This window comes from Mesoplodon mirus, assembly GCF_964341445.2.
Source record: "Mesoplodon mirus genome assembly, chromosome: 9".
NCBI classification, from domain to species: domain Eukaryota; kingdom Metazoa; phylum Chordata; class Mammalia; order Artiodactyla; family Ziphiidae; genus Mesoplodon; species Mesoplodon mirus.
This window is the reverse complement of record NC_138985.1, coordinates 40,722,057-41,010,414: the sequence shown is the minus strand read 5'-3', so window position 1 is coordinate 41,010,414 and position 288,358 is coordinate 40,722,057. Positions and strand designations below refer to the sequence as shown.

Here is a 288,358-nt window from a genome sequence, read left to right as displayed (position 1 = left end):
CTGGAGCATCTTGTAGTACCACAAGGTAAGGACATGTTTTTTAAAACAAATAACACAGCATGACACAACCGTAGGAGCCAACTGAAAGTACTTCCAATGCCAAAGCTGGAAAAATTTTAGTAACAAAATAAATAAAGTAACATTGGATTATAACCCAAAATATAGAGTACATATCTGTGAGTGCATACTGATATAAATAAATTTTTGAAGAAATAAGTAAATGGTAACACACTACTCCTTAAGTGGGGGCTGCATACTCTTCCTTCCAAAGAGTAAAATATAAAAAAAGGGAAGAAAGAATAACTTTACAGTGGAGAAATGTGACAAACACTATCCCAGACAGGTGATCAAGGTCAACATTAATAGTGAGAAGTCATGTACCATTTATATGGTGTGATATAAATGGCACTTTGCCTCTTCCTCCCCAAAACACATAATCCTAGTCTAATCATCAGACAAATTTTAATAGAGGGACGTTGTACAAAATACCTGACCAATACTCTCAAAACTCTCAAAGTCATCAAAAACAAGGAAAGTTTGAGAAACAATCATAGCCAAGAGGAGCCTAAGGAAGTACGATGACTAATTGTAATATGGTATCCTGGATGGGATCCTGGTCGGAAAAAGTACATTAGGTAAAAACTAAGGAAATCTGAATCAAGTATAGACTTTAATTCATAATACTGTATCAGTACCAGTTCATCAATTGTAACGGATGTGCCACACTAATGTATGATGCTAAATAGAAGAAACTCAGTGCGTTTGGGTATATGGGAACTCTCTAGTTTCTTTGCAATGTTTCTCTAAGTCAAAATTTGAAGAAATAAAATTTATACTAAAAATACATTATAAAGTATTTATGAGATACCAAAAAGGTTAAAAATCAAATTAACCCCACGTATCCACTTCCCAGCTCAAGAAATTATGCTAACCAATAGAGTTGAAGTTCCCTGTGTATCCCTCCTCATTTATACTCCCAACTCCCTTCTTCCAGAGATAACCACTATCTTGAATTTGGTATTTATTATTCCCACGCCTTTATCAATACCTTTAGGGCATACTGTTTGCATGTTTTAAATTTTTGTCTAAATTGCATCATATGACACCTGCTTTTGGAAAGGCTTCGCTCTATATCAAGCTTACACAATTCATGTTAATTTGCGTAGCTCTAATTCATTTACTTTTTCTGCTATACAGCCTTCCATTACATGAATATACCCAAATATATTGATCCCTTTGATGGGCTTTTAGGGTGTTCCATCATTCCTGTTGTTGCAAGTCCTTCCATTCACCTTTCATTTGACATTAGGGATTTCTCATTGGCTGATCCATTCCACACAGCTCTCCACATCTCAATCTAACTCATCTCTCCCCTGCCCACTTGCTTCCTCATCCCCTTCCTCTCAGACTGGCCTTCTGGAGCTCCAGAGTTTTTTCTCCTTATTAAGCACACCTGTTTAGCACTTCTGTCCCTTCTCTCAAACACAAGTCCCAACTTGACTTTGTATAGTTACAAAACCATCCAAGACCTCAGCTGAGCAAAAGGACCCTCTACTTCTTCCCTAGTACCCCGCCATCCCATGGAAAACTATGAAAAAAATCATAGTTAAAAAATTCCTCTCTTCATATGTGTTTTAAAATGATCAGAATGAGAAATATCCATTGTTCTTTTATAAAAAGATATTCAATGACCTTGAATATCTCAACCTATTAGTGAGGGCACTGAAAATATAATCTTAAATACAATCTTAGGTAGTCTACATAAAACAAATTTTCAGTAAGTTTCTATGAAGCACATGGTTCTCCAGAACTTGGCAGAATTTGGAAAGAACGAACTAGATGGATGTCAATAAAACCAGTTTACTTAGGCTTGTCCTAAGTAAAAAGGAACACAAACCAATTTTTAGGTAATTTCTGTATCCTCTGAGTATATCTATGCTCTTCTTCTTTCCACTGAAAACCATCTACATGGATAAAAGAAAAGGTTTATCTTTGAAGGGATGCAGAAAGAATTGTGTGGACAAAAGCATCTTTCAGATGAATGTAATTGGAGTTTGGAGATCCTTGAATTCTAAAGAGAGAAGTGATTTTTTGAACCAATAGGTAGTTCTCTTAGTTGCATTCCAAACTATAGAGAGTAAAACTCTTGGTATTAAGGTACAAAAAAATTGTCAAATTTAAATTTATATTGAGGGATAACAGTTAATAAAATCTATGCTGTTCTCCCAATTGGGAAACTTTTTGGCTGTTAAGAAGGAGATAAGCTTAATGAAAATGGTGTTTTTTGCACTATTAACCTGACAACTACAAGTCACATGCATGAGAAGGTGAAGGTGTGTGTACATGTTTGTGGGGAGCAGTGTTGGTGATGAGAATAGAGCATCGGCGAAAACATTAATTTAGGTATAAAGCTATGAATGTCTAGATCGGGGTTGTGACAGTAAGAGTGGAGAAAAATGGAAAAGACTTTTACAGTGACCTGACAACATCACTTGGTGAGACTGATTAGTTGATGGGGAAAAAGGAGTGAGAAGACTCCAGGTAATTTCATAATTGCAAAAGTAGGGCACTGGGATGAGGGCGGCACCACTGACAGTAACGGGAAAGCATAGAACTGCACAACTCAAAGGGAGTCTGGGTATAGAACACCAGATCTCCAAATGAGAGGCGGGGCTGATTTGATAGTCAGGAGAGTTCCACTCAAAGGAGAATGAAGAGAACAGTATGGAGGTTCCTTAAAAAACTAAAAATAGAAATACCATATGATCCAGCAATCCCACTCCTGGGCATATATCCAGAGAAAACCATGATCCGAAAAGATACATGCATCCCACTGTTCGAGCAGCACTATTTACAATAGCCAAGACATGGAAGCAACCTAAATGTCCATTGACAGAGGTATGGATAAAGAAGATGTGGTGCATATATACACTGGAATATTACTCAGCCGTAGAAAGGAAAGAAATAATGCCACTTGCAGCAACATGGATGGACATAGAGATTATACTAAGTGAAGTCAGACAGAGAAAGACAAATATCATATCATTCATATGTGGAATCTAATTTTTAAAAAATGACACAAGAGAACTTATTTACAAAACAGAGACAGACTTACAGACACTGAAAACAAACTTATGGTGACCAAAGGGGAAATGTAGTTGGGGGGGGATAAATCAGGAGTTTGGGCTTAACATACACACACTACTATATATATGATAAATAACCAACGAGGACCTACTGTATAGCACAAGGAACTCTACTTAATACTCTGTGATAACCTATATGGGAAAAGAATCTGAAAAAGAATGAATATATGTAAATGTATAACTGCTTACTTTGCTGTGCATCTGAAGCTAACACAACATTGTAAATCAACTAAAAAAATTGTTTTAAAAAGGAGACTGAATTTTAAAAAATGGAACCAGTGAAGGGGATGGGACAAAAATTGAGTCCCATAATATGGAAGCTAAAGAAAAAAATCAATGGTCAAATACAGTCAAGATGGGGCTTAGAGGAGGCTCTGGATTCCTGACTCACAAGTTTGATGCCCAGTCCTGAAATGCCTCACTTTCAGCTGCTAAAATCAGTTTTCTTCCTCTCACCTCTGAAGAGGATGGACACTTAGCTCAACTGACTGCATAACACCTCCGTTTCCTTCTTCCATCTCTATATCTATCATTTATTTCATCCATGAGACTACACCTGAAAATTCTCTTCCATATCCCCTTGTATAAATCTTTAACTTCACATTTTCATACTCCCTCAACAAAAGTTTTCTCCTCACTGGAAGATCTATCCTATCCTTTTATAAATTTATGATTTTACTAATTACCTTGAATGAACAGAGTTGAAATTACCATTGAGAATGAAGAAGAAATAAATGACCCCCAAACCACACCCCTCATCCATTTATTCAGAAAGCCAGGTACTGAGCACCTACAATGTATCAATCACCAACATAGGTGCTTGGGATACAGATTCCAAATAAGACATAGTCACTGTTGCCAAGGAATCTTCAGGGAGAGATGGATAAGTGAGTCAACCTTTCTAAATTTGCCCTGAAGAAAGGATTATCAGGAGAAAGAGCTGCCCTATCTCATGACTACTTTTGTTTTATTGCTAGTGCAAAGGGGTGTCCTCTGAAGAAACTAGGTTTAATAAGGGAACCAGGCTTTCTTCTTTTTGGCTGATTGATGGTTTTACAAAAATATAATTCTGTCTGGAGTCCATTATAAATGTCACATCCAACTTAGTTTGTAGGAGTTGGTGTATGTCTTGGTTGAGTATACAAATAGGTTAACTGTGGGATTTAGCAAATGATGAAAGGCAAGAAAGCTTTCACATGCATATTTAGGAAGTTGTTACTGGACTTACTGAATATGGAGACACTATCCTTGGTCCCCGTCTTTGTGTCTTCTACTTAGAATCTATAATTCCTTAGGAACTTAACAAAAGTGAAATAGCGACTGGAGTGTAATTCTTTTCAAATGCTCTGTTTGCATTGAAGTTTCTTTGCCCTTTAGGAAAATTAGGCAGATTGGATCAAGAATCCTTAAATTAAAAAGAAATAGATGCCTTTATCCACTGCTTTGTTCTGCAGTGTGGAATCACACACAGGGCAACATGCTAGTTTCCTTTCTGTGCCGTTGATGGAGCTGCTTGTTGTCTGGCTTTCTCCCTGAGAGGATGACCAGTCTGTGGCCATCACCGCCCTCTTTCCCACACCAAGGTGATCTTACTTTGTAATTCAAATCAGCCTCTCTTGAAAAACAAGTGCAGCAGCCTTAAATCTTCTAAGGCAGTTAAGCAAATTTTGCATTTTATGAGCGAGGATAATCCTTTCACATTTTCTGAAATAAGTTTACAAGCCCGTTCGCCTGGTGAGCAACGGAAGCTGCGTGACAAATGGGGACACAGAGCGTCCTCCAAGCAATCTGGATGACGGGCAGTAAATCCTCCTGCTCTGGCAGGTCCGCAAGTGTTGGGAGAAAACAAGATCAACTCCCGCTTGGCCTCACAAAGGATCCTTCATTGCTGATTGCTGTTCAACCAGAGGAGAAGCTTAATGAAGTAGATGCTGCAAGCTGACAGGAGTATTGGAAATGAATATAGAGAAAATGAAAATATTATGCACCTAATTGGCGGAACAGAAGACTGAGTGACTATTAGCGGACACCAAAATAGAGCGTGGCTGAGCATTTTCTCAGGCCAGCTGGTGACAGCGGAATGTCCACGTGAGGAAGTAGTAAACTGAAAATCCACACATGGGATGGGGGGTGCTTGGATATCCAAGTTCTACCGCAGAAACCGGGGCACAAATTGGAAATTTAGGCCTGCCAGCATTTCAAAAACTAAACACGGCTATGGTAAAAGGGAATGTGAGTATCTGCGTTGGGGAGGAAGGCAAAAGTAGAAAGACAGTGTAATGGAAGATAAACACCAAATAGCATCGGAGGGTGGAAAGCCTTTTATCCCCTCTCTCCGGTTGTTTTTCTCCTCTGGCTACTAATTTGTTGCTTATTTGGTCTATGATTGGTCACCACGTTTGTGCTCTCTATTTTTTTCTTTTGCATTTTCCTCCTGCGAGTTTATACAAATGTACCTGAAAAATAACATTACAATTCAAGTGGAAAATCATTACAAAATGGGGAAGCATAATGTCTTACAGTTTTAACTGGTGTTGTTAGCAAGCATGTCCATAGAAATATCAGAATGACAGAATAGGAAAATAAATGCCTTGTAATCAATAAATAGAAGGAAAGTGGCAAGGGTGTTCCTCTCCTGCCTTCAAGGAAAAAAGGTCTGGCCATTGCAAAGAATGAAAAAATATGTATCATCAAAAAGTATCTCCTCTTAAAGAGAGAGACTCTCTGTGTGTTCTATTTAGCTGGAGCAGCAAGACTGTTGTTCACAGTCCCCTTGTCGCTTTAACATACTGCTGTTACCGCCCTTAACAAATTCCGTGGAGAAGTCCGCAGAGTACTCCCACTGGCCTGAGTTTAGGGTAGGATATAGTAACCAGAGCATGCTACCTCATCGCTGAAGACATCTCCCGGGGGAAACTTTGTTGCTCTGGAATAACTTGACTGAAATGAGTCAACTCTGATGATATTGCTCTGTCAGGAAAATGGCAAAAAATGAAACAAGAAGAGATTACACTACTAGGATCAAATCCCCTGGGCTAGACTTGTTTAAAATAGAGAAGGATATCAGTGGACACAGATTTGGGCATCTTTATCTATCATCCCTGTGACTGACAGAGCAAGGGGTAACATGCATATGATATGCTATGTTAGAGCTATCTAACCAGTAAAGAGATTTAGACATCTTTACCTATTATCACCTTGACTGACATAGCAAGGGATAACAGGACTAGAATGTGCTATGTTAGATCTAGCCATTGGACCACCACCAAATGGACAACTGGCAGTTGGTTTATAGAATGTTGGGTTTTCTTGTCTGCCTCGAACAGCAAACCCTCAAGTGAAAACAAAATCTTTTTATTATCCTACCAACAGAACTTGGAGCTTTGGTTCCAAATGGAATTCCATCTTTTCATGGGAAAGTATCTGTCTGGTTTTGAGACCGCTTTCCCAGAGGTGGATAGGTTTGCATCATGGAGTTTTGCTCTTTAATTTCCCCACAGGTGAGTCTCAGGAGTCTGAGGTTTTGAGTGGAGGAATTTACATTCCCTCATCTTCCCTCTGTTACCAGTTTCAAAGATGATGCCAAAGAACAGGGCAGAGAAGCTAGCAGAAGGGACAAAGGGGGAGGGGGGAAACGAGTGAAACAAAATGGATTATGAATTTGAAAATTGCCAATTATCTTGTATCATACAGCTCAGAGCCCTGGCACAATGATCAGCCACAATCCAGATTTTTCAGCTTAAATGGCGTTACATTCAAGCAAGCAAATTAACCATAAAATAGAGGGGGAAAAAAACCAAAATATCCCAAGAAAGACTAAACTGAAGATAATAAGCACCAATCTGGTGTTGAACGCAGCCCAAGATACCAATTGTTTTAAGTCACGACAAAGACAGCTGAAAGCTCCTCTTGTGGATACAGAGCGAGGATGATTGCCTGCCGTGAGTATCTTCTCTCACAAATAACAGTTTTTTCCCTCTTAATTTTCTGCTAAATTGGAAGCTAACTGCTTCCCACATTGTCATCAGAACACCTGCAGCTGTGCTGGATTTCTGCACACCATTTCTTTGAGGTAAAGCAGCACCCCACTTCCTGCAGCTCCTCATTATATCGAGGGCTCCCTTTCACTGCACCGCAGCACTAATGATTCAGGCAGGCTGGTCAGTCATTAAGTGACAAGCAAATGATACCGTGTGCAACATGTGAGTCATCGGTCTGAACAAATGAAATCACAGACTTGCCTCTCCCATCATTCATTTCACAAACAGTAGCAATGCGCCGCACAGCAGGTAGTTCAGTTAGAACCAGCCTTGGAAAACAAATTTCCTGCAGCCGTTTAAGTGAGCGGTGATGGGCTGGAGGCTTCAACTTGTGGATCATGCCCGGAGGAGTTAACAAAGGTTGGGGAGGAGGGAGACAGGGAAGGAGGTGCTATGAGGAGAGAGCTTCGTACATACATTAGAGTAATTAAGGGTTCCGTGTCTTATTGCTATGTTTTTCCTTTGTATGGATCTCAGAAATGACTGTTGCATGAGCAGACCCAAAACACACAGTATCCACTTCTCTGTGCCTTGTCAGGAGGTAGCTGTTAAGAGACTGAAGCAAAGTTCCCAAATAAATATTCTAAATTCAGAGCTGTGAAGACGCCATAGTAAATCAGATGGCTTGCTAGCAAGCGAGTGATGCAAATCACAGTGATTAAAAAAAAAACTTCATGGCTTTTATTTTCACAGTAGAACCCCTTTTGACTCATCAATTATTTTGTGAACAGTGCAACTGGCTTCTACTAATAGAAACCCAAAGTGCGTGCTAAAGCTTAAAACAGGTTCAAATAGCACCCCCACCACCACCAAAAAAAAACTAAAATTAGAGAAGATGACAAGAAAATCCACATAGTCCCAAACTTTGTACCTTGGGGCCTCTGGCTACTGGACTCCACTCCTTACCAGCTGGGACAGGGAGAGGGGCTACTTTCTTTGTGGGACTGGGGTCTGCACTCAGGTTTCACTCCCAGGGGCAAGCCCACTGGCTCCCTTTGGGCCGAGGCCCTGGCAGGTAAGGAAACAGTAGCGTTTTGGTTTAAAGTGTGTTCTGAGTCTGTCATAACTACAGTGTGGTCTGTGGGACGACCGTCTGGCATTACGAGTGCCCGTCAGCTCTGTTCTTCCCACACCATCAGGGACAAAACTAACAGGGTCTCGTAGCTGGCACCTCTATTTTTCCTCTCTTGTGTAATCTCAATTTTGGCTCCAAACTTCCTCGTCATGTCCTTGTAGGCAGCCTGTGAAAGTTCCCAGAAGAGGGCCTGGGCAAGGTGGCTTGACAGGAACCCACACGGCCTGTGCACACTGACAAGCTAGGCAGGGCAGGGAAGACAGAAGTCTGCGGGTGGGGTGCTCGCACAGCCCCCCAACCCAGGACTGAGCTTGCATCGGCCATAGACATTCAGACAAAATTGTGTCTCCACAGCCTCCCTCTGGCCCTGACACACTGCGGAACACAGAATGTGTTATAAGGAGTGAAAGGAAGAATATTTCTCAGTCAAGAAAACTTGAACTCCGTTAAGTCTCTTTTGGGTGAGGCCACTGTTCACAGTCTGGGACACCTTTGCAAATGGCTCTGACTCACTAACTAAAGTTATTGCAATAAGTCGATATAACAAGGTATTCTTGTAAATGGATGATAAGGCATCCTTGCCAAAGGACATTATCCCTTCAACCCCATCTCCATCTATGTGCAGCCATAGATGAGTTTACCAAAACAAGACTGGTGCCAGACTGTCTTTGATTTGCAAGAAGGGTACACAGATTTTAAAAGTTTTCAGTAGAATATCATTGAATTCATACATGCTTATTGTAGACAAACTGAACAGTTCAGAAGACTGTATTAAACACTCCTCTGTGTTCGCCTTCACTGGGGTATAACCACTGTTATAAGGGATGTTGTGCATGATCCCACACATTTTCTATGCTTATACTAACATTCACACGGATGGAATCACACTCCACACCCTATTCTGCAACCAACGCAGTGGCCACCTTTCCATGTCAGCACATGTAGATTCATCTCATTCCTTCTAACATCCACAGAATACTTTGGCCTGTGGGTACATTCATTTATTTAACCAATCTTCTATGGAAGGATAATTGGGTTGCTTCCAACGCTTAATCTATTGATAATGATGTGGCACTGAAAATTCTTGTACATATATCTTCACGCATTTGTGTGAGTAGAATTTGTAAGGTAGTCCTAAAAACAGAGTTACCAAATGGTACAATCCTTGCCAATCTGACAACTGATTGTTTTTCATATTAGTCTTATTTAATGGAATATGAGGTTGAGAATCAGTTCCTGTTTCAAAGACATTTGCAATTCTTTTATTCTTGATCTTGCTTATATGCCCATTTTTCAGTTAGGTTGATGATCTTTTTTAGTGATCTATAAACACACTTTTTTATGCATGTTTATCTAGCATGTGTTACAAATCCTTTTTGTGGTCACTTTTGGCTTTTTTATAATGATTTTTGTCCTAAAGAAATACTTGGGATTTAAGCAAATATTATGACTCTTATTTTTATGACTTTGGGGATTTTCATTATGTTTCAAAAGTCCTCTCCACTCTAGTATTGTAAGATGCTTCACTCTTATTCATTTTTAGAATGTTTATGGCTCCATCTGGGATGAACTGTAGTTAAGGGAGTGAGAGATCCAGCTTCACTCCATTTCCATGTGGATAGCCACTGTCCCAACACCATTTGCTCAGGGGCAATGTGACCTCTCCAGACTGTCATCTCATAGAAAAGTATGTTTTTCAAATGAAACAACTGACAAAGGATTAATCTCCAAAATTTACAAGCGGCTCATGCAACTCAATATCAAAAAAACAAACAACCCAATCCAGAAATGGGCAGAAGACCTAAATAGATATTTCTCCAAAGAAGATATACAGATTGCCAACAACCACATGAAAGGATGCTCAACATCACTAATCATTAGAGAAATGCAAATCAAGACTACAGTGAGATATCGTCTCACACCAGTCAGAATGGGCATCATCAAAAAATCTGCAAACGATAAATGCTGGAGAGGGTGTGGAGAAAAGGGAACCCTCTTGCACTGCTGGTGGAAATGTAAATTGACACAGCCACTATGGAAAACAGAATGGAGGTTCCTTAAAAAACTAAAAATAAAACTACCATACGACCCAGCAATCCCACTACTGGGCATATACCCTGAGAAAACCATAATTCAAAAAGAGTCATGTACCAAAATGTTCACTGCAGCTCTATTTACAATAGCCAGGACATGGAAGCAACCTAAGTGTCCATCGACAGATGAATGGATGGGGAAGATGTGGCACATATATACAATGGACTATTAGTCAGCCATAAAAAGAAACGAAATTGAGTTATTTGTAGTGAGGTGGATGGACCTACAGTCTGTCATACAGAGTGAAATAAGTCAGAAAGAGAAAAACAAATACTGTATGCTAACACTTATATATGGAATCTAAGAAGAAAAAAAAAAGGTCATGAAGAAACTAGGGGCAAGACAGGAATAAAGACACAGACCTACTACAGAATGGACTTGAGGATATGGGGAGGGGGAAGTGTAAGCTGTGATAAAGAGAGAGAGTGGCATGGACATATATACACTACCAAACGTAAAACAGATAGCTAGTGGGAAGCAGCCGCATAGCACAGGGCGATCAGCTCAGTGGTTTGTGACCACCTAGAGGGGTGGGATAGGGAGGGTGGGAGGGAGATGCAAGAGGGAAGAGATATGGGGCTGTATGTATATGTATAGCTGATTCGCTTTGTTATAGGGCAGAAACTAAGACACCATTGTAAAGCAATTATACTCCAATAAAGATGTTAAAAAAGAAAAGAAAAGTATGTTTCAACCCTTGCTGCTTTAATCGCAGACCTAGGCACTAATATTCAAAGTTACATATTCATAAATTCTGTCCTTAAATGCCAACGATCTAAACTTAATATAAGCAAGATGTTTTAAACTTGTTTTAAGATCCTGGGACTCTTCATTCCTGCTGGGGCTGGTTTGCCTCCTCGTTCAAGAATGACTATTGTCCACAGTCTCGTATGCAAACAGCTCCGGAGGCCCACAAGGTTTGCTTTTCATTTGCTTGATTTTTAATTCGTAAAACCTAAACCTAACCATCATGAAGCTATTTATAGTCTCTATTCTCTTTAGTCCGAATATCTACCTTTTGCTTCAGACCTTAACATACGGGATGCACAGTCTATTACTCTTGTAAAATTGAAGAGTATGAACTTCAAAAAGCATAGCTGGTTCTAAGCATTTCGGAAAGGGAATTGTCCTTCGGGTAAGAGTCATTTGTTGTCTCCCGCAGGGATAAAAGTTTGCCAAAAAAAGGGAGAAGAATGGAGTGTAGGGAGGGTTAATGGAAAGGAAGAGGGAGAGGATGAAAATTGTGAGAAACCTGAGCTGAGAGGAGGAAATGCTTTCATGGACAATGCTTCCTATTTAAAGCCACAAGCCTGCTTATCAATCAGACTTCAAGCTCAATGATATGGAGTCTGAGATTTTATTAAGTGAATAGCTGTCAGGAAGCCACTCAGATCCACTGCAAACAAAAAACCCTAAAAGGTCTTGAGATTTTGAACACTGTCAAAATGAAAGAAAAAAAAAAAGAGGTCATAATTAATATTGCAGTGACTAACAAATAATGTTGCATTTCTGCATTTCTTCAGTGATCTTGCAGTACTTCTTGGTACTCTGGGATGAGGTTTCATTTCTGTCAAAGGGTTGGTCCAGGAGACTGATTCTCCCAGACACATTTTAGACTGAGCTTTTTAGAGCCATGGCATAGGAAACCAGAATTCTCTTGGCTATGGCTGTTTGATCTAAAGGACCAGAAACGTAACAGGCAGTTGGCCTTTTCATAGTTGAAACCAAACAGAAGTAAATACAAGGTCCCTTAGTATCCACAGGTGAGCCCACGGATATCAAAATCTGAGGATGCTCAAGCCCCTTATACAAAATGTCATAGCACAATGGATACAATTGGAAGGAAAGACCTAAGAGGTCTCAACCCTGGTTGCACATCAGAGTCATCTAGAGGTGTATTTAAAATATGAACTGCAGAGGCACTTCCCCTCAAACTTATATGAGATCAGAATCACCTGGCACTTTGGTTTATGGAGTTAAACCACAGATCCTGGGTCCCATCTGCCAAGTGTTTGATTCAGCAGGTCTGGGGCAGGGCCCTAAGAATATATATTTCTGACAAGTTCCTGGGTGCCACTGGTCCGGGGACTTCACCTTGTGCTCTTGATTTAATTAGTATGTGGTGTGACTTGAGTATTATTCATTTTTCAGAGCTCCTGAGGTGATTCAATGTGCATCCAGGCTGGAGAACCACTGAGCAGGGCAACAAGCCTTTCCCTGTGCACACCTGACCAATACGGCCTGCATTTTCCTTCTACACAGGAAGGAGACAGTCCTCCGTCTCCTTCATGTCGCCAGTACTTCTAACCTAAGGGAATAAGGTTCACTACACAGTTCCAGAGAAAGCAGCAAAATGGCTTTGTTGAATACAAATATTTTCCAAGGACACAGATAACCAGGTGATCAGGATATGATTGGGAACAGACTTGGAAATGTTAAGGAAAATCTAATTTAAAACACATATTTTTTAATTTTTATTATTTTTTTTGCTTAGAAGCATAAGTAAAGAGAGTTGGGTCCCTTATAAAATGGATATTGATAAACCATAATGGAAAAGAATATGAAAAAGAATGTATATAAAACTGAATCACTTCGCTATACAGTAGAAATTAACATGACATTCTCAATGAACTATACCTCAATAAAATACATTTAAAAAAAATACAGTAAGGACTTCCCTGGTGGTGCAGTGGTTAAGAATCCGCCTGCCAGTGCAGGGGACACGGGTTCGAGCCCTGGTCCGGGAAGATCCCACATGCCACGGAGCAGCTAAGCCCATGCACCACAACTACTGAGCCTGCGCTCTAGAGCCCTCGTGCTACAACTACTTAAGCCCGCAACAAGGGAAGCAGCCACCGCAATGAGAAGCCTGTGCACCACAATGGAGAGCAGCCCCCGCTCACCGCAACTAGAGAAAGCCCGCGTGCAGCAACGAAGACCCAAAGCAGCCAAAAATAAATAAATAAATATTTAAAAAGAAAATACAGTAAAACAGGTGGGAGAAAACTGGATATAGAGAACTTACAATGGGCTATTGCTTAAGGGCCCACTATAATTTGGAGCATAGCCCTGTGCTGTGTGAAAGTAAATTTTGCTTCAAGTTGCAGTGAAGGAGAAACTCCAGAAATGGCGCAAATGATACCCTTAGAAAAGAAATTGCATAGTGATGACTGTCAGTTCATTTCTGGAAACCCAATAATCTACTCTCATGAAAAATCTTTTAATAGAATTGTAAAGATGAATGTCAAGGGTGAGTGAGGCATTTGATTTGTTTGAAATTTCACGTTAACCCACGATTTTTTTTGTCTGTTTATTTCTAGCTGTTGGAAAAGGCAGGAGACATCCTCTGGCATGTTAATTCACTCCCTGCAGTCTGTGACACTAGATTGGTTTGATTCTCCCTTATCTGTTGATTTTTTTTTTTTTTTTTTTTTTTTTGAAATAGTCTCTGGCAACATTGCTTGGCTCTGGGAGAATAGCCCCTTGATGCTGCCGAAAAAGCAATCTGGGAATTTTCTGATCTGCCTTTGTTTTCCAAATCTGCTTTGAGGACATGTGGAGTTGGTACTGATGGACCATGAAGGCGGAAGTTAGAGAATACAGACTTTGCTGTATGAAACAAAACAAAAGGAAGTAAGTCTGCAGAATTCATCAATACTGCAGGACTAGTTTGCTTATTTCTGCACTAGCATCCTTATTTACATGCTTACAGCAAGCCTTCCCAAGTCTGCTGCACATTCTATTTCACTGCTATGTAGTCTACACTCAGGTGAGAACACCAACCCTCACATGTATTAGCAAGAAGACCAGAGACCACAACAAAGATTGATGTCTGGCTTTACAAGGAAAGGCTGCATTTAGCTAAAATAGGCAGGACAGGAGTGTCTCTTAATTCCTTCTCTAATGTATCAATAGCTAATTGTGCCCAAGACACTGGGGTTGATTCAATTCCCTCACTTGGTTGATTCATGAGACAGTGTTTCACTGCCCAAGCGAAAACAGACTTAGTTTTATTTCTTTGAGCCTGAAATAGCTAGAAACCTAAGAGATGGGGGAATTTAGCATTTAACCGTTTTTCAGCCTTTACCTGTCTTCTTGGATGATAACACACAGGTCCTTGCACTCAGGGCAGAAGATAGGGGCAGTATTGCTAATCGATTATCATCAATCCCTCATTCAGTGGCCAGCCATCTATGCATAGGATTTCCTTTTACCTGCCTCCACCTAATTTGAGGCTCATTTTTCACTCACTCCACCTCTATTACGTGGAGAGCAAGGGAAAGCAAAGAAGGTAAAATGCAAATCATTCAGTTTTGCAATTTGCTGGTTGGAGGTTAGAGGCAGCACAAAATAAAGCTTGACTTTCAGAAGTCAAGTTACAATTTGGTGACAGATCAGAGCTCTAGTTTCCTACCCTTTCTTAGGTACCACACTCTGCAGCGGAGGACAGTAGGCTGGCTGGGGCTTTCGCCATCCTCACAGGCTGGTCACGGTAAAGCCCTTAGGGGCTCTGATAGTGGGGGAGGGCAGCTGACTATGAGTTCCTTCCTTCCTGAATCCCTTTTTTTTTTTTTTTGCGGTATGCGGGCCTCTCACTGTTATGGCCTCTCCCGTTGCGGAGCACAGGCTCCGGCTGCCCAGGCTCAGCGGCCATGGCTCACGGGCCCAGCTGCTCTGCGGGATGTGGGATCTTCCCGGACCGGGGCACGAACCCATGTCCCCTGCACCGGCAGGCGGACTCTCAACCACTGCGCCACCAGGGAAGCCCTCTGAATCCCTTTTGCTTTTGCTCCTTGCTATCCACCCACACTGGCATGCTGTGAACTGGGCTGACCATCAGGGATTAGGATGCCCCTTTCTCTGAGTCCCAAAAGCCATTAGAGGCTATCCTTCAAGGTAGTCATCCTCCTCATTCCAGAGCCCACAGCACCTCCCACCAGTCACATTCTCTTAGAAAACCCTCTGCTTCTGCTGTCAATTTCCAGGCTTCTCCCGGCTATATGAGCTTTGACCCATTCTCCAACAGATTCCTAATTCCCTGCGTTGTGTATCTTCCAAGGCTTTCACCCCAATAACTCAGGCCCTCATCCCCAAAGGGCTGTGGCTTGCTTTATTATCATGTTTGCCTTAATATACATCATGACACATCTGCTTCTTCCTTTTGACAAAGCCGAGAGTCAACCTGGAATAATGGGTCATGTACGGACAGGTAAACATGATGCTTGCTGCTTAGTGTACAGAACCTGGAACTTCCCACTAAGACGGCTATTTGATACATAGTAATGGCCTAAGGATGAGAAGCAGGCATAAAAGACCCATACCAATCAGTTAGGAAAAGACAAGCAATCCAGAAGAAAAAGGGGCAAGAGGAAAGGAAAGGATCATTGAAAAAGAGAAAACTTGAAGTACCAATAAACATCCGAGAAGAAACCACCTCACTAGTAAGCAGGGAAATGAAAATAAAACCACTATGAGATGAGCAGAATGTTAAAAGTTTGATCATATAAAATATGGGGATGGGGGCAGGGGGAAATGAATATTCTCAGCTCCTGCGTGTAACCATGTACACTGTCCAGCCACTCTAGAGAGGATACACCAATGGGCAGGGAGGGTGATGGTGTACTTGACATACAGCCCAATATTTTATCCCGAAGTATATATCCTAGAGAAAGTCTTGTAGATGTACACCAAACATTGTTTACAAGGATGCTCATCAAAACATTGTAATGGTAGAAAGAAAGGCAAACATTCTAAATATTTATCAATAGGAAACAGAAATAAATCATGGTATATACTCATGTAATGGAAGAGCCCACAGCATTTAAAATGAATGATGTAGAGGTACCTGTCTCAATATGGATAATTCCTGAAAACACAATGGAATATAATACAATTTACCTAGATTCTAAGTGCACAACACAAAATACCACAACTATGTATACTATTTATAAACCCATGCCTATGTAGTCAAAGTATTAAAACATAGGCAGAAAAGGGAAACATTGACACTGATACTGTGGTCACCTCTGGAGAGAGTGGGACAGAGACATGGAAAGGCTGAGTGCTGCAATGGAAGCTTCAACTATATCCAAAAGGTTTCATTACTTTAAAAAAAGAAGCAACATGGCAAGGTGTTTATGTTGATTAAATATGGGTGGGCATAGATATGGGTGCTTTTAGTGTATCTGAAATATTTCTCTTTTTTTTAATCATTATTATCATAATAACTTCCGTTTTATCAGGAATGGGTCTTTAACCTCTTGATATGAGAGGTAAACGTAACAATTAAACTCTGAGTTTAGTCTTGGACCCTTCTCTGGGGCTTCTACATGATGCATAGGAATAGAACCCAAAGTCGTAAAATGGACAAGCTGGACGCACAGAGGACTTTGGACCAGCAAACTGCTCCTCAGGCTAGGGTTACAAGTCAGTGCTGAGACACTTCCAGAAAGCTCTTTTTGTTTCATTCTCCTTTAAATGGTACATAGGAAGAAACAAAAGGAGATGCCCCCCATAGTTTTAAGTCAAACCCTTAATTTTATTTGGATACCATTTTTTGTCGTTTAATTACTGCCACTGTTTTCTTTTCTTTTCTTTCTTTCTTTTTAAGCTTCTAGATTGCTGTGTAATTTTTGTATCTACAAGGATTAGACTGAGAGTCCAGGAAGACCCAGCCACATAATTCAGGACAGAACAGAATCTTCCACTTTACATCCATCTTCCCCAGTTTAAAAAATGACATTTTCTGTTTTCTAATCATACATTGTTGGCTTCCAGCTTTTCACTTTAGACAAATATTTTCTGCTCAAAACCTGCTGCAATGAATTTGCAGCCTCTCAAGTAAACATGGATTTGCGTTGACAGGTCATCTCCAGAATTCACTGGCATTTTTGCTCTGGATCCACATCTAGGAAGTGGGGACCGTATGAGAAATTTCTCCCTCAGTCAGGGCTTTCCTTGGGAGTTTTTGTAGGACCTCGAATTAGAACTTGTTATAGATTTGGGAAGACCTCCTTACTGCACCTAGATGTCTTTTGTTGCCTCGCTGGCCTTGGAGGCTAAATTACCTTTAGAGATGTAGCTAGAGCAACAATGGGTTATCAGTATCTAGAAAGCAGGTGACATACCTAAATTTGGGGATTTCAGGAAAGTTTGATACAGGGACTGTTTACAAAGATGTCATCAGGTTAAAGGAGACCATAAGACTAGTGATCCTGGGGCTGTTACCACCCCTAGGCTTCAACAGGCAACGAGGAAGGGGTGGTTATCTATAGCCAGAGAGAAGTGGGTGGAACAGGTAGCTGACAGGACATGTGACAAAGGCCCCACTGCAGGGAAGAAGCTTGGAAATAAATACCCCGAATCACTTCCTCCCCTCCCTCCATTCTCTTACTGGTGCTTCCCATTGGCCATAACCCAACTGGAACCAGAAGGTACAGAAACTCATTGATTCAGGTCAGCCTTCCTGAGCACAGAGTAGGGCTAAAAGGTGGAGTGGATAGCCAGCACACCAGACTACCCAGAGAAGGTCTATAAATGCACTTAGGTGTCTACATGTTGAACATTCCACATAAGCTAATATGCATTAGAAATTATTCCAAGGATAAGATAGTCTCCATTTGGGTGGTTCGGGCAGTCAAATTCCTCAGGCAATTTACATACCATTTGGAGATACTCTGATTCCCAACCTACTCCACTAGTGGGACTCAATAATCAACCGGCTCAATATTATGCTTTGAGTGTATAAATAAAGATGATTCATCATGGGAAGGGGCAACACGTTTTGCACTTACCAACAGTGTAATAAAATAAGAACAAATGCAAGTGGATGTAATAACAGCCGATTTCTGACATAAAAAAAAGTCTTTTTTTTGGACTTTTGTGTTTTGTAGAGCATTGATAGCAATTTTCCTATTGACAGAGGAGATGTCTGGATCATCAAAGAAAAAGTATATTAGGTTCTCTCTGATGTGAAGATTTAGTAAAACTGCTATGGGTTTCACATTAGGATACATATTAAATTTGAAAGAAAAATGACTGGCTGCAAAATATATTATTTCCATATTAGAGGTATTACTAAGATGAGTAAAGGTACAATTCCTGTCCACCAAGACAAACAAATGGTCCTATTCTGCAACAAGGAAAGCAATATCCTAGACACAGGTGGAGATGTAACTACAGTCACACCCTACCCACTTGCTGGCCCTGTCTGAATCCTTTTCCATTTAAACCTCCTTCTTGCTGAAGTTAAATAACATAATACACGTGTTTCATGCTTATCAGCATCCTGGCACATAGTAAGTGTTCAATAAACGCCAGTAGTAATAGTGGTAGTAAAAAATAAAATAAAAAAATACCAAGAAAGTTCATACAACATTCAGAAGAAGAAAGCTCATTTGTAGTTAGAAAATCCAGAAAATGTATTATTAAATTAACATATGAGATGGCCTCAGAGACTGAGTAGATTCTAACAAGTGAAAAAGAGAGTAAGATTGGCACAGAGTATAGGGTCGACTGAATAGCATTTGCTAAGGTAGTAACGGTCATGAATGAGATTCAGGTACATTTGTCATAATCTTGGGCAACAGATCTTGGACTTCATTAAATTAACATGGGAGAGCTATTGAAGGAATTTGGGGGGGGGATGGCAATAATAATAATAATAAAAACAAGTAGCTAACATTTGTTGAGCACTTCCTGTGTATCAGGCACTAAGCCCTATACATGTGTTCATTCACTCATCCTTACAAACAGCCTATGAAATATTGATTTTAACCACTACACTGGGTTAGGTGCTACAGGTGATTTCAAGATTACATATTATCTCTGAATTCATTTACACACTTGTTTAGGGAGGAGGGGAAGGGGGTGTTTTCATAGAATTTTAGAATGTTAGAGTTGGGAATTGCCTTCAAGTTATTAATTCACTTACTCTTCACAATAATCCCATGAGGTAGATCCTCTTATTATATCAACTTACAGACGAGGAAACTGTAGCAGAGGGAGTTCAAGTAACTTACCTGGATTCAAACAACCAGCAAGTAGTAGTAGCGAAGTATTTGATTTCAGGTAGTTTAACTTCAGCGTCCTAACTCTTGACCTCCACGATGCTATTCTCTCATACATAACAGACAACCCTTGTAAACCTGTTAGCGTCCTTAACTGGGTTAAAACCTGGGGCTATAGAGATAGATGGGAAATGGCTCTTGTCTTCAAGGAAATAAGGGTTTCACAGAAAAGAATCATAGCCATAGACAACTGCAGTGATTATGATAAACGCTATGGTGGAGGCCCTCACCAGGGGATGTCGGGACTCAAAACTGGGAGTTCACTCTTTAGAGGGTTCAAATTAGGCTTCCCATGGGAGGTGGCCAATAACTAGGTCAGGAAGACTGTGCACTGGTCTGACAGGAGTCAGAAGAACTCATCTGGCAGGAAGGCAACATTTGCAAAGATAAAGAGGCGTGAGAGGACATGGCGGGTCAGGAAACGGCTGGGGTTGGTTATGGAGACGAGGAACAGCACAGAAAGGAGATTCACAGGGTCTTAGAATTGGGTTGGTTGAAGGCATACGTAAACGGGACAGCGGCAGGATTCTGGTCTGATGCAGTGGGGTAGAAAGTCAGGCGAGCCACAAGGATAAGGTTGGGAGGCATAAAGGTTTAGAAGAAGGCCGTCCACAGGGAAGGCCAGTGAGGTGAGTTTCAGACACAGTTACTTGAGGGAGGTGCGGGCCTCCTGGTGGAGGTGAATACAGTAGGCAACTGGAAGTAAGGGTCAAAAGGTAAGAAAACTGACATCTGTTGTGACTTTCAGTGTCTAGAATAGTCGTCTGGAATATATCATACCATTTAATCATCATCAAAGTTAAACAGTTCCACACCTAGAAGGTGGTTTGGGGATGTCAATGTAAAAAAGCCTTTGGGGGCTTCCCTGGTGGCACAGTGGTTGAGAATCCGCCTGCCAATGCAGGGGACACGGGTTCGAGCCCTGGTCCAGGAAGATCCCACATGCCTGGAAGCAACTGAGCCCGTGTGCCACAACTACTGAGCCTGTGCTCTAGAGCCCGCGAGCCACAACTACTGAAGCCCGCTCGCCGAGAGCCTGTGCTCTGCAACAAGAGAAGCCACCGCAATGAGAAGCCCATGCACCACAAAAAAGAGTAGCCCCTGCTCGCAGCAACTAGAGAAAGCCCACACATAGCCAAAAATAAATAATTAAATAAATAAATTAAAAAAAAAAAAAAAAAAGCCTTTGGAACTCCATGATGGCACTTCCTCAGAAACGGAACAAGAATTTTGGAATTTGGTCTTTTGAGGAGGGATTTGCCTTAGGGAACAGTGAAGCAAATTACTCAGGATAAGATATTTTGGCTAAAAGAAAAAGCAATTGTACCTCTAAAGGGAAGAAAACGGTGTCTTTAAGTATGACTTTGTGCTGGCTCTGAAGGCAATTTAGAAAGACATCTCTTGTTTCCTTAAAATGATATTTGCTAAATAGGATTGCCAAATGTGGAAGATAACAGGCTGAGACGGAGAAGAGGGAAAGTAAATAAGTCCGTGGTTTCATTTCCAGGCCAATCAAGTGCAAGTTTCTGTGAAGAGCAACCAATTTGCAGGCCCAGGATGAGAGTGAGGCAAGAAAGGTACCGAGGGACCCTGAAAGTGAGTGTCTCCTTAAATTTTGTGCCGTAGATGCCTCACTCACCCCTACCTGGTCTTGACCCTGGTGATCGGATTGAGAATCGTACAGAGGCTGAGTAAGCAGTAGGTAGCACTGAGGCCAGGGGAGGAGAGAGCGCTGGGGCCAAGCCGAGCCACTCACAGGTATTTCTGAAGCCGTGGGGTCACACACGAGCACCTCACTGGGGTTCAATCCTGCCTGAACATTGGAATCATCTGCAGAACTTGTAACGAAACCAAGGCTTAGAGACCTTCAAGATGGCGGAAGAGTAAGACGCGGAAAGCACCTTCCTCCCCACAAATACATCAGAAATACATCTACACGTGGAACAACTCCTACAGAACACCTACTAAACGCTGCCAGAAGACCTCAGACCTCCCAAAAGGCAAGAAACTCGCCACGTACCGGGGTAGGGCAAAAGAAAAAAGAATAAACAGAGACAAAAGAATAGGGACGGGACCTGCACCAGTGGGAGGGAGCCGTGAAGGAGGAAAGGTTTCCACACACTAGAAGCCCCTTCGCGGGCGGAGACTGCGGGTGGCAGAGGGGGGAAGCTTCGGGGCCGCGGAGGAGAGCGCAGCAACAGGGGTGCGGAGGGCAAAGCGGAGAGATTCCCGCACAGAGGATCGGTGCCGACCCGCACTCACCAGCCCGAGAGGCTTGTCTGCTCACCTGCTGGGGCGGGCGGGGCTGGGAGCTGAAGCTTGGGCTTCAGAGGTGGATCCCAGGGAGAGGACTGGCGGCGTGAACATAGCCTGAAGGGGCTAGTGCACCACAGCTGGCTGGGAGGGAGTCCGGGGAAAAGCCTGGAGCTGCCGAAGAGGCAAGAAACTTTTTCTTCCCTCTTTGTTTCCCGGTGCACGAGGAGAGGGGATTCAGAGCACCACTTAAAGGAGCTCCAGAGACGGGTGTGAGCCGCGGCTATCAGCGCGGACCGCAGAGACGGGCATGAGACGCTAAGGTTGCTGCTGCCGCCACCAAGAAGCCTGTGTGCGAGCACAGGTCACTATCCACACCTCCCTTCCGGGAGCCTATGCAGCCTGCCACTGCCAGGGTCCTGGGATCCAGGGACAAATTCCCCAGGAGAACACACGGCGCGCCTCAAGCTGGTGCAACGTCACGCCAGCCTCTGCCGCCACAGGCTCGCCCCACACTCCATGCCCACCCCCCGCCCTGGCCTGAGTGAGCCAGAGTCCCCGAAGCAGCTGCTCCTTTAACCCCGTCCTGTCTGAGCAAAGAACAGACGCCCTCTGGCAACCTACACACAGAAGCGAGGCCAGATCCAAAGCTGAGCCCCGGGAGCTGTGCGAACAAAAAAGAGAAAGGGAAATCTCTCTGAGCAGCCTCAGGGGCAGCGGATTAAATCTCCACAATCAACCTGATGTACCTGCATTGGTGGAATACCTGAATAGACAATAAACTATCCCAAAATTGATGCGGTGGACTTTGGGAGCAAAAAAATATATATTTTTTTCCTTTTTCTCTTTTTGTGAGTGTGTATGTGTATGCTTCTGTGTGTGATTTTGTCTGTATAGCTTTGCTTTTACCATTTGTCCTAGGGTTCTGTTTTTTTTTTTTAGTACAGTTTTTAGCGCTTGTTATCATTGGTGGATTTGTTTCCTTTTTTCTTTCTTTTTTTAATAACTTAATTTTTTTATTTTTAATAATTATTTTTATTTTAATAACTATGTTATTTTTCTTTCTTCCTTCATTCCTTCAATTCTTCCTTCCTGCCTTCCTTTCTTTGCTTCCTTCTTTCCTTCTCTCTCTCTCCCTTTTCTTCTGAGCCATGTGACTGACAGGGTCTTGGTGCTCCGGCCGGGTGTCAGGCCTGTGCCTCTGAGGTGGGAGAGCCAAGTTCAGGACATTGGTCCACAAGAGATCTCCCGGCTCCACATAAAATCAAACAGCAAAAGCTCTCCCAGAGATCTCCATCTTAACGATAAGACCCAGCTCCACTCAATGACCAGCAAGCTACAGTGCTGGACACCCTATGCCAAACAACTAGCACGACAGGAACACAACCCCATCCATTACAAGAGAGGCTGCCTAAAATCATAATAAGGTCACAGACACCCCAAAACACACCACCAGACATGGTCCTGCCCACCAGAAAGACAAGATCCAGCCTCAGCCACCAGAACACAGGCACTAGTCCCCTTCACCAGGAAGCCTACACAACCCACTGAACCACCCTTAGCCACTGGGGACAGACACCAAAAACAACGGGAACTATGAACCTGCAGCCTGCAAAAAGGAGACCCCAAACACAGTAAGTTAAGCAAAATGAGAAGACAGAAAAACCCACCGCAGATGAAGGAGCAAGGGAAAACCCCACCAGAACAAACAAATGAAGAGAAAATAAGCAGTCTACCTGAAAAAGAATTCAGAGTAATGATAGTAAAGACAATCCAAAATCTTGGAAACAGAATGGAGAAAATACAAGAAACGTTTAAAAAGGACCTAGAAGAACTAAAGACTAAACAAACAATGATGAACAAAACAATAAATGAAATTAAAAATTCTCTAGAAGGAATCAATAGCAGAATAACTGAGGCAGAAGAATGGGTAAGTAATCTGGAAGATAAAATAGTGGAAATAACTACCACAGAGCAGAATAAAGAAAAAAGAATGAAAAGAGTTGAGGACAGTCTCAGAGACATCTGGGCCAACATTAAACACACCAACATTCGAATTATAGGGGTCCCAGAAGAAGAAGAGAAAAATAAAGGGACTGAGAAAATATTTGAAGAGATTATAGTTGAAAACTTCCCTAATATGGGAAAGGAAATAGTCAATCAAGTCCAGGAAGCGGAGAGAGTCCCATACAGGATAAATCCAAGGAGAAACATGCCAAGGCACATATTAATCAAACTATCAAATATTAAACACAAAGAAAAAATAGTAAAAGCAGCAATGGAAAAACAACAAATAACATACAGGGGAATCCGCATAAGGTTAAGAGCTGATCTTTCAGCAGAAACTCTGCAAGCCAGAAGGGAGTGGCAGGACATTTTTAAAGTGATGAAAGGGAAAAACCTACAAACAAGATTACTCTACCCAGCAAGGATATCAATCAGATTCAACGGAGAAATTAAAAACTTTACAGACACGCAAAAGTTAAGAGAACTCAGCACCACCAAACCAGCTTTACAACAAATGCTAAAGGAGCTTCTCTAGGCAGGAAACTCAACAGAAGGAAAAGACCTACAATAACAAACCCAGAACAATCAAGAAAATGGTAATAGGGACATACATATTGATAATTACCGTAAAAGTAAATGGATTAAATGCTCCAACCAAAAGACATAGACTGGCTGAATGGATACAAAAACAAAACCCATATATATGCTGTCTACAAGAGACTCACTTCCGACCTACCAACAAATACCGACTGAAAGTGAGGGGATGGAAAAAGATATTCATTCAAATGGAAATCAAAAGAAAGCTGGAGTACCAATACTCATATCAGACAAAATACACTTTAAAACAAAGACTATTATAAGAGACAAAGAAGGACACTACATAATGATCAAGGGATCAATCCAAGAAGATATAACAATTGTAAATACTTATGCACCCAATATTGGAGCACCTCAATATATAAGGCAAATGCTAACAGACATAAAAGGGGAAATCGACAGTAACACAATCACAGTGGGGGACTTTAACACCCCACTTTCACCAATGGACAAATCATCCTTAATGAAAATAAATAATGAAACTCAAGCTTTAAATGATACATTAAACAAGATGGACTTAATTGATATTTGTAGGACATTCCATCCAAAAACAACAGAATACACTTTCTTCTCATGTGCACATGGAACATTCTTCAGGATCGATCATATCTTAGGTAACAAATCAAATCTTGGTAAATTTATGAAAACTGAAATCGTATCAAGTACCTTTTCCAACCACAATGCTATAAGACTAGATATCAATTACAGGAAAAAATCTGAAAAAAATACAAACACATGGAGGCTAAACAATACACTACTAAATAACCAAGAGATCATTGAAGAAATCGAAAAATACCTAGAAACAAATGATAATGAAAACATGATGACCCAAAACCTATGGGATGCAGCAAAGGCAGTTCTAAGAGGGATACAATCCTACCTCAAGAAACAAGAAACATCTCAAGTAAACAACCTAAACTTACACCTAAATCAATTAGAGAAATAAGTACAAAAAACCCCCCAAAGTTAGCAGAAGGAAGGAAATCAAAGATCAGATCAGAAATAAATGAAAAAGAAATGAAGGAAACAGCAAAGATCAATGAAACTGAAAGCTGATTCTTTGAGAAGATAAACAAAATTGATAAACCATTAGCCAGACTCATCAAGAAAAAGATGGAGAAGACTCAAGTCAACAGAATTATAAATGAAAGAGGAGAAATAACAACTGACACTGCAGAAATACAAAGGATCATGAGAGATTACTACAAGCAACTATATGCCAATAAAATGGACAACCAGGAAGAAATGGACAAACTCTTAGAAAAGCACAACCTTCTGAGACCAAACCAGGAAGGATAGAAAATATAAACAGACCAATCACAAGCACTGAAATTGAAACTGTGATTAAAAATCTTCCAACAAACAAAAGCCCAAGACCAGATGGCTTCACAGGTGAATTCTATCAAACATTTAGAGAAGAGCTAACACCTATCCTTCTCAAACTCTTCCAAAATATAGCAGAAGGAGGAACACTCCCAAACTCATTCTACAAGACAAGCATCACCCTGATACCAAAACCAGACAATGATGTCACAGAAAAAGAAAACTACCAGCCAATATCACTGATGAACATAGATGCAAAAATCCTCAACAAAATACTAGCAAACAGAATGCAACAGCACATTAAAAGGATCATATACCATGATCAAGTGGGGTTTATCCCAGGAATGCAAGGATTCTTCAGTATATGCAAATCAATCAATGTGATAAACCATATTAACAAACTGCAGGAGAAAACCCATATGATCACCTCAATAGATGCAGAAAAAGCTTTCGACAAAATTCAACACCTCTTTATGATAAAAACCCTCCACAAAGTAGGCATAGAGGGAACTTACCTCAACATAATAAAGGCCATATATGACAAACCCATAGCCAACATTGTTCTTAATGGTGAAAAACTGAAACCATTTCAACTCAGATCAGGAACAAGACAAGGTTGCCCACTCTCACCACTCTTATTCAACAGAGTTTTGGAAGTTTTAGTCACAGCAATCAGAGAAGAAAAAGAAATAAAAGGAATCTAAATCGGAAAAGAAGAAGCAAAGCTGTCACTGTTTGCAGATGACATGATACTATACATAGAGAATCCTAAAGATGCTACAAGAAATCTACTAGAGCTTATCAACGAATATGGTAAAGTAGCAGGATACAAAATTAATGCCCAGAAATCTCTTGCATTCCTATACACTAATGATGAAAAATCTGAAAGAGAAATTAAGGAAACACTCTCATTTACCATTGTAACAAAAAGAATAAAATACCTGGGAATAAACCTACCTAAGGAGACAAAAGACCTGTATGCAGAAAACTATAAAACACTGATGAAAGAACTTAATGATACAAACAGATGAAGAGATATACCATGTTCTTGGATTGGAAGAATCAACATTGTGAAAATGACTATATGACCCAAAGCAATCTACAGATTCAATGCAATCCCTATCAAACTACCAATGGCATTTTTCACAGAACTAGAACAAAAAATTTCACAATTTGTATGGACACACAAAAGACCCCAAATAGCCAAAGCAATCTTGAGAAAGAAACGGAGCTGTAGGAATCAGGCTCCCTGACTTCAGACTATACTAAAAAGCTACAGTAATCAAGACAGTATGGTACTGGCACAAAAACAGAAATATAGATCAGTGGAACAGGACAGAAAGCCCAGAGATAAACTCACACACATATGGTCACCTTATTTTTGATAAAGGAGGCAAGAATATAAAATGGAGAAAGACAGCCTCTTCAATAAGTGGTGCTGGGAAAACTGGACAGCTACATGTAAAAGAATGAAATTAGAACACTCCCTAACACCATACACAAAAATAAACTCAAAATGGATTAGAAACCTAAACATAAACTCAAAATGGATTAGAGACCTAAATGTAAGGCCAGAAACTATAAAACTCTTAGAGGAAAACATGGGCAGAACATTCTATGACATAAATCACAGCAAGATCCTTTTTGATCCACCTCCTAGAGAAATGGAAATAAAAACAAAAATAAACAAATGGGACCTAATGAAACTTAAAAGCTTTTGCACAGCAAAGGAAACCGTAAACAAGATGAAAAGCCAACCCTCAGAATGACAGAAAATATTTGCAAATTAAGCAACTGACAAAGGATTAATCTCCAAAATTTACAAGCATCTCATGCAGCTCAATATCAAACAAACCACCACCTAATCCAAAAATGGGCAGAAAACCTCAATAGACATTTCTCCAAAGAAGATATACAGATTGCCAACAAACACATGAAAGGATGCTCAACATCACTAATCATTAGAGAAATGCAAATCAAAACTACAATGAGGTATCACTGATAGCCCAGTCAGAAGGGCTATCATCAAAAAATCTACAAACAATAAATGCTGAAGAGGGTGTGGCAAAAAGGGAACCCTCGTGCACTGTTAGTGGGAATGTAAATTGATACAGCCACCATGGAGAACAGTGTAGAGGTTCCTTAAAAAACTAAAAATAGAACTACCATATGACCCAGCAATTCCACTGCTGGGCATATACCCTGAGAAAACCATAATTCAAAAAGAGTCATGTCCCATGGTATTCATTGCAGCTCTATTTACAATAGCCAGGACATGGAAGCAGCCTAAGTGTCCATCAACAGATGAATGGATAAAGAAGATGTGGCACATATATACAAATGAATATTACTCAGCCATAAAAAGAAACGAAACTGAGTTATTTGCAGTGAGGTGGATGGACCTAGAATCTGTCATATAGAGTGAAGTAAGTCAGAAAGAGAAAAACAAATACCGTATGCTAACACATATATACAGAATCTAAAAAAGAAAAAAAATGGTTATGAAGAACCTAGGGGCAGGACAGGAATAAAGACAGAGATGTAGAGAATGGACTTGAGGACACAGGGAGGGGGAAGGGTAAGCTGGGATGAAGTGAGAGAGTGGCATGGACTTATATACACTACCAAATGTAAAATAGATAGCTAGTGGGAAGCAGCCACTTAGCACAGGGAGATCAGCTCAGTGCTTTGTGACCACCTAGAGGGGTGGGATAGGAAGGGTGGGAAGGAGATGCAAGAGAGAGGAGATATGGGGATATATGTGTATGTATAGGTGATTCACTTTGTTATAAAGCAGAAACCAATGCACGATTGTAAAGCAATTATACTCCAATAAAGACGTTAAAAAAAAAAAAAGAAACCAAGGCCTGGATGTCCCCCTCCATAGGTTGTGATTTTACTGGTCTAAGGCTCAGAAACCAGGTATTCTTCAACTTTCCCAGATGATTTTAATATTCAGATAGGGTTGTGAAAGTCTTACTTAGAAAGGAAGAGAACTACAAGCAGCAGGCGTAAAGGAAAACATCAGATCCATAAAAATGCCAAGTGTATGGCTTGAACCACCCAAATCTTTAGTTATTGGCAGTCATTATAACTTATTAGTAATATTATAATAATTCTCTTATACGGCAATACGTGCTTTGTTCGCCAACATAACCATCCAGGATGAGGGGGGTTGGCCCACTTAAATACAAAAGGTATGTCCATGAAAAACACAAAGCTACAAATCACCCTAGGAAGGTAGGGAGTGCTGGATTAAATAAAATCAATTTCACAAAACTGAGGAACCTCTGTGAAGACTCTTGAATATGAATTCTGTCAACAATGGCTAGTACAGGGCAAAGGGGTTAACAAGATGGAAGTGTGGACAAAAGCAGACTGAAAAATGTTTATTAGAAACATGTGGGCAACCTTCAAAAGGTAATCCAGCTATTACCATGAATCCAGCTCTTGGTTATAAATTACAGAACGAAGGAGAGAGTAGTAAGTAGAGTTCAAAAGAAGAGAATTCCCACCCAAAATAAAAAGGAGAAACCCACCCTCCTTTACTTGCCATCTTCATGGAAAGTTTTATGTTTTTTTTTTTTTTCTGCCCCCTTTCCTTCTCTCCTTGTCTCCTGACACCCTCTAATTAGTATCTCTGCCTCTGGCACCCACGCTTGCTGTAGGTGGCTGGTGTGACATCGGATGCCTGCCCCTGCAGTGCGATTAGGCACCCTGCTGTGCACAAACAAAAAACCCAGAAAGCCTGACCCAACTATTTTCCTATGAATAGAACGTGCTTTCTTTATCAAGATAAAAGATATTTGTGTGTGTCTATTTGTATAGAGATGTGCTATACATATAAGCATAAATATAGGGGATTTTGTGCATGTGTATTACATGTGAGCTTCTTAGTCTACTTAAAAGGTTCAGGGTCAGAAATATTTTGGTGTGTCCTCAGATAGGATTGGAAACTCCTGAAAGACTAAACATTTGTCCTTCATGTTTGAAAGACTAAAAGAAGAGCATGAAAGTTTCTAAGCAAGCCAGAGTTGAGTGAAACTTTCTTGATCTTGAGATTAAAGAAGGTCCCAAGAAATAGTTAACCCTCTCCTTCCTCAAACTTCTTTAATGACATCTTAAGGTGGAACATCTTCCCGTGCCTTGGAGACAGAAATCTGTGTCCCTGCACTTTTAGTCCTCTCCCACCTCCAGTGTAAGATGGAAAGAACTTATTTCCCACGGCCAGACATCCAATTAGTATTTATCGAGTGATTCCCAAGGACTGAACATTCTGCCTCTTTGATCAAAGGGCATTTCAGACCTCACTGAGGTTTATTTTCCAGAGAGCTATAACCACCCCACTGTGAGTGCTGTGATGCTGAAAGATGATGATGGTGGATGGTAATAATCAATGATGAAAAATGGTGCCGCAGAGGAGGATTTGAAAGGGGACAGTCTTCATGGGGGTGGTGACATATTTTGGAAAGTCCCAGTATTAATGCTGAAGGATTAGTGTTAGGGCCAGGGTAGTCAAAATATGGTGACTAGTTAGACCTATCAAAGCCCACTCAACTCTCTAAACTTTAATTATGGATGCACTCTGCTACAGTCCTTACTGATGACCCAGACCTGGAAGGTAGGTTGTCCCCTTCTCCCAATGTCTGTTCAGACCCTCGAGCTGGGAACTCTTTCATAAGGGCACTAATCCCTATCATGAAGGCTCCACACTCATGGTCTAATCACCTCCCAAAGGCTCCGCCTCCTAATACCACCACCTTTAGGGTTAGGATTTCAACAAATGAATTTTGGGGGGACACACATATTCAGACCATAGCAGAAGATATCAGCTCTAGTGCCTGGAACAGAGCAGGGTAGCCAATTAATAAATGTTGAGCAAGTAAATGGATGGGTGTAGCAACTACCCTAAGCATGCTATGGGTTCAGAGAAGGGGAAATCGCCAAGAGTTAACACAGAATGGATCACTTTAATGCATGAGATAGAAACCCTCATGGAAGAATGAGTTGGATTGGGGACTGCAGAGAAGTATTCCATTTCAAAAGGACAGCATGAGTGTAGGAGTTCAGACACAACCTGCTGACAGTTGAGAGGAATGAGAGCTTCCTAAAAAAATAGACGCAAGGGCTCATTTCCCCTGTAACCATCACATACAATTTTGCCAACAGAAAAAAACCAACTTTACTTTCCAATGTAAGGGAAAGGAGTGACATAGTGAATTTTAGGAACATCTCAGCTATTATTAGCTATGTAAGCCATTACCTTTTTGAGTTCACAGTCTTTAGCTGTGAGTACTCATGTGAGTTGACTTCCCATGAAAGGCCTGACATTTTAGATATAGCTCTGAACACATTCAGAGCCTCTGAATTCTTTGAGGTGAGAGAAGAGAGTTTATTCTGACAATTCCAGATGAACATGAGGAAACAATGTCAAGCATGGACATGCTAAAAGCCAGGGACCACAAACTCAAATACCTTCTGGGGCCAGGCTGGTAAGGTGTGAGCGAAGCTGACAAGGTGTAAGACAGTAAGAAACAGCATAGGCATGTGTCTTCTAGAGAGTGTGCAGCTCTCTTAAAGCATTCAAACTAACTTTTAAAATCCACTTAGCTGGGACTTCCCTGGTGGTAAAGTGGTTAAGAATCCGCCTGCTAATGCAGGGGACACGGGTTCGATCCCTGGTCTGGGAAGATCCCACATGCCACACAGCAACTAAGCCCGTGCACCATAACTACTGAGCCTGCACTCTAGAGGCCATGAGCCACAACCACTGAAGCCCACACACTCTAGGGCTCACGTGCTGCAACTACTGAGCCCCGGTGCTGCAACTACTGAAGCCCGTGCTCCACAACAAGGGAAGCCACTGCAATGAGAAGCCCGCGCACCGCAATGAAGAGTAGCCCCCACTCGCCACAACTAGAGAAAGCCCACGTGCAGCAATGAAAACCCAACACAGCCTAAATTAATAAATAAACAAAATTTTTTAAAAATTCACTTAGCTAACCAAAGAGATTATCTGTGAGCTGAACTGAACCTCTGGTTACCAGTTTGCAACTCACAGTAACAAAATACCTATATGCCATTGATATGTCCAAATAGCCTAGAATGCTTGAAAGTTTAACCGAATAAAAAGGTCTGTGAGACAAGGGATCTTTCTTTGTTCCCTGATGCATCCCAAGTGCCTGGACCAGATGCTGGTGTGTGATAGGCACTCAATAAATGTTTGCTGAATGAATGACTAGCCTATGTCCCAGAGACATTTCATATTGATTATCAGAAAAGAACTCAGTGACCATGAGGTTAGGTGTTTGGATAGATAAAGGGAAGATTGTTCTGTTTTTCTCATGCTTCAAATTTAGTTGTGGCTTTACTGGCTGAGAACCTTGGAAACTTTGATAATTAAACAGATCCCAGTCCTCCATTTCAGTGGGGAGAAATTGTCTAGGATCAAGGAAATTTTGACAGTTTCCCTTTGAGCTACATTCATAGAAGATGTATTCAATACAAATTAGACTATGCAGGGAGATGTAAAGAGCCATTAAAACTACACCGACTCAAAAGTCCATGCTTTTATAACCCAGAAGGTGATGAGATCAAACACTCTTAAAACCAAAGCTTGCTAAACCTTTCAAATGTAATTTCTACATAGGGATTATTGTGGTTCACAGGGGAAACTGGGGTATGGCAATTATTTCCATATATTCTCAAATGCTTTGACATCACAGTAAGGACGGTGGGTAGCAACTATATCCTAGACCTAAAAGTCACATTGTTTTCATCAACGTGACTAAAAGAGTCAAGGATGGACTTAAGGATTCTAATTCTGCGTCCACTACCAACTAATGTGACCTTGAGCAAGCTGGTTTATCTCCAAAAAAGGTGAAGACCATAACCTGAAATTGATCTCTGGAACATAGCTTATATTTAAGAATGAATCAGTTTGCAAATTACTCTACCTTAGACAAAAAAAAAATACTAAGTTCTAACAACAGAAATAAGCACAGTTGCACTGTTTCATTAATGAAATGAACAAGCAAAAACATTGAGGCATTTACTGCACATACTATCAGCATCGCAAAAGGAATCTATAAGGCTATGCCTGAGAAGATAGACCACTGGCTCACCTATCAAAACTGGACTCCACTCCATTCTTTTGTGTTTTAACAATGCACTTCCTGTCATTTTCAGTGTTACTTCTTGGCTATGTATTTGAATATTTTTTAGTCTACCACAACTCTACTTTGTGCACCTCACCAAAAGGAAGAAAACGAGGTAAAGAAAGTGAGGCACGCTCTTTAATAAAGACTGTTCATTTACTGTCTAATTTTTAAAAGAACATTTTCCTAAAGCTAAAAAAAGTTCTCAATAAATCTGTGTTTAATTCAAAATAATAGGGCCTCCCTGGTGGCGCAGTGGTTGAGAGTCCGCCTGCCGATGCAGGGGATATGGGTTCGTGCCCCGGTGTGGGAGGATCCCATATGCCCCGGAGCGGCTGGGCCCGTGAGCCATGGCCGCTGGGCCTGCGCATCCGGAGCCTGTGCTCCGCAACGGGAGAGGCCACAACAGTGAGAGGCCCGCCTACCGCAAAAAAACAAAACAAAACAAAACAAAACAAAACAAAAAAAAACAAAATAATAAAGGGAAACATCTAGCCCAGTACCTGGAACATAAAAGTAACTTCGTGGTAGCCATGGTCACTATTATTTTAGAAAACAAAGCACAGTGTACGGCTTTGCTTTTTTCAAGACAGGTCAAATACACTGCATCAGATAGTTCTCAAATGCATCTGGGCATGAAAAGAATCTGATGAACATGTTTGAAATATAGATTCTCAGGCCTCACTAAGTCAGATTATCTGGGAATCTAAAACCCCTGATTCTACATTTTAAGAAATCTCCCCAGGTTATTCTGAGGCAGATGGCCCATGGACTCACATAAGGGAAGCACTGCCCTAGATTTTTCATTAAACACCTGAAATTTTAAGAATCCAGTATATGTTATTAGAAAGAAAAAATATATATAGTATGTATGTGTGTGTATATATATATATACACACATATAACCACATATACATTTTATGTATATATATACATATATATGTGTATGTGTGTGTATGTATGTGTGTGTATGTGTGTACGTGTATGTATGTGTGTATGCATGTGTATCTCTGTGTGTATGTGTGTGTGTATTAATAAGATGCTTTGCTTGACGAAACTTTAGTCAGACTCCTGAACCTCCTCCTAGGCCCACCTGTGCACTTTCTTATAAAATCCAGTTCTAGCTAAAACTAAGCCAGTTTAGTGAGTTTTCCATCCTCCATATCTTATCACCCTCCATATCTGAGCAGGTTCCTCAGCCTCCACCATCCCCCAGGTGACGTCTGATCCTCTTGGCCTGTCTTCAGCAAGAATCCTGATAGGTCAATTTAGCCAAAAATCCTCTTACCCCTGATATTTTCTCTTAGTAATTTCCATCCAGACCCCTACCCTGCTCCTTGGCTATAAATCCCCTTTTGCCCACACTATATTCAGAACTAAGCTTGGTTTTACACCGAGGTCTCTTCTCCTCTATTGGAATAGCCCTGAATAAAATCTGTTTTTACCTCTTTAACTACTGTCCAGCTTTGTTTTTCTTTGACATGTACATGTGTATGTATGTGCTTATGTATGTATGTATACATAGAGCCACACTTTTAATTGCCAATGACTGCTTCTCAAGGAGAAAGACCTTTGCCTTATGAGCATTTAAAAAGCACCACCCTGAACTAAAATGAGTGACTGAAGCCAATAAACCTCTTAAACTTGGCAGGGAATCATCTACACAAGGGAACTTTAATCTCAATACTTAAATGCATTCACTGACTTCTATAATATGAAAAATAACAGATATAACTCATTTTTGACAACCAGATCTGAAAACTTGCCTTTGTGCTTGAAAAAAAAGAGAGAGAAACTTAGAAAATATTATTAAAAAGTGGGAAAGCTTCTGAAATTTCCCAGGATGGGTTGCAAAATCTTTGTGTGCCCCCCATCTCCCCACTTTACAGCCTTTCCCACTGTGAACAGGGTACTCAGGACTTGACTGTATATAAACGTTTAGACCATTTCATTAAAGGGTTGGAGGGGGGCGCCTGGGTACAAAGGAAAACTGGGAGATCCCCTCTGTGACTGGGGAGGCTACTTGAGTCAGCGGGAAGTTAACTGACTTTCAACTGGGGCTGCGGGTACTTGCTACATCCTAGGGGGAGACATATTTTACTGATGCTGCAGTCTGATCTGTACCTGTATTCTTAAATTTAAATAATTTAGAAGAAAAATACTTCTCTTTCATTCTCTCCTTTGATTCACCATCTGCAGGGATGTTCTAATAGGAAAGCTGATCCCTCAAAACTTCAGAGACTTTGGGGGCTGAGGGGATGCTGAAACAATTCCAGCCCATGTAAGCAAGGATACAAACGGTGTTGTTCATTCTCTCTCTCTCTCCTCTCTTCCAGCCGTAAGAAAAGATGAACGAGCTGGGCCTGCTAACATTTTCCTGGACCCCATAGCTTTAAAGGACAAGCCCCACTAAGGGTCTATGCCTAAGATTAGGATAGAATCGCGGGATAAATATCTCTTTTAAAAAGTTGATAGGCCAAGGCAATGATAATTGTCAGAATTCACGGGTCTCATCCATTACTGACCAGCTACATTAGGATGATTATAGTTTTATTATAAGTAGCAAATGGACAGAGATTTTCATGTGACTTAGAAAACGACATGATTCTTAGTTAACAATCCACATGGGAAGACAGTTGAACACAATTTTACAGACATGACCTATGATATACTTACAAATGGGTAAAGAAAACATCTCTGGGAGAAGCTTTATGATAAGTGAAGAAAGCAGATACAAAACTGGGTAGAATATGCTGTTCACCAGTGTCTTCTGAGAAAGTACCTGCTGCAGCATGGCGGCCTGGTACATAGGTGCCATAAAAATTATTTACTAAGCAAATAAACAAATGATTTGAGCTATGGAAGATGCACTGGGAAAAAAATACTGGAAGGAAAGTGCCCGTGTGTTAACAGTGTTTTCCTGTCTCTTTCTCCCATCTGAAAACTTTGAGGTCTGTTTTCCTATAGCTGGCAATTACTTTTGTATTTTATCCCATGAAGGAATATTTTTTTCTAATATTGAGAGTACAACTCTAGAGAGAAAAAGATGCCCTTTAGCTAGAAGAGCTTAAGACCAACTAAGAAAGTTAAGATAGAACGTAACAGAAAACTACAACTGGGCTTGCTAACAACCAAACAGGAGCAAGTAAGTAGACCAGGAAAATCTGTCCACAGAGTAGGAAACGACAATATTTCATCAGGTTAGTGCGCTCCGCTGCCATTTACTTCATTATCATTGTGGTGTAAAAGCTGGGAGAACTGATGAAAACTCTGCAGGCTGGCTGAGGTTTTCTGAGAGTTAATTTGTATCCACTCATTCCATCTCTCATGTTATTGCCACACGCTTGTCAGTCACAGTGCCTTTGTATGAGGCTGGTTGAGATTCAGATCAAACGTGTGGCACATAAAAGATTCTTGAAGTTCTTCCAGTCTTAAAAGACTTTGCAGGTTGGACTGACTTTTACTTAAGTGAAAGACCACCTAGAGGGGTGGGATAGGGAGGGTGGGAGGGAGGGAGGGAGACGCAAGAGGGAAGAGATATGGGAACAGATGTATATGTATAACTGATTCACTTTGTTATAAAGCAGAAACTAACACACCATTGTAAAGCAATTATACTCCAATAAAGATGTAAAAAAAAAAAAAGAATCTCATCAACAACAAAACCTAAGGCATTCAACAGCAGAACTCCTGATGAGCTGAAATGCCCTTGGGGAGACCAACGAGGGCAGCCTCGGCAGGGCCTGGATGTCAACACCGTAATGAGTGGTGCTAGGGGGAGAGAATCTTTCATTTTGTATAATATGCTCTACTTACATTTGTATAGAACATTTCAAAATTCTTTCAGAGCATTAATCACTTTGATCTCTGTAACCACCCTTTCAAGTAAATACAGCAGAGGGCATCATCCTCCTTTCACTGACAGATAGATTGAGGGTCGCAGAGATGGAGTACCTTATAGACCTTTACACTGTTTTCTGGGAGGAAACTGAAGCAGGTCTGGAACTGGGTTCAGTTCCCTTTCAACATGCCTCACTGCCTTTATATGCCCTGCAGGAATTGAAAGAGAGGAAATGCTCACACCTATGGCACTGAGATACTCTGTCAGTGGCATTAGGTGAACAGTCCCTGGTAATTGATCCAATTTGATGTGTACATGGGCAAGTAATTTTCTGTTAGACATCATCATCGTTAGCATTCAACGATTAAAATTCTCGTCGCTTTAGCCCGGAAAAGCCAATGGAGAAGCTGTTCAGGTAGCTCTGATCCAAGTTTCACAGATCCAAGAGGCTTGGTTTTTCCATCGAAGGTACAGTAAAGCATATAAATAATTGGCCCTGGAGTGCCGCTGAATGGCTGACCCTTCTAAGGCTTGCCGGCCACCGTGGGTTGTTCTGTTCAGACTGTCATCTGGCAGCTGCAGCTTTCAAGCAATTACCCATGGTCACTTAGTGACAGCATTAGAAAAGTTAAGTTGGGATACTTCCCAACTCGTAATTTACCTCTCAATAAAAATGGAAAGTTAAAAAGAAAACTAGCTTGGCTGCAGCCTCTAAGTGTTTTTGAAAGACGCAGCTGGGGCAGGGGAGGTATGAAGGAAGCCATCTGACCAAGAACTTGGATTAGCTGGAGATGCTGGGGGAGGACCTGGAGAGCCCCAGGAGCTCTTTGCAGGGGGCAAAGGAGCTCTAGGGGTTTTAAGAGGAGGAAGTGGAAAATTTGTGCTGATCCAGAGGGTGCTTCTCTCTTACAGATGCTCGGACTAGGCCCTGTGATCTCTGCCCTTTTCAGGCATGTTTTCTTTCCTCTCCTTTGATAGTGCATCTTAGACCTGGTGCCATCAATGTAAACACTTAGGACTCTATTTTGTAATGTCGGGGAATTCTTATTGCTACCTGTGACCATTTCAGACACCCTAACTGAAAGAAAGTCAACTTTATCTTAATTTTGAATCCTGTAAGTTGCTTATTTGTTTGAAAAAATATTTCTGATTCAAAGAACTTTATAAGAACTATAATCAAAAGAAAAAAAGGAAGTAGGGGGATAAACCACCCACCATGCTACCACCCTAGCATTCACTTTCCCTCCTATACACTCATTTCAGGGAATTTTTAATTTTATTTATTCTTTTAAATTATTTATTTATATATTTTTGGCTGCATTAGGTCTTCATTGCTGCGTGCGGGCTTTCTCTGGTTGTGGCGAGCAGGGGCTACTCTTCTTTGCAGGTGCGGGCTTCTCATTGTGGTGGCTTCTCTTGTTGAGGAGCAAGGGCTCTAGGCATGTGGGCTTCAGTAGTTGTGGTGTGCGGCCTCAGTAGTTATGGCTCGCGGGCTCTAGAGCACAGGCTCAGTAGTTGTGGCGCACGGGCTTAGCTACCCTGAGGCATGTGGGATCTTCCTGGACCAGGGCTCGAACCCATGTCCCCTGCATTGGCAGGCGGATTCTTAACCACTGTGCCACCAGGGCAATCCCTCAGGGAAGTTTTTCAAAAAAGAAGTTTCCCACTAAAGATGCTCCATATTTCACGGGACATATTTCTTCAGCACAGCAATCAGGATAAAGTGGCAGGCTTTGGGAGGGTGACTATCATTTTAAACATGAGTGAATACCAGAACTATCCCAGAAGTCCTCAGCTCGCTAATGTTTAGTCGCTTCTCTAACCTACAGCTCTGTAGGTTCTCCCACCTCCCATGGTTCTGTTCCAAGAATTCTTGATATTGGAAATTAGCTCAGCTCCTTATAACTTAAGCAAGACTTAATTTAAACAAATCGTTCAGTTACCATCTGGGAAAGGCCTGGCAGAGAGGTAGAAAAACCCTCTAAAACGTTTAGTCGGTTTTACTCTACATTTTCCTAATATTTTGTTTTGTGTGCCTCTTTCTAGTTAGCTATTACTAAGTCTTCATTTTCTCCTTGTCCACTTTCACCTGTTTAACTTGAATTTCTGTGCATCTTCCTTCTCTCCCCAGTTTCCCTCCTTTTGATTTTTTCTTACTTCCCCTTCTGATGGGCTGCTAATGTAGTGTGCAGCACCTCCTCATAGGCTTATTAGGAAAGGTTCCTGCAGGAAGTGTTGTTTTTGTTTTTGATCATCCTGGGCAGCAACATCTTCATCAGTAGGTAGGAGAGGGACAAAAGTGATAACTCTGGTTATGATTTCATTTCTCATCCTATTTCTAATTTTTAAAAGCTGACAGACACCAAAAGCAAAGGTAACAGAAGAAAAAATAAAACAAGTGGGACTACATCAAACTAAAAAGCTTCTGCACAGCAAAGAAAATCATCAACAAAATGAAAAGGCAACCTACTAAATGGGAGAAAATATTTTCAAAGCATGTATCTGATAAGGGGTTAATAGCCAAGATATATTAAGAACTCGTACAACTCAATAGCAGGAAACCAAACAATTGGATTAAAAAATGGGCAGAGGATTTGAATAGACATTTTTCCAAAGAAAACATGCAGATGGCCAATAGGTACATGAAAAGGACTCAACACTACTCATCTTCAGGGAGATGTAAATCAAAACCATAATGAGATATCACTTCACACTTGTCAGAATGACACTCATCAAAAAGACAAGAAATGGTAAGTGTTGGAAAAAATATTGAGAAAGGGGAACCCTGTGCTCTGTTGGTAGGAACTGTGAACTGGTGCAGCCACTAAGGAAAAGAGTATGGAGGGTCCTCAAAAAATTCAAAATAGAACTATCATAGGATCCAGCAATCCCACTTCTGGGTATTTATCTGAAGAAAACAACACTAACTGAAAAAGATATCTACACCCACATATTCTTTGCACCATTATTGACAATAGCCAAGACATAGAAACAACCTAAGTGTCCACCGATGGATGAATAAAGAAATACATACATACAATGGAATATTGTTCAGCCATAAAAATGGGAAATCTTGCTATTTGAAACAACACAGATGGACCTTGAGGGCATTATGCTAAGTAAAATAAGTCAGACAGAGGAAGACAATACCATATGATCTCACTTAGAGCTAGAATCTCACACACACACACACACACACACACACACACACACACACACACACAAAAGAACTCATAGATACAGAGAACAGATTGGTGGTTGCCAGAGAAAGGGATTGGGGTGGGTGAAATAGGTGAAGGGGTCAAAAGGGACAAACTTCCAGTTATAATATAAATAAGTCCTGGGGATGTAATGTACCGCATGGTGATTATAGCTAATAATACTGTATTGTATATTTGAAAGTTGCTGAGAGAGTAGATCTTAAAAGTTCTCATCACAAGAAAAAGAAATGTGTAATTATGTCTGGTGATAAATGTTAACTAGGCTTGTCGTGGTGATCATCTCACAATATATACAAATATCAAATCATTATTTAGTACACTTGAAACCAATATAATGTTATATGTCAATTATATCTCAACAAAAAATAAATTAAAAGCTGACAAATAGCACAAACATCACAAAATCCAGACATAGCATTACATAATTATTAAAATAATAAATATCTAAATTATGTATTATATAGAAATTATATATACATATAAATTATATAATGTACATAACATACTTATGGAATGTATCTATATAATGTATTAATGTATTGACTGACCAGTCCACCATTATTTTTTCCTACAGTTTTGATTGTGAACTTTTTACATAAAAATGATTTTTGTAATATCAAATAGAAGCAAGCAACTCACTCTTAATGTCACATAAGGTTTTTAGATTGTTGTCAAACTTAGGAAAACTACTAAGTTTTTGTTTCAGGAGTAAGTCTTAAGATTTCAAGGTATTCATCATTATAAATACTGTAAATTGAAGTAACTTATGAATCAGTCTGTCATAGATGTCCTTGTAATGGCCCATTATGATTTTTAAAAAGTTTTTGATCTCTGACAGGATAAAACCTCCACTTTGACCCAACAGCAATGAGAACTAAATCTTTTACTTACAATACTAAAGTTCTGATGATTGCACGAGTTTTATACAGACTAGCTTCTGGCTTTGTACATTTCAAACCAGTTTCTCCTTCGTTACAGATATACTTTGGTGTTGCGAAGCCTACAATGCCAGGTGAGGAAGCATGGTAGACCATAGGGATATTCATAAAAGCCCTCCCCACACTGGGACAATTAGCGTGACTTATTTCTACAGGAAAAAAAAATGGGAACCAAATAAATATATCCCATGAAATCCAAACCAAATGTTTGTGCAATTCAGCTTTCTCTGAGCTGGATCCCTAAAATGATGGTCGCCACCTCTGCTGACACCAGATGCAAAAAGTCAGTAGAGGGCAGGTTGAAGAGGAAAAAGAGTGTTTTTAATGGATTACAGTTAAAATACCTTATTTTTTCCCGGTTTTACAAGAACACTTGACATGTGAACACATTCCTGGTCATGCTCAGGACCTTGGAAGAAACCATACAAATGCATAACTCTGAACCTGCAGCTTTACTAGCTTCACTATGAATCTGCCTCTGCGATAGAATAAATTCAACTTGGGCTTTTTTAGAGACAGAAAAAAGCTTTAAGGACAACAGAAAACTTATTCTGTCATGAGAACTAAATTCAGTTGCTTTTACATATTTCAGCAGATAAAAATCATAACTTTTGACAGTGTCTGTCTGTATAGATGCAGCTACTGAGTAAAATTTCAGACCCCCAGATTATGAGAGGCACACGGTGACAGTGAAGGGAAGGGTGGCTTGTTGAACCAAGGAACTGCTGAAGCAGAGCAATTGGGAATCACTTCCATTCAGACCCCAGACAATTCTGGCCTTGCTTCCAGCCCCCCAGTGTTACCCAAGATATTGAGAGAATCACCATCTCATCTTTGGCAAGCAACTTCTTTCAAAACCAAACCAACCAAACAACCGTGAAAACATCAACCTTTCTTCCTCCTCCATCTCACCCAAAAACCTCATCCTTTCCTTGTCAAATGCTTAACCCAGCTGATAGGAGAAAGGAGAGTTCTTTTTGTTCGTTTGCTGGATTGGAAGGCACCTTAACTTCTGCTTTGGAGTCCATTTTGATTAGACACGCCCCTTTATAATGGGCTCTGGTGCCCATCTTCTGGGTCTCCACACTAAGAAACCAGTGAAAACTCTTCCACAGCAGGTTAGGGAACATGGGCTGATCCAAGATGGATCTTCATGATATCAACAGTGGTGGAGGGGTATCTGTGTTCCTTTGCTCAGTGGGTGTGTTCTTTCCTTTTTGAAACTGTGCTCTTTGTATATTTTGACCCTAGAGAGTAGAAAGGAGAAGCTCAAAAACCTAGGGATGTGTAGAAGTGAAATATGACATTGCTGAGCTGTTTTCCCCACAGCTATCTCCCAATTTCCCTAATGAAACAACATCCAAGAATCAAAAACCACAATTCACAAATTCATTCATAAAAATTCATTCACAAATATTTGTTAAATGCCAGCATTGAAGATGTAGCAGCGCACAGGGCAAAGTTCCTGTCCTCACGCTCATGACATTCTAATGAGTGAGGCCCTAAGCTGAGAATGAGAGAAGCGAGAGCTTAGTAGGCAGTAGGGCATGGTGGAAGATGAGGAGGGAGAAGTACCCTGGGTCACAGCCACTAGAGCTTCAAGGGCCACAATTAGGGCTTTGGATTTTATTCTAATCCATTGGAAAGTTTGTGACATCATCTGGTTATGTTAAACGGCCCACTCTGGCTGCTGTACTGAGAATAGACTGTAGGGGGCGCGCAGAGGCAAGGAACTCTGTTTAGAGGTCGTCGGAATAAGAAGCGAGAGCTGAAGGCGGCTTGGTCTAGGGAGGTCACTGTGAATCCGCTTTTGTGCGTCAGTACAAAGAACTGAGAGCTCACTGATACACAGCAATGAGCAATGTTTGACCAAGTCTGGACCCAAAACCCCTGCTGGATTTGCAAAGCCTCCGAGTTACACTTCCCACACATTTTCTGCATCTAACTCCAAACTGAAGATTGCAGAACTTTCATATCATCATAGCGGGGGTTAGATTGACAGACCGAGTGCCCACGCTTCCCTTATTCATTTGTACAAACTGCACAGTGGATGACAGAGTTTTTGGGGCCAGACAGACCCGGGCTGGAGTCCATACTCCGCTATGGAGAGCAGAGCGACTCTGGGCAAGTTCTTAACCTCAGAGTCTCCGTTTCACAGCGTGGAAATGGAGAGACTGTTGCCATCAAGTTGTGGGAGGGACAAATTAGAATTATGTAAGTCAGGGTTTAGCAGAGTGGAGGGCACTTGATAGAAATCGGATCCCAAATATAGCCACGTCAGTGTGAAAACGGCCACTTTCTGCACTTTGGAGGTAAAATTTCTTCTGCAATTTTCTAATTACCTGCTGAACCATCTTTTGGAATAGTACCCAGATTCCTGGCAAGTCTCCAGGAAGTTGACTTAATCTGGCTGCTTCTCTAAATTAGCGTGTTTCCAAGTAGGGACTGCACCGGTTGTGACACCAGGGGCGCTTGTTAAAATGCGCATTCCTGGGCAGCGTCCCAAAACTCTACGGCGAGGGCCAGGGTCTGCATTTAAGGCTCCTCACCGGTCGTGCTGCCTTTCAAGAACCATCCCCCTGCGAGCTCCAGGTAGGTCCGGGGAGAAGGGGCCCCAGGACACACCCCAACGGCCATGGAAGCGTTGGAGCCAGGGCTCCGCCGTGCTTTGCAAAAAAAGCCCCCTCTGCCTCCACCGCGGCGGCCGCCGGGAACAATTTTCATCTGGGGAACATCTCAGTCCTTTTGGTCGTTGCAGTTATGTACCTCTTGGTTTAGTGTCCCCTCCCGCAGCCCCCCCCCTCCCACCGCAAGCCAAGCCGGGCAGCGCACCAGCCTTCGCGCACCTTGCAGGCTCTCACTTTCCTGACCACAGCGACACCTGCTGAGGCAACGCGGTATGTGCATGCGCAACGCGGAGATGGTGCCGCTGGCTGAGCATCCCGGCGGCCGCGCGCGGGCAGGGGACCGCACAGGGCAAGGGACGCAGGCCAGTCACCTGGCTAAGGATCGCGGGGCCGCTGCCCGGGGTGGGGGTGGGGCTTAGGGGAATTTCAGAGTGGGCCCCGCTGGCCCGCGAGATCTTGCTGGAGGACCAAGTGTCTTTTTACAAAATCGAAGGACCAGCGCCCTCCTGCGCCCGCCAGCCGATTAGCGTTTCCGTTAGAGTGAAATGAGCCTCACAGAAAGGGAAGGATGCGACCCTGTAGTCCAGGAGGAGAAAAGATGCTACAATCCGCTTGCCGCTCCCTGCCAGTCAGGGCTTGGAGCCACAGCTCCTGCTACCACTCCGCCCTGTTTATGTGGGTCTCTGTGCCCATCTCATCACTATTCCCCAAGCGGTAACTCTGCAGGAGAACCTAAAAAATTAGGTAGCGTGGGAAATGTCCCTGGGAACAATTGCAGGAAGGCAGCAAAAGACGGGACAGATGTAGAGGAAAGGGAGAGAAGTCAAGAGAGCTTTCTTAGAAAGGTTTAATCGGACAGGAGGGCAGAAGTGAATGGGATCCTAGCCCATGACATTGCGCACCTTCCACAGCCCCTCCTCCATCTTTCTCTCCTTGCTCCTGAGGGGTGCCTGGAGGCACAGGACTTGACACTGAAGTCTCCCTCACTTGGGTATCATAGCTTGGGCTGCTGTAACAAATATATTAGTCACTAGGTGACTTAGAAATTTGTATCACAGTTGTGGAGGCTGGGAGGAAAGAGATCAGGGTGCCAGTATGGTTGGGTTCTCATAAGACCCTCTTCCTGGTTTGCAGCCCAAGGACTTCTTGTAGTGTCCTCACATGGTGGATAGCAGGCAGAAGAAGTAAGCTCTGTCTCTACTTAAGAGGGCACTAAGCCCATTCACAGGGCTCCACCCTCATGACCTAATTTTGTTCCAAAGGCCAAATACTATCACTTTGGGTATTAGGGCTTATGAGATTTTGGGGTGTGGGGGAATGCAATCCATAAAAAAGGGCCCCTCAGGACATCTGGGGGATTCTGAGATAGAAGTAATTTAGTCTGTCACATTAGATATTATCACCTTGGGTTCCTTCCACTCTCAGCTCTATGAGATATGAGACTCTGTGTCCCTGTTGTACCCCAGTGCCTGGCATATAGTAGCTGCTTAATACGTATTTGATCAATGGACAATTCTAAAACACACTAATTTGGAGTTTACTGTGTGCCAGGCAGTGTTTTAAGATCTTCACCTATAGTAACCCACTTATTCCTCACTAAAACTGTAGGAGGTGAGGTTTTCAGATAAGGAAAGCCAGTCATCCCATAAATAATGTACATGGGGTCACACTATGGAGTCCTCATAGCTAACCAGGGCACCACACTGCCTCTTATGAATGAATTCATAAGGTTTTCTGGAAAAAGATATAAGCTTTTGGGCTGCAAAAGGCCTTAGTAACGAGGAGGACCCTTCTGACTTAATGTTGGGGAAGAACTGGAGCCAGCCCTGGGGTCTCTAGGCTCCTAGATGAATGTCTGGAACCTCACTCACAGTAACCAGCCCCTAGGGGCTCTTTCTCATGCTTGTGGCTATGGTCATGGTTCTCAAGTTGGTCTGCACATTGGAGTCACCTGCAAGAGCTTTTTTTAAAAACCCAGTGGCTCAGGCCACCCCCCAACACTAACTGAAATCAGAATCTTTAAGGCTGAGTCCCAGCCATCATTTCAGTACTCCTAAAAGTTTCCCCAGTGATTCCAACGTGCAGGTAAAGCTGAGGATATGGGGAGTTGGCTGGGAAACAGGAACCTTGTTCTTAAACTGTGGCCATTAATCACTGATTCAGAATCACTGGGTTTGCTTGTCAACAGTATAGATTTCTGGGTCCCATCCAGATTTATTGAATCAAAATCTCTTGGAGTGGGTCACAGGATCTACTCAAAAGAAGAAACAAAACACAAGCTCCCAGAGATGTACATGCACACTGGAGTATGAGAACTGCTAGGGCAGCTGATTTTAAAGTATGGACCACCAGCAGCAGCATCACCTGGAACCTGTCAGAAATACAAATGCATTGGCTCCACCACTGACCTCCTGCACCAGAAACTGGGAATGGGGTCCAGCAGTCAGCATTCAATGAGGCTCCAGTGATCTTGGTGCCCGCCGCAGTTTGCAAACCACTTCTCTGAATAAAGGGCCTCTGGTTCGAATCCCAGCTTGGTCACTCACTAGCCATGTGACCCCGGAAAGCTTATTTAACTCCTCTGTGCTTCAGTTTCTTCATTTGTTAGTTGGGTATGGGGTGTTATTGGTTGAATTATGTTCTCCCAAACGCATATGCTGAAGCCCTCAAGCCCAATACCTCAAAATGGGACCTTATTTGGCAATAGGGTCATTGCAGATGTAATTAGTTAAGATGTGGTCCTACTGGAGTAGTGTGGGTTCCTAATGCGATATGACTAGTGTCCTTATAAAATGGGGAAATCTGAAGACAGACAAGCACACAGGGAGAATGTCCCATAAAGAAAGGTGTTATATTGCCACAAGCCAACGATCTACCTGAAACTAAGAGAGAGAGACCTGGGATAAATCTTTCACTAGTACAACAGAGGGAGCAGGGCTCTGCCCACACCTTGATTTGGGACTCTTGGTCCCAAAGAACTGTGAGACAATACATTTCTGTTTAAGCCACTCTGTCTGCGGTACTTTTTGACGGCAGTGCTAGCAAACTAATTTGGGGGCATTTGGGATGAGACACGTAGCACAATGCCTGTACTAGTGGTTTCCCAATAAATGGGAGATTTTGTTATTTAAAAAGAAGGGGGGAGGGCTTCCCTGGTGGTGCAGTGGTTGAGAGTCCTCCTGCTGATGCAGGGGACACGGGTTCGTGCCCCGGTCCGGGAAGATCCCACATGCCGCGGAGCGGCTGGGCCCGTGAGCCACGGCCGCTGAGCCTGCGCGTCCGGAGCCTGTGCTCCGCGGCGGGAGAGGCCACAACAGTGAGAGGCCCACGTACCACAAAAAAAAAAAAAAAGGTGGGGGGAGTGATTCTGTACACTGTCTGCTTAAGTAGGGGTTAAACCTGAGAATCAAGAAATGAAACAAAGCCGAACATTCCACCCAGTGGACTGAGGCCAGGGTGGGCGGCAGTGGTGGTGTGAGCTGAGCCTCCCTGGCCCTGGCTGGAGGCTAACAAACAGTGGACAGATGGTCACCATTTCTGGTTACTCCCGATCTGGATAAGAACCAAATGAGGGATCCAGAGGCAATGGCGTGTTCAGCTCTGATGTAGCTGTCCTCATCTCTAAAGCTCTCTGTGGAGGCCTCAGCTGCCTTCCATGAGTTGTCCCAGCCTTTCCTGGTCAAAAGCATCCCTGTCCCGGGGATCAGAGTCTATTACCAGTCCCCTGATCTACTCAGACCCTCCAAAACTGTGTGTGTGTGTGTGTGTGTGTGTGTGTGTGTGTGTGTGTGAGAGAGAGAGAGAGAGAGAGAGAGAGAGAGAGAGAGAGAGAGAGATTGATTGATTCATTGAATCACCTGAAATGAATATTAGTGAAGCAGAATAAAAGTTCCCTTCATCACTCTCACAGCGTAGTTATCTGGCTGCTGGTTAGACAATGAGCAACCTCTGTAAATGAGTAACTTCTTTCGCTTCTATTTTTTTCACCAGAGAGCAGGAAGGAGCCAGGCTGCTTCAGACTTCCTTCTGTGCATGTTACCTGAGCAACTGGGGATCCACTTCTTTCCTGCCAGCCCCATTCTACACCATGCCTGGCACTGGAGGTTGGAGCTCATTTTGTAAGAGTTTGTCCCAAGGCAGCTGGCAAACCAGGTTTATCATGGGAGTGGGGTCTTATGCAATTTCCAAGGTGCTTTCCATTTTAAAGCCTGCACCACTTCTTCCAATTCACCAAGGAGATAGAGATCATCTGAGGGAGTGTTCCCCAGTGGCAGCTGCTCAGTGACAAAGGGAATCATCCCAGCAGGCTGAGCTGACTTCCACCGCTGCCCTAGGACCTGTGCCATTTCATGGCAACTTGGGTGAGTTAATCAGGCTCAATCATGCCATATCATCACAAGTGTGACCCGTTAGGGCTGCTGTTAGCTGACTTCAGTAGTTAACAGTGAGAGGCCTTCTGTTCCAACAAGAAGCTAGCATCCCAACCAATTGTAGAGTTTAAATTAAAACTCCCTACTGACATCCCATCCAGTTCTTAAATATCTTCTTTTCCCTCCAGGCAGTAAGGGAAATAAGGGACAACAGTCTTGAGTAGGTAAAACCCTACGGTGTGAGCTTGTGCAATTATGCAACCTCTCTGAATTTCAGGGCTCTGGTTTTTCTCCTTTAAAATGGATTTAATAATACCTCTTTGGCTTTTCTCATAAGGTCGTTAAAATTCAAGGAGGTTGTGTATGTAACCAATAAAGAGTGATACACATGTAAGCACTGCACAGTAGTGAAATGGATCATGGCACTGTAAACGTATCCTATCCTGCTTGCTGGGTGGGGTTCACTGACCTGGGTATAATGGCTCTGCATATGTCTTTAAAGAATGCAGATGAAATTCAACAGTAAAGTAGCAGATTGAATAAGGGCAGACTGAAGAGAACTAACATCTATGGGCATTATCTCATTTAATTCACTCAAAGTCAAGTGAAAGAGAAGCTGTAACCGAGTAGAACCCTATGGGGTCTTTTGAGGACAGACCCCCTCAAGTCCTCTGCCTGCCTTTTGTTTGTAGAAAAACTTTAGCCTCCTAGGCCTTCCCAGAGTTCCAAAGAATATATTTAATTAGAGACATGAGAAGATGCAGAAGCAAAGGGAAACGTCAAGCAAGACAAAATAATGGTAATTTAGCCATTAAACACAGTCGAGGACCTTTAGTTCCTCCTCAAAGGCTGTAGATAATATTCTGAGCCAAATCCTTTGAGCTGTTTTGCAGCTACTGAAACGCCACCAGGTGGAAGAAGTTAACTGCACGCTGCCCACAAGCACGTAGACCGAGCCCAGACCAGCTGGCACCAGAAGGCTGATGTTGTTAACTCCCAATTACCTCACCACGAGCTGATCGGGCGTTCCCAACCCCCCTCCCTTACCCTGTCTTCAAAAACCTTTCCCTGAAAGCCTGGACTCCTTGCTTGGTGCCCTGCGATAAACTTCACTTTCCTTCACCACGACCTGGTGTCAGTAGACTGGCTTTACTTTGCACAGGCCAGTGGACCCGTTTGCTTCAGTTACAAAGTAATGAACCAAATGTTAAACCAGAGGTTCCCAAACTTTCTCAGTTCATAGTCCTCCTAGCGTGTCAGCATCCCCAGGAAAGGAAATACCTAACTGTTCTATTTATTATGCAGTCAGGTTCAAGCAATTTAGTCCACAATGATAGTCTAACTACTTAGCACCTGTTGGGCCCCCGCACATCTTCACAGATTTTAGAATCAGATACAACGGCCAACTCATTTCTCCTTCCACATTCCTTTCATACAGTGCTAGTATTTTATCACAGCTGCAATTTATTACTTGTCATTAACATGACATCAACAGAAGGCACGTAGTGATTTAAGATTGAAAATGAACTGTCTCAAGCTAGTGGTTCACACAGCATTGGACCAATGTTGCTGTGTTTCCCAAGAAATGTAAAAGTATCACCAGAGAAGCCCCTGTGAATTCACTAGGTGCTTCAGTGCACAGTTTGGGAACTAAGGTAAACTTAGAACTCGGGCTTCCCTGGTGGCGCAGTGGTTGGGAGTCCGCCTGCCGATGCAGGGGACGTGGGTTCGTGCCCCGGTTCGGGAGGATCCCACATGCCGCGGAGCGGCTGGGCCCACGAGCCACGGCCGTTGAGCCTGCGCGTCCGGAGCCTGTGCTCCGCAACGGGGAGAGGCCACAACAGTGAGAGGCCCGCAAACCGCAAAGCAAAAAACAAAAAAACACACTAATGCTCAAAGGTGTGAAGTAACTTCCAGTCAGAGCTTTTCAAATGTTAACATGCACTGGGATCCCCTGGGGGTCTTGTTACACTGTGGGCTCTGATTCAGCAGGTCCGGAATGGGGCCCGAGAGGCAGCTTTTCTAACAAGCTCCTGAGTTTGGAGGATACGGCCAGTTCATGGACCACGCTGTAAGTAGTGAGGCTTTAAGTGAAGCAGCCAGGAGAGGTAGGGCAGGGAACAGTCCACCTCTCCAAAGCCCATGCTCTTTCCCACAACCATACTGCTTCTCATATAACTTCTAGAAATTAGAATTTCTAGAAATTCTAGAAATTAGAATTCCAGTTTCTAGCTCTGCCCATAATGAGGCTTGAAAGTTCTCTCTCCCAGCCACAAAATAACCAAGAAAGCTGAACAAACCCAAAATCAACAACTCCTCTTAGGTCCATCAGAGAACTGAGGTCACAGGACAAGCCACTGCCCCCAAATCTGGAGAGACCAACAGGCAGACGCAGAGAATCACAACTTACCAGAGCAGAAATGTCCATGGAAACCAGTGCCCGGGAAGGAAAGGCTGAAGTGTATTTGATGACTTGCTGGAGAGTTAAACGTCCTGGGAGGCACCCACACTTCTGTGAGTGTTAACTGCAGGAGCCCTGCCAGGTTCTCACAGGGAAGATCAGAGAAAAAGCCCCTCCTACTTCTAAGCAGGGGAGGGGAAAAATAGCCTTTCTTATATACACCTGGAGAATTCCATTCTTCTTAATTAACAAGGCCTGCCCTCAAAAGAAACCAATTTACCAGAGCCTAACCTGCTGAGGTTTTACCAGATCCTAACCAACCTGGGGGAATGGAAATACCCAACTCAGCCCTCTCTAGCCTCCCTGTCTCACCGAAAAGGGAAGCAAACAAAACAAAACTGAGAAGCTCTTGTGAAGGTCACAGCCCGGACCCAGGCTCACTAAAAGGGCTGTGATCTAATCACAGGACCATAGACGCTTTCCCTCCATATCACCTTCCACATCACTAGGGCTCCCTATAACAACTGGGAGATACACCTGGGAGAACTGTGCCTCTCAGAAGATTTAAGAAGCCTCTGGGGAAATCCAAGGGCAACAGGAGAGGTAAAAACAAGGACACTGGAGGAAAGATTAGCCTCTAACACCTACAGCTGCAGCAAACAGAAAACACAGCCCAACCCCAAGCCAGATAAACACAAAACCTCACACTAATGGCCTGTTTCCTTCAGTTCCTTGTACCCAGTACTTCATGTCCCGGCTCATGACAAAAAATTATAAGGCACGCTAAAAGACAAAAACCACAATTTGAAGAGCCTCCAAACCCCTGGCCCATGTTTCACTGTCCCATCAGACTTCACTCACAAAACACAAATTCAAAACTAAAATAATTCAGAACTTCAGGACGGAAGCCACAGAGCATTACAGCCCAAGCAGGCCACATGTCTGTGAAGCCGGCCTGCACGTCAATCACAGTCTGGTCAGCAAGTGTGACTCCGGTTAGTCACAGCTGAACTCTGTCTGCTTCAGATCCTGCCCAAGAACTCAGTTCTGGAAAGCACGGAGTTTTGAGCAGTTGGTCTTACTCCATCCACTGTGTTTTCCTTCAAATCACAGTACAGGCAGACCTCAGAGATATGGTGGATCTGGTTCCAGACCATCACCGTAGAGTGAATGTCACAACAAAGCAAGTCACAAATTTTTTGATTTCCCAGTGCATATAAAAGTTATGTTGAGTGTGCAATAGCATTACATCTTAAAAAATAATGTACATACCTTAATTTTAAAACACCTTAATGCTAAAAAATGCTAACCATCCTCTGAGCCTTCAGCAAGGTGTAGTGGTAACATCAAAGATCACTGATCACAGATCATGACAACAAATACAATAATGAAAAAGTCTGAAGTATTTCGAGAATTACCAAAATGTGATACAGAAACACAAAATGAGCAAATGGTATTGGAAAAATGGCACTGAGAGACTTGCTCCACGCAGGGTTGTCTCAAACCTTCAATTTTGTAAAATAGCTGCAAAGCACAATAAAGCAAAGTACAATAAAACGAGGTCTGCCTGTACTGTTCCTGGGACCACCTGTAGCTCAGCGGGCCTGTGGTAGCCCACGTGCTTTCTCACTAGACGCATGCCTTAGCCCTGAGAGCAAACCCTCTGTCCTGCTGCAGGGCAGAGCCCCCAGTCCTGTGTATGTATCTGCCATGCTCCATCACACACTGAGGGATGTCTCCTCAGTGCAGGCACACTTAGCTGTTTTCAGATGGAAACAGTATGTATGAAATGCTGCATGTCATCTGCAGAAGCAATTCAACCGAAAAACACTCTCATAAGATATTTACTTAAAGCAAATGAAAGCTATTCAGTAAGACAAACAGTAAAACACGGGCGACATTATCTCACTGCAAAGAGGACTGCCTCAGCCTCACCGACAGACACTCATGGCCGTGAGAACATTAGTAAAAACTCAACAAATCCCTGGTCCCAGTGGGTGTTCTGTCAGCCATCAGAACTTAGGCACCAAACCATAGTTCATGCAGCATGTTAGAAGCAGTGGAGGGTCAACTGAAAGGGGGAATCACCCATGGTTAATGACTAATAATGCAACAGTAATCGTAACATAGGGATAGAAATTGCTATCTACCATCACAAGTGCCTTTTTGAGGGTGGATCCTGGAAAAATGAAAGGCTCTTTCATTCTGCCCAGGTCCCAAATGGGTTTGGACTTGCAGAGTTTGGCTTGGAGCTAAACTTTGGTAGTGGGGACGGTAAGGAACTGAAATTGGAATGATCTGCTTTTCCTCCTGAAAGGAAGGCAGTAGAGGAACTGAGGAGGAAGCTGGAGTTTGCACTATGGAAAAATGGCCAAGCGATTTTATTTTTAAAATAAGGGATGTCTTGAATTCAAGACATCCAGCATTCATATGGGATCTATGTAGACAATGAGTCAGACCTGCAAGGGGGACCAACTCCTGCTATCAGCAGTCACATAAAGGTAAACCAGTGTGCAGTAAAGGGTTAACCTTGCCCAAAGAAAGGCTGGACCCAGGTGAGGCTCCTGAGTTAACCTCTGAGCCCGTGGAAGAGCCTGCCTGATCAGTGTCTTTGTTTACCTGGTTGCCTTGGACCACATCGAATAGTCTATGCCAACAATGTGATTTATGATGGAGGCCTTGGGCCATATGGTGTCAGCTTGACCTCTAAGGGCTGGAGACTGAAGTCAGTCATATGTGTGGTCAGCCATGCTGACATGACTGACCCCCAACAAAAACCTTGGATACCAAGGCCGGGGTGAGCTTCCCCGGTAGCGATAACCTGGGCACGTTGCCACACATCACTGCTGGGAGAAGTAAGCACTGTTCCACGACTCCACTGGGAGAGAACCGATGGAAAATCACACCTGGTCGCTCTTGGACTCTGCCCAACACACCTCTTCCGTTTGCTGTAATATGTCATAATGGTGAGTCTAATCACTTTTCTGAGTTCTGTGAGTCCTTCTAGAGAATCATGGAACTTGAGGGTGGTCTTGGGGACCTCCTGAACTGCAGCCTGCCTCTTCTTCCCCTCACCAGGTAATTGCAGAGAAAAGAAAGGGTGGGGGCCACAGAGCATCCCCATCCCCTTCCAGTTCTGCAGGCTCAGATCCCAGGACCCTGCCCTGCCCTGAAAGGGGTGATACTGACAGGAGAGTGGAATTTTAGAAATAAACAGCATGGAATGTTTGTAACCAGAAGAAGACTGTTAGAATAACAAAGTGATTGGAAAGTAAGCATCAGCCTGCAATGTGGAGGGAGCCCACCTGATGCTTTAACAGAGGCCAGTGGGAGGAGTTGTTGAAAAAAAGGTTCCTATTGATACCATACCATTAGAGATGCCTCAGTGAAGCTGGCCTTCACACAAATGTTCCTTCGGCATAGGGCAGTCATTTTCAACCCAGACTGCACTTAGAATAAGGCCCTAAGGCATGTGGGCCTTATCTGCAGGGATTCTATTTTAATTAGGGTGGTCTAGAGGGTTGCCATTACTAATTTTTTTTAAATTAGCTTTATTGAGAAATAATTTACAAACAATAAAATTACCAGTTTTAAATGTACAATTTGTTGAGCTCCGAGAAATGTACATACTAAAAACATGCTGAATGATTTCCTAATCTATGTATATACTGTAATTTGTTTATCCATTTACCAGTTGGTAAATATTTGGGTGGCTTCAGTTTTTGGCTCTTATAACTAAGTTATCTATAAACATTTAAGGACAAGTCTTTGTCTTGACATATCTTTTTATTTCTCTTAAGTAAATATCTATGAGTGGCAGTGCTGAATCAAATGGTAAGGATCTGTTAAACTTTATAAGAAACTGCCAAACTGTTTTCCAAACTGGCTGTACCATGTTGCATCCCCACCAGCAATGTAAGGGAGTTCCAGTTACTCCACATCCTTGCCAGCACTGGTTTTATGTTATAGGTCCTCTTTTATCAGAGTTTGATGATTCTTCATTTTAAACTTTCCCTGTTTAACCTCCTGTGTGGTTTTAAGCTCCAGATTGGATGCAGGCAAATTGATACAGATTTTAAACCATGAATTCAATTTCTTCAGTTGATATAGGACTATCATGTTATCTATTTCTTTTTTTTTTTTTTAAGTCTTTACTGAATTTGTTACAATACTGCTTCTGTATTATGTTTTGGTTTTTTGGCTGTGAGGCATGTTGGATCTTGCTCCCTGACAAAGGATCGAACCTACACCCCTTTTATTGGAAGGCGAAGTCTCAACTGCTGGACCGCCATGCAAGTCCCTTATCTATGTCTTCGTGAGTAAGCCTTGTTTATGTTTTTAAAGGTATTTGTTGGAGAGTGACATCATCAAAATGGCAGAATAGAAGTTTTCTACTATATTCCCCCCAAAGAACACCAATCTGACAATCATTCACATATCAGAGAGACTTTGTGGAAGTCCAGGAGTCCAGCAGAGAAGTTCCAGCACATCACTGGAGGAAAAACAAAAATTCCGAGATTGGACACATCAAAGAGGGTAAGAGGAACAGCTGACTTGACCTACATCATGCCTCCCCCGGGTAGCTGAGCTCAGGGGCCAGAGAGCCTTTCTCTGCCTGTGATTTCTCCTGTGGGAGAAAGTGAGTGTGTGAGTGAGCGCCTGGATCCCCCAGCTGTGTGGACGCTGCCAGAGAGGCTCGTTTCATCCAGAGCTCTAAGTCAGGAGTTGCACACACGGACAAACATTTAGCTAGACTAACTAAAAAGAAAAAGAGACGACTCAGATAAATAAAATCTGAAACAAAAGAGGAGATATTACCACTAACTCGCCACAGAAATACAAAGGATCATAAGAGATAATGGCGAATAATTACATGCCAGCAAATTAGACAACCTAGAAAAAATGGGTCAATTCCTAGAAATTTACAACCTACCAAGACTGAATTATGAAGGGATAGAAAATATGAACAGACCAATAATGAGTAAAGAGATTGAATCAGTAATCAAAAACCTCCCAACAAAGAAAAGTCCAGGATGAGATGATTTCACGAGTGAATTCTACCAAATGTTTAAAGAAGAATTAACACCAGTCCTTCTCAGACTCTTCCAAAAGACTGAAAAAGAGCGAACACTCCCAGGTTCATTTTACGAGGCCAGTATTACTCTGGCCAGACAAGGACACTACAAGTTAAGAAAACTACAGGCCAATATGCCTGATGAATACAGATGCAAAAATTTCACTAGCATATTAGCAAAACTAATTCAAAAGCACATTAAAAGGATCATATACCTTGATCGAGTGGGATCTATCCCTGGGATGCAAGGATGGTTCAACACCTGCAAATCAGTAAATGTGATACACCACATTAATATACACACAGACCAAAGCAATTGTCAAAGTACTGTAAGAGCTTGCTGAAGTTGCAATGGAAATACAAAAGATGGGCACATGGTCCAAGTGGACAGAGAGGGAGGGAGCAAGGAGAGAGGGATCAGATCAGATATAGATTGCCAGAGAAAGTGAAATCTAAGAAGAAATGTAAAGGATGGATACAGACCAGATAGATGAAGAGAAATAAAAGAATCTTCTATGCCAATAGTTCTCAATCCTGGCTGTATGTTTTTTTTTTTAAATAATATATGTAATTTTGAGGTCTGTGAGTGAAGAATCTATTCCAGGCCTCTCTCCTTGGCTTGTAAATGGCTGTTTTCTCCCTGTGTCTTCACACCATCTTCCCTGTATGAATTGAGGTGCATAAAAAATGAGATGAGACTTGTCCCAATTTCCCCTTCTTATAAGGGTATCAGTCATATTGAGTTAGGGGCCCCATCCTGCTACAATATGACCTCGTCTTAATGAATTACATCTTCAATGACCCTATTTCAAAATAAGATCACATTCTGAGGTACTGACGGTTAGGACTTCAACATATGCATTTGTGGAGGTAACAGTCCAACCCATAAAATGTGTATGGTAGCAATTATCAATTTACAATTTCATGTCTTTGAGAAGAAAATCTCCCGAATCCTAGCTTTAGGAAGCAGATGACATTACCCCAGTAGTTGCTGGACAGTGTGCTACCACATTCTGTACAATGGGATGCACAACTGAGCCTCCTCTGATGCCTTTCTCTGCCTTTCCCTGAAGATGTACCCACTCTAGTGACATGGCAGATGAAGTGCTCAGTTGAGTGAATCTCAAGTTGCAGAAAAGAACAGGTGATGGTCTGTATGAAGTTATCTCAAATTGGCTACGAAGAAAGACTGGTCACTTACCAAATGCTGGATAACTCTGTCTTGTAGATACAGAAGGAATCCCAGTGGAGAAGAAAGCAAGAAATACTGAGAGAATATTGCAAAACGGATTTTTTAAAAGTATTTTAAAACTTGCCCTCCTAAACTGGTGTCCGCTTATACCCCCATTCACCGTACTGCCTCAGGCACCAAAATATTGAACATTACTGCTGCATGACATGGCCTGTTAGATGAAAAGATTAAACGGTTGGCTCTTAGGTGATTTGGGGGCACTGCTGGGCTCTCACCGTGCTCTTGAGGTCTTGCTTTGGTTGACTGCCAATCAGACAGCCTCAAAACCCAGCATCCAGGGCAGTGTGGAGATGCTTACTCAAGAGGGATTGGGTCTGATCTGGGACGCTGAGAGAAAGTTTTACAGATTAATTTATTTCCGTAGTGCAGAGGCTCGGCTGCCTTGCAAGCATGCGAGCCACTAGATGGCGCTCCATGTTCATACTGAATCTGCCAGAATTCAGCATCTCCAGAGTCTGGCGGGCTTCCAGTACTGGCTTATCCTTTGGGCACCACAGGCACAGGGCCTAAGGCCCACCATACCTTCAGAAACCCATGGAAGTATCTTAATTTCTTCTAAAATCATGAGAAAACAAGTAATAGAATACTCCCTGATTATACTCAACTTTATACAGTGCAGTTGTTAAATATACTTTCATATATATAAATACTTATATATACACATATATTATTATTATTATTTCTAATGCAGGAAGGGGCTCATGAAGGCAAAGTGTCTAGGGCCCACAAAAGTCATAGTATGGCCCTGTTTCCCTGCATCACATCTGGAGTATTGATCAAAAATGTCACTGAAATTGAATGTAGTTCCAGGGCACACCTCTCCTTGTGGATGTCTTTCAAGATGCATGCATTCATAAACTTATTTAACTCAACAGGTTTGTTCTCAGTCACATGTCCTCTTGATTTTACCTCCTAAATCCCTCCCCAATCTGTCACCTTTCCTGCACACCTATGCTGCCACCTTAGTCCGGGGCACTGGAACCTTCTCTTGGACTTTGACAACAGCTTCCTACTGGCCTCTCTACCTCCAGGCCCTTCTCTAAGCAGCCAGGGTCATTTCCCAAAAATCAAATCTGATCATGTCAGGTTTTTTGCTCTCATCTAAAACCTGCCATGACTCTCCACCGCCTATACTAGTGGTCTCTCAAACGGGGTATGTGTACTCGAGGAAGCAGACAAGACGACTTGTTGGAGCACAGAGAGAAAACAGAACTTCTACTTATATTTACCTTTTATCTGCTTCTTTAAACATTTCTGGTTTTTTGTATGCTTTATTTATTTACACAACACATGCACGTTACTTATACATAAGTATACATGTATTGGGAAAGGTGTCGGTTTTCCACCTTTTTTTCCACCAGAAGGATGCATCATTGAAAGTGTTGGGAAACTTTCAAAATGATGTCCAAGCCTTTTCGAATCGCACACAGGGCCTTTTCGAGATGAATCAGACCGACCTTTAGGATCTTCTCTGCTTGCTCTAGCTACACAGAACAGCCCTTAAATGCTCAAAGCTCTTAAGCTTTCCTGCATTTACAAATATTTCAAGCATAGGCTGCACCTCCCTAGTCAGCCTCCTCATCGGACCAAGTCCACCTCCCCCCTCAGCAGCCAGCCCCCCGGCTCCTGCCCTCTGCCGCCGCCTCTCCTGGCTCCTCTCAGCAGCCCTGCTCTCCCATGTGCCGCCTTAGCGATAGCCTATTTATTTGTTTATGTTTTTTCTTTTTCCTTTCTTTATCTTGTGATGAGTTGTGTGGGTGGGTGTCTGGCTGTGTGCACATGTATCCACAAAAGGGTTGTGTTGATAAAGCAGCTATTAGATGCTGGGCACTGGGCTAGGCCCTACCTAGGTGTCATTTCAATTCATCTCTCATGTAGGTGACCAGCTTCTCCCAGTTTGCCTGGAACTTTCTAGGTTTTAGCTCTGAAAGTCCTGTGTCCTAGGAAACTCCTGTCTCAGGGCAAACCGGGATGGTTGGTCACCCTATACAATAATCCCATTATACCAATGAGAAGACTAAGGCTCAGAGAAGTTATCAAAACTTAGCTAAGCTCACAAAGCTAACTAGCACTGGGACCTGGCTGTGTCCCTCAGGAAGTCAGCACTCTTTCCACCATAGCATGTTGCCTCTTCATGGGCAGGGACCGCGTCTTATTCAACTTTGCGTCTTCATGCCTGTCATGATTCCCATATATTAAATAGTTGATGGATGAGTGAATGAATGAATGAATGATTGAGTGAACTCTCCAACAGAGAATCAAAACAGCCGTTACATGGTGACATAGTGAACTAACCAAGCAGTGCCTCCTCCCTCTCTCTGATTCTACATCATCTCAGAAGGTAAGAGAACTGGGCTCAGAGAGCATAAATGACTTGCCCAAGGTCACAGTTCCTGGAAGAATGCAGGGCAGGGACCAGAACTCAGGTTTCCTGACTCACACTCCAGGGATCTTTCTACTGGAACATTGAATGAAATAAACCAAAGGGCAGAGGGAATAGTGGGAGAAAACTGGGCTATTTTTTAACATCTAACTGAAGACGCTAAGCAGCTCTGAATTGCCAGAATTTGCATCATTTAAAAACCCCTAAGAGTGGGAACTTTTCTTAAAAGAAAAGAAACATAACCCTGTCAAAAAAGAATGCCTCCAAATGAACTTATCTACGAATCAGAAACAGACTCACAGATACAGAGAACAGACTTGTGGTTGCCAAGGGGGAGGGGCAGTGGGGGAGGGATGGATTGGGAGGTTGGCATTAGCAGATGCAAACTATTCCATATAGAATGGATAAACGACAAGGTCCTACTGTATAGCACAGAGAACTATATTCAATATCTTGTGATAAACCATAATGGAAAAGAATATGAAAAAGAATATATATAACTGAATCACTTTGCTGAAAAGCAGAAATTAACACAACGTTGTAAATCAACTATACTTCAATGAAATAAAGTTAAAAACAAACAAACAAACAAGAAGAGTGCCTCCACGTTGGGAGGGCTGAGTACCAGAGCATGAAATACAGGAAGTGCCATATTTGTTGTCCAGAGGGAGCCTTTGTTCTTGTCAATCCTCCCCACTGTGACCCAGAAGCAGTCAAGCCTTGGGTCCACAACAACCTGGCATCTCCAAAGTAGAAGGACTATTTGGAGAACCAGTGGCCAGGCACTGCCAGCCAGAGAAGGGGCAATGCCCCACACCCACCTCCTGCACCACTCTGAAATGCCCATTTATCTCCATGCTTATGGGCGTCTTTTGGCTTCCAGGCTGTGTTTGTGCTTTGTCCCTGGCCTTTATTGACCTCTTTGATTCTGTGGGGAAGCTCAGCCCCGGGCAAACGGGAATTTCAATGCACAATGGAAAACATGGGTTCCTCTAGGGCCGCTGGCTGATCCCAGCCTCTTGACCCTGTCCTTTCCAGAGAAGTTGTGGTCCCAACCCTGCCTGTGGCAAAGAATAAAAGGAGCCCAGGGGTGACCACTGGGGCCAATGCGAGTGACTGAGGGGACTTGCCCTTCTGTTCCTTCTGGGTGTGCCCTTAAGGCTCTTTCCCGGAAAAGAAGGGGAGGGAAGGAAATGAAGCTTTGTCTTTGCATTCTGTGCCCCCCGACCCCAAACTGGGGTGGCAGGCTGCCCACTGAAGCCACACCTGGTAATGTTCCAGCTGCTTATATATGGCTGGGGAAGCAGGGTTGCTCAGCCATTGAGAGAGTGAGGGAAATGCTTAGCCCTCGTGGCATCTGGGAGTGGTCAAAGTTTAGCCCTGGCAGGACTGCTGGGGTGACGACGCGGGGGTGAAGGCTGAGCAGAGGACAAGGATTCTCAGTACCCCTGTCAGCGACAGGGTTGTTGCTGAGCGAGCAGGGCTCAGCTAATGCCTCCCCTGGTCTCCGCTCAACTGTGGACAGTGTTCAGAGCCTCGAGGAAGAATGTGACAGTGGTGACCCGGGGCCCCTGGGCTGATTGCTGCTGGCGCAGACCTCAGGCCTGGGTTACCTGGAATCTGCTCTGGGACAGGGGACTTGGATTTACCCTGCAATAAGCATTCAGGAATGTGCTGGAATCACTACCAGCTCCACGGACAGGTAAACACAACACTGGGAGGGGCCAAAACGACGTCGCTGCAGCTCACCCTCCTTTCAGGTCTTCTCAGCAAGGCTGTTAGTGTCCTGGTGTAGCTATGACACAGTCCCATAAACTGGGCGCCTAAAACAACAGAGGTGTGTTGTCTCGCGGTTCTGGAGGCTGCAAGGTGTTGGCAGGTCTGGTTCCTTCCGAGGGCTCTGAGGGAAGGGTCTGTTCCAGGCCTCTCCCTTGCCTTGGAGATGGCGTTCTCCCCACGTGCATCTCCAAATTCAACATTCTTATGACACCGGTCCAACCTGATGGCTCACACCAAAAGGACTTCATTTTAACTTGATGACCTCTGTAAAGACCCTGTCTCCAAGTAAAGGCACACTCTGAGATCCTGGGGGTTAGGACCTTAACCTGTGAGTTTCGAGGGGACCCGATTCAACCCATAACAAAGGCCTTTCCTGGCTACCCTATCGAACGCATCCACCTCTTCCTGGCACTCTGCAATCCTCTTCCCTGCTTTAGCTTTTTTCTTCAGGAACTTCTCATCTGCTGTACTAGTACGTATTTTCCTTATCTGTCTTCTTGTCTCTAACTGCATTGAACTCCATGAAGGCAGGGATCTTTGTTATGTTTGTGGCTGTTTCCCCATCACCTAAAATAGTACCTGGCACATAGTAGGTGCTCAAAGCATATACGTTAGATGGAGTTGATGAAGTTTGTTGCAGATTAACAGGTTACTTATGTACGACAGCGGGCGGGGTTGCTGGTTGATTTAAAGGAAGTTAAACATTGGCAAGTGTAACCTCAGGCCCAGGGGGAGCTGCCCCTTCTTCTACTGGCCTCCCCTGCTTTTCTGCCTTACAAAGGGGACTTCATCTCCAGCCAGGGCTCAGAGTCTAGGCGCAGCCCTTTCGTGCTCACAGCAACTGACTAAACGAAACCGGAGAAAGTTTTCCCAACTGCAGAGGACACAAGTACACAACAGCGAGCACTGGTCCTTCTCAGTTTCATGTCAGAATTAGGATGCTTCTGTGTTGCTGCCAGGAAACCTGAAGCTTGTGAAGGGAGCTGCCGTCCCGGAGTTCCCGGGCCTGGGGTCCAAGCAGAGGGACAACAGAGAAAGGGGTGGAGTGGGACCAAAGAAAAGCCCTTCTGGGAGCTTCATGGAGCCCGCAGAGAGGTCGTGGCCCTTGATCCGATGTGCACAGGCTCCAGGTCTGCTCAGCCTTTCTTCTTCCTGGGTCAATATGCTAATGACAAGGTTAAGACTAACAGCACCTTTACCCCAGCTGTGCAGGCTGTATCAGACCTCTTCCTTCAGATCCATCGGCAAACATTTAGGGAGTCATTGCTTTGTCCCTGTGTTGAGCAAAGCACGTGGGGATTCAGAAGGCAATCTCACGTTTGTATCTCACTTCAGCGCGTGCGTACAGAGGACTCTCACACGCATTGTCTGTTTCACTCACACAGCTGCCTGGCGGCAAAGATGTTGCTCATTATCTTGCTGGACAATCGAGAGAACTAAGGATGAGAAGTTATGGGCCCACAGCAGAGTAGAAATGTGGGTGCAAATCTTCTGGCATGCATCCAGGATTCATCATCATCCTCATCATAGCTATCACAGATCATTTTCATTGAGTGTCTACTACGTACCAAGCATTGTACTAAGGGTGTTACATCCATTTCCTCATACAACCTTGGAAGGGAGGAGGCATATGAACCCCCATTTTCTGAGGTGCAGAAACAGCAGCTAAGATCAAGGTGGAAACTTTCACCAGTTCTCCCAACTCTAAAATGCCCGAGCCTGATTTGAACCTGGCAGTCTGGCCTCAGAGGCTACACTGTTAAAACCCTTTTCCTCACCCTCGAGGCAGCCCATGTAGGATGGGCGGAGAGATGCCACATTGTGGGGCCTGCTGTAGGAATTCAGATGGGGATAAGGGGGTTCAGCGGGGGATGGGGTCCTCCAGGAGGGCTTGGGAGTGGACGTGCCTTCCTTGGTGGGTAGGGAAGGGGGGTGGAAGAGAGAAGAGCCTGGCCAGACCTGAGTGCCGGGTCCAGGCTGGGTGCCCGGGAGAGAAGGCAGGGTGAGGCCAGGTTGTGGGAGCCCGGAACACAGTGACAGCAGAAAGGACGAGGTTCGCCTTTACTGTGGACCTTCCTTACCCCTCGGGAGGCGGCAGCCAGCTTAGTGCTCGGTAGCAGGCCCTGCTGCGCTGACTCCAGGGCTTTACTTGGCTGTTTACTGCAGGCCTTGATCTCTGATAGGACTGTGGAGTCAGCACCAGGCACAGGACGGGGAAGGGGCGAGGCGCTCCTTTCCGCCCTCGTCCCACTGCCTTTCCCTTCCAGCTGGGGCCCAGCCCAGGTCAACGGAATACAAAGGATCATGAACAGCTCTTTCTTCCCACATCAGCCAAGTCACTTCCTGAAACAAAACCAAACCAATTATCTCTAGCAATCGCAGATCTGCACCAGTTTTCTTAACAGCCAGGGGCTGGAAGGGATCTTAAAGGTCTTTTCTCAGAGCCTTCATCTGATGATCGAATTGCTAGTTGGTTTTAGATCTGTCTGCTCAGCTCTGGTAGGAAAGAGCTCATGATCCTCAAGGCAATTCTGGTGGCCTGGGCAAAGCCAGTCAGAGTCCCTGCCCCAACCCCAGCTAGCTCCGAATACTTCCCAGCCTGGCTTCAAGATTTCACATCTGAAAAGGAGCAAATAAGTCTCACATACATTGATTTATTTAGCAAATGTTTGGTGCATGTTTCTTTTTTTTTTTTTTTTTTTGGCCACTGCCATGCAGCATGCGGGATCCTTAGCTCCCCAAGCAAGGATTGAACCCATGCCCTCTGCAGTGGAAGCGTGGAGTCTTAACCACTGGACCGCCAGGGAAGTCCCAGGTGCATGTTATTTTCAGCTGGCGTTCTTACTGGTATGAATCAATGAATCTCCCCGAGTAGAATAGCAGTTTCAAGGGGATGCCAAGTTATTTGTCTTGTGGAGGCATCTTCCCAATCTCTTTGGCCCTGGACAGATAAGTAGAGGCCAGAATGTGAACTTGCACACTATTGAGGTTTAGTTCTATAGCTTGGAAGGTGCTGCTGAAGGATTTTGAGCTAGGACAGACACGATCAGATCTGTATTTTAGAAAAAAAAAATTTGACGGGGGAAATTTAGACTAAAGGGAGGAAGCCTAGGTAGACAGTTACTGTAATGATTAATTAATGGATAGTGAAGGCCTGAACTCATGCAGGGAACGTGGGGACAGAGCAGCTGGTGGAAAACTTGATGAGCAAGGGGTGTTGGACATGAGGAATCAAGATAGTTCGTTCCCATGGTTTGAACTTGGCTGTCACTGTCCATACAAGGTCTTCCAGGAGAAAGGGATTTACCTGTTATGAGACACCAAAAAGCCACCGTTGCTGTAGAACTTGGGAAAGATCTTGCTACTGTCTTAATTCTCGCATGTGGGCTCATTGGTTTTGAGCCTTCAATCTCTCTACTGCATTGTTTTTTTTTGTTTGTTGTTGGGTTTTTTTTTTTTTTTTTTTTTTTTTTTTGGTCAGGACTCTCAAGACCGAGGTGACCACTGCACGGATTTTCTCAGAATGTAACTATTTTCACTCAAGTTCTAACTAGAGATTATAGCCTCTAACCCTCTAACCACACACAGACAACTTGGGAACCTCTAAACTTCCCAGAGCAGGAAAGGGGCCTTCGGGAGAGGCGGGCTCAATACCACTTCCCAGGGTTGCATCTCAGGAGAGCAAGGCTCCACGGTGGGGTCTGCCTTAGGGTCTTCTCTATGAAGGCGCACCTGCTGCCTTCAGGAACAGGGATGCTTTACTGAAGGACATCGGCAAGTCTAGAGCTTTAGGACCTTTAAAGTCGTAAATGGAAAACAAATACTCAAGTGGCTCACTGGGGATCCAGAAGACTTCGAAGAACTGGACCAGACCTGGAGCTCTCACCCTCCAAAATCTGATTTTGTAGCTAGTGCACCAGGACCAGAAAGTTCATTTTGAGGTTTGCTAGAACAAGAACCAGCTTCTGAGTCTGCGGGAGCCTTCATCTTCCCACTACAGACAATCCCAGGGAAGAAAATCTCCGAGAATCCTGAGCAATGGGAATTTCCCTTGCCCCTCCGATTCCCTTCTGAAGCTGAAGCCTAGGGCTTCCATCCTCCCCTCGTCTCCTGCATTGCTCCAGATCCAGGCCTGAGCCCACAGATGTAGTGATGATGGGCCAGAACGAAGCAGTCAAGCTCAGTGGTCCTCCTCTCTCTGCTCCCAAGGGTCTGAGAGCCCATTTCCCCCACTTTGCCATCTCTTCCTATTTTCCCTTGTTACACAGAGTAGCCCTTCCTAGTGATCAAGAACCCAAGAAAATCATCTGGTCTTTACCTTTTCCCACATAAACACTAGCCCTTTGCATGGATAGAGGACAGCTGGTGGTTTTATCCTGGTTTTATCCATTAGGTAATGTGCAAAGTCAGTACTATGGCCCCGACGTGGACTGAGGGAAACGGCCGTTTATCAAGAAGGCAGTGTCCTGGAGACTGTATTACTCAGCTTCGGTGAAATTCCACCCGGGGAGTCACCCACCCCCGCCCTGCCACCCAACTGCAGTGTCTTCTAATGATGATGTTTTCTTTTTCTTTTTTTTTTTTTGTGGTACGCGGGCCTCTCACTGTTGTGGCCTCTCCCGTTGCGGAGCACAGGCTCCGGACGTGCAGGCTCAGCGGCCATGGCTCACGGGCCCAGCCGCTCCACGGCATGTGGGATCTTCCCGGACCGGGGCACGAACCCGTGTCCCCTGCGTCGGCAGGCGGACTCTCAACCACTGTGCCACCGGGGAAGCCCTGATGTTTTATTTCTCACTCAAGTGACACATCCTTCACAAGCTGGAGAGTCCAGTGGATGGAGACACCTTTACTTGGACACTGCGGGTCTCCTAGCAGAGGAGACATGGCAGTCACGGGTTACCTCAAAGCTTCAGTCTCCAAGCCACACGGGTGGCTTCTCCCAGTTTCTCACTGGACAGAGGAAGACATTTAGCCGGTTCTCAGCTCAACACGGTGAATGACATAATCCTCTTGCAGGGGGAGGGATCAGCACATGCCAAAGGCCAAGCTTGACATCAATGGGCAGGACGTATAATTCTTCCGGAGGGAGGGGGAGAGAAGAGTTCGAAGGATAAGTCTATCCCAGTGTATACGACCCTCGTCTTTCCATTCCAGTAGAGCATCATTACCACCCCTTTGCTTCATCGTCCCGCCCGTAGCTTTTGTCCTGCTGCTAGTCCAGGCCTAGGGCATCACCACCAGGGCTTGGAGCTTGCCTCAGTGTCTGGGCTGGTAAGGAAGGGAGAGTACGTGGTGCCACTTGAGTGGGGTGAGGTAATGACAGGGGTTGTTGGAGTCTCCAAATCCCAGAATATGATGTGATTTCCAGGGTCTTCAGGTTCTACAATAACTCAACGGCAGCACAAGTGATTTAGTGATTTGGGTCGCCTGAGAATCTCTTCACCTGCTTGTAGCACTGTCAGCAAGTAAATGATTTCTGAGTTCCAAACATCTGAGCATAACATGCTGCCGGAACACAGGCTACAGAGCCCCCAAACATCACAAAGCAAGAAGCTCTGAGGCATGAATAGTATCTTTAACATAATCTTATATTTGGAAAAGCAGTTTAAAAAAAAAAAACACTTGAAAATACAAGATAAGGTAACAGTGACTTATATATAAGTTTTCACCTTATATTGCTTGGCCATTTTTACATATAAATTATTGCTTACTAGCTTTGATAAATACACAGCACAGTCATATATACAGAAGCAGAAAGCATGAAATATGAGAAAGAAAATACTGTTAATGGCAATTCTGGTAACTCCACAAATGTTTCATATTTACCAGCTCTTCTAGTGGTGGAAAACTACAAAGTGTAGTCCCTGAGAAGTTAGGTAGACGCCCTGATTGTGGGTTTTCTATCTTCTGTTAATGCAAGCTGATAATGTCACAGCGGTCCTAATTAATGATACGTTAAAAGGCAAGAGTCCTTGCTTCTGGTCATCGATTTCATCCCAGTATCTGATAACAGTGTAATACGAATACAATAAATAGGCTATGCAAATAAATATTACTCTGCTAAAAAATGTTTAGTATATACAGCTTTGCTTTATATAGTACATTTTCATCTAACTTTTTGGCAATTTTTAAAAACTTTTTTCCAGCACTAGTTTTAAGCACAATGGCTCACTCGTTAATAAGCAGGCTGAAAATTTAAGGACATGTCTTTGAAGCATTTAAAAGAAATGCTATCCATGTTAGATCACCACAGTGGATCTGATCTTCCCCATTTTAATGTTTTTGCCTAGTTTCTGAGCTCAGGTTAGCTGTGCCATCTAGGGACACTTGGAATCTGTGGTGTGTGTGATGGCTGCAACAAAACCACTGGGCAGGGATCGGGGCATCAGTGAAAGCCCAGCTCCAGGGATCAAACGTCACCAGCACCTTCTCTTTGATGCCACTGTGTCTCCCTACTTGGAGGTGAGTATGCATTAGTGCAACATCTCCCTACAAGCTGGGAGGTCCGGGATTTTACTTGGTCCCTATGCTTCTGAATTTAAGGTATTCTCCACCCAACTTGCTTGTGGACAGGGGTCTAGGAAAATGAATTTATTCTAAAGAGATACTAGAATAAAGTGAACGCAGGCCATAATATGTATCACTACAACCATTTGGCAATTATACAGATTATAATGAAGAGTGAAGTTATTATAAAACACTGTAGTCTTTGGAGCATCTGCAAATGTGTATGGAAAAACTAAAAAAAATTTTGAGTGGTTGTGATTTTGCCAATAGGAACTTGCCCTGTGCTAACTTCTAAGCAGGGCTGGTTTGCTGGAATGCTGACAAATCCAAAGACCCATAGGACTGTCTGAAAATTGTGCCATAGCAAAAAGAACCCCCTTAGAAGTGCCCACGCACCCGTCGCTGGTGAAGGTCTCAGATGATAGGAGATTTTTCAGAGTGAATGGAGATTTCGTGCGATTGGGAAAATCTAACAGAGTTAGAAAGGAGTTTACAGGTCCTCCTGGCCACCCTTCTGGCCAGAACAAAACCTATTCCAAAGAGGCCTTGGCAGATGTATGCAGAGGGAATATGACCCATCCCTATTAACAGGGACCCTGCTTAAGTCCCCTGCAGCCTGTTCACTTGGACAGCTCCAGACTCATTAGAAAGAGCTTCATGTTGAGCTACATCTGGTTCCCATGATTCTGCCTTGAATTCATTGATTCCAGATTCACGTCTTCTCATTGCTTCTGAAATTTCTGAGAGCTGCTGCCTGGGAAACCTCTGCAGATAGTTGTTAAACTTCAGGAAGCTTCAGAGATTTTGACTTTCAGAAGACAGGGATGGAAAAGCACACCTAAACTAAACAAAATCCTCCTTTCCTTTTGCTGCCCCAAGAGCCACAAGACCATGGCTGGAGGAAACAGTGGGCAAGCGCCGTTCTCTCCCAGTCTGTTTCCACCCATACCATGTGGGGAACTCTGACTACGCCGTCAGAATCTGTTTAGGTGTGATGTACGTGTGGATTCGTTTGGCCATGCACACATCTGAGTTGAGGTCCAAGCAGCAGGTGCTGTGCTAAAATAGTTCTCCACTGGAGCAACTGCAATAGTTTTAGTTGGAGCAATGTAGATCTAATGTGAATAACCATTTAAACTGTAAAACACAGAGACAATGTCAAAATGGCCTCGTAGGATTAGAATGGCCCAATGCTACTCCCGAGCATAGAGAAAAGACCAGAACACTGGTGCTGTAAGCCCACACCGTCCTCAGTAATTGCCAAGGGGAGAGTTTTCCAGTGTTTGATCAGCCACGAGAAAAGTCTCTTTTCCCTGGTTCTGATGGGTCTGATCTCCTCCAATGAGTCTCATTCCATTCCCAGGAGCCTGGGGCATTTCTCTGAGGGGACTAGCCCTGGATGGTGCCTTTCTACAAAGCTCTGTTAATGTTCAGGACTGAAGCTTGACATGCTGGGACAGACCCTCTTTCAAAGTCCTACCCCAAATTTGCCCCATGTGGCTGCTAACAGGGATCTCGCAAGCTCAGTGTGGCTCCCGAGCCCAGGAAACAGCGTTGCTATAAAGGTGTAAGAAAGCATTGGACACATCTCAGTAATGAGGTGCTGATGAGACAAGAAGAAGCAATTCTGTACAGGCACCAAGGAGAGGACCAGGCAGGAGTGGTGAGAGGGGCACCAGGATCACACGTGTGGAAAATGAATGAACCTAATAGGCAAAGCAGGGCCCTTGTATTTTAGCAAAGTGACAAGGATCTAGCCGGCAGGGGTGGATTTCATTACTGTATCCCACAGGCTTTTTTGTTCATTTGAAGGTTGAGGGAAATCCTCTAACCAGTTCTTGAGAACAGCAAGAGGTCATATTTACTGTAGGAGCCCCAACCTGTAAAAATGGGAATAAAAAGACTTAAAAGACTCTGAGACTTTGGGGAAAAAAAAAAAAAAAGGCAAATTATAGAAAGGCTCCCTGCCTTGGTTGGGAGGTGGACTATAGGACTTCTAAGTGTCCAACATACATCAGACATTTGGATCTTTGGGGTTCTTTTCATTTGCTGAAAGATGGGCAATCACCACTATTTTAGCCCCTTGTTCTTCTCCAGGGAGTGCTAAGTGCTTCACACATCAAATCCCACTTAAGCGCCCTGTACGGGCCGTTCTCATTCCAGGGTATGGGTATGAGGCTGCTGGAAGCAAGCAACACACGAGGGCATCGCCAGGCACAAGAAGGCGGGCCTTTGTGACTGTCACCCCCAGAAAGAGTTAAGAGTGCCTGCAATGTGTCAGGCACTGTGCTTTTGTCAAAAATTGTATTGTACCCGAGAGCCTGCTTGCACGTGGAAAGAAAATCCCCAGAAATTAAATGAGTCGATTTCTTAAAGGTGACTGTTCTTCTGTGCTGGCAAAGCAACTTAGTCTAACTTGCCTACAGTTGTGAATCAGTTGCGCAGAAACGAATTTCACCTGCAAGCACACATCACTAAGTGATTGCGGATGCCAAGAAATGCGTGCCTTGACATTTCTCTTCTGGAGATCAGAGCAGGGATGCCAGCTGCCAGTCCTCACTCACTCCCTAGACACAAGTGGCTTTTGGTGATGTCATAGTTCATAAAGACAGAGACCAGGTCTGTCTCCCTGGAAACCTAGAGATGCCATCACTGTCTTCAGGTGTTCAAACGAGCTCCTGCTTTGACAGCCTAGAAACAGCCATCTGCTGCCAGGCAAAGTACAACTCCTCCCAGGCTCACACATGCTCTTACTGAGATATCTGGTCACTGTATGACAAGAGACAGTCTCTCGTCTTGACACTGGCGCATCTCAAAGTGAAGATTGGATTGGTTCAACAAGGTGATCCTAAGAAACCAGACTTCTCCATTTCGAGAAAGCTTCTGCCTTCTCCTTCCGACAGCAGCCTCTCCGCACCTCTGGCAGCTGACATCACTTCGCGAGCACGCTCTGGCTGGCTTTCCTGTGTATGTCTTGTGATACGCTGATAAAACTCAGCAACTTCTTTTCTCTCAGGAAAGCAACATGCTCGGCGCTGCCATCCCCGGAGCTCCCGGGGCTGCAGTTCCAGGGTGGCGAGGCGTGGGGGGGCTCACACCCGTGGCTCAATCCTGTGCGAGAGCGCAAACAGGGCCTGCTGGCTGTCAATGACGCACAGGTGATGAACGTAGGATTTTAACTCTGGGTGCTCTTTTGGAGATATGTCACCTCCTATTTTGGGGAAGGAAAAAAAGTCAATCTCATGAGAGCAGTAATGCTGTTTCTGAATGCCAGTAAAACCCCACCTGAGGCGCAGAGTAAATCCAGAAGGCAGACTCGCATTGGTCAGAATCCCAGAAGAGATGTCTTTATCCTAATCCCAGAGATGCTTTTTCAGCTCAGACCAGATGCCTCAGGTCAGGTAATTAGACTGGCAAGATGTTTGTTCTACCAACATTGATAGAGCAATTTCTCCTAACATATAGTACTTAGTGATTGTTATTCTATCCCTCTACAGAACGTGAAACAGCACAGACCTAGCAGGTAAGTGGCAGAGCAGGACCAGAACCCAGGCCATGAGGCCCCCAAGTGCATGGTCTCGGCTCCCATGCCACGCAGCCTGTCACAGTGACTGCCCCGTTAAATGGCTTTCACAGGCTCTTATAGCTCAGGCTGGAACTGTCAGAAATCACTGCTAACCTGGTGACTGCATGGACATGATAGTTCTTTTTTTTTTTTAATTTTGTATGTCCTTATTTTGGTAGGAAAATCTTTTGGTGTCCTTATTTTGGGGGGAAGAAAATTAAGGGAACGATCAAGTGACCAGATATCACAGAAGTGGACTAAAGGTTTGGTTTACAGGCAAAGCGGGTTCAGAAGGTGTGTGGATGGGGTAACGTCCACGCAGCGAAGGACAAAGCAAGGGAGTTTCTACTCCCAGACGCAGGGCGGTTAAAGGGCCACAAGACGCTTTGGTGCACTGTGAACCCGTGTGTGTCATGCTGCTGACAGCTCTGATAAGGAACCAGAGATAAAGTAGTCTGGACAGTGGGGCAGACCCACTTCCCATGGTCAGAAACAAACAAACAAACAAACAACGCATTAAGGCCTGGGGAGATGGGCTAAGCTGCCCTCCAGTGAGACAGTGTAACTGTGAGTCTTCTTGCTTTGTGGGATTTCAGAGGGAGAAGCCAGGGGTGAGGCCAGAGTTCAGCTGGAGCAGAAAAGGTGCCCCCAGGAGGCTGAGCATTTTAATTCAGAAATTTTATCTGCTGGTGAAAATCCATTTTTTCCTCCTCTGTGACAAAGACGTTTTATGAGGAAATAATTTAGGGCTTGTATGTCATGGATGGTTTGTAGTTCTTAGGTTAAATAGAAACAAGGCTTCCTGGTTTCAACAAGTAAAAGCACCAGGAGTTAAAGTTTTACCATTCCCCCTTGTTTGGTTTAGAAAACATGATGCTACTGAGACAGTTTTGTTGTTAACTTTCCAGCCTTAAAAAGACGGCAGGCGGAATGCTTCCAACCGTGACAAGTGACCATTGCATGGCACTTTGTAATCTCTAAGTGGCTTGATTAACGTTATTTTACCCCAAGTGCTGACGTTAACTCTGCCTATATTAACTGTCAAAATGAATTTAGATAATTCAGCTCCAAACTTGATTTTTAAAGATATATAAATACAAAACACAAACTGGCCTGATAGTTATTTAAATTCCTCCTTTGCCTTCTGCTATGCAGACTTACTCTCTGGAGATGGGAGGCTGGCAAGGTCAAGGCCAGCCCCACTGGTATAACCTTCCTGCCCACACCTGCAGTGTATATAGACCGGAATCCCTTGGTAATTCTGAGACTGAGGTCTCAGAATTAGCTGAGTACCCATAAATACTTGGGAAGCAAAGGAGGGTGAAACAGATACAAATCCTTTACTCATTAGCAATAGTATGCTTGTACATTTGAATGAATCTCCATGACAATGTTATGCTATTTCTACTGAAACTGCATTGTACTTGGGTAGTTAATGGACAATTACATAAGTATGTATCAAATGTTATTCCTTGATGTGAGCCCTTAGAAAATTAGGTCCTGTATTTATAATTCTCTCTTTCAAACAGAAACTTTGTAATCCACACAGAAGTTCAGCTGCTTTGTTGGAGGACAGTATAACTACCCAAGACGGGCATGAACAGAATGAAAATTCTTAAGAATATGTACCAAATTGTTAGTAATATTTTCCTTAGGAAGTGGGACTTTGATTGTTCTACTTTAAAGATAACTTCTGTATTGTTGAAAAAAATTGGTTTACAACGAGGATGTGTTGCTTAACAAAGTAAGTTTTACTTAGTGGTCACTTCTGATTGATTTATAATTACTGAACTCTGTTTTTTTAATTGCCCTTTATAAAGTCTGCACAAGGCGAAGGAAACGGTATGGGCTAGGCAGTCAGGTATTCAGTCTGAGTAACGGCTGAAACTTAGCCTCTCCGAGCCTGAGTTTTCTGCTCCGCACCCACAGGATCTATAATCTCCATTCACCAGCACTAGGGTCAGGATTCCACTGCCCATGTGAAAGCTCCTTGAACTCAATACAGTTGATTTCCTTCCTTCCTGCAATGTTTTAACATCATTTAAACACAGTGTAAATTATTCTTGCGATTTAAAAAGGAATAAATATTCCTACATATATCAGTCTCAGTGGGAAGTCAACAGAAGTGCTCAGAAAAATACTTTTTCGGTGAAAGGCAGCTCCAAACAGGAAGTTTTCATTGGAGAGGAGAAAAGAGTCTGCAAGGCTGCTTTAGGCATTTTTACAAACTATATTCCTATTCCAGGAAGGCTCCAAGCAAGGGGGTTAAGGACAGGGTCACCCCTGATAAACCCACGGGTAATTCTGAGCCAGCAGGCAAGCAAACAAGACTTTCTGGGTCAGGGGTGCAGCGGGAGCTTCTGATCGTCTAAAGTCACTCTGTACAGTGTAAACTTGCTGCCAGGAGAGGATAGAAAGCTGCCGTTTCTTGTCCTACTCTGCTTCCCAAACATGCAGTGATGAAACAGAGAGAATACAGTATATGCATGTGATGTGAATATTATATTTTACGATTTTTTTTTTTTTTACCACCAAATACTTGTGATATGGCCACAGTCCGTACCAATGTATGGTAGACTAACATGCCATACCCAACTTCAATGACTCACCAAACTGGTTAGTCCTGCAGTGTCTCAGTGTTCGGACAGTGTCTGCAATCATATGCTGGAAGGCAGAAGAGGAAACACATCAGCGGAAGGGTCATTTCGGGTGCTGCTGAAGTAGCGGTGCTGTGAGGCTGGTTGGATAGTCTAACACCTTTGGGTGTAAATAGAGGAGCTATATTTGGTGCGAGACCTGACTTTAATTGATAATATATATATTGAGTTTGGATTACAAAAGAAAATTTGACCTTGTCTTCAGAAACAGTGGCTCTCAACCCCGGCTGCACAGATTCTAACTGAGCCATGGGAAAACGTACTGTTAAGAAATGCAGTACCAGACAACCTACTGAATGGGAGAAAATATCTGCAAATGATATGACCAATAATGGGTTAATATGCAAAATATATAAAGAGCTCATACAACTCAACATCAAGAAAACAACTCGATTAAAAAATGGGCAGAAGACCTGAAAAGACATTTTTCCAAAGATGACATACACTTGGCTGACAGGTATATGAAAAGATGCTCAATATTGTTAATCATCAGAGAAATGCAAATCAAAACCACAATGATATCACCTCACACCTGTCAGAATGGCTAACATTAAAATGACCACAAATGTTGGGGAGGACATGAAGAAAAGGGAACCCTCCTACACTGTTGGTAGGAATGTAAATTGGTGCAGCCACTATGAAAAACAATATGGAGGTTCCTCAAAAAACTAAAAATAGAACTACCATATGACCCAGCAATTCCACTCCTGGGTATATATCCAAAGAAAATGAAGACACAAATTCCAAAAGACATATGCACCCCAATGTTCACAGAAGCATTATTCACAATTGCCAAGATATGGAAGCAACCTAAGTGTCCATCAACCGATGAATGGATAAAGATGTGGTATATATGTACAATGGAATACGACTTAGCTATAAAAAAGAATGAAATTTTTCCATTCCCAACAACATGGATGGGATTGGAGGGTATTAGGCTAAGTGAAATAAGTCAGACAGTGAAAGACAAATACTGTATGATATCACTTATATGTGGAATCTAAAAAATAAACTAGTGAATATAACAAAATGAAACCGACTCACAGATATAGAGAACAAAGTAGTGGTTGGTTACCAGTGGGGAGAAAGAAGGAGGGAAGGCCAAGACAGGGGTAGGGGATAAAGAGGTACAAACTATTATGTATAAAATAAATAAGCTACAAAGATAGTACAACACAGCAAATATGGTCAGCATTTTATAATAACTACAACCAAGTTATAACCTTTAAAAACTGTGAATCACAATGCTGTACACCTGTAACATCTAATATTGTACATCAATACATACCTCAGTTAAAAGAAAAAAGAAATATTTAAAAAACACATATTTAAAAAAATGCAGCGTGTCCACCCTCAACCTACCTGTCTACATTTGCATATGCTTTTACTTCAGAAGGTGTTTCACCTTCTCCCCATGAAGTCTTTGTGAGTTCGCCTGCACTTGGGAAGCCCCATTCTCAACCTTCCCACTGCTCTGTGTACAGTGTTTATTGGGTTTGTGTTGCTGTAATCACTTTGTGGAACTTTCTTCCTCCTCTAGAGCAAGTATCACGAGAGGGCTTTGTGTACCCAGCACCAACTGTACGGCACACACGTGGCCTCACACATACTTGCTGAACGGAGGCCGGAAGTTTTGTGGAATCAAAGACTCAAGTAACTCAAATGGTGACAGGAGATGAGATATTTATGAAACAGGTACATTTTCTAAAACATCAATATCGTTACAGAGACCGTTTTCTGTTTATAATGTACATCCCTTTTATAGTCTTCAGTTTTCCACTTTATTTCTCTAAGCTTCTTACTGACCTCCAGGCAAAGGTTCCTTAAACTCACAGCTCCTTCCTTTGGACAAGATCCCCTCACCTCATACTTGTGTACCTGCAACCGCCTTCTAGCTCTCTCTACCATGGTAAAGGAAACACGGCATTTAGGACCAGACCAATCTCCACTACACTTCCTCCTGCGCGGTTGCCAGAATAATCTCCAAACACTTGTCATCATGTTCTAGTCCTCTGGAAGGCTACAGTGACTCCATACTTTGTTTCATACAAAATCCAAATATAACCCTGTGATTCAAGAATCAACATTATTCATGATCTGGTCCTCCAAACCTTCCTAAATGGGCCATCATCTTTTTTTTAATAATTGAAGTATAGTTGATTTACAATATTAGTTTCAGGTGTACAGCATTAGCTTCAGGTGATTCAAAATTTATAGATTATACTCCATTTAAAGTTATTATAAAATATTGGCTATTATTACTGTGCTATACAATATATTCTTGTATATTATTTATTTTATACATAGTAGTTTGTACCTTGGGCCATTGTTTTTCATGTCCTGCCTACACACATTGAACATAGGATCGTCTATATACAGCAAACGCTCAACAAATTATTGCTAAAGTAATAATGTTAATACGAAAAAAAAATTTACTTAAAATTCAGCAGACCTCCAGAAACATTATTTGAATATGACCTACTTATTAAATTGTTCTCACAGGCTGCATTTCTATTGTATTTCTACTCAATAGTGAAAAATTAAACAGGACAGTGATTATAGCAACAGCTCGAGTTGCGTTTGTAAAGGAAATGAGACCTGACTCATGTCTGAGAAGGTATTGTTAAATTTCCTTCCCCCAATTTTACCACTATTCCCAGGACAGTTCTGTCGTTGTTTTAAGCTATGGCGTCACCTTGATTTCTATCACGTGCCATTTGCACAGCTGATGTAAGGTGAGGTACTCAGGGCAACACTGAAACCAGAGCCCTGATCTCATCTTTAGGTTTTCTGAAGGGAGCGGGGAGGAAGCTATGATAAAAGATGATGCTCTTACCACCGAGGGATAAAGAGAAGGAGAAAGCATTTGTTTCTTCATTATTTAATGGTCTGAGGCTGAAACATTTGGAGCTGCTGAGGCAGTGTGGGGAACAATGGAAAACGTATTAGGTCCAATAAGCACTTCTGGGTTTCGTGTTCTCTGACCTAATGCGTTGGCCTGGATCAGCCTGATACAGATAATACACTGAATTATCTGCTCACTGGCTAATATCCATCATGAGGAATTGGCTTCCCACAAGTTAATTCAGTTAGGTTCTACTGGTTCATTACTGTGAAAGATGATGCTATTTTACCAATAGCTTAAGTGAAAAACCTTGTCTTTTGCTAAGAAATGTGCTGAACTACTGACTCTACTAGGAAATTCAGTTTCACTCTCCAGCATCCAAGTACAACATAGGGCTATGTACAATGTAAAACACAGTTTTGTCCTTCTAGAAAAAATTCTGACTTTACCCTGTCTTCTCTGTGCAAGGAGCGGGGTGGGGGGTCAGCATGAGGCATGCTGTATCTTAAATGCCATCTGTTTTGAGGACCAGGAACCCAGTGACACTACAAAATCTGCTCTCTTTAGAAATGATGTGATGGCACCTGATGGGTGCACTTGTGTGCCATGGGCCTGCTGCATGCATGTATAACTGCACTTATCTTCTAGCTGTCTTTAATAAGAGTTCTCTTCAGGAATTTAAAATAAAAGATTACCTATTTACGCCATGTTATTTCCTTAAGCTTTATTAAAGGGTTCAGGGTACATACAATTATTGACCCTAAGAGCAGTACTGTTAGTTAGACTTTGTTTCAGTCTCCACGGTTAGTTTGAAGTCTTGTCTCTATGAAAGCAAGACCCTAGACTACATGAGTCAGCATTAAAAGGCTTCCACTGGACCACTGGAGAAAGCAGGGGAAAAAAAAAAGAGATGCTGGTCAGAATGAAAGAGAGAGGATGTAGGAAGCTTTTCACTGCTCTTTCCCACGCTTGCCTTTACTGAATTGTTCTCTCACTTGGGGAGCTCCATCTGGGGGGAAATGACACAATGAACTTAACCAAATCACTGGTTCTCTTTGGGAAGGGGGCCAGCCACCAGTGGACCCTTAACAACTGACCACAGTCAGCATACAAAGAGTACACTGGCTCTCGCACGTTTCCTCTGGGTTAGTCAGAGGGAAGGGTACTAGACCTTTAGAGGGAATTCCACTTGGTGTGACACAGCTTGTCCCGCATCTCTTACACGCTCACCACAGCTTATTTGGCGTTCTTAAGCAGAGGTGTTGGCCAAGATTTGAAATAAGTATTGACCAGAGGCTTCTTATTCCTGCAATCGTTTCATTAATACCAAACACTGAAGATTAACCTGTCAACAGACTAGAACGTTAGGGCTACAGTCTTTGGCTACAAAGAGGGGCCCTGGGAGCTTCAGAACATTAGTGGGTGACACCAGAACAAATCTCTAAAGAATACGTACAAGAAAACCCAATACTTTAAATATCTATTTCCGGCTGTGCTGGTTTGACTGTAGTATCTAAAATAACTGAGCTGGATTCCAAAGCGCTTAGTGCAGAGAGAGACTCGAAAAGTTATGGATATGTCTACTTCAAAACGAATGAGCCAGAAAGCGATCACCCTCAAATCCTTAAAACTGAGCTAAGGCAAGCTATCCCAAGACGTCAGCCTTCCAGATTCCGCTGCTTGGGTTATCAGGTTGTACCAGAGCCTCCTGCACTGGCTCTGCACCACCTCATCCCGTGTGTGGCGAGTCAACCTCACAGTTAGAGCGGGGCACCTCTGAGGCAAAGGTCAGAGGCCAAACCTCGTTTGGACCCATCAGGTGGTACTATTCTTTGGTCATGGTCTATGGCCCCCGTCTCACTCAACCTTCTCTCAAATGCCTGACCCAGTCTCACAGGGAACCGGGGGTCCATTCCTGAAAGAGTTCACACAAATCCATTACCATTACTGAAAAGGTCACTCAAAGGTCAGGGCCTACAGACAGGGGTCCCTGATACCATCTTTAACCGTGCATGGCAGGCTCACCTATGACACTAAAGTTCATCTGTCAGACAAATTCATTCTTGTGGTCCCCAGGGTCTCTTTGGGGCACTCCTATTTCACAGTTGCAGGCAATTCCTCCTGTGCCCACAGCCAGTGAGAAAGGCTGGGAGGAACCTGCTGCATGACAAAGCACCTGGGAATGTCCTGGAAACAGCTCTCAAAGAGGCATTTCAGTGACTTGTAAGAAGGGACTGGCCAGGGACCCCTTTCTCGTGAGCTCACTTTCTCACTTTGCATGAGGTGATCTCTCCACAGTGGCACCATCTGTCCACAGGCTGAGAGAGGGGTGGTCCTTCCCCTCCCATGCAGACCCTACACATTCCATCTTCATATCCAAGATGGACGTATCTCCCCAGAAGGAGAGCTTTGTCCCATGCCTCAGAAGCAGCGTGGGCCAAGACACAGGGAGATGCCTTTAAAGCAACAAGGCTGAACCTCAAGACTGTGAACTCCTGCTGACAGGAACCTTACAGTTTGTTTTTTTTTTTTTTTTTTTTTTTTGCGGTGCGCGGGCCTCTCACTGTTGTGGCCTCTCCCGTTGCGGAGCACAGGCTCCGGACGCGCATGCTCAGCGGCCATGGCTCACGGGCCCAGCAGCTCCACGGCATGTGGGATCTTCCCAGACCGGGGCACGAACCCGTGTCCCCTGCATTGGCAGGCGGACTCTCAACCACTGCGCCACCAGGGAAGCCCTAGTGTTTTAATTCTAGTTCAAACACATACACTCAACCACTGATGTCAATCTAATGAAGTTCCGTTTTCAAAAATAAAAAGCAGATTTTCATATTGGCCCCAGAACTTGCCAGCACACTTACTTTTTATTTTATTTTTTTGCAGTACGCGGGCCCCTCACTGTTGTGGCCTCTCCTGCTGCGGAGCACAGGCTCCAGACGCACAGGCTCAGCGGCCATCGCTCACGGGTCCAGCCGCTCTGCGGCATGTGGTATCTTCCCGGACCGGGGCACGAACCCGTGTCCCCTGCATCGGCAGGCGGACTCTCAACCACTGCGCCACCAGGGAAGCCCCAGCACACTTATTTTTAATTGGAATGCACTGTATTGATAACGCACAAGAGGCAGCAAATAAATCACTGCACATTTAGTGGAGAAAAGCACTTAAACCATTTGATTCTTGGTGCAAGAAAAGCATACACTTCCCCTACAGTGGGAAAAAGGAGAAATAGTGAAGTTTTACATACCAGTTTTTCAAAATTGACAAGATTATCCAAAAATGTTTTATTTCCTTCATGAATGAATGTTACATCTGAAAATTAAAAACAAAAAGATATATGTACCATTAGGAACGGATCATGACTCAGAGTTGAAGAGGTATAGATGCAATGCAGCTTATCAATTTTTCTTAAACATTATGGATTATTTCATGCATTTGACCAGGCAACTTGAAATTGAATCTGAACAGTATTTGATGTGAGGGGGCATAATGTATGCGTGTGGAGAGAAAACATTATAACACTCATGCAAGTATATATCTTGCTCTTACATTGCAGGCTTTGACTTCAACCTGCTTAATATACACTAACACTATTCTATAACCTAACTGGTCCATTATGTTTTTAGGCCAGAACACTGAGCAGAAAAGAACTGAACCCCCAGAAACAAAAAGGATTTTAATATTTATGTGTTTGCTTTTTAACAATCCCTGGCAAAGTATATGGATCTGCTTTACTTAAAGCATTAAGGTTTAGATTTGGATGTTTAGATTTTTGGTTTTCAAAGCCAGGGCCTGACTGGGTATCCGAAGTAAATGAGGAATGGGACAGGTTTGGAAAAGGCAAGGTTTCTGGGCCTATTCACTGATGAAAACAACATAGGGAAAGTAGGATGAAGATACATTTCAGAGGACGGGAATGTTAATTTGATTTGAGCCTCACTGCATTTGAAGTGAAAGAAGATATTCAAATAAAAATCTCCTTTTGGTCGCAAAACTTACTGGAGTGTCTCTTCAAGAGACAAGGATTAGTTACAATAATAACAGCAACTGAAGCTCTGAAAGGGGATGGCTTATAAAAACTCAAATCAGAGGGTCAGCGACCGAGCATTAGGGAATCCTCACAGTGGAGAATCAAAGTAAGAAATATACGACAATTTAAAGAACATGCAAATAATCATGTTACATTACAGACGTGGAGGACAAACCAAATGAACATCATTTTCAAAAATCTTGTTAAAATAACATGATATAAAGAGGGAAACGAACAGATTAAAATTCATCTAAATAGAAAGGGAAAGCATTTGCATTTAATCAAGACTTTGATTCTGCTGGTCCCTACGGGGCAATTACGAGATAGGTGCTTGGGAAATCTGCCTGCAACACAGCCAGCCGCTGAGCTTTGACTGCCCACCAGGGGGCAACACCAGTTACACAGTTACAGACTACACTGACGACGATCCTTTTCTCATGGCATTCTTTATTCACAGCTTCCAGACCCACCAGACTGCAACGTTTTCCTAAGCCATTTTTCTTTCTTTTTTCCCCTTGATTTTTTTTTTTAAACTGATGTCTTAGCAGGGAAGCAATTCACAATTACACAGTCATCTGACAAACTCTCTGGTTATTTTCTTACACTGTTTTGCTTTCAGAATAGAACTGCAAGCTTTCAACCTCTGACACAATATTTAGAAAAAGAGTAGCCAGCACAGTTAGCTTGTATCTTTTTTGTACAGCAAGCAAAGCACTGTGTGTACTCTATCTACATTAAACACCACCTACTACAAGCCTAGTAACTCACTCGTGGAGAATTCGGATTACACATGCCCTGTCAGAGTTTCTTGGCCCATTTCCCCAGTGTTCCAAGGTTTGTCATCCCCTCCCTATGTTCCCAAAGATGATGATAATAACGCAGCTTATATTTATTAACAGCGTCAGACATGGCATTAACTCGTTTAATCCTCACAAAAGACTATAAGGTAAAAGCCCTAGCAGGAAAAGAATGTGAAGAAACGATGGTCCAAAGAACAAGCACAGCTGGCCCACGATCACAGCTCTAAGTCTCAGAGCCAGGACTCAAGCCCAGGCAGCCTGCTTGCTCTCTCCACGGTGCCTCTCTGGTACCCGAAAGGACTTGGACATTTCGGACCACCCGTTACAGCCACCTTGCTGAATTCATGGGAGATGGGGGCCTCTGCAACTTTTAAAGTGTTTCCTTTGTCCCTCTTTCTGTCTCCTCCCTCTCCTCTGCCTGGGTGATCTTGCTTAATCTCAACTCGCAAGGACTTGTCGAGGTCAGCGCATGAGGATGGCGGCTCTACTGAGGGTGGGGCGCTGTTAGGCTGATGCTGGCCTGAGGATAAGGCAGGGAAGGTGTGTCTGGCCAGGTGGGGAGGAAGAGGGACTGGAAGGGGCTGCTGCCCGGGAGAAGGGGGTCAAATGGCTGAAGGTTTTGATGCAGATGAACGGCAGGTGTGTGATGAGGCAGGCTGAGAGGGATAAACCAACACAGGTGGTTGAGCTCAAAAACGGGGGTCTCAGAACCTAAGTCATGGGCTGTGAAGCAGTTCAGGGCACCCACCAGGTTCAGAGTGCTAGAAATGAGCAACTGCCAGACTCCTTTATCTGGAGACATCTGAACACGCTCCTAACACTTCATATAACAGGACGGGGGATGAAAGGACTCCGTTTGAAGAGATGGCAAGTGAAAGAGAAGGAAAAAACATACAAGCACCTCAATATTCCATTTACTTAAACACCCCCGCAAATGTGAATAATCTGCGCTCCAAGATACAAACACGACCTTCAGACACCTGTAGATTATTCACTCTACTGGAAGGGCTATCATCTCCCAAAACGCTGTGATACAAATTGTTCAACTGCTTTTGACCTTGAGCTCAGCTGGATCCTTTCCCCAACACTTACTTATGGTTTCTCACTCACTACTTTCTGAACTGGATTCCACAGTAGGGGGGGAAAGTAAATGAGAAGTAAGAAATGCACTGGGAAATAGAAAAGCTGATGGCTGGAAGCATTTTTAGGTTACGTGCTCACCTGATAATCTGCATGCTACTGGGAACTGACTGTCTCAAAACACGAAACATGGGAGTCCTAATCCTTCTTAACACCCAAGGAGTTCAACTGCGTCTCTTTCTCTAACTGAAAGCAATGCAAAGCAGGAGGCACAAGAAGGGAGGGCTGGGAAGTGTTCATGAAAACGTTGGTTGCTCTAGTTTATAGAAAATTTTAAAATAATTTTGCATTTAACAAAAGCTAAGAATGTCATTTATGTTTTCCAAAATGTCTTACCTCAGACGTGATATACCCATATTTAAAAGTTTCATCCTGTTTTCCTTTGGAAATTATTTCAGACAAAAATAGTAACTTTAAATGCAAGCGAGTACTAATGTTGTTTTATAATGACAAAAAAATTAAGATAAAGGAAAAACAAGTGCTTCTTTAAACTCAAGCTTCTAATGAAAAAGAAAATGTTTAATTTACTAGCGTGAATGCGAGAATGTATTTTCAGTAGAAAAAAGGGAAATTTGAAAAGCTGCTCAACATCACTAATTATTAGAGAAATGCAAATCAAAACTACAGTGAGGTATCACCTCACACCAGTTAGAATGGGCATCATCAGTAAATTTACAAACAACAAATGCTGGAGAGGGTGTGGAGAAAACGGAACCCTCTTGCACTGTTGGTGGGAATGTAAACTGATACAGCCACTATGGAGAACAGTATGGAGGTTCCTTAAAAAACTAAAAATAGAATTACCATATGATCCAGCAATCCCACTACTGGGCATATACCCTGAGAAAACCATAATTCAAAAAGATACATGCACCCCAATGTTCATTGAAGCACTATTTACAATAGCCAGGACATGGAAGCAACCTAAATGCCCATTGACAGACGAATGGATGAAGAAGATGTGGTACATATATACAATGGAATATTACTCAGCCACAAAAAGGAACGAAATTGGGTCATTTGTTGAGACGTGGATGAATCTAGAGACTGTCATACAGAGTGAAGTAAGTCAGAAAGAGAAAAACAAATATCGTATATTAACGCAAATATGTGGAACCTAGAAAAATGGTATAGATGAACCGGCTTGCAGGGCACAAATAGAGACACAGATGTGGAGAACAAACGTATGGACACCAAGGGGGGAAAGCGACGGGGGGTGGGGTGGTGGTGGGATGAATTGGGAGATTGGGACATGTATACATTGATGTGCATAAAATTGATGACTAATAAGAACCTGCTGTATACAAAAAAAATAGAAAAAACCTATTTATTAAAAAAAAAAATTTAAACACACACACACACACAAAAGGAAAAAGGGAGATTTGTTTTGCTGCCAACAAAGAGGTCTAGATAAACTCAGTAAAGCAGAAAATTGCATCCAAGCTAAGACATAAGTGTGAGGCACCTGACTGCATTAAGTACTTTGGGGGAAAACCCACTAATATATAGCAGAAAGCTCAGCTCATATCTAATTAAGTTAACGGGACATTGTCGACTGTTTTCTCATTACCTTAAAAACATCCGCTGTTTCAAAATTTTGTCTTCCTAAAAATCAATTCCTTTCCCAGATCTGTCTTCGCTTCCTAGTTTTCCTATTTGTGTCTACATAATTCTAAGTGTCACTTCCCACAGGCCACCACCCCCGCTCTCCAGCTGGTGTTTTATTTTAAATAAAACTCAAGCCTGAATAAACTTATCTTAGAAATAAACATGAAAAATTAAATGAACTTTTAAGTTGGTATTCTGGCTTTACAATCTCTTCTTATTTCATCCATTTACATTTTGCAGCATCTTTTGAGCTCAAATGAAGCATTCTGTGTGACTCTCAGTTGTCCTAATACATTATTGTTTCCCAGAAATTCTTGCTTTATACTAGATGAAGATTGAATAAATAGCTGCAGGGATGCATAGCAACTCAACACTTCTCCAAGCTCTGGGTGTTCTTGAGAGAAGCTGAAAAGGGAGTATCAGCTTTATTGCCAGAGGGGCTGGCGATGGGGGGAGGTGAGGGGGGAGACGGCCACACCAACCGGCAATCCAGTTCCCAGGTAATTCACTTCCAGAATCACACTTACGGGTGTAGGCACCGGGTCCTGAGCCAGCAGAATTTACAAGCCTCTGAAGGGTGAAGGCAATATAAAAGAGTATTCCTATAATCCCTTGGAAAGAATCAAAATACAGCCAAGAAAAATGACCAACCCGCTTTTCCTGGAAAGCACATAGGTAGGATATATACTAAATGTCTGGAGCATAGGCCAGATGCAAACGAACTTCCCTTTCATTAATCCCCTGGGTTTGAAAGAGACCCCCTGAGATCGTTAGTAAATTTAACTAACATGTTTCATGATGAATGATCTGGTGCTCTCTACAGAAGAGAAGTTAGTCGACTAACTTGGAGCTGTTAGATACTTTCCCAACTGGATTCACTCCTGGAAAGAAGAAAGTACATTCCCTACTAAAATACACTACACTGCCTGGGTTGACCAAAGGTACTTCTCACACAGCAGCAGGCCACGGGTTGAATCTCTGAAATTTAAGTTGCAAACGTAGAACGTGACTGATGACTGTTTGGATTCTTTATGCCAGCCTTATTCTTGGTTGAATTAAGTGAATTGTAGACTCAAATAAGAGAATGCTTAAAGCAGAGTAAAGTAAAAACACAAACGTTTCCAGTGCCAAGTTTAGTGAGTCAATCGAAAACACTTTGATGTCTGCTTAAGTACAATTAAGTATTTTAAGCATTTCAGAAGTAATTGAACATTTGAAAAACAATCACAAGCCAACACAGTTAGGTCTGAATGTCAAAATTACTTTAAAGAAATAAACTGAGACTCTTTTTCTTGCCCTCTGTAGAGTGAAAATTTTCTGGAAGATGGAATTACATAGCATAAAAGATAGAAAACCATTACCTTTAAGCAATAAGGGCATGAAAGGGATTTTGGGTGGCTTCATCTTTTTGAATGCATCTCGGTAGGCTTTGTGATTCAGGGAAGGATCCTGCCGAACCAAGAAGATTACAAAGAGAAAGAAAAATCAATGTGCTATAGAAACAATTCTAAATCCACTTTTACTATACAATTTGAACATGATTTAGATATAGAGTGGTTCTTCCTAAGAACAAAGTAGATAAAGGTTTCCTAGGAGAATAAACTCACTAAATTAGGGCAGGACATCTAGGCAATGAATGAAAGTCAAGTTATTGGTTGACAATAATGGGAAATGACTGCAAAGGACAGACACCTTTTGATTGCCCTGTTATTCTTCCCTCAAATAGGTTCCTTAAGTACAGTTTCTTCTCCCTAGTTTCTACCATGAGGTAACCCCACAGCCTTTTGTTAAGCACACTGCAAAGAAAAACTGCCCTCATAATGCACAGATAATGCAGAGAAAACAGGAGAGCAGTTTTATTGTGATCTGAAAAGAGACTGAAAATTGAGTACACTTAAAAATCTGCCTTCTGAATATCATACCAAGAGGGCCATTCTCACTACCTTTTTCCATGGAGAGGAAGAAGTGTTAACTTGCTTCACTCCGTAAGAAGCAAAGCTACGTTTTCATATACAAGTGAACTAGTCTAAGCTACCTGACACGGTAGAGTGCAGATACCGACTACTGAAATCTAGAAAGAAATTGGACACCAGCAATCAGTTTGAAGAATAAGTCTACTTTGGCTCAACTACTTACTGTTAAACTTTCAAGTTCAGAAAAAAGTTTCTTAAACTTCCCAGGGATTTTCTAAAAACAAACAAACAAAAAAGAAAAGGTCAAAAGAAGTCAGTTATTTTGAGAGGCACTAAGGGGAATGTTCATTAACTTGCGTTACATATATCACATTTCTGAACATAAATAGCTCTATCATCTGGTTCTACCCTGATTGCTTCTCATTATGCAATTTTCATCATTCCTTAATGCGACCTTCCTTGGGAATGTTGCTAAAGACAGTTTAAAATAAATAACAGCCACATGAATCAGGAATCCAGCTGGTTAAACATTCCACACACTGGTGATCTTTTAATAAAAACTTGGATTTTGGTTCTGTATCTTACCTCTGACAAATGCTCTCACCTTTTTTTTTTTTTTTTTAACTTATTATTTTTGGCTGCTTTGGTTCTCCATTGCTGTACACAGGTTTTCTCTAGTTGTGGAGAGCGGGGGCTACTCTTCATTGCGGTGCATGGGCTTCTCATGGCAGTGGCTTCTCTTGTTGTGGAGCACGGGCTCTAGGCACGTGGGCTTCCGTAGTTGCAGCATGTGGGCTCAGTAGTTGTGGCTCGTGGGCTCTAGAGCACAGGCTCAGTAGTTGTGGCCCATGGGCTTAGTTGCTCCACGGCATGTGGGGTCTTCCCAGACCAGGGATCGAACCCGTGTCCCCTGCATTGGCAGGTGGATTCTTAACCACTGCTCCACCAGGGAAGCCCTGCTCTCACCTTCTTAAACAGTCTTGCTGAGTGGGAAATAATAATGTTGGCTGATGTTTTTTGTATAAATGATATGTTTCACAGCAGAGGGCTAAATAGTGAAAGCCCATGAAAACCCTAAATGATGAAGCCTGCACTTTGATGGGTAGAATCACTGAACTGTAAAGATCACCCACACCAACTGGTGGCATGAAGATTGACAGAGGATGGAAACATAGGTCATCTTCTCAAATAAAAATTTGGGCCTAAGGAAGAAGGGCCTGGAATTTTCCAGCCTGTCTTTATTTATTTATTAATAAATTTATTTATTTGTTTATTTATTTTTGGCTGTGTTGGGTCTTCATTGCTGCACGCGGGCTTCCTCTGGTTGCGGCGACCGTGGGCTACTCTTCATTGTGGTGCGCGGGCTTCTCATTGCAGTGGCTTCTCCTGTTGCAGAGCATGGGCTCTAGAGTGCAGGCTCAGTAGTTGTGGCTCATGGGCTCTAGAGCGCAGGCTCAGTAGTTGTGGTGCATGGGCTTAGCTGCTCCGCGGCATGTGGGATCTTCCTGGACCAGGGGTCAAACCCGTGTCTCCTGCATTGGCAGGCGTATTCTTAACCACTGCACCACCAGGGAAGCCCCAGCCTGCCTTTAACATGGTGAAGTGAAAAGCTAGGTGCCTCAGAGTAAGTCACTCTGAATTTGAATTCTGCCCCTTTCTAGCTGTGTGTCTGCAGTGAGTCTCCACGTGGTCTGATTGAAATGGAGATAACTCATAGGAAGTGTATAGTCTGTGGTCGGTGCTCAGCAAATTCCAGCTATTAACACTTATGACTGTTCTAGAAGATTTGTGAGATTTTCTGTTTCTAAAACAAATCAAAATAATGAGGTAAACCCCACAATAGACTTTTAAATTATTCAAAATTATCAAATTGATAATTTTGCATCTGGACAGCACACAGGTTGTTTGATCTGGCAGCTACTGTTACACACACCAATACACGTGTATTAATAAATGCAAGACAAATCAAATGAGAAAAGATAAAACACAGACATCTGCAACTGATGGCAATTGTTCCTCTGAGCTGCGTATCTTAGTCTGTTGGATATTCCACACGAATATCCCGGTGTCATCTCAAACTCAACATATCTAAAGCCAAACTTATCTACTCCAGGGGTCAGCCATGGGCCAAATCTGACCATGTGCTTTTGCAAATAAAGTTTTACTGGAGCACTGCCATGCTCATCATTTATCAACTAACCAGAGCTGCTCTTGCCCCTCAGTGACAGAGTTGAGTCACAGCAGTGGAGACCACATGGCCTGCACAGCCCAAAAATATTCACTATCTGGCTCTTTCCCCCAAATGTTTGTTGACCTCTGTCCTAGTTCTCAAACCGACTTCTTTTCCTCCATTGCCTATTTAGGACAGTGTGATCACTTTCCAGGCCTAGAGACACGGAGCTCACTTCTGCGAGGGAGGCCCACCCCAGTGCCCCCAGCAACTCCCCACTCAACTTCCAAGGCCCTGCTGCTTAAGGCTTTGCAGGCACCCTGAGACAGCATGATTCCTCCATTGCTCTGCTGGGGTCCACCTGGAACCGGTTCAAGACCTCCTTGAGCACAGCACACCCTGTGCGAACCTGGCCACCTTCCACCTGCCACGGCACCGACGCAGAGCTGCGCGCATGGCAGGCAGTCGCTGTGCACGTGAAATACACGCCATGTGCGTTTCATTGAATCGTTCTCCTTTCAATGTTTGCAGATCAGGCCTTCTTTCCCGGTATAATTTAAAATACCAGTCTCCTCCCCGGACCCTTGCTAGCCACTTGTTTTCCTCCTGCTCTGATCAACTGTGGCTTTTTTTGCCCACCTCCTTGAATCTCATGAAGTGTGCGTGCATCTGGTTTGCTTAACCAGAGATGCAAGCCTTTTGTTGCTTTTCTTTTGAACCCCTTTAAGGAGCACTGACCCTGACCCTCAGGTCACCACTGCGCATTCCATCAGAGTGTGGCCCCTGACGCAAAGAAGGTGAACCCCAAAGCTGCCCACAGACCATCACTGAGATGGAATGTGAGAAAAACAATAGTTGGCCTGTCAGCTTCTCTCCTGCAGGAGTGTGAACTGGGGACCATGAAGAGTGCAGGGCAGGCAGGAAGAGCAGCTGAATCTGAGAGGGTGGGGAGAGGCCGAGGGAGCCGCAGCGAGCCACAAGCAGGCGGGACCGGTAAGAGAGAAGACTTGAGGGTCAGAGAGAAAGGACGAGAGAGAAATGGTACGGGGAATTCGGTACGCAGTCAGTAGCGAATGGAGAGAGAAAGAAACGAAAGCCCAAAGAAAGAAGGTGTCGGGGTCATGGGGGAGGCAGAGGGCCCTACATCCGTGTCTGGCTACATGTAGGGACACCCCAGTTTCCATTCTTCCCACGTAGACCCTCAGAGTCCACGTTTCAGAACGTGCGCTGACTTGAGTGGCCCTCTCTCCCTTCGAACCCAAACAGCCTTCATCATACAGCCCTGACAGGCAGAGCCAGGACTGGGGAGGCCTGAAACTTAAAACATTTTGTGGGCCCTCTTTAGGAAAAAAGAATATAAAATTACTTTTGCAGATTTCGTAAAGATATCCATCAACCACATGAACATACTGCCAGAGGCCCCACAAGTGAGAGGACTGGTAGCTTAACTTCATTAGCATCTCTGTAAATCTGCTTCTGGACACACAGGTGAGCTTTTGAAATGACCAACATGGAACTGTAACCATGCCATCACGGGAGAAAAGCAGAAAACTAATTCTAGCTGGGAAGCATTTTACAAGTTGTGTTTTTTTCATATATATTACAGAACCATTCTGAAGACCATTTGATGAAAATAGTTTCTGACGACTTGAGACACTAATTTTTTAACATTTCTTTCTAGTGCTACGTATCTCATTTAAACCATTTATTTTAAATAAAGACTGTTAGCTGGACCACTTCCCATACAGTTTTATTTGTCCCCAACCCGGCCCCAACTCCACCCTCCGTATGGACCCCCAGGGCTCACCTCCCAAGTCTGGGACAGCCGGCTGACAGAAGCAGTGTTGAGACCCATCACAATAGCAAAGAAAGAATTCAGGTTTCTCTGGGCTTTGCAGCTATGGAATAAAAGAAAGCAGAAGGCACTCTGAGGCAACATCCTTTCACCAGATGATCACAAAAGATAAAGCTGCCAAGACTCTCCCAGGTATAGAGTTCAACCTCTAGGGCAGGGTTGAACTCTGCTCTGTGACCTACACAGTCCTGACTGTCCCTGTGGGATGGGGCGGTATCCCCTCAACACAAATGAAAGGATTCCAAATGCTTCCTTACCTTTAGGAAAAGATCTGTGTTCTTGATAACCTCTGGATACTTCAAAAGATTCCTCCCTTTTAAAAATCTATTTTGGATGCATTGACAATTTCAACTGAAAGCTCTTACATTCCTATTTCTGTATATATCCCATACTCATCATAACAGCCCCTGATTCTGTATCTTTAATCTGTATGTTGTCTTTCTTTTTTGAGAAACAAGGCCCTCTTACCTCACAGGGCCCCCTCCCATTACATTTAGACATATTTTCTTTGCTCTCAACAAAATAGCTACTATGTTATGTATGTATTGAAAATATGGCATATATTATGGGGACGCCATCTCACATTTCTCATTTAAGGAATAAAGGAAATAAAATGCAAAATAAGACCCTGTTGAGCTCCATTCACTCTGGAAGGTTATATGCTCTGCAGAACGTCAATCTTGCCCTTCAACTTAATCAGTCAAAACTCCATTAATTTTCAAAGCCAGAAGAGGGGCTTGATGCAGCAGAGGGAGGGCTGGCCTCCAGGTTGGCCGGAACAGCCTGTGAATTCCAGATATTCATTAATCTGGGATGTATTAGAAAACTACTTCTCTGAGGAAAGATTTAAAAATTTAAAAATTACCCTGACTTAATAATTAAATATGAAAAAAGATGAAAGTGCTTAGCAGTAAGCCAGAGGCATAAAAAGTAACCAGTGTGTGTTGATCGAGCTGCCCTCACCTGTCATCTCTTCCATGACATCTCCATCAATGTCTCAAATGGAATTTGGGAACAGTGTATATACAACTCTGTATCCCGACTTTTCAGTTTTATACCATGTTATATAATATATTATGGATTCTTCAACGTTATCATTAATGGTTATAGAACACTTCAGTAAAAACCTATTTCATAACTTGTTTACTTATTCTCTTGTTGTAGACATTTAAACTATTTTCAATTCAATACAATTCAAATCAATGTAAAATGCTACAATAAATATCTTTTGTGAACAAAACTTTTTACTGTATTTATGATTTTCTAAAATTAAGTCAGACTTCCAGTCATTACATGATTGATCAAAAGCTATCATGACTTTAAAGGTTCTCAATACATATTAAAAACTTCTGTCTCTCAAAACTGTACTGATTTCCAGTCACACAGGTGTGTACAGGAGCATTGATTCAGAACCAGGAAACTGTTTTCGGCTCTTAAAGTGGTAATATATAGAGGTGGCTGTGTCCTAGCCGGTCCTGCCTAAACCTGCCTGCTCCCAGAGCCAGCCTCATGGACTGGACACTGCCCAGTACAGCTGCGCGTGGGTATCAAGGCAGTGGGGGTCAGCCATTTGGGAGCATTTTGGAAATTCTAGCTCCATTAACAGGGGAACCTGGAAAGGCACTGCTGCCTATGCACCTAGTGTCCAAAATACCTGGGTGAACACAGTGTTGCAAGCCCCTCACTGCTGAGTCTCCACTGGGCATGGTCTGTTCCTTTCAGTCTTCCTGTCCAGCTTTGGACTCTGCCTATAGCTCCCTGGTAGGCAAGAGGACCTAAATTCAGTCTAATTGGCCCCTTTAGCTGGTTTCTGCCAACTGTCTCCTGGGGTAGACCCTGCTTGGTATATTCCATGAACAAACAAACAGGACACTTCCCTGGTCTATGGTTCAGAAATCTTCCTGTTTCTGAGAAACTGGTGCCTAAAGGCATCAACACTACAACTCTGCTTCCCTTCCGCCACTCTCCCCTCATTCCACCCCTTCTGTCTCATCACACCTTGGCAAGTTCACACCAGCCAGAAGAGACGTGAGTCAGCTCCATCTCTTGATGTGATGATGCCAGGCTCCCCTGCCAAGACGCTGAGGTCAGCGAGAAGTGCCCCATTCTTATGCCAGAGGCACTGGATGCCCTCCCCTTATTCCCAGTCCTCCCACTTTACTGCATGATGGAAGCCCCACTGGTTCTGTCATGGCCCACCAGACATTTTTATACTCTGCCCATCACTCAAATGCAGAGTATAGAGCAAGCCTTTGAGACAGCAACTGCCGGAGCTGAAAACAAGACTTTTCGGGGAAATCATTTTATTGTTAGTCATTATAAAAAGTTTATTATTCTTCTTTGTACTCAGAATCATTTATCTACACAAAATCTTAGATATAAGTCTCATCTTTTTATCTTTTATGTCCCCATAAACAATTTTCCTGGTTCAGATGTCTTTTTTAGTCATACTTAAAATTAAAAAAACAAAACAAAAAATCCACATACCTAACACCTGAATCTGTAAAAAGAATAAAAGAATTAATATAGAAATGATTTCTCTATAAGACGAATTGATACAGTACAAATATGGGTTACCATTCCCATCTGGAATCTTCCTTTACCAAGGTTCATTCATTTCAAGGTAAGAACAGACTGACACTAAAACATTCCAGGTTTGTGTCAGTCTAACACTCCTTTGTGCAAGGAAATAAAATCCACTCAACCCACAGAGGTGGGGGGATGGGATTGGTAAGAAGGAAGGAAACATGAATATGCAAATAGGATGCCTTAGGCAGGGAAGACACTTCATGATCACGGACATGATTGTTTTCCCTTGGCTATTCCTACCAGTGTGATTATGAAGAATTTAACTTTATGTTTCTGTTGGCATTCTATTCTATGGGCCAGGGATAGAGACCAGTACAGCAAGCAATTCAAGAGCATGGGGCCATATGGAGAAGATGTGAATATACATATTTCATTTCCCTGAGGACAGATATAATCTTATACTGGGAACTAAGCTATGTGGTGTCATTTTACTCCTTAGGACACTCATGTCCCATTTCACCAAGTAACTGGCATTTATAAGAGAGTTTTTGATACCAAAGAGCCTCACATTTAAGAATGTCACAGGCTATTATAGAAAATGTACTGGCCAAACAAACAAAAAAGGAGCATTCATCATAAAAGTAGTCCAAGATTTAGGCATATCTGTTATCTACCTCTCCTTCCATCACCAGTCACATCAAACACCAGGTCAGGAACCGCCATTATCTCTCACCTAAGTAAACAAAATATCCTGCTTCTGGGGTCTCCTCACCGACAGTTCAGTCTATGTGCTACTTTCAGATCAACCTTCCTGAGGGACAACTTGGATCATATCCATCTCCTGCACAAAAACTTCCAAAGAATCCCTACCGCCTTCTCAATTCAGTCTAAACTTTTCATTCTGAAATTCAACATCCTTTACAATTGGGTCCCATCTTCCTTTTTTTTTTTTGCGGGCCTCTCCCGTTGCGGAGCACAGGCTCCGGATGCGCAGGCTCAGCAGCCATGGCTCACGGGCCCAGCCGCTCCACAGCATGTGGGATCTTCCCAGACCAGGGCACGAACCCGTGTCCCCTGCATCGGCAGGTGGACTCTCAACCACTGCGCCACCAGGGAAGCCCCCATCTTCCTTTTTAGATCAGTCTCCCACAACTTCCTTACAAGTACCTTCCACTCTGGCCAAACTGGATGAGCTTCCTTTCTCTGACCACATGCTCTCTGCCTCCGATGAACTTCTCTGCTTCTCTCTCATGAGTCTGACCTCCACGGACAGTGTGCTCTTTTGAATTCCTACCTAGAATTCAAACTGCTACTTTCTTCCAAATGGTTTTCTAATCCTCCTTTCCCACACCCTTGGCATATAAGCTTCCCATCCTCTAAAGCCCCTGAGAGAATTTCATCTCATAATAGGGCACCCTCAGGTTCTATTTTGCAAATTAGACATTTGAGTTATAGAAAGTATCCCCCCAGCCGATTGGGTGCAGGCTCACTCTGATTTCCCCACAATACCCTGCGTGGATGTGCAAACGTTAATGAGTGATCAATACGTATTTCCTAAATATATTACACTGACATGTACTCAGAAACGGTTTGATATAAAAACTACTTTGAAAAACAAAGGAAAAAAAATGGGAAGACTGGAAGGTAGAAGGAACTGGGAAAGATTTTGATTCATGTTGCCTGTTTCTGTTGGGAAGCTGTCCCAAGAGTGGTTTCAGGATATTCATCTGGTATTTTAAGAGATGCTCCCAGGAAGTTACTAGAATGTCATTCAACCGACTTTACTGAGTCACTGATATTTACCAAGTTCAGTACCAGGCACCCCAGGTACAGTGATTAGAAAATGGTCCCTGTCCTTTGGAAGCTAACACAGTCCACTGAAGGAATTCTATATAAAAAGGTAAGTTTAGGGCTTCCCTGGTGGCGCAGTGGCTGAGAGTCTGCCTGCCAATGCAGGGGACGTGGGTTCATGACCTGGTCCGGGAAGATCCCACATGCCGCGGAGCGGCTGGGCCCATGAGCCATGGCCGCTGAGCCTGTGCATCCGGAGCCTGTGCTCCGCAACGGGAGAGGCCACAGCAGTGAGAGGCCTGCGTACCGCAAAAAAAAAAAAAAAAAAAAAAAAAAGGTAAGTTTAATCAATATAATAAAGAAGTTTTTTAAAAAAGGAAAAAAAAAAAGCATGTGTGCATGGTAGGGGGAGGTCAGGGTAAGAAGGAGTTGACCCTGCATTTGAAAGTAAGGGATGATTTTAGGAAGGAAGCAACATACGACCTAGGTCTTGAAGAAGGATAGCAATTTGCTGGGTGGAAGTGGCCATTCTTGGCAGAGCTAACAACACATGTCCAGGCTTGGATGATGGTGTGCATGGGAAAGGGAGAGCCATTTAGAGTGGCTGCAACATGGGGTGAGGCTCAGAGGTCAGGTGCAACCAGACGGTGCAGGGCCTGCTAAGGAGTTTGCAAAGTTCATACTCTGGGCATCAAGGAGCCAAAAGCAGAATCTTGAAATGCATCTGACTTTCAATGGTTCTCACCCCCCTCACACCACCTTCCCCCATTTTCCTAACCTACTGTAGCTCACCTGGCTACAAGGGTGATTTAGCTGCACAATGGGGCAGGTGTGCACTGCCTGCTTTTTTCTACAGCATACAGCAGAGTGCTTTGGTCTAGTATTTTGACATTTACTTTAAGATATAAATACTTCAAAGGTGAAGACAGAAATATTCAAAAACAGACCTTTTCAATCATTTGGTCACTTAACTCAATAGTACCCTTTTGCATCACATCCCTTCTTATCATCCCAAGGAAAATAATGTACCCTCTCAAAGAGAGGAGAAGAATTGCATTTTTTACCACTAGAAACTCACTGAGCAGCAATTTTGATGAATTTTTTCACCAGCTGCACTCTCTTGCCCAGTTGGCTGCAGAGCAGAATCTCCGTGGCCACCCAGAGCTGGACTTCATTGCATCTCTGGAGCAGGAGGCTCAGGTTCACTGTATGCTCCCCACTTCCTTGTCGGCTGAACGTGAAGTAGATCAGCTCTTGCTGAAAGACAATGTATTCATACAAGTGTTTATTGTTGTAGCACAGAGTCAAGTTGATACAAAATTCAATTCATTTTTAAGAGCTACTTCAGGTAGGCACTGTCATATCATAACATGTTAGCTTTAACAAATAACAATATATTAAATTCAAGATAATTTATCTTGACTTCCAGAAATGCCTTCACGCAGAAGCCTTACATAAATGTAATTTTTTAGAATGCAAGGATGACACTTTTCGTGAAAACCTAAGATATTCTAAAGTTTAGGTCACAGGCTGAATCAAATCCAAACTTCCCAAACTTGTTCTATAAGCAACTTCAAGTGCAAATGACTATCATTACATTAGACCCACCCTCACAGGTAGGTTCTCTAGACAAGGGTTCTTACATTTCAGTGTGAATCCAAATCACCTGGAGGCCTGTTAAAGCACAGATTGCTGGGCCCCACCCTCCAACTTTTCTGGGTCAGTAGGTCTGTGCTCTGGCCAAAATCTGCATGTCTAACAAGCTCCCAGGCGTGCTGATGACGCTGGTCTGGGTACCCACTCTTTGAGAACCACTGACATAAGACATTGTCAAATCACAGAAAGAGAGCAAGATTAGGACAAGGTACAAAACTGACAAAATCGAGTCAGACCAGTAACTAGTGACACAGACTGACCATATGCAAAGCAATGGAAGAGATGTGTTTCTAACCGAAGGGGTGTGCATGTATATTTTACAGGAGTAATTCACATTCTCCTATTGCATAAGCACATAAGCAGGGACACATCCCACTCTACTACCATTTGCAAAGTCACAAGTCATTTAGCTTGAATGAGTTCACTACTTGCTCAAATTTAGATCATCAGGTTGGAATGTCGTCAGTGAGAAAATATGAGGACATTTAAAAAACGTTCCAAAGTGAAAGTGAAGCTTGGGGGTCCCTAAATTGGGCACGAGTTCCTTCTTCAGGAGGAAAGGCCTTCTTGTAATGAAACATTTCACTACACAGCAAAGCAAATGCAACATACTGTAGCACAGAGCTGCCTCATTTGTCATCTCCTGATTCCTGTGAGCCTTTCCACCAGCTATATTTATTCATCAGGTGTCAGTAGCATGTTGCCCCTCATCTACTGTTTTATAAATGTTTAAGCTGTCCTCAAGGGAGAGGTTGATGGACATACAAATTTGAAATATATCTCAAAATTTTCAATAGAGTACTTGAAGTCTTGCAGCATAGTCTAAATGTATAGAATGTTCTTGGGAATGTGTGTGTGTGCATGTAAGTACATACATAAATGTGTTTCTCATATAAGTACTGTAAAGCTCTGTAAAGCTCATGGAAAAATAAAAATGTCAATATCAAAGGTATCAAATGTAAAATGTCTCTTCGACCCCACTAGACCTTCATATATATATATATATATATATATATATATATATATATGAATACATGTTTTCAAACAAAAAATAGCATATTTATACTACATTAACACAAATATCCGATTGTACAATATTAGGTGCAAATAAAGCATGCTCATGTATTCTGATTTTCCTAGGTTTGGGTCAGTCTTTTAATATATTTAAAGTCCCCAAATATTTTTGGGCCATGGTATCCTAAAGCATAACTAGATCACCAGATGATGGATCTTCTTAAAACCCAGTCACACACAAATATTCTTCAAAAAGAATTCACAATTATACTGGCACAAGCATTTATTTGATTATTTCCCTCCTTACTTACCTCATGAATTGAATTGAAGAGGCTCCAATCAAAATTCATTAATTCCAGAGCAATATCCCAAGTGTTCATTCCCAAAATCCTAATCGACCTTTGCTGTGATTCTTCATTTTCTGCAAAAGGATTCTAAAGTGACAGACAAAAGTAAAAGAATCCTCAGTAAATTCCGAAATATTTGGCACTGAATTGGCTGGCTATCGAAAGGCATTGGAAGCCCACATTAGAAAAAAAATCTTGTCTGAGCGCACTTAATATTTTCCCTGTCTGTTCACTTTCAGTGAGTTACAACCAATTTAGCAAACAGCCTTGGAAGCCGTAGAATGTGATCAATGATACTTCACTGAGTTGCCCCTCCCCCCGACACACACACACACACACACACACACACACACACAAATCTGATTATAAAACACTGCCCCGGGCAGACAACATAATGAAAGTGAAAGCCCTGAAGTCATTTTGGCTTCTGGTAAGAATTAATGTGCCAGCAGGGTTAGTATAAAAACAAACAAAAGAAATGTCACAGTGCACTTCAATAAAGACAGACATGGCTTTTACAGAAAATATGTTTGACGAGTCTCATCCCAGACATACATTTACAAATTTTATTAAAATGCCCGTGGAAAGCAAAAAAAAAAAAAAAAAAAAAAAAAATTTTAAACAGGAAATAAAAAATAAGTTACTTCATTTATACCATGGTGGATGATTATTTTAAACTTTTTTTTTTAAAGGGAATAGTTTTTTGTTTGTTTTTTAATTTATTTATTTATTTTTCGCTGTGTTGGGTCTTTGTTTCTGTGCGAGGGCTTTCTCTAGTTGTGGCAAGCAGGGGCCATTCTTATCGCAGTGCGCAGGCCTCTATCGCGGCCTCTCTTGTTGCGGAGCACAGGCTCCAGACGCGCAGGCTCAGTAATTGTGGCTCACGGGCCTAGTTGCTCCGCGGCATGTGGGATCTTCCCAAACCAGGGCTCGAACCCGTGTCCCCTGCATTGGCAGGCAGATTCTCAACCACTGCGCCACTAGGGAAGCCCAATGGATGATTATTTTAAAGTATCAATTGCTTTCCCTATACAAATGGATATGAGTTTGGTAATAATAGTATTTCCTTAAAACCTGACATAAAATTATTAAATGCCACCACAATTTTAAATCTATTGTCACTGTTAAATGTATTAAAATTATCTGGCACCTTTTAAAAATATTTGATATTTTCTAATTAAGATATAAATTCTCCCATCTGACTTGAACAGTTAATGACGTTAAAATAGTTAATGACTTGGGGAAAAAAAGAAGGGGACTTTGCAAAAATAAATGCCGTAGCAGGATAAAGGGAATATTTCAGAATCCAAATATTAGTCTCTATTTTTTGAACTGCAAAATAAATTATTAGCATTTTCGAATTCTTATATTTATGTAAAGGTTTCCTAATTTAAAAAAATGACAAAAGACCTTCACAGGCTTTTCCACAGACTTGATTCTCTTCAGAGTAGGTTTAGGTACAAATTGTCCCTGTACCCTCCGTGTGGATATGGGGTGGAGCTCAGTAAGGGCTGAATGAATGATGTGCATGCAAACACTGAGATGGGGGAAAGCCCAGGTTTCTCAGGGATTGGTCTGGCTAGATTGGGACCAGATGGACACCAGGCTGCACTGCAGACATTCAAAGAGCCACGAGTTGGGAAGTAAAACAGATCTCTGCTTAGTAATTTGGAGGTGTAAGGGTATTTTCACTTGGCTTTTTATCTCTCCTACTTTCTCCCTAAATGTGCCCCTTATCCTGGCACTGCCCTCTGGTTACTCAAGGTAGTCCACTGCCCTCTCCAAGAAACACTTTCTATTTCTCTATTCCATTCATTCAGGGCTATGATTCCTGCATTCCACGAAGGCTAATCTATGCACAAGCACAGTGCATATGAGTGGTTTCACATGTTATCCTTCCCTTACAATGTTCCATTTCAACTGAAATCTTTTGGAGATGAAATCACCTAAACTTTGATTCCAATGGGAAATTTGTAGGTGGTGCAAAAAGCTGGTGGGGGAAGCATCCGAGTACAGGATAGCATCCGGCTCAACTCGGAATTCACAGCACCTGTTTATCCCACAGGACACTGCCCCAGGCCTGCCCTCTACTCTTCCGAGGCCCTTGATCGCAGCAGAAGAGCGCTCTGGGAGCGCATACGAGGGAACCGTATAAGAAGTCTGTGTGTGGTGGATGAGGGCTCGGGGGTGGGAGACAATTAGAGTGTGGGTCCTTCCATCACCAGGAGCCTAGGGCAACTGCATATTAGATTCTCCTCCTTCACAGGGTGCGGGGGAGGGCGGCGGGCAGTCACATCAATCTCATTATTTACTCAAAGATGCTGTGCAGCATTCTGTCTGTCAAGTTTCACTGGTGGAATTATATCGTGTATAGACACAGGACTGGAGACCTGCAGAAGGACACCCAGAATCGGGAAATCCCAAGTAAGACAAAGGGTTTTCCCTCTCCTTTTCTCCCTCATGATGTACAAGGAGGAAGGTGCAGGAGCTCCAGAGTCAAATATAACTGGAATGAAATCCTAGCCCTCTCCCTGGCTTGGCTGTGGGAAGCTAGAGTAAGTCACTCAGCCTCTCTGAACTTCGGAAGGTTAAATGACATACTGTATATAAATTACTCAGTACATAACGTGTCCGGTAGAAAGTGTGAAGATAACAGTGACTAATGTCATTATGGTAGCTTGATATCTTGCAGATACTTTTACATAAGATACTTTTATTATAAGCAGTTTTGGTTAACCCACATGGTATACAGATTCCTCCATTATATATACAACAGGAGTCAGCTGGAAAGACCCATCCTTGTGAGGACTCCATGGAACAGACCAGGACCATGAGTCTGGATGACACAATTACGATCTGGTACAGCCCACTTTTTATGGGCGATGGATCTGAGGCCTGACCCTACCATTGAGAAAGCAACCATGAGACCGAGGTTTTTAGGAACAACAACAAATGATCTAGTTAGGCCTAAGTGTTCTTAAATTTAGGACGGAAAATAACATACAGTGTGGGTTCTATATTTCTTCATACGCTTACACTTCAGTGGCATCTGATGTTGCACTGTTACGTGCCATTTTACACAGGGAAGGCTAACCATCCACCCTTTCTTCAAAGGAATGGCACACTCAAAGTGTACCCACTGGACAGAAACTAAGGACAGAGTCTCTTTCCCTTTAAATCCACACAGGATGCGTTCCTCAGCCTAACCTCCATGTATCCACCAAAAAAAGAAGAATGGAATTAAGACTCCATCAGAGAAAGAGTCACATCTCTCAAATCCCTTGTTTCCGAGGGACTCAGAGAGAAATAGCGTTTGACTTAGGAGGGGTTGAAAGTCCCTAAAGATGGGCCTGCCTTTGATTTGCAAAAGCAGTGTTGTTTGAAAAGTGTATTGTTGACTACAGAAGGAAACAGCTTGATGTATTTTTCTAACATTCATTTCAAAACATACAAATACATGTTCTCAGTCTGACATTTGTGTCTGTGTGTTTCAAGTACAAGGCTAAAGGTACTCACCAAAGTGTCAGCCAGGTCTTTCCGATAGACATATATCCGACCAGATGCTTCAAGGGATTTGGAGATGGCCAAGTCATTTGGCTGAAGTTCATGCTTTTCTTTATTTACAAAAAAGAGTAATTAGAAACACAAGAACACCTAGTAGGCATTCACAGTACATCTAAAGAGTGAAATTTGCCAAAGAAAAATATTTAAAAGTAAATGGGATGTGAAGTAGATTTAATTCAGTTCTGCATACGCTATACGATACCAGATAATCAATGCTCATTATCCATAAAGAGGTACCCTCTTGTGATTCATTCTTATAATAATATTTAGTCATTCTTTACACACAACAGCTTAGGGAAGAAAGTAAAATTCATTCATAATCCCATCACTCTAAAGTAACCATATGATAGTAATATTGGTAACAGTTGAGTATATTTCCATCCTGATCTTTATGCAGATATGTGTGTGCACACATGTACATATGGTCACAATTATTACTTATATGTTTGCATTAATAATCACTATAGATATATGTATTTGTAATTATTCCTTATGTGGTTTTATATTCCTATTTTAAGTACTTACCCACTTGTCAAAATTATTTATAATGTCATGTCATGTGTAACTGGTTATATAACAGTCTATTATGCCATCATTTAATCTTTCCTCTGTTGTTGAACATTTAATGGTTTCCAGTTTTTTTGGGTCATATAAATTAGATAGCGAGAACCATGCTGAATACTAGCACAGGGACCAGCACGTAACAGGGGTTTGATAAATGGGATCTATTATTACAGCAGCCATATATATATTGCCAAAGTCAACATCTTTGTGCATAAATCTTTGGCTGCTTATAGATGATTTTCTTAATATAGATTCCCAGTAGTGGAATTCCTAGGTCAAAGCGAAGGAACATTTTTAAAGTTTTTGATACAAGCTGCCAAACTGCTTTTCAATTCTTATACCCACCAACGCTCACCATTCCTTTGAATAAGTTTACGGTTTTGCTAAAATCAAAAATAGATTCTCGGTTTACTTTGTATTTCTTGACTACTAGTAAAGGTGAATATTTTCATCTATTCTTTTTTTTTTTCATCTATTCTTCTTCTATTTTATTCCCCTATTGTTCCTGTCCTTTGGCCATTTTTCTACCATAGTTGGACTCTTATAACACAATAGGCTTCTCATAGAAAAATGTCCTCCCCCCACCTACAAGATGCAGATGGGAATCGACCAAAGTGATACTCAACTTTAATCCACTGTGACATAAGGTAGCCTAAGGTAGCCCTCCAGTTACCCAGCATGGTTGTAAATACAATATGCCACATCTCTTTTTCTAGATAACTTAATCAGTTCAAGCGCCAGATTTTGTTTTGAGCATTTCTGTTTGATACAGAGTACACAAGTGATACTCGAATACATTCTTTATGGCCCAGCATTGCAAAGATCAGTAGTATTTGTCATGTCGGGCTGTTGACGTCGGCAGTAAATGGTCCCACATGGCCAGGCTCTAACGTTCTTCTATCTCCTCCCTCTTTAGCTACAATTTCTTGCAACCCTCTGTGTGCCCATACATACCTTAAATCTGGCTTTATAAGAGCCATTCTGCATTTGCTATGGAATTTGCATTCTGCAAATGCCATGGCTTTCAGACAGTAATTTTTCCATTTGCTAAGAAGTGTTTTTCTTACTTTCAGATTTGTCACTACACCATGAATGATGAAAAGTGATAGGATTTTAAGCTCTGAGTAACTGGGCAGGTTTCTGTTACTACATACATATATACCTAACTTGGGTACAAAACAGCTAGAAACCTACTGAAAGCTGTGAGGGTAATACTACCAGTCCTTTTAGAAAAGTCCACAAAACCGATAACATGGCCAACATCTCTAAACTTTTTTTAACAAAAAGAAAATAACTGTAGATCTCACTGTCATTTCATTTTGATGTAGCATTTAAAACATTTATTAAAAATTACGTAACTAGAGCAAGGAATACATTAAGCTCTGTGGGCTTTTTTTCTTCATAAGAACATTATTGCTTGGGGGATATGAAGCTGCACACAGAAAGGTTCTTAACAGACAAAACTACTAATTGATGGAAAATGACGGCATATTTCCAAACCTGTGAGATAATTCAAGAGATAAACTGATATTGCTAGTGATGATTAGCTATGAGTCTATACACATTAGAACAACAGATGAATCTAACATAGTGTAAAAATCGTATTTCACAGCTATCAAATAGACAATGGGTAGTAAAAGACCCACTCATTAATTCCCAGATTCACGTGTGGCCCTGGGCCGACTCTGAGTCAGCCTCCAAGGGGATGTGGGTCTCAGCTGTGCCACCAGGTTCTCTCAGGGTCCTTCTTTCTCCAGCACCTTCTGTCTGCATGGGGACCCAATGATTACTTTCTGTTATGGTATTGCCTTGAGAGGCAAATGCTGATTTTGATGAAGCTTAATACTGTTTAGAATCATTTAATATCTTTGGTCACTTAAAATTAATATACAAATATCATATTTATCTGGAATACCTAATATATTTTATTAAACATTCAACTACTCCCAGATTAAAATTCACGTAGTCCACGTTTCTGAAATTTTTGCTCTTTTTCTTAAGAGAATGTTTTGATGGGATGCACAACGCTCAGGGAGAGGAAGGAGTGACTCACTTAACTAGGACAGGGGAGATGGGCTGTATTTGTTTGAATATGTAATCAACTAGCTTGTAGGCCCATTTTATCTGCCTCTGAGTAACAAAGCGAAAGAGGCAATGTTCCATCACATAATGCTTTCGCATCAAGTACAATACATTCTGATCTTCTTCTGACTCTAGAATGATAACAAAGGGTAAACAGGAATGCCCTTAATCTGCTCCCCCCTCCCTGGCCCGCCCCATCTCTGGCTGATTAGTTTACACAGTACTCCCATTTTTCAACTACTGGGACTAAGTCACTTTCTTTGTATTTTTCTCAGGGTTAATGAGATATTAAATAAAGATGGTAAGCCAAAAAAGGAGGCCAGTGACACTGAGATCTGACAGGCTCCAGTGAAAACGCAGGGGTCTGTTCAGGTCACACAGATCAATAGTATCAGCTTGTAATCTGTGTGATCTTATTCAAAACAGACAATAAACCATTCTCTGAGGATAAATAAGGCCCAACAGAGGCAAAAACTATAACCAGGGCTCACTCCCCATGTCTGCCTGAAGGAACACTGCCTGTGAGCTTTCGGCTTATTGTACAGTTTTTATTTCCTTCAATAGGGAGTCTTTAAGTATTAAACTGTCAGCCAGCAAAATGACTAGTTCAAGGCTGCCTTTCTTTTTTCTTCGGAAAGTAATTTCATCCTTTAGCAATTTCCCAAGTTAATTTAAATATGAAAACAGAAGGCTTATCTAGAGTACAAAATATGTAAAGCTTTATAATATATTTCAAAACACTGGCGCGTCTCTCTGTTCAGTTCTTGGGGAGGAAATTCAGTATCCAACAGTACCCAACTGTTGTCATGGAAACACCTCTGGTAGGCGGCTTCTTATTGTTAGAGTGCTCATCCAGCTGCAGACCCAGAAGGGACGCGCTGCACGTTTACTCCATAAAAATGTCAACTCTCTCCTTCTGGAGGCAATCCAGTGAAAGATTAATATTCAAAGACAGAAAATAATTTACCCCCAGAGAATGTGACGGCTACCAGAGCCAGATCCTCTTCCGCATGCTGGATCTTTTCCGCCACAACTCTCAGGATCTCTTGGGCTGTACTGGAAACTTTTGCCTTCACGCTGACATAGGAGTGCTCCGTTATATACACGTGACAGAAAACTGCATGAGGTGAAAGAACTGTGAGTAGACAGAGAACAACTGTGGCCATAAGGTACAGACTTTTCACCCATATCAAGGCACCCGCCACACTATTCCCTGTAGTACAGAGCAGACACAGCTAGATTTACATATATATGTGTGCACACGGGTGCCTGAGGGCACAGCAATGCGAGCTTGCACACACATGACATGGAGACGTGATAAAGCTGCTGAGCAAGGTGGAGTAGTGCTTAAGCATCCCATACTGTAGTGAGAGACCCACATCACGCAAAAGCATCTGCTCAGGGTAAAGGCAGCCTGGCCACAACACAGTGGGATCTGTGCACCAGGGACTAGACCTCGGAGTCCCTTCTTTGAGGGTTACTGTGATCTCCCAAAGCAGTCTATTAAAGCGTCTAATTCAAACATTTTCGTTTTACACTTCACCTCTGGACAGGCACAGTGGCTCAGTAAAGACCACCACATTTTGTTATTTGAATTCTCATAAGCTTATCTTAAAAATCTGTCACTTGCCATGGTTTTTGGCTTCAGCCTTCTTGCCCATCTAAGAATGAACCTCCTCCGCGCGCCGTCCCTCCACCCATATCAAGGTGGTAGTGAGTTTAGTTTTCAAATGGAGGTTATGTTTCCAGCCTTTTTAATTTCCTTTTTCTTGTCTGTGGTACTAATCATTATTACTAGGACATTATCACTATCAGGGTGAATGGGCCCTGGAAAAAATGTTTCTTTATGATTTAATAGCAGAAACTGTAGCAATGGAAATAACTGACACGTTATTAGTCTCTTGTATCAGCCATTCTGAATGTATAAAACACCAGCTTCTTTACTAAAGACAGAAGGACAATAATATACTTATTCTTCTCTTCTAGATTGCAAAACAAAAAAAAAAAATGGGGAGTGCAGGTCCTAGAGAAATTTCATATGCAATTTAAATGGCACCACAAAAATACACCCAGGAATGTTTGCACAGAAATGCAAGTGAAGCAAAAGACAAACTATGGGTTTACTAGTACAAACCTCAAAGTAAACATGCCATCAAGAGGCACTGACAGTATTTTGTTTTGGGTTTGGTTGGGTGTGTCACTAAAACCATAGCATCTAACATATAGCTGTTTTATGTGTTGTCAACAGACTTGTGAGAGACAAAAGGCTTTTTTCCTTCCACAAAAAGACGGAATTTTGGAGCAAGGCAAAGATGCAGTCTACAAACTACTAAATGTGAGGAAAGTTTACAGCTTGTTCAGTAAAATGATGAACAAAAAGAGGAGGGGGGAGGTCTTGAAATACTCAGACTCTTTGAAACTCAGCTTGGAAAATTATACAATTAATTGTAAGACAAATGGGAAAGGAAGGTCAGCAACTGAGAGATGAGGAGGTAAGGTCATCCCATTTGTTCCTCCACTCGGCACAGGTGACACTTATGACCCAACGAGTGCCATCATGTTTGGTTATACACAAACAATGGAACAGAAGAGGTATCCTGTGACATTTGTTGTTTAAACATTCAATAAGTTGAATAAATATACAACGTCCACACTTAAAATTTCAGCGCTGTCGGGAAAGGCGAATTAAAAGAGAAAGTCTCCAAGTCACAATAGCATGAACATTTGAATTGCTGTGTTTCCCAGCTCTGCCCTTGACTCAACCTTTATCTAAATAGGAGGAAACCATTTCCAGTTCCGTTATAAAACAGTAATGTAGAAAAGCACGCCAGGGGCTTCTCTGGTGGACTAGTGGTTAAGAATCCGCCTGCCAATGCAGGGGACATGGGTTCCATCCCTGGTCCGGGAAGATTCCACATGCCGTGGAGCAACTAAGCCCGTGTGCCACAACTACTGGGCCTGTGCTCTAGAGCTCGCGAGCTGCAACTACTGAGCCTGCCTGCTGCAACTATTGAAGCCCGTGCGCCTAGAGCCCGTGCTCCACAACAAGAAAAGCCACCGCAATGAGAAGCCCGCGCATCACAACAAAGAGTAGCCCCCGCTCACCGCAACTAGAGAAAAGCCTGTGTGCAGCAACGAAGACCCAACACAGCGAAAAATAAATAAATAACTTAATTAATTATATTAAAAAAAAAACACACATCAGCACCTTCAGAGTGCTACAAAGATGTCTCCCCTGCACTGATGGAGCAGCCCTCTTCAGTGGGTCACGAGCCCTTTTGCCAGCAGCACTGATTGAGGACACATTGGACGTGTGGCACTGCCCGGCAGAGCCTTGCCTTGGAGGAGTTTCGACTGCACATCCTTCCTTTCATTATTTTCTCCAAGATTCTCTTCTCTAAATCTCAGGGATTGACTCAGCCAAAGCCCTGCACGGTGGCTTTAGTGGACTTTCCAGTGAGTCACAGGCGATGGGCTGACAGCAGGGGAGAAGGCAGCCAAGGGGAAAGGTTGCCTTTCCAGTCCATTTTGCACGTCTCCCCAAGAACGCAGGGGGCTCTTTGCAGTCTCCTTTCCTTACCTGGGACAGCACTCTGGGATGAAGAAAACTGTAACGCCCACAGCAAGAGAAGAAAAACTATCACTGTGGATGCTAACGTGCTTGTCTTAGGGGTGTGGCAGTTAGAAAGAGTTAAAGGCAGGCTGATGTGTTAAAGTTGGAGAATGATGGTGATTAGCTGCTACTCCACCTGCCCCAGACCCTTGTTCAAACCATACTCACTTTCCTCTGTTTCCGTCACAGTTCCTCTAGGCTGGAGCCAGTTCTCCTTAAGACTGAATTGGTGGAAAAGGGCTTTATTCTGCAAGAAGGGAGAACGAGAACAATGAATGAATGTATTGCTGCCCTTTGGAAAACCAGAGCTGTTTGCAACATGTTCCAAAAGAGCGTGCCAATTTTTTTTTTTAATATGAAATCCACCCATCTAATCTTGGAGGAATAAACTGGGAGCTGCCTCAATTAATGCATGTGGAGGTGGAGAGTCTGAGCAACATGATAGACCTTGGCCAAGGGAGAAAGCCCCCAAGATGATTCTCTGCAACATGCCGGAGAATATGGGCGTGATTTTTAACCCTGGATGCTACAAACATCCATAGCTTCTTCTCCTGAGAAAGACATGGTTTCCCCATCCCAACAGCAACCTTGCTTTTGGATAAAGCCACGTCGAGATAGTTTCATACTTCTGCTGTAGTGCAACGACTGGCTTAAGAGAAACAGGTACATGATTCATTATGATTATCCATCACCTGATATATCAGCTCCTACAAAACTTGTGCCTGGCATCTCATTTAGCATTTCCCCCCCCCTCAGGTTGAAGAGGAAACACATTCATTCTGGCTACCATCTCTCTTTCTGTTGGGTTGAAGGGTTCCAACCCTCTTCTTACAAGACTTCCTTACTCAACCTTCTTCTTACAAGACTCAGGCAAGAGTCTTGCATAGATGGTTTTCTATCTTTATATCAATGACTACAAATCAAATTTATATCATTCTGGGGATGTTGGGGAAACTCTGAGACTCCAAAACGCACCACAAAAATTCAGAATGTCATAAAGTCAAGGGCACCTGGCTGAAACTGAATCTGCACAAGCACAGGGAAAGCTAAGTGAAGTAGGAGCGGGGAGGCAAGGTGCAGCCCCCGGCTCCCCACCTGGCCCTCCTCTGCTAGAGGCAGCGTTCATTAATTATGAAGAAATACCAAGTGGGCCAAGGCCAGGCCTCCAAACCAGATCACCCCATTTCAGACAGAAGGGGCTGCCTTACCTTCTTTTGTGGTGAATATTCATCAACAGTGCTGAAAGGAAAAGGACAAGACATCAGTCTTTGCCTCAAACCTAGAATAATGTAGTGATTGTCACAGAGGCTCCTTTTCAGACAGCGGGCAGAGGTTTTTACTTTTCAAAAAGATAAAACACACAGTATTCATTAGTTTACTATGCATAACACACTTGATGTTGGGCTCTGGATTTCCAGTGAACCAGGAAGAAAAGAAGCTATTTATCCAACAGGTATATTTTGCTTTCTACCCATAGAAACTGAGCATTGAGGAAATAACTGGATTTATTTCCACAGAAACTCTAAGTTTTCTCATATTTGGCTAGATTTTAGGTGAAATTATTGTTCTTTAGATAGCTAAATAAGGCAGCCAAGACAGATCTTTTCCAGGATGTTTCTATGTGTGGTGGAACTGGGGGATCTTCTGCAGGTCCCCAGCTCAAATCTTATTCCAGAATCTAGAGATATTTCATCACCTTGTACCAAAGAGGCAAGAATCATGTCTTAGACAATTTTCTTACTTACATCTTTTATTTCCCAGTTTTTAAATGGAATGTATTAAATTCCATTAATTTATTTAATGCATTTAAATGTGTACTAAACCAGAATTAAATTTTCCCAACTGTAAGAAGGCCTGCCTTACAGCATAGATCAACTTCCATGTAGGGGATTATTCTGATGTACAGGTTTCTTTCTTTTTCTTTTTTGCTTCATTTGTTTGTTCATATTTTCATACTAGTCTTAGGCTACCGAAATTTATTACAGTGTAGACTGTGATAAAAGAAGACCACCAAAATTCACAGCATTCATTTCTAACACCCTGCACCTCATTTCTGAATTTCTAAATGTGTGATTTTCCTGATTGGGACTAAGGTTTATACATAATTTGTTTTCACCCTAGAATTCTTTATATAGCCTTTACTAAATAGGATCTCCCTTTACTAAAATTAAGTCAGGCTTTAAATCTCAAATCGATAATCTGAAAGGCCTGAATTAACATTTTCTATGAGAAGTGCATTTGTGACTGCTGAAATCTTGATAGAAGTTTTTCACAGCTTGACAACAGATGTGTTTTATGTTTAAGAAGTAGAAACTACATTGTAAATCAGAGAACAATTTTTCCCTTCAGATTAACTTTGCAGCTATATCTGAAAACTGAATAATGACTTGATGTTTTCATTTACCAAAATTAATAAGAAGAGTTAGTGGTAAACCAGAGTAAAGTTAGGTATTAGCAATATGAAAGACTAATGATAGATACCTCAGTGATACACCTTGGATATGACAAAAGTCACCGAATAAATGCTTTCCTTTAAGTTTTCTGAATTGATAAAGAAACTTCAGGGAATCCATAAAATTGAACTTTAAAAATGCACCATGACTTGCTGGGACCTATTTATAAAACATTTTTCCTATTCATTAGAGATAGCTATGAGCTCCCCCAAATGACAAGTTAAATATTTACACTTTTAAAACTAAATAATAATTTATTAGATAATTGTTCTTATGTACCCAGACTGTCATGGCTCAGTTTGCTTCTACCACACCAAACAGGGTTAAAAAAAAAAATGGCCAATAAGCTTGATTTAGTGTTCATTCATCTTGAGATATAAAAACAAATATTTACTACTAGAAAACCTAAGGAATCAAGATAAATCTCAGATTCAAAATGTTCAAAATGATATATATGAGACACCCCCAATTCTATCACATGTTGCGCTGCTTTCTTTTACTAACTGTGATGAGGAAAATTACTTACTGACGACGGTGCATTCCAAGTATCTTTTGAAATTCTTTCAGTTCTTTTTCAAGTATTGGGTATTCATATACATCATCCAGTACATTTCTGTATATGGTCTGGGGGAAAAAGAAAATTTCAGCTTAACTGGTTTGCTGCCTATTTTGTAAGGATTAAGATTCATAGAGTGGTTAACCTGCTCAGGGAAATAAGTGGAATCCAGAACAACGCTGGGGGTTAAACCAGGTACCAATGAGATCCTGAGTGGGATTCCACCTCCTAGCCCCTCGCTCAACTGGTGTGGCTCTGTGGAAGCTTTTACAGGCTATAGGTAGGGAATGGTGGAAACTTAAGAGATCTCTGGCTGGCTACTCAAAATTTCCACGCTTGTTCTAAATTTTTAGAAATAATATCCACATAACCATTTGGGAGTGAAAAAATTCATTGAATTAAACTACCCAGTTGTTTTGAAAATAACATTAGTTTAGTCAGAGACTTGATTTAAACCAGTTTTAAACTGGATGTCTAAGTGATATCTTAATTTTGAAATCAAAGTGATTTCCTTCATGAAAGGCAAAATCAGTTTAGATACTTGCCTATTCTGAAATAGAACTCTTCCCTGCTCAAATTCCACTGTACCCCTTCTCTGTGTTAACTTGCACAGCTAATACGGTTTTGGTGGCCAACTGTTTACAAACCATCTCCAGAGAATCATCGGTATTGAAAAGATATTGCAGCCTACTAATGATTAGACACATAGATCAGCTTATCCAATTTCAAATATAAATCTAGGTTAGTATCTATTTTATAGGTTATTATTGCTTTAATGTCTCAAAATATACCAGGTCCTGAAAAGGTTTCATAATGTATACATTGTCACTATAGGTTTTTTTTTTTTTTTTTTTTTTTTTTTTTGGCGGTACGTGGGCCTCTCACTGTTGTGGCTTCTCCCGTTGCGGAGCACAGGCTCCGGACGCGCAGGCTCAGCGGCCATGGCTCACGGGCCCAGCCGCTCCGCGGCATGTGGGATCTTCCCGGACCGGGGCACGAACCCGTGTCCCCTGCATCGGCAGGCGGACTCTCAACCACTGCACCACCAGGGAAGCCCTATAGGTTTTAAATGATAAATGTTTTATCCCATTATTGTAGATATGGGAATTGTTAGTTAAAGTTATAATACATTTCAACATATTAAACAGTATCAAGTTTGAAGTATGTTTTATTTTATGTTCCTTAATTATTTCATTTGCAGTCAAAATTCCCATGACTTATATAAAATAAATAACCTTAAATGAGTGACTATAGAACTTGCCTTCTTCTATGTAAGGAATATCAGGCTTCAGAGGTCAAAACAAATTAATACTTTGAATCATAACTTCAATATTACAAACAAGTTAGATGACTGTAACCTACAAATGAGATTTTTGAAATGAGTCATTTGGCATAAAAGAATTACTCAATAACTGGATGTTTTACATTACCTTTAAAAACATTTTTGAATGTTCATCTTCATGTAACCAGTCTTTGTACAGAGCAATCCACTGGGAAACAAGATGCAAGACCTTCCGTTTTCGACACGGAACATCTGAGTTTTCTTCTTTGCCTTGATACTTCTTAGCAGAATAGGTGCAAATGGTTAAGAAAATTACATTGTTGCAAGTAAAAAATGTGAAGAGATCCGTTTATTCTTGCTTTCACAAACCATGCTAAAAAGCACATTTTCCAAAAATCTACAAGTACCTGAATATGCAGGAAGAAAAGAATATGTGTAGGGAGAGTAAAAGGTGTGCGCTGAAGAGGGTAAGCCCAGGAAAACGATTTACATAACGTGGTGGCAGGCCGTGAGGATAAGGACTGGACGACAGAACTGACAGCTGCTGACATAGCTCCGCAGGCAGCATGGGTTACTGCCACCTCCAAGAGACCCTAGGTGGTCCATTAATCACAAGAGATTAATGGGCTCCAAGAGATCTGGCCTCACTACAGAGGTGGACACTGTTTCCGTAAAAGTTAGATCAGAACTAGGCCAGATATACTTTGATCATCAGAAATTCACATTCTAAAGTAGTGCCAAATGAGCACAGATCTCTGGAGCATAATTTGAGATATGATTCAAATGCTCACCCTAGGAATTTATGTGAAAAAAAAAAAGAAATGGATAAGTGTGCAAATGTAAGTAAAAAAGGGCTACTAATTTTCATTTTCACTGGAATAAAAATACATTAAATAGGAATAACCTAAATGCTTCAACCATTGAGGACAGTTAAATAAATTACTGCATATCCATTTAACAGGCTTTTCTATAGCCATAAAACTGATGGTCCAGCACTGTATTTACTGACACAAGACATTCACAGTATACTGTTAAGTAGGAAAGCAAGTAAGAAAAGTATACGTTAGGATCACCCATTTCTATTAACTATGCTTATTTATATATTCATTACCTGGAAAGATATATACTGATAGTTAACAGTGGCTTCTTAAGGTAATGAGATTTCAGAGAACATGAATTATTTTTATTCTACTTATAAGCATTTCCCAATTTGTATACAATGACTATGTGTTAACTATGCTGTTAAAATTATATAAAAATAACAACCTCAAAGGCAACATGCTTAAAGCCGTAGGAATGAGACAGAAGCTTGGTATTTTCTAAAACAACCTAGCATTTTTGCCCCCCAAATTATCATTCTGAGTATCTTGGACACACTGAAACGTTAACTAGAAATAGAAAATGCTATGATACCAAACACAGGTAGGTTTTGGGGTTACTGGACAGGATTCTATATTCTTTAATGCTGATATATAATTGCAAAATAGGAATCAATTCTGTATCAGGCTTTGTAACTATTTTAAAACATAATTCAGTCACTGTCTCCCCAGCCTGCAAAAGGACATCAAGGACTGAATGGATAAAAAAGATGTGGTACGTATATATACAATGGAATACTACTACACATATATATATATAAAACTGAATCACTTTGCTGTACAGCAGAAATAAACACAACATTGTAAATCAAATATACTTCAATAAAAAATAAAATAGAGGAGAAAAGTAATAACTAACCCTGAACATTTTAGAATGGCTATATCTGGAGAAAAAATACTAATAATCCTTGTTATGTCACCATGAAATTAAAGCAACTAACTCAGGAAAAAAAAAAAGTACATCAAGGACATCTGATTTCTTTGATTTCTACCTGTGAAACAAACTCAAGCAAACACAAAAATAATCTATTAAAGTATCTTTTTCTTCTAGTTTTTCACTTGAAAGGCATAATATAAAGATTTATCTTACATTATTTCCACTTATGCAAATGTTCTTTTCCTCTTTTCCTGTAACTATCATGGCTTGACTAATGATAAAGAAAAAACTCTTCCTTAAACATTGTGAGGCAAGACACTTGTTTGGAAACTCGAGTGCCTTTCCTTGGCATGGCTTTCCAGCCTTTGATCTGTTGCATCTCTTCTAGTCAGTGTATGCAATCCTAAAGCCTCCTTAACTGGTCATCAACCTTCTAATCACATCCATCATCCTAAGAGAGCATGCCCTGACAAAGCTCTGAAACGACGACAGTTGATTACGGGGATAAGACCTCCCAAGTGAGGAATCCTTGTCTCCCCCAGGATACCTGCCCAGAAACACACTATCACATATGTATGTTTTCCCATCACATGGTCTGGCACTAACTGACTGATTGTCTTCTAAGTTCAGTTATTGCCAATCCACTCAACCTCTTGACTCTGGTGTTTACCCAGCAGGCCAAATTCATTTCCAGATTCTAAAGTCTTGAGACGTAGGTTTGAAGAAAACATAATATCGACAGCACAATTTACCCACGACGTAGAATGTGAAAACAGCAGCTCTGCATTCATTTCCAGTTCCCCCTGCCTAGTCTGTTTCATTTCATCTTTCACCTTGGCTATCATGACATGAATATTTAACATAGCCACACTCTACAGAGGGGCTGAGTAAATGAAGAAAGGCAGTTAATTCCTAATGTGAGACATCTGTCTGAGAGGAAGCCGACACAGCATCCTGAAGTTAATGAAGGATATTGCCTCAACAGCGCCTGGCACAAGTCGTCAGTTGTCATGAAGACCGTGTACGTGAGAAGGAAGTCATCAAGGAGGGTCTCTGCAAAGAAAGGAAAATAAACACAAGGTGAGCAAATCGGTGATAAGAGGGGCAGCTGCTTAGCCAGGCCCTGGAATAGTGTGCACAGAAGAAATATGACAAATGGTGGTGGCAGTGGGAGGGGTGAGGTTAGGAGAATTTTAGCCACAAAATACATTATTTAGTAAAGTTATTTTTAAAAACTCTTTATATAGAACGCCTCAAGCAACGAGATTTTTTTTTTTTTATTACAAGGCTCTCTAAACATACAATTTTGTCACCTTTTTTTCCTTCCCTAAAACATCATCTATATTTTTGGGTATAGACATTATGGGAAACCAATGCATAAAAAAAAGTGCTTTTAAAAATAAATTTTATAAGATTTCTGAAGTATGCACTCCAGACCTACAGGGAATGACGCTTATATGTTCTAATAAATAAAGGCTTTGTAAAGCCGTTTACCTAAGTCTAGGACAAGAACAATGGATAATAAAACCCAGAGGACACACGTCAGGTTCCAAGGCCATTCACCTGTATCTCTCAAAAGCATCTGTAAGAAGTTGGGAAAGTGGTGAGTGATTTTCTTACTGTTGTGAAGAGAGGCAGAACTAAGTCCAGTTAAAAATGGAAAGAGAAAGCAGGTAAAATGGATCATGACTTACTCCCTCCTAATTCCTTTTCTACCTCTTCAACCAACAAAAACAGGTTCCACTGTTATTGCCTCTTTGCCTGAGTGTTCTTCGAAAAGTCCAGCTTATATATAATACGGAACTCCTAAACAGGCAAAGTGACCTCCAATAAAATTTCAAAAATGATAGAAAAGATTTACACTCAGAATGCAAAGTAGGCCTTTTGCCATAGTAGTCTTTAACCAATCTCCTTACCTTGAAATTCATTTTAATATATTATTTAATTCTCATATCATTTACATGTTGGATATCAAATTTTTAGCTATTTGAAATAGTAGAAAATTGTAAGAATAGTGAGCTTGTATACTAAATAGTATTGATGCTCTCTTACACTACAAGTGTGGAAATAGAAAGAACTGCCCAATACAGAATTCTATAGCTCTACGCTGAAGATTAGAAAAATTCCAGAATTTTAGAAATAACCAGCAACGTTTCTTTAAAAGTTATCAATGCAAAACAAAAGGCCGTGTTGAAGAACACAAAATTCTGATAGGGCCTCCCTGGTGGCGCAGTGGTTGAGAGTCCGCCTGCCGATGCAGGGGATACGGGTTCGTGCCCCGGTCTGGGAGGATCCCATATGCCGCGGAGCGGCTGGGCCCGTGAGCCATGGCCGCTGGGCCTGCGCATCCGGAGCCTGTGCTCCGCAACGGGAGAGGCCACAACAGTGAGAGGCCCGCATACCGCAAAAAGAAAAAAAAAAAAAAAAAAAGAGGCTGTGACCTACAGTCCTATATCAACTGCAGGGGTTAATTTATTTCCATGGTTTGTTTATGCTGTAAAATATCAAGATAGTCCTGATCCACACAGGTAAGTGGCTGCAAATGGTAATGGTTGACCAAAAAAGCTTGCTTTCTAGTTGCAAGAGGCCCTTAATTAAAATGAACCAGAGGTGTTAATGAAGAATATTAGGTAATTTTTTTCAAAGGTATTTATTTTTTTTTATAATAGATAAGTATAAGTATCAGTATTCCTCACTAAAAAAATTAATTTGAGGGCTTCCCTGGTGGCGCAGTGGTTGAGAATCTGCCTGCTAATTCAGGGGACACGGGTTCGAGCCCTGGTCTGGGAGGATCCCACATGCCGTGGAGCAACTAGGCCCGGGAGCCACAACTACTGAGCCTGCGCATCTGGAGCCTGTGCTCCGCAATAAGAGAGGCCACGATAGTGAGAGGCCCGCGCACCGTGATGAAGAGTGGCCCCCGCTTGCCACAACTAGAGAAAGCCCTCGCACAGAAACGAAGACCCACCACAGCAAAAATAAATAAACAAATTAATAAACTCCTACCCCCAACATCTTCTAAAAAAAATTAATTTCACAAATGGCACCTAAAATGTAAATTAAGCCTAAACTTATAATGTTGTATCACACTGTAGTATGTGAACAGTCACCGGTCTAACCCACTATTACTCTGTGGAAAAGCAAGTTCTCAAACAGATGTGCCTGGGCCTTGCTGGGCATATATTAAGCCCAGTACAGGAAAACTGGGAATGTGGCTGGTTGCACAACTGAATGTGAGTGGATATGCATAGCAGAGCTAGGAGCTCTCTACTGGAGCCCCTGTTCACTAAAGTTTCCAATCTATGCACAAAAAGGCAGAAGAAGCTTTATTGTAAAATCTACTCCCAAACTAGTTAACCTGGCAGCACAAATTAATCACTGGCATCCTAGTGAAAAATTTGGAATGTGTATGTGAAATTTTGTGTCTCTTTCATTACAATGTTTTATTTTTTATTTAATTTTTTTTTGGCCACACCTCCAGGCTTGTGGGATCTTAATTCCCTGGCCAGGGATTGAACCCATGCCCCCTGCAGTGGAATTGCAGAGTCCTAACCACTGGACCACCAGGAATTCCCTCATTACAGTGTTTTATTTATTTTTTTTTTTTTATTTTTTTTATTTTTTTTTTTTTGCTGTACGCGGGCCTCTCACTGGTTGTGGCCTCTCCCGTTGCGGAGCACAGGCTCCGGACGCACAGGCTCAGCGGCCATGGCTCACGGGCCCAGCCGCTCCGCGGCATATGGGATCCTCCCAGACCGGGGCACGAACCCGTATCCCCTGCATCGGCAGGCGGACTCTCAACCACTGCGCCACCAGGGAGGCCCCATTACAGTGTTTTAAATAGTTGAAATTAAGATCCAACAATGGCATAATGTCTGAACCCCTAGGATATTTTGGAATCCAACTTGAAAACTATCACTCTGGGATGCTACTGAACAGTTATGTTCACAAATTATAACATATCTCTGTACTAAACATGGTTGATGAGAATTCTTAGCTTCTCTGGTCTGATTGGAAATTAAGTCTTTTTTGCATTCAATGTTAGATACAGGCAGCAAGGACCATAGAGCGGCCTAGAACCTAGAATCGACTTCAGGCTTTCCAATGGGCCCTTACAGATTGGAACCCACAATATACAGAAACCACTGGGCAACGGCACTGAGAACCTCAGACAATTCAGCATATAAGATTCTTGGTGTGACACTCAGGTTCAGACTCTTCGGGATGTTCTTACACGTAACTAATTTAGTGAGGTGGGAAGTATTCTCTAATCAAGATTTCCTCCATGAATAGCTCAGATTAAAAAGAGCACCATTAACTTTGACAAAAGCATTCATTCCATTCTGGAAGAGCCTCAGATAATGAACTGAGTGGCTGTGAGAGTTTGGTTGGATGGTGGCAAAACCATTTGGCATTCAATTCAATTAATCAGCTCACATAAGATAATATTTTGTTGAGGGCTTTGACCCAGAAATGCTTATTTCCCCTAAGCTACTACCATATTTAATATTCAACAGCATTTATCTAATTATCTCTCTGCCATAGAAATATTAATTAAAATAAAAACAATGATGCTACATAAAAACATCTCCAGTTAAAAATCTAATGAATAGAATAGCTAAAAATCCAATGAATAGAACAGATTCCCAATCCTCCTAACTCAAACCTTTCTCTAACTACCATATTGTTCTGAAATTTTTCTGTATACAAAGAGATTTCCTTTATTCCTTTTCAACATCGGTATTTTTTTTTGCCGCATATGAAAGTAATTGAGTGATATAATCAAAACAACACACTTCAAATAAAAGTGTATCTTATAATATCCATGCTTCAAAAAAGGCTGTCCCACTGGTATTTAGAGATATTTTTAGAACCACAATGGTTATATAAATGATCCCCTGAAGACTATTAGCCAACAATGGCCATTTAGAAAGACTAGCAAATCCACTGGCATCCACATTAAAACACTATAATTATCTATTATATTATATACTGCTTAATTAATAGTAATTTAAGACTCTAGGTAGAAAAGCACCTTTGTGTATAAAAACATCTTTCATTTAAACACATTCATAATTGCCATACAGACTAACACTCTGAATAAAAAGATGCATTTGTTTTGATTTCTAGGTTAATGAATAGCTAGGTATTAATGTACAAAAAACTTTTCTTTGAAATTCTATTCTTTAAACCAATCACTAAATCTAATCCCAAATTCTTGGCTCATCACTGACAAGAATACTCAGCCATCTTTTTGGGAATAGCCCTCTTCTTCCCCCAAATAACATAACATTTTATAGTGGCTTTTTAAAAGACAGGAATTACTCTTTGCAGGAATTACTCTTTGCAGTATAAAAGTAACAGGCTAATAACTATCAAAACTGGAGGGAAAATACTGTTACAGTTTTAAGAACAATGTAACCTGAAATAAAATATATCAATATGCTGTCAAAATCTAAAGACTTGATAGAAATGGCTCTAAAATTCAGGTCTATAATTAGCCATGTTAATTAATACAGAACTTTTCCCTATCATTTGCTACTGTTTTAACTTTAAGACATAAGAAAAGAATTATCTATTTTTATTTGATTTTACTTGAATGTATTTTTCTTATATGCATAAATTAAAAAATTTTCTCATATCACTTTAAGTGTATCAAGCACTAAAAATTTCCATTTTATTTCTGCAAAATACAAGTGTTTCTAGAATATCCCAGAGTTGTGTCAAGGTGGAACGGTAACTGGTTTGGTACAGACTCTTTTTATAGGTTTCTGTTATATAAACTTAATCAAATTAAAGAAAATGGTCTAAATGTTTCCCAAAGGTCTAAGGTTAATGCCTTTTTTGGGGGGGGGGAGGTAAAAAAAAGAAAAAACAAAAACATAAAAATGAACCCGGAAGTCTAGAAATCATAATGTGTATAGGGTGACTTAGAAATAATTAGAGAAATCTACCTCAGTTATGTTTCAACACTCGCCAGCAAAATGCACTGCCATGATGAAACCACTCATCAGTTAAAGTGAATTACCAAGAAAGCAAATGGAAAGAGTTTTGACAGACAACTGCCCATAGGAGCCATTTAATCTAAGTAAGGTAATGTGAATATTCAACGTTTCTCTACTAACTCATATCCCCTAAAGTACTGTTAGTAGTTTTGCTTCACCCATATTTCTACTTGAGATGCAGTGAAATTTAAGGTGCTCTAAAACATGCTCTACTTAACCTCTATTCCAAGGAGCCAAGAAAAGCTTTGTACATGAAAGCGCCCATTTCTGGCCCTGGAATGTTACAACTTACCATTATTTTTTGAGAAGCAGTGCCAAAATGTCCATGTAATTTGATTAAGCACAAACAAAAAAACCTTAATGTTCATATATGAATCATAGGTTAAAGTGCTATGCCACCAATAGAAGCTCTGCTTCTTGCTCACTGTATTTTACATTTCAAAAAGCAGTATTCATGACCTCAGATGCAGCTGTTTACCACAGCTTTTAAATTCACTTAACTCCTGCAGACTTTTACAATTTCACCAGTCTTGCTTAGCCATTCTGAAACTGTCAAATCTTGATCTAGTTTTATTTTTAGATATTGGTTGCACAAGAAAGGCTTATTCATTTAATGCTGTTTCTACATCAAACCTGAAAAGTCATCCCTTTAATGACAGGAACTTACGATACGGATTGCGTGGCACTCTTCCAATAATGAAATCCGTTTTCATTTTAACTTGTAAAATATGGTTCTGGAATCCCACCACATTTCTTTAGGAAAGAGTGATTTGAATACAGCAGGTTTTATGTTCTTGGCTAAGTTTAATTCCACATGCTGCCTTTTTAAAAAGGCACTAGAAGCAGCATGGAGTATTAACAGCAGCACTTTTATCTTCTCCACACAGAGAAAGGGTCACGTTTGCAGGTCACTCTGTTGTTACAGAGTGGACGGGCCCCATGAGCTCCTGCTGTCCCAGCCCCAATCAGCTGCTCTCAGTGTTCAGGCACACTTCATGTATCTGCCAAGTCTGCTGGGAAGCTCAGAACACAGTGGAAAGCATGCAAAGGGAGTCAGAGAGCTGGATTCCTACCTGGGTAGCCTTGAGCAGAGTACCTAACCTCTCTGGGCCTTAGTTAAATCATCCACCGTGAAGTGGATGTCACATCCACACCTAGCAGAGTTGTAGCTGAGTTAAATAGGACAGCTAATGCATCTGGCAAAGAATCCGGCATATATCAAGCATGGAATAAATACTACCTGTTCTTTATTTTCCTAAAATAAAATGATTTATGTCTGTCCTGTCCCAGTTCTCCAAGTGCTACCAGTCAACCAACCAAAACTGTGTATTGAGGAATGACTAAACATAAGGCATTTGTTGAGGCACCGGGGGTTGATACAGGGAAGCACAACGCTGGTCCATGGCTTCAGGCTCATAATGAGAAAGGGAGCTGAGATGTGTATCCCCATGGGATGAACTAAGTAAGGTACCACGGCAACTGAGCAACACCAAACATAGATGTCACAGGGGATGAAGGAGAGACTCCATATGCCAGGGAAGGTTTCACCAAACAGGTGGCGTGTGAGATGACCTCCGAACTTCTGAGCAGAATTGGTGGAGAAAGAGGTGAAGGATGTAAGCAAAGGAGTGGGTATGGGTGTGTGTCTGTGGCTGAGTCACAAACCTGCGGCCTTTGAGCCTTGTTTTGCCCTTAAAGATGTTTTCTGTTAGATGACAATATTTAAAAATCAGAGATCTGGCAACACCACGCCCATATCTCAGATGGCAACTGTGGTTTAGACCTGAGTTGCGCTCTTTACGCAGGGTGCCCTCCCCAGTTTAGCACAGTTCTGCTCTGGTTGGCTTCATTCGTTCACATGAACTGTCTGGGGACACGCGAGTATGTAAGTCTCAGTCTATGGTACAGTTGTGAAACAGTAATGGAAGAGGTCACATGGTGTAACTGAAAAGTAGAAAAGTAGGTTGGAGCCAATTGCTGGAGTGTTTTTGAGCCTGGACTAAGGAGCCTGGGGCTCGTTCTATAGGAAAAGGGAAGTGAATGAAGACTTTCAAGGTGAGAAGTGACAAGCGATGCAGATTACACTTGCTGCATCCTGGAAGTCCAACGGGATACAGAAAGAATAAGGGGAGGGAGGATGAGTTTACTTTTAAATGCACTGAGCTTGGGTTCCCTAGGTTACTTTAAATGGAACTACTGAGCAAAATTATCGAAGATCAGAGTTTGCTAAAGAAGGCCAGATGAAGATGGGAGCAACTGTATAAAGAGAGTGCTTGGGAACAACATGAATTCTCAGTGACAATCCTAGGAAGATGTAAGCAGGAGGTTGAGGGTTGAGCTAGGGTGGATGTTCATATTTGGGCAATGGTGGGAGAACGATGAGTTTAAAAAGAGAAGAAATTGGAGAATTGGGAGACATAAATGTGATAGAAGCCAACAAGAAAGGGCTGGAAAAGAGAGCAGATGATAAGAGTCAAAAGTTGCTGGAAGGAGGTCCATGAGACAGAGCATTCAAAGGCCACTGGATGTGGTGTGTGATGGTCCCTGGTGTGCTGGCTTTAGAGAGAGGCCCCTTACGTGGTAGAGGCAGACTCTACTAGATAGACTGATGAGAACTAAGGATATTCTTGACACTCAGCTCTCACGTCATCTAGCACACTGTTTCTCCCCCAAAGACTCTTCTTGTTGTTGTGTAGCTCACTGATCAGTAACAGCAGGTGCTCTCACAAATGAGCCAGGAAGACAAATTTCTTCATGATCAATGCAAGTATCATTTTACGTAACAGTATAGATGAGAACATGGGAATTGTCATGGGTATGAAGCTTTCAATACCAATCTGCCAGCATCTACCAATAAAAATTAATATCCGGTTCGAAGATTCGCTCAGTTTAACATAATCGACCTGAGTTGCTGCATCTTGTATGATTAACATCACATATGCATTCTTAAGCTACAAACTGTGCTCCTAAGTCCCTGTCAATTAAATATTCTAAAATGTCATGAAACAAAGAAAAATTAATTTAAACATTAAATCTTAAATCACCCAATTCAAAAATGGGCAGAAGATCCAAACAGACATTTCGCCAAAGAAGATATACAGACTACCAACAAACACATGAAAGGATGCTCAACATCACTAATCATCAGAGAAATACAAATCAAAACTACAATGAGGTATCACCTCACACCAGTCAGAAAGGCCATCATCAAAAAGTCTACAAACAATAAATGCTGGAGAGGGTGTGGAGAAAAGGGAACCCTCTTGCACTGTCGGTGGGAATGTAAACTGATACAGCCACTATGGAGAACAGTATGGAGGGTCCTTAAAAAACTAAAAATAGAATTACCATATGACACAGCAATCCCACTACTGGGCATATACCCTGAGAAAACCATAATTCAAACAGAGTCATGTACCAAAATGTTCATTGCAGCTCTATTTACAATAGCCAGGACATGGAAGCAACCTAAGTGTCCATCGACAGATGAATGGATAAAGAAGATGTGGCACATATATACAATGGAATATTACTCAGCCATAAAAAGAAATGCAACTGAGTTATTTGTAGTGAGGTGGATGGACCTAGAGTCTGTCATACAGAGTGAACTAAGTCAGAAAGAGAAAAACAAATACCGTATGCTAACACATATATATGGAATCTAAAAAAAAAAAATGGTTATGAAGAACCTAGGGGCAGGACAGGAATAAAGACAGAGATGTAGAGAATGGACTTGAGGACACAGGGAGGGGGAAGGGTAAGCTGGGACGAAGTGAGAGAGTGGCACGGACATATATACACTACCGAATGTAAAATAGATAGCTAGTGGGAAGCAGCTGCATAGCACAGGGAGATCAGCTTGGTGCTTTGTGACCACCTAGAGGGTTGGGATAGGGAGGGTGGGAGGAAGACGCAAGAGGGAGGGGATATGCGGTATATGTACCCATAGAGCTGATTGATTTTGTTACACAGCAGAAACTAATGCAACATTGTAAAGCAATTATACTCCAATAAAGATGTTTAAAATAAAAATCTTAAATCAGAAGTCTCAGGCATGGTTATTCCAAGCAATAACTCTAATACTTGACTCAACTTAAAACAAGGTATGATATTTTTATCTCCTGAGCACTAAGAAGAATCTCTATTGTCAGCTTTCTTTCAAAACTTGAAATATATCACCATTCTGAGTGGTAATTTTTTTCCCCTTGGTCATTGTGAATCATTAGTGCTGAATTTCAGACAAGTAAAATTATTATTATTTTTTTTTCGGTACGTGGGCCTCTCACTGTTGTGGCCTCTCCCGTTGCAGAGCACAGGCTCCGGATGCGCAGGCTCAGCGGCCATGGCTCACGGGCCCAGCCGCTCCGCGGCATGTGGGATCTTCCCAGACCAGGGCACGAACCTATGTCCCCTGCATCGGCAGGCGGACTCTCAACCACCGTGCCACCAGGGAAGCCCGTAAAATTTTATTTATTTACTAATTTACTTTTGTTTCTGGTTAAAAGAAATTTTATGGACACTAGAGACAAGTTATTTTAAATAAAGTTTAGCAATGGATAGTCAATTGCCTATTTTAAACCTAAGAATTAAAAATCTATTCTGCAAACTTACTCATTTAAAGGAAACACAACTAAGGCTCTTTCTAAGCAATGTGGCACAAGATCTTAAACAAACTGAACACTTCCAATACAAGAAAATTTACTATAATGTATTGCCTGTGTTTGAAAACATTTCTAGGAAAAGTATTTCAACCAGTGACTGACAGCAGACATGCCTCTGTGTCTGGTTTCCAGAACAGTCATTAGAATTCTTTTTTTCCAGTATCACATGGCTGCTATCTTTCTCACACAGGTGAAAGGGAGATTTGTGGTTTAGGGTCACAAAGAAAGGTTTGGTTGAAACAGATGACCAAACACCTGTTACTTAGGGCTGAGCACAGGGCTCTCTGCTCTGGTGAAGACAAAGTTGTAAGATAAAGTCTCAGCTTTTGCAACGATTTGGAATTTGACTGGTGAGATCGTTAAAGGACCACAACAGGCAGTCTACAAGCTCCAGCCTGATGAATATTCCATCCATGTGAATGTCTGAGCGAAACTCCATACCCCACCCCTGCCCACCACTGCCACCCGGCACACGTTTTAGCCCCAGAGATCCCCAAACCATGCTTTGAACCACACCTATTCCTTACCGTGCCCCAGGAAGCCGGCGGTGGCTTCAGTAGGTGATGGGGAAAGGTCGGTTGGTGGGGGGGAAGACAGTAGCTAGTCTATATGAAAATAACCGTACCAGCCAACCTTTATGGACCACATATTGTGGGCTGTACCACAAGTGTCACCCACATGATCTGTGTTCCTCAAAACCACCTTAGAAGGTAGGTCTTATCTTTAGCGGGATGATGACACTAAGACTGAGATAAGTACAGAGAATAACCTCCGAGTTAATGTCGGAAGGGGCCTAGGTCCCAAGACACGCTGAGCCACAGCAATGGCTCTCACCGCACAATGTTCTCCTGAGGGTGTGGATACAAACCGCTCATGTCAGGGGTGAGGGGAAAGGAAGTACAGGAAAGTCATGGAATCCTGGGTTTGGACAGGGAAAAGCAGCATAGATACAGGAACTTGGTCTTTTTATTGGCCTTGAATTGCCAAAGATGGCCCTATGACGTCTTTTTCCACCTATGCGCATGCTACAGTTCCTTTATTCCTACTCACATTTTGTTATTTTGTTTTTATTTTCTAGCAAACACCTGGCAATAGCAAATAGCTATAAGAGATCAGCCAATTAACTTTTCTAAAGATGGAAATGACAATCACATGGAAGGATTAAGACAGTCCACAGATTCATAATGTTTTTAAGATATTTTAATGACCAATTATACATATTTATATTTTTAAAAATTGAAATGTAAAGGCAGAAAGGAAAACAATTTTTTTAAAAGGTCAAACCATAAAACTCTTCCTTTTCTTCTATATAAACTTCTCCGTATTAGACATTATAGATACTGAAAACCATTAGTCACATTACATTTTGTTCACTCTTTCCCAAATCAAAAGAAGTGACTTGCATGTCAAAGCTTTGGCTATCCCTCACCTCAGTTATCACCTGTCAGCCCAACATCTGGATCAACAGACCATTAAACATGTATCAACTGTCACTGGCCAAGATATTTTTGCCTTTTGGCTAAAGGCACTCATACATATCCCTTGTCTCAAATGGTTCTAAGAAGTCAGTTTTGTTTTAAATTAAATGTACTACTTACAAGCCTACGAACATCCTTAAGCCTTTCTGTTAGCATGATTCACGGTGATTTGACTCACACAGGTATGTAATGGGTACATATGAGTTCCGAAATATCACCAAGAGTACAATAATATAATTATATAAAATTGTATACTATAACCTACTCTTGAAAGAACAAATTTAATTTGTGATATTGTTAAAAAAACTTCTTCAAAGCCATATGACATGAACTATTTCTTGGTATATGTTAAATTTATTTTATGAAAAATATTTCTAACAACTGGAAGGGAGAATTTTGGAGTGAAAAATGCAGAATTCTCTAGCATGAATTCAGGGGCTCAAATCACACAAGAAAGGTACTTACCGGTAAGTAAACCTTGAGAATTAAGAATACATGAGATTATCTAATGTATAGCACAGGGAACTATATTAAATATCCTGTGATAAACCATAATGGAAAAGAATATAAAAAAAGAATGTATATATATGTATAACTGAGTCACTGTGCTGTGCAGCAGAGATTGGCATAACATTGTAAATCAACTACACATCAATTCAAAAAAAAGAATACATGAGATTAGTGTCAATAGTCACTTGTTGAGAAGCATATAAGACTTAATCCAAACCACTTTATAGGCTTTTAAAAAGTGATTATAGGGCTTCCCTGGTAGCGCAGTGGTTGAGAGTCCACCTGCCGATGCAGGGGACACAGGTTCGTGCCCCAGTCTGGGAAGATCCCACATGCTGCGGAGCGGCTGGGCCTGTGAGCCATGGTCACTGAGCCTGCACGTCCAGAGCCTGTGCTCCACAACGGGAGAGGCCACAACAGTGAGAGGCCTGCGTACCGCAAAAAAAAAAAAAAAAAAAAAAAGGGGGATTATACAGCACTTTAAATTACGATGTGTTTATATTACTTTGAAGGGACAGAAATATATAATTATGGCCTCGGGTCTAAAGTATCAAAACAAATTAACATAAGCTTCCACTCATAAAATTTCCTGCCATTTTCCTCTTCTTTAGGAACCAAACTTTGATTTTTCTTGGGCTTACTGCTGTCCAGATAGCTTAAAACCAAACCAAACAATACATTTCCCAGTCTCACTTGTAGCTAGATGTGGCCACAACTGTTCTGGTCCATGAGAAAGAAGCAGAAGCCAGGTGTGATGAACAGGCATGTTCTTAACTAGCTCCATCCTGCTACCTGGACTGTGATGCTATATTCACTTTGGTTCGTGGGATGCAGGTCAGACTCTAGGGACGCTGGAGCAAAGAGCTGGAAGGAACCTCACTCCTGGCTGATTTCAGAGGGGACTTACCAGCTCTGGACTGCATTTCTTTATTTTTATTTTCACATGAGAGAGAAGTATATATATACCTGTTTATGTCACTGTTCGAGATTTTCTGTTGTATGCAGCCATGCCTAATCACAAATAATATATACACACAGAAAATTTTCAGGAACTCAAACACATGATCAGTAATGTGGTCTTGTTCTCAAGTTTCTCAGCTATCATAAGCAGGAAACGTACTTTTTTTTTTTTTTTTTTTTTTTTGCTGTACGCGGGCCTCTCACTGCCGTGGCCTCTCCCGTTGCGGAGCACAGGCTCCGGACGCGCAGGCTCAGCGGCCATGGCTCACGGGCCCAGCCGCTCTGCGACATGTGGGATCTTCCCGAACCGGGGCATGAACCCACGTCCCCTGCATCGGCAGGCGGACTCTCAACCACTGCGCCACCGGGGAAGCCCAGGAAACGTACATTTAAGGAGAGATGAGTGTTGTGAATTTATCCTGATCTCATTACTGTGGATTTGTAGAATGTGCTGATGAAGACACATTTGCCTTTTGTGTTTTTGATTATGTTTTAAAAGAACAAACAACCTCCCCAGAAGACTGTCAAATAGTGTAAACTGTCATAATAATTCTGAGATATGCACTCACAATATGCCAATCAGCACTGACAGAACTTGAGCTTACTAGAATCTTTCTACAAAAGTCATCAGTGGTCAGTGAAAACGACTTTGCAATGCCTTCAAATTCAGATCAAACTGAACTAAGACACAAGAAGTCACATTTCGTATGTTCAATTCTTGGGAAAAGATCCAAAATTAGGATGAAAATATCTTCACCCTGTTCTTCTTTTTTTTCTTAACAAAATCATGACACTGGATTTATGATATCTATAAGCCTGCTACACAAAAATAAACTATGTGATATCAAGCAAGACAGGAAGAAAATTTTGGGGGAAAACCTAACTTGCTCTATGTACTATGTAAATCTTTCTTCATAACAAGTCTATTTAAGGCACATTCACAGGGATGTAGCAAGAAGGAAAACACCAGATGCTTTAATATTAGAACTACTATCATGAGCCCTGATATATACAGCCACTCACCTAAAACCCTGTTCATTTTTAGACTGAGAATTTAAGTAGAAGTATCCAACCAGGCATGAGATGGGCAATTTTAACTGATGCTCTTCATCTTCACACTAAGTGAAGCTCATTTACAGGATTAAAAGATTTAAAAATTAAAAGACTGACCAAGTATCCTGAATGCTGAAAAGAAGGATAAGTCTGAAGCAAAAAAGGATACAGGATGGCTCTGAAAGTAATTTTCTGCCACTATTTAGATTACAGCAAGATCTTCTGGGGATTACAGCAAGATATTCTAGTTTTCCACACTTTCCGTTCACACATACCTACCAATTCTGTCTAATTTCATATTTATTTCTGAGATTTGGGGGAAGGACTGCTAGCCAAATAGCAGCCTTAAGCACAAGGCAAAAAGCTGCAAACAGAATGAAAAGAATGGTTTCAATTGTAGAGCAAGAAAGCCCCAAGGGCAAAAAATGAGGATAATGGAAAATGGGGGGGAGAAGGTTATAATGAGAAAGACTGCAAAAAGAAATGAGGAAAAAAGCTCAATTATAGGTATGTTAAAGGCAAAAATTCTCCCACTTGAAGAACATTCCTTTTAGACATGTGCTTGTCAATTACAGCAATTCTGTGGCATTGCACCCTTTACAAGAAGCCATAATTTGATTGAAACATGCTGTGAGAGATTAACATGCAGGAATTATAATCAACAAATTGCCATTTACTAGCATTCCTTCCTCACACTTATAAGACTATCTGAAATACATACTCTTATATAGAAAAACCACTTTTCTCCCCCACTTTCTGATAGGATGCTAAATTTTTGACTGAGGACGATGTCACAGCATTAAAAAGTACAGACAAGAACATCTGATAATCTCACTTTAAATCCATCACTGGAGAGATGACACAGAAGATCTCTGAGGTAGAGAAACAGAGTGAGAGAGAAAAGAGAGTTTCTTCATCCTTTGAATTGTCTTAAACACAGTCGCGAGTAATTTCATGTGCTGACGTTACATTAAAACTATGATTCTGCTAAAATTACTCGATTGTCAAACTGACTGTTGACACAGTATCTTGCCTCCAGAAATTTCAGAATGTGTTGCTTCTTTCAATTCGCTGCTCCAAAAATACCTGACTCACATCACACATTTAAACAAGTTTCTGGAAATACAGCAGGACGCTGGCAAAATCACAAGTGTTTCTACTAAAGTACAATATTAAATATGCCAGTGGACCCCAAATTCACTGAGAAAATATGGTCATTTTAAAAACTTTAAGAGTTAAAAACAGCATTTTCTTTTTAAAGAAAGAAAAATCCATTTTCCTTTTAAAAAGAACAAGAAAAAGAATAAATTTATAAGAACAAAAATTAGCACCAAACTGAGAAACTGTGCTATAGAAATTATAGATTATAGAACTATAGATAGAAAAATAGAAGTAGCAGCCTTTGTTCTTAAAGGGTATATTATTAGGGAGACAAAATATAAAGGGAAAACTAAACAAAGCTATTACCTTTCTCAAACGCATCTTTATGAGAAAAACTACAAGTTATACTGGATTTGTGTTTAAAAAGCAACCTTTAGGGACTTCCCTGTTGGCACAGTGGATAGGACTCTGTGCTCCCAGTGCAGGGGGCCTGGGTTCAATCCCTGGTCGGGGAACTAGATCCCACATGCATGCCGCAACTGAGGAGCCCACCTGCCACAACTGAGACCTGGAGCAACCCAAATAAATAAATAAATTTAAAAAATATTTTTAAAAAAATTACAAAAAGAAAAAAGGGAAACTTCACCCTATGTCAAAGAGACTATACAGATTTAAGCCAATATCTTATTCATGTAATTATAAAACCGAAGACTATTCTACATGAACTTTGTGACTTATCAGAAAGGGCCTTTATAGTTTACATTTAAAAACAGACTGTAATTTTATCTATTATGATTCTTTGAAAATTGACAATTTATGTACATATTTATGGCAACTCTCAGTGTACCAGGGTATTTTATTATTTGTAATAATTTATCCACCAGCCATTCTAGGAAATTAGAAATTTACTGAACTACAAAGAAAGAAATACCTAAGGTTCCCCACAGTTGTCTACCTAAAAAGATGAGTATCAAATTGAGCACCTGAGTTGGGGAAAAGCATTTTAGGGGAAGCAAAGAAAATGTAAATAAGGGGAATAAAGCAAATAAAATTTCCATGGTGAATAAAGGAGAAAGTCCATTCATTTCTAATAAGTCTTCTGTTCTGGCTACAGTTTACATAGGAAAACCCTCATGGTTTGGGGGGTTGAGGACATCACCACCAGGACAGACTTCACAGAAACAAGAAGTCACATGTGTATTTCATCTAGAATATAATGTGTGAAGGAAACTTTCAAAGATACTCTATCTCGGGCTTCCCTGGTGGCGCAGTGGTTGAGAGTCCGCCTGCCGATGCAGGGGACACGGGTTCGTGCCCCGGTCTGGGAAGATCCCACATGCCACGGAGCGGCCCGTGAGCCATGGCTGCTGAGTCTGTGCGTCCGGAGCCTGTGCTCTGAAACAGGAGAGGCCACAGCAGTGAGAGGCCCGCGTACCGCAAAAAAAAAAAAAAAAAAAAAAAAAGATACTCTATCTCACTTCCCAACTCTAGGACACAGCCTTCCCTCTAGCCCATCAGAAAGTTGTTGATATTTTCCTTAAAGGTATTCAGAGAAGGGCTTCCCTGGTGGCACAGTGGTTGAGAGTCTGCCTGCCGATGCAGGTGAAACGGGTTCGTGCCCCGGTCCAGGAAGATCCCACATGCCGCGGAGCGGCTGGGCCCGTGAGCCATGGCCGCTGGGCCTGTGCGTCCGGAGCCTGTGCTCCGCAACGGGAGAGGCCACAACAGTGAGAGGCCCACGTACCGCAAAAAAAAAAAAAAAAAAAAAAAAAAAAAGTATTCAAAGAAGAAAGTCTAAAAACTCTTCTTAAGATGCACAAGTTTTTCAAAATCCTTATAGTCAGGAGACTAAAGATCTAACTTCTGAGGTAATTCTTGCCCCTTGTGTATTTCATTTTCCATTTCCTATCTTCAGATCCTCCTGAAATTAATTTCTCACAGCCCTACAATATTTCAGTTTGTTTCTAGGGTGCTCTAGACTTAGAGTTGAACTTTAAGTACTGAAAGACATCACGTGGAGTAAACATGAAAATGATGCGATTTAATAAATGCACTCCAATGATCCAGTCTCATTCGAAATGGGGACTGTATCCCTGAAAAGTAGGCTGCTCTCCTCCTTACATCTTTATCCATTAAACATCTTCTTTTGCCCATTGGTTATGCTGTAATAAAAACTTCCACATTTTCATTATTAATCTGTGTACATTAATGACCTTATGCTTCATCTCTGTCTCACTGCATTTCACCTTGCTTCATTACCAACAAGAGTATTAATTAACCCACAATCTACTGGCAGTGTAAAAGCATCAATTCCCTTGTTATCACATATAGTATCACATGTTCAAAGGTGGTGTGAATAGATTAGTTCAGAAGATGAACACCTCAAATGAAATTCACAGTCATAATCTGAGTTTTAATATTATCTCACGTGAGTGGTCTGATACAGCATCAGCTGCAACTAGGACCTCTTCCCCCACACCTCCTTTCTTGTGTAACCTTCTTGAAGCAGTCAGCCCACCCAGTGGCCACCTTGCTCACAGGTGGAAACCAAGCAGCAGGTCTTTGTGCTGGAGATTAGCTCCCTCTTAAGTGGCTACTGAAGCGCCTGATTTGGGGTTTATAGCTAGAGTCGAATGGTAGGCTTTTTATTTCAGTTCTGCCTTTCATCCAAGATTTTAGCCACTAGACAAAAATGATGTCTAGGACAAAGCTAGGAATATATCTGGGTTCACTTTCAGATTCAAATGACCACTCTATCTCTGAAGCAGCTTAGTTAACTTCTGCCTTAGCATCTATGTCCATTAGATGGAGATAATCATTCTGTACAAGCATCCATCTAATGGAGAGGATGTTTGGATAAACAGAGTGGTGTCAAATCCTGGCTCTCAAATTTGGAAGGGGCCTCAGATGTCATGTGGTCTAAACTCTTTGATTTCATAAACGAGGCAAAAGAGAAAGAAATTTCTACACAATTCTAATTATCTCATCACTCAGTCAGTATTAATTTATAAAGTCTTCCAATGCTTCAATTACAATCAGCAAAAACATTACATCCTCCACATTAGCAATTAGGAGAGAAGCTAAGGGAACTGCCAAAAAACCAAACCAAACCAAACCAAAAGCACAAAGATTATAAAGCAGAACAGAAACCAATATCCTAATATGAGCACTTTTACTCCTAGTTCTCTCTCCTTGGCGCTTTGGGGATTTTCATTGTCACCGGGGATCGCTGTTTCAAGCCTTCGCTGAACAGTGGGGTTCTCATCTGCATCTGAGGCACACCCAGGGCAGCTGGAGTTGGTGCTAATGAATTTATTTAGTCTTTTGTTGATTTTTTCATTAGCATGTATGCAAACAAAATTAACCTAATATTTAACACTGACAGTTTCATAAAGCTGAAAAAGACCTCAAGTGGCAACCTAGTCCAGTTATTTGTCTCTGAGAAAGCTACTTTCACAGGTCAAGAAGGTAAAAGGCTGACATCAACCATTTCCACGGATGCAGAGTCTACGGCTCCTAGCTGTCGCCAGCACCATCCAGGGATACTTATACCTACTTCCAACTCCTTTTACATCTTTTATTTATTTTTTCAACTAAGTCTATTTCCTTTGGTTCTGAACTTTGCTGAATAGGACCAGACATTTCACATTCATTCTCTATACTACTTTAAATACATTAAAATATCCTCTAGCTTCTTCATTTTTAAAGACATGTGGATATAGTTCTCCCAAATTTGTGTCTATAATGAGATTGGTTATTTAGCACCACGAACATCCACTCTTTCCCTATTTGCTTTTTGTCTGACTCCCTCCACTAAAATGTAAGCCCCACGAAGTAAGGAGTTTGTGTGTATTCTGTTTACAGCTGTATGCCCCACAGCTAGAACAGTGCCTATATAAGAGGTCGAAGATATCTGTGGAAGGAAGGAATTAAATTTTTCTATGGTATTCATTCACCCGCATATAGAAACTGAACACTCAAATATACACTGCTGTATTTTATTACAGAAGCAGTGTGTAAAGTTAAAAGTAAAGGAATTACAGGGGGAGGGCTAGGATAAGAGCCAGGATGCAGAGTATTTCATCACTGGGGGAAAACCGCTGCTTTTCTCTAGCAACGGACTGTTTCTGAATATTCCAAAATGGCCTGGTAGTAAAACTCTCTGCAAATGGATATTACTGGTAGGTGATAAACCAAAGCTATTCTTTGTAAATGTTATAGCATAATTTCCCAGAGGAACTTAAGAAGTTTCCCATTGGACAAGGTTATATACAAACACACTTAAATCATCACCAGGTATGGCCACTGAGCCTTGAATTCCAAGCCTGCTACCCCATCAACATTCTAACTACTCTCTGAGCGAGGCTGAAGAAACACAGCAATAAGACAGGGCAACATGAAGTCAGGCCAAACCGCCTAAGTCCTTGTGCAAAGCCCAAGTGATGGTGAGGTCAGCATAAAACGACCGCAGGGTTAAGGTCTCCTCTAGATCTAGAATTTTACGGTTCTGTGACATACTTTGAAAGGAAAGGGGATGGGGGTTGATATAAATCTCTTTAGATCAAAGCATTTTAGTGATGAAAGATATGTCAGAACTCATCTCATGTATAACTTGCTCAAGGTCTCAGGCTGGTCTATTAATGGAGCCCAGATCTGGGACCCAAGACTTCAGAATCTCATTTTAGTACCCTTTCTACTCTGCTGCGTGCATATTCTCCTTCCTTAGAACATCGTTTCTTACAGAAGTAAGCATTCTTGGCTGTGAGGCTGAAGGACCACCCAGAGATCGCTGGAGTGTGACAGAACCCTGGCCAAAATCCAAATGGGTTTTGTTCACTATACCGTCACCTCCTCATTCCAAGAACTGAGAGCTAACAGCTGTGTGGCCAGTACCTCTGTCCACTCTGATTGTTTCCTTTTTTCAAAACCATTTCAGTGGATGGACCAGCAATGCAGGTTTGTGAATTTTGAACTCAGGCTGCAGAGGCTCTAGGGCAGGGACCAGTGGATATGAGGCTGGACACAGACACCAGGAGAGGGAGTGGGGAGGGGAGGTGGAGGAAAGGAGAAATGACGCCCCTAGTTCTCAGGGGCAAATTTATAACTATTAGACACTTTGAATACGTCTCTGAAGAAAGTGGAGAGACAAAGTCATTGTCCTAGTTCTGTGGCTCTCACACCTGGCTACATATAGCATCATCTGGGGAGCCTTCAAAGCCCATAACTCTTAGGCCCCAACTCGGGTCAACTGAACCAGGATCTCTGGGGTGGGACCCAGACATTGATATTTTGAAAAATGCCCCATGTGCTGCTAATGACACAGCCACAGATAAGATCCACTGGTCTATTATGTGTTACATGATACCACAAAAATAAAAAGATAAATCCAAGATAATTTTACATGCATGTTAATTGCACAAAATCATGGAGAGGCTTACCACCATCTAAAAACTTCCATGTCTACCCGCCAAAAGTTTAAAAGCCATGCAGCCACAGGGTTATAAAGGTCTTGCCACCTGCAAAAGAAAGCCTAGAAGAGAAGCACCAAACATCTTTCCAGAAATCCTAAAAGGTAAGGAAATTAAGGAAGAAGTTCACCTAAACTGTCTTCCGTATTTCCAATGATCAGGAAAAAGGCATTCTTAATTTTCCTTCACAAGAAATATGTATCAAGTATTTAGGATACGTTTGGTGCTGGAACGGGAAAGAAGATAAAAGAAAATGAAAAATGGTTTGCCTGCCCTAGCTTCACTCAAGGTTCCATCAGTGCAATGCTCCAAAAAAAGCCATTAAGCTGGCAATGGAGAATAGCTTTGGGACCCTATCAATTAAGTGAGACACTCCTATGATATAAACCAGGTACTTCCATGGAGGTGGTTGCCTCGTTACAAAGGTAAGGGACTCACTTTCTCCATGATGTAATCAGTCTACTAGGTGCTGTTGAAAGTACACCACCCACACGGAGGCATCCATGCCTTCCGTGGTCAAAGCAGGATGAGCAGACATTTCCACACCGAGTACACAATATACTGAACGATAACCTCATGAAGTAAAAACAGCCATACCTGGAAGAAAGCAGGTCAAGCCTAATAAGAATCGGCTAATAGGCTTTACCTGTTCCCACTACCTTATTCTCTGCTTGTTTTTTCTTGAAAACCTGTAATCATAAGCACATTTGCTTCAAAAGGATGAATAAAAACCCAAGACATGGAAAAAAAAAAAAGGGGAGCAAATAATGTTATTTCCTCTTGTGTTTCCCCTAAGGTAGACTCATCATAATGCAGATGTAGAAAGAAAGTCAGTAAGAAGGATTTCCTCTGTGTAATCCATCTGATCACAGTGTTGTCCCCGGCCACCCCTGCTTAGAACAGAAATCGTTATTCCTAGTAGAAGCAACTCTAGACAAAACACATTTGATCCTTTCCAGAGACGGGCTGGTGGTGGGGACCTGCTCCTCCACCCCTCCAGCTCCTCCATTCACAACATATTTTCTTGCTTCTTGCCTTCCTTGTAATTCTCCTGGGCTGGGAATGCCCAGTGACGTCTGCCCTATTTCTGGGAAGATGAAAGATAGAGCTGCTTGATTTTCCCCTAACATTTCAAATGCTTCAAGTCAGACCCTGAACCTCAAAAGAAAAGGTAATCTTTGAAAACAGCTTCAGTCTTTCGACGTTCACAAATAGGTATCCAGTTACCAGACTCAAACAGTTTTTCCATTTTAAACAATGAAGAATTATTCATCCATCCATCCATCCATCCATCCATCCATCCATCCATCCATCCATCCACTCATTCCACAGATATTCCCAGGATGACTGTTTGTGCCGGGTAGTACCAGGGAGGAAAGGTAGACACATAGGGGATTATGAAAATAAGCATGGTAAGTGCTGTGTGGATCAAATCATTTAGGAAAATCATTAGTAGGTTGCTTGTGAGCATCTCTAATAATGTTTTTTGCTTTTAAAACTCAGTTTGATATGGTGATAGAATACTATATGAATTATTGTTTTCTATTCTATTCTATTCTATTCTAGATTTGGGTAATAACAAAAATACAGTATCTCTTATTTCTATTCCATTCAATTAAGTAAACTTTTTTTCCACTTGCACGTTAACAGCAATTAGTAATCACCTGAACCTGTCCTTTGTGAGTATAGGTCTCTTAGCCTATTGGGCCTTGCACCTACATTTTCATAATGAAGTGACTTTTGTGGGGAAGAGATGGAAATAACTTGCATCTCTTGCTTGGTTAACTTCTCCAGCCTCTGGTGGGTACAGGAATGTAAGAATCCAGAACAGGCTCATCCCAGCCTCCAGGACCATTTATTTCTTCCCATGTATGCTTTCTTCCTCATTGCCATTGGGGCCATGTGGACGACCACCATATGGCTCGACCCGGCTCCATATGGCTCCATCTCCCTAAAAGGGCGCTCAAGAACATAAAAACGCTGCTGTATACTTTTATTGCAGCCCCTTCTCATTTTCCTCCATCTGTCTTCCATATGTTTACGCGACTCAGACTCCTACACACGTAGACCTTTTATAGTGAGGGTTGCCAGCCTGACCAAGATAAAGAACTAACATTCACCACCGTCAGTGACAAGGGGCCTCAACTACTTTAAATATGTGATTCATTTAGTATTCAAACTAGAACGAACTCATAACCACTTTTCTTCAATTTGTACCTGAAATTGATTTTATATTTATATATTTTTAAATGTTACCAACAAAAGCCACACAGTGGCTCTTCTGTTGTATTTTCTCCAAGCGCTGTTCGTGAAGTGTGGAAGAACTGCATGTGACTTCCACTTAGGTGTCCCTATCATATTACACATCAATCTCTCTCCAAAGTTGACTTTTTCATTTTCATAAAACTCTCCTTTGATCAGAGGAAAAGTTGTTACTGTTTTCCCCCTCAGGTGTCCCTGCAAACATCTGAAGTTTTACATGTGTCCTCTGCAAACGCTAAGGAAATGAGAAGGAATGAGGAGAGACTGACCCCTGCGGGGCTCTACCTGCCCGGCTTTGGCCACAGCGAGTCGTGGTCCTTTTAGCTTTGCCCGGCACCTGGCAAGAGGGACACATCTGATCCCAGTGTTGGTATAATCGAGAAGAAACTGGGAATACCAGTCTCTAGACACCAGGTACAACACTGTTTCTCAACAGGAGGCAACTCCTGGCATTAGTAACAGGAATTAGGGTGATTTCTCATTCCCGGTGTTAACTTGTCAGTGGGTACCTAGGCCACCTTTCACAAAAAACTAGTGACAGTGAGAACGAAAGAAAAAAAAAATCAAGTAGGCCTAGTACTGGCTTCAGTAATTTCTACTCTTATGAATATGACTGAGACACAAAGTCCTGTGTTATAGAACTGCAGTGCTATTAAGAAGAACACATTCAGTCCCCCAAACTGCTACGCATGTTCAAAGGTGTCCTCTTCGTGGCAGATAACTTGCCTGTAATCTAGTCCAAACCACCTGTGTAAAGCAGTCTGCTAACCAGTACGCGGAAAATTATGGCCAGTTCCATGATGACTATCTCTGATGAAGCAGAACACGGAAACAGTGCTCAAACGCACAAAATATTAATAGATAGACATACAAAAACCACCCAGCAGATGCCACGAGAATACGTTTCTCTTTTAGCTTGTTTGTGTATAAATGACAACTATTACTATTTTTCCCCAAACACAGATATGCAAAATAAAGTTTTTATTTGAATTTCAAGATCAAACAATAACCTTAATATAGGATGCGTGATGGAGTCATTTTTGTCTTTTTTTTAAAAACACTATTACATATTTCACACATCTTTGTTTCTCTTAATGTCCTTTATAATGCAGTATAGAGCCAGACATCAATTAAGTTCAGACAAGACTACTGGGACCCAAGGAAACTCTTGTTCCTACCTAAGCTGTCATTTCACAACCCTTCCTGCATGGGAAAAACCTAAGGAGTTACTTGTACTAATACAACCAAAAATGCCTTTTATTGATGCAGTCGATATATTGCAAATTGCGGGCATCACAGGTGCTATGGTGGCAGCAAAAAGTGCATTTTACTCAGGGCATCAAGTTACAGAATTCAGGCTACAGCCAGAGGCCTATTCATTGGAATAACTGCTCCAGGCTGGAACAAATTACAAATTTTGGTTAAGAGAAGCAAGCACTGCCCTTGTGTGATAAAGGAAGTTTGGGTAGATCGTGCAATGGTAGTGTTTCCAGAAGTGCAAGGGTGAAAAGGCTAAGTGGGTATTTTGCTCCCAGAGTAAATAGAAAGGACAAGAAGCCTGATCAGTAAGACTTCAGTGAATTACTGTTTCTGGTCTGAGAAGCTGTGAGTATCATATTCTGCACAGCAGGGCTTGCTCTGAGCAGTTTGTAAACCACACGGAAAAAGGCAGAAGTTGCTGCTAAGCTAATAGTTGCTGAGTAGTTGCATTAATTGTTGACTTTTCGGCAGGGAGGCTACTCCCCCAGCTCAGTGCTTCCCACAAGCCAGGTAAACGCTAGCTGGTAACCCCATCCCTCATTCCTCCCCACTGAACACTGGCTATTCAATGCTGGCCTCTTGCCAACTGCCTTTAGGTGAGATGTGGTAAAAATTGCCAATGGAACAAGAACATCTGCCTTCGTATCATTTTCTTTGTATAGCTACTTCCCAGGCGGCAGCTTGGCTCTACATATGTCCATTTACTGGATTTAAACAAAACAGCAGGAGGCTAAGGGGGAGGCCCAAGAAGCATATGCTGGGTCAGCCCACTCTGGTTTCAGCTACAGTACAGACAGAGTCTTGCCCCCTCCGGAAACTGACAAGGGCAGCCGCAGCTGTGAGTCTGGAAGCAGGAGACACCCCCCTGCCTTACCTGTTTCTTTGTCCTGGACTTCTTCCAGGTGCAAGTCATTCAAAAGGTGCTCCAAGATCTTCTCCGGGGTCCCGGACACGACCACGTATCTGTCAGAGAGCAGAGAGTCCACGGAGTCATCCTCAGTGGAGGACTGTGAACGGCTGCTCCATTCCTCGTCCTCATCCTCCTCATCGATGTATTTGAAATAAGGCACATCGAAGGTAGGCAAGGGCAGCGCTCGGTCTGAAAGCGCGGCAGAATCCTTCCTCTCTAACTGAGGGTCAAAGACTCTCAGCCGGGAGCTGCCCATTGTGCACGGCTACTAACAAAGGCATCCCCTAAAGGCTCAAAGATCTCGGCATCTCTGTCCTTTCACTGGGAACTGAGTCCATCTGGCTGCTAAGAGCTCTGCAGTCAGCTAGCACGCTCGGCTCGAGAGGCGGAGAAAAAAGGGAGGGAGGGAGTGGGGGGAAGAGGAGGCAGAGAGAGCGAGTGAGATGGAGCGGGAGAAGGGGAGGAAGGCAGGGAAAAGGAAACAGGAGCACGGGGCTGGGTGGAAACTCTGACCTCCAATCGCTCTCTGCGCTCCCCGCTTGGGGGGCTGGGCCGCAGCTCCGCACTTTCTTCAGCACCAGGACATCCCGGTCCTGCTCTTTAACCTGAACGGTTGTCACTTCATCATCCTGCTTCAATTGCCGATGGGAGTGATGGATGGAAGAAGGAAAAACAGAGAGAAAATTAAGAAGGCAAAAAAAAAAAAAAAAAAAAAAAGAGCTAACTACAGCTGCACTTTCTCAAGTTGCTTTCCCACCTAATTATCTTTACAGATTCAGAACAAATTAGGAATCTGGTCAAGAATCTCCCTCTAATGGTACGGGGTCCAGGCTCAAGTTGTATGGATACATAAAGCATTAGAAAGGCATAAATACTTTAAAGGAAACTGGAAAAAAAAATAAAGTGGGGATGGGATTCAGAGTTCATTTTTAAAACTACCTGAATGATTTGAATTAAGAAATCCAAAGTTCAAAGTCTCAAAAACACAATATACTAATTGCATGTGTGCTATACTCTCTTTTACCTGGTTAATACTTCTTAAACTGCCACTATATTAAAATTAGAAAATCATATAAAACATCATTTAAACACTAAAACAATGAGCAAGCCATATTAAGCAGATGTAGCGGATACATATCATATTCATTTACCTCACAGCCTTACTTTAAAGGTGGGGAAAAAAACTACTCATTCTATCGTTCAGTTCATGTTTTACTCCCAAACTTGAGGTGGCCTTCACATTTATCATGTACTTGTTTTACCAGAATACAAGCAAAAACGGATCTCTAGTTAGAATCTCATCTAGGCTGAAATTCGGATGTCACGGGTGAATGCACTGACTGTCTTCACCGCGGTCCCTTTTAACACGGAGAGAAGGCTGAACAATCATTCATTTCTGCACACACAGCTTCCACAGCCCAGAGCCCAACATGGCTCGCTGACGTGGCTCTGTCAGAGTCGGGCTCACTGCTGACCCAGCAGTGTGGAGCCGACCCTAGCGACGAACACTTCCAGAGTGTGGAGTGTGAAATTCTCCTGATGGGCGGCACCCAACCAGAGGCAGGTAGGGGTGGAGGGGGTAGGGAGAAACACAGGTAAAAATATTTACCTTCTGTATTTCTGAGGATCTGAGCAAAAGATTGAAGCAAGAAAAGTTGATAGCAAAGAGGCTTCACCTTAAAAATTATGTTGCCTCTTTAAAAAGGGAAACACGTCCTAGGGTTCCTAGCATGCTTCTGTGCTGCTCCTGGCAGAAAACCCTACCTAAATTAGGTACAAACACACAAAAAGAACATTCTCCTGGCCCCGACTAGATAAAAAGTACTATGTCCTCATGCCTTATTATCAGTTCCATAGATTTATCAGACATGCCGATGTATTTATTCACCTTCCATAAGAATAGGAAGGCACTATTCTTGTCATAATTGCCAACCAAATCAGTGGGAAAATGATGAGTTCAACTCCCGGTGTGCTGATTCCTAAGAAAATGTAGTGACCTAGTCATGTGAGTCCTCCAAGATCTTCTTAAAAACAAAAAATACTAGTCATTCTAAACAGCAATATAATTTTATGATCAACCTTTTAAAATCTCTTAGTGGCAAATAATTTTACTATGTAAAACTGATGTATTACACTTCAGCAAGGTCAGACACGCAGTTACTGTGGCAATTAATGCTGGATATTCATTGTTAAACTCCCTGAGGATGGCAGTGTGACTCCTGTAACATGAATACCAATGTATAATTGCTATCTTTCATTTCTCCAAAGGGCTTCTTTTGTTATCCGTGTGGCTGAAGTGAAGCAAGGTGGCTGGCGAGAGGCACATAATATTGACAAAAAAAAACAAAAACGGCAGAATGTGAGTCTGGGATACTGAGACACAGAAACAAATAATTCAGTAAAGAGCAGGTCTGAAAGGACAAAAATCTTTCCCTAGCTTTCCTCTCGTCGTAAGCCAATATTCATTTTATATGAGCCTGTTGTCATTGTGAAGTACATTTTACATTCTATGTGCATGTGATATACGGCATTATTAACTTCCGCGGGCCATGCACATACATATGGATGGGAAGGGCTTCTCTAATGTCTGTGTAACTAATATGTATTACAGGGCTGTGCACAGAGCAGCTACACTCTGCTGGGCAGGGGAATAGCTGAACCATATTGATGTACTATCAATAGCATCTTATGTCACAGTGATAGTTTCCATTTTGAAAACCTGTTAAAAGATAAAGAAGCAAAAAAGCAGAAAAATCAATGTACAAAAGGAGATGGAAGTTATCTAAAATTGCCGTGAAAACGTAATAACCATACGTATTATACCCGGCTCTCAAGAGGGAAGGTCAAATTAATGCCTCCTGACCAACCTATGTACCCTTACCTAACCGCTCTTCCTGAAAAACAGCATAAGTACCAGAGTTGAAATTCTGGGTATGAAACTTTATTCTGGTGCTTGCTTGGTTAAGAATAAAAGTATTTAAAGAACTAATGACAAGAAATATGTTCAATGACAAATAGTTCATGAAATGCAAGTAAAGCATTAAAATGCTTAATTTGTAGACAACCACTCAACAAATAGTGAGGGTCTGCTTTGGGTAAGGCACTGTGGCAGACACTAAGGGGCAAGCAGCGGTGAGTAAGACCGATGCCCTGCCCTTAAATGACAAGGTGATGGCTCCATAACAGCATAAGTCTAATGTGGTGAGCTCCCCCAAAATGAGGCCACATGCAAGAGAGAAAGCAAAGGTAGAGAACCCATGCGATTTGACTGTCTAAGATGACAGATCAAATCCCAGATCTGTGGGTGAAACAGAATGGAAATGCCATTAAATGGGACAAAAAAAAACTGGTTCTGCTGAGACTGATGAACCTGGTTTCAGACAATTGATGTTTCAGTACTGATAATACATCATGCTGTAGATGTGTAGCAAACTAGGGCTCTGGACAAAGGCCAAGGACAGAGATACATTTGTGAACTACTCAAGTTTGGGAGTGGATGAGATTGTTGAAGGGAAGCAGGACAGAAAGGGAAATGGGAAGAGAAAACATAGAAAGAAGGAGGAAGAGGGAGGGGATCAGAGTCATGAGGAAACCTACCAAAGAGACGACTAAGCAGTGAAACCAAGACAAGCCAGGAGAAGGTTGAGGGCACCGACTCAGGAGAGTCAAGGGCAAAGGCTGCCTGACGTTGTCAAATTCACCAAGATGAAGAGTCTAGGAGGAAGTGATGAGGAGACCAGGATGGGAAGGCGAGTGTTGAGGTGTGAGCGGATGTGAAGGAAGTGCACAAACAGGCACTTCAAGACGGCCTCCTTGGAATTTCACTACGAAGGGGAGGAGTCAGGCTGAAGAGGCTGCCTGGCTGGGGAAGTCGGCAAGGTGAGGGGCTATGGAGAAGGGGCGAGAGATCAGGAACGTGCATGGGGGGTTTAGGCTACAACGGGACCGAGACGTCCTCCTTCCAGAGAGGATCACGGGAAAGAAGGTGGGTGGAGATTTAGAAAAAAATTAGAGCAGGGAAAATAAGGTAGCCGAGGTAGACAAAATGAGATGCCTTCTACCATCTCCACAGAGTGGGGGTTCTGACCATCTTCTGGAAGGGGAGGTTCCTTGGCGGCCTGAAGAGAAAACTGTTGGAAAAATGGCTTTAGGGGTTGCAACAGGGAATAAACAAGTTATGAAGAGAGGAATTGCCAGGCAGCTTTGTGCTGCTGAGGGTAGAAAAACATATGTTTATGGTTTTAGGCCTTCCTGCCGAAGTGCTCAGAAATCTGAGTGGGGGGGACTTCCCTGGCGGTCCGGTGGTTGGGACTCCGCACTGCCACCGTGGGGAGGTGGGAGGGTGGTGTGGTGCGGCCCGCGGGGTTAGATCCCTGGTCGGGGAACTGGGATCCCCACATGCTGCGCAGTGCGGCCAAAAATTTTTTTTTAATTTTTAAATTAAAAACATACATTAAAAAAATTTTTTTTAATTAAAAGAAGAGAAACCTGAGAGGGGAACAGTGAATGACACCCCCTCCGCCCACCAGGGGAAGAGATCAGCACAGGAGACACCAGGAGGGAGGGAGGAGAGGTGTTCTGGGTTGCCGTCAGCACACACGCAAACAGCCCTTCTCCACAGGGCGTCTGTCTGGTCAGGGAAAGGAGTGCGCCCAGAGAGGAGCTGATAAGCGGGCAACACGGAGGGGCTGAGGACAAGCCTTCCCAGGAGTGAAGGGAGCAGGCAGGCGGTCAAGGAGGAAGCAGGTGGAGGCTTTGATCAAGGAGGCTGATCTCTGAAGTGGGGCAGTTCAGAGCAGTGAAGACTGAGCAAGGGAGAAACAGCCCCTGACACCTGGGAGCCCGCCTGGCACTCAGGATGGGCCTCCTGTTCTCCTGTTAAATGTCACTGATTCTGCGAAAAATCAACATCAGATAAGGCCACTCTGTGACTGTGGTGGGACAACACAAAAACACGACCACTCGCAAGTCATATCTGAACACAGACAAAGCATAAACATTGATCACGGCAGAAAATACCAGAAAGCCCAGCGAGTGAGTAGTGACTGCTGCTTCTTTCCTAGTGACAGCTTTGGCTTTGCTGTCCTCCTTATAGATAAGATTTAAGATATCGTCACAGAGTTGCCCAGTTTCCTGATCTAGAGCAAAGCCCTGCTCCTTGAAATCCTCCCCAAAGTCACCAAACACAAACCCAAGTCCGGTTTGTCCTTTCTTCTAACACCTTCTTGTACTGAGCTGCTGCGAGGCTCCCCATGGGGCGAGGGCTCCATCACTAGACCAAAGCAATAAACCCAACTTACTCAACTACAGGTGTGTTCCTGGTGGTCTCTGGCTAGAGGACAGTGACCATGGACAAGGGCCATAAGATGCTGCCCTGCCGCTGGCATGGTGCAGTGTGGAGAGGATGGTTATTGGAGTCAAAGATAAAATGCATTTCCTTATCAGGGGGATGAGAGAGTCATACCCAGGGATGTTCCTGAAAGTGATCAGAGGATGGGTGAGGAACGAATGCCCAAGGACTTGCCTGGCGGTCCAGCGGTTAGGACTCTGTGCTGCCAAGGCAGGGGGCACGGGTTCGATCCCTGGTCGGGGAAGTAGGATCCCGCGCAGAGCAGCCAAAAAATAAAAATTAAAAAAAATTTTTAATTAAAAAAAAAAGAATGCCAGTGCAAGGGGCACAGACCTTAGGAGAAGGGACTTCTGTAGGTGCAACACTGAAGAGAAAGGCGCAGTGGGGAGTGGGATGTATTCCCAGAAGGCACCATGCTTCCCACCGCCCGCCACGCCCCCATGCCTTGGCTGGTGGTGCTCAGCTCTGGTTGGTACAGGCTCAGTAAGAATTCTCCCCACTCCCTGACACACACTTTAGCTCCTAGATCTGCACAAACCAGGTCTTTCCCCTACTCTCTTGAAGGGATGGTAGGAAGAACAAGAAACTCTAAGGACCAGGCCAGATGGATTCTTCACAGCTTTGCCTATGGGATGCAGTCTGGGATGAGCTGGGAGATGGGGGAGGAGAGGAAGTATAAAAATAAACAGGTATCCTCAGCTGAAAGCGTGGGGGGTGGGGGGGGAGGGAAAGCTGTTTGATCACAAACTCACAGGACTTTTTGAACAGAGGAGGGGCTTCAGGTTTTCTCTGCTCCTTATCTCTTTGTTCCATTCTTTGGTGACTAGCTCTGATTTCTTTTCTTTTATCTTTTTTTTTTTTTTTTTTGTGGTACGCGGGCGTCTCACTGTTGTGGTCTCTCCCGTTGCGGGGCACAGGCTCCGGACGCGCAGGCTCAGCAGCCATGGCTCATGGGTCCAGCCGCTCCGCAGCATGTGGGATCTGCATGGACCGGGGCACAAACCCGTGTCCCCTGCATCGGCAGGCAGACTCTCAACCACTGCGCCACCAGGGAAGCCCTGATTTCTTTTCTTTTTATGGCTACACTGCTCCCCTGCCTGCAAATTCTGAATGAATGATAGAACCTGTATCTTTGGCTTACTTAAGATTAACTTCCTTGACCAAGATCAGTTTTTATACTCCTAAATCCAACTTTTCTTTTTTCATTTATTCACATGAAAGACATTTATTTTTAAGATGAAAATACATATAGGGTAATAAAAATACTGATTTTTTTAAAAAGTAAGGTGAAGAACTGATGTTCACAGTTTAGCAAGTCTACGCTGTCCTGAACCAAATTTCTGACTGCATTTATATTTTCACTTATCACCAGCACTAGCAAGAAAAAGTCATTACTAAGGGATTTCTCAGGCCTGCTGGAATTGTCACAACTACTTGCTTGATTTTCCATTATCTCTGATAATGGAAAATATTCCTCTCCCAAGTACTCACATAAAGCAGCCATTGGTATTCTCCATGGCATTGTGTCCCTGATGCTCTGTGAGTATCAACTCTTACAAGAGGGCTTAGCTGGGGGTTCATGGATGGGCTTTAGTGACTCAGAGAAGCTTCTGAAAGTATATAAAATTTTTATGTGTAGGCACATTTTCCCAGGTAGAGTCCAGAGTTCTAGGTCTCACTGGAGTTTATGAACCCCAAAAGGTACAAATCGTTCCACACAATGAAACTCATATTTATCACTGCATCTAAGTGACCTTCTTTGACAATCTCCTGCTGGTAACACTGCCTATCCAGATAAGATGCCCAAAGAACCCTGTCATGACACCCATCACACTGACCTCTGATTATCTGCTCCCTCTGTGCTCTCCACGAAATGATGACCTCTTGAGGGCGGGGACTGTGACTCTATTTCTCTTCCTAACACACAGCTTAGGGCCTGGCACATGATATTAACTTGATAACGGTTTACTGAGCATGCAAGTTCATGAGCAAGCAAGAGAGTGAGCGAGCGAGTGGATTACCTTTAAATGACAGAATTCGACCTCACATGGTTCAATGGTCGCTCTCCTCTGAAGCTGCCTTTACCCTCTCTACTTAGTCACTTTCCTATTATGATGCTCGTCACACGAGATAACTGTGTTTTGTACTTGAGCGTTGTACTTGCTCCATCTGTCAGAATTCTATCAAACTAAGCTCCCGTGCAACTGACATATAAGAGACCATATAACTAACACAACGCTGGGAAGGCATTCACTAAATGGTACTGTCCCTGAGTCTAGGGCACATGGAAAAAAGGGTGTGGGCATGAACAGGTCACCCTGCGGGTTGAAGTGTGAACTGGGCAAGATGTGAATTTTGTGCCCTCTAAAATCCCCCTTCTGCCCCCTTCGGTTCCAACCAGGATCCTCAACACTCCTCACGTGACCCAGCGTTCCATCTTCAAACCTGTGTGAAGCAGGCAGCACCAGAGAAACTTTCAGACGGAGAATGCACAGAATCATCTCGCTTGATGCCATGGCACTCAAGAAGTCATACAAGTAGCACAAGGTGCATGCTGCTTTCCCTCAAGTTTGTGAACACCATAACTGAGGATGCTAACTTAGGGGTAGGAAGGCATGTGCTATGGACTGAATGTTGGTGCCTCCCCCCAACCCCAAATTCCTTTGTTGAAACCTAACCCCCAAAGTGATGGTGTCTGGAGGTGGGGCCTTTGGAGCCCTCATGAATGGGATTAGTGCCCTTATAAAAGAGGCCCCAGAGACCCCTTGCCTCTTCTGACACGTGAGGACACCGCAAAATGACAGCTATCTATGAACCAGAAAGTGGGCTCTCATCATATATTGAATCGGCTAGCACCTTGATCTTGGATTTCTCAGCCATCAGAACTGTAAGAAATAAGTTCCTGCTGCTTATAAGCCACGCAGTCTGTGGTGTTTTGTTACAGCAGCCTGAACAGACTGAGATGGCATTTAGAGCCAATAGCTTATTATGACTCCTTTCATTTCCCAACCTCCTTGGTCGAACTTTCATTCCTCCTACGAAGTTCTCTTCAAGAATCACCTCCTCCAGGAAACCTGCTCCCTCCACCTCCAGTCTGATGTGGCTGGCCCTTCTCTGCAACCCCACAGCGCCACACGAATCCTTCAGACTCAGCATTCCAAGAAGCACATACTGATGACCTTTTCTGTCTCCCTTCTAAAGCATAAGCTCACGTGTGGGCAGGCACCGTATCTCCTTCAACTTTGAATTCCCAACAAACAGCCAGGTCTTGGCACTTCATAGATACTTGAAGAAACTTACCCAAATGAATCAATGAACAAACAAAAAGAGGAATGGATAAATGTGCAATTTTGAGTAGAGGTTGAGAGAACAACAGCTTACTCTCAAAAGATACATTTCAAGTGCTGAACTCTGATGGTGCTAACACAGGGGACAGTTTGCTGAGAGGTGCTCTTCCTAAGGAAGGGTAATCCAACAACTAGGGTGGTAGATAACAATGGCCTGCACTGTTCTGCATCTTGATCATCAACTTGAGTGTTTGGGACACTCAAACAGATATGGGTAAACTGAAAAGAAGAGCTGCATGCTCGTCACACTGGACAATGATATAGACAGGCAAGGGGTTATGAGATCAAAACGACCTGAGATCCTACAGAATTCAGTTTTCTTGACACCACTTTTCTCACAGAAGCCCAAAGTGCTGCCTCTCCTAAATAGGAAAGCGGCAGGCGATTTAGTGGTTAGGGATCTCTCCTCATCTTGTCCTACGGAAATTCACACACAGCTTAGCAAACCAAACCATCAATGCCCGCATCTATTCTTGTACCGTTAAATGTGGGTACAGCAGAACTGGAATACTTATCTGAAAAAAAAATCTCCTCTGGCCAAAAACAATTTTGTCTGAGAACAACCTTCACAGAATTTGCTGACAATGTATCTCATGACTCTCTTTTCTCATGGAAAAAAAAAAAAAAAGGAAACAGATCTTTAAAAAAAAAAAAAAGTCGAAAGGATACTGCTGGTAAGATAGATCTGATTAAGAGAGCGGCTAAGGGAAAGACAAAGTAAGCAGATATGTGTCAAGGTGAGTAGTGGTTTAGATTTACCATATCACAAAGTTCTGGCCCGGCAAACACATCCTTTGTATAGGTGATTCTGGCAAAACGAGAGTATTTAAATAATGATAATTAGTTCTTTTTAAAAATCCTACACATATTGTGATTAATAACTCAAACTAAAGCCTAAATAGGACTAATAGAATTCATCATCCCCAAGCTTACAAAATCTAGGTCAAGTCTGACTTCCATAGTGTGAAAGCAAAACACAAAGTTGTTATGGAACGTGACTAAACTCCCACAGAAAACGAGTAAACAAGACTGGATAGAAAGTTCTGGCTGCTAGAAAAGAACTGTATTTATTAAATGTTACTGCCTCTAATAATGATCATGTAAAGCAAGTTTTCTAAGAACCCTACAATTAGGGCAAGGCTAGGAATTTGATCCTGAAGCCAACTTCAGCTAGTAAACCTATTGCACAAGACAGCAGAGGAGATGGGGATAGAATGTAATATCCTGAAATACAGGCACAGTTTTTCCATCACAAGTATATTTTGATATACTCTATTAGCTTGATGGATTATTCTGGATACGAGTAGAAAAGAGGCACACTCAGCAAGCGTTCTGAAAGTGTTTAATGAAGGGACTATTTACAGAAGTATGGGTAGGTTTGATAAAATTAACCAAAATATGGTGAGATAACCATGGACCAGCAAAGGGAGATACTAACCACCCCTGGGCTTGAAGGGGCAAGAGGAAGTCAGAGTGAGTACTGGATCCCACTGGGAGGGAGCTGGAGAAGTAACTGAGAGGCTTGCAAGGAGGAGCTGCAGTCCCAGAAGGGTGCAGTCACTGCCGTAACTGCAGCAGAAAGCAGGACAAGGCAGGAAGAAACACCCTGACCCCGTTTCCTTCTACACTCTGATCTCCTATGACCCCTCCCATTGCTCAAGCCCCATTTGGAGATGGAAGGCAAGAGATCCAGGCGGGTTAGGTCCATGGGGGTTAGGTCTCACTGCCAACCAGCACAGAGCAGAGGTGAGAATGGAGAACGGGATGCAAATGTACATGATCTAGCAAACTTGTCCTTCCAGTTTCCAGAGGAGCTTATGTCAGCTTATCACTAAGTTAAATGGCACCATATAGGTCACGGAGTCCATCACCTTGCTGTCAGGAAAACAACTCAAAAACCTAATAGCTTTAGGGTAGGTTATATTAGCATCTCCCTAATTGACTTAATCTAATTCCTGCACGTTTTATTTTCTTAACACTCTTTCTGGTCTAATATTTACATCAGTTTACTACAGTTCAGATCCTACACTTTGCTTCATACTCGACACTCCCCACGTGACGCTTGAGAGTTATTAAATCACACAGGTGTTATTGGTTTTTTTAATCATAAAATCTTAAATTTTATTAAATCTTTCCCAGAAAGTCCTCTAGATCCAGTATGGAAGTTCTTGGTTGATGACCAAGATTGTGGGTGGGGATAGAGGGGAGAAGAGAAAGGCGATATGGCAGGACAAGTTCCACTCTGATGTTTGCTGCATGGGAACAGGGGATTGGTCTCTCTTGTTCTCTGTGCTGTCCCTCCAACCAGAACAACACTGTCTGTTAAATGAATGAATGGCCTGGTGAATGGTGGGTGAGCAGACAGACTCTAGACATTGGGATGGCCCAAGATCAAGGACAGAGAGGTCGGCAAAGGCAAGGAGGAAGAGGTTCCAAGGGACTCAGTCCAGAGAGTAAACTAGGGTGGAAAGGAGAAATTTCAAGAGTTAGTTAATGCCTCACAAGGCCCTAGTTTTGTGGTGGGGTTCCTGATTATCAGCAAGGGAGCGGTCAATATCCTTCAGCATCATCAAGTCTAAAGTATAAACAAGATAAAACACCGGCAGCAACAAGCAAGGCGTGATGTCAGCCGTGGTCACAGGCTGAGGCTGCTGCACACTCCATCACTTCTGCAGCCCCTTGGTCCCAGATATGGTGGTTATTTCATTCTGCTAAGACTCAGAGTTACATACACTCTCCCTGGTTAGTGGGCCCACAGGAATATGCAAAGGCTCGGTCGGCTACGTTGGGAAGTCACTAAGACTTACCCCTTGGATTCAAAAAGCCTAGGTCAAAGGGCAACTGAGGGCACTGCCTTGTGCATATATGATCTGACAGAGGCCTATTAGAAGGTCATTCAGAAGAATTGAGGATGCCTTCAAATTCTAAATTAGATCATTAAGCATTTCCTAACATACTGAGGTCACTGGAAAAAAACTTTGTCTATCAATACTTTGAACCTGTGAATTCCATCAATCCACAGCATTCATGCAGACAGTTTGCACGATATGTTCACGACAGATTCGGCCACTTTGCAAAAAACTCAGATAACTTAGTGCTGGGAACAGCACTTATTTCCACTTCTCATTATTGGTATATCTTTTTTTAAAAAAACATCTTTATTGGAGTATAATTGTTTTACAATGGTGTGTTAGTTTCTGCTTTATAACAAAGTGAATCAGCTATACATATTGGTATATCCTGATGGCCCTGAAAATACAATACATATGCTACTTGAGATTTAAAACAACCAAAAAATCTGAAATCTTGCTTCCTAGGAAATTTTACAGAAATGACAAATATAAATTTTAGAAATACCTTTTAGTTCCCAAGAATTCTTATATCATTGTGTGTCTGTGTATGTGTATATGTGTGTGACACACTTGTGAAGTTATTCTGAAGGGAAAATATCAATATTGACTCTTTCCTCAAGCAGCCTAAAGATGAGATGAAAACCTACGGCAAATTATGACTCGGACAAAATTTCTACATACTAGTTGCAGATATACTTGTCACCTGGGGTTTGACTAATTCACAGCAGCAGTTTTACAGAAGCCTTTAAAATCTGAGTAAAAAGAGGACAGTATGGATTTTAACAGCAGCCCGTGATAGCCACCTCTGACTAGTTCCTATGGCGTTGGTTTCTCCTCCCAAATTCCTCTTATAGGAAACATAGTTGTGTTTGGAAATGTCTCCTGATTTAAGTAAAGATCTAATTTATAAATTGAAATAACTTGAGAAAGCTAGCTCTTAACTGTGAACAGACCCAGTGGAAATATTCTTCAACTTCAAAAAGTATTGGATCCATGAAATTTGCTAAGAGAGTACATCTTAAGTGTTCTCACCACACACACACATACACACACACACACACACTCCAACGTAATCACGTGAGGTATGGAAATGTTAATTAGCTTGATTGCAGTAATCATTTTACAATGTATGCATATATCAAAACATCACATTGTACACCTTAAATATATATGACTTTTGTCAATCATACCTCAATAAAGCTGGAAAAAAATTTTAAATTGAAAGTAAATAAAGTGTAAAGTAATGCACTTAGAAAATAGGAATGCTTCAAGTCAAGGAACTCTTTCCGAAGCTCTTTTGTGTGTATATAAGTGTGCATTTACACGTGCGTGCTTGCGAATATGCTTGTGTGTGTGTGTGTGCACGTGAGTGCATGTGTAACTTTAGAGAGGGCAGGGCACTAATACAAAGGGCAGCCTCAGTCCTTATACAAGTTATGGAATGAAAAATTCCTAGTCACCGTAGCAACTGCAAGATCACATGGCATGGAAGCAAGGAGATACAAAGCATCTTAAGTAAACACTCTTGTATTTTCATGTTTTGCACATTCCTTGGTGCTTTTAGAGAGGCACGCCTTAGGTCTCAGCAGGAACCATCTCAGAAATTTCTTTCACAGTTTGAAACAAGACTGGGAGAAAGGTAGGACTGTGTTGCTCTTGGTTTATTGCACAGCCATAGAAAGTTGGTGTTAAAACAGGTTAAGGGAATTTAAACTGCAAGGAAATATTGGTACAATTATTTGAGAGACAAACAAAATTAGAAGGTAAAAAGGAAGAGAGAAGGTTAAAATAAGACAAAAATGAATTTGGTTGCAATGGAGTAGGTGTTTCTCCCTCTTTTTCTGGAGTGAAGGATGGGTGTGTGGGAGGAGAGGAATGGATTGAAAAGAAATGGAAGTACTTTGATAATAAAGAACAGCAAAACAATCTTCTATTTTCCTGAATATTAATGTGCACTTGGGGTGCCAAAGAGGATTGAAATCCTCATATACAAACCTGCCCCAGTAAGAGCCTTGCTTTGTAAACTATGACTCATTGAAGTTTGAAAGTTTGTGCCTACTCTTTACCAAGTATGTATTCTCCCAAAAGCTTGTCTGTAGTTACAAACTGACTACTGTGATCAACCTCCCTGTCCTTTCTGCTTGTCATTTCCAGGTTAATTCCCCATGGTACAAAACCCTTCAATTTAAAACTTTAAATCTCCAATGAACCGGAATCCTGGAGCTGGTACAACTTTGGATTCGCAGAGATTTGGTTTGAGCGCTTGAACTTGGGAAACATTTCAAATCACTCACAATTGTCCTCTTGACCAAATTCAGGCCCGCAAATATTGATTGAAAGCCTAGCGCTAGACACTGGGGGTAAAAGTTCAAATAAAACACGGAGATGACCCTCAAAGAGGAAATATTCTTTATGAGAGAGAAACGGGGGAGAGATATAAATTTGCATTTTTTAAAAAAAAACAGTGGTTTGGAGCTAGGCTGTGCACAGTGGTTAATGAATTTAGCCAGTATAAATAAATAGACCCCTTTATTCTTATTTCTAGGAGTTCAAGGCAGTAAGATCTGGATGTTTTTTTAATTTGTCATTATCTGGGAGTTTTATATCTCAGTCCTGCTCAGGACATTCTGAACTCAGAAAAACAATTCCAAATATTTAATGACATGACTTGAAATATGGTTTTAACACCCTGACAGCAGGGATACTTCTGGCAGGATGCTAGATCACCATCTGTCCATACCAACAGCATTTCACAAAAAGTAAATTTTTAGAAATTCTAGCCACAGGAGTATTTTAGAACATAAATGAACAGAATGATTATTGGCATTGATAGGCATAGTCAATCAGAGTAAAAGATGGCTATTCAAAACCTCCTGAATAATCAACTGGTATCCACTTTAAAATGGCAACATTTCCCCCCAAAGTGTTCAACCCTCAGAAGTATGAATGCTGCTGAATTTGGGGGGGCGGGTCTTCAATATAAGACAGGAATTTTAGAGCTAGAAGAAATCATAGATGTCTAATCTACTACCCTTATAGATGAGAAAACTGAAGTTCAGAGAGGTAATATAGGACTGACTAAATTCATGCTCAATATATTTAATTTGTAGGGAGTTTGTTAACAGAATTTCAATTTATCAAGAGTAAAATGGGTTTTTTTATGCTGGTAACAAAATAGTAAAAGTTTGAAAATATGAAAAAATTCACATGTGATAACTAATCAAGAAACCTTACTTTTACGTTACAAAAATAAATCCCAGCCATATGAAAGACCTGAATGAAAAGTGCAACTCTAGAAGAAATAGAAGAAAATAAAATTGAGTATCTAGCCACAGAATTGGGAAGAACTCTCTGATTTTAAAGGTGATTTTTAAAATTAAAAAAACATAAATCAAGAGTTTTTTTGCTCATATATGTATAAAAATAATAAGAAAGAAACAAACTCGGCAAAACTACCTATAACAAATATTACAAAGATTAATGTCCTTAACATATAAAAAGCTTATTCAAATCAATAAGAAAAATCCCAATGGAAAAATGGGCAAAGGAGGTGAATAGATTATTTACAGAAGAAATATAACTGGATTGATATAAACTGCAAGTATTCAACCTCACTAGAAAAGAAATGTAAATTTGAACAAGATAATACTAGTCCTTCCCATCAGTCCGACAAGAATACTTAGTTTCTCCTTCTAAGAATCATAATAATCAATGTGGGTGAGGGTATTACAAAATAAGTACTTTAATGTAGTGCTAATGTATGGGAAAACTGGAACAAGCTTTATGGAGCGTAGCTGAGCGAAAAACATAAAAGAGATTAACGCAGTTCATACCTGTGAGTAGTAATTACTCAGCTAGGAACTTATCCTTAAGAAATATAAATTTACATAAAGATTTTTTTAGAGATGTGCATCTCAGATCACTTATAACAGCAAAAATTTGAAAACCTATTTGCCCCCAAATGGGAAGAGTAAGTACGTGAAGTATGTTATGGAAACGCAAGGAAAGCCTCATAATGTATACACTGATATAATTGGGAAGGCGAGAGGAAATTGTAGTTAGTTCTCACTAAATTCTTCTTTTCTTCCTTGTAGCTTTCTATGATTTCTAAATTCTCTACAAAAGGCATGTATTACTCTACTATTAGTAGAACAATTTTAAACAGTCTTTAACAGAAATGTGCTATAAATTCCTGCAAGTTGCCTGATGCCTTGTTCTGGACTGTCAAACACCTATAAACCTCAAGAATGAAGCTTGTTTTCAAAAACAAATTCAATCAGTAAAACAGGACAAGAACTATATACAATATTCTAATTAAAATATATTTTGTAACTAGAAAATGGGGAGAGAGGAAAGTGGTAAACACCAACAATATGTAACTCTCTTTAGATATGAGATTTGTGATATTTGCCATTTATGATTTGTGTCCTTATGTGATCAGAACCCAGGAAGTCAAAGAGATGATGTTTAATTTAGCAAATTCCTCACCAGAAGGCAAAGAAACAATTTCCTAGAAACAAACACCTTATTCAGAGTACACCCCTTACTTTCTTCTGTCTGCATATCGCCCTTCTTTACTCTCATGTCTTTGTTTTCTCATCTTTCTCCCTCATTAACAGTGGGTGGCTTGGGGGCTCAAATCACATCTTGCTCACTTATGTCTCTGTTCTACTGTGTGTGATGCCTGGTTCATCAGTGCTTAACAAATGCTTTTCTCAATGAATATAGGCAAGAATAAATCTTAGCCAAGTACTTTAAAAATCTGCTCTATATATGAAAAGGAGAAAGTTCTACTGAAATTAAAAATTATTTAGGCCCTAGACAAAGTCAACTTTATGTGCCATGGCTGAATACCCGCTACTGGTAGCAGCAAGCTAAACAGCTATCTGGCTGTAGGATTCTTTCTAATCATCTCTATGAGCTCAAACATGGGAATCTGAAATAAACTTCTAATGATGGAGAAACTAAGTGTCTGATTGATGAGGGATGCTGGTGTCTGTCTGAAGACCTCACTGCAGCTAGGTAAGTGAATGAATTCCCCAGAGTCGGTGGGTCACCATATCCAGCTAAGGAATGCACAATTAATTCCCTCTGAGTCTTAAATAGGCCTGTGTTACCTAACTTTTCTTTTCTTTCTAGGGTCCCCCAGACTGGGAGGTCTGCAGTTGCCATGCTCCATCACTCAGAAGGAAAAGACTCCATTCTTGGCTTTTCTTCTGGATTGGAGCCCTCTCAAAACTTAGGTTTAGGTCAAAATGGGGTCAACAAAACTCACTACACTCTTCCCCGGAGATTCTGGCATAGCCAGGTGTGGTACATAAAAACAGAAGTCAGAGCTAAGATGCAAAAATGGCAAACCACAGAGGCTGGGGCCAGGGGAATAAGCAGCTGCAGATGTTGACTACACCTAGGGCCAGTCAGATCTTTATTAAGAAGGATTTTTCCAGGGTGTGGCGAGCTTTTCTCAGGTCTCTGCACATCTCCTCCATATGCCAAGATTATGAATAATACTGAAGGACAGGAATTTGAGATTTACTGACAGGGGACAGAAGTGGGGTCTACTTAAAATGGGGATACAAGTCAGATGAGATTGACAAATTACAATGGAAATGGCATTTAACAGTTCAACGAGTCATGAAAGGTATCTGCCCGCAAGCATCTGGCATTCAGGTATATTCCTTAAAAGACAATCAGAATAAAATTGGCTCTCTGCTTTATTCCAAAGTTTCTTCTCTTGGATTTTAAGAGTTAGTTAGAACTCTGTCTCATCTAAGCTCAGAAGCTTCCCTTGTCCACCTCGGTGTATCCCTTAACCTCAAACTTGTGGGTAGAAATCAGCACCAACTTGGGCCATGCGTGCTCTGTCCCTGCCATTCTATATCCTGTAGCTCTATTCATGTACATCTTTTAAAATTGCAGTCCTACAGATTACGAGAGGAGACAGTATTATCCCCATGGCTTCAATTACCCTCTCGGTTCCCATGATTTTAGAGTTATATCTGAGTATTGTTTTAACACGGAGATCATTTTTAGATCTGTGCTTCCCTATGAGTGTTTAATGAGAAGCACTGAATGCTCCCATTTATTTTTGTTGACAAAACGGTGCCTGCTTTCAGGACTTGCTGTGTTAATTTTCTGATGGGATAAGTGCTAATTAGTAGGAGAGAAGTAGTTCAGCAGAAATGCTTTATTGGAGCAAGGGTCATTTCAGTCAGGCTAGTCTCCATTAGAGTCCCACAAAATAGAACTTCAGAAACACAAAGAGTTAAAAGCACAAAGACTGAATTACACCTTTCCCTAACAAACCTGAAGGATCTCCCATAATGACTATTTTAATTAATGATCTTTTGCTTCTGATAACAGAGGCTAAAAGGTATACATTTTACTAGAAGAATATTATCAGTGGAAATATTTAAAAATCTTCTTGTGATTAATGAACTTCCGACAGAATTAATGGAGTGTAAAGTACTTTTTGCCCATTTCAGAGGATACTCTTTATAATCCTATTTAGCAGGTGCCAGTTTCTGGGTGAAACTTTTTCTTACCCAGTGAAGACGCATCACATCAAAAAAGTTCTTTCCAATGCCTATGATTCTCAGAGGAAAACTCCAGGATACTCAGATGGATTGCAAAAAATAACACATCATCACAAACCCCCCGACTTGTAGTAACAGTAGGTTCACCAAGCAGGGAGAAAGTGATAGCATCCATCAACCATAAAATTCAGTTTGGGATTTTATTATGCATTGTACCACTTGGGGATCATTAGAATTCTTTATGCACAAGAGTATCAATATAAAGCTTGTTTTGCCTCTGTAAATCCTACCCAAGGCAAGATCAAGCAAGGTTTAAGGAGTCATCCGTGTGATTTTGATCTCACAGGGTCAAATTTTACCTGGACACCTTCCACCCCACCCCCACCTGGGAGGTCACTAAGATATGCTTCTGTGACTCATTAAGTTTTCAAGAGAGCTTCCTTAGAAATCCCTACCCCCGAGCCACTTCCTGCTCATCTTAATTGTCTTATTATCACTGTTGTTCACTCCCTCTCTTTATTTCTTGGATCTTGAGGTGCCCCTGATCCTTTATCCTGACTCAGCTCACCTCAATCATGCCCAGCCACTCCTGGAACCTGAACAAAGAGGATACTTACAAGGCTTTGTTAAAATTGTTGAGCCTTGTTCACTTAGTTACGTAGGAATGTACAATAAATGAACAGACATGTCATATCTTATTTCTCCTTTTCTTTTTTTTTTAAATACAGGAGGGAAAGATTGGAAAAGAAAAAAACAAAGAAAAAGAAAAAAGCCACAAAAACCTATCCCAGGTAAACCTAAGTGTGACAGCATTAACTTCTACAGACCCAAACAAGTCTTTTTTTGCTACAGTAATGGAGTGGGTGATTTTTTAAAAATTAAAGACAAATTTTTATGTAAGGACAAATAAGAACATGGTCATGTTTTAAGGAAAATATGGGTATTTAACATGATTTATTAGAAAAATATGTACTGTACATTTACCCACAGTCTGTTATGTTCTGTTATGATATTTTCAGCAATCTTCTATTTTTGCCACCTTAAAACAACATTTAGCGCTGTTGTATGCCAGATGGAATTTTTCCTTTCCACCCACTTCCCAATGCAAAAGGAAAAAAAGGTTCTTTGCATCCCACATGGAAATCTTTTATAAATTTCTTTTCCTCATCTTTATCAACTGAAGTATCTGAATCTCTCAGAAATCACCAAACTCTGGCTGAGTCAATCTGCAGCAAATATCGTGCAGCAGAGTAAGTACATTTAATGTGAACATACAGGCCTGCGGGGTGTTAATTAACAGAGAGTATTCACATTACATGCAAGTTCAAAATTCACTTCTATAAAAGCAGGACTGAATCAAAGTCAACTTTTTAAAGAAAAATGATGATGTAGTATATTTAAATAAGTACGAGTAGAGCTATCATTGGACATTCTGTCTTCACAGCAAAGCTTTAACGTTTATGCTGGTTCCTGTTTTATGTAGTAAAACCAAGAGAGGACTATGAGGAAAGGAGAGTCAGAAAGCTTTGAAAGGAGTGAGCGTGACCCATGCTTTGCTAGCAAACCCATCCCCACAAGGCAGCAGAGGAATCTCAAAAATTCACATCTAATCATCTTTCTCTCTCTTGTTTACATTCTTCACCAAAGCTCTGTATCGCTCTTAGCACGCCATTTTTGGCTAGGCCTTTAGGTAATGCCTTGCATCCTCTGGCCCTCCCCGCCCTCTGACCCCTTGGCTCCAGCCACGTAGTTCTGCCTGCAGGGCTGCATCATCCTCTCTCTGCATTAGGCCCTTCCTGTCCTCAGCCATGCTCTCTCCTCTGCCTGGAATGCCCATTCTTCCTCACTTCTCCTAGTAGCTCTTCTGACTCTTCAGATTCATTCTCTTCCTCAGGGACACATGCTTGTCTCCCTACACCAGCTGAGCTCCCTGTGACAAGCTTCCATAGCACCCTGGAACTTAGCATGCAGGTAACTGTGAACTCAGCCTCTGAATTTCTTGCAATGTTATCTCCCCAAAAGCAGTGATGATCAGGGCAGTCTTTGGGGAATCAAGGCACAATGTATGTTGGTACCTATGTCTCCATACTCCTTGATGTCTCCATGTTTTACTTCTCTGAGCCTCAGTGGTACACAGTTGTCATAAAGTACTGTCCATCTCCCTGTGAAGGACTGTCCATCTGTCTGTGCATCTTTTCTCTACCGTTTTGTCTTAAAGCACCCATTATAAATTCAAATGAAACCAAACCACCAAAGATTTCTAGTGTTACCTGATCAGACAACAACCTACAAAGTATTAATATTGCTATATTAATGCAGACCAGGCCTTGATAGGGGTAGAGAAAAAAAGAATATAAGGTTGCCAGGGGTCTGGAGTGAGGTACACCCCTGAGAAGAACAAAAGTCAAAGAAAAATAACCTATTTTTCAATATTTCACCTTAATGATCTCTTAGATATACTAAAGATGATATGGCTATTTTATTTTTACAAGTAGAAGAAATTAATAAACCTGGGGAGCAGCATCTGTACCACAGGGAATCCAAGATCCACTGAGAATATGGCTTTGATAAATCAAACTGAGACAGTATCCATTTTCTTAACTGGGCCTTTAAAAAAGAAGCTTGAATATTTTCAGAAAAATAAATGAGTATCATAATGACAAGTTCCTCTCTGCTTAAAATGTTAAAAACGTTAAAAACTGAAACTAATATTTTTAAAAGGTTGAGACTTGCAGTGGGCTTTCTGTGAGAACCCAAAAATCCAGCTAATGGGTAGATGGCCCCCCAGGCAGCATGAGCACAGCACTGACGTCCACTGGCTGCCATTTTTCTGGAAGGAAAAAAATGAAACAAAAGCAGAATTTAAAGTGAACCAAACTTGTAAACCTTGCTTTTGAAAACAGAGAACTTCTCTGGATTGCTGCAACTGTGAATAGGTCTACCAGAGGTATTTCCCTCTCCCTGAAGGCCTGGGAAATTGTTGAAACACTTCGTTAAATACTGTCTTGAATGGTTCACTTGTTTTCCAAGTGTGAATTTGTTTCTTCAGCTACACTGTAAACTTCTTGGAGGCAAGACCTATCTTCTATCACTTTCGTGGTTACTCTGTGACCAAATTAATCCAAATTAACAATGAACTAACACAATTCACTCAAGGAAGCCTATTTCCTCTAAAAAGGTATGTATGTTAGTACCAATCCAACACAAAGTCAGGATTTTGTCATTAAGAAAAATACATGGTTTCTACGCAGAATTTCTCAGCAGCGGGCAACTTAATATATTATGACTTGCCTAAAACATGTGAATTCTGGCTTTCAATACTAAGCGATAATGTTATAACATTCTATTTGTCTTTAGTTTCTTGGTTAAACTAAATTACTGGTGAACTTCAAATAATGCCATGATTGGTCTTAATTTTACTTGCTTAGATGTGTAATGCAAGTTTGAATACAGAATGACAGAACCATTTCCTTTTAGTATTTCATGTAGAGTATAAAGAGGGCTTTCACTTTACATTAAGCCGCTTTTTTTTTTTTTTTTTTTAAGCAATAGACCACATGAAATGCAGAGACCAACTTCTAGTGTGTGCAGTAAGAGTAGCGGCAGCCAGAATACTCCAACCCACTTCTGCCCTAGGAATCCACAACCAGCAAACCCTCTGACGCAAGCAGGCGTCCAGGATGAGGCTGCAGGAAACAGGGGAAAGGAAATTCCGGTTGAAGTTGAGAGACAGGGACCCTACCCTGGCAGCAGACTATGCCAAGCTTCATTTGCAGAATGCGTAAAATCCCCTTCCCACCCATATTTCATGAGCGAATTGGAAAAGGGGAAGGAAGTAGGGTGGGTTCCCAGACATAACAAAGGAACTGAAGAAAGCAGGGCGGGGAGAGGGAGGGATACAGACAGGGTCCCCAGGGAAAGCATCACTTAGCACGGCTCTCACATACGTTTTATAGACCTTCGTTTCTACACTTTGGAAATTAGGAAGTCAAGTTCAGGAGCTGCTTGTTAGTATTTCTACTCTACAGGTTAATACACTACAAAGCATAAACAACATTTCAGGAAAAACTGAGCTTCGGTTTTCTGGTAAACAGTGCGGTGGTATGCCATTAAACAGCACCCACATCTAGATGTATACTTTAATCCAGCTATTTCACAGATACTAAATATGAACAGTTTATACTCTTTAAAAAGTTAGGACTCAAAATAAGCTAGTAGCTTAGCATTCCCTTTTCATTTTCCCTTCCCACACTTCACCACCACCATCCCTTCAATATGTAGCCGTCTGTCTTTCCTTCAGGGCTGTCCTCCTAGTGGTGCCTCTTTCTCAGGACTATCATGATTCTTGTCATCTCAGCTTCCTGTCCTCCTCCTACCAGGCCTCCCTCCGGTGATGACAGCTGAGAGAAGATGCCACCCGGGGGCAGTCAGACTTGAGTTCACACTTGGCCCATCTCTGCTTAATCACTCACCAGCCTCAGCTTTCTGATTCATCACACTGAAATAATATCGTTTACCTCACAGATGGGCCCCCTCATCCTACTTTCTTACGAAAACTAACAAAACAAGTCAATGCCTCTTCATTATTTCTAGAATGAAGTGAAACGTCTCAGCCCTCAAAATCCTCCACAGTCTGGTCCCAATCTCATTTCTCACTAACGTTTCCATCTCCTGAATCCTTGTCACCATCTCCCTTACCCCCATTCTTGGTACCCTGGTGACAGAATGGTTTTGCTTTCCAAAAAATACCTTGTAGTTTTAGACATTTCTGTGCATTTTCTAATGCTATTCTTTCCTCCAGGAATGCTCTTCTTCAGTTTGGACTGTTTAACTCCAACCTAAAACCTACTTTAAGGTCCACATCAAACTCAACCTCGGCCATGAGAAAGAATCCTGTTTCCCCAGGTGTAAATTCTTCCTCTGACACCCGTGTATCTCTCTGGGGATCATCACCACTGCCTCCTTGTATTGCTGTTATTTGTGTATCTTTTCTCCACAACCTGACTGTACTCCTTCAGGTAGGAACCACCATAGTTATTCTGGATCCCCTACGACATCAGCTTCAATAAAGGTGTACTGAATGAATAAACGACCAAGAGTATTCTAGAATAACAGTACGGAAACACCAACTCAAACTATGTGTTAGGAGAGCATCTCTAAAATCACAGTTAGTTCTGCAGGAGGCACACACATCATTGCAGCCAATGCCAAAGCTTTGGCCAAACAATTTAGTTCATTTTGAGGTTACCAGAGATTCTCTGTGCTGAAGGTATTGTCCAAGTATCTGGGTCTCAGAAGAAGTAGTCTCCATACTGTTAGCCAGAAACTCCATCAAACAATTTGTTAACGAGATAAACAGTGTTCTGTAGCATAAATTTCAGACACTTGAAACACACTGCAGGACAGCAGAACAAGGTAAATGTCTATGTAGTTTTTTGGCAAAGGTGACCAACCACTCTGGTGATAAACAGAGCTTTCTCATGTCTGTACCAGGAAACCGTAATAACAAATTCAAAAAACTGCTTAGTATAAATTAGCACACACATTCCCCCATTATCCCCCATTGATAATTGGCAGAATTATCAAATTCTGCCAATTTTACCATCTAAATGGCTCAACATCTGTGGCCTTCTCATTTCTGAGCTGCCACCCTGCTTCAGGCTTACATCTCTCACCTGACTCAACAATAGCTCTCTAAGGGTTCTCTGCAACACTTCCCTGTTCCCCACTCAATTTTTCCTCTAAACCAATGCCAGAGAGATCTTAAAAAGACCACATCTGATTATGCCACTTCCCTTCTTTGATGGCTTTCCTTTACCAGAAAGGCAAGTCTAAACTCCTTAGAGTGGATTGCCAGGTCTTTCATAACTTACAGCCCACCTCACCCCACCTCATTTCCTAAGAATTGCCCAGGGCTCAGCTCACGTGCCTTCCTGCTGGTCCCTCTGCCTTAAGCACTCTCCCTTGTCCTGCCCTTCTATGACCATTAGTCATTCTTCAAGCTCAAGCTCAAAAGTCCCCATTTGGTAACACGTGCCCCTTCCTCTATGGATATAATCATAGAATTAAGCCTAGAAAATATGATGCCCACATAAGAGGCAATTTCTTTAGAGAATTAATGACCAAATGTTAATCTCACTCTCATAATGTTTATAAGAAATAGCCATTTCTGTCCCCTTCTTAAAGTTCTCACATAATTTTCAACACTTAGGAATGAGTGCTGGCTAATTTTGCCTACAGCTTGTTAATATAAAATAGGAAAATGAAGTGCTTGCTGAAAAACTTGTGATAATTATACATTTAACTTTTTTTAAGCTTCAGAAACCCCTTGGCAAAAGCACAGAGTCAAGTGTTTCTCTAATTGCATCCATTTATAACCTAATCATGGCATTTACCAGTTTAAAAAGATAGCAGATATGCCCAATCAGAAATCTCGAAGCCCCTTCAATGTGTAACAAGATGTACCAGCAACAAAAGCTTTATTCCATCAAATTCATGTCTATCTCTATGCAGTAGTACCTCAAAGTAGTTGTCTCATTTTGGCATACATGTACAAAAGGGGATGTGACATTCTAGGACTGGAGAAACAAAGTCATTTAGTGAAAAGAATGACTCAATAGGCAACTGGGATTCTAACTGAAATTTTACCACTGTGCACTTAAATAATTTTGGCCCAGGAATGGTAGATGAGGTAGTTGACGCATTTGAGAATCACAAAAGAAAGGAAATCTGTATGTAACTCTAGGGTTTGGTCGTTATTGTTATAAGAATAGGAAACTGCAAGCTGGGTTTACATTAAGTAAACTGCAATTTCCTCTGTATATTCTGTGTGTTTTAACTGAGTTTTCATGAACAAGAACAGATGACTGCTATTGAAGAGAAAATGAGGGCAGGAAAAATGAAAATGCTGCCATCATCTCATGGACACTGTGAATTCAGTGGGCTAGCAAAGGTATCTTTATAACAAGTGCTTAAGACATGAAAGAGTGAAAAAAGCTACCAGATGATTTTTATTCCTTATAAATTATTGTAAAAAGTAGAAGCACCTAGTATCAAATATTCTGTTTGGTAGAGTACTATGGAAGTCTCAGCCTTGAGGGTTGACCAGCTCAGACGGTGTCACCCTCCAGGAGGGAGACCACAAAATGGCTAAGTTTGTATTTATCACTAAGGAAGAAAGATCCTTAATAGTCACCTTTCCTGACTTTCAGCCTCAGTAGGAAAAGTCTACACAGAAAAGGCCATCATTCCAATATTTAGTTATACATCATCTCTCCTCTCAGAAATGTACACACTTCAGAGCTGTTATTGCATCAATATTATGACATTCATGCAAGAAGTAAAAAACCTTACTGTTCTCTTTTACAATTTAAAATGAAGGTTTAAAGAGAATAGTGAGTACACAACCGCCAGCAGTTACGTAAGCAAACCGTAAGCAAACCTTCCACCACTAAATTTCCGTCTCATGGTAAAAGTCCTTATAATAAAGAGCAGCAAGTTCAGATTTCTGTTACTATATATTTGGAGTGTATTATACTCTCATTAGCTGTAACTATAATATTCCAGATTCAACTAATAAGGCAAAGGCAACACAGGTACCTTTTTAATAACCATAAAGCTGTCTGTGGCCTAAGGCTGATGATTTCTCATCTTGGTGAAGTGGAACTCTATCTCCTATTGGTTTGATTTTAAAAGATCTTGCCCTCCCCTCAGGTTGTCACTGATCCACTGAATTGAGTATGCAGTCCATTGTAAAATATGTCATCCATTTTAAGGGCCACTAAGAAAGAAAAATGTTCCAGTTAAACTAGGACATGTTTTCGTATCATCAACTTTAAGACTCATCCTGATTTCAGACATGCTGAGATGTGCAGGGAAAGTGCACCTTGAAATCAATAAAATGTAGCATATGAAAACTACTGCTCTTCTAATTAAAATGAATGGAAAGGAATATTGTTTTGAGAAATTTAGGACATGAACCAGGATATTCAACTATTCTAAGGACGCAGAAGAAGTTAGGAGTCAGTCTTAGATATACATGCAGTCAACCTCCAGGGTGCTTTTTAACAATTCAAACAAGTCCCTTAACTTTTCAGTAGTACCTACCGAGGTGAAGGCTCCTGAGACCTCCACTTGCACTTAAAGCCAATGGTCACCTCTAAGATAACTGCGATCACCAGGCTCTGAAACTACTCATGATTCTCCCCCTTGAGACACCAATGCTTAATGACTTGCCGAATGGTAAGAGACGCGTTACATTATCAAACTAAACAGCGTGCCATCCTTGGACTTCTCACCTCCTCTCCAGCTCAGTAAATCCCTGGCATTTCTACTGATGGCCTTGGAGCAGAAAAAGCATGAAACAATATTTTTCCCCCTTGGAAAGGGTTGAAAATAAAACTCCAAGGAAAAATTAAAGTCAGAGAAGAGAGATGTTCGTAAACACTGAGGAATTTTCCCCTTCCTGAGCAATCCTGGAGAGCTTAGCACTGAGAGTGAAGCCTTACAAACAACAACAACAAGTCAACAGACAACATGTAAAGCAGAAGAAAGTGGTCCCATTGTCTCCCTAGCATGACGGCAGAGTTCTCAGTTCTAAGGCTCAATCTGAATAACTGCTTTCAGGAGAACTGAGCAGAGCGTCCCTTTCCTCCAGTTGAACTACATCCAAACAATATAACTCTTGTTGGAACATGAACGCTCACAAGATACTGGGAAAACTCCCTTCTGACTCTCTCACTTAGTGTGAGCATCTAGAATCTGTTTGTCCATTCTTATCTGTCTCTTGTGACTTAGGAGGCATTTGCTTGATAACTAGATTCACCCCCTGTGCTAAATATAAAAGTACATCGTAACGTTCTTTCAAAACTCATATTCCACAAACTATCTGATGGGGTGAAACTCCCCAAGTGAAACCTGAAAGCCATCAAATAGACATGCATTCTTATTTGCTCCCATGCGTTCTTGTATTTCTACATGATTTACTTCTGTGAAGAGATCTCTTACAAAACCACTGGCTTAGAAAATTATAGTAGCTGTCATTTTTTACTAAGAAGCATGCTTTTGGGGGGAAAAAAACCCCAAACCTAAAGAACTTAAAATAAAATATTCTTTCCTTCAAACATACAAGCAGGCAGAAACATTTTCCACCCCTTCAAACCCGCATCCCCAAGAGGAAAAGGGCTTACATGTTCAGACTTCTCCTGTTCTTTTTTGTCCGTCTGCAAAAATTGACAGTTTTCTCTTGCCAGCTTCTGGACCAGTTCAATTCGCCCGATATCATCTCTCTCCTGAAGTTTGCATATCACCCCAGCCTTAAGAGTTGGAGAAAAAGCAAAGATATACTTAAATCCACAGTCCCAGGACATGACACCACTGCGAAGTTCACCTTATAACAGACTCATCTTCTCTGTCGCCTGGATTAAATCATGGTCTTGCTAAAATATTTTGCCTTTCCAAAATTGAAATTGTATTATCTTAACCTAGGAATGTCTCACCAGAAGACTTAAAGTGAGATCATTTATCAGTCTACGTTAAGAGAGTGAAAGGCAGAGCAAACTAAATCATTTGCCACTAAAGGGTGCTCCTGATGTGCTACTATTTGTTCCTGACAGCCTGTTTCCTGTTACATAAGCCCAGCAAGAGGTTAAAAACTCATGGGAAAGTTAGCCAGGAACTACTCTGGCAGTAAGGGTGAAGTGATAGAGCACTAAAAATAACAGCACATAACCTCCTAATTCCTTAGCTCCACCAGCTCATTCCATGGACAAATACACAGTTCACAAGAAGATCACAAGATCATTCTTCTTTTTTCATAACTGGAAAGTTACTATGGGGCATTATTAGTAAAATACCTCCAATGTTGCATAAAATATGGTGGAAAAGTTTATTAAAAATAAACTGCAAAAAGAAAGCTTAGAATTTCATCAGGGTTTAGAAATGGTCCACAAAGCATCATACTTTTTATGATACCCACGAACCAAATAATAATAATATGAAGAAGGAGAATCTAGGACTTTGATCAGAAACAAAAAGTGGTTATATCACACACATTATGAACTGTTTCTGCTCAAATTCTTTCAAAAATGGTTCACACTGACATATCAGGACACTATCTAAAAGGAAATCAGAAGTTACTCTTGGCAGGAACAGCCAAAACTATCAAGTCTTTGTTTTATAGGATTCAAATGGACCCAGCAACATGACCAAATAGGGAGAAGGGGGCAGCAAGTGATCACAGCTTCAGGGTCTTAACAGTTTGTACTAAAGACACACATTTTGTTGAGTGGGCATCAGAAAAATGGAATTTTCCATTCAAAGCAATGACTAAGTATTTATTCCTAAGGGCAAGGACATCACCTTAACTAGCAGTTTCTCCAACAAATAGGAAGGAAACTAACAAACAAACAAAATCATTGACGTGGCCCAAATCAGATTCCCATGGAACAGCAAGTGGAATTCCTCCACCAAACTCAGACATTTATGTTTACAGCATCCTTTCACAAGTGGTCTTCCAGTTTGTCTCCACGGTTCCCAAGGACAAGGATCTCAGTTTATCTTAAGACAGCCTGTGCAGTGCTGGAGAGCCGGAATTATTGGAAGGTCCCGTATCATGCTGGACAAAACCACTGAACTTCAAACAATGAATACTAGTATTGCCTTCAAAGCAATTGCAAGTATGTCTATTTTTTATCCAATATGACAAACTTCCAAATATTTAAATACCACTGTTTATGATATCCTCCTCTTTGCATTTCTCACGTACGTTCCCCCAGCTCCCTATTTTATTTACTCATTCAGTCACTCACTCAACTGATTTTATTTGAACCACCACCATGTGCCAAGATCTATTATAGATTCTAGGGATACAGTAGTCAATAATAACAATAAAAACAAAGTCCCACATGTCATGGAGCTTCTATTCACCAGGGGATGTGGATTATATAACATACAGATATGAAACAGCAGATGGTAATATATGCTAGGAAGGAAAACAAAGCAGGGTAAGGGACAGAGAAATGTTATTAAGATAGAAATGTCAGGGAAGGATTCTTTGGTTGACATTTGAGTGGAGATATAAAGGAAGTAAAGAATGTTACAGGCAGAGGAACAGAAGTGCAAGGGCCCTAAGGCTTGGGTGTGCTTGGCATGTTCGACGGAGAGCAAAGGGCACAGCAGGGCTGGAGCACAGCTGGTAAGGGAGAGCCCAGTGGAGCTGCTCAGAGAGGTGAAGCCGACCAGAGCGTGCAGCTTCTTTACAGGATGTGTAAGAGGTTTACATTCTTTTTCTGAACAAGATGGAAATACTTAGGAATGTTTTGAACATGGGATTGGAATAATCTGACATTTTCACAGGATCCTTCTGTCTTCTGGGTTGAGAAAACACTGTCAAGTGGCGGGGAGCAGTTAAAGCTAGAAGACCAGTTAGGAGATCGGTCTTCAGACAAGAAATGGCTTGGAACTTGTGGTAGTGGTGGAGGTGGGGAGAAGTGATTAAAATCTGGATCTGTTTCAAAGGAAGGGCTAGCAGAATTGGTCTCTAAGATATTTGGCCTGAGTCACTGGAAGGGTAGGGTTGTCATTTCCTGAGATTGGAAGACTTGGGGAGGAGATCTAGTAAGGGATATGCCTATTAGACATCCAAGTGGAGCTGCCGGGTTGGCAGTCTGGAGGTCCAGAGAAGTCTAAGCTGGAGATAGGACTTCGGGAGTCATCATAATGTAGATGGTATTTAAACCAGAGGAAGAACTGAAGTTACCAATGGAGTGACGTAAACAGAGAAGAGAAGAAATCCATGAGCTGAGTCTAATAGTTAGATATTGGGAAGATGAGAATAAGGAGGAGGGGCTCTAGAAAGAGAACCCAGTGAGTAGTGATGGTGGTGTTTCAAGGAGGAGGGAGTGAAAAACTGTATCCAGCGCAGCTGAAACATCAAATAAGGAGTTCAAAACAACTGACACTGAATTTAACAAAAGTAACTGGTGACTTTGAAAGTAACTTTTTTTTTTTCTTTTGCAGTACGTGGGCCTCTCACTGCTGCGGCCCCTCCCGCTGCAGAGCACAGGCTCCAGACGCGCAGGCTCAGTAGTTGTGGCTCACAGGCCCAGCCACTCTGCAGCATGTGGCATCCTCCCGGACCGGGGCACGAACCCGCGTCCCCTGCACTGGCAGGCGGACTCTCAACCACTGCGCCACCAGGGAAGCCCTGACAGTAACTTTTTTTTTTGAGAAAAAAAGTGGTAGGGGGGAAAAAAGCCTTACTCACATGGTTTTAACAGAGAATGAAAGACAACTCTTTTGAGGAGTTTTACTTCAAGAAATGGGGCACTAGGACTTCCCTGGTGGTCCAGTGGGTAAGACTCCTCACTCCCAATGCAGGGGGCCCGGGTTCCATCCCTAGTCTGGGAACTCCCACATGTATGCCGCAACTAAGAGTTCGCATGCTGCAACTAAGAAGACCACCTGCCACAACTAAAACAAAAAAAGATCCCACGTGCCTCAACTAAGACCCAGCAGAGCCTAAATAAATAAATAATTTTTTAAAAAAGAAATGGGGCACTAGTTAAAGAGTGATGTTGCAGGGGGCTTTGCTTGCTTGTTTAGGGTGAGGGATATTCCAGCACATTTATCTTTATTAGAAATCATACAGTGTAGAGGGAAATCTGATGATGTGGGCAAGACGGCATTTTTAGGAGAAATGTCCTTGAGAAGGAAAGAGCATAAAGATCTAGTCTCAGAAACATGTATATGAGTATTTCACTCACTGTAATAGGAGGGGAGGTAGAGTACGGGGGGAACATGCCAGTAGGTTAGCATATCGGTGGTGGGAACGAGGAAATTCTTTTCTGAAGGCCTCTATTTCAGAAATAAGAAGTCAGGTGATTAGCTGAGAGTAAGGACTGTGAGAAGATCCTGGAAGTATAAGAAAAGAAGGCATGTAATGGTCATTTCAGTTCCAAGGGTTGGCAAACTTTTTTTGTAAAGGGCCAGAGTGTAAATATTCTAGGCTCAGTGGGGCATGTGGTCTTTGGTGCAACTACCCAAGTGTCCAGTTTTAGCACAAAAGCAGCAAGAGACGGTATGTAAATGAATGAGCATGGCTGTGTTCCAATAACACTTTATTTACAAAAACAGGCAGTAGGCTGTGGTTTCTCAACTCCTAACCTGAAAGAAGAGGCAACCGGACAAGGAAAGTAGAATCAGATTGCCGAGCATTAATAAGGGCCCACTGGATTTTGGTTTTAGATCCTTTTACCATCCTAGCCGTCCTCCTTAGCGTGTATTGGTTTGTCAGGATTTTAATGGAGCCCATAACCTGAGATAATGCTGAATACACGGGCCAATCTTGAAGATGTTCTTTTAATCAATACTAGAGAGTAAAAGAGGATCAGCAGTGTTAAGGATGCTCCTTTAAACTACGAAACTAAGGATGCTCCTTTAAAATACAAGGAAATTATTCAGGGAAATTTCTACACAAAAATTACTAACATTCTTTAAATGTTTTGACACTTAATGGAATATGTTTCTGTTATCTAGAAAATTCATTTATGGTGACCAACTAGGATTTCTTCTCTCTCCAGCCCTGTCATCCTCACGGCGTTTAATATATTGTCCTGGTAGAGGAGAGAGGGTGTTAATGACGCTGCAAGCTCTGGACCTGCTCCGTGGCTGCTTATTCAGTAGTGTGATGGATTGGTCCCCATCTCTCTCTGCTCCCCATTGTGGCAGCCCTGTGTAATAGAGGGCACTTGTGAGATGGGGCCAGGCAGGGGTGGCACACAGGAGGAAAGCACCGTGAGCTAACTAATTTGGCGAGTGAGAATGAGCCTGTTACCTTTTCTCACCAGCACAGGCTCCAAAGCAACTGGGCTAAGCTTCCATAGACTCCAATTTGGAGAGAGAGTCTTTCCTTCTGTCTGTGGGTGCCACATGTATTTTTAAAAAAACAACTGATAATAGCATCAGCAAAAAAAACGGTAGGACTGAGTACAGGAAATTTAAGAGACCTCGACTATTTTTTTGGTTTCTGTGTGAACATGAGTTTTTTGCTTAGGATCCTAAATAGAGACTTTTCTTTCTTGAGGAAATACATTTTTATTAGAACCAGATAACTTGGGTTTACAAATTATGTATTTTAAACACAAAATGCTATTACTTTAAAAAATGGGTTTCAGATTGACTCATTTATTTCTTATTTATAATTAAATCATCTTATAATTTAAAAAGGAATATTGCTATCTTGATTTTCTGGTTTCTGCATAATTTCTAGATGCATTTTCACAAGATAATCAATTCTACAGCACTCCTTACATATAACTATCAAAAAAGGCTTTCAAGGAGGGTTATGTAAGCTTCTTCATTCCCTAGAGAACTTTAATCCCAGAGAGATACCCGTATATCCTGGATAGTTTTATAAGACAGTCCTCTTTGGAAATACCCCAGTAAACCAGATGTTCTCTGGGGGGGTTCCTTTCACAGTTCTGTAATTTAGTGATTTAATTCAAAAAAGCCATGAATTTATTAATATATTTTGAGAGCTTTGTTATGGCAGGAGAAGCAAGATAACTAACAGCCCTTGATCTAGACTTTCACATTCCTGGACTATTTAATTTATCTATGTGAAATTAATTATAAACAGTTTACCTAACACTGTTAGGCCAGAAAAAAATAAAAGATTAATGTGTAACCATCAGAAGAGTTATTTAAGAGCCTTATTTCAAGGTCTGCTTTGAAAAAAAAAAATCTCTGTAATGCATAATTAAAGCTATTTATATCATTTTCAGTATTTGAGAAGAGAAATGTTATGAATGTAAATGAAAAGTCTGTTTCCTTTATAAATGGAGTCATAGAAATGTTTGGTCCATTCTTTCAGTGGTGAAATGAAACTTGGACAGAATTCCCTTAGGAAAAACTGCAAACTAAATGAACAGCCCTTATGCCATAAGGTGAAAGAGCACAAGTTCTACGTATGGAAGCATTTTCTGCATTATCATAACCTTAAAAATCACCTTTTCTAAAACACCATGCAAAAATTGCTATCAAGGGAGGGAAAACCAGGATGAAAGAATCCACCTTTCATGAAAGCACTTTTGTAATAACAGAATGCTTTTCAATACAAATTCAGGGTATTCGGGTAAACTCGTATTGATTGTTACATAATAGATTCATTTCTGCAAACTTAAATCTTGAATAGAAATTCATAAATTTTTTTTTTGTTACTTTGAACACAAAGTCCAAATGACAGAATAAAACACTGATGGCCTGGGATGGTGTACTATATTACCTATTTCCAACACAGAAAGTAGAATTCTTTCCAGGAAAATTCAGAAGACAATTCATAATAAATGAATAATTTTTAAAATTTCATTTTATTATTCATTTTCTCAAATTTCTCCAGAGAAAGAAAAGTATGACAAATTTCCTACTGGTTGGAATAGAAAAATACACCCTTTGATAACTGCGGAAAGGATCAAGAAAAGAACATACAGTGAAAAGTACAGGCGATAGAAAGTGTGATGGTAAAGGCAGGTTCACTAATGTCCAGGGCATCACTAGGACGGGCCTCAGACACCATGCCGGGGCATCATAGCGCCTTAGGAAGCGTTCAGTGATTCCCGGTCCCTCACTGTACAGATGAGGCAGTGCAAGTTCAGGGGGCGTTCACTGCTCCAGTCCCCCTCCCTTGTGGAATTACCTGTGTTGATACACCACACTGGTCACACAGACCCATCCCCTACAAACACCGCGTGATACTGTGTCCTGCCAACGTGGGCTGGGGGCGGGGAAGGAGGCAGAAACTATAGCTGTGTGGAATTTATTACCGTTATTTCCCTTAAATATGTTCTTAATCTATTACACTTTTATAATTATCTCTTCTGATGAGATTGTACAAAATTGTACATTTTTTGTACAAAAAATGTACAAAAATACATTACATATTTACATAATCGATGAAGTAAGGGGTTCATTCATTACATATATTTAATTCCTTGAATTTTCCGACTAGAATAGGGAGGTCACCAATATTTTATCTTGTTTTGACCTGAGAGAAATTACAGCTCAGATCTGCATACATTACTGATCATTTTGCTAAGCAGAGCAGCAAAGTTGGCAAATAATAAAGAAGTTTAAAAAAAGAGAAAATAAGTAAATTTAATAAATTCTAACACAAAGGATTTAAAAGGGTCACCTGTTTTCTATGATAGCTATCACAACCTTAAATAAGAGCTTTCTTCAGTCTATTTTTTTTTGAAAAATCACATTTTGCTGATAAAACAATCATGAACTATGTGGCAATCGATTTGTATAATTGACAGTTATTATCACTTAATATTAAAATGATTGATTCCAATGGAGGAATAGGAGACAAACTAATGACTGAATCCAGAGGTCTATGGTCACCCGAATAAAAGCAAGAATTTCCAAAGTTCAGCATGTTATAAATTACTCATTGAATATCTCACTAGAACCTGCAAAATTTCTATCCAACTGATAAAGATTCTTTAATCCTTTAGTCCTAAATAAAGGGCTATAACAAGTGAAGGGTCTAGAATGTTTTCTATAAGTGCAGATACCATAATGGCAGACAGAGCAACACTGCAGCCCAGTCCTGTTAGATACCTTAAATATTCAGACCAAAAAGCAATGTGATACTGATCATGACAATGAGAATAACTCCAGGAGGCTGTACTTACTGTGTGCCAGGCACTGTTCTAACTGCTTCACATATATTCCTTTGATCTTCAAAACAATTGTCTCCATTTTACAGATGTTAGAAAGGCGGCTTAGCACAGGGGTGAAAAGCAAGGATGTAGGAGCCAGACTACCTTGGCTGGATTCCCATCCCCACCACTTAGCAGCTCATCTGTGAAGTGGTGGTAAGTATATTATCTGCCTAATAGGGTTTGTTGTGAGGTTTAAGTATGTTAATAAAAGCAAGGAGCTTAGAAGAGTGCGTTTGAAGTACTGTCTAAGTGTTAACTCTCAACACTCTTACAGAAAAGGAACATGCGGCACCAGAGAGTAGTGTAACTTGCCCAGGGTTGCTGTGACAGTGCAGCCTGGCCCAGGAGACAACACTCTTAACCTCACGGATGCTGCCTGACGTTCGCGGAAACTCTTTTTTATGTGCCAGGGTGGCACGCATTTCTATGTGGCTTCATTTCAACCTCATGACAACTTTATAACATCTCTACTTTACAAAGATGAAAAACAAGCATGCTAGTCACTGCCTAGCATGCTGGGGACACTTGGGTGACAAAGACACGGATGCCACCCTACAGGAACGAACTGGTTTAGAGACAATAAAGAACTTGCCTCCAGGCACCAGCTATGAGGAAGAAGGGCTGGGATGTAAACCCCAGGCTACATGCTCCCTTCACTCTTCCTACACATCACTGCATGGAAATAGGGAGTTTCCTAGGCAGAAAAGATATTTTCAGAGAGAAAGGAAAGAAAGGAATCCACATATGAGGAGAGAACTAGAGTTTTCCAGTAGGTGGTAAACCTGTGTACAGCAAGGCCCAGTCTCTCTGGAGTTAGTGACTGGCTTAACCCTTTATACACCCAAAGTTTTCAACAGCCAGGGGACATTTTCCCCACAGTGACATAATTCATCATGTACAGGGAAGGAATGAGAAACCAGTGAGCACTTAACTTGTTTAAAATATACTCTGAGGACTACATAATTATGCATCCCAGTGAATTAACTCATGACTCTCCAAACCTAAAGAGAATCTGTTCCTGATCTAATTATCGATTCACTGGTTTCAATTGGTTTCATGATTCCATTCCTCTGTACATTCTGTAGATGCGCAGAGATGTCACCGTTGCTGAAGAAAAACCACAAAACCTCGTAGAGCAAGGTCTATGCATCCATTTGAGATACAAAGGGGAATAAAATTGCATTAAAACAGACTTTTGTCCACAGAATAAGTCCAAAATAAATTAAAAATAGCAGTTTAAATTTAGAAACTAAATAATAAACTTTCCTACTAATAACTTAATGCCTTAAGAAACCTTTGAGAAAGCTATCCTTGCCCAGGTTTGCTTGGAAGCCTGAAGTATAATTCAGTATGAGCCTGTGGATTGCAGCATTCTGAATATTACCACAGCAAAACAATTCCAGACAAGTCCTTATACAAACTTACTAGAACATGACAACCTCTGCAACCCTGGCTGAGAAAGCTAATGTGATTATTCTGACCAGAATCCACAGACTTACAACTTTAAAGGTGAAGTGTGCAGGGTCAACCAAACTAAGAATCTTTTTTTCTCCAGGCCTACCGAGGTATCCTTAATATACAAAAGTCACACACATTTAATGTATCCATTTTGATGAGTTTGGACCCACGTGATACCAGCATACCATCACCACAATCCTGAGAGGCCATTTCCTCTGTAGGTCTAGCTAGTAGAACCGAGCAACGCACTGCATGGAATAAGGGCTCAAACGGGCTTGCCTGTTTCCAGAGTTTTTCCACTCCTTTCCCCCTGAGTGTAGAGTAGCTCCGATTCTTCTCCCTGGGTAGATCAATCAACCCATGGCTCTATACACACCATGATCGATTTCTCAGTAGTACACTCCCCTGGACCCACTCCTTTCTCGTTCTTATGTATAATAAAATGCAATGGCTTTTTTATTCAACATACTTCTCTTTTTAATCCTCACAACTCCCCTATCAGGTAGGTTCAGAGATGAGTCACCGAAAACTCCAAAGGGTTAACAAACTGGCTTATGGTAGCTAGGTATTTAGCCATGCCAAACAAGGCTACAGCTGCGTGTCAAGGGGGTGGAACTCTGCGGAGTGGAGTTGAATTGTTGAGGGCTTGCAAAAGGATGTCCTCGTGCCATCTGTTCTGCTTCTCGCCCCGCTGTCCCCACAAAGAATCTCTAAATGCTCTACACTTACATAAAGTTAATAGTTGATAGCAGTAGGGTGCCCAAAGTTTTTATGCTGACATAGTATTTGGAGGTCAGCTGCTACTAAAAGCATGTCCATACCACAAGGTAAATGCTCGGGGTGGGCACAGAAACTTTGCCAGGTGAGGCATCGCACTGATCTGTCTGGCCCTGCCCTGGCTGTCATGCTGTCAGCCGGCTGATTCTCCTCTGCCATCTCCAGGGGACAGTCTACCCTATGGCGGTATCTCCTGGTTCTTCACTTACTTTGCTTGCTGTCTGGGAAGTGAAGGATGTCTCCGGATCTGTCCCTCCCCCATGAATCAAACTATAAACGTGAAGAGCAATTTAGGTTTTTCTTGTGAAATCTCTCTTATCAAAAATAAGTGCTTCATTCCCGTAATATGACTATTGTACAGAACACAAAAGGTGAGACCTGTATCATCTGCAAACACTTGTGCTATCTCACCACTCTCACCACAGAAGAAGGGTGTAAGGAGGGGCTGTCACAGAACTTGTCACACCTGAGGATCTGCAACACCTTCAGCCTCTGTCACAGTTACGAGTTTGTCACTGTTTTCTTCATCTTGTTCAATTGCTTAAATAAAAAAAAGAAAAAGAACAATATTAAACAAATGTAGCATCATAAGAAAATTGTTTCAGGTCATTTTCTTTTCAGATGGCAATCTGGCAGGAAAAAATAATGTTAGGTAGAGTCCCAAAACGTAAATATCAGTACTGCTTTTTAAATTATTTGGATGAAAAGTCTAACTAATAGCACTGGGCACTTTTCATGTACATTATCTCATTTGTTAAATCACTGGCATTGGAGCAATCCGATCTCAATTTTCCTCGTCACCTCAACCCATCAAGACATCATCATGTCAGTTTTGTACTTCACCCAAGGGGGAGCTGGGGTACAGGTGAAGGCTTCTATCCAGTTCACGTGAGAACATTTTTTTTTTTTTTTTTGTGGTACGCGGGCCTCTCACTGTTGTGGCCTCTCCCGTTGCGGAGCACAGGCTCCAGACACGCAGGCTCAGCGGCCATGGCTCACGGGCCCAGCCGCTCCGCGGCATGTGGGATCCTCCCGGACCGGGGCACGAACCCGTGTCCCCTGCATCGGCAGGCGGACTCTCAACCACTGCGCCACCAGGGAAGCCCCATATTTTTTTTTATGTGATTTTTTTGGCTAACAGTTTACTGTTATATAATGAAGGAAGCATGATTTTTTTCAAACTGAAGTATAGTTGATTTACAATGTTGTGTTAGTTTCAAGTGTACAGCAAAGTGATTCAGTTATACATATATATATTATTTTTCAGATTATTTTCCATTATAGGTTATTACAAGACACTGAATATAGCTCCCTGTACTATACAGTAGGGCCTTGTTATTTATCTAGTTTATATATAGTAGTGTGTATCAGCTAATCCCAAACTCCTAATTTATCCAGCACCCCCCTTTTCCCTTTGATAACCATAAATTTGTTTTCTATGTCTGTGAGTCTCTTTCTGTTTTGTAAATAAGTTCATTTGTATCATTTTTTTAGACTCCACATATAAGTGATATCATATGATATTTGTCTTTCTCTATCTGACTTACTTCACTTAGTGTGATAATCTCTAGGTCCACCCATGTTGCTGTAAATGACATTATTTCATTCTTCTTTATTACTGAGTAGTATTCCATTGTATATATGTGCCACATCTTCTTTATCCATTCACCTGTGGATGGACACTTAGGTTGCTTCCATGTCTTGGCTATTGTAAACAGTGCTGCTATGAACATTGGGGTGCATGTACCTTTTCGAGTTAGAGTTTTCTCTGGGTATATACCCAGGAGTGATCGATTGCTAGAGGAAGCACAATATTTTATATTTGGATTGTACAGAGCATTGTTAGCACAAAATTCCAAACTATGGAGTCTTGAATCCACCTCTTCTCCCATACTTCCCCAGCATCTCCCTATCCAAGTCCTTGTCACCCTTTCTGCACCGGTGCAATAACCTCCTACCACAAAGCCCCTGATTCCAACCTCTCCCTAATAAAATTGGGCTTGAGCACAACTGCTAAACAATCAGTCTCAAAAAATATAACAGTAAGTGCCCTGCTTTGGCCTCTGTATCACTTATCTCATCAAGTCTGAACACTGTTCATCACAGAAGGTCTTCCTTGAATTCTCCAGCTTCTTCCTCATCTCCAACTTCACCTTGACATTTAACATCAGAACGTATTGTACCAGCTCTGATCCAAACTCTATGATTTCATTATTTTTCTCCTTGTATAGCCTGCTCTTCCATTTTAACAAATATGTACTTAGTACCTACTAGGTGCCTGGCACTGGGGTTATTCCTGTGAACAAGATAGGTAAGCTCCTGACCTCATGAAGTACACATACTAGCTGGGGGGATAGCTAACAACTACTGTTCCAACTGGTAACAATCATAATTATTAGAATAATAATCTTTAAAAATAAGATGGGATTAAAGATCATGATAAATGGTGAAATGACAGAAAACCAACTGGGGGAGGTCATTGCAGAGAGCAGGCCATGCACGGTGCTTCTCTGAAGAAGTGATATGTGGGCTGAGACCTGAGGTTGAGACGGAGCTGCCCGAGACAGGTAAGAGTGATGCAAGACAAGCCTGGAGAGAGCATGGACCACGGTCAATTCAGATGTTAGTCTAAGAACACGCGGGGGCGCACCAAGGAATTTTAAAATCAGGAACTGCATGATGCGTCTATTTTCAAAGTACTTTTTGCCTGCTATGTGGAGACCAGACTTACGAGGAGCAAGAAGGAAGCAAGGAGTCCAGTTAGGTGACCGTGGCTTAACATTTGGCCTAGAGATAACCAGGACATGGACCAGGGAAGCGGCAATGTGCTGAAGAAACATGGAGGATTTGAACTGCGTTTTTGAGTTCATTTGGCAATGAACTGAATATGAGAGGCCGGGGACGGTGCAGGTGGGGGAGGGAGATGAGTAAGAAAAAGTAATCCAGGGTGTTTCGTAAGTAGAATAAGGCACTGCTCATACCCACTGTACCACTTATTCTTCCTGCCTTCTCCATCAAAAGCAGGCCTCAGGGCTTCCCTGGTGGCGCAGTGGCTGAGAGTCCGCCTGCCGATGCAGGGGACATGGGTTCGTGCCCCGGTCCAGGAAGATCCCACATGCCACGGAGCGGCTGGGCCCGTGAGCCACGGCCGCTGAGCCTGCGCATCCTGGAGCCTGTGCTGCGCAACGGGAGAGGCCACAACAGTGAGAGGCCTGCATACCGCAAAAAAAAAAAAAAAGCAGGCCTCAGACATAGCAACCTCACTGACAGTGAGGTCGCCCACTGTACTTCTGGATTCAGTTTTCACTGTTTTGTGTACTCTTAAGTACTATGCTCTTTGCTCTGTATTTTTAAAAATATTATTTTACATACCTTTTGCTTTTATATGCCTTTTATGCCCACTGCATGGCGCTTATGATGGCACCCACCTAAAATGCTGTGCACGCAGCATGAGCTCTGTAAAAATTAACAGAGATGAACAATTTCTCCCCAAGTGACCAAAATGGCACAACTTGACTACACCTACGTATATGAGGTACGTCTTTCATAACCATTTATGAAAAAAGAGGGGAGGGAAAGTCTTCTGTTAAACTCCACGGATAACTAGGATAACTCCTACCAGCTAAGCATTTAAAGGCAAGGCAGGAAGAGTGGAATCGGGGAGAAGCTTTTCTTCTATTTTCACCAAAATGTTCCATTGACACTACTGTTGCCCAGTTAGGAGGAACTTTAAGAATAAAGAAAAACACTCCTGTTTTCTTTGAAAAACTAGAGGCACAAATGAAAAGGGGAAAATAAAATACAAAATAACATCTGAAATTCCACTTAAAAATGCAATGGGCTATAGAAATAAGCAAACTAACAACTAATTTAAGAAGCCCTTCCTCATCCTGTAATGGGGAATTATGTTTTTGGAGGGCAATTCAGTAATATACCTACAGGAGACAACTTGGCCCACATGAAGTATCCACTGTACCTTGGCACTTAATTTATGCTTTATTTGAATTTTTGCCCTTTAAAGTTTCAGTTTTGATGAAAATAAAGAAAATTAAATTTTGAAGTATTTTTGCCTATTACATTAATGTTTTTGTTTCTAAAACAACAACGTTCTGGTGTCTATGCACTTCTTTTTCTCACCTTATTATACTGCATCATACAATATGCAGGACAGTGAATAGCAATTTCATGATTGAGAGTTCATACTATTTTTTGAGATTTAGGCATAATTCTTAGTACATATAAATAGAACCAAAGGAAGAAGAGATTAGCAGAAAAACATACTTGGGATAAAATAAAAATTCAGTCCTGTATTTCTAGCTTATCCTCAACAACAGTGCTCCATTTCTTATCACATATTTGAAGACCTCAAATGTGTTGCCCAGAGTTGCATGTTGGTTAACAGAGCAAGAATTAGAAACACAAGTAAGTTAAAGGCACGTGGCAAAGGTCACTCAGCAACTGATTGCAATGTGGGTAATGAAGAGACACTCAAAGCTCTAGTAGACTCTTAACCTCAGCACCTTGATAATGAAGAAAAGAGTGTGGTCTCTTATAACACGTAACATAATTTTATTGGAAATACTGAAAAAATATGATTCCAAGAATGCATTTTAGCCAGGGTTTCACATACACCACTTGGGGAAAACACCTTATTTATCGTGGCCTTCAGAGGATTTTATAATCACCCCCATGAAGTCTCATGGACCACACAGTTAGTCACCTAAAAGGGAATGCCTTATTGACCGTTTAATGTGAGATTAATGTCTAGGAATGTCAGGGGCAGCTTCTCTTCCTGCCTTCTCATAGTGCGGCTCGTGGCAGAACAAGGAGGAAGCAGTTACTTGGATTCGTGAACTGAGTTTGTTTATCTGATCAGAATAAGAATATGTTGGGGGAAACTTGCCTATGCAAATATTGATTCTGGGACAGTTCCCTCCAGTGGAACACAGATACAGGAATGACTGCTTCTGGGACCGAGGGCAGCTCGAAGCCGCACTCTGCCAACACAAACCATCCCCTTATCTCTCAACACACAGAGTCCAAAAGCCAGAAAAGACCTTTGAAAATAACTTACCACCACAAAAGTTACAGCACAAGCTCTGAAGCGTATGCTTTGAATGGTACACGAGAGCCCTCGAGAGAACTAAGAATATATGTGGATTAATTAGCACTAATTCACATAAAAGTACTTAGTTTAATTGTGTCTATTTGTAAGTTAGCCAAGAGCAATTCAAGAGGAGTTACTGGTGACAGCCTCCGAGGATGCCAGGGCTCGCCTGAATGTCACTCTCTTGCTGCCTCGGGGACAACAGGTTCTCTCTCCCCACCACTTACTGGGATGGTTGCTAAGAAAACGCTCCTAATAACTCTGTCAAAACTATTATTTAAACGCACAGGGGACTGATACTCTTTCAGAATGATGCTTACTTAATTTCTGATCAATTGTGTAAAGGTCGAAGCCAAACCAGCAGGTCATTAAACACAGTGACTGTAATGCATTATGTGACTAGAGTTGCCAGCATTCTTTAAGAATCAACCAAACTTTTTTTTTAAATTTACAAACCAACCAAAAATCTTACTGCAGACAGAAATTTAGCACTTCAAGTTCCAATGTGAGAAATCAGCAAATAGAGTTGAGAAAAATTATTCATTGAGTAACTTGCCAAGAATTAAAGTTTTGGCAATAATGTCCTCTTTCACCTATGTGGTATTTTTTACAGGGGGAAAGCTGTTTCATGAAGGGTCTCATCTGACGTTCACACAACCTGAATAGTTGGGCAAGTAAAATCATCCTCATCTTATAGATGAAGTGAAGGAACCTGTCCTGGTCCTCCCACATACAACGTATGTATCTGTGGCAGTTCAAGTCGCCCTCGGTCAAGGATGGAGCAGAACAGGCTGGTCAAACTACATATCTGCAAATCCATTCATGGGGATCCTGACCAGGATTTCTTTTCATTTCTTTTTTAATGAAATAGAACAGAATACAGTAGAAAGAATAGGAAAAATAAATAAAAAGTCAAAGGCATTGCAACTAGTATTTTTCACAAATGTGAATTAGCGATGTGCCAGGTCAAGCTCTTTTGTGTGTCCTGTGGGTTGTGAACATAAAAATGTTAAGAAAACACAGAGGTATTTTCAGGCCACAAGAGGCAGAATCTAGTTCCTCAATATCCAAGTAACCAGCTATCTTCTGGTGCCATTCCTGGAGAAAGGTCATTTTGTTTATTTTAGGAGGCCTCTCAAAAAGACTCCATCCACATTCAACAAGGAGTGTATTCCCTGTGAGAGGGCATGGAAATGAGCTGCCAGCAAGATACACTGATAGAGTACATTCATTTTTAGTTACCAACATACAATCACAAATGCTTCCAAACACTCAATCTTTTCTAATCTTTAAAAAGTAAGAGAAAAAGCAGTTGCAAGCCTCAACTCATCACTATATATGTTTTTGCAGGAAAATTTGAACAATAGTGGTCAGTAGTCACCACTGAGTCATTCCATACAGTATTTTTACTATTTTTTTATTGTTTAAAGTTTTGTCTGTTTTTCTTCCAGTTTTATTGAAAAATAATTGACATACACCACTGTATAAGTTTAACGTGTACAGCATGATGGTCTGATTTACATATGTTGTGAAGTGATTACTATAATCATTTCAGCTAACATCCATCTTCTCTTATAGATACAGTAAAAAGAAAAGAAACAAAAGAAAAAGGAAAAAAAGTTCTCCTTCTGATGAGAACTCTTAGGATTTTCTCTCTTAACAACTTTCCTATGTAACATACAGCAGTGTCAGCTACAGTCATCATGTTGTACGTTACATCCCTAGTACTAAGTTATCTTCGAATTGGAAGTTTGTGTCTTTTGACCACCTTCCTCCGTTTCCCCCTCCCCCAACCCTCTGCCTCTGGTAACCATAAGTCTGATGTCTTTTTCCATGAGTTTGGTTTTTTCTATATCCATTCATCCACTGATGGACACTTAGGCTGTGTCCATGTCTTGGATATTGTAAATAATGCTGCTATGAAATGGGGGTATAGATATCTTTTCAAGTTAGTGTTTTCATTTCCTCTGGATATATTCCCAGAAGTGGAATTGCTAGATCACATGGTAGTTCTATTTTTAATTTTTTGAGGATCCTCCATACTGTTTTCCACAGTGGCTGCACCAATTTACAATCCCACCACACTTCCCTATTATAATCTGGCCCATCCACTGCCATTTGACTTCACTTTGAAAGCTGACCAATAACCACTATATCTTTGTCCCAGTCTGTTCAGCCTGTCAGCTGAACTTGAGACTGTTGTTTTAAAATTCTTTTCTGGGTACTTATCATGTTGAAACTCTGAAAATGCAAGTTTTCTGCAGGCTCTCTTTCCTCTCTTTGCCTCTTTCCTCAGTGATCTTATCTGTTTCTATGGTTTCAACTTTCCCTGTTATGCGGGTTATTCCCAAAGCTCTGTCTACATCTCTGCCCTCTTCTCTGAACTCCAGGCCCGCATCCCTGGTTACACACTGAGGATGCTCATTTCACAGACCGTCACGTGTCTGCTCCGTACAAGCTGCTATGATAGGTGTAGTGGTACCACCTCTGCCCTCAAGAAAGAGTCATCTATTTAGCAGGATGTGAGGACACAAAGGTCTGAAGTCACACATGCATCACCCTCACTATATCCCACAAGCCTCTTCCTCCTCCAGGGCCTGTTCTTTAGTTCAGATCGCCACCAGGCATCTTCATATTCTTCCTTCCCCTCTTCCCTCACATCCATCTCTCACTAGATCCTGTCACTTGTACCTCTGAAACGTTTCTATCCCTCTCCCTCCCTGCCACTGTCATAGCTCATGACCCCGCCACCTCTCACTGGGGCTACCGCCACAGCTTATCAGCCAGCCTCTCCCTCAATACATTCTCCACCCAGATGTTCTACTTCCAAATCGCCAGTCTGATCCTGCCACGCCCCCCCCCCCCAATCCCTTTAGACTCCTGCCTCTCACCACTTGGAGAACACGACAGTCACACAGGGAGCTCAACAGCAAATCAGACTCCACAGCCTGATCCCAGTATCTCTGATGCAGTAGGGCTTCGCCCAAGTTTGTGCAGGTTTGAGAGCTCTGACACCTGGGATCCCTACTCTATTAAACACTGGCCATCATTCAGGCTGAAGCCTCAACCTGGTTTGAAGGCTGGACATTTGGGTCTCACACTCTCCCAGGGCATGCCCCACATTTCTTTGTTTCTAGCCTGGAATGCCCTTGTTGCCACCTTCAACAGGTGAAATTCTTGTCCACTGGGCTCTCCAGCTCAAACCCCATCGCTCTAGTGAGAAGCCTCCCGCATCCTCACGACCTGTACCCCTGGCCCTCAACAAAATGGGGAGTCCTTCCTTCCTGGCCTAACAAAGCTCTTTTTCTACACACTTATGCTTTTTCATCTCAGTATTTTATAACTAGCTATGCAAATATCTGTCTTTACTAATCTACATCACGAATTCCTCAAGGGGAGAGAATAACTTCTAGAAACTGTGCTGCTGAGTATTGGTCTACTTAAATGGACAAAGGTGACCAATTCAGAAACAAACAGATACAAACAGAATAAAATGTCACACCCAGTTTGAGGGAGAGGGTAAGATTATGGAAGAGACTTCAAGGAAAAGGTAGATTCTGACACATGAACGAGGTGGTGAGGAAAGGCAGTCTATGTTAGAGAATCGGCATAAACAGACGTAAGGTGGAGAAAAGCACAGGATGGGACCAGGGAACACGACAGTGTTGGGAAAGAGCAGAGAGCAAAGCTGGAAGAATTAGGTGGCCTTGGATGTTAGGCTGAGGAACTCGGAAGTCATTTAGCAGCAAGTGAGGCGATGTGAGCAAAGGCAACATCACCATCATTACGCTACACATGCACAGCTCTTGAGCTCTACCTATATTCAGGACACAGGCTCTTAATGTGGATTATCCCATTTAATCTTTTCCATACCCCTCTGGTAGAGGTAGTGGCAAGGCTAGACTGAAGTATGTGGCCACTGTGGGCAGGTTAATAATACTTTTTTTGGGGGGGGGGCTGCGTTGGGTCTTCGTTGCTGCATGCAGGCTTTCTGTAATTGCGGCGAGCGGGGGCTACTCTTCGTTGCGGTGCACGGGCTTCTCATTGAGGTGGCTTCTCTTGTTGCGGAGCACGGGCTCTAGGCACGTAGGCTTCAGTAGTTGCAACCCACAGGCTCAGGAGTTGTGGCTCGCGGGCTCTAGAGCACAGGTTCAGTAGTTGTGGTGCACGGGCTTAGTTGCTTCACAGCATGTGGGATCCTCCCGGACCAGGGCTCGAACCCGTGTCCCCTGCACCGGCAGGCAGATTCTCAACCACTGTGCCACCAGGGAAGCCCCTTTAATACTTCTTTATGCCAACATTTGTTAAATATCTACTCAGTAGGGCTAGTGAGAAACTTAGTTTCTCTTAATAAAAGGTGAACACCACTTCCTGGAATTTAGCAATTTACTTCTTTTGAACTCATTTGGTCATTTTTTTGGACACTCTTAATTTTTCCCACACATAATTTTGCCAACACACTTATTAAGGAGAGAGGAAAACTGTGTCCATGAATAAAATCCTGCTGCCCAAATCCGGCCACACCCCATGCAAGACTTGGTTTCACAATGATCACTAATTACCAACCGAAAGCTAGTACATCTACCGGTTGCTGGGCTGCCTTGGTGCGCCTTCAGCAATGCGTTTATGTTCACTGACAGAGTCCTCATCGGTGATACTCAGACCCAGCAAGGAGCATGAACACATTTCCAGCAGACATGACCAAGCCATGGCCAAAGCAGAATCCATTTACATTTTAACAGTTATTCATTTCATATAGAAATCTGAGTTAAATGAAATAATACGTCTGTTATTCCAGTGATGGTACAGGGCAGATATATGGTAGGCCTTCCTCCTTAATCAGATTCCAAGTGCTATTATGATGATCCTCATTTTACAGATGAGAAAACTGAGGCTGAGAGATGCTAAATAGCTGGCCCAGAAGTACACAGGCAGTCAGAGGAGGAGACAGTTAAGTACCCAGATCTGACGCTTTATCTGCTCCAATATGCTATTAAGATTTAGATTGTTTGAAAATGCATTGAACCGGAGTAAGAAAACAATGAAAAGGAGATGTTCATTACAAACAATCTAAGCAAGAACTGACTTGAATTTCCTACTAGGACTTCAGTCTCTTTGAAAATTAGAGCCATAATGACATACTTATTTTTAAGCTCTCCTACGCAACCCCTCCCCTCCAACTCTAGCCATGCCTCCCGACCCACGGATTTGTACAGAGCAGATGATAAACGTTTGCTGCGTAGAAGAAATGTATTACTTTTTACTAACATTTGAATATAGGTGTGCTGATAATTCTAGAAATTCTCGGCACCCAGACATCATAATCAATCTAGAGTGTGGAGGCTAGAATCACTGCCATCTCCCACATCAGACGCTCCACACTCCTCACACTTGGCTGGAGGCACCTCAAGCCACCGAGAGGGACTCTGGCTGCTTCCCTGCCGCCTCCCTGACTTCGTGATTTATCCCTGCCCTCAGGCACAGAGGATTCCATTTCAACTCTTAGGCCTTTGCCTTGTAGTTGAGGCGGCCCTCCAAACCTCCTTTCCTCCACTTCGTCACAGGTTTTTACCTATTAGGTGTTTTTTTTGGAGTAACATTTAATACATGTCCAGCCAACGGAAAAGTTATTCAACGAGAAAAATGATAATGTCACCAGAGCAAAGTGTATCCTTTAATTAGAACATAAATATTTGCTCCATTGGCAAGGGTAATAAAGAGCTCATCAGTACCTGAGCCCCGCAGCCTGTTCCCTTGCCCTTCTTAAGAGGAAATGTACCAGAAATGAACAAGTTTCCTTTTAATGCAAAGATGGCTTGTATACAATCCAACTAAAAGAAAACCTCAATGAAAAACAATCGAATTAACCTTAGCAAAAATTTTCTTCAACATTTTTCTCGGCAGACAGAAAGACTTTCATTTTTTAAGTGCCTTGCAAGGACTGTGTTCTGGTGACAGGCCAGGTTCAGGCTGATCACATGATAAAAGATATGAGCAGCAATGATGCTCAGACACTGCAAGACATTCATTCATTAAAAAAGATCCTAGTGTACTCCACTACTCTGTACAGCTTTGCTGAGCAATTAAAATTTTGAAAGATTTATCTTAGGGAGTAAAAGAAAATTATTTCTAAGCCTAACTACGTGCCAGTGAGAAGCTTCATGCTTTAGGTCATCTAACTCTCTCCCACCCCCAAGAGTCCCAGAGGCAGGTGCCCTTTGCTCCATTTCACAGAATAAGAAAATGAGCGTCTGGAAGCCACTATTTCACAGTAAGGGACTAAGCCAGAACTGAACCTGTACGCGGGCCTCTCACTGTTGTGGCCTCTCCCGTTGCGGAGCACAGACTCCGGACGCACAGGCCCAGCGGCCATGGCTCATGGGCCCAGCCGCTCTGCGGCATGTGGGATCTTCACAGACCGGGGCACGAACCCGTGTCCCCTGCATCGGCAGGCGGACTCTCAACCACTGCGCCACCAAGGAAGCCCTTAATTTCCTTTTTACAGCTAAGAAATTCTGCCTCAGGGACTGTAAACCAGAAAACACAACAGGTCAGATCTACATGGACACTCTTGTTAACTAAGGTTTTACAGTAGACAAGAAACCTACATTTCAAAGGTAACGCTTATTACAACTTTCTGCTACTCACATGATGCTCATTCTTTTTGTTGTTGTTGTTCCTGAATGGTCAGCAGTTCTACTGCTGAAGCTTCCCTTGACATCACAGTGAAATTCTAAAACATACAGAGGAACCACCAAGAATCCCCTAAGAGTCCTTGTGTTTGCAAATACAAGCAAAGACACCAAACGGTACAATCGATCAATCAATCAATCAATCAATCAATCAATGGGTGGGGGGGGGGAGCAGACAGGCCAAGAGGAGGCCAGGAAAGAAGATTTGAAAATTTTCCTTAACCTTCATTGAAATCTATCCCGCTAAAAGTTAAAGAAATTTCCTTTTGTTACACAGTTGGGAAAAAATACAGCATCATTCCTACGCTATTTCTAGTATACGACCGTTGTCAAATGATATCAACTCACCAACCTTGAACCTCATTACTTGCAAAAGAGGATGATAATAACCGTGACCCCACAGGGTGGGTGTGTGGAAGAAAGGAGGGAGGTCAAGGGCTTAATCAAGGGTAGCTACTACTTATGGTATAAAACATGTAATGCGCTTTTTTCTTTTGAATTTTCATCCTTGGATGGAAACTTTTTCCTAATCAGATCCACCTACAGCTGGGGTAGAGTGGAAGATAAGGAGCATAAAAATGAAGCCAATATGGATAAACAGCAAGGTCCTACTGTAGAGCACAGGGAACTATATTCAAGTGATAAACCACAATGGAAAAGAATATGAAAAAGAATATGTATATATGTATAACTGAGTCACTTTGTTATACAGCAGTAATTAACACCACAGTGTAATTCAACTATACGTCAATAAAAAATAAATTTAAAAAATAAAAAACTTGAAAAAATGAAGCCAATAACATTTGTATTCCGACACCCAAGGTAGAATTGTGCAGCAAGACAACAGACTTGAAAGGGCAAAATCTGTAGAGAATATCACCTTCCTTTACACATCAAGAACCAACTCTAGAAGTCTCACATGACAGATCTCTTTTCTCCTGGGATGGCTAAGCCACAGGTTTGTTCCCCTCAAGGGGACAGTCAGGAAGTAATGGGCTAGAAAAGCTCAAGGCTGTCCCCGTGTTGCTGCAAGTGGACCGTGGGTTGGGGCAGGGGAAACAGGTAGCAGAGACAGAAGGTCAGAGCAGTCCTGATTCCCCCAGGTGGGCTTGGGCTCTGAGGCCGAGGTCAGTAGATGGTTGAAGGGACACTGACCGCGGGTGCTGGTTTACACACTGACAGGGCTGTGGCATATAGGGGAGACTGCCTTGAAGTCTACCCCAGCCCCACGCAGTGGCCAGCAAACACACAGTGGATCAGCAGTGGGCATCGTAAGGCTAGGGGCAAAAAGGGGCAGAGATTACTTTTCTGAGTTGCTCTTCTTTCCCTGACTGGGAAGTCTGCAAGGACTCAGAAGTGTCTCCATGGCCTGGGGAACAGAGGCCTGTGATGGAGCCTGTCCTCAAAAAGGGCCAGGGGCTGGTTGGAGCATGTGGCAGGGAAGCAGAGGGGATTACAGTTCCAGCAAGAGGCAATATGGAGCCGAAGAGCCAGGAAGGTCCAGACACTGACCCAGCCAAGACGGGCCCCTGACTGCCGCTGCAAATCCCACAAGGCAGCAGCCATTGGCATGGGCACCTCTGCAGAGACCAGAGGAGCCCAGGGGCACCATGGGGCTCCAACCACCTCACATGCCAGAAATCAAGTGGTCCAAGAGAGGAGATTTAAACTAGGTCCAGGCAGGACCAACATCCTGAACAGAACATTTACCACAAAAAAAGTTCAAATCAGAAACAGCTGAAATATTGCTCACTGGCAGTAGATAGAATCACATAGCATAGTTGTTGAAAATGAAGAACAAAGCATTTCCCACCTATATTACAGTGCAGTGATTAACTCTGACAATATGTTACATTACCATTTTTGAGTATTAGTGTAAATGCTCCAATGGCTCATAAAATAAAATAATTGCATAAGATTACCAGATAAGAAAATCAAACCAGGATATATGTGGAAAGAGAAAAGTTTTGATACAGCATTGGTTATCAGCCCAAACTACTTTTCACATCCATGATGAAGGCACTAAGCCAGACATATTTCCTCTCAAATAAAAGTATATGTATTTTGACTTTTCATATAAAATTGATAAAACTACTAGACTGTCCATTTGGTTACAAGACTAACCCTGAAATTATTTGATTCATTTAGGCCTAATGTTACTAGTAAAGTGAAGCAGCTTCAACAACGTGGATTTAGGTACAAATGATAAGCCTGAATTCCACACCTGTAGTTAGTTTCAGTGATGACTCTGAGAGGACCAAAGGGTCCAAGGTGCCCAGTGTCCAGGCCTACAGCCTAGGTGTGCTGCTCTAATGCCATGAGACCAGATGATGGAATCTGCTCCTTCCCTGACCAGAGAAGGTAGACAGACACTCCCCGGGGCCCACAGGCTGCTTGGGACAATGCTCACCAACCCACCTCCATTGTCAGCAAGAGGGGTTTCCAGCCACGGACTACAGACAATCTCCAATCTCCCCTAATGCCCCCCACCTGAAGGTGGAAGTTTGTTTTGTTACTAATATATGATAAATTTGTGTTTGCTCTATAAGGTACCCCTCAGACAGAGGAAAAGAACCTTTACTTAGCTCTACCTTCAGAACTATGATATAGAAATGGGCCTTTTAAACACATGAAAACAAAACTAAAAATCAAAATGAAGAAAATAGGAACATGTAAAACTAAGATGGCAACTCTATCTGTTATGCTTTCTCTCCATTGCAGTTAGAATGGAAGATAATGGGCAACATCTCTAAAAACTTCCATCTGTTCCTAAGGGTAAAAAGATAACAATCTCACTATAACAGCTATCACTGAAGAAGAAAATCTTAAATAGCTTATTAATTTCTGGATTTAGGTTCTAATTCCATAATAACATCAATGAAAACATATTGTAAAATCTAAAGAGCTTATAATTATACAGTATCCTTCTTGTTATCTCCACATGCCTATACATGGAATACCTAGAATGCATCGTAAAATAAAAAGATCAAATGTTTACTGAAAAAAAAAATAACATTAATCCCAAATTTCTCACAGTCATTTTTCTACTAGAAAACAATAACATGGTAAGGTGTAAACTTCCTCCATTAATTTTAATAGGTCTTAAAGCAAATGCTTTGTTTCTATTAAATGTTTGCATTTTTAATACATAGAAGTTAGCCCCTTTTTGGCAAAAGGAGAACCAGACAATCTCTTTAGTTCTGTCAACTTGGAGAATTTATGAGATATGGCTTTGGTTCAGGTGCCCTTATTTAAAGCCAAGGTTAAATTCACTTCCTCTTTTAACTAGTGGAACACCCCACCCCCACACAAACTGGTAAGTTTCGTATAGAAACTTCAGTGAGAATGTTTGCTTATTCCCGAGTCTGCCCACCAAATAAAGCTTGGTAATAATTCTCTTCATTTACAAAGGTTTTACTGCCAATGCCATGAGAGCTTTTAATTCTGTTACCATTCCCATGACAAAATTTCCATTCAGGTCAAGAAAGACTAAAAAGTTGGGCAGGTGTCCAATAAGTGAGTTAGTAGCAAAAGCATAAGTAACATTTTGATTCCCTCTACCATGCTTGGTTCATGGGACCAACACCCTTTAGAAAACACCAACTCACTCTCTGAGACTGCAGATCACACAGACTTCGGAACGTGTTTGTCAAAACATGGCATCTAAATCACCTAGGAGTGAAGAGTGGTTAAAATTCAGACACCAGGGTCTCCATCCAAACTTAATTGGAGTGGGGGAGGGGTGCTGACAGGGCAGGAATTAGCAGTATTAACAAGTGCTGCAGGTAACTGCTAGGCAAATTAAATTTGAGGAACCCTGCTTTAGGAAAACAAAATTTCGTTTAGTTAACGAGGAATCCTGATGCAACTGGTGAGAAGGAAACCTAGGATTATTCTTTAAAATATCTATCCATCTCTGTTTCCTCATCTCCAACAAAAAGACTTATGTCAAAATGTATATGCTGAAGCTGAAGTTGTACAATATAAGCCTTCATTGTCGCCACGGTCAAAATTTCTATCACCAATCTCATTCCAAAAACAGATTTCAATCACTGCAGTATTAAAAATGCAGTATTTTTTTAACTATCTGAAAATCGCAAGTAGCTAGAACCACAATTATCTAGCCACTTACAAAGACAATGTCTTAGTAAGAAATTCTCAAATGTTAAGTATTTATGGGTCACATAAACGGAAAGAATACTACGTTAAGTAAATTTCACTTTTTGTCGTCACGGCATCACTTTTTCTGGTAGGATTCAGCTGACTCAAACTATGTGCTTTGTGTTACATACTATAACACGTTATTTAACTTATATTTGTACACGCTGTGCCCGTGTCATTACTGAGAACAGCTCCATTTTCATGGCTGTTTATACAATTAGTCTTTTAATGTGACGAATGATGGACAATACCTGGGTTATGTGGCCAAGACAAAGATTTCCCTTGATAGCTCTTACTTGTCAATGCAAATGACAGCAGAGAATATTCCCTGAATGGGGGGGTGGGTAGAAAGAGGGCCTTGTGTAGATCTTCACTAAGGAAAAAGTCTAAAAGTAAAAAAATGTTTGGAAAAGAAATTAAGTTATCAGCAGTTGTTATTCTTACATTCTTACTAAATAGATAGCAACGTATGCTTAAGAGAAGTAAAGCTGCCCAGTACTTGGTACTTAGGACCTGACCGGCAGGACCAGCATGGCCCCTACCAGCAACCAAGCCCAACCTTTCCTTTTATAAAAAATGGAAACTGAGGCTGAGGGAAGCCAGTGACTTGCCAGAGTGAACACTGGCCACTGTAAGAATCAAAAGATTTCCTGACTACATGCCCAGGCCTGCCAGATTTGGTAGCAGACTGTGTTCACCAGACCACAGAATTTCATATCTCTATAAACTTTATAAAAACAGCATATAGCAAGGATTTCTCTTCTTAAGGAATATTTTAGTTCCTAAGAGATTATTTTAGCCATTAGCCATAGCTTTCCATTTAATTATCCAATCATCTTTTTCTTTTAATATTTCCTTAACTATTTTAATATTTAATATTTTAAAACACCTACAGACTGCTTTTATTTGGTACCTTAGGGGTATACAGAGAAGCAGTCATAACATTATAAATTGTAAAGATGGATCACAGGTCAATCCCCCTCCCTGCCCTCACCCATGCACCCCGCCCCCCATCAATGTAAACCTTTATTTGAGCCCACAGAATTAGTCAGATACAGGGTTTTAAGTGGATGCTCGTCCTTTTGGGGCACTTCATAATTAGCATACTAGCCTCTCAGGCTGGCCTCCAGATGCAGGGTGGCATGTATCACATGTTCTTCTGGGAAGCAGCTCCCAAACCCCAGAAGACCAAGAACAAAGGAGCTGGCAGGCTCTGGAGAAGCTACCCCGTCAACAGTGTATTAAAGACACCCATTAGTTGCCTCAGTCAGCTAATTAGCTCAACAAATCCAAAACCTAAATCATTAAAGAAAGTGGCCCTGATTGCATTGCTGGGCTCTGATTTGGTGTCACTAACCCAGCAGGGTGGGAACAGGGCTGTTCCACAGAAAACAAAAAACGGTCCACACTGGGGAACTGCCGTAGGATGGGACCACATTTTTTATGAAAGTCGAGCCCTGCCAGGAAGTTTCACTGGTGAAAAAAGTGTACCAGGGAGACTTCTGTGTTTATGCTTTGAAATTTAAAGCAATTTAAATATAAATTGCTCTCCTTTTTGTCATTATGAGAAAGAAAGAAAACGTGGGTTTCAGATCTCTGGTGTGCAAATGGTCATTAACTTTCATTTGACCTTGGGTGTAGAACTAATATTGAATTTATGCACAGGGTACACTCATTATACTCATCTAGTTTCCTCACAGAAAATATGTTCCCAGGAGCTGCAGTGCTAGCAGCCATTTTTCCTACACTCGAATAGAAAACTTCAGTCTCCCTTCATTCCTCTCTCCCACCTTCCACCCACCTTTCTGCTCCAAACCTCAGAAAACCGTTTCCCAAGGGTCGGCCGTATTTATAAAACACAGGCAATAACAGGTAGGAATCTGAATGGCGTAAAATCACTGTCCTGGACCACACGAGACTCAGGAGCGTCAGCGCTCAGTTCTCCTTCCCAGTATCTGATTCCCGAAAATACGAACAAGCTCCCATTTAGGGTGATAAATACCTTTGTCTATGGAGCCTCATAAACATTACCTACCGCCACTGAAGTGCCCCTGCAGTGCATTTTTTTTAAAACGGAGGCCTCTAAACCCTGCATTCCCGAGTACACTCTGCTGTGGTTATTATAATTATTCACCTCCTTGGCAAATCAGTTCCATTTACTCTCTTAATGGACATGACCATGTGGAAGGATGAAAAACAAAATCATCTTGCCTTGCTTTGTAATTTCCTAAATTCTAAGCAACCCTCCGGGTTAAAGGAGTCCAACTTCCTATGCTGGAAACTCTCAGATCTCTGGTTATTCAGGAGAAAGGAGGGCAAAGGGCTATTTTCTTTTATTGTATGTCACTGAATGGTTATTTATCATTTCGACTTAATAGCTCTAATTACAAAAGACAGTGTCATGGGATTTTTTTTTAAAGGCAATTTTCTTGGTATCCCAGTGGGAGAGTTAGGAAAAATTTATAAAGCGTCTGCTTCATGCATTTTCAATTGTTCCTGGGTTTTACCGTTGTTATTATTTTCTGGATTGTAAGATTTTTACATTTTCAAGTAACCTTTAACTTTGCACTGCCTTGAGAGTTACTGTTTCAAGACTCTTATTATGGTTTTATGCCATTAGATAAAAAAGGAAGATACAACTTGTCAACCGCTGAACTGATCACTGTTCAGTAAGAATATGCACTGGTGGAGATGGGATGAGAATGTACAAAATCCGTCAGCAAGCAGAACAGTGTCTGGAAATGTCAGAACAGGAGTTATTATAGCACCAAAGATGGGGGGAGATTTTGCAAACTTCAGCAATCAGCGTGGTGTTAGGCAAAGCTCTCTCTTCTTGGGAAAACATCGTAGATCATCAATCAATCAGGAAGACCAGAATGTTGTGTTGAATTTTTTAGGGGAAAACACATGCTACTTCTTTCCTCTTGGTTGACAAATGCTAAATAGCACATTTGTTAGTGCGGCTAACGAGACAATCAGTGTGGGTCTGTGCTGACCATGAAGGAGAGTGATGGCCACTGCCACCACAGCATCCGGGAGGCGGCAAAAGGGAAGGAAAGGACACAACACAAACCATGTGGAAATGTCAATTCTGAGAGGACAAGGTGCGCCCTATAAGGACAGGCTGGGAAAGACTTGGAAAATTTTAAGTGATTGAAAATATCACTAAAAATTAAGCATAATATCGTAATTGCTTAAAATACAGCTAACAGACTTCTGCCATTATAAACTAGTATTTTCTAGCTTGAACATTCATTATTAGAGAGTAGATGAAAAAAACTATTCAAGAGAAGACTACTACAGCTTTTACTTTTAAGAGCATTTAAATTTTTTCAATAACAAGTTAATCCCAGGAAACCAGAAATGTAGAAGGAGTTTGAGATAGCAATAAATGTACCAGCACGTAAGCCTGTCTTTGCTGCCCCTTAATTTTATTATTACCATCTATACTCTAAAATCCCATTTTATTGTGTATTCTCCTATATATGAGCAATGTGTTCACGAGAGGATTAAAGATAAAGTCAATCACTGCGCTACATTAAAAGAAGAATCTATCAACTAAAAAGTAAAAAGTTAGAGGACCATAAAAGTTGGAGCAATTCCATAGGCTTAATGGTTATTTTCTTCCTTCTAAATGTGCAAAAGGAAAAGCCTGTCTCTGCTGTTAAAAATAATCAATCTATTTCATTTCTCATGACAAAGTGACAGGGATGGCTTTTCTTTGGGAAGCTTCTGCCCTGAAGGAGAATATGTCTCTTCAGTTGTGTCAGACCTCAAGCCTCACTGCAGAGCTTCCTGTCAACACCGACTTCCCCCCAATCCCACAGACAGGGGGCCTAAGGAAGGGCGGGAGCCTAAAACTGCTAAAGTTCCTACAACGTGTTATTGGTGACCAGTGATTGTTACCAACAGGAGATCTTCAAAGCTGGGAATTTAGCCAGGCTCTCAGGGTGATAAAAGGCCCTCAGCTTGTCTGATGGGTCCACCATGATTACCAGATCCAGGGGTCACCTGCTTGAATGTTTTACATACACACAGTTCAGTGTATAGCAAATAGTAATAACCAGGTTGTAGAAATCACATACCCATTCAAATGACTATTTAAGCTTCAGCACAGGATTCAAAGATGATTAAACAAACAAGAGGATTTCTAAGGCTAGGAGAAACAATTTAACACGAATGTAAAACAATGGCTTCCCTCTCATCCTTTCCGGTCTATTAAAAATAAGAAAGTTTCTGGGCCTCCCTGGTGGCGCAGTGGTTGGGAGTCCGCCTGCCGATGCAGGGGATGCGGGTTCGTGCCCCGGTCTGGGGGGATCCCATGTGCCGCGGAGCGGCTGGGCCCGTGAGCCATGGCCGCTGAGCCTGCGCGTCCGGAGCCTGTGCTCCGCAACGGGAGAGGCCACAGCAGTGAGAGGCCCGCGTACGGAAAAAAAAAAAAAAAAAAAAAAAAAAAAAAGAAAGTTTCTTAAAAGCTAAAACTAAACACAACAGGTGAAACCATTTTATACAATTTTATGTTACATATATTTTAATATCCCAAAGAAATAATAAATCTTGGCACAAAAATAACACTTTAACCTGAATCCCTGGATGATTTAAGAAAGAAGAAAAAAATTGCTGCTACCTACTACTTGAAAAATGTCAGTTTTCAATCTATTCTTTTCCTTTTCACAAACCACATCTTTACTCCCCATAATCCAAAAAATTCCTAACAAGGGAGGGGACATTGTGTAGTTGGGAAAACCAGAGACTGGATGCTGGAAAGCCTGGGCTTGCGTTCTGGCTGCAGCCTTTCTAGCCTGTGTGCTCTCTGGCACAATTCACCTCTAAACCGTGAGACTGGGACAATACAAACAATTCCTCCTGTGGTGAGTACCCTGCCCAGTAGCCATTCCCTCTTCTGCTGGTTTTCTTTGGGGAGCCACACCTGCCCTAGCCTCAGTCCGTGGGTCTTGTGGGAGGCTGACTTAACCTCTCTATCCTGCAACCTCTCTATCTTGCCCTCCAACCATGTGTCCACTGCTACAGAGATGGGCATTCCACCCTTCCACCGAGGTCCCCACCAAGACTTCTGTTGGACCTACCAGAAAGAGGTTCTCTCTGCTGAGACTGATTAACTCCACAGATTCCCTGAGACAGTAAATTCCCTTGGTGGTTTTTAGCTTGTTTATCTCTCACTTGTACCTAAAAGAGTCCTGAATAAAATATTCCCAAGGTTGTGACTCCATTAAGGATAATGAAGGAAATTAATGAAAGTACTCATTGTTATAATTAAACACTGGAGCTGGAAGGAATCTCTAAGGTTCCCACATTCTACACCTACCCCCTCACGATACAAATTGGAATCGCTTTACAAAAGTCACAATGACATTTAATGGTATAAACAGAGCCTTAGAACCCCTTCTTTCTTTCCCAAACATTAATATCCTTGCTACTTAGTTTTAAAACACTTAACTAGACATGGGCTAGGCAGAGAGAGTGAAATATATAAAAACTGCCAAGAGGGTTTACCAATATGAGATTTCTGGCTTTCCAGAAATAGAAGCCCACCATGGCACAAATTTCATATGATCTAAAGATAATGAGAGCTAAACGTGCTTTGGCTGTGGATTCCCTTGAAAAGGGGAAGAAACATATCTCCCAAGACTCTAACTAGTGAACAATTAGCAGTAGAATAAGCAATTCAACAAAAAAGAAAGAAGTGTAAAGATATCTGTGCTAATTTTTTAAAATCCTGTGAAGCCTTAAAATGCTATTCACATTCACTAAGGTTAGCATTTAGAGGAGAAAACTAAAGGCACATCCTAATAATGGGCTCTTAGAAAATTACAACAAAATGGATTTTTTACTAAGCTAGAGCCTTGAATCATTTATATAATCTATTGCTTGACAGTTACTTTTATTTCTGTTTGTATGGTGAGCTGAAACCAAGAACTTTTTCTTTATACTAATTCTTGTTTTAATAACCCTTCACAGTGAGACATAAATCTGGCATGACCACCTGAGCCCTAATTAACAGTTTTACTGCAAGACAGATATTAGGGTAATCAATTCCTTCTGTCAAGCCCCAGATGTGCCAACTATCATTTTAATACTTTTTTTTTATTAGAAGTATACCAGCTTCTTTTTCTTCTTCCTTAAAAAAAAAAACTCAAAATAGTTTTAAAAAACAGCAATGAGCATACATAGGAAGTACCATTCTACAGCTAAAATTCTGTTTAATTAAGGCTGTGCTTAATAGTTCTTCATTTTATCACCTCCTAACTACTCAGTAATCCATTTTCCTTTTTCAGACAGCTATTGACTTAATTTTTTTATTTATGAAACATACACTGTGGTTTAAAAATAGCAAGAGCCATATTTGTCCTTGCTCACCATTGCACCCTCATGCCTTACAGTGTACCTGACATACAGTAGGTGCTCAGTTAGAATTTGATAAAGGAATGAAGGCAATAACCTATGACTTAGGCTCTCATACTTTGCCACTTATTTTTCATCCACTCTCAATGCCAACTCAAACAGCGAGAGCGTAGGGCGAATCAGGTAGATATCTCCTTATTTCCATATTTGAATTCTCTGAATATTGTAATATCACCTTGTTGGTTAATTTTTGCCCCTAGATTGTTTCCCAAACTTGTTGTGGTTTGGGGAATGTATGACAGAAAAGTCTGCTTTTCTCTAAAACTATCTTCTTTGCTTATACTACTTTTCTAATCAGAAAACATATTCAGTTTTGTCAGGGACAAAATAAGAATGCCAACTATCTTTTTATTATTCAACTTACATCGTAGGACCCTAGCTCATGAAATAGTATGAGGGAAAAAAAGGAGTTATATGGATTGGTAAGATAGAGGTAAAATAGTCATAATTGACAGATGCTGTATTTGCCCATACAGAAATCCCAAGATAATTTTTAAACAAGCTATTGGAATTCATTTGAGTTCAACACTTTTGCTAGCCACAAAAGCATGAGTTCTCATATAGCAAAAGTAACCAATTAGAAAAGATAATAGATGTGGATCAACAAACTGATTCAAAACTATATATGGAGAGGGAAAAGACCCAGAATAGCCAACACAATGTTGAAGGAGAAAAAGTTGGAGGACTGACGTTACCCAACATCAACACTTACTATAAAGTTACAGTAATATAGACAGTGTGGTCTGATGAAAGAATAGACAAATAGGTCAATGGAACAGAATACAGAGCCCAGAAATAAACCCATACAAATAAAGTCAAGTGATCTTTAAAAAAGGAGCAAAGGCAATAAAATGGAACAAGGATAATCTTTTCAACAAATGGTGCTGGAACTGGACATCCACACACACAATAAAAAGAACCTAGGCACAGATCTTACACTTTTCACAAAAATTAACTCAAAATGGATCACAGACTTAATGTAATGCAAAACTATACAATTTCTACAATGTAACAGAAGAAAACCTAGATGACCTTAGGTATGGTATGAATTTTTAGCTATAACATCAAAGGCAGGATCAATGAAAGAAAGAAGAAAGGTAAGCTTGACTTCATTAAAATAAAAAACTTCTCTTCTTTCAAAGGCAATGTGAAGAGAATGAGAATACAAGCCACAGACTGGGAGAAAACATTTGCAAAATATATCTGAAAAAAGGACTGTTATCTAAAATATACAAAGAACTCTTAAAACTCAACAGCAGTAAGAAAACAAGCAACCTGACTAAAAAATAGGTCAAAGACCTTAATAGACACCTCACCAAAGACGATATAAAGACAATAAATAAGCACATGAAAAGATGTTTCATAGCGTATGTCATCAAGAAAATGCAAAGTAAAACAACAAAATGTGCGACACTGACAACAACAAACACTGGTGACGATATGGAGCAACCGGAACGCTCATTCACTGCTGGTGGGAATGCAGACTAGCAGAGCCACTTTAGAAGACAGTTGGGCAACTTCTTACAAAACTCAACATACTCTCACCATACGATCCAGAAATCACACTCCCTGTTATTTACCCAAAGTAGTTGAAAACTATGTGTCCGTGGGTGTGTAACTGAAACCTGCACACAGATGTTTATAGCAGCTTTAGTCATAATTGCCAAAACTTGGAAGCAACCAAGATGTCCTTCAGGAGGTGAACAAATACATAAACTGTGGTACATCCAGACAATGGAATATTATTCAGTGCTAAAAAGAAATGATCTATCAAGCCATTAAAAGACATGGATGAACCTTAAAGGCCTATTACTGAGTGAAGAAAGCCAATCTGAAAAGGCTACATACTGTATGATTCCAACTATATGACATTCTGGAAAAGGCAAAAACTATGGAGACAGTAACAAGATGAGTGTTTGCCAGGGGATGGGAGTAGAGAGGCACAAACAGGTAGAGGAGAGGGGACTTTTAGGGCAGTGAAATTATTCTGTGTGACACTATAATGATAAATACATGTCATTATACATTAGTCCAAACCCATAAAATGTACAATACCAAGAGTGAACCCTAAAGTAAACTATGGACTGTGGGTGATACTGATGTGTTAATGTAGGTTAATGATTATAACAAATGTACCCCTCTGAGATGATGGCAGTAAGTGGGCTGTGCATGTTGGGGCAGGGGGGATATGGGAACTCTGTGTACTTTCTGCTCAATTTTTCTGTGACCTTGCAACTGCTCTAAAACATAAAGTTTATTTTTTTATACAGTGTCATGAAAGACAAAGAATGAGAAACGTTCACAAAATAAGAAGAGTATAACTTTTTTTAAAAAGTTAATTCATAATAGTAACCAAAACTACAAGATACCAAAATATACATCAAGCAAAAAAATGTACAAAGCTTTAAGGAGAAATTTTTAAGACAGTACTGAAGATCTGAAAACAATGGAACGATATCCTAGGTTCATGAATGCAAATACTTATCTCCAAAGTGTCAAATTTATCTGATGACCTATAAATTCAATACACTTTAAGAAATCCCTATAGGGGTTTTCATGGAACTTGACAAAATAAAACTATGAAGAAAACAGAACAATAAGAAGAAACTTGCTTTACCCCTTAATCCCCCAAAAGTCTTCTTATAAAGTGTTGGTAACTGAAACAGGAAAGTGTAGTCAAAGGAATAAATAGATCAAAGGAATACAGAGACCAGAAATAAATTCAAGCATATATATATATAAACTTTATATACGATAGAGTCAGCATCATATCCAATGAACACTACTGGGGTAACTGGCTTAGCATAAGGAAAACATAAAACTGGATTTCTACCTGACACCATATACTAAAATAAATTCCAGATGACTTGAAGTTTTAGACATGAAAAACAAAACTTTAACACTGTCCATACCAAGCTACTGACCTAGCAATCCATTTTTAGTAACTTATTATGAGAAATTAATTGGTAAAGGGCAAAAAGATATATACAAGAATATATCTTCAAGCCCTTCTATTATCATTCATAATAGGAAAACTATTAAAAACAAACATACAACAAAGAATTAGTTAATAAGTTCTATGGTATCAATATAAACATACAACAGCTAACAAAAATGATACAGAGCTGTATTAGTGCATGAAAATGAATCCTATAAAAAGTGGATTTACAGATAAAGTAATCAAGGATAGTATTGATGGATACCAATGGAGTCTGTTCAGTGGAACAGAACAGAGAATCCAGAAATACACCCACAAAAATATGCCCAACATATTTTTGACAAAGGTGCAAAAGCAATTCAATGGAAGAAAAGATGGTCTTTTCAATAAATGGTGTTAGAAAGATTAGAAATTCATAAGCCAAAAGAAACACAGAAGAATCTTGACATACATCTCACACCTCATATAAAGACTAACTCAAAATGGATCATGAACTCAAATATAAAACATAAAACTATAAAAACTTTTAAGGAAAAAAAAGACCCAGGAGAAAATCTTTGGCATCTGTGACTAGACAAAGACTTAACCCAAAGACATGATCCATTAAAAAATATTAATAAATTGGACTTCACCAAAATTAGAAACTTTTGCTCTGTGAAAGACTTTGATAAGAAAATGAAAAGACAGGCTATAGACTGGGAGAAAATACTTGCCTAAGGATTGCTATCTAGAATAAAGAAATCTCAAAACTCAACAGTAAAAAAAACCCTCAAGGGCTTCCCTGGTGGCGCAGTGGTTGAGAGTCCGCCTGCCGATGCAGGGGACACGGGTTCGTGCCCCGATCCCGGAGGATCCCACATGCCGCGGAGCGGCTGGGCCCGCGGGCCATGGCCGCGGGGCCTGTGTGTCCGGAGCCTGTGCTCCGCAACGGGAGAGGCCACAGCAGTGAGAGGCCCGCGTACAGCAAAAAAAAAAAAAAAAAAAAAACCCTCAAACAATCCAATTAGAAAATGGGCAAAAGACATGAACAGACATTTCACAAAGAAGACATTTGGATGGCAAATAAACACATGAAAAGATGTTCAATATTACTAGCCATTAAGGCAATGCATACTAAAACTACAGTGAGATGTCACTATACACCTATTAGAATGGTTAAAATTTTTAAAAATAGTGACAACATCAAATGCTGGCAAGGATGCAAGAACCTACCTACATCACATATACATTGCTAGTGAGAATATAAAATGGTACAGCCACTCTGGAAAACAATTTGGCAGTTTCTTAAAAAACAAAACATGCAATTACCAAACAATCCAGCAATTGTACTCCTGGGCATTTAGTCCAGAGAAATAAAGACTTACACTCACACAAAAACTTACACATGTAGTTTTATTCATAATGACCCAAACTGGAACAACCCCAATGCCCTTCATGGGTGAATGGTTACATATAGTGTAGCACATTCATATGATAGAATACTATTCAGTTATAAAAAGGAATAACCATTGATATACACAACAACCTGAATAAATCTCCAGAGAACTAAAGCAAGTGAAAAGAGCCACTCCTACAGGGTTACATACTGTATGATTCCATTTATCTAATATTTTTGAAATGACAAAATTATAGAAATAGAGAACAGATTGGTAATTGCAGAGGTTAAAGAGGAAACAGAGGTAGGAGGAAAGTTAGTGTAGCTATAAAAGACAAACATGGAAGATCCTTACAGTGATGTAAATGTTTTGTATCAATGTCAATATCCTGACTGTGACACTGTACCTGAGTTTCACAGGATGTTACCATTGGGGGGAGCTGGGTAAAGGGAATGTGTGATCCCTTATTATTTATTACAACTGCATGTGAATATACAATTATCACAAAATAAAAGAGCACATGTAAAAAATTATCACTTTTATAAAACTGCATATATTGTATGTATAATATCTACATATTAATAGAGAAATATCTGTAAATACATACAGAAAAGAGTATTATTGGTTATCTCTGTTGGTGAGATGATGGGTGATTTTTCAATTTCTTCTTCATACATTCATGTATTACCAAAGTTTTTCAATGACTATGCTATACTAATAAGAAAAAAATGAAGCTATTTTCATTATGAAAAAGACAAGTAATACAGACTCATTGCACACACTTTTTTCCACTGAACATTTACTGTATTAATTCTTTGAAATATCATTTAAAAAACTATTTAACATTCCATTTCATTGATCTATCAATTTTACCATTTCTCTATTATGGGAACTTAAGGGTTGTTTCTAATTTCTTACTGTTAAAAAAAGCAATGAAATAGGTTTCTTCTATCTGAATCTTCACATGCGTCTCTGATTATGCCCAAAGCTAGACCTCCAATCATGGAGTTACTGGCTTATAGAGTAACTATACTAGAACACACTGAAAAGTGGCTTTTCTGAAAAACTATGAATTTATGTCCCCATCCTTGGTGCATTTGTGTTTCACTCTGTCCCTGAGAGGTTGCCAATGTTGTATTCACGTTCCAAGCTCCACAGATGAAATGAGTAAGGAAAACAGACATGTTAACGTCATGGCGTAATAAAGTCAACTTCATACCAGTCTTTTACTTTGCACAAGCTACTGTGTGTGGGTCTTGCTTACTCCACTTCATTTCTCTTCACCTCCAGAAAGTTCAAACTTCTTAGCCTGACACCCGAAACCTGCCTCTTTCTGCCTCATTCACTTGGCTGCAGCTACTCTCACATCCTTGCTGTTCCTCAAACTCATTTCACACACCTCTGCCCAGTGCTCTTGTCTGGACATCCACAAGGCTCACCCCTCAGTGACTTCACGTCTTTGCTCAAATGTGCCCTATTGGGGGCCTTCCCATCCCACGCTGTGTAAATTAGCAATCCCCTTCTCCAGCCCCATCTGTATTTACTTGCTCTGTTTTTCTCCAGCAATGACAAGAGTATATGTTTTTGATTATTTCCCCAACTTTTTCCGAAACTTAAAAAAAAATTTTTTTAACCCCTATCCTCCAAGGCACTGTCATCCCAACTCATAAAGACTGTAAGTTTTGTCTCCTTATGTTTACAGGAACCAGCATCAGCTCTAGCACAAATTATTTTTAAGACTTCCCTCCTACAACCTTTATACCGGTGTCCTTTCTCCATCTTGGCCTTCACCTATGCAAATACCCATGATCTAATCCCTGTTCTTGGAGGAGCCCTTTTCACACTGCCCAAGCTCTGTGGGTCCAGATTACTGTTCCTTGCATCTCTTCTCCACCACCCTTACAGCATCCAGTCTCTGCATCCTCTACATCAGCCAAATCAACAAAGATATAGTATAAACACAATACGCTACTTCATACTAAGGTGTGTTTGATTCCAGAGGTCACTGAGAGAAAAGCAAATTTTTACAGTTTCTAGCTAGAAAAAGGAAGATGTAAAATGTATGATTTCTGTTCTGAAGACATTTCTGTTCCACTTATTTCTTCAAACTTTGGCAACTCTTTGATTTTGTCATAGTGTCTTCACCTGAAAAGTCTTATTCTAGTTTAACATCTAGTTTAACACTATCTAAGTCTTATTCTAGCTTAACATTAATGTTAAACTAGAATGACTTCTTCTATAGGAAAAGGAGGTTCTATAGAACCTCCCTTCTATCTGTCATTCCATTTAGCAGTGACCTCCAGCCTCTGAGCAGCAAAGGATGCCTCCCCCTGACACTCCTCCTTTCAAAGCAAGTTTTTTCTACCTCATTGAGTCTCTATTTCATATCGAATTTCAGCAGAGCCTGGCTTTCTCTCCTCAAGATGTATCTGAAAGCTCCCTTTTCCTTTCCACTTATTATTACATCCACAGATTGTTTCCTAAGGTATTAGGAATCAGATCCACACAATCAGTCCCTATGGAAAACGCCTGCTATTAAATGTTATTAGACAATTCAATTATTTTTATAAGAAGCTACTTTGAGATAAAAAACATAAAAAAGAGACCACCATTATGTTATTTAGTTTCCTCTGTCATTATGATAGGTAATGCAATGTGGTTTGCTTTCTTTTGCTGGGTACCTAGACTTTTTCCATGCTTGCAGTGGACTACAAACATATTTTTAGTTTTTAATTTCACTTTTCCTTGAAGTATGAAATAAGGCAAGGCAGTGTATGTCTAGTTTTAAAGAACTAGATATACACCTGTGCTATTTTGATGGTAGAATAAATAATTTTAAAACAAATGGAGATACTTTTCTGCATTTTATACCAAAGCTTCCTGAGATACATTCAACTGCTCACAACCACAGGACATGTGAAATATCGCCCCAAAATCAGAACCTTCCTCCAGCCCCATGAAAGACTACTCACCAGACTTCCTTGCTTTCAAAGCAATAACAGCTGCTAGCTCTCTCTGCACCTAATAAAATATTAGGGGGAAAAACCAAATTAGAATAAGAAAAATGTAGCTTTGTTTTTAGATATGCAACCAAAGTTAAGAGCTGTTGCATTAAGTTTGCTGCCATATTTTTGTTTATTTGTTTTTAATAATATGCAAAAACCTCTACATAGGAATTTTAGGCCAATCCTCAAAGAATCTGATGGACTTACTTTGAAAAGAAATTAAACAGTTGCCAGAATGTACACATTGGAAAACATTGGTACTTATGCCATGATGATGAGAAGTACCTCAAAAACATAACTGTGTAACATTCAGAAATAATGCAAATAAATTATTAAAACAGGTAAAATACTGTGGCAAAGATATTAAATATTCTTTATCTCTCAAAGATTTAGTTTATACAGAAATTCTAGAAAAATTGAGGTAGGTGATCCTAGTTTAATTTGACCTCTGTTTGAATACAATGAAGGATCACTTGAGGCCTGACAGGTGTACAGCAACCATTTCAGATATTATGCTGCATAAAAGCAAGTGCTATCAACACACAGGGCAGGTGAAATGAGGATAGGCAAGATGACCTTTAATACCCTAAGTGCCTTAAACCTCACTTATTTGTCCAGATTTTGCTTCACTCTCTCTCTCTCTCTCCCCCCAACACATATGCTTAAATCCTTTCTCAAAAACATTCTCAAAGAGGAACATAAAACAGAGACCAAAAAAGATAACCACAGTCACTTTCAAAGATAACATGGAAAAAAAAAAAACATAACATGGGGATAATCTTTGGGAAATCTATGTTTGATAGCAATAAATTTTCATAATAAGCAAGCTCATTCCTCTTCAGGACACAATCTTTTAAGCTTAGAAGACTGTGAGTGTGTGTGTGTGTGTGTGTGTGTGTGTGTGTGTGTGTGTGTGTGTGTTTGCAGGGGTGGTGATACTGAGTTTGGAAGGGTCCTGCAGCTTATTATACTAATGACATTTTTAAAGGCAGAGCATGAAAGCTCAAGGTTAAAGATGACTTGCTATTGAAATCAATCTAATTTACATTGATGTACGTGAAGGCAAAAGTAGCCCAGTGAGTCACTGGGACTCTGTTTAGGACCAGTTTCACAATGGCCAGGGTATCATCATCCCTGAAGAAGGCAGCCTCCCCCCCACCATACTGCTTTACTGCTGTGCTTTCCCTGGCTGGCTACTATGAATGCCATTCAAAAGGGTATATATACTCCTGATTTAACTGATTCGTCAATTCCTTAAGACTTTCTCAGGAAAATTATATTGTAATCAGAAGATAATCTGTCCCTTTCTAACCATGGGTGTCTTGAGATCCAAAAATACTCATGGGTAGAAGAATTTATAGTTGAAGAGCTTATGGGGGAAAAGAGAGCTGGGGGAGATAGGAGTGATGATTAATCAGAGGAAAGCCTTTATAAATACTTGTATGTATAGTAATAAACAGCAACAAAATAAAATATAAATTAGTGCCTATTTTATATATTTGAAATTACGTGTAAGGTTTATCGTAGTAACAGCATCTCTCTTCAGAATTTTCCTCTGTTACAGTGTCACAAATGTTTGGGGGTACACAAAGATGCAGATTAGAAACACTCACTGGGACCTTGTGGATGGCTTCCTGATTTTATGAGCTTCTAGGCTCAGAAACAGGAAAAAAGCAGAGATGGAAAAGGATGCAGAAGGTGGATCACTTAATTTGCATACAGAGGATCAAAAACTGTCTTCTCCACCCTCCATCAGTCTTCCATACTTGACATTCTCGTCATGAGAGCTTCAGTTTTTCTTTCTCAAATTAGAAATAAGCCTCAAAGTAGAAATAGCTCAGAAAAGGAAACTTATATTCCCCAAACTGTATAAAACTACATCTTTTCAAAGATTTGGTACAGAAAGAAAGGGAGAAAGGGGATGAGAAAGAAACCAACATAGCACTTTTTGGGAAGCCAAGAAGATGAGAGATGAGCAGTGAGAAAGACAAGAACTTCACAGTTAAATTTACAAGGAACCTAAGCTTTTTCTTTTTTTATATTTTTCCACATAAAGTAAATGAGATTACTCTACTGTACTACACTACATCCCCTGAACATCTGCAGTCAGGGAAGACACAGAAGTGTTATGTTTCTACCCCCGAGGGAAACTGTTCCTGACCCAAACCCCAAGGGTAGGTTATTCTTCCTCCAAAACACAAAGGGGGAAGAACAGACCAAGCAAAACACAAACCGGGTACAATCCCGTTAGAGGCTCCTATAGCATCTTCCCGGCACTTTTTTTTTTTTTTTTTTTAAACACACCAGCAATGATGTAATTCATCATTTTCAACTGTGACTAATGCCTGTCTTCTGGGCAGAAGCTCCTCCAAGGCAGCCATCTTTTCATCACACTATCCAGGGCCATCAACACCCATTCACCGACCCACAGGAGGCGGATGCAGAGGTAACCTTAAGAGAACAGAGACAGAACCTAGGGGAGAGAAAAAGCTGCCTGAGGAAGGACAAGGAAATCCAAAGGGAAGGCACTCCCCAGTAAGAAGGGACTCACAGCAGAAATCTTCAGAACACATTAGAAGGACTCAAAGCCTCCTTTAGCAAATAATTGTTAGGTTTATACTGAAAACTAAAACTTTGAACAACTGCAGAGACAGAGACTAGAATTTTCTTTAAGCACTAATAAGGGACCTGTTGGCACTGAAAAAGAAATATAGCACTCCAGCACTGGTCAAGTCTTCAGGTGTCTGAAATTCTGGCCCACATTTTGATAACAACCCAGAGCAAAAACCATCCTGCTAAGATGCTCCTGAATTCCTAACATTCAGGAACTGGTTAAGATAATGAATATATGCTGCTTTAAACCATTAAATTTGGCGGTAGTTTGTTACGCTGAAAAGTCTTTTAGAGATGATTATTTTTTCTACTTGATCTACTTGTGTTGTTGGTTAACATAAGTTTCTCTCAACAGGACAGAAATGGAACCCTCTTCTCAGATCAGTTTCAAAAAAAAGTGTATACATATAGAGCCAAGAGCCATGTTCTGACATTCGCCATTGTTTTTATTTAATGCGGGTGCTAAACCACTGCCTAGGAAATTAGAAGAAATGCATTGTTCTTAATCTGACAGGAAGTACCTTATTACATTGGTCTTCCCTATTACAAGCCTTTCCTACTATGATCTGACCCTTGAGGCTAGATGTATTCCAGAATTCAACATTTTATATAGTTCAGAAAGGTATCCTATCTAGGGCACACCCTCAGTGAGGTCTTGGGCAGTAACTTATAATAAGAAATCAGACACATTAATATTTCTGCACGGACACATTAAAGGCAGGGACCCACTGTGTCCCCCTTTGCCTGGCAAAGTAATAAAGCTATCCTTTTCTATTTCACCCCCCCGTCAAAAAAAATTTTCTGCAATGAAATGTATGATTATTCATACCAAATGGGATAAAGACAGACTGGGAAAGGCCTCAGGATTTTCTACTAAATATATTCAGTTTAGGTTAGATTTTTGCCACCAAGTAAGTTATGAAACCCTATTCTTTTTCAGGGTTTTTATATTTCAGAGCTGTCAATAATGGATTGTAAACCTCTATTAATTTTACACTAAAAGTTTCTCTCCATCTTTTTCTCTTGTATCTTCTTGTCAAATACCTACGTAGTCAGTAAGTTCTGTCTACCAAGAAATGCTTTCTTTAAATAGCTTGGATTTTCATCTATTTCAAACCTGACTGCACATGAGAATCACTTGGGGAGCTTTAAAAAAACAATTGATACCTGGGCCCCAACTAAATCAGAATCTCTGGGGAAGAGGTCCAGCCAACAGTATTTGCTGCTGCTGCTGTTTCCATGTTCCCTAAGTGATTCTATCTAGGTTGTATCCAGGGTTGAGAAGCACTGCTCTATTTAATAAGATATCTTTGTTTCCCCAAGACTCAACCTTTTAATCTTATAATCATTTCAACTCACAATCAATCTTTACTTTTTATTTTGTTCTCCTCTAATTTAATTCATTTGTAAAGGAACATGGCCTTCACTGTGTTTTAGGTATTAAATTATGATATAATCCAATCAAATGATAAGATTCAGTTACTACATCAGCAGTTTGACAGACACGATCTACTCAAGCACAAGGAAAATTGCAAGGGAGCTTTTTAAGAAGCTTAAACTTTAAAACGTAGTTTACTCAGTATAAAAAGAACCATGTAACTCAAAACACATCTGCAGCTTCGGGTATATTTGCTCTTGTGAATATTTAAAGAGAGGATAATTAAGGGAATGATAAAACACATCTCTAATTTTTCTCTCTCCTCTGGGTACTCACCAGAAATTTTAAAATGTTTTAAAATGCTGAAATGTTTTGGCTTTCTATCTTCAATAACCAGCAGGACTGTTCACAAAATAGCCCTGAAATTCAACAAGAATCAGAGCCAGTCTTAGTTCCAGTATTTTGTCTTTTTTCTCTGGCACTTTATAGTGCCTTCAGCCTCAAAACATAAATGCTCGAAAAGCTGTTTTGCATCAGTACAAGACTCGAGAGGCAACAGAAAGTGTCAAATGCAAACCCTGAGTGCCAGGGATCACGTCCATGGGAGAGGTTAACTGAGAAGACATGGCAGCCTTCCTGGAGGAACAGACCCTTGAAAACCAAGTGTGAAGCTGGATGGAAAGTCAGCAAAGGTCACTGTGGGAGGGCAGATCAACAGTGGCAAAAGTCTTACCTAACCACAGGGCCATTCTTGAAAACTAACTTTAAATAGGATCATGAATTCACAAATTCCCTAAAGGATTTTAGTAAATCTATTAATCTTAGAAACATTTAAATGTTGATACCATGACAGAAATGTTTTTAAAACACAGAACCCATTTTCTCAATTACCTAAATTAAATGTAAGAAACATAAGCCAATACTCTTCCCTGTTTTATTCCCAACTATACTTACTTTTAAAACACTATAAAATCTTAAGATAGTATGGACTTAAAGAATTCTAGAAAAATAAATAAATATGCTTCTTAAAGCCATCAACGTACTTTTGGATAAGACACAAACTGAGCAGTGATGGTGGCTAGACTTCTGTCCTATGAAGGAATAACCATGGGCTCAGTGACAATTTTCTTTGTTCCTTGGAGGCCTGTTTTCCTATTTCTAAGTTCATTATTTTGTTCTGAAGAGTTAATATTGCCACAAGAATGACACATGGATAATCTTGTGACTGCCTGTTAATGTCAACCAATAATTAGAAAATTAAGAAAGTTATTTATTTGTCCAGACAGTACTGCTCTCCATCTAATAGTTTACTTAACAAATAGTTCTTTTCCTAATAATTGCTCTCGCCATATCGAAGATGTGTTTGCTAAGCATGCTGGAATGATAAAATATGCTTATGCTTATTCATCTATTTCAAGGCTATTAGGGATATTTTTTAAATTTCATATAGATATTGTTGAATACATACAGATATGCCTATTCATTTTATTATAACTTAGACAATAGCTGACCATTCAAAGATTAATACATATATAGAAGTGTCCTGAAACTAACAAAATAAAGTGGAATAAAGTCCTACACACAGGTTTTTTAAGTCTGGTATTTAAGTCTGCTACGCATACATACATCTACTATGAGACAGATTCACATGAAAAAGATGTGATAATTTTTAGTTGATCATAAGTATGGTGTAAGTTAACAATGGAAACGTGATTATTTAGAAGTGGATAACAATGTTTTTAGGAATATTACTAAAATAACATTCAGGTCAGCAAAAAATGATGGGACTCCAGAAAAATCAACATCTGGATTGTATTTGGTTTGAAGTACCATTTGTTTAGGTTTATGAGGAGTCGAGAGCATCCAAAGGAGGACAACCACAGGCTGGTCACCTCCTTGTAGACAGTGAGATGGATGTAGCAGTCTTCATCTACCTTGTCCTCTCTGCAGGGTTTGGCAGGTTACCCATCCCCCTCTTCTTGACCACTGGGATTCCATGACACCATATGCTCCAGGCTTTTCTCTTTTCTCTCTGACTGCTACTTCTCTTCTCCCAAGGCTTCCCTTTCCTCTGTCTTGGTTTTGATGATCCTCAGTGATCTATCCTTAGCCCTCTAGACCTTCTTCTCTTTCTGTTCATTCTCTCTAGGCAACCTCATTTACTCACAGGTCTTCAATTATATCTGCACCTCCAGTGCCCGAAAGTCTCATATCCATCCACCTCCAAGACCTAAATGTCCCACTAGCAGCTCAAACTCAACGTTCCCAAATGTGAAGTCACTGTCTTACCACTTTCCTCCACCCCATAAGTCTGCTCCATGGCCCATACCCCCAGTCAGTGAATGGTACCACCATGTACCCAGGGTCTCAAGCCAAGAAGTGAGGTATCCTTGATTTAGCTCAGTCCACCATCTTCTCCCAACTCAGACCACTGTCTCTCATTTATCTCTCTTCATACCACATCATATATTATATAAGATATAATCTTGTATCTCTTGCTAAAAAACTCTTCAAAGACTTCCCATGACACCAAGACAGAGTCCAATGTCTAATATTGCATATATAGTATTCTTTTCATCTGGTCTTCAGTATCATCTATTTCCATACCTCTTCTTAAAATCCATGTCTTAAAAAAAAAAAATCCATGTTCCAGCCTTAGTAAAATAGAACACTTGCAATTCTGTGAATGCGCCATGGTCTTTCTTTGCTCTGAGACTTCCCACGTGCTCTTCTATCTGGAATGCCTCCCCACCTCTCTACTTTGTGTGGCTGTCACTTACTTGTCCTTCGGGTCCCAACCTAGCTGTCGTCTTCTCATGAGTCCCCCACCTCCCCCAATGGAGGGAACTCCTCCCTGTTTATTCTCTGATAGCATTCTATACATACCTCAGTTGTAGCACTACCACATGCTAGTGAAATCTCCTCTTTAGCTGAGGGTCTCCAACAGTAGACTGCAAGCCCACTGAAATAGACTCCTTTATTCATCATTCTGACCATGACTCCTAGTACCACTCCTGACATGTATTTGTGATCAGGAATACAAGTCAAGTATTTGCAGTTGTTGCTGAGAACAGAAGACTTAGGGGGAGCATGATCATTAGCTTCAAATATTTGAAAGGGTGAGGGTAAAATTCAGAACAATGGAGAGGAGCTGCAGAAAGGCATGTTTTAGCCCTACAAACATTCAAATAATTAGAGTTATCACAGTGGAAATGGTCTACTATGTGAGGTTCAACAGAAGATGCTTTATAAGGGAAGGTAGATATCAGAAGCACCCCGACCAAGGATTTGTTCTAAAGATTTGTTTTATGACTGCCTCCTATCCAAATCATTCACTATAAAAAGAGAACAAGCATGAGCCTCCTGAGAGAAGCCATATCTGTCAGCCTGCAGTTGAACAGTTGGTGATGTTATAGCAATCTAATCTACCCAACAGAGACAGAGAGAGTGCAAATCTTAACAAACAGATGAAAAATAACTGTTGGAGTCTGTTCCTTACTGTGGAAATCTCCTAAATTTCATGGCACAAAGAACAGGAGAAGCTATAGATGTACTGGCTGAATGAAATCTGAAGAGAGCAAGCAAATGACACTGACATCTTTTCAAAAGAGCAGGTATATCTGCTCCTTCAGCCTTCAAAGCTGTTCTTACAATTCTTGATATAGCAATTTCCCCAAAGCCCTAACTGCTGATCAACATGAATTTTTTGACAAATAAAAATTTCATATATACGAAATGTGTTTTAAGGAAACAAGTATACAATGGACATTCTGCGTTTTGCTATAACAATGAAATAAAACATTGATTATGCGTACATCATTAAATTAAAAAAAAAATTTCATCTCAAGCTATTTTTTTCCATTTTCCGGTAAGACCAGAGTATTTTCAATCTATGTCACATTTAAATGATTCCTCAATAGATTTATATGATATAATTTATTTAACAAAGTATCTTTAAAGACAATATAATTTGCAAACTCATGTCTTAGTATGTCTTTTATATCATATTATATGTTATTCCTTACATGTCTTTTCTCAGTCATCATGCTCTTTGGAACTAAGTTTCTAAACTGTACCAAGAGTATAAGTTCAACACTAGACATTCTAGGGATCTTCTATGGTAAGGATCTTGCATCTGTAGGGGTAGGTCCTATAGAACCTTGCAGGGATGTTATATTAGAAACTCTTGCATTGGCATGAATCCAGATCAACTAAGACCCTTTCCAACTAGACAGTCTATCTACAAAAACCGCTAACATAGGAGGGCTTCCTGGAAGAACAAGATTCAGAACGCAAGATCCAAAAGCCTAAAACAGGACTAGGAAATCTCCTATGCCAACCTTGAGAGAAATTCTGGGATTCTGGTTGTTGAGGCTGAATCACAGCTCTCCACCCCACAGCACAGGACTGCTGTGAACATTAAATGAGTTAATACCTATAAAACATCTGGGAATGGTGCCTGAAACAGTAAGTACTATCTGAGTGTCAGCTATCATCATCACATTACTGTAAGTAATATAGTTGAGCTTAACAATAAATTATAAGAGCAAAGTCCAATCTCTAGTTGCTTTAATATTTCATATGTTTAAGACCCTTCTTCCCACCTAAATTTTGAACTCCCTGACAACCAGTAATGCTTCTGCTTATAATATTCCACCTACATGGCCCCCACATTGCAACTAGCATAAAAGGGACGGATATGTTTCACCGAAAAGTTGTGAACAGTGTCTACAGAGCTTGTACTTCTAAAAGCTTTAAAAATAAGCTTTTAGATTTCCACAGAATTCCGAAGCTTTAACAGATGTGTGAAAGACAGACTTTAGTTTTAGAAATTCACTTTGAAACCTCAGAGGGATCAACTGACCAGCTGTGGCCTGGCAGCTTTTGACATCTGAGACATAACTGCTGATTAATGAATCAATGGATTGCAGATATGTATTCAACAAGGAGTGTGTATTAATTTGGTATTTCTGCCATAGCAAATCACTACCCGTTTAGCAGCTTAAGAAAGAGGACATCCATTTATCATCTCATATTTCCATAGGTCAGGAGTCAAGGGACAGCACGGCTCAACTGGATCCTCTGCTTAGAGACTCATGAGGCCAAAAATCAAGGCATGGGCAGGTCTGTGTTCCCTACTAGAGGCTTTCGGAGAGAATTAAATTCCAAGTGCATCCAGGTTGTTGGCAGAATCTGGTTCCTGCTTCTGTAGGACTGAGGTGCCCATTTCCTTTCTGGTTGTCACCTGGCACCCGCCCTTGGCTCCTAGAGGCCTCTCTCTGATCTCTGCACGTGGACTCCTACTTCTCAGAACCAGTGACACCGCGCTGAGTCCTTCTCGTGCTTAGGTTTTTTCTTTACTCTCTCTTCTGCCATTTCTCTTTGATGCCTACCAGAGCAAGGTCTTTGGATTAGACTGGGTCCATGCGGACAATCCAGGTCTGCAGCCTTATTTATATCTGCAAAGTACCTTTTACCATGTAATGGAATATTTACAGGTGCCAAGCAGCACATTCATCTTTAGGACCATTCTACCTACCACAGAATGACAACACAGATCCTCAGAGCCCTCCTGAAAAGCTAGCCCTCAACACCTTTTTAGGGTTTCATAGTAACATGTTAATAGAGTCTAGTCCTGGAACATGATTTAACTGGTGTAACAACTTTACCAGGGCACACCTCTGAGTTCACACAATGGAACCCGAAGACTTGAGAACCAGTCTGAATAAATTTCTAAATTACTAAACCATGCAGCCATGTTTACACTATTTAATGATTCCTAACGGGTTAAAAATTAAAGTGCTGTTTAATATAACTTCGTAGGTTTCATTTTGTAAAATTCTTCAAATAAGGAGGGAACTCTATATACTACTATACATAAAATGGATAACTACTGAGAACCTACTGTGTAGCACAGGGAACTCAATGCTCTGTGGTTACCTAAATGGGAAGGAAATCTAAAAAAGAGTGGTTATATGTATATGTATAACTGATTCACTTTGCTGTACAGCAGAAACTAACACAACATTGTAAAGCAACTATATTCCAATTAAAAAAAAAAAAGGGAACGCTATAATCAAATCCCAAATACAACCGGTTGAGATCTATTCAGTAACTATGAAGTATTTTAAGTGAAGATAATAGAGACAATTGCTTTTTGAACCCTAAATTATTATTTTTAATTAATGTGGCCTCTTAATACTTCCTGTCTCAAATGCTTTATCTCTCCAATGCAAATGACAGTACACTCTGCTATCGAGGCTGAAATGTGACAGTGCATGAAAAGCTTGAGCAGAATGCCTGCACAAGGTAAGAACTCAGCAAAAATCACCCATTCTTTGCCTTTTACCCAGATCTCACTTGGTCTTCTTAACAACAGGCTAATAAATTAACATCTGCAAGCAAGTTTCCTCAATAATTTTCCCACACAGAAGTTCACCTCTGGGACTTCCCTGGCGGCGCATTCATTAAGAATCCGCCTGCCAACGCAGGGGACACGGGTTCGATCCCTGGCCCGGGAAGATCCCACATGCCACGGAGCAACTAAGCCTGTGCGCCACAACTACTGAGCCTGCGCTCTAGAGCCCTCAAGCCACAAATACTGAGCCCATGAGCCACAACTACTGAAGCCCACGTGCCTAGAGCCCATTCTCCCCAACTACTGAGCCCACACACCACAACTACTGAAGCCCACATGCTCTAGGGCCCACGTGCCACAACTACAGAGCCTGTGTGCTGCAACACTGAAGCCTGTGCGCCTAGAGCCCGTGCTCCGCAACAAAAGACACTGCAATGAGAAGCCCGCGCACCGCAACAGAGTAGCCCCAGCTCACCACAACTAGAGAAAGGCCGCGCGCAGCAACGAAGACCCAGAGCAGCCAAAAAAAAAAAAAAAACTTCATCTCTGTGCTGTTTACAATAGAAAAGATGGAAAATAACCACAATGTTCAAAAATCAGGGGATGATAAATCCATGGAATGGGGTACTATGAACCCCTACAAATGTTGTAGGAGGTACTGTTAACACTGAAAATATATTAAGTGAAAAGAACAGACCACAAAATAAAAGGGTCATTTTTTTTTTACACATTTTACAAAAAATATACACGCAAGAAAAATAACCTAGAAAGTAACAAACACTGAAGTGTTAATAATGAGTTATTTCTAAGTGGTTTCATTCTGGGCATCTTTTTTATTCTGGAATTTTAAAAAGTTATTAAGTCTTTATATTCAAGTTAATCCAAATGTCAGATAAATTTTTAAAATTTGCAAAGTATAATCCACAGTAATGACAACTCACTACCAAATTTACCACTTTTTTTTTTTTTTTTTTAAGCGGTACGCAGGCCTCTCACTGTTGTGGCCTCTCCCGTTGCGGAGCACAGGCTCCGGACGCGCAGGCTCAGCGGCCATGGCTCACGGGCCGAGCCGCTCCGTGGCACATGGGATCTTCCCGGACCGGGGCACGAACCCGTGGTCCCCTGCATTGGCAGGCGGACTCTCAACCACTGTGCCACCAGGGAAGCCCTTACCACCCTTTTGACACTTACAAATATAGGAATATAATTCACCTGATTTCTACCCAGTATCCACATAAAATTTCCTTATATTCTGATTTTTACAACAACATAAGATAACAAACTAATTTAAAATCTACCTTATTCCATCACCACCAAAAACTCAAGTAGTTTTCACTTTTTTATATGCCTCCTGGTCCTGCTTCACATATGGACATACTATTTAAAGCTATGCCATTAAGTATGCAAAATTACATTTCATCTAAGCAGCAATAAGAAGTTCTATTTTAAACAAATGCACAAAGAAGAAACCCAACACGAAATATTCATGGATCACCTTTTAAAGCTCCTTCCACTTCCCTCAGATAGGGTTTCACAGGAACACTTCACAAACCCATAACTGCAAATATACAAATTTTTTTGACTTTTTAATTTTTTAAACTGAATATAGTTGATTTACAATGCTGTTAGTTTCAGGTATACAGCAAAGTGATTCACTTCATATATATTTTCTTCAAATTATTTTTCCCTTGTTTATATACAAACTGATAGCTAAATGATCTATTTCTATTCCTTGTCAATTAAAAGTGCTTATGTTTTCTATGTGTATTGCAGGTAAAAATTATTATCTCCATCTTGGGAACAGATAGATACCCAAAGACCATAATATACTGTATATGTAACATACACACACACACACACACACACACACACACACTTCTTCCCCTATTAACAAGGGATTCATCAAGACACGTTTTATTCTTGAATGGGTTCTGCACACTGACATCTTTCTGAACTAATGCTTTTAAATAAATACCCCTACACTGGGTTCATTGCAGTAGGCAAAAGACATGTACTATGCTGTTCACCAAAACCAACTTGACAAGGCTACAGTTAAATTAGGTTACCACATGATCTGGGCATGTGCAGATGGTTTCTTTGGAAGTAGAGACAATAACTTAATAACTATTTTAAAAAGCGGTGTGCATGTACATCTGTATCTTTCAGTATTTAGGGATCTATTCCCAGGATGAAGAAAATCACTTTGATGTATGATAGACATAGAACATATTAAGCCTTTTTTATTGACAAAGGAGAGAAAAACACCATTCAGCTATCTGTTCACATGTTGACAATCATGAGCTTTGTGGCATGTTACTGTGAGATCCTCCCTGAGGGAAACTGAAGGAGCTTTATTTAAAAAGCTCTCCGAGTGGTCCTAGAGACTTAAAAATCCACGGCCAAAGGCACCTTGAACACTGTAACAGCTGATCAGGGTAGCTCTAAAGCACAATGAGGGAAGGTACTAACAAGCCCCACGGCTTCTTATGAATACCAAGAACAAGGAATACTACACCAAGAATGTGCTACAAGTCCTCTGGGGCCTTCTTAATGCTCTTTGAAACCAGAGCTGTCTTCCAAGACCTCACTTGACACTTTCTCAAAACTCAGTCTACCCGGCCCTTCCTCAAATCACATAGTAGCTCTGAAGCCACTGGAAGGGCTGGAGCCAGGCTACAATTCCACATAAGAATTTTATGTTCCCTAAAGACAAGAAATATAAGATGTTCACAATCCTGTGTCAGCCAGACAGAAGGTTAGTCATTCGCTGGCAGAGCCACTTTTATTCTCTTAACAAACATGCCCACTCAAGTCTGTGATAGACTTAGAAAATGGAGATTAACTACACTGCTTCTCCATTCCTCAGAAAGGAAGACGCAGATAGCCAGGAGAAACGGTGAGTGGAAATTAGTATTTCAGCATTTTAAAAAACCACATTTCTAAATGTGGCAAAATTCTTCACTGGATTGTGCTAATCAGGTACTCAATGCGACAGATTCTCCCCACTTCCCTAAAATTATTTCTAGACCTAACTAACTTGACGTATCACCTCTTAAATAAGTTCCCAAAATTCTAACTCTTTAAAGATCCAGCAAAACTCAAATCCCATGCTATTTTTGCTTCCTGAACTGGTGCCAATGTGAACGTTTCCAATCAAAAAAAGCTGTCACCTTTATCTTCAGATACTATTGTTCAACAAGGAATGTCTCCAACATATCAACCCAACTTGTAGATTCATCAAGAAGAACAAACTAAAGGAATCCTAGCCACTTTGTACGCTTCCTGACCCAGAAAGGGCGTAGACAGAGTCCTGTGAAAGACACACCTTAAAGAAAATGGTGGAAGGTCCAGGTGAATGATTAGACATGGCAAAGGAGAGGAGTTTTAAATGAGTGAAAGCAAAACATGAGAACAGGCACGTGAGAGGAATGAGACAGTTGACAAGACAGAGAATCTTGGAAAGTTGGGGTCTTTGAGTTTCCTAGTATCATGCTTTTGGTGATACAAGACAACTGGTTGTTCATTAAGACTCAGTTCCTTGGGCCTCCATGAAAAGTATTTCCCAAGAGAATTCTATCTAAGGAAAAGATGACACGGGAGAAGAATCAGAAGCCCAGGGTAAGTGCAGGTCTTAGTTAATGAGAATAAAACCAGATCCTTTTTACCTGTAAAGCAGGATCCCACATAGGGAAAAAATGAGATGACTTTTACTAGAAAGAATGCTAGGAAGCATGAGAGAACGAGTTCATGGTTGATGTGAAAACTGATGGAGTTATGTCCAACTTCTGGACACTGAGCAGGGAAGAACCCTTCTGCGAAGTTGACAACGTGCTGCAGTTATAACCACCTCTTTTTTTTTTTTTCCCTAGAGAGGTGCAAAAAAAAAAAAAAAAAAAAAAAAAAATTCCATAGCAGATCTCTTTTTCTCTAACACTTTCACCAAAAGTTATATATCTTAGTATGGCTATTGGCTTCTTGGGGCTTCATCTGCTTCAAGATCTTCTAGAACTTACAGCGGTCACCCCATTTATAATTTGGGTTTGATTGCTCAGGGGTATTTCTCAGAGGAGTGATAATACACCCTATGAGAAGGAATTTGGAAAATACCACTAAGAGCATCAAACGTAGAGGTTCTACATTAAAGTTTGGGGAGCTGAAGAAAAGGAGCAACAGGATAGAGCAGAAACGTACCAACAGAGAAATCTAAACTGCTGAAAATTATCAACTACATCAGCTTTGAGAAGGAATATGAGGGTGTAAGAGCGTCTAGTTAAATGGTTCCCGAGTATTAGATTCTGTTCTCATCCACACTGACCTCTCTTCCTAACTTCTGTATACTTGATTTGTCATTTGAATTCATCTCTCAAGATATGGCCACAAACTCTTCACCAGGTCACGTTTATTGTAGACACTCAACACTGTTCTCTTCTACCATCCAAGTGATGGCTGACTTCGCTGGACCAAGGAGCACAGAGGACCACGCCACATGCCCTACCCCTGTCCTTTTATAAACGCCACTCATATAACCATGGCATCAAATAAGCATCTAATATGTATTTATTAGTATTAATATTAATGGTTATTAATATTAATATAATTAATTAATATAAATATTAATTATTAATGTATTGTATATAATATATTAATATTGATATAATTAATATTAATAGTATATAATATCAATTAATATGTATTAATTCACAACTTAGCCTAACTCACATCACCTCAGCGGTTTGACCGTGTGGATGAAAATCATGAATTTCACTCAGATGTTTGTGTTTTCTTATCTCTACAATTTCCATCAAGAAGATTTAGCCCGAGGTAACAGAAACAGCCCAAAATGGTTTGTTTAGGATGTTGATTTTAAGGAAGCATGAGCTAGAAGTCCAGAATCAGTTTTTATCTCCTATTTAAGGATGTCCATATTTCCACTTCCTGTCTTTGGATGATGCCCAAGTACTTCTCAGTTCTTTAAAATGCCTCAAAGTTTAGCTTATTTCCTAAATTTACATCCTAAGAACTATGACTTTGAAAGCAATATTTCATTCACTATAAATTCTTCCCTATGTCTAGTTTATCCTGGATTGTAAAACAAGTATATAAAATCTATGTCATCAATTCTGAACACTCCTTTTGGCATATACACTGGGAGAATTCATGTTTAAAAATAAAATAAAATAATGCTCAGAACTTCAAGGATAGGAACTGGGAGACTATGTCATCCAAGGGCCCTTCTTGGTCTGCCAGCTTTATCAGACTAACAGAGACTCATAGGAAATGAAGAAGAGAAGATTTTCAAGTTAACAAAATGTGTAAGGTCAGAAGATATTATAAAGGAAGCTAAGACGTTAAGGCAGAAACCACAGGTACTGCAGGGAAAGCCAGACGATTTTCAGATAATAATGCCCAGAGTGTTTCTGTAGACTGTACATAATGGAAGGAGTCTATTATAGCCATGTCCTTTTTCCTTAAGCTGAAAACTTCTTACAAAATTTTCTTCTTTAGGTTTTCGGATGTCAGGTGCTTGGGAGGGTGGCTCTTTCCTGAAATTCACCAGAAACATAGCTGGAACATTTTGATTGTCCATGTTTGTGTACATTTAACAGCTGTAAATCTGACTGAATTATCAAGGCGTTTTTATTTCTATACACATTGTCTTCTCATGTTCCTTTAATATGAAAACTCACTAGTGTTTTCTTCCAGGGTAGAATTTTAGGCATTATTTTTTTAGATGACAGGACCTTTCTCTTGATTAACCTGAGACTAAGAAATAAACTATTTTAAAATGAGGATTTTTTTTTTTTAAAGATAGCAATATACAGGGCTTCCCTGGTGGTGCAATGGTTGAGAGTCTGCCTGCCGATGCAGGGGACACGGGTTCGTGCCCCAGTCTGGGGGGATCCCACATGCCGCAGAGCAGCTAGGCCCGTGAGCCATGGCCGCTGAGCCTGCGCGTCTGGAGCCTGTGCTCCGCAACGGGAGAGGCCACAACAGTGAGAGGCCCACGTACCGCAAAAAAAAAAAAAAAAAAAGATAGCAACATACAAAACCCTGAAGTTTGAGTAAAAAGAGGTGAATATACAGGGCAGCACAGTAAACTCTACTGTGGGAAACTGCTGCCCCCTTTCCAGTGCCCCGATTACACAAAGCTTTTGAAGAGCACTTTAACAAGTCTGCATTACAGACGTCACTTTTGCTTTCCTTTAATGCATTTAAGGGTCATGCTAGATGACAACTGTTACTTGACTGATGTATGCCAACATCTCCCTTACTACATGGTGTTAACAGCTAGGTAACAGAGTTTTCATACCAAAGCCAACAGGAATAACTACATTGTGAAGAGGTGAAGACAACAGTCCCTTCATAAATGCTTATACAAGGAACAGAGGAATTTTATTTATTTATTTATTTATTTTGCAGTACGCGGGCCTCTCACTGCTGTGGCCTCTCCCGTTGCGGAGCACAGGCTCCAGACGCGCAGGCTCAGCGGCCATGGCTCACAGACCCAGCCACTCCGCGGCATGTGGGATCTTCCCGGACCGGGGCACGAGCCCACGTCCCCTGCATCCGCAGGCAGACTCTCAACCACTGCGCCACCCAGGAAGCCCTGAACAGAGGAATTTTAGAACTTAGATATTGTCTAGTCCAGCACTCAATTTGGCCAAGGTCATAGTGTTGGAAGAACTAAGAATCAAGGTCCACGTTCTCAGTTCAAAGACGGTTTCACTATTCCAGGCCGATCAGTCATCAATTAAGACGTGAATTTTTCTCCTCTATCCTTTATTCTCATTCCCGCTCTAGCACCTTATCTCAGTCTTTTAGCTTGGAGATTTTTTCTAGCAAGATTACCTCAACCAAATACATAGCCAACACTTTGCTGTCCACCCTCGTTTTTAGAGGCTTTCTTCAATTTAACTTTCATGGTATAAACCATTCAGTATTTCCACCTCTCACTGTCCTCTCATCTCCCCACTGCCCTCTTATCATGGGTGCTGACCAAGACTCCATCTTCCACTACGCTCTTCAATCGACAACCTGGACTGGTTCCCATAACTCTAGCCCTGACCTTTCTGAGGTCCAGATTCGCGTCTCCAGGTGTTTCCCGAATATTTTTACATCCTTATGTCCTCAAACTCAGTGTGTCCAAAATTACGTCATCTCTCCTTCCACGCATTTTACTCAGCTTCCTAAGAGTATCATCACTTTTCCATTCAAGTTCAGAACTTCGGTTATCTGACTCCTCCTCTACATGTACCTGTCCTACTGATTTTTAAAAACTTCTTTATGCTCCTTTTTGAACTCATTTTTCTTTTGGTTCCCCCCAAAACCTCCAGAAACTATAACAGGTTTTCATCAGCCTCTCAACCAGTCTCCCCATCTCCAACTCATCTTCTTGTTTCTTAAATGTCTGCTTCATCATGTTAATCTGTTGTTCAAAAAGTCTTTCACTCTTCTCTATTAGGTGCTTCCTCTGTAACCAGATGGGTCTACTATTTTCCCACTGTACTTTCCCATTCCTCTGCCTGTACACAATAAATCCTACAGCTAGAGTACACATCCTTTGTCACCTGTTCACATCCTGATTGCCTTCAATGATGGTTCAAGCCCCGTCTCTTCAATTAAGCTCTCAGCTACGGTTCTTGGACTTACTATCTATACACCATGATTTTTGATGCTCAATTGCCAGCTGTTTTATAGGTTAACTTTTTAATGTGCCTATCTTTCTGGTATAGCTGTAGGAACCACATCTTACCTGTCTGCTGCTTCTGAAACTTACCTAATAACTGTACTACGTTATCAAAAAATGAGGTGTAGTAGCTAAGAGAACATGATTAGGAAGCAGAAAATTCTAAGTTTAGATCCTGGCTTTGTTCCTTTCTAGATGGGTGACTTTGGGCAAGTTACTTAACCTATAGAAGCTTTCATGTCTGTAAAACAGAGATAACGCCACTTATTTCACAGGGTTGTTGTGAAGTGTAACGTGTGTGTGTATGTATGTATGTACACACACACACACAATGTTTAACATAGTATTTGGTCTGTAGTGAGTGTTTTTTTTAAACAGATGGCTGTTAACAATTTTGCACATAATAGGCACTCCTCTTTGGTCACTATTTTAAACTGCAAAGGTCATGTTAAATATTTTTTCATAACACGCTGTCAAGATTTCATTTCATGTGAAGTTTTATACCACTGAGCACTGTATTTAGCCAAAAGTTACTTTTCTAAGCTACATTCCAGAAGAGTAGGAAAGACAACTTTTAACTTTCAAGCTGTGCCCAGATGCCAAGACTCGGTGCACGAACTGTGTAAGATCAGTTTCATTCCACATATATAACCCAAGCCAGCATGACTTTCAGCAAGCACCACTTAAAGAATGCAGTTAAAGAAGAATTCAAGAATCTTTGGTAAGGCTAGAAAAGTTTCCAGAAAGCCCAGCCAATGGATAAAGATTTTGTGAGATAGGATTGCTAGAGCCTGTCAAAAACCGGAGCTCCGTGATTAGAGACCATGGCCAGCTTTTTCTAGGAAGAAGGGGATAAGCTTTCCTTCAACCAACAAGTCAATTACTGACTCTAATTAATGGCTTTAAAAGACATAATGAAAATGTTGCAATCTACTACATTTAAAAACTGAGGACTTGATCTTTTGTTGGTTGAGGTGATCATTTTTTCCCTAATGAAACATACAGTCTTTTCTCCTTTGTGCAGCAGGTCACAACTTTCCCTAGTTTAAGTCATATTGTATTAAAAAAAAAAAATCCTCCACTAAGGTTCCAGGAACTTTCCACCAAGAGCATCTATGATCTTGCAGGAGAGGCTGCATCAGAGTAGAACAAGTTAACGCCATTGACCCCTTTTGCCTTGACTTGGGCCTCCCACAGTGATGAGCAGCCATAGGGCAAGTGTCTCTCTACACCACTACCCAGACTGCCGCCCTTCAAAGACCCCTCATTGTTTCTAAACCCCTGGGCAGGGAAATCACATGGCCTTACCGCAGACGTTAGACGACAAAGAATTTCATCGCTGCTCTCTTCTGAGTCTTCAATTTTCTGATGAGATCTTTGAAAAACAAAGAATAAATTACTCTTCAGCTTTGGTTTTTCAAATTTATTCACCAAGTGATGGAGAATACATGGTAAATAATAGCATTATTGCTTAATACATTTGAAAGTGCCCATGCGAGTAACATGGTGACCATAATGCCACAGGAACACAGCTCTGTTGCAGCCCAACTGTTCCTTCGAAATCAATTAGCAAGAACGTCTTTCCCATACATCAGTTAAATCCTGAGGGCTGCGTACTGCTCTCTAAATGATACCACAGAATAATCCTGACACACCAGATTTACAAACACGGGCATTCACAAAGCACAAGTGGATGGCGAATATAACGTAAAGTACTGACATTCCCGCTCAGTCTAAATGAAATCCAGATTCCAAAAATATGAAACGTGAATTTTCCACTACATCTGAGTTTCAGCCCAAACAGATTTATTATGAAGTGGTCTATCATAAGCCTAATACTGTGATAAAAAATTACATTCAATACAATAGCAGAAGCACTTTGGTCTTTTTTACGAGACCACAGCCCAGTTGAGAAGAAAATTATCCATGTGTTAAATAACTAAGGAGACATACAACATAATACACAGTATAAGATCAGTGTGTTTAGAAAAATCATCTTTCTAATGTAATTCGTGAAAATTTTTTCACACAAATGTACATGCTAACATAAAAAATTATCTACTTCAGACAAACCTTATAAAACTACATTTTTTTTTCCTGACTTGGTCAAAGGAAAAAAACATTGACTAATGCCAAGTGAATATATGTAATTGTCTCCCAGATCTATTTCCACAAGCAATTCCTTTCAACACCTGTGGACTTGGGGGGGATTGGTGGTAATTGCCTTGCAGAGCGGCGGTATGGCACTGGCAGTCCAGTGATTGATTTCAGTCTCGGGAACTGTAGTGGGCCAGCTGGAGCGTGAGCCTCGCGGGGCAGGAGGGCTTCTCCTGGCTCCTAAGACAGCTAGGAAGATGCTCTTTAAGAAAAGAAAAGCCAGTCATATCAATTCTGGCACTGGCTTCCTGTTTCTGTAAATGTTATTAAACTCTTTCAAAGGAAAAAAAAAATCCCACCCTTCAAGTCAGAGCAATGAATTACAAACTACCGCCTGTACAAGAATTGCATGTTCCAGATATGAAACAGTGGGCATGTTGTCAAATAATTTCATTCCTAGTGCAGCAAAGCATCTGAAACATGACCTTGATAATGAACATTTCAAACGATGAGCCTTATTATTAAAATGATCTATTCACAAGGTTTCCATACACACGAAGTTACACTGAGAAGAGATTTGCAACCCTTTATAACATAAGCCACCCAACTAGGTTTATAAGATTATGCTGAGGTGACAAACAGATATGAGAGGAAATTAGGAGCCAAGAGCATTAGACACAAGAGCACCAAACAAGGGCTTCAACGTCCCGTCTGTGTCTGTGTTGAAGCGCAAGCTGGTTGTGGCCGCTCATGCCTCTCAGCCCCCAGCAGCACCTGAAGGCTGAGTTAACGTGCATGACGTATTTTGCATTAGCACAGATTCTGTCATGAATGTGTTTTCAACAAACTGCTGAAAGGAACTCAAAACTCCAAGGGAAGCTCTTGTGTATGTCACTGATCGTGGTTATTTGCTGAGTAACGGCCAGGCTGTTGCTAGCTCAGTGACAAATAATTTGTCTCTGTGCAAGCAAAACTATCTTTCGTCACGCTTCCAGCACAACACATGCCTTGGCAGAAACGTTTCTAAAGGAAATACGTGTAAGACAGACAGAGTGATGCTCTCCCGAGAGCTGTCCCACAGCCCGTGTCCCATTTTTATCCCCTCAATCACCGTAATGTATATCCAGAACTCCCAAGTCCTTCTCTAGCCCCTGAATCTTCCCTGAGCTCACCCTGTGCTTCCATCTAACTTCAGTGTGGCTCTAAGTGGCCATTCCAGAACGCCTTCACCCACATGGGAATCTCACAGGCTCCTCAAACTCAACGTAACTTCCACTGACATCCTCTTGCCTCCTGCCCTCACCAGGTCTGCCAGCGCCCGTCACCGCTCGGCTTTCTGTCACCCTGCGGCCCTTCCCCGCCTCCGGCACTCCCCCGCTTCCACAAGCCGTGCTGACAGGCCCTCACCTCCACAACGTACTTTAACCACCTTCTAACCAACTTGTCTCTGCCTCTCCTCCTGTACCCCATCTCCTAGAGATGCCGGGATTCTCCTTCTAAAACCCAGATCTGGTCCTGCTTTTCTCCAGACTCACACCTTCAGGGATTCTCCCACGGCCTGCTCGAGAATTCAGAAAGACTCTTCCTTTCCGCTAGGGAGTCCCAGGTTTGCCCTGCACCAGCAGGTACCTGCACGGCACCTGGCGTAGAGAAGGGACGTGGGAGCAGGATCGAGGGCGACAGGCAAGCAGTGGGAGGGCCTGAAAGGGGGGAAGGAAGAGAGAAGGGTGATGCTCCCCGACTCCCCTTCCTTCCTCACCGCTGGGGCCCCTCCCCGGCTTAATGCCCAAAGGCCCAGAAGTACCAGACTCTCTTTCCCCAGTAAATGTATTTTTACAAAATGAGATAAATTCTGATTATTTTATGATATAAATACACATCAGTGCAACTCAATGAAGACAAAGTCCTCACATGTCAGATCAAAACAGGTAATGAAACAGATGGGGCAAGGGAGAATAAAGGAAAGGATCAGCTGTAATACGTAGTACACCATTTTACATAAGTGACTCGAGCATCCGTGGATTTTGGTATCCATGGGGGCCCTGGAACCAATCCCCCACGGATACCAAGGGAGGACTGTACTTGCCCCATTATTAAATATTGTGCCCCCAATGGGGCACAATATTTGCCCCATTGTTACCAAAGGGGGCTGTGCTGCTCAGTGAAGAAGAGACGAAGAGAGACTCTGGTTAGAGAAGGGGACAGAGAAACCCTGGCTGGGCTCAGCCGCCAATGGCAGTGACAAGTTGACATAAGAAAGAGAAGAAAAAAGGAAGTGGCCCCAGGAAGGAAGACCCATCCTTGAGGGTTTGTGCCAGCAGGAAGCTCTGGCATAACGGGTGTCCCCTTTGTGAATTCTCACGGCTGCTTCTCAAGGTCTCTGCTTGCCAACAGCCCAAGCCTGACCCCGTCACCCTCCAAGGCAAATGCCGGATCCTAGTGCTGTGAATCCTAGTGTGTCGAATCCTGATGCCTAGTCTTTGTAAGTGCACGAGGTCTGCAACATCTAAGGGTGCCGTTGTGAGGACACAGGAATGGCAAAAGCCTCTGGTCCTCTGCCCTTGTCCCTCTAACCATCAAACAGGACACGTTATCATGCTACTCAACCCCCACCAAAACCAAAACAAACCCCTGCCCTCCCTACAGGCTTCCCCCGCTTAACTACAGGCAACTCCATCCTTCCAGTTGGAAGTAATCCTTGAGCCCAACAGCCCGCCCCCCACCTTACAGTCTACGCTGTATCCATCCCCAAATCCTATCAGCGCTGCCTTCAAGGGATATCTCCCTTTTGACTATTTCTCACCACCTCTACTACAACCGCTATTGCTCCAGCCACAGGATCTCTTACCTCAACCCAGGAGCCAGAGTGGTCTTGTTCACATGTGAGTTAGATCATGCCCCCCCACCCCTGCTCAAAATCCTCAACTGACTCCCTATCTTTCTCAGTACAAAGCCAAAGCCCTTACAGTGGCTGACATCTCTCACTTCTCTACTCCATTCCGGTCACTCTTGCTTTGCCTTAATGCTTCTGTCTTGGGTCTTGCCCTGATGGTCCCCTTATCCTAGAACACTGCCCTCACATTGCACACTGCTTCTTCCCTCACATCCTTCACGTCTCTGTCGACCTCTCGAAGAGGTCTTTCCTGACCCGTATCTCTATCGCTCATTTCCTACTTTATTTATCTGCATAAAGTTTTCCACCATTAACTAACATAAATCTGTTTGTTTATGAAATTGCCTGTCCTCTCCCCTCCTAGACTATAGGCTCCATGGGAGTAGAGGTTTCTGTCCGTTTTGTTCCTGGTTCCATCCCCAACACTTAGAACATAACACAGGCCATAGGAAGCATTCAATAAATCTTCATTGAATAAATTAACTGAGGACCTTAAACTTCAGGGAATGCTCTGCTATCAGCCACCATCCCCGGACGACCACACCACAAGACATTAGCTTGTTCTCTGCAGTCAGTTCAACTGAAGGACCCTGCTTATACTCGAGCTATTTCCCTCAGCTCTTCCATCATCCTCCCAGCTCCCTGCAGCAGTCCCTCCTCTCAGTGACCTCCTTGTCTCTAAAATCCAACATGAATGACTTCCTTATATCAAACTCTAAAGAGCTGGTAACTTTGAAAATATCTTAAATAAAATAACAGCAACCAATGGTCACCCTCACTCCCTCATCTTCCCCTAAGAAATAATTAGTACAGTCTTAGTGACAGTTTCCAACCTGGCCAACTGTTTGACAATCATTTACATAATTCATACTGCATCAGAAAAGAAGCAGGAAATTCCCCACCGCAAAAGGTCTCCCAACACAAACTCTCAGCTCTGAGAGGGTTAAACAGTCACGTGGGGTTGATTTCCAATAAAGAGCCTTCGGACGTAGCACACAAGAGCCATTATCTGGGCGGTTGAATTCATTTTATACCAGTCAGGTCCAGTAATTTCTAGAAACTTGGGTTTACCTGGTATTCCTGCAGGGGTTCCCAAAATTCTCTTAGCAAAAATTCCTTCATGAGAATTATGTAATGAGTTTGAGATTATTCCAGTGACGTTTTTCAGAATAAAGCTTACCATAAATCTTCTATATGACAGATAGAACCCACACTCCTTAATCAGGTTTTGACCAAAATATTTGTGCCTCAAGATTCAAAAGCAGCTAATATCATCTTGTAATTGGAAAATCCTACTTCCTTTTCAACAGTGGAAGAGGTTTCCTGGGATTTCAGGATGGAAAGCTGGAAGCATTTCTTACAGAAATATTATCTAGATAATATTTTGCATTTGTATATTGATGTAACTTTAAAAATGCACAAGTTCTATCTATCTACATCTACGTCTCAATATTGAATGGCATATTCACTGAGTTGCCAAGAGCTACCCCTCCACACATAACATGGTTCCTGCAGGAAAATGTGTTAAATGCATCCAACAGCCATAAAATAGACAAACATTTGGAGTCTAGTGGCTCAAGAGGTGTAGACCATGCATAACTGGCATGTGCTAAGCCAGGTGAGGTGTCACACATGACCTTCCAGGCACACGTGAGCCAGCACGATCCCAGGCCCAGGCATGTTGCACATGAGAGAGGACACGAACAATCAGTTTTCATGTAAGTTGCTATTACTGCCATCCCTGGGGCTGTCATTTGTTTCTGAGTGTTTCCTACATACACCCTATACATCAACCTTCGCCTTAAACAGAGATATTCTAGACTGAGACTTCATGAAGGTGGGGAGCATGCATGTCTCCAAATCAGGAAGAGGATGTCCCTGGGGAATTTGGGGCAGGCCTGTCCACCGCCTCCCACCCTGAGCCAGGCTGACGCTGCCCTGCCCCACCCTGCTTGGTCTGGAGGGACCTGAGGAAAACACAATTTTTAGCATGAACCTCAGACTACCCCTGCTAAAGGCTGGTGACCTTCTAGGGCATGGAATGAACCAGAACCAAGACAAACTCTACAGGAATTTTTCAAACATGATCCCACGACAAATAGGAGATGCACAGCACACACATATACGAAAAAAAAAAGCACATAATACTTAGTGGGCTTAGCAAAATCCATCTTTAAGATACTCTGCCAGCACAAGTGAGAATTGCTTAGCCTGATCTGTGGTTCAGGGGCATCTTGGGAGAAGTAATATCCAAGGTGAGGTTCTGACGGAAAAGGAGTGGCCCGGGAACTCAGCAGGATGACCAGCACAGGGAAGTGGGGAACGGCAAGAGATAAAGCCAAGGACAGAACAGTCAGGGCCTGTCTATTGCTGCCAAAGAGTTTTGGTTTTATGCTGAAGGCCATGAACTTTGGCTGTAAAGTGAACATGATGGAAGGAGAAGTACCTAGAAGAAGATATAAAATCAAAGGTAGGTTTGGTTTCGTCCTCTTACGATTGAGAGAACCATTTGTTTGAGAAAGGAGAACAGCCAACAGAGAGTGAGGAACTGAGAAAGCAGGCATGGGGAGTGTCCAAGGAGGGGTAGGACCCATAGCCCAGGCAGAAGAATGAGTCTGGAGCAGAAGGAGGGACTCTTCCTCCACCATGCTGGGAAGAAATGATGATAAGTCAGCTGACAATGCCAGAATCCACGTTCTTCTTGGACAACCCAGAGCCCATTCCACACTTGCTGAATGTCAGGCAAGGAGAAGTATTAGGGACTTTCTCTTTCAGAACTATTTCCTGGGCCAGATTTTTAAAAATTTTTTCCCTAAGAAATCATTGCCACAAAAGAGAATGTTCCTCAAGGGACCCAGAGTCAATCTCTACTGAAACCAACACCTACTGACCCCAAGAGGATAAGAAGGTGTCATATGTGACACTCAAGTACTGTCCCACCTGTATCTTCCCATAATATCTATAACCGGACAGATCTATTTTGCTTAACAAAGCAAATTCCTATTACAAAAAGAAAAAGTGGGATGGGAGAAGAATGAGAGTCAGATTTTTTTGAGATCATTGACATCATGAGTACAAACACCTGTTCAACCTTCTCAAGAGAAGATAATTTTTCACAGCATCAGGCTATCAGTTATGCTTATAGAGGAAATTTACCAAACAGTAGTAAATTGTGAATGTGACATTATTAAGGTCCAGGGTAAACAGTGACACATTCATCTAAAATTGAATAAAGTTAGTTATTACTAGTATCTCTTTCACATTTTATATTGAAGATTTGAGAACTAATGTTTAATATTTAACTAAACGGCTACATTTCGAATGCTGGCACAAGCATGCCTAAAAGTTCAATTGTTGTTAAAATTCCTGTACTGTTCCTAAATTGATGTACTCTCATAAAGATAAGCTGTCTCTTCCCACACCTGGAATAAGTCTGGTCTGTAAACAATGGAAATTTTGGAGGACTTAGTGTTTCCTTGGGAGAGGGGGTGATGAGTAATAACAAAGACTAAGACAAGCTGGTTTCACAGCATTTTTTATACAAACAATTTAAAGTGATAAATGAAAATTTTCTTCACCTATGATTCTAATACAAAACTTATGCCAAGTTCCATCATGAAAAGTTTTTTGAGAAATACTCAAAAAATGTTTGTTTACTCATCCAGTCTTTCCTCCTCTCCAAGATTCATAAAATGAGAACCTAATTAGGAAGAGTGAGGAATACAAAGGGTAGGTTTGGGACACAGGAATGACAAACTTGAAGTTGATCTCCCCAGTTAGAGGCTGTTAATCTAGCACCATTTCAGAAATTAAGGATGCCAATGGATTTCTCATGTTGCTTATACATGTCAGGTAGAAAAGGACAAGGTAGGCAGGATAAGGGGAATAAAGGGAGCAGAAGTGACAGGGTAGTTGGTGGTGGCCCTACTCTTGTATATAAGGTCCTAAGAGAAGGCAGGAACCTGAATTTGGGGAGTCAGCACTGTGGAGCTGATATTAAATACATGACTGGGTGAGGGTACATCCAGAGTGAGAAGAGAAAAAGATGCCTGACTGAGCTCCAGGACACTCCCTGTTTAAAGGTTAATGTTTCCAGACATAGGTTTTATTATTATGCATGGGTGGTAAGGCCAACAGATCAGGAGATGACTGCCACTGAAAAGACACGTCAATATGGGGAGAATTAACATCTTAGCAATACTGAATCTTCCAATCCATGAACATGGATAGATCCTCTACTTACTTCAATTTGATTTTTTAAATCAGGCTTATGAAGTGTCTGACATACAACTTTTGCACATTTTCTTGGATTTATACCTAAGTATTTTATAATGCTTTTTGTGCCAGTACAGGGAAATACATTTTTTTATATTGACCTTGTAGCCTGTGATCTTGCTAAACTCACTTATCAGGCCTAGTAGGTTTTTTGTAGATTCCTTGGGATTTTCTATGTATATAATTATGTCATCTGCAAAGAGAGATGGCTTTATTTTTTTCCTTCTAATCTGCATACACTTTCTTCTTTTTTCTTGCCTCACTTGCACTGGCTAGTATTGAAAAGAAGTGATAAGAGGCAATGTATTAGCCTTGTTCCCAATCTTAGTGGAAAAACATTCAGTATTTTGCTAGTAAGTATGATGTAAACTGTAAGTTTTATGTAAGGTTTTATCAGATTGAAGAAATTCCCTTATAGTCCTACTTTTCTGAGAATTTATATCATGAATGGATGTTGAATTTTTTTCAAATGATTTTTTCTGCATCTATGGAGTTTCTCATATAGTTTTTCTTTTTTGGACTGAATCTGTTGAATTACATTGACTGATTTTTAGATGTTGAATCATCCTTGTATTTCTGGGATAAATATCATTTTATGATGTATTATCATTTTTATACATGGCCAGATCCAATTCAGTAATATTTGATAAGACTTTTGTGTTTACATTCATTTTCTTTTTCTGAACTTTGTCATAATACAGCTGGCCTCATAAAAGGCCTTACATGACTTACATATGGTCACATCTGTTACAGGGCTAAGCACAGCACTTTACACAAACCTGATCGTCAGTAAATGCTGTTAAGTAAGTTACTCAGTAGAGAGTAGACCCTTTTCCTTACCTGAAAATTAAGAGGAGCAAATTCAGTTATCTAGGAAATCCCTTCCAGATATAAATGCTTATGAAGCTAAATTTACAGAATTTCAGAAGTGTCAGCCAAGTGGCAATAGGTACCATGCGCAATAAAACCTTTATGTTCTGAAAAAATTAATCTGGCTTCTTTATGTAGTATTTTGAGACTTTGATTTAATTAACTTTCTATCTATTAACTTTCCTATCACTTAACGGAGTTTTCTGTAAGGCTAACTTTATAGAACAGTAGATTTCAACCTTGGTATGTGTTAGCCTCACATTTAGAACTTTACAAAAAGTACTGATATCCATGTTTCATCTCTCTACTCCAATCCTGATTCAGTAGATCTCAGGTTATACCTGTTTATTTTTTAAAGTATCATGGTTGAGAACCAGTGCCATGAAGATCACTTCCAAGTTTACCTTCTGCCTTCAATTCATGTTGCTGCCTGCCACCAAGCACAGAGGCCTGCCCTTTTGGCAAGTTACACAAGCTGTCTTGCCTCAGTTTCCGCGTCACAACTCCAAACTACTGCTGTGGGCATTAAATGAGTCACATGTAAAATGCTCAGAGTAGTGCTTTGCATGTGGTAAGTACATATAAGTTTAACTATTACTGCTATTTTTTGTATTACTGTCACTGCCAGGGCAGCTTAGGCCAAGTGACCAAGCCATTTGTTCCCCATTTTTAAGTGGGGGACCCCTTTAACATAGAAATAGATCACAGACCCATAAACTCCGTATCCATTGAGCAATTATATGACAAAAACTACCGTGAATTCAAATAAACTGTAATTTACTTATTTCGGCAGCATCTATATACAGTTAAATCATTCTTTCTATTCAATACAAAGACAATGTTTAGCTCCCCTATAGAGATTGCAGACCCCTGCAATCAATCTGAGCCTCGCCACCCGGCTGGTTGTGACCCACTGCTCCAGCCACATCAAGCTGCCTTGTACCCTCTCAACACACCACCCATCTTCCTAACTTCCTGCCCTACACACTGTACCATCTACCTCAAGTGCCCTTCTGCTTCTCTACCTAGAGTGGGGAGTCATGAATGTTAACAAATTCATCTTAATCCTCTGGGCTGAGCTTTTCCTAGAGTTGGTTAGTGAGGAACGGAAGGTGAGCCACACCATCCAATTAAGTACTCTGCTCATTAACAGTAACAACAAACAGGTGTGGGGTTTTTGTTTTTGTGTGTTTTGTGTTTGTGTGTGTGTGTGTGTGTGTGTTTAACACACAGGTTAGAGTCAGGGAAGGTCAGGGTGGGATGCAATGAGAGGGAGCTGTTTCAGCAGAGCTCAGGTGATTGAATGGGACGTCTGTGGAAGCCGCAGCCAGACCTCAGGAGCATCAGAATGTCAGCTGATGCTGACATTCCAGGAGGACGCATCAGCCAGGACCACCGGGCACTGATCAAGCCGAGAGACACAGACCCAACTGACACCAGGCTCCACAGTAACAGCGCACCCCAGTCACACTTCAGGGGTCACTAGGCAAGATCAGTGCAGATGGGAAAGGGCCAACCTGACAGGCAAGGCTGGTCTGCTAGGGTCAAGGGCCCACACCACTCACCATATCCCCAGGGGCTGTCTTGCTGAGGAGCAAGGAGAGGGTGCAGAAAGACTGAACCTTTTTACCAAAATATGCTCAACAGCTAACAAGGAGACCTTTTAAATGTCCCTATTAGAGTCCTTTACTGGATTAGGCTAAAATTATGGGGCTTCTCTTCTCCTTCTTTCTGGCTGTCCAGCAGGACAGAGGCTCATGCGGACAACACAACGCTTAGAGAAAAATGAAGAAGTTACCTTTTTCTTTCCCTGCCTGATTGCAGCGTAAGTTAAATTTTAGCAATCTTCTATGACTCTTTTAACAGCAGCATAAGTGTTAACTGCCCTGTAATTGGTACAATATAGTTTTATGTATCAAGGTTCACAGACTCAGTTATTCAGAGCACCACCACTCCCACCCCGGGGGCAAGCCGGGAGGGCTGTAATACAGGTACTTGAATTAAAATAGCCAAGCTCCCGCACAGCCTAAATTCTCAAAGTCAGCGTTAGACAGAAGCGTGTCTTACTCGTCCTGGAGGAATTATTAGGCTGCCTTTCCCTACAATGTTACTTCAGCGTTCCTAACTGCCCCACCCCAATAAAAAAGAGTTAGGAAAAAGGACATTCTGGATGATTTGATTTGCCTTTCAGTTTGAGTAAGATACCACGATTGTTCTTTCTTCCCCCAGAGACAGTACCCTTGACAACCAATGCACTCACTTTTTTCAAATTATCTATTCAGTTTGGATAGAAAAGTTATTTTGTATAGCATAGGAATTTTGTTTCTTCACATTAGCCTAGAAACCTGCATTAGCTCCATTTCCCTTCCTGCTTTAAACATTTTATTTTAAATGGGAAAAAAATCTGTTTCTTTTTTCTTTTTAAAAATGAATCTTTACAGAACGGTGTTTACATAGAGACATGGAGTAGTTTCCTCACATAATTTTAAAGGGATTTAGAGAGAAGACAGCAAATTAGAACGACCCCAATGTAGAACTGCAAAGGCAGACTTCATGGCCTTCAAATATCAAAAAGGTTATTAAAAGAACCACAGGACCGGGTTTTCAGCTTGTGAACGGACAATGTAAGTTAATGAGTCAAGAGGATTTTAGAGGGCCTTTTGGTAGAATAGGTAAAAATGAATGGATAATACAGTGGAATGAATACCGTAGGACTAAGAATGACATAGAAGAGTGGAAAAAAAAATTGAAACAAACAGCAAGAGCAGGAGGTTACTAAAAGTTAGGGCTGTTCATAGACTGCACGTATCACGGAAGTTCTGTGGTCAAGGTAGGACTTGGACTCCCCCTTGAGGGGTGGGTAGAAGTTGACAAGGCAAGAGCAGAACTTCACAAGGCCATGAGGGAATAAACGGGTGTGGGCTAGAATGAATGGAGATGACCAGATTAGAGCAGAAGTTTTGATGGGATCGTATGTGTTGAACCTTAGCAAGGGCTGTGACAACCCAACTGGCAGAGGACAGTGTCCCTAGACATCTTTTCTCTGACCACAGTTTACTCCAAGTCTGGATAACCTAAACTTTAGCTTTCAAAAATATGGCCCAAAACATTATATCAGAGCTTAGAAGTTTGCTTATAACTCTAGATTAGAGTAAATAAATAAACAAATACACACACACACACACGCACGCACACACACACACACACACATATATTTCTGCTCCAAAAGAGACTTGCAGTGGGTTCAGTAATTTTATCTTTTTATAGTTTGTACTCATAATATGGGATGAACAGGTCTATAGCTCCCCAATGCCAATTTTCCCAGAGGAATTACCACCCCCAGATGGACAAGTTCACACCAAGAGAAAAAGAACGCGCTGATAAGACACGCTATAGTGATTATCAACCCCAGAGGCATGACACTGTATACAGTGATCAGTGTGACAAAAGACTGCAAGTAATCTGGAATATTAGGAAGCAAATTTTTAAAATAGCTTCATCTTTAGAACCTACAGTAGACTCAGGGATTCCCTGTAAAAAGGTCATCTCACTGTCATTCCAAACTGCTTCCTCGGTGGGAGAGAAAGGAGATAAACCACGAGGACTGCTTGTGAGTTTACTTCAGACACCCTCATACCCCGTTAGTCTGGGTACACCCCCTGGGACTGCGCACACTTCCGACTTCAGGATGGGAAATGGTTAAGAAAAGCTGCCAGAGAGCGCCAGTCCCACAGAGTCACAGCCACCTCTAGCTTAAAAAGCATTCCACTCTTTCTTAGAAAGCTTTTTAAAATTTACTGAAATGCTTCTTGACTCTTCCTGGGAAACTTCTGACCTACATTAAGACCACATTACATTAAGAAACATCTTCCGTACGTAGACAATCGAATGATGCATTATATTTGCTTTACCATGGCAAGGTCCTCTATACACAGTGGTGGTGCCAGTGGCACGGAATTCATAACCATTTCAGAGTCAGGCTAACACTTTTATAGCTTCTGGTTATAACGTCTCACAAAGGGAAGCTAGAACGACCCCCGTAACTCTTGGGCACACACTCTAGCAGTTGTTAAAAGCATGGGTGTTACAACCAGACAGACACGCAATGCTCCACACACCACCTGTGTGACCGCAGATAGGTTACCTGATCTCTATGCCTCAGTTTCCTCACTTTAAAATGGTAGAAACTGATGAAATAATGAATATAAAGCATTTAGCATAGTTCCTGACATAAAATGCATCCTCTACCATCAACCTATTAGTGTCTCATTAATATTCTGTCATTTTATTTCTTTTCTAAAAGCCTGTAATAACTGTTCCATACTGTCTTTTTTTTTTAACAAGAGTAACTCATCTTTGTTAATGGTTGTGGGTGCTTCTCCCTGAACCTATTTTTCTTACCCATGAGATGAGGACACCACTTGCCCTGCTCATCTCAACGTATTCTAAAAATTGAATACATAAAAGTTGCTAACTGAAATGTTTAATCTGCAACTCATTATACTGAAATAAGCTTGTCACTAATGCTGTGGATAAACAAAGGCATGTCAGAATCATCCCATCATGACTCAAGTCCTGTTCCCACACCCCGTCTAAGGAATTAACTTTAATTCATTTTAATCATATAGTGACTCAGCATCTTCATGTGATAATGATTCATGTGTTTTAATTTGCCAAATGTTGCTTCTAGATTATTTTCAGAAATGTCTGTTGAGCTCTTTCTTAGGAAAGTCACGGCTTGGAGAGAGGATAAGATGTCAGTTATTATTTTATTCCAGCTTAAGCTAAATCATGTTTATTCCCAACTTATATCATCGACTCATATAGCAATGATTAAATGAGAAGCAGCGTGGTGCAGCCGGCGAGGCATGGATTTCTGGAGTTTGAATACTAGTTCAGTCATTTATTAACTGGACTGAATTTTCAGCATTTTACCTTTCTGAACCTGCATCTGAGAAATGGGAATAAAACAATTACTTCTTAAAGGAGATGATCTAAAAAGCAGAGCACAGTCCCCAGACACAGGGATGGCTCTCTAAGTGAGAATAATTTTACAATGGAACAAAACAGCATCTACTTACAGTTCACAGATGCCAGCTCTAGTGGGAATGAGAGGCACAAGCTGCAGTAAAAGTTTGACACCATTTTGCCACGACTCTTCTCTTTCAAATTCACAGTACAAGTAGCTACACTCATCAGACGAAAACTGGTAGAAAACATAGGTATCTTGAAAGCATAAATGCTGGTCCACTGTTGGAAACAAAAAAGGCGTGGATCAGTTTTGTAAAGTACATCATTTAGAGAGCCATAAACTGAATAATAAATTGAAAGGCCTACTAATTATTAGAGAGAAGTCAGGGATAGGACGATAATGAAGTCCATTCATGTTCACAGTCCCATTGAATTAAAAAGGACTTACTGACCACCCTATTTTTATTACTTGAAGCTCTGGCCAGCACACTCACATGTATTTTACAACTGTTCTACTTCAGGGACAGGTGAAATCAACAGCAATTCAAAGGCAGTAGAAGAAACTTTTTTTTTTTTTTTTTAGCGTCCCAAAGCAGTACATTTAATTACTGTGGTGGTACACAAATACAACACTATGGCAAGATTTAGATCAGTGGCTCTCAACCAGCACTGAGGGCATTTAGCAATGTCGGGTGACATTCTGCGTTGCCACAACTAGGGGGTGCTACTGGCATCTGGTGGGTGGAAGAAAGGGATGCTACTAAACATCCTATAATGTATGAGACAGCGCCCCCCCACCCCATTAACTAAGAATTATCTAGCACAAAATGTCAACACTACCAAGGTTGGGAAACCCTATTTTAAAAGAAATCAAGACGTGGAGACTTTTCCAAAAAATATTAACACAAAATGTTTTGCTAAGCAGAAACCTGAACCTCACAAGCAAGCTGATAATTATATTCCTCAAAGGCAGTTAACTGTTTTTCTAAAAAAGAGCATCAGGTGCTAGGTGTGACCGACTAAGATGACACCCACATCCCCATCTGTACCACTTTTCCACAGTTGGACCTGGGGTGTGCCTTTCTGAAACTTACTATGTTCTCTGACCCTCAATATTTATCATCTATAGAAAAAAAGGGCTTCCCAGTGACAAACCAGCACCTGAGTGACAGAGATAAATAAAGAATCCAAACTGCTTGACTTCTAAGTCTTCCATTCCCTGGCTCAACAAAGAAAAGAGATACCCACCATCTATTTTAGCTTCTAGTTAACATCAATTTTCTGTTCTGTTTAAACAGCTTATTTTCATAGATCGTTTATGACTACTTACACAATTAAAATGGCATACACATGCTACTCATAAAGTCAGTTTCTGATGATTATTCTAAGTACAGCAAGACAAATCACACATTTAGAGCAACTAAAGATGTCACTGATTTTTTTAAAAAATTGTGTGCATTATTCTCAGTAGAGAAGAGAGGGGGTTAAGGGAAAGACTCTTACAGGTAGTAGTTAATGAAACAACAAGTACCTAATTATTTTTACAAAAGGTGTGAGAAGTAACAAAAGATGAACTGTCACATTCATTTATAAGAGAATGCAAATATTTACCAGCAAACACAATTTCCATCTAGATTATAATATCATCTAGGAAATCAAACACATTTCGGTCAAGTAGCTTAACAACATAATGATTCTGTGCCTTCAAAACATGTAACACTAACCTGATGACATAATTCCCATATCCAGTAGGAGCTGCCAGACCCCTATGGCCATAGATCTGCATTGGACCAAAGGACAGTGTTCTAGAAGCCAGTCAACCAGTTCCGACCCAACGCAGCTTCTCCTGGACAAAAGCAAAGCCATTCCCAGTGAGACATGGTTGCCACCCATTTGCCAAAAAAAATGAAATTTAATACCGTCACTTTCATGTGCTTTTAAACAAGCAACTCAAGAATAAATGACACGGACCTCTTATCCATCTTTCAGGTTTCAGTTCAAATATCGCTTGCCTTACAGAAGCTTAGAATCATATCCTCTTATGCTGCTTCTTCGCATCACCTAACATTTAGCAATTATACATCTCTCCAAATGAATAGTATCTGTTTTCCTCCCTTGAGAATAATTTTCAGGAGAACAGGGACTATGTGGATGTAACATTTAGCAATTATACATCTTTCCAAATGAATAATATCTCCCTTGAGAACAATTTTCAGGAGAACACGGACTATGTGTACGTAATGTACGATTAATCGCCAACATCAGAACAGTCCAGGCCCACGGTAAAGTCTCTGAATATATACATTAGAATAAATGAAGGAATAAATTTAGCAGCCCTTTACGTGAAGACAATGCTTCTGCCTTGGTAAGACAAGTACCTCGAGTTGGTGGTGATCAGCTTTGGTTCAAGCAATTACACATTTTTATCTCATCTCTTTGAGAACAAAATAATTCCAGGGTTAGACAAGGCTATACCACAGTGAGTAGTATGAAGTTTTGTTTTCTGATCTTTAAACAGAGAGTACATCTTAATATTTGTCTCAAAGAACAATACATTTGACTGTTCATCTTTTTAACATAATCTAAGCAATCTGCCAAGCAGCGTAGATCATAAACCCATAAACCTGGATGATGGATTCCACTAACCACATGCAAGAAATACTCTCTGTAATCCTTAAAATACATAGCTGTATTCAAAGAATGCCCCAATTTGGGCATCACAAGCGGTACTTTCATGCCTACTTTCCCATCTTTATCAGCTTCAGATGAAAAACCAAACAAAGAAAACTTTCTGAAATAAGTTTTTTTAATTTGCAGAAATTTCATTGAAACCTACTCTTCCGTATGGAAAAAAAAGGTCACCCAAAATTTTTTTAAAGAGATGTATCATGTAAAAGGCTATCTTTCTCCTATATTTGGTATTTAAGGACCAAAAGATGTCAACATTTATTTGTATTCCTAAAACAGAAAAATATTGTCTATTTTTTGTGATTGGCATAGTTATAAATACCTAGAAATCACACAGTAACCAACAGTATGAAGAAATGCCATGAGATGCTACATTTTCTTGAGTGATGGAAAAATAAGGTCGTAAACATTTCTGCTCAGATATCTGAACAAATATTCTACTTTAGATAAAGTATCACTTTTTTGGGAGTAAATATTTGAAAGATACTCTTAGGCCATTAAGGCAATTCCAGATTGTACCAACTGTACAATTCCAGTTGCAGGTTGGCATTAAGACATAAGAAAGATTAACAGTCAAATAAATGGATGTTTTTTGAAACAAAACAAGAAACAGATTGCAACAAAACAGGCAATTAGACCAAACCGACAAATTTAACTTCTACAGGACACCTTTCATATTAAAGGCTCAAAGTGTTAATTCCTCAACACCTCTGTCAACTAGCCCGCATCTTTGGGCTTGTAAAGCACTTTTATCGTCTTAATCCTTATTCTCAGAACAATACATACAGCTCCTCAGCCTGCTCTGTGTCTGACACCACCTGGAACACGGCAGGATACAGCAAAACATTTACTAAACAAACTAAACTGTCAAATTGTAAATGGTGACTCGACAGATGCGTTGGCTTGTTTCTTCACAGTTGATGAGGAAGACGTGCCTCAGACCAGGGCTTCCCAAATTTGTGTTTAGTAGGAGTCGCCTGGGGCATCTTGTTGACGTGCAGATTGTGACGCAGTGTGGCTGGGTGCAGCCTCCGAGCCCTCATTTCTAACTGGCTGCCAGGTGATGCCGGTGACCCAGCCCCACCTTCTCATTGGGAAGGGCTCTGTCCTGGGGAGGTGCAGGGCTGAGCGGATATGCTAAAACACGGTCCTGCCATGACTGCTGTCATGTGTAGTTATTACTGAATAATCAGCCTCCCGCGCTCAGAGCAAGCTACTGTTTCGGGGGCACACGATCTCTTTCTACCCCCATCTCCAATTTAACAAGTTATGTTTCGAATCGCTTTCAACAATCCATCTGCACGAGGCAAAACATCACTGGGGTAAGGATGGACACTAACACCACCAAAGCAAACAAAATGAGGTAAGCTGCTGCTGCCGTTAACTCACACCCCCTTGACTTGCACACCAGGTCAGCCACAACCCATTTTAAATACCTAAACCTCCAGGACCGAGGGGAGAGCAGTGGAGAAATTAGAGATGCCTGGAAGGGAGGAATGGGAACACCCACGGCAGTTCTTACACCCCGTGTATTTTCAGTCTTGTACTGAATCCAGCAACTGTTCCGAGTACATGCAGATCTAACTAGCGTTGCGATACTTAACAGGAGCATTGTGATATGGAGGTGACTGGCTCCAAGGCCAATGTGACTGCCATAACAAAACATTAATTTTACTAGTCTCTGAAGTTGAAAATTCGATTTCTCTTGGCCTCCTTCTGTCTCCGGTTACATTTTTAGTAATCAATTCATAGTAGTGCAGAGAGAACCCTCATCTCAAATGTCAGTGGGGCAGTGGTGTTTACACACTTACATGAAGCCTCAAAAAACTAGTATGATTTTTCCTATAGTACCAAACAAATGGAAAACATTTCAAAGTTGTGAAAGTACTTCTCATAGGGTACATGGAGAACACTTTGCTCAATTTACTACCAGACAAATGAAAATGACCCAGCCTAGGCAATCATATTAGCACTTTGTCTTTAAACCCAGAGCATTCATCAGTCCTTAGACTATAAAAGAAAGGAGGTTCTGGCCTGATCATCTGGAATCTGAAATAGGACAACTCATGCTCTCTCCACATTCTACTCCCACTAAACCCTAGGTATGTTCTTACTTGGATGGATGGTTCTTTTCCATGAACCTGATTAATGTACATCCCCCAATTCTTTTTCAATCTATATCCAATCAGAAACAAAACTGAGAACAAGGACAGATCCTACATACAGCCTCATGTGGGAACTGAAATGAATCCTATGAGCCTGCTGACAACTAGACCCGAAGACTTACACAGGCAGACCTCATTTTATTGCACTTTCATTTACTGTACTTTACAGATATTATGTTTACACATTCAAGGTTTGTGGCAACCCTGCATTTAGCAAGTCTATCGGTGCCAATTTTTCCAACGGCATTTGCTCACTTTATGTCTCTGCATCTCATTTTTGGTACTTATCACAATATTTCAAACCCTCCACCAACAGAAAAGATGATGACTTGCTGAAGGTTCAGATAACGGTTAGCAATTTTTAGGAATATTTTCCAAGTTAAGGTATGTATATTGTTTTTAGATAATGCTATTGCACACTTAATAGACTAGAGTGTAAACATAACTGTTGCATGCACTGGGAAACAAAATAATTCATGTGACTCACTTTATTGTGCTACCTGCTTTACTGCAGTGGTCTGGAACCAAACCTGCAGTATCTCTGAGGGATGCCTATACATGCAGTGTCAGTTTTTTTAAAAAAGGGGAAAAAAATTAGACTTGTCTAAAGTTGATACCACCATCTATTTTTTAAAAAGGCGGGGGGAGCTCTACGTGAAGTAATCCAACAATCACCACAGCCCGTCTTCCAGCCTGTTGCGTCTGCTTGGCCTAGGCTCTAAACCAGTGGTTTTTCAGACCCCGGGCAGTGAATTCTTTATAGGAGGGTGTGGCAGTGACCTTTGAGCTTTCTCAAGAGGTTCACAATTCCATATACACAAAAGCATTGTTTGTCAACAGAATAAATCATATCTAACCTATGCCGAATGTGTCAAAACCTACAGAAATACTAATGTGATTAATTAAACATGGGATTTTAAAGCGTTAATTCATTATAGTCCTCTCATCTCCACTACACAGTTGGTCAATGGTGCCAAGATTACCGATTTTGCCAAATTTTTTTTATCAGAAAGAAGTTGTTGGCATGAGATAGTTGCTGACAGGGAAGGGACACGAAGAAATTATCTAGGGTGTGAAAACTCCCCAGAGCTTGATGTGGATAGTAGTTACATAAGTGTGTGTAATGATTAAAAATTCATCAAGCTGTACCCTTAAGATGTGTGCATTTTATTGTATGTAAACTATGCCTCAAAAAAAAAGGATGGGGGGTCGTCTTACTCAAATAGGTTGGGAACCACTATCCCCAAAAGCCAGGCCATGATGGAATTTTTCCCATCTGTGGCAAATGGAAAAGAAGAAAATGACTGTAATGAGTTTGTGATAAAGCTACATTTAGTTAACTTAAAGAAATGTCTTTATTCTGGGACTCTTTCCTAGTTTTTTTGTTATCATTTATTCTGAGTACTCTCCCTATTCTTTTTTTTTTTTTTTTTTTTTTTCGGTACGCGGGCCTCTCACTGTTGTGGCCTCTCCCATTGCAGAGCACAGGCTCCGGACGTGCAGGCTCAGCGGCCATGGCTCACGGGCCCAGCTGCTCCGCAGCATGTGGGATCTTCTCGGACTGGGGCACGAACCCGTGTCCCCTGCATCGGCAGGCGGACTCTCAACCACTGCGGCACCAGGGAAGCCCTCTCTCTATTCTTTATGGTATTGCAATCTTCCAGTTGTAATCTCCCTATCTTCAGACTAGGAGTCCAACTGTGAAACACTCAGCTAAGTTTAATTAAGAGAAAAGTCACCACACCACCAGTATCCCAAATAGACACTTCAAACAAACCAACCCTCCTACTACTGATAATTGCCCATCTCTCTGTGATCAGGGTTATGACTTTAACATGTTTTTGGCGTTTTTTCTCAAGGAGAATTTCTGACAAGGTGTTAGGAAACTGTGTTACCTGTAAAATCCCTTGAGGTTCACCCTGTCCTTTATCAGGTCAGCCGCCTGAACGATGATAATATTCCTCAGTGCTCTTCCTGCACAAGAAGAATTCTCTCCATAAATCTACACAGAAAAGACAAAGACTCACTGAGAATTCAGAACAACGATGTGACAATTTGTGAGCTGCCAATGACATACTATGTAGAAAAAGTTACGGCCAAGTCCCTAAGCTTAAAACACTTAACTGCTTTAACTATAAATAATTTCCTTTTACACAGTTTCCAGGGCAAAATACCTGTTTTTTTAAATACAGTATTTGTACCAATACAGCAAATTGAAGAATATTTATATATGAACTCTGCCATATTGATAAATGCATACTTTTAAATGTCTTGGAAGCTGGGAAAATAATTTTTTCCTATCTAGCAAGCATCTCACACCATGACACAATTTAATAGCAGGCTGCTGTGTGCTTTGCTTTTAAGCTTCACTCAACTGCAGAGTTTATAGTTAATGCCAAGCATCCTGGTTTCATCTACTTCACAATTCCATCTAGCAGATAAAAATTTCATATAGCTTCTTTTTTTAATCTTCTGATTTGCCCATATGCATCTCTGATTCTTGGAGGATGAAGCAGGGTATTCCTTAGATCTGGAGAGGTCTATGTCCCACTTTATAAACTACCTCCTTTTTCTATAATTGGCAGCTTCGTCCACAGGGCAATGTTGTTTCACAAAGGAAGCTAAATGAAAATGAACCGTCTAAGTAAAGGCTCATGAAAGTGAAGATATACTGAGGGTTCATGTTAACATCTGTTTACTTGTTTCTTGCTGAACTCTTTTTCTTTTCTTTTTTTTTTTTTTTTGCGGTACATGGGCCTCTCACTGCTGTGGCCTCTCCCGTTGCGGAGCACAGGCTCTGGACGCGCAAGCTCAGCGGCCATGGCTCACGGGCCCAGCCACTCCGCGGCATGTGGGATCTTCCCGGACCGGGGCACGAACCCGTGTCCCTTGCGTCGGCAGGTGGACTCTCAACCACTGCGCCACCAGGGAAGCCCTCTTGCTGAACTCTTTTTGCACCTACAAAATATTTTATATCTTCTCCCAAAGCAAACAAGTTGATAATATATTGACTATAACTTGATCCGGAACACTTCAACCCCATCCTTATACTCCCTTAATTTTCCTGTAATCACCTCCAAAACCCAACCTAAGAAGAAAATGTGAAGGACAGGAAATGATTTATTTTTAACGTGTTAAATCTATTTAAAAAAAAAAAACAACTTTAGTCATATAACAGAAAGTACTACCATAAAAGAGGTATGAGTCAGCTGACACTTGACTAGTCCTGACAATGTACCAGTATTCATTCATTCAGTCATTCAAAAAAACACTAAGCAGATATCAGGTCCCATTCTAGATGCTGGGGATGCAGTAGTGAGCAAGGCCAAAAAGGTCCTGCCCTCACAAAGCTCACAGTCTCCTGTTATCCTGAAATATGCAACCCTGTCAGCTGATATATATATTTTTTAACACAACATAATGAAGGCATCCCCACCTTGTTTCAATGAGCACTCAGGGATATTCTACTCTTAGATAACAATAAATACAAATAATCCCCTTCTACACAAAGTTTTCAGAGTAAAATATCCAGTATTTTTAAAATACAGCATTTCTATCATACAGCAAATTGAAAATATTTATATTATATATGAACTCTGCCATGTTCATAATGCATTCATGTAGAGGACGTGGAAAATGGGAGAAAATTTTTGTCCTATCCATGACACAAGTATCAGAGCATTTCAAACACCTTCGGCCGTGTCATCCCAGGTGAAGGAGACGGCGTAATCAGGAGCAAAGGGAAGAATCACTGTTTCAGAAAATGCTGTAAGAGAGATAAGAATCATACCTGGGAAGGAGTAGGTTCAAGGTATGGATTCGAAATTCTTCTTGATAGAGTCTATTTGAAAAGAAAGAAAAGGGGAAAATTAGAACCAAACAGAAAGCTTTGTACTATAAAGGCACAATATATGCAACCGCGGCAGGCCAGCAGTTGTCTAAGCCAAAAAAATGTCATGGGCCATGGAGGATGAACATCTTTATTCTCACTCAGTGTAAATATCTGGTCAACATTCATCCCAATGAGACAGGATATTCCATGGGAACGGCTCCCAATCTAGAGAGCACAACTTTAAAAAGTGCAACAGAAAAACAGGGATGTTTGTATACGTATCACTTTGTTCTCAGTGTGATTTTGATCCCATTTCTCCTTTCCCTTCTATTTCCACTCTCACCAACCCTAACTCCAGCTCTCATCCCTGCACACCTGGACTGCTGTTTCGGCTTTTCAGTGGATTTCCCTGGGCTCCAGTCACGCCCCCTCAGGCCATCCTGCAAACCTCCACTGAACAAAAGTCCCTATAGAGCCCCTCAACTGACAGTAGGTCCCTTCTTGCTTGTCAGTCCGAACCCCCAGCCTGCCCTTCTGGGCCCACCACAGTCTGCCTCCAACAGATTTCTATTCTCCTTCTACCTCCGTGCATGGCTTCTTTGACTCAACATGAGATCTACTCATCAGAAGAAGCTGCGATTCATACCTGCCTCTGCTCACACCGTCCTCCACGACCGAAAGCCCTCCGTCTTCCCTGCTACACCCCTGAACCCCACTGAAGTCCAGGTCTGTGCAGTCGCCTGTTGGGTGAAGCTCCGCCCACCCACCCCAGTCCACTGCAGTTTGTCCCTCTGGGAGCTCCTTGTCTTCTGACTACCTCTATGGCGGCTCCTGGGTGCTCTGCAGTACTGGCTATCTTTCTATGTGTGCATTTGCCCCAACTAATCCATACGCTCCTTGAGGGATTGATTGCTGGCAGCTTAACCTGCTTTGCTTTCACAGCCTCTAGCACACAACCTCACACACAAAAAATGTTTGTTTTTCTATTCATTTATTACAGATATTTATATCTCTGCATCAACTGAGTATTTGCTGAGTGACTTGAATTGTAGGAGCTTATTTTTCCTACCTAACAATCCAGTAATCAGCACCATCACCCTCATGTGTATAAGCGCAATAGAAAACTATTATCATTTCCCGTTGCGGTTTAGGAAAAGGAACAGAGAAATGAACATTTACTGAGCTTCCAACCTATGTTTAAAAGCTCTTTACACCGCTATTCCAAAGCCTGCTGTCTTTTGAGATCCCATAGTTTTTAGTCCGCCGCGTCCACTTCTTAGAATCACTTACAAAACATACCCTGCCACTCACTGCCTTCCAGTGTCTAAACCTTCTACCAAACTTTAAGCTAAGACAGAATTCTAACTCAGCCCCTTGCCCACTCCACACAGCTCCCATACTACTTATCTTCTAATTAAACTGAAATAAATATACAGATTCTTTATCCAGGAATGCCAATTGGTACACGCTGCTAAAGATTTGCAATAGCTTCCAAGAAAAAAAAGAAAGGTTTAAGATAGGCCATTTTTAATTGCTATGTGTTAAAATAGAACACCCACTCACCCCTTCTGGTCTAGTCTATACACATTCCCAACCGGCCCTTCCTAGGCCTTCTGTTGCCTGAGCCTAGGCATTGTACTCACTTACTGAAATACTGAACAGTTTAAAATATGCATCTACACCAGATTTATAACTTGAAGATGAATCATCATGATAAGTGATTTTTCTTTTTCCCTAAACAGCCTTTTAAAAGTCAATATGGCAGACCAGAATGACAATCTTTATTACTCATCTAATTGCCTAAATCAGCTCAGAAAAGCAACTACTTCACATAATCTAGTTAAAAAGAAAGCTTCCAGGTAGAAACAAGCTCTAAAGAATTAGGCAGGGGCACTTGCACAAAAGACAGCAGAAAGGCTTCCTTTCTCTCTGCCGCCAGCCCAGATCTGGCTGTCTCGACACTAGTGTTACACCAGCACAATTCCACTTCACAGAAACTTCCCCCGTGGATGGCTTGTTACAAAAGATTGGTAAGGTGAGTCAGTAAAGCCATGGGGTCCTTCCATGCCGACGAGATAACAGTGTTAGATAAGCTCCTAGCCCACAGGGAATCAACCAGAGCAACCTAACAGGAACTGCCTTTTACAGGACACAATACCTAGATTTGTTGTCAGAAACTCCTGCAAAGCCCGCTCTTAACTGGCCCCGAGGGAGCTGTGTTTCCTGAACGCTCCAGGACAGCAGCTCTCAAACTCACCTGAGCCGGGGAAGCTCAGCGCTCTCTGTACAACTCCGGAAAGGACTGATCTGTTCAACTTAAAATAACTACCATAACTGTACTTTTTTTTTGAGACCACTTTATGTTAGCTGCCGGTATTGACTAAAAATAGCAAGTGCCAAAGACTTAAAAAAGAACATGGAGGAACTGACCATCTATTACCTCATTTTTCATAGATACTGTGAAAGGACTGTTACATAATTTTACTGGGAAAACACCATGGGCCAACTTACAGGAATCTGAGAATGACTGCTCTAAAGAACCTCACAAACTGCTCTCCCAACATTTCCCTGAAAGAGTAGCACAAGGACACCCTTGAAGATGCACCCCTCTCCATTCAATATTCTTTCCCTGATATTCAATTACTCAACTGTTTTCATCCCATCTTGGACTCCCTCGGTTTTGTTTCTCCTCTCAGCATTTCAGGGCTTCATCTCATCACTCCCGTGGCAACTAACTTCCGTTCATTTCCCTTATGAAGCACCTACTGATCTCCTTGCCAGGCACAGTGGCAGCTCCAGAAACATAAAGGTGAACAAGATACCATCCTCTAACTTAGAAATCATTTATCAGAAGACACGGGATCTCAAGAACGTTTTAAATAAATCAGGAAGAACATTTCTTCTTCCTAATTTCCTATCAATTTACTCTATAATCTTGGATGTCTGGTCCAGTTGATGCAGGCGTCCTTTTTAAACGGCTCTCACCATGATATCTCAAATATAAAGCCCAGATGAGATGATTCTTTTTCCCCCTTTATTTCCAATTTCCTAGAATTACTTAAGCTAGATGCAATGATTCTTTCATGAAGGACTTATACGGACCATAGAGAGAAGACTAGTAACAATACAAATGAAATTAGATTTTAATTCAAATTTATTTCTTCTCCTCTGCAATTTAATGAACCATAGAAAATGATTCCCTAAATGATTCCGTGCAAACCTCATATTTTAAACATGTGTTAGAAAATTGCAACCCTTTAATATTCACAAATGAACTTCCAGAAAAAATTTATAATAAATTTTATTTACTCAGAAGGATAACTCAGAGTAAACTCAGAAGGCTTTACTCAGAAAGATAACGGGTTAGCAATCATATATTACTTTCATTTTTTTTTAAAGTAAGGTGTCCACTAAAGTTAGATGGTAATAGTCTCTGAGGCTGGGTCTGAACCAAAAATGGAACTCATTTCAGAGTCATTGGAAATATCGTGCTAAACTATATGGTAGACTTAAGGCACATTTTAAAATCAGCTTTTAAAGGACATGACATGCCTTAATGCTCTCCTTGGATTGAATTAAAATACTTAGGCTACAAGGGAGAGGAAAGGAAAAAGAATGAATCACTTCAATCACCAGCAAAGTATGACCTAATCTGTTAAAACAGGAACCAACAAGAACTACCAAATCTGTTGATAACTTGAGAATTCAGTTCACAATGCAACTTGCTGTCACCTTCAGCCACTGTCCTTTACCCACTCTGGGTGACCAAGTAGAAATGAACATGTTAAAGTGGAATAAGTGTACTTAGATTCCTTAAAATTCTAAGAAGCCAAAAATCTCCATAAGTAACTAGAAGGCACATGTGTTAAGAGACTATGCACTAAAACAATTAAGGCTGTGATCCAGTAGGCTGTGCAGTAGAGTTCTAAGGCCTGGGTTGGGGAGAGAGGTCCTTTTTAAGCCCCAGCATACCCTTGCATCTCAATCAAAAGTTGATCCAGGGCTTCCCTGGTGGCACAGTGGTTGAGAGTCCGCCTGCCGATGCAGGGGACACGGGTTCGTGCCCCGGTCCGGGAGGATCCCACATGCCGCGGAGCAGCTGGGCCCGTGAGCCATGGCCGCTGAGCCTGCGTGTCCAGAGCCTGTGCTCCGCAACGGGAGAGGCCACAACAGTGAGAGGCCCACATACCGCAAAAAAAAAAAAAAAAGTTGATCCAGGTGAAAAGGACAGGGTCCCACCCAGCCAGGAAGTTGGCTTGAGAAGGACACGGTCATCACAAGTTCGGCATAATGCAAACTGGAGACATGAGTCAAGTGCTGACGTGGAAGCACAGGGCCGGGCACCACAACTCTTTCTGCAAACTCGGATGCCAGTTCAGGCCCAACCATTCCTTGAGGCTCCAAGGGATGTGCTCCCAAAGTCAGTCACAGCCACAGAGGCCACTGTAACAATATCCTCAACATAGCCTGGCCAAACCGAAGTCAATGATGTTCTCAGAATTAGAGTTTTCCACTGCCCTGTGATGTGTTAAGAAAACAGAATGAAAGGGAAGGTGGCAGAAAGGCTTACTGAGCACCTCCTTTGTCTTAAGCACTTTCCCACATTAGGAGCTGCACCCACCTATTCATACATCTACAGACAAGAGCCCTGAGGTTCAGAGAAATTAAGCAATTTATTTAAGGCCCCAGAGCTGGGAAGTTACACAGCCAGGGCTGGAAGAATATTGCGATTGATTCCGAAGTCACCACTCTACCGTAACATGCTTCATGTTACTAAGTAATAAATGAGTTTCTGCTGTGTGCTAGAGATTGTACTGAATATTTTACTTGCAATATATTGCTTAATTTTTGAAAAACTATGAGGTTTTAATCCCATTTTACAGATGACAAAACTAGGCTTAAAGAGGTTAAGAAATTAACCCGAGTTTGCAACCCAAGCCTGTCTTTAGTTACTTCCCCATATATTTATCTTATAACATGGAATGTACTGATTTAAGAATCACATGACAAACAAGTGCAGATAACTGCATGAAGATGTCACAGATAGCTGTCTCTGCTAGATCCAGAAGTTCTCAACTCCGGATGTAAATTAGAACCATCTGGGAAACTGAAGAAATAATCAAACAGGAGCTCAGGTACACAGAATTAGAACCTATAGAAGAGGGACCTGGGTGGGTTTTTTCCAAGCTCTTCAATGTAGTTTTAACGTGCACCCCGGTCTGAGAAAAACTGTAAAAACCAGTGGTGGGAACTGGCAATTTGAACCTCTCATCACCCGCCTCCTGCTCTGAAGCCTGACGCACTCCTCAAGTGATCCGAATACAGCAGAGGTGCAAGCCAGCCGAACAGCCCTAGACTCTGAGTCTGAGCTTCTAAGTCTGGCTTGTGTAGAACAAAGAGCCAGTGTCTCAGGAAATCCCACCTTGCACCTGTTCTTTGGTGTGTGTTTTCTATCCACCCCATCCCAGACGCAGCCCTAAACCAAGGAACCTCACCTCCCCGGAGCGGCATCGTACCTACATATCTTCTGAAAGGACATCCCCTTTTAACGGCATCCACAGCATTAGACAATTTTTACTTCCCACTGCTAAAGGACTCTCTTCTAGTATAAACATGTGTGCCCCACTTAAAAGCTAAAGGAGAAAATTAAAGTGGGTCTTAGGAATACTTATAAGTGTTTCACAATCTTGCCTGCCTAGGGAGACAAATCGGCAGCAGCCAGCAGCTTCTGGGAAAATATATACAATAGGTACCACAGAAACAAACCCCAAAGTGTCGTCAACATGATTCTATTCATTCCTTGGGCAAGTATCTTTCTTCTCTGCGTTTATAAACAAGAGAATGATTTTGCCTAGCAGGGTGGGCTTCCCTGGTTAATTCAATCACAGAAAAACCTTTACAATTTAGGCATCAAGTCACTGAAGATTTGGGGTCAACAGTTAAATTGGCAGCTTACTTATCTCCACGTGTCACTGAATCCCCTACTTGCAGTAAAAACAACCTGCCCGGTCACACCTGGACTCTAGCATGAACCCTTTCCACAGCAGCCAACGTGAAGAAGCTCCCACTGGCCAAATCTGGGACGATTTGAGCAGCAAAACAATGAAAGTATTGCATTAAACCAGTGGGATAAATACCCATAAGTCCATACTGATATAAATCATTGAATTAAAAAAATGGGGTGGGGGAGGGGTGGGGAGACAGCTCTTTCTTATAGAATTCTTTCAATTACTAAATGCAACGAAAGGAGGCAAAGAGAATATCACCATTAGACAAAGAACACAGTACTAAACGTTACAGGCAAGAATCATTGATGGATGCCAAAATTAGTGAACAAAAGTACGGCAAGATACAGGATATCTGCATAGTGTCAAAGTGTCTCCCCACAAGCTATTAAGGAATACTGAGGAAAAAATAGTAACCTTTCAGTGGAGCTTAGCAGACACCTCCTTAACTAAGTGATTAAACTTATCACCAACCATGAGACTTGACAACACTTGCCTGCTGATATGATACCCTGAGAAAGGCACTTTTGGGGTATTTTTGTCAAAATGCATACCTGAATTTAAAGAGAAACATCAGACAACTCCAAGTTGAGGGACATTCTTCAACAAAGCTAGCTCGTACTCTGCAAAAATTGTCAGTCATGAAAGACTAAGAAAAACTGAGGATCCCCAGATTGGAGGAGAACAAAGGAAACTGACAAGGAAAGGCAATGTGACCCTGAGTGTGATCCTGGACTAGGAAAAGGACCTTAGTAGGACAGCTGGCAGAAAGTGAATGAGGTCTGTATTTCAGTTACTTGAATGTCAGTGTTACTTGAGTGTCAATGCTGGTACTGTGTATCAAGTGCACTGTGGTTATATAAAATGTTAACATTTGGGGAAGCTGGGTGATGGTTATAAGGCAAAGTCTCTGTATTATTTGTACGTTTAAGTCTGAAATTATTTCAAAACGGTAAGTGCAAAAAAATAAAAGCCTCCTTCCTCCCTACAAATAAATCCTCAAAAAAATTCAAAATACAGCGTGTGTTTCTTTACTAAAAGCTGCTCCCACTGTAACATTATCATCCTGGCTACCCAACAGAATGACCCTCCTTAACCACTCTGGCCTCTAGCACCTTCACACAAATCAGATTAACTTCCCTAAAACCTCTCCTCACGTATCACCTTGTTATTAAAAAATAAAATTTATTTAAAAACAAACAGTTTATGCTCCCTACGTGCTCACAGACAATATCCCAAGACTTCACCCAAGCGGCCAGTCCCCTCAATGTCTACATAATCCAGGCTGCACATCTCTCCTGCAAACTTCCCGCTCTAGCCAGGCAGCTGGTCTGATTTTTACTCTGCAAACCATGTGCATTCTCACCTCTGTGCGCAAGCCCTTGCCATGACCTCTGCTCCCTGCATTTCTCTACATTCCTTCCATCCACACAAATGCTACATGAAGCCTACCCAAGCCTTGAGCCTCCCGTGACCAACCTCTTCCCCTAAACACTCCATACTTGTCAGTATTTGCCACTAATATGCCTCCCGGCTCCATTTGCATGTGTAGATCATCTCTCCTCAACCAGCCTCGTAAACCCCCAGAGGGACTTCAAACTTCTGTCAATCTAGGACCTTCTACAGTATACAGCAGGGGCTGAACTGCCAATGGCAACTTCTCCCCATTGCCACACTGCCTGGTGATCCGGACTCTCAGGCCAAGTAGTAAGGTATGATACCACCCCCTCAAATCCTATGAAACCCATCAACACCTCTACCACCCTTCCCCCCTTGTTTTCTCTAGTGTCTCAACTCTGTCTTAAGTGGTCACATATGAAGCAAGAGTATATTTTTATACACTGAATAATTTATGTGCTTGTTTAAGAACTTTAAGATCCACTTGAATACCAATTATTTCTTTGTAGTGGAAAACACTTCACTAAGTCACTTTGTGCGGGGTCTTCAAGAGGAAAGAATGCTCTCTTTTCCTTTCCTATATTAACGCCAAGTCAGAAATGAGCAAAAGAAACACAGGAATAGGTATCTTGCTTCACTTCATTGGCTCTGGAAATAAATTAGTCTCTTAGATGTTTCTTGTCAATTTGTACATAAATTGTTTAACCCTGCAAAACAATAAAGGTGATAACATACAGTCTTCTGGCAGAAGGAAGACTTACAAACTAGTTCTGGTTTTTATTTCTCGACTACTCAACTAAGCCATACACAGAACCTCAGAAATAATAGCACCAAACAGGACATCCTGAGATCTCCTGGTGCATTCCACGGCCTTCATCTAAGTGACGTGAAATAGGTGGGAACCTGGATTAGGGGGGCCACAGGCCAAACTCAGCTGCCACACAGGGTTCATGGTGTTATTGGAACACAGTTAAGCTTCTGTGTTTGTTTACATATGGCCTCTGGCCATTTTCCTGACAAAAAGATTCACTCTCTGGCCTTTTACAGAAAAACTTTACCAATCCTGGTCTAGATTATCAAATTTTACAGTGCAGGAGGAGCTCTGTAATCTCCCTAGCAATATATTCCTATGAGTAACCAGTAAGAATTGTTTTCATTTTGAATGAAATGATCTCTCCCTGCCATTTAAGATTATTTCCTCCAAAACTGTTTAAGGCACATTTCCACCTTCACTGACGTGTTACATAAAAGCAAGAAATAGGGGCTTCCCTGGTGGCACAGTGGTTGAGAGTCCGCCTGCCGATGCAGGGGACACGGGTTCATGCCCCGGTCTGGGAGGATCCCACATGCCGCAGAGCGGCTGGGCCCGTGAGCCATGGCTGTTGAGCCTGCGCGTCCGGAGCCTGTGCTCCGCAACGGGAGAGGCCACAACAGTGAGAGGCCCGCGTACCGCAAAAAAAAAAAAAAAAAAAAAAAAAAAGGCAAGAAATAGGTCAAAACAATTATTGGCTCCCAAGATTAAAACAAACATGAACTTCCCTGATGGCCCAGTGGTTCAGACTCTGCGCTTCCACTACAGGGGACATGGGTTCGATCCCTGGTCAGGGGACTGAGATCCTGCATGCCACACAGCGCCATCCAAAAAAAAAAAAAAACATGTTGGTGAAAACAAACAAGGAGCAATTAGTTTCACGAACTCCTTTTTTTTTTTTTTTTTTTTGGTACACGGGCCTCTCACCGCTGCGGCCTCTCCCGCCGCGGAGCACAGGCTCCGGACGCGCAGGCCCAGCGGCCACGGCTCACGGGCCCAGCCGCTCCACGGCACGCGGGATCCTCCCGGACCGGGGCACGAACCCATATCCCCTGCATCGGCAGGCGGACTCTCAACCACTGCGCCACCAGGGAAGCCCCACGAACTCCTTTTAAATTAGGAATTTCCAATCTATACCGTAATGCAGACTAGCAAATCCAGGAACACATGTTGTTTCAAACATCTGAATCTTGCACATAATAGTCTCTGTGCCTGGAATGCCTTTCTCCTCATACATTTAAGAAGTAAGTTTCCGTACAGTTTATGTCAAAATGTATTCATATGCTCAAATCCCCACTCCCTGCCCCGTGAGAATTTCTCTCTTAGTTACTTCAAAGCACTTTAGATTCCAGTTACATATTTATATTAGGTTTTCCTAATTCATTATAAGAATCTTAAAGATAGGGTCTATATTCCGCTCATATTTATAAATGTCCATGGTGTGTAAGATGATTCACTGCATACAATTAATCCTCATTAAATGTTTGTAATGGAAAAAAAAATCCAGCTCTTAATACCTTAATTCTTTTTACCTTTTGGAGTTTACAGCTCCTTCCTCTGTGCATTGCACCTTATTCTCCTGGGAAGCAGCCTTGCCTGGCGGTTAAGAGCAGAGCTCTAAATGTGCATTGCTTAGATTCGAAACCTCTCTGTACCACTTAAAAGTCAGGCATCTGTAGACAAATTAACTTCTTTGTACCTCTGTTTCCATCTCTTTAAATGGGAGAAATGAAATCTGCTCATAAGGTTCTTGTCAGGGTTACATGACTTAAAATAGTGGTTCTCAAATCGCTTGCATCAGAATCACCTGGAGGGCTTATTAAACCAGATTGCTGGGCCCCATCCTAGAAGTTTTGCGTGCCTTAGGTCTGGGGTGAGGCTGTGAATCTGTTTCTAATAGGTTCTCAGAGGATGCTGATGCTCGTGGACTACACTTTGAGAACCACTGACTTAAAATATTAAAGGGCTTACAAAGGTGCTCACTGTATCATACGTGCTCAGTAGGCGTTCGCTCCGTTTTTTTTCTTTTCCAGCCGAGCTGCATGGCATGCGAGATGTTAGTGCCCCGACCAGGGATCGAACCTGTGCCCCCTGCAGTGGAAGCACAGAGTCTTAATGACGGGGTCGCTAGGGAAGTACCAGTAAGCATTCACTGTTGTTTGGGGGCACTCAGCAAACCTGACTGTTATTATGTACATGAATGTGGGTCTCCCTTCCTATACTGTAAGCTTCTCTGGGGACAAGGGTGTATCTTTTTCATCCACATCCCTAGGACATTGCAGAGTACCTGTGACAAAGCAAGGCTGGAGCAGCTCTGACAGAATTCTCTGCCTCTCACCCAAGGTTCCTCCTGCTCAGAAGAGAAAGAAAATTCGTCTATGGGGCACATGCCCAGGATTCTCACAGCAAGCACCTTTTGGACATTGGCTATTTCACTCATCCACGTGACCCATGGAGGGGAGGTCCTGTTTCTCATACTCAGGAGTCTGGAGGAGCTACCTCAGAACCGATCAGCTTTTATCAGGTTCTTGGGACCATGGTCCCTTCCCAAACGGGTGCAGAATTTCCACAGGCTTCTGTCAATGAGAACAACCTGCCACCACCACTGTTCACCTACGAATCGACTGTACCTAGAGTTTTAAAGAAATGTCTGATCTGGACACTGCCAAGCGGAAATCCTGTGATTCACTTTCAACTTACCCTGTCTCCTGGTTACTACTACTTATCTCCCTTAGCATTCCCAAACCTTTCAGTTAAGAATTCATTTTAGAACTTGACAGGATCAACATTAACCATGGCAGTTTACAATATCACATACACAACTTATAAAATTCATGGCACGAGCAATGATACCAGGGTGATGACACAGATCCTCAATTGGCAATTTGGCAAACAATCCTAACAGCGGTGCTGCGATCCCATGTGTGGACTTTCAGCATCACAAAAGGTCACTTTTCTAACTCGCCGGAAGTCATTTAAAGGAGCCGGCACTCCACTGCTGCCTATGTCGTGCAATCCCCGTTTGAAACATCATCCTCTTTTTGGAGGTAAGAATACAGGCATCACACCTTGCCGCTTGCTGCAAGAAGCAGGCCTGTGCCTTCCTCCTCTTCTGGCTCTGATCACACACAAAACCGCGAGCTCTGTTGGCCTTCACTTACTTCCCAAGCCCTCAGTGAGCTGGCCCTGGAGTCCTACAGACTCGTGAGACTTTCTTTAACCTGGGTCACACGTCCTCCTTCCTCTCGTGAACTTTTCTTTTTTTTTTTTTTTTGCGGTACGTGGGCCTCTCACTGCTGTGGCCTCTCCCATTGCAGAGCACAGGCTCCGGACGCGCAGGCTCAGCGGCCATGGCGCACGGGCCCAGCCGCTCCGCGGCACGTGGGATCTGCCTGGACCGGGGCACGAACCCACGTCCCCTGCATCGGCAGGCGGACTCTCAACCACTGCGCCACCAGGGAAGCCCTCGTGAACTTTTCTTTAAGCCTGAAACTCACGCACCAGTCTCCACTTCCTTGTACTCTAACAGCCACGATGGAACCACAACTTCATTCACATCTTGTACGGATTTCCTTCAGTATTTCCAGCAACCACACCCCAACTATCACTTCTCTTCGTTTGCTGACATCAGAGGTCACCACGGGCCGGGTTCAACACAGGGTCACTTTCTCCCCAGGCTCCCTCTCTGTAACGGGCAATGAGCCTTGTGCTGCGTTGGTGCCGACAAGTTTCTTGCCCTGACTGTACGCTTACTCTTTCTGTTCCTTGACACTGATTTAGATCTCCTTCTCCCCCCACTGAATCCCCTTCGTTCTGTCTTCCTGCCAAATTATTTCTTCCCATCTGTCTAGGCATCCTTTTTCTTCTCTAACAAGTCATCATAGAGTCTTTCTTCAAACGGTGGCTCTCCTCCCCGACAACTTTCTACTCCAGCACAAAGGTCGCAACAGTCCCAGCAAAGAGAAACGGTGATCCCTTCAGCCAGAACAGACCTAGAACACATACCCCGCAGGTCACCCAGCAGTGTTCAGAAGTCCTGGAGATCAAGGGGATCTCTAGTTCTCTGGTTTCACTCTGGAAATCCTCCTTTCACCATAAGAGGCATCAGCAACTTCCAATCAGTTCTCCCAGCCCATGAGGGAGCCTTCTGGAACACTACTAAAACCACCTGGCAAGTATTAATCTTCCTCGGGCCCCATCTCAGCGGCTAGTAATCAACAGTTAACTACCTCCTTTCTCCAAGTGCGGTCTGTTTGGCAGCAGCGCAGCATCACCTGAGCATTTCCGGGAAACGCAGACTCTGAGGTGCCACCTTAGACGCACTCAATCAGGAGGGGAAGATTAACAAGATCCCCAGGTGAATCACACCACTAAAGTTTGAAAAGCACTCAGCCATACTACCTAGATATTAAATCCCGCTTCTGCTACAAGTGTTTTTACATCAAGATATCAAAAGAGGTCGTCCTAGAAAAAGATTATCTGAGGCAAAATGAGTTTTGAAGATGTTGCTTACTTTATTCTCCCTCATTAAAACTGAAAAATGCCCCTAAGTCAATTAAAGATGTTAAAGAATTCCTGCAGTAAATAAACCCGTTTAATCCAACATTTCTTGAACATGTTGGCCAAGGAATTTTAACTTATCTATTTTTAAAAATATCTGCTACCATCTCAAAGCATATTTATTGGTATTAACAGAAAAGAGTTAATTGAAAAGCCTGTCCCAGAAGTCTAAGCACCTCCGTTCGACAATTACAAAGTACCACACTGACTTCTCCAAAGCTCTCCTGCTGGCCTGTTTACCAATGACTCTTAAGTACGCCTATTGATCAAGTTGAAATGTGATGTTGCCGCCTACCTTCTTGCTTGGGGAGGTCAAGCAGAGAGCAGCCTTGGCCCCAAAGGCGGGACATTATAAAGCCAAGACAAACCAGGGAAAGAGGCCAAACACCAGAGCTACCTAGCCCTCCGATGAAAGCAGCCTGTACTGTCGTCCCAAACTTTCTAGGAGGAAGACATTCAGACGCCGATTTACACGCGTTCTGCTGCATAAAATCCAAAAGCAACTCCAAGTTTTTTGTGTTCACCCGTCCTCCTGAAGCATAATTACTGTAAGAGGTACTTCATAAGGAGTTCCATTTTTAGAACTTCCCCAATTTTTAGTTTTAATCAAAAAAAAATTTTAAACTTCATTTTAAACACCTACAACCGCACTCTTTTCTCCTTATCTGCATGAAACTAGGTAACAAACTTAATATCTTCTCTAACTTGACTCAGCTGAGCTAGAGTCAATCACAACCCTAATTTTTTAAGAAGCCCCATTCAAAGTATGTTAACATTGATCATCTGCTTTTAGACGAGAGACCTAAGGTTAATAAAGTGCCCTACATTCCATAAGTAGGTGACTGCGGAATTAACTGACACAACCTATATGAATGACAGAGGAGGAGACACTTTGTTAGGGTATTTTTTACCACCAGAAAGGGTTTTACAGTCCCGGGTTTTCTAAAAACACTACTGCTGTTACTCTGCCACCGGCACTCCCCTCCGTCCCCTCCTCCGAGCGAGTCCAGGCACCTGATGAAATGTTATGCAGCCACTACAAATATTTTAAAGAACTTGTAATATATGTAAGTATCTTGGTGAAAAGTCAAAAAATAATAATAATAAATAGTAAGTAAAACTGAAGAGACAGTATAAGGTCAACGACGCTTAAAAAACAAATAGAAAAGAATATACCAAAATGCTAATAGTAATGGTCTTTGTGTGATTGGCTACTGGTAGATTTGTTTGTTTCTATCTTTTCAAACTTCCAATTTTCCTACATTACATATATTCCTTTTATAACCAGAAGCAAAAGATAAAACCCCCATTTATACCATATTCTCCACCTACAACCCTCTAACGGAAAGGCAAGGTTACACAGACGCAAATGGTGACTCTATGTGTACAGGATTAAGAACATGTCTACAGTCAGAAAGAAATCCAAATTTACATTAGCTCTAATATATTTATGGGTTTGGGAGGGGGAGATAAATCTCTAGGTAAAGAGCCAAGAAGATACGACAGGTTATAAAGAGACTGCTAGGAAAGATGTTTTCATTCCCCCTTTCTTCTCCACGGAGTCCATTTCGCACCCTCCCTGCCTGCCCTATAAAGAGACATGGGCCTGGACAAGATCCATGGAGAGATAAAGGGTGACAGAAGACAATGAAAAGTGGGGAAACTGAAAACATACAGCAAGAAGAGATGGGGCATCCCTTCCATTTCTAAATCACCCTTGGTGGGTAAAGGATATAGGCTAGGTTCTGCCCAAATTCCAATTCTAATAACATCAGTGCTCAGTCAGTGTCTGTTTTGTGGCCAGTTTGCTGAAGTGTTAGGATCACTTTCCCATGCCATTAACCTCTGAATACTCAGAGCTAGCAATATCTAAAGAAAACAATTCAGGAAGGAAATACCCCAAAGTCAAATACCAATAGTTTGGGTGTTCCCAATGTTTGAATTTAATTGTCTGTACACAGCCTGGTTAGATACCAGCTTCCAGGGGAAGAATGTAGATACACAACAGATTATGATGTGATAGCTACACATAATACATGATATGAAGCCATGTGGTCAATGTAGTTTCTAGTAAATTCTAACTCCCTCCTCTGTCCCAGAGAACAGGTACTGCATTCACTACCCTCAGATATGCAAACTGCACATCAATTTTTTAATGAATTGTGATCCTCGTGTTTAGGACACTGGCTTCATTAGAGCCATCAGCAAGAATGTAAGTTTTGGTCCAGGCCTCTTGGTCTTCATTGTCCATCACATCCGTTTCTGAGTCCTGAGCGACAACTCTCCAGTTCAATACAAAAAAAAAATGTCGGTACTCAGACTTCAACATGCAGATTGGGATGAAATCCTCAAACTGTAAGAGAAAAAGGAGTTCTAAAAAGCCTTTAAAGTACATAAACAATTAACAACTTTTCCACACAGACCTTTCACTGAAGGTAAGAGTAAATCACCAAGAGAGTTGTTTGTTTGTTTGTTTTTAACATCTTTATTGGAGTATAATTGCTTTACAATGGTGTGTTAGTTTCTGCTGTATAACAAGGTGAATCAGCTATATGCATACGTATATCCCCATATCCCCTCCCTCTTGCGTCTCCCTCCCACCCTCCCTATCCCACCCCTCTAGGTTGTCATAAAGCACCGAGCTGATTTCCCTGTGCCATGCAGCTGCTTCCCACTAGCTATCTGTTTTACATCTGGTAGTGTATATATGTCCATGCCACTCTCTCACGTCGTCCCAGCTTACCCTTCTCCCTCCCCTTGTCAAGTCCATTAAGAGAGTTGTTTTTAAAGCAGTTACTAAGCTAGAATGAAAACTATTTTAAAACTCATTTATGGATCACATATAAAACTGAATTAGACCAAAATTTTTGCAAAAGAATGCAAGAATGAAACCTTTTCATATTTCCTAAGTTATGCCCCTCTCCAGGGTATGAGTCCGGCAGATGCAAGTATTTCTACACCATTTTGAGTCTGCAGTTATGCGTGTCCCTTGAAATAAAATGCCAAGACTCCTTCAAAAACAGTTATAAGAGAAACTGAGTCGACCAAGAACTTTCAAGAAAGAAGGAGTACGTTCACAGAGGGGACAGCAGTGAGCAAGTAACCAAGGATTTCCTTCTATTTCTATTACATATTTCAGAAGCATGAATTAGAAGACACTGGTTGAGTTAATGGAAAAACTTAGAATACTAAAATATTGTTAAAATCCTAGAGTAAAAGCATACCTATAATAAAGCTTTTATACTGTTCTGGCTTTAAACCCACATATGATTCTGGAGATTGGATGCATAGCAATGTGAGTGAGCTTAACACTATTGAATGTATACTTAAAAATGGTTACGATGGTAAATTTCATGTTACATGTATTTTACCACAATAATTTTTTTTTTTTTTTTTTTTTTGCGGTACACAGGCCTCTCACTGTTGTGGCCTCTCCCGTTGCGGAGCACAGGCTCCGGACGTGCAGGCTCAGCGGCCATGGCTCACGGGCCCAGCCGCTCCGCGGCATGTGGGATCTTCCCAGACGGGGGCACGAACCCGTGTCCCCTGCATCGGCAGGCGGACTCTCAACCACTGCGCCACCAGGGAAGCCCTGGTCATATTTCTGACAGTTATATTCCTTTCAACATAAGGAACTTATTTTGAGTTCTTGCTAATTTTAAGCTCCCCATGAAAACAGAGAGGAAATCACTAAATCCTGGCATCCTGACCTTCCCCAATTCTCAGACCTCTCACTCCAACACCTCCATCTCACACCAGACCCTCGGCCCCTGTCACCTGGACAACCTCCTCCCAAGGGGTTTTGCTGCCTTCAACCTCTCCTTTCCCCATTCTGCACCCCACTCACCTAAACTTTAAGAAATGTTTTTGTCAACTGATGGTGACTGCAACCTTAACTGTTAGATCCCGTCCACATACAGTCTCAACATTATTCTGTCCCCCAAACCCATATATGTACTGCAGGGAGTGGTTCTCAAATGTCAGTGTGAGGCACAATAAGAATAAAAACAATGTAGTACTTTCCTATAGAACTATGAAGAGCAGTTCTTTATTAGGGGGTGTGTTCTGAAATCTGAAGTCACATATTAGTTCTCACTTTTAAAAAAAAATTTACTAGGGTAGGGGCTTCCCTGGTGGCGCAGTGGTTGAGAGTCCGCCTGCTGATGCAGGGGACACGGGTTCGTGCCCCGGTCCGGGAAGATCCCACATGCCGCAGAGCGGCTGGGCCCGTGAGCCATGGCCGCTGAGCCTGTGCGTCCAGAGCCTGTGCTCTGCAACAGGAGAGGCCACGGCAGTGAGAGGCCCGCGTACCGCAAAAAAAAAAAAAAAAAAAAAAATTTACTAGGGCATTAAATACAAAGTCTGGCAACCTCTACAGCCCACAGGTTTTCCAATGACACTTTCCATTGCTGATAACAAGGTTAGCACAAAGACAAACTCAAGATCCTTCATCACCTTCCCTCAATGTACAGATCCAACCCTTTTACCCTACTCCTGCCCCAGCCAGGCCCATCCCTCAGTGTCCCTCCTCCATGCCATGCTCACTTCTGCCCTGACCGAGTCTACTGTCTTCTCTGCATGGTATAGTAAGTTAAGTCCTGCTCTCAAATACTACCTCCTCCCAGTAGTTCTCTTCCATCCTGCTAATCAAGCCCAAACTCCTTTCTCCTCACAGTATATATTGTCTAAACCAATTATTCTTAAATGGGCCATCGTGACATCCTTAACTTAGTTGCTATTTGCCACAAGAGCTTTATTATTAGTGAGAGAAATACTGAGGTTTCATTTTTTTAAATCAAAGCAGATTGGTTTTTTAAAACAATATACAGAATAGATCGGTGGAATTCTTATGGGAGAAACAATCTACCATCTGTTGACCGAGGATGCAACATAACCCTGGGATGGTCAAGCACGTGAGCACCATGACCATGCTTCCCGTGTCTCATGACAGAGGGAAAAGCTGAGAGCCACTGGAATGGATCAAGCAGCACTGGGCAAGAGGTTTTCCATGAAAGTTCATGACATACAGAGACAAATCTTAAGTCTTGGCATGTCATACTCAAAAAGAACAAACTTCCTCTTTTATACCTATATGCACTAGGCACTCCAATACATGCTAAATTTAATTAATTACTACAAGAAGAAGTTTCTCCACCAGACTATGAGCTCCTTAAGTGGTCCCCAATCTAGCTCCCTTAGGGAATGGTAGCTGGTATGCTATAATATTTATTGAATTAAAAAGTGGTGAAGTTTTATGGAAGGAAATAAATGTAAGTATACAACTTCATGTACAGTTTAGAAGAAGCCTAACGGAAGAAAATATCCCCCATGTGTTCAAGCATTATTAAGAACCTACTATGCTCCAGGCACTGGTCTAATTTACAACCACGTATGAAACAGACAATAATCCTTGCCCTTGGGTAGCTTACATACTAGTGGGGAAAGACTGAGCATAAACAAAATAAATAAGTTAATTATCAATTATTTATTAGAAGGTGGAATAGGAATAGGACACGGGAGGGAGGTAAATGTTACAATCTTAAATAGGGTGCCCAGTGCGCCTCATCAAGAGAATGGCCTTTGTGCAAAGACTTGAAGTAGGTGAGCGGGTATCTGGAGAAAGAAGTTTTCAGATAAAGAAAACAACAGGTGCAAAGGCCCTGAGGTGGGAGAATGCCCAGCATGATGGATGACCAGCAACAAGGCCACTGGGGCTACAGCAGTGAAAGAGGGTAAGAATGTGGCTTTATTAGATCAGAGGACAAGACTGTCTTCTTTTGTCTATAAAGCAAATTCTTTGCACTGTTAACACACCACTCACATTTATATCTAATGTAAAATATGTCAGAATCTCTGGGCAAATCAAAGTACAGTATGTACAACCTTTGCTGCCTAATAACTAACCTTGATTGTTATTTTACACCTGCTTTGTTCTTTTCCTACTGTAACAGCAAGTTTAATTTTTGAGATCAAAGAACTGTCAGGAACATAACTGCTCAGGAGGAGTAGTGTTTGCAAGTCTTCATTAGAAGGATACTGTGTGTCACATTTCATGGGAACTGGCAGATCTGTTCTCTTGCTTTCATTTCTTTCTTGAGGTCTTAAAGAAGAGATAAGCCTATTTCTTAGAGCTGTATCCCAAATGATTAGTTTAACTGTGATGCAGCACATAAGATAAGACCAGACACCCCCCTTACCAAGGTAACATAGACCTAAACCTGGCAAACAGACAAAGCCTGGCCCTTATGTCACCTCCACTTAAAGTTTTCCTCTCGTCTCCAGCCCAGGGAGGTAGATGTTCCCACTTTGTGCTTCTAGATGCTTTTTGTTCTATCTTAGTCATTATCGTGCTATGTATTTTGCAATTCGTACAGCTTTGTAAGACTATATTGTAACACTACAAACATGTTTACCTCCCCAGCTGGACCTACAAGACTGGTATTATGCCTTTATTCATTTCTGACTTCTCAGCTTCTGCAGCCTGAGGGAGACATTCCTAATATCTGTGGTCCCTTTTCTCCTTCAGAGCTCCTGGGAAGAGGACACTTCCCTGATGCCTGGCTATGAGTGAGGTCATGTGACTTGCTCTGGCCAATGAGATGAGAGCAAAAGTCCCTTCAGACAGGTGCATTTAAATGCCCTTGTGAAATTCTCCATTCTTTCTTCACATTTCACAGTCATCGTGGAAGGTGATGACACAGAAATGCATGATGGAAGCAGAGCCACCACATGGAGGACAGCCGCCCTGGCAAGCACCCAGACACAAAATGGTTTTTCTGTGAATAAGAAATAAACTTTTGCTGTGTTAAGCCACAAAGATTTTGGGGTACTTTTGTTACTGCAGCAAAACCTAGGCTATCCTGACAAATCAGATGGTAGGTGCCTTATACAGATTTTTAGAAGGAAGAAAAGATACCAGGAAATGCAAAAGTGAGGATGACTCACTGGACAACAGTCTGGGATGTAAAGGGTAGGTGCTACATTATTAAGAAGCTGCCTGCAGCAAAAGAATGATTAACAAAATCATTAATCCACTTTACTTTGTGTTCTGTTTAGCCTTGTACTCCCACAGCTAATTGCTTAAATGAAGGTTCTACATTTATTACGGTCATTAAGAAACGAAACTGATTTTGAATTTCACAATCTTAGTTCTCACCAGAGGAATACCCTTTTGAACACATCCTCTGACCAGGACAGAAGTCTCTATTTAAAGGAGGTAGTTTTGAAAATGTCATGTTAATCAGAAATCAGTGTTTGTAAACTCTGCATCCCCCAATGGAGACCAGTTAGACAGTGGTTATTCGAGCTCTTGCAGAAGTTCCTCTTGTCTTGGGAAATTAAGGAAGGGAGGGGGAGAGGGTGATATAAGTGCTGTAAGAGCTTAAATCATCTTAAAAAAAAATTAAGGGAGGTTGGATAAGGGCTTCCCTGAGAGTCTTAATAATCTTCAACATGAAAAAGTGGGCTTGAATCACCCAAACTTCTAAAAAGAGCATGTAGCATCCCTTCCATATCAAACAGCCTTCAGCTGAAGCCAGGTAAATGGTAAAAGGATGAAGAAATAGGAGGGCTGTGCAGGGAAACAAGGAGAGCAAACAATAGGATGAGCTGATTCAGAGAAGACGTGCTGGGAAAACGGTCCACAAGGAAAGCCTTAGGGAACAAAGCTTGGGGGCGGAGGTGGAGAGAAAAACAAGAAGGGTAGAGCCAAAGGAAACCAAACCCACAATGAAGATGGATACCTCATTCCAAGGGAAGTGAGTAAGGAGATGAATCCTCAAAACACCAGGACAAAGGCTCCCAGAGATTTCTCAGAGCCTCACCAGAGACGGAGATACTAAGAAGAGGAGGGATCCTTCGCCAGGTAGGGAGATGGGGAGGTCTTCCACTCTAGGAGGTGGAAACAAGGTAGATCAGCAAGAACCATCCTCATCCCAGGGTCTGAGGCTGGAAAAGAAGCCTACGATGGGGGCCCAGCCGTGCCCCCTCCTCTACACTGAGCTCCTCTTTGTTCCCTGGACAGGATACAAACTCTCTCGGGATCATCTGAGCTAGAACCCCTCCTTACTCCCTCTGGTCAGTTTGCACTAACAGGTGATGCTCATACATCACCGCTTCAAGGCAGCCTCCAACTAGCAAGGCACCATCCCCTTCCTGGTACACTTAGGATCCTCTCCTCTGTGGCTTGTCTTCTCTGGGTGCCCAGCCACCAAGTCCTACTGGATAAATGACCAGAAAGGAGGGAAAATTCAGCAAAAACAAAGGGCTCATATGCCTTAAATCTGTGCCACGGTTACACAAGGTGATTCATGATTTGTCTCAATTGTATGAGGTCACACCCCCCCAACTCCCTCACATAGCCATGTTTTCTGACACATAAATATATGAAAACCCAGAAAGAGGGAAAAAATTCCAGAATTCATTCTTCCTCATAGAGAATTTTTCTTCCTCCTAAAGAATTGTAACAACAGAAAATTTGAGATCAAGGGCCTGTTTTGTCTTTAAACATTTCATTTATTAAGACAAAGTATTAAGATAACCTCACTATCCCCCCCCCCAAAAAAATCTCGAAAAGCTGTGAAATAGTTTCAACCTGGGCATAACATTTCAATATAAAAAAATTGATAAACACACAGAATTGGGACGAGTTTGTGCTGTGGTCCTGCTTCATGGTGAGGTTACTGTAGATGATGATGTGGCTGAGTGCCAAAACCATGAAAAGTGTTTTTCACCTTACTGACACGCCCATCGCTGGAACCCATGGGCAAAGGAACCGAAGGTGTAATTATTCTATTCAACTATCTGTTACTTTGTGAATGTAGTTCTGGCAGGCATTTCAGAACATGTTCAATATACTGTGACCAAATTTAGCCAGATCAAAGTACCACAAAAAGACCTTATAACTCCTGTGTACAGACTAACAATGCTAAGGGTGTCTGAGAAAAGGGCAGGGGCTGGAAAACAAAAATCAAAAAACCTGTCCAGCAATTGTAGAAGAGGAATGCAAATTCTTCATATAAAAGCTTCTCTGACTCTGAACCCTAGCCATCCAAGTTTACGCTCAGGAATGGTGCAGGAATGGGCTGAACTCGGGTCACATTTTGGCGCAGTTATAGGTTCTCACCAGAAACCTCCCAGGACCTTCTGAGGTTAACCCAGCATCAGTTTAGAGGCCAGTCCCCTTCCCTGCACTCCTCACCTCTACCCCCCACCTAAACTTCAGGGGCTGCGCCAATCACTGCCCATACCCACTCCATTCACAAGGCTCTTCTCACCCAAGGCTACACCTTCTACTGTCACTCTTCCCAGCACTGCTCTTCCTTAGGCTCCTGTATCAATCAAGGGTCCTCTCAAAAGAGAGCCTATCAAAGTATGTGTGGGCAAGGTTCCGAGACCCAGCAGCAGAGGCTACAGAACACAGGGGCTAGTAATGACAAGGCTTTAACAGCCATAGGCAGGGGGGACTAGGGGAAGACACAGCTTTACTGGAGGCTGGAGAGAGCCGAAGTGATGGAGGAGAGACTGGCCTGTTGTAGGTAGTAACAGATGGTCCCAGTCACTGCCAGTGCCACACTGGAAGAGGGAGGAAGCAGAAGGGGCAGACACCCACCCCTGACCCCTCTCCTCCCCGGCCTTCCACTGACTGAACGCAAACCAAAGCCACATGGCGTGAGCCCTAGTGATGAACATCCAGAGGGCAGACTCCGAGGTATAGACCAGAACACAAAAGAGAGGGCAGGGGGTTGACAAACAGAATTCATTCACTCAGCTGCTGTGGACCCTTTATGTTTCAAACGCTCATTGCTTTTTGAACTGCCACTCACTTTGTGGAAACCAATAACGGGGAGTTTCCAATATTATTAATTCAATCAAGTTCTTATAGTCACAGACTGCCATCTTGGCTTGTCCTTCCATCATGGAGGCGGCAAACAGAAAACCAGGTAGACTCCTAGCCTCAGTCATTTTCTGATGTTGAAGGGGACCAAACTTTTAAGGCCCTTTAGACCAGTGCGAGTCCATGACCCAGCAGCATTAGCATCACCTGGAACTTGACAGAAATGCAGATTCTTGGGCCCCATCCATGACCTATGAAATCAAAGTCTCTAAGACCGGGGCCCGAGAATCTGTGTTTTAACAAGCTCTCAGGGATCCTCAGGTATGTGTATGCTACAGTTTGAGAAGTCCTCCTTTAGACCCCATTTTTGACAGCTTTAGGGAGAAGAGACCATAGATATCCTATCAGAGACCCTTCCAGCCTAAGGAGCCCTTGACCCTTAACTTCCTCGCTGTGACCTTTAGCAAGATACCAATGTCTGAGCCTCTTACTTAATTGCTATCACCATAACCAATAAGACCTATTTCCGCTTTTCAAAGGGCTTTATCCTGAAATCCCTCAGATTTGTCATGTCAGGCAATGATGGTGAGGACAGCAAGGACAAGAGCGGCGACCCACACTAAGGCTTCTCAACACAACCAGCTCTGTCTGAAAAGCGCTGTGCATGTTAATTTACTTCCACTCCCACCCTGTGAGGTGGGCACTACCTTTGCTTCACAGCCGGGTGAGGTTGGGCCCTATGTAGAAGCTCAGTAACCTGTTCTGTCTATATGCGAAAGGAATACCTACTCCAGAGCGATGAACACAGTAAAATAAGACTGTGAAAGCACTTTGCAAATGTAAAGTCTTACATAAATGACAGCAGAGTGAACAGCCACCTACTGACGCACTGAAATGTGCTGAGTTGTTTTAAGCTCTAACTTCATGAGACAGTCAAAGTAGATTAGAATGTGACTAGGAGGCTTCTTTTTTTTCTTTCTTTCTTTTTTTTTTTAAAGAAGTTATGTGCCAAGAAGAGTAGGCAATTTCAGTGTTTCAATGGGTGCTATTTGAAGATTTTTCATAAATTTTAAACAGTAGAGGAAAACAAATATTGATGCTCATTTAAGGCTAAGAAATAGCTTTCACTGATGACAAGAAATAGCCAAAAAACCTCTTATCTAAAAGATAAAACCTCCTGGTAATAAGCTCTCCCCAGACACAAAGGACTGCTGTCAGAAGCTCTCTTCCAACAACTCTCCCAGAATTCTGTTTACGGCCAAACAAATGATTTAATCTTCTAGAAACAGATTCATAGGTATGTCGTTTTTATTCTTTTGGTATGACAGATTCTCAATTTAATCAGAATCTTCCTGTTCCTTCAAATGCTCTTTCTACTAAAGCATTATCTGCCTCCTCTTCAACTCAAGAGATGAGGTGAATATTAAAGACCCATCCTCCCCTCTGTCTAAGATATGCCCCAAAGTGTTCTGGGGGTTGAGGTGGCGTCTCAATGGAGAGAGACCACTGCTCCGACCTTGGCTGGGCAGACAAGGGCCAAGAAATGAAAACTGGTCCCCTCTCCCACCATCAATTCCATCATGATAGAATACTGGTATTCCATTTTAGAGACGGAGACCCAAAAACGTTATTTGACTTATTCATACAGTTGTTAAATGACAAACACACAGAAAAATGTCCTTTCTCCTATACCAAAGCCAAATTCTATTTTCATGGATTGAAATAGGCATCAAACTTCCCCTAATATCTAAAAGGTAACGTCACACATCTTCTTTTTTGTTTTCCCCTACAAAAGAAGATTTCAAACCTATATATAAATTCACAGCACAATATAATGGAGTGAACCATTTGTAGTGTTTGTTCATTATGGCCAACATTTAGAGTGTTAGACCAAACAGAAGTGATAAGCCGTTCACTCCCCTCAATAGTAACAGGCGAGAGCAAAACAAATTTACAGTCAGCACCAAAGGCAAAAGTGTTGGGCAATCATAAGTATTTGCATGTACACCTCCTAAGAGCTGCAGGTAAATGATTTGACAAGGTCAAATTCGACTGAACTGAACAGCAAAACCACCAATGGGGCTAGAGCGTAAGTTGCCAGACAAGTTAGAAAAAAATACAGGAAGACTACGAGCTAGATTGCAGAAGCCCTGGTTTTCCGGACTCTTTAACTTTAGAAAGGTATGTTTTGCCTTTATTAGAAATCCTGAATTATGTTTTTTCTACAGATAACACAAATGGTGCAAAATGCAAAGAAAAGCATTTTACGAGGGAGAAGCCAATGCCTCATGAACAAAGCAGATAAAACATAAAAAAGATTAACTGAGTCACAAAAGATAAGATCTGCCAACTCCCCACATAATGTACAGTGACTCAAAGGCCAAGTCTAAATCTACTGGCATTTGGGTATACTCAAGGTTCTTAGTTTTAAAAAACAAATGGGATTTATAGGTATGGGAAGTTTAACTTTTAAATTGTACTTTAAAAAAAATCTGGGGCTTCCCTGGTGGCGCAGTGGTTGGGAGTCCGCCTGCCGGTGCAGGGGACACGGGTTCGTGCCCCGGTCCGGGAAGATCCCACCTGCCGCGGAGCGGCTAGGCCCGTGAGCCATGGCCACTGAGCCTACGCCTCCAGAGCCTGTGCTCCACAATGGGAGAGGCCACAACAGTGAGAGGCCCGCGTACCGCAAAAAAAAAAAAAACAAAAAAACCCATCTTGGGAACCAATAATAAACTTTCTATGTAGAAATAATTTCACCTTCAACACTACTTTAAGGATATTCATGCTTTTTGTAGGAAAAAATTTAAATGTATTTTCCTCTGTCATTTAAGTCATTACATAACCAATTATCAGCGCTCAGATAAATTGTTAATATACTTTTCATTCAATTTTTCACACTTCACAAATAGGGGTTTTGTTTGTATGCACCATTCTATTTTATTTATTTTTTAACAGGAGAAAATCAAACAAAAGTTTAATAACATGGGGCTTCCCTGGTGGCGCAGTGGTTGAGAATCTGCCTGCTAATGCAGGGGACACGGGTTCAAGCCCTGGTCTGGGAGGATCCCACATGCCGCGGAGCAGCTGGGCCCGTGAGCCACAACTACTGAGCCTGCGCGCCTGGAGCCTGTGCTCCTCAACAAGAGAGGCCACGACAGTGAGAGGCCCGCGTACCGCGATGAAGAGTGGCCCCCGCTTGCCACAACTAGAGAAAGCCCTCGCACAGAAACAAAGACCCAACACAGCAAAAATAAAATAAATTAATTAAAAGTTTAATAACATGTATACATGGGAGAGGCCCAGAAGTGAGTGATTTGTATGCACCATTTTAAAGCTGTGATTTACTTTGATATTTCTACAGATAAACTATTCAGCTACATTTAAAAACTAAAATATGGCTTACTATAGTTGTTTTATTCTAAGACACCAAAATTTTAAGGTACACTATCAATTTAATAATAGTTTTACAAGGAAAAAAGTAATATCCCATTAAATGACCACATCAATTTAACACACATCCTTATTTCAAAAATATTAAAATGAAAAAGAGAGAGAGACTGTAATCAAGGAAATACATTCTTTTATTTGGAGAGAGGATACAGCAGAACAGGTAGACCTTGCAACGTGGAGCCAGATTTCCTGGGTTCAAATCTTGCATCCTCTACTTATTAGGTGAACTCAGGCAACCTACCTAGCCTCTCTGTACCTCATTTTCCACTTCAGACAAGAAGACAATGAGAGTACCTGCCACACAAGGCTGTTATGAGGGTTCAATCGGTTAATGTTCTTAAAGTACCTCAAATGACCGGGACATGATAAATGTTATATAAGAATCTGTTAAATAATAATAGTTATCACCATCAACGCCACCACCTCCCAGGGCTCACTGAAGCTTTTGCTACATTTAGAGGTGAGCAATTTCCAATTCAACAAGCCAATAAAATGCTTTAATTCGGGAAAATATTTACTGAACGAGCACTTCATACTATGCCAGATTTTTAGAGGAAGATAAAAAGTAAAATAATTATAGAGTCATGTTGCTGCTTCTAGAAGAAGGGCCTTTTAACTAGGGGTGTGTGGTGACCCAGGCTTCAGAACATCCACAAGTGCTCTGAAATGAGATATAAAATTATGTCTGCACGTGCATTTTTCTAGGGTGCTATCCCAGATTCCTGAAGAGGCTTGGGTTCGGGAAAAAAAAAAAAAAGTTAAGAACCATTTGCTTCAGGTAATCACACATTAAAAGGTAAATATCCCAAAGCTTAACTTTATTAAAAGATACTTGTGTATTCTCAAAAACTTGATTCAATTATAAATGGGTTCATTTACTTTGACAGGTATGCACACTTCCCCCCTTCCTAATCTGAAGTTTCTTAATTATCAAACAAGTCACCTTCAGAAATGTAACTCCTGGGTTACCAGAAACTCATTCTACATCCTCTGCCGGTCTTCCTGAAAAGGAACCTACTTGCTTTATAGATCTCCAAGCCCATCTGTAATACAGAGCTAGTCTGCTTCCAAACCACGTGAGCAATGGCTTCCAGAATGAGTCATCCCAAACCTTCATGTTTCTTGTACAATGGCTGATATTGCTGGGAGATGACGGACAGCTGCTGCTCAAGCCATCACCAAATCTTGCGAGTAATTAAAGATTGATCCTGGAAGCCATTACTAAAGACATGGGAAAGAAAATAAGCTGTGTTTTGCACTAAACTTGAAATGTCTGGGGCACCCATTGTTTCATATAAGTACCATGCACTAACCTATTGTGCCACTGGAGCTCCTTGGGGCACCCATTGTTTCAATACACCACGTTATAATTATTGTCAATGTCTTAGACAACATGGTTTTGGGGAAAGGCCACAGATTTTGGAATCAGACGGTCCTGGGCTCCATTCTACCTATACTATTCCTAGCTGGGTGATCATGGAAGGCTACTTAACCTCTCTGGACTGTAGTTTCCTCACAGGTGAAAATACCTCCTCCCTTTAGGGGACTATTGAAGTTTCAATCTGATAAAAGACATGCCAGAATCCACAGTGGTGTCTGTGGATTTTCCCTTTTCCATACCCATTTATGAATGATACATCATAATAATAATTAGCCATGGAAAAAAGTCATTGATTTTAACTATTCCAACTTCCCATAGAATCTAATAACCTCTCACAAATTACTCCTAGGTAACATATTCATTACTGAAAAGATCAGTATTCCTAACCAGGGTTGTTATGAAATACTGAGGCAAAAAAATGACAAGTACTCCAAGTCATCCCCAGTGAATTTTCTCCCACCTTTCCATCTATTTTTAGCTTCACAAGTTACCAATTACTGCCAAGTCAATTTAAGAAACAGTGCAAGTGTGAAACTCAGACTATTTGGTTATGGTACCAGTATTTAGACACTATCTGAAATATTCACTATATGTGAGGACATCGCGTTTTCTTAAAACTTGGAAACTGACATTGCATATGAAAGCAAAATTTTTTGTGCCTAGATTTCCATAAATATGTCTCTGAAAGTCCATTTGCCTAGAATAAGCATCCAGCTGGGGAAGGAAAAATTTAAGCTCCATTGTGTCCAAAACGTCCCATACATTGTCTCTCAGAAAAACCTGATCCACAGTGTATCTCATTACAGAGGAAGAAACTGAGGCTTAGAGAGCTCAGAGAATAACATGCAAGGATACATGCAGAGAATAACATGCAAGTGATAGCCCTGTGACTCAAACCCAGTTTCTGAAGCTGCGGCCCAAGCTCTTTTCCTCTGATCCAATTATTCCACCAAAGCCTGTGTGAGGGGGTCGGAGGGGAGAGAAAGAAAGTCAATATGGCATTAACTTGCCCTTGAGGTCCTTTGCTAGAATTACAAAAAATTAAGATAGAATAAATGAATCTGTAATTTCTTTTCCTTCTTCCCAAATATTTTTAGAGGTGACATTCACGGAGTTTTACTTTATTTATAGACACGGTCAACATAGTTCTATGATATCAAAGTTAGAGCTGGTAGGAAGTCAATGTTTCTCAAATAAAACCAACATGTGGCCTCATATCTGACCTGACTCACCTTTCCTGAAAGATGCACACCTCCCTTAATGGCCTTCATCTTCTGACAGGCTACCATAAGCAGATTAAGAAAAGTAAGCAGGATGAATTCACAAGCTTTTTGGATTGATCAAGGTGGGCCTGGGTGCTTTTGCTTAGGACACACTGAATGCACCTTTTTTTTTTTTTTTGCGGTACGCGGGCCTCTCACTGTTGTGGCCTCTCCCTTTGCGGAGCACAGGCTCTGGATGCGCAGGCTCAGCGGCCATGGCTCACACGGGCCCAGCTGCTCCGCGGCACGTGGGATATTCCCAGACCGGGGCACAAACCCATGTCCCCTGCATCGGCAGGCAGACTCTCAACCACTGCGCCACCAGGGAAGCCCTGAATGCACCTTTTAATCTTAGTAAATATTAGTTACCGTACACCTATAACCACAGTAGTTCCCTCCCCCCAGCCCTCAGTTCCCCTACCCCAATCCCAGTAGGTGGATCACAAGCCTCTTTGTGCTCCAATGAAAGAAAAGTTAACGTGTGGCATTATCAACACCATGAACTGACCACTCTCAGAGTGGAAGGTCATAGGGGCAGGTACAATAAAGCTATGGGCATTCAGAATAAGACCCTTTGCCCTCAGTGCATTTGAGAGAGTCAAGTCAGAGCATGGACTATGGAACCAGACTGGCTGGATTCAAACCTCCCTTCCCCTACACACTCAGTGATCTTGGGCAAGTTACCTCTGGGTTTCAGTTTCCTCATCTGTAGAATACAAATAATAGCATTGAACACACAAGCTTGTAGTGAGGGTTAAAGTTTATATAAGAACATGCAAGGCACATAACTAAGAGCTATGAAGGGTTAGCCATTGATTTTAATTTAAATACAAGTAACAAATTACATGCTTTGCCTATGAGAAGTGTGTATAAAATGACTATAAATTGGCCATACTGGTATAATTTGGAGCAGAATGTGCTTCTCAATTAACAGTCTCATTTCCAGCAGAGGAGGGTGTTAAGTCACACCTAAAACATTCCAGCTCGGACATAGGAAATGGGCAGCTCTGTTCTTCTTTGAGAGGGAGTCATGGGGTAGAGATTGTAATAAATGAAAAAGTGAGAACTTCCAGTTTCTCAAGTCTGAGGAGCACTTGTCATGTCATCGGGACCCTGCCTGAGTGAAGCGTGGCTAAAGGGAAGAGGTCGGGGAGAGAAGACTAATCCAAAGACTGAGCATCACTGGAGGACTTCGGTGAACAGTCGAACTGGCACAACTAGTGAATCATTCTAGCTGCTGTAAATGAAACGGATTTCAAGGCGATGAAGAAAGTGGTAGAACACTGCAGAAAATATCACAGCAGCCAAAGCCCAAAATAAGCCAGTCCCAGCAGTCTGACAGTATATATAGAAAGAGGGAATGGTAGTTACCAGTTATTTTATTAGAGGGAGAAAATGACAGTCTTAGAAACATCTGATGAGAAGAATTTTAAAAGAGACAAAAACTTAAGATGAAAGGCTTAAAATAAAGGTTAAAAAATGCAACCACTAAGAGAGGAAAAAGTTGGGGGAAACAAATGGTTTTCAGTAAAAAGAATCAGTACTCCTTGGAAAATGGCTGATTTTGGGTCTGGAGCAGGAAATGGACAAGATAAGCTTAGAATACCTTGTGCTGGAAAGCAAGAAAGGTATTAGAGATTACTAGGGCCTTGTAAAAAGTATACAGGAGATAAGTATAAACTGAGCATCAACAAGAATACTGACTTCAATGGATTGAAACAAAGACATTAAGATCCACAAGATCTTACTGATACTTGAAAAAGAAAAACTCATTGATTATCATGGGAGGTTGTTAGGGCATTAAATCATAACTCAGAAAATTGATAAAAGGAAAAAAACTAAGCTTTTTCCCTGTCTTTTCTACACGATCTGATTTTTAGGAGACCTAAGTAATTCATGAGGGTAAATTCTTTATAGACAGAATCCCAACTGATAAATGCAAGAGGAATGAGAGATTTAGATCGTCATCATTTTGCAACCTCTAATGAAATGGATCTAGGTTACAATCATCAATGACTGATGCTACAGTCATTAGGTGAAAGGTACAAGGGTAAGCTGACTGTACCTGAACCCACTAATCACTCTTGATATCTCAAAGAGAGAAACATCCGGACATCACATGTCTTGTGATGTGATGCAACACTTTTACACAGTAACACCTACCAAGGATGCTCGCCTTTAAGTCTGAATCTAATCAAGCCTCTACATCTCACTGCCAGATTATAGGAAACACTGAAAATAAAGGTACAAATTAGACACCACCACAAGGAAGAAGTCAGCCCAGAAGCGCGACATTCTACCTGACAAATGACCGGCTATAATTATCAAATCAAAGGCATGAAGAAAGAAGGGGGGGGGGTTGTTATAAAATAAAATAGATTTGAAAACCTAACAACCAAATGCAATGTGTAGACCTTGTTTAATTCCTGACTGCAACAAATCATAAGTGAAAAGACATCTGAGAAAAATTAAATATGGGAATTACATTAAGGAATTTTGTTAATATTTTTAGGTTTGAGAAAGGCATACAATTTTTATGTTTTTTTTCTTTTTTTCCTAAGGAAAAAAAGCCCTTATCAGAGATGTAAACTGAAACACTTATGAATGAGATGACATAATATTTAGGATTTTGCTTTAAAATATACCAGCCCCGATTAAAAAAAAGTGGGGAAAGGAGAAATAAGTGAAACAAAATTGGCAAAATGTTAATAGCTGCTGAAGGTAAGTAGTAATTATACTATTCTCTCATAATCTCCGTAACACAAAGTTTAAAAAAAGAAACAATTAAATGGTTTTGGTGGAAGTTCAATCTGTGCCTTATCTTACCACTGACTTGTTTAGGAGGTCCTCCCCGAAAGAAAAATTCAGCCATTCCCCACTTAGCCTAAAGCAGTGCAAAGAGTCTGAATCAGTTTGCATTCTGAATTCAATATGATTAGAAGTGACTGAACCAAGGAACCAGGAGTTCTTGTAGTAACAAATGTCAGCTTAATTTTTCCTCACAAGAGAGAGCCTACAAGGCACCTGGGTTGGGCAACACAACCCACAAAGAGCTTATGAGATGACAGCTGATGTCAGATTGTCAAGATCTGTGGGAGCCCAAGACAGCATGAGCAAGAGTCTCACATATTCCTAAATCAGATCTTGGTCAATATAGAAGTTGCAAACTTTCTTACCAACTTGTGTAATGCACAAAGTTACTTTCTTACCAGTAGTAATGAATTTGTGCTAACTTGTCCCTATAATCAGTCAGCTGTAATCTGGAAGTACGGCCCATGAGATACAAAACTAAAGGTCCACAAAAAGATCTAAGCCATGATTTACTTGCACTGGTAACCAAGGGGCTAACGACATGACCCCAGGTGCTTACAAGTCATCCACTGGTTTGGCACATATTTCTCATGTTTTTCTTTTTCCTTCAAACCCTTCTGTTATGGTGTTCCTCCAAAATTCATATGTTGAAGCCATAAGCCTCAAGATGATAGTGTTTGGAGGGGCTTTGGGAGGTACTTAGGGTTAGACTAGGTCATGAGGGTGGTGTCTCCAAGACGGAATTAGCGGCCTTATAAGAAAAGGGAGAGAGATCAAAGAATTAGAACAAAAAATTCTAAAATTTGTATGGAAACACAAAAGACTCCAAGTAGTCAAAGCAGTCTTAAGAAAGAGAACAAAGTTATAGGTACCACATACACCCTGATTTCAAACTATACTACAAAGTTACAGTCATCAAAACAGTATGGTAAAGCACAAAAACAGACACACAGCTCAATAAAACAGAATAGAGAGCCCAAAAATAAACCCACGTTTATACGGTCCATTAATCTATGACAGAGGAGGCAAGAATATACCTGGGAAAACTGGAGAGCTACAGCAAAAGAATCAAACTGGACGACTTTCTCACAACATATACAAAAAGAAACTCAAAACAGATGAAGGACTTAAATGTAAGACCTGAAACCATAAAACTCCTAGAAGAAAACATGGGCAGTACAGTCTGATATCAGTCTTAGCAATATATATATATATAGTTTTTTTGGATCTCTCTCCTCAGGCAAAGTAAGCAAAAGAAAAAATAAGCAAATGGCACTATATCAAACTAAAAGGCTTTTTCACAGTGAAAGAAACCAATCAACAAAATGAAAAGGCACCTTACTGAATGGGAGAAGATATTTGCAAATGATATATCCAACAAGGGGTTAATCCAAAATATATAAAGAATTCATACAACTCAACATCAAAAACAAAAACAAAAATAACCCCATTTAAAAAAGGACCTGAAGAGACATTTTTTCAAAGAGGACATGCAGAGGGCCAACAGGCACATGAAAAGATGCTCAACATCACTAATCATCAGGGAAATGCAATTCAAAACCACAATAAGATATCACTTCACATCTGTCAGAATGACTGTCATCAAAAAGAAAACAAACAACGAGTGTTGGCGAGGATATGAAGAAAAGGGAACTCTCCTGCCCTGTTGGTTAAGGTTATAATCGGCACCGCCAATATGGAAAACAGTATGGAGGTCCCTCAAAAAATTAAAAATAGAACTACCATATGATCCAGCAATTTCACATCTGGATATTTACCCAAAGTAAACAAAAGCATTAATTGGAAAAGGTATATGTGTCCCTACATTCACTGCCACATTATTTACAATAGCCAAGATATGGAAACAAGCTAAGTGTCCACTGATAGATGAATGGATAAAGAAGATGGCACATATACATATAATGAAAGATTGCTCAGCCATTAAAAAAAAAATGAAATCTTGCCATTGTGACAACATGGATGGATCTAGAGGGTAATCTGCAAAGTGAAATAAGTTAGAGAAAGACATACTGTATGAGCTCATATGTGGAATCTAAAAAACAAACAAAATGAAAATAGGCTCAAAGATACTGAGAATAAACAGGTGGTCATGGGTGGTGGGGGGCGGCAAAATAGGTGAACAAGATGAAGAGGTACAAACCTCCAGTTATAAAATAAATAAGCCATGGGGATGTCATATACAGCATAAGGAATATGGTCGATAATACTGTAATAACTTTGTACGGAGTCAGATGGTAACTAGACTTGTGGTGATCATTTTGTTATGTATGCAAACGTCAAATCACTATGTAATACACCTGAAACCAACATAATATTGTATGTCAACTATATTTCAATTTAAAAAACAAGAAGTAAAAGGGAAAGAGAGAGAGATCTCTCTCCCTCCATGTGCACCAAGGAATGGTCATGTCAGGACACAGCAAGAAGGTGGCTGTCTACAGGCCAGGAAGAGAGTTCTCACCAGAAACCAAATCTGCTGGCACCTTGATCTTGGACTTCTCAGCCTCCAAAACTGTGAGAAAATAAGTTTCTGTTGTTTAAGCCACCCAGCCTATGGTATTTCGTTATAGCAGCCTGAACAAACTAATACGGGTACATATTTCACTTATTTTTCTCTTTCTTTCAAACTCTTTCCAACTCCTTTGATGGGAAGGTTCCAAAAACACAAAGGTGGTTCCAGAGCCAAAGGAGGGGAAAATAGTTGAAAATTACGGGCTTCCAATATTGGAAAATCTGACAATCTTCCTCCAATAAGAATACTAGGCATGCACTTATGAAATGTGTTTGGAATGTCCCAAAGAGAAGTCATACAGTATTAGAACTAAAGAAGGGCCAATAAAGTATACATTATTTGAAGTAACTGCATTCAGAATAATTAAGTAAATATGTATCTAAGCAAGGTCCACCACAACATCATCCCAGGCAAGGGAAACACAAGCCTCTATGCAGATGAACACTCCAGATCTACTTATAAAGAAACCCTCAGCAATTCTGCTCACAGATTGCCTGGCTGCCCTCACATCTTCAGTATTCTGTGCCATGAAAAAGTAACTGTCAAGGATAATAGGAACATGATTTGACCTACTTTTCCCTAGACGCCTGCAAGGTCTATAACTCTGGTTCTTGTGTCTATTTAGTTATCACATCTTTGGGACACATTTCCCCACTTTCTTTGCAGGCAATCCTGTACGCCACACGTTAAGGTCATTTGTGGGTAATTCCTAAACTCCCCTGGTCATGGACTTAAAGATGTCCTATTACACTCAGCTAATCCTCAAAACATCCTTCTGAGGTAGATCAGGTACAGTCATCCCCTACGCGGGAAGAAAAATTCTTAGGAAAGGAGGAACACAGCCTAGAAAGGCCGAAGACCTCCATCAATGCAGACCCCTCCCTGACCAAATGAGTCCATACCAAACCCAGTGTTTCTCCCTAACTCTCAAGTTTCCACAAACTTATCTTGCTAGAGCTGAAAATCCCCCAGTAAGATCTTTTAAAGCAGACAACCAAGACTTACTTCTTTTTTAACTTACAGTCCAAAAAATCTACTGTGGTAGCTTCTCGGTCAGGTCTCCTTAAGGATGGCAAAATTTTAAAAGCTCAGTAAAACCCACCAAAAGTGCCCAAGGCCCCGGTGAGCAGGGACACCTGACAAGTCAGCCCCGTGGCCAGAGGCCCCGGCAGGGCCTGCTGGGTGACTTATGAAAGACCCCAGGCCGCCCCGCTTCTCTTAACCACAAAACACGTCTGACCTGCTCGGGCCATTAGATGCCCTTAGAACCCAATGAGGCACCGTCCTCCACCAGGAAATCCTATCGAACACACCAGCAGGAAGTCAGTATTTAAGATTCTGGGGGTGTCGCCGAGTACTAAGTGCTGGCGACTCGGGAACCCGGGAGCTAAAGCTCGCCCCGGAGCTTCCAACTCCGGGGTCTCCCCCTCGTCCGTAGCGTCGGCCAGAGCCAGTGCCGATGCCCAAAGCTTGCAACGAGGCGTCCCAACACCAGCGCACACGTCTCATGCCCCCTGCAAACGGAGATCCCACTCGTGGGGCCTGAGGCTCGCTGCCGGGAAAGGGCTGGCCGACTGTTAGGCACCGGACACCTGCAGCTCCCCCTCTGGGGACAGGCAAACGGCCCTTCTTCCGGCGATGCTCACAGTCCCGCAGCCTGAATCCAGGTGCGCTTGGGTTAAGTCAGGTGCATCTGGGGGAAGGGCAAACCTTCGCTCCCCCGGGGCAACCCCACGACCCCACCGTCCCGGGCCCCTCTTCTGCCCAGTCTCTCACAAGGGGGCCCCTCCCGGAACCTCCCCAACTTCCAGACGCCCCCCTCGGTCGCCGCGAGGGTGGGCGCAGGCTCCACGTGCGCGCCGCCCACGCCCATCCCGGCCGGCAGGACCCGGCCACTCACCCGGCCCCCGGTGGCGCTGCGCTTCCTCCTCAGAGTGAGGCCGCTCCGCAGCAGCGCGGGCAGGTCTCGCAGCCGCGGCCGCGGCGGCAACTGCAGCGGCTCGCGCTCCGGCTCGCGGGCGCTGGGGCTGCGGCGAAAGGCGCCGTCCGCCGCCGCCACCGCCGCCGCCGCGGCCAGGGCCGGACTCTCGCACGGCGGCTGCATCTTGACGGAGCCCACGGCCATCCTCATGCCCTGAAGGCGGCTCGGCTCGGCTGCGGCTGCGGCGCCGGCTGCCTCTCGTCACCGCACTGGCCTCCGCGCGCCGTCCAAGCCTTCGCCAGGCAGTGAGAGGGCGCGACTGCGGCTCGAGCGCAGGGCGCGCAGCCCGCCGCTGCCCATTGGCGCGCGCCGCGGCCCCCGCCAGGCTCAGCCCCGCGCACCTCCCCCTCCCCGCCCAGGTGCGCCCGGCCCCGCCCCGCCCCGCCCCGCCCCGCCCCGCCCTCTCCGGCGGCACACCTCCGCCCGCGGACCTGGACCCCGGCAACCACTCCCCGGACCTTGGGCACCGTCTCTTCCACAGGTGCGGGATCCCCAGAATCCAGCACCAAACCCACTCTACTGCCTGGCCCATCCCCCAACTCCCTTTAGTCTGAAAAGTCCCGCTTCACCCCCTTTTCCTCTCTGCCAGCGTTGAACTTCGACCAAGCGAGCTGGGAAGTCTGGAGCACACCAACCACACCCCGTGTGCGCAATGGTTTTTTTCCCCGTCCCCACCACAGCCTGGCTCAAAATCGTAATCGCTATTCCCAAAAATGGTTTTTGCCAGAGAACTTCAAAATAGGCTCTGTATTCTGCTACAAGTCAAACACCAGTGAGGTAGAATTGCCCCCCCGCCGTCCCCTCTTTGACACATTCATCATTAAAGGCTAAGGGGAGAAGACTTTTGTTCGTTCGCTATGCTAGGTGTTTAGCAAAATAGGTTCAAGTCTGGTGACCTGGAGGTGAATCTCTGCTAACAAGTTGGAAGCTGACCTTCCCTGAAAGCCTGATGCATATGATGAATGTGCTTGGTAAAGCGTAAAGGCCTACTGTGGTGTGAATCATTGTTTACACCATTCCAGGAGGTAGGAATAGTGGAGCCTTGGGAGTGAAACTATTCCAGCAGGGCCTTAATGTCCAGATAGCTGTGAAACTTCACCTCCCAGATAGATCTGTCTTCAACAAGGGCCAGCCAGCGCTTTTACTCCTTATCAGTAGGACACTGGGGTCCCTATCTTTGCCTAAGACTTGTAAGAATTGAGTAAGCTTATTCACATTAAAAAAAAATAAAATTGACAAATGAAGATTACAGGAGATCGGGGCCCTTGGTTGGTTTAGCACTGTACCCTCAGCCCTCACAAGGTAGACGCTTGGCAAATATATACAGAAATATGGCCACGTAAGGAAAAAAGAAGAATGACCTGTGTCCTCTGCCTTCAAGGAACTTAAAACTTGGCCCAGGACTAGATACACATATAAAATAACAAAGATATTGCCTTGTACTCTTGGTAATTGCCAAGTGAGTGTGAATAATGAGCATTGAGGGCCACAGGAGCGAGGAAATCCTTCTGGTCTGGGACAGGCAGAAGTCAGTGAAGGGAGCTTGAGCTGTGCCTTCAAGCTGAGTCCAGAAGCTTCAACCAGGCAGAAAGAAGGGTGCTGGTCCTTTGAGTAAGAAGGAAAAACATGAGAAAAACGCCAAGGTGGTAGGACACAGAACATATTGGGCACTGAATGTGTCATACTGGTGGGAGAGAGGGATCATGTGATAGAGAAGAAGGAGAAAATATCAGAATGGATGCTAGTGACATACTGGAGAAGGCCTTAAATCCTGTCACCTAAAGCTGTGTGTGTTTACTGGAAAGGGCCCTACAGTAAACTCTATCATCCATTACAATTTCCAAATACCTATCACATATATTGAAGGCTGAAATCCTACTTGTATGTACCATATGAGTGTACCAGCTTATATAATGTTGAAATACTTCTGCTTCCACTGGTAGTAGTAGTTCGGCGTTGCCTTGAGCCCCTATGTCATACTCCATGCTCCAAACTCCCTCCTGAAACACCAACTAAGGGTCCACTAGACCTTTAGTCCTGGTCCAGTAGAGGCCCTCCAGGACACTTGTGGTCAATAATCACTCTGATTAGGGGATGCTTGTGCCATATCACCCCTGATAATACCCTTTGAATCACACCATGAACCTCCTCTGCTGCAAAATAGAACACATGTGTTCTGACTCGTAGGCCGGATCCCTGGTCTTCACACTCTTGCACAGAGCTTCTCAATGCAAGGCCAGGGAGTTTGGGCTTTATCCCATAGATCCTATCATATTGACCAAAGTTCTAAAACTCAATATCAACAGGACCTTTGGAAAGTTGGCTTGAGGTAAGCTGCTAAATGACAATTACCATATAGCCATGGTATAAGACAGGCAACAGGGAATAGCAGGAATGTGTAAGCAGAAGAGTCATGCCACTATTTAGCTCAAATCAAGCAATACCCCACCCCAGGACCTTTGTACTTGCTGTACCCTCTGCATGGAATACACTTCCTCTGAAGTGCTGTCCAGTAGAACTTTCTGCAATGGTGGAAATGTTCTGTATCTGCTTTGTAGCCACTACTCACATGTGGCTTTTGAGCACTTGCAATGTGACTAGTGTGCCCGAAAAACTGAATTTTAAATTTTATTTAATTTTAATTAATATAAATTGAGATAGCCACTTATGGCTCTGGGCTACTCTATTAGAAAGCATAGTTCTAGAATTCAGCGTTACCCTTCCTCAACTCCTTAAGTTTTTTTTAACTGAAATGTCTCCATTTCAGTGAGGCCATCCATGACCATGTGATTTTAAATTGTAGCCCTTCCCATCTGCCCCTTTCCTGCTCTCTTTCCTAGCCCTCCAATGTTGCCATCCAACATTCTATGTATTTTACTTATTGATTTTCTCTGTTGTCTGCCTCCCCACAACAAGAATATAAGTCCCACAAGGGCTTGAAAGTCTTTTTCCTTTTGTTCAGTATCTAGAACATATTAGTTGAAGAACTGAATTTTACCACATATAAGGACCCAGTTTTTCAAAAGGAGCTTAATCTGGATTTTTACATAAACTCTCCTGATTTTGCAATGTTGGAAGTTAAAAAAAAAAGCAAATCCTATGTATGCCAACACTGCACAGGTCAAACCAAACCACTGAAGTATCAGAGCTGATTTTTACTTAGGAGAATGACATCATCAAAGTTAAAGTTTATGGAAATACATATGGTAAGAAAACACAAGTTTTATTGGCTCTTTGCAGTGAGGGGCAATGGGAGACCAGGAAGATAACTCTGACTTTCACCTAGCTACAAAGGGATGAGGGTTTGAGTGAGCGGGGTCAGTGGAAACAGAGAGAGGTTAGATGTCAGAGATTATAAAAGAAAGCTCCTCAGGGCTTGGACACATGTTAGGAGGAGTAGAAAAGTACTTCAGGTGATGATACAGATTGTATTTTACAAAGATGACCAACACATTGTCTCCTATCCCTACGATCTTCTGCAATAAAACCTTGCCACTCCCCCATGAAGAAAACAGGATTTATTTCTCCATCTCCTTGAAGCTGGGCTGGCCCTATGACTACTTTGGCCGGTAGAATCCAGCAGAGGTAACAGTGCCTGTTCTGTAAGTAGCCCCTAATTGACCTGGTAGCTTTCACTTCCTACTCTCTTGGGATGCTGGCTCTTGGGATGCTCCCACTCAGAGCCCAGCTTCCTGTGAGAAGCCCAAGCCATGTGGAGAGTCTAGATAGAAGTGCTCTGACAATTGAGCTCCCATCCAACAACCAGCATCAATTGCCAGCCATTTGTAAGCCATTTGGAACCTCCGGTCTAGCCAAGCCTTCACGTGACCACTGTACTAGCTAACATCTGACTGCAGCCACGTGGAGAAGCCAAAGCAAGAACTCCGCAGCTGAGCCCAATCAACCCACCGAACTATGAGAGTTAGCAACAAACTGTTTTAAGCCACTCAGTTTAGAGGTATTTGTTACACGACAATAGATGACCAAAACATATGGTTCAGAAAAGTGTGAAGAACATACTCCCTTACGAATTCAAAAAAAAAAAAAAAAAGGGAGATTTATCTTTATATTTGTATGGTGTGAAGAAACGTGAAATTTTTTGCAAGTGGTCAGACTTGGCTACATGGAAAGGAAAGAAGGGAGATTTTTTCAAGCATAATTTTTAATTTTTTTTCTTTTAATATTACCTATTCAAAAAAATTAAATTAAAAAAATGGCTCTGGATTTAGAAAAGTCAGGAAGTAGGGGGAGCTGGTTTTGAGGATTTTCGTTTTACACAGCAGTTAAACTAACAAAACTAGAAGGCACCCCAGTGAAAATCTGACCAGCAAGAGCAGAGGGTGAGCTGGAGCTCAAGAGAAAAGACTGGAGACATAACTATGTTGGGGTCCAAATATCTAAGAGTAAAGGGTGGAACTGGACTGCAGTGCTCAGAGGACAGAAGGGAGCAGAGACACTCAACCCCTTGCTGCGCTGGGCCCTTGGAGAACACACAACATGTGTCTTTCCATTTCTACTTGCATGAACTTTGAAGCAGTGACTCACCTTGGTTTTCTCCCTTTAATTTTTGTGGTCCCATGTGATTATCAAGAACATCAAGGAGAGACTTCCCTCGTGGCACAGTGGTTAAGAATCCGCCTACTAATGCAGGGGACATGGGTTCAAGCCCTGGTCTGGGAAGATCCCACATGCCACGGAGCAACTAAGCCCGTGCGCCACAACTACTGAGCCCGTGTGCCACAACTACTGAAGTCCGTGCGCCTAGAGCCCGTGCTCCAAAACAAGAGAAGCCACTGCAATGAGAAGCCCGTGCACTGCAACGAAGAGTAGCCCCCGCTCGCCACAACTAGAGAAAGCCCTGGTGCAGCAACAAAGACCCAACACAGCCAATAAATTAATTAATTAATTAATTAAAAAAAAAAAAAGAACACCAAGGAAAGCATCTGTTAGCTGGGTTTTCCCTTGTGTTTTTCCCCTCCCTGTGTACCTACGTATCTCCCGATAAATGTACACAATGTGTGTCATGCTAAAGAGTCTCCTAACACCATAGCTATCAGGACTTTGGTGAGTCCTCCTTGGTGTCCAACCCTTCCCAACATCTCTTGTTTTAATTTCTCCTCTATTTAAGATGTTTTGCATTGCTTTACCAGCTCT

The 288,358-nt window shown here is 41.7% G+C and overlaps 1 protein-coding gene across 6 annotated transcripts; it reads right to left on the bottom strand.

Moving 5' to 3' along the window:
• Positions 1 to 66,216: 66,216 nt before the first annotated feature.
• Positions 66,217 to 283,354, bottom strand: RAPGEF5 (Rap guanine nucleotide exchange factor 5; the record flags this gene model as incomplete). 6 transcript variants are annotated; one of them, XM_082633000.1, is made up of 26 exons in its annotated part: positions 66,217 to 70,364; positions 73,328 to 73,382; positions 79,462 to 79,526; positions 85,154 to 85,241; positions 85,929 to 85,979; positions 89,683 to 89,773; positions 95,129 to 95,307; positions 97,032 to 97,154; positions 100,584 to 100,681; positions 104,245 to 104,394; positions 107,059 to 107,137; positions 108,099 to 108,129; positions 109,870 to 109,967; positions 111,330 to 111,474; positions 113,911 to 113,989; positions 138,569 to 138,657; positions 139,118 to 139,236; positions 165,878 to 166,003; positions 176,115 to 176,188; positions 205,318 to 205,366; positions 224,695 to 224,761; positions 238,603 to 238,771; positions 240,217 to 240,338; positions 245,241 to 245,347; positions 247,136 to 247,186; positions 283,124 to 283,354. In XM_082633000.1, 26 exons carry the CDS (start codon positions 283,352 to 283,354, stop codon positions 70,246 to 70,248), a joined length of 2,655 nt encoding a protein of 884 aa, XP_082489126.1. In that variant the 3' UTR covers positions 66,217 to 70,245. The 6 variants fall into 6 exon arrangements, with proteins under 6 accessions (XP_082489126.1, XP_082489128.1, XP_082489127.1 ...); XM_082633002.1 differs by having other exon boundaries at positions 66,217 to 70,361; XM_082633001.1 differs by having other exon boundaries at positions 139,118 to 139,233.
• Positions 283,355 to 288,358: the final 5,004 nt, after the last annotated feature.